A 288,358-nucleotide genomic window follows, 5' to 3' on the forward strand; every position below is an offset into this window, starting at 1 on the left:
CCACTGACAAAGACATGATCAGTCTATAATTTTAATGGTAGGTTTATTTGAACAGTGAGAGACAGAATAACAACAAAAAAATCCATAAAAACGCATGTCAAAAATGTTATAAATTGATTAGCATTTTAATGAGGGAAATAAATATTTGACCCCTCTGCAAAACATGACTTAGTACTTGGTGGCAAAACCCTTGTTGGCAATCACAGAGGTCAGACGTTTCTTGTAGTTGGCCACCAGGTTTGCACACATCTCAGGAGGGATTTTGTTCCACTCCTCTTTGCAGATCTTCTCCAAGTCATTAAGGTTTCGAGGCTGACGTTTGGCAACTCAAACCTTCAGCTCCCTCCACAGATTTTCTATGGGATTAAGGTCTGGAGACTGGCCTGTCCACTCCAGGACCTTAATGTGCTTCTTCTTGAGCCACTCCTTTGTTGCCTTGGCCGTGTGTTTTGGGTCATTGTCATGCTGGAATACCCATCCACGACCCATTTTCAATGCCCTGGCTGAGGGAAGGAGGTTCTCACCTAAGATTTGACGGTACATTGCCCCGTCCATCGTCCCTTTGATGCGGTGAAGTTGTCCTGTCCCCTTAGCAGAAAAACACCCCCAAAGCATAATGTTTCCACCTCCATGTTTGACGGTGGGGATGGTGTTCTTGGGGTCATAGGCGGCATTCCTCCTCCTCCAAACACAGAGAGTTGAGTTGATGCCAAAGAGCTCAATTTTGGTCTCATCTGACCACAACACTTTCACCCAGTTCTCCTCTGAATCATTCAGATGTTCATTGGCAAACTTCAGACGGCCCTGTATATGTGCTTTCTTGAGCAGGGGGACCTTGCGGGCGCTGCAGGATTTCAGTCCTTCACGGCGTAGTGTGTTACCAAATGTTTTCTTGGTGACTATGGTCCCAGCTGCCTTGAGATCCTCCTGTGTAGTTCTGGGCTGATTCCTCACCGTTCTCATGATCATTGCAACTCCACGAGGTGAGATCTTGTATGGAGCCCCAGGCCGAGGGAGATTGACAGTTCTTTTGTGTTTCTTCCATTTGCGAATAATCGCACCAACTGTTGTCACCTTCTCACCAAGCTGCTTGGCGATGGTCTTGTAGCCCATTCCAGCCTTGTGTAGGTCTACAATCTTGTCCCTGACATCCTTGGGGAGCTCTTTGGTCTTGGCCATGGTGGAGAGTTTGGAATCTGATTGATTGATTGCTTCTGTGGACAGGTGTCTTTTATACAGGTAACAAACTGAGATTAGGAGCACTCCCTTTAAGAGTGTGCTCCTAATCTCAGCTCGTTACCTGTATAAAAGACACCTGGGAAACAGAAATCTTTCTGATTGAGAGGGGGTCAAATACTTATTTCCCTCATTAAAATGCAAATCAATTTCTAACATTTTTGACATGCGTTTTTCTGGATTTTTTTGTTGTTATTCTGTCTCTCACTGTTCAAATAAACCTACCATTAAAATTATAGACTGATCATTTCTTTGTCAGTGGGCAAACGTACAAAATCAGCAGGGGATTAAATACTTGTTTCCCTCACTGTAGGTGTATGGTTTGTTAAGCTTTGCAATCAATGGTTTTTGCTTGGCATACATTTTCAGTGAAAAAGTGAGTTTCAGCTGTGGAATTGCCCTAAGGTCGAATATCCTATCACATATAGCCAGAGGTTGAATTTGTAGGGAGATGTTATGTAATGGGGTGATGCACTATATCCTCACTTATGAGGCCTCTAGATTCCTATAGAAAAGACACCATGTATTTTTTTTGGAAGAATTCTCATTTTACTCACTGTTTTTACATAATAGTAGTATATCTGATTCATAAGTTTCCATTTATATAAATGTCTCTGTCTCAACAGAAGGGTCATATATTAATTTATTTTAATATTGTAATATAAAATCTGTTAAAATAACTGATACCATTTTTGTCACTAAGATTGTGCATTTGTATTATAATATCAGTTAATTTATTTTAATAAAAGTGATTTCAAGTCTCATTCACTGTATAAACTTAACACACAGCTGCCATCCAGTTCTGATTAATTAATCAAGGGTCAGTGACAGCTTGGAGTTGGATCTGATCCTTCAGCGATAAGGCTGTCTGAACTTCAGCAACACTTTTTTTATGACTGCAATGGCAAGGGTAACATATTTCCAAACGGGCAGCAGACTGGCAGCTGGTCACATTAGTGTGACCTGGACAGTGTCCAGGCACTTTCAACAGAGACGGATGACCCTCAGGCCAGGAAAGAGAAGAAAGAAAAGCACAGGGAGAGATAGAGAAAAGACTACAATAAACTACCCACTGGGCAAAAACTGGTATGTCATTTCAACAAAAAAATTAAATAAATGTGATGACGTTTAATCAACGTGGGAAAATGATTGGATTTACAAAAAGTAGTCAACGTAAGGGAATTCCGTCTGTTTTTTTACCCAGCTTTTAACCTAAATCCAATGACATGGTGAATTTCTTTGTTGATTTCACATTTAATTCACGTTATTTGACAACTCAACCAAATTGAAATCAAAACTAAACGTTGAACTGATGTCTATGCCCAGTGGGTAGAATGAAAAGGGCAGGGGAAAGACAAGTGACAAGAAAGTGAAGGAAGGGTGGAGAGAATGAGAGAGTGAATACAAAAAAGAGACACAGAAAGGAAGACGGTAAAGTAGCAGGTGAGAGATATCAAACAAAATACGAATTATTTTGATGAGCGATTATTTAATGGTAATACTGATCTCCAAACATCTTCAAGTTCAGCCAACAATGCAGGACGTGGTGTGGGAGTGTGAGGGGTGTGTGACAATGACCTGCATGGAAAGATGGTCTGGCTCCCCTGGCAAAGTGACAGGATTGGCAGACTGGCAAGATGACAGTGTTTGGAGAGTTTCCTGCCCTGTGATAACACTTCAATAGTCTATTTCGATTCTTCATAATATGTTAAGGTGAAGAATCTAAATAGATTCTTGACACCAACAGGAGTATAGAGTGGTCTGTAGAGTACTTCAAGTAATTCAATCCGTAATCAAATCCACAATTCACAATTACTTTTTTGGGGGGATAGACATTGTGTGTAACATCAGGGCTACAGCCAGGTCGCTAGCCCCCAACTGCATTATTTGACATGTGTCCAGTGGGGTTATACCGGGTAAAGTCAATGTGAAATCAGATTAAAATATCCTTTTTTTAAATATCAATGCCTTTATCAAAATGTATATTTCTGGCACCATTGTTCTTGTCTCCTCAAGTCTCAAATATACAGTGAGCTCCAAAAGTATTGGGACAGTGACACGTTTTGTTGTTTTGGCTCTGTACTCCAGCACTTTGGATTTGAAATGTTACATTGACTAGTGCAGACTGTCAGCTTTGATTTGAGGGTATTTTCCTCCATATCGGGTGAACCGTTTAATAATTACAGCACTCTTTGTACATATAGTGCCTTGAGAAAGTATTCACACCCCTTGACTTTTTATACATTTTGTTGTGTTACAGCCTGAATTAAAAATGGTTACATTGAGATTTTTGGTCACTGGCCTACACAAAATACCACATAATATCAAAGTTGACATAATCAGTTGCATGGGCTCATTCTGTGTGCAATAATAGTGTTTAACACAATTTTTGAATGACTACTTAATCTCTGTACCCCACACATACAATTATCTGTAATGTCCCCTCAGTCGAGCAGTGAATTTCAAACACAGATTCAACCACAAAGACCAGGGAGGTTTTCCAATGCATTGCAAAGAAGTGCACCTATTGGTAGATGGGTAAACAAAAACAAAAAAAGCATGGTGAAGTTATTAATTAGACTTTGGATGGTGTATCAATACACCCAGTCACTACAAAGATACAGGCGTCCTTCCTAACTCAGTTGCCGGAGAGGAAGGAAACAGCTCAGGGATTTCACTATGAGGCCAATGGTGACTTTAAACCAGTTACAGAGTGTGATAGGAAAAAACTGAGGATGGATCAACAACATTGAAGTTACTCCCCAATACTAACCTAATTGACAGAAAGAAATGAAGGAAGCCCTGTACAGAATAAAAACAATCCAAAGCATGCATCCTGTTTGCAACAAGGCACTAAAGTAATACTGCAATAGTGTTATGTTTGAAGCAAATCCAATACAACACATTGCTGAGTACCACTCTCCATATTTTCAAGCATAGTGGTGGCTGCGTCATGTTGAGTATGCTTGTAATCGTTAAGGACTGGGTAGTTTTACAGGATAAAAAATAAACAGAATGGATCTAAGCACAGGCAAAATCCTAGAGGAAAACCTGGTTCAGTCTGCTTTCCACCAGACACTGGGAGATTAATTCACCTTTTAGCAGGACAATAACCTAAAACAGTTGCTTACCAAGAAGACAGTGAATGTTCCTAAGTGGTCGAGTTACAGTTTTGACTTAAATCTACTTGAAAATCTATGGCAAGACCTGAAAATGGTTGTCTTGCAATGATCAACAACCAATTTGACTGAGCTTGAAGAATTCTGAAAATAATAATGGGCAAATGTTGCACAATCCAGTTGTGGAAAGCTCTTAGAGACTTACTCAGAAAGACTCACAGCTGTAATCGCTGCCAAAGGTGCTTCTACAAAGTATTGACCCAGGGGTGTGAATACTTATGTAAATTAAATATTTCTGTATTTCATTTTCAATACATTTGCAAAACTTTCTAAAAACATGTTTTCACTTTGTCATTATAGGGTATTGTGTGAGAAAAATAAATACAGTTGAAGTCGGAGGTTTACATACAACTTAGCCAAATACCTTTAAACTCAGATTTTCACAATTCCTGACATTTAATCCTAGTAAAAATTAGGTCAGTTAGGATCACCACATTATTTCAAGAATGTGAAATGTCAGAATAATAGTAGAGATAATTATTTATTTCAGCTTTTATTTCTTTCATCACATTCCCAGTGGGTCAGAAGTTTACATACACTCAATTAGTATTTGGTAGCATTGCCTTTAAATTGTTTAACTTGGGTCAAACGTTTTGGGTAGCCTTCCACAAGCTTCCCACAATAAGTTGGGTGAATTTTGGCCCATTCCTCCTGACAGAGCTGGTGTAACTGAGACAGGTTTGTAGGCCTCTTCGCTCGCACACGCTTTTTCAGTTCTGCCCACAAATGTTCTATAGGATTGAGGTCAGGGCTTTGTGATGGCAACTCCAATACCTTGACTTTGTTGTCCTTAAGCCATTTTGCCACAACTTTGGAAGTATGCTTGGGGTCATTGTCCATTTGGAAGACCCATTTGCGACTAAGCTTTAATTTCCTGACTGATGTCTTGAGATGTTGCTTCAATATATCCACATAATTTTCCTTCCTCATGATGCCATCTATTTTGTGAAGTGCACCAGTCCCTCCTGCAGCAAAGCACCCCCACAGCATGACACTGCCACCCCCATGCTTCACGGTTGGGATGGTGTTCTTCGGCTTGCAAGCGTTCCCCTTTTTCCTCTAAACATAATGATGGTCATTATGGCCAAACAGTTCTATTTTTATTTCATCAGACCAGAGGACATTTCTCCAAAAAGTATGATATTTGTCCCCATGTGTAGTTGCAAACTGTAGTCTGGCTTTTTTATGGTGGTTTTGGAACAGAGGCTTCTTCCTTGCTGAGCGGCCTTTCAGGTTATGTCGATATAGGACTTGTTTTACTGTGGATATAGATACTTTTGTGCCTGTTTCCTCCAGCATCTTCACAAGGTCCTTTGCTGTTGTTCTGGAATTGATTTGCACTTTTCGCACCAAAGTACGTTCATCTCTAGGAGACAGAACGCGTCTCCTTCCTGAGCGGTATGACGGCTGCGTGGTCCCATGGTGTTTATACTTGCGTACTATTGTTTGTACAGATGAACGTGGTACCTTCAGGCGTTTGGAAATTGCTCCCGAGGATGAACCAGACTTGTGGAGGTCTAAAACACATTTTCTGAGGTCTTGGCTGATTTCTTTTGATTTTCCCATGATGTCAAGCAAAGAGGCACTGAATTTGAAGGTAGGCCTTGAAATACATCCACAGGTACACCTCCAATTGACTCAAATTATGTCAATTAGCCTATCAGAAGCTTCTAAAGCCATGACATCATTTTCTGGAATTTTCCAAGCTGTTTAAAGGCACAGTAAACTTCTGACCCGCTGGAATTGTGATACAGTGAATTATAAGTGAAATAATCTGTCTGTAAACAATTTTTGGAAAAATTACTTGATGTCAGATGTCCTACCAACTTGCCAAAACTATAGTTTGTTAACAAGAAATGTGTGGAGTGGTTGAAAAACGAGTTTTAATGACTCCACCCAAAGTGTATGTAAACTTCCGACATCAACTGTATTTAATCAATTTTAAATTCAGGCTGTAACACAAATGTGGAATAAGTGAAGGGGTACGAATACTTTCTGGGGACCAAAAGTATTTGGAAAAAATTAATTTATATGTGTATTAAAGTAGTACATTTATTTTTTGTATTTGGTCCCATATTCATAGCACGCAATGACTACATTAACCTTGTGACTCTACACATTTGTTGGATGCATTTGCTGTTGTTTTGGTTGTGTTTCAGATTATTTATTGCCAAGTAGAAATGAAAGGTAAATAATTTAGTGTGTCATTTTGGAGTCACTTTTATTGTAAATAAGAATATAATATGTTTCTAAACACTTCTACATTAATCCTGAATGAATCGTGAATAATGATGAGTGAGGAAGTTACAGACGCACAAATATAATTCCCCCAAGACTTTCTAACCTCTCACCTTTACAATAACAGGGGATATGATATTTGTGTGTCTGTAAGTTTCGTACTGATCATTATTCAGGATTCATTCAGGATTGCACTATCCACTTATTTTTAAGGCTAGAAGTACAGAGGGTAAGAAGACCTGTGTTCACGATACACCCCACATCTTTCTGCTTCAGCACCCCCTGAAAAATCTGAATGTAAAAAAATTAATAAAAATAAAATGTTTTTTGGGAAAAACATTATTTCACAAAAATAGTGCACTGGGCCTTTACTCGTATTAGCGGACTGATGTAGACATCTGTAGAGCAGACAAAACATTTTTTGTTCAGCATCTCAGCTTTGGCAAGAAAGTTAGTTGAATAATTAAGAACAGTATCTTGCAGGATTCAATAGTTGGAATTCTAAGAGTTGTTGCCCTGTCCTTTTCTCTGCGATTGTCATTCTAATGGAATCCAGAAAGAACAAAACCATGTCCTCAAACATTTACATCAAAAGGTGCAAAGTTATGGGCAAATTCAAATTAAATATTTTTCTTTATCAAATAACACGGAAAACAACCACTTTTTGTGCAGTATTAATTTAAATTTTTTAAAAATTTACATTTTCGTCATTTAGCAGACGCTCTTATCCAGAGCGACTTACAATTGGTGCATTCACCTTATGATAGCCAGTGGGACAACCACTTTACTATTTTATTTTTTATTTTTATTTTTTCTGGGGGTGTGGGGTAAGGGGGGGTAGAAGGATTACTTTATCCTATCCCAGGTATTCCTTACAAACTACTTAATGTAAATGTACATTACTGTATTGTACATAGGCTGGTCATCTAGGTTTGTACCTGTAGACATTCCATCACCATGAAGAAAAACAATGCACAATACAGTAATTGAGTAAATTAAGACATAAAGTGGTTTGCGATGATGTGATGATGTGGCTCAGTTGGTAGAGCATGGCGCTTGCAATGCTAGGGTTGTGGGTTCGATGGGGGACCAGTACAAAAAAGCATGAAAATGTATGCACTCGCTACTGTAAGTTGCTCTGGATAAGAGTGTCTACTAAAATGGAAAAGGAATGAATAGACCATTTCAGTTTTCAAATAGAAATAAGTTGTATTTGCAAAGTATTTCAAGAAACTTTAAAACATACAGTACCAGTCAAACTTTGGACACACCTACTTATTCAAGGGTTTTTCTTTATTTTTTAAAACTATTTTTTACATTGTAGAATAATAGTGAAGACATCAAAACTATGAAATAACACATATGGAATCATGAAGTAAACAAAGAAGTGTTAAACAAATCAAAATATATTTTATATTTGAGATTCTTCAAATAACCACCCTTTGCCTTGATGACAGCTTTGCACACTCTTGGCATTCTCTCAACCAGCTTCATGAGGTAGTCACCTGGAATGCATTTCCATTAACAGGTGTGCCTTGTTAAAATTTAATTTGTGGAATTTCTTTCCTTCTTAATGTGTTTGAGCCAATCAGTTGTGTTGTAACAAGGTAGGGGGTATACAGAAGATAGCCCTATTTGGTAAAAGACCAAGTCCATATTATGGCAAGAACAGCTCAAATAAGCAAAGAGAAACGACAGTCCATCATTACTTTAAGACATGAAGGTCAGTCAATACGGAACAATCCAGAACATTTCCAGAACTTTGAAAGTTTCTTCAAGTGCAGTCGCAAAAACAATCAAGCGCTATGATGAAACTGGCTCTCATGAGGACCGCCACAGGAATGGAAGACCCAGAGTTACCTCTGCTGCAGAGGATACGTTCATTAGAGTTACCAGCCTCAGAAATTGCAGCCCAAATAAATGCTTCACAGAGTTCAAGTCACAGACACATCTCAACATCAACTGTTCAGAGGAGACTGTGTAAATCAGGCTTCATGGTGGAATTGCTGCAAAGAAACCACTACTAAAGGACACCAATAAGAAGAAGAGACTTGCTTGGGCGAAGAAACACGAGCAATGGACATTAGACCGGTGGAAATTTGTCCTTTGGTCTGGAGTCCAAATTTGAGATTTTTGGTTCCAACTGTCCTGTCTTTGTGAGACGCGGTGTGGGTGAACGGATGATCTCCGCATGTGTATTTCCCACCGTAAAGCATGGAGGAGGTGTTATGATGTGGGGGTGCTTTGCTGGTGACACTGTCTGTGATTTATTTAGAAGTCAGGGCACACTTAAACAGCATGGCTACCACAGCATTCTGCAGTGATACACCATCCCATCTGGATGGGCTTAGTGGGAATATCATTTGGTTTTCAACAGGACAATGACCCAACACACATCCAGGCTGTGTAAGGGCTATTTTACCAAGAAGGAGAGTAATGGAGTGCTGCATTAGATGACCTGGCCTCCACAATACCCCAACCTCAACCCAATTGAGATGGTTTGGGATGAGTCGGACCGCAGAGTGAAGGAAAAGCAGCCAACAAGTGCTCAGCATATGTGGGAACTCCTTCAAGACTGTTGGAAAAGCATTCCAGGTGAAGCTGGTTGAGAGAATGCCAAGAGTGTGCAAAGCTGTCATCAAGGCAAAGGGTGGCTATTTGAAGAATCTCAAATATAAAATATATTTTGATTTGTTTAACACTTTTTTGGTTACTACATGATTCCATATGTGCTATTTCATAGTTTTGATGTCTTCACTGTTATTCTACAATATAGAAAATTGTAAAAATAAAGAAAAACCCTGGAATGAGTAGGTGTGTCCAAACTTTTGACTGGAACTGTATATCAACCAAGTATTTTCAGATTAACTGTTTTGTACAGATAATTATCAGACTCAAGTTACAAATGCTGGTAAACACTCAAATACATGCCTTTACTAGTTCTGTATTAGTGGACCAATATAGACGTCTTCAGCACTGGCAGAATATTTTTTCACAGCCCCTCCAAGCTACTTCCTGCAGCTATGACTGAAACCCTACCGGTGCATCATAACATATCTTTGTACTTATGTCAGATGTCATAAAGGCTTATAACACTTTAAAATAAACTGGAACGCCACCCAGATGGGTTGTAATAAGTTGATGCCAAAATAAAAATAATACTTTTTGTATAGAAGCTCAAGGGTCAATGACAGTACAGTAGATATCGGCCAAATGCACTTTTGATTCTGATCCCATTTGATTTATGCGTGTCTAGACTGTGGCTATTACCCCATCTCTGTTGGTATTGCCTGATCAGCTCTTTGGACCTTCATGAATCAGGGGCATGATAAAGTTACATTTACTTGCAATATCTGAGAAAAGCATTTTAGATTTAATGTACTGTAGGCCTACTGTAGAGAACATTTCTTAGATGGCTTAGTATGTGTCCACTGTTGGCAGTGTCAAATCTTATCTAGTGGTTCCTGTTCTATGTGTTCTTTCTATGTGTTCTGTGTGTTTGCCAGGCTGGGCAGCAGGGTAGTGGTTGAAAGACAGTGCTGCTGGAGTCTGGGCCAGAAACTGAAACGCCCAAGGGAGGGCACTGAACTGACCAGGGCCTTGCACAATGTACTGTCAACAGTTGCCCATATGCACACTGGCCAACCGAAAAGCCAGGGGGACATTCTCTATGCCATGGCTCAATGTGCTATTAAATCAAATTGAACAACAGCTTGATGGATTCCTTGATTTGTTTCTGAACATTTTGATATTACCTTTCAATACAATAAAGTCACACTCTTTGAGGAAAAATATTAAACCATAGTAGCCTACTTAGGAACAGTGAAAGGCTGTCTCTTTACCAACATGCATCTCATGTCCTATTTTCTGTTCCTTAAATATGGAATGTTCCTTAGGCCCACTGAAGGACCCACAATAACCCATGTGTGAATTCTTACTTGCCTAACAAAAATATGTTCACGTGATTGGAGACAGTTTCCCTTGTTTCCTCAGTTTGACTGCTCATGTCAGTTATTTACCAGGTAGGCTAAACGTGTCTGGCGTGGCCACCCTTCCAATCCTGTCTCCTAAAGTAGCCTAAACAACTAGGCCTGGGCTAACCATAGTGACCTGTTAGGCATGTTTGACCTGTTCAGCTTTAATGCCCTTACGAAAAAAGATTGCAGTCAGAGTGTAGTATAACTGCAGTACACTGCAGTATGCTGCAAATACTGCGTCCAAAATAAATAAAAAGGTATTTACTGCAGTAATTTTGCAGTGTAACTGCAGTTAGAGTGCTGTAGTTATTGTGCAATTACTGCGTCCAGAATACCACAGACGACTGCAGTTACTGCACTTTAATCTTTTTTTGTAAGGGTGGTGCTAAAAGTAAAACATCTATAAGAATTTCATAACGGGGCGGGCTGTCAGATAAGATGGAAATGGTCAAAACACGACTGTTGATCGCTGCCGACATCACGTGACTGTCCAGTAATACACACGCTTAGACAGTGACAGTGCCAGTCCAGTGTTAACAGTGCCTGCCTCCTTCAGGCCGAGGTCTTAGTTAGACAGTTCCAAATTCGCACTCACTTCGGTTCCATTCCAGGAGCGCATCGGTTTGGAAATAAAAACGCACCTCCCACCCCCTCCCGTACTGACTGTGACTGGCTCCTCCCATACCGGTTAAATGCCCGCTCGGTGTTTCAATTTAATGCAGTGGAAGGCAGTCATGATATAGGAGCTGTAGAGTTTACCAACTTTATAGCAGCAAGTATTTCCAAGTCTTGTAATCTGTTTATTCCCGGAGCCACAGTTATGAAGACCATACTTGCTGCCTACTCCGGTGCCCTAAAAGGTAAGATATGCACCCTAATTCTAAATGCACTGTTTGCATGCAAACAAATTGCACACAGACTTCAGTCATCCTATCAAGCAGCAGTCAATTGATAATTCGATCATCTTCACTATATTCCAAATCCTGTGCTGTCATATTATTAGCTTTCGTGAGATGGAGAAGCAGCTTGCAAAACATTCAAATATGACTGGGGACTATGGCAGCCCAAAACATAATCAGAAGTTTGTTGTGGATGAAATACATCATTGTCATGTAAGCCATTCGTTCTGAAAGACAACAGATAAGTCAACACATTAGTGTGTGATGAAGTGTATTTGGGCACAGTGGTTTTCATACATGTTGCTTGCATATTTTTGTGTGTTTAGGGGTCTGATCTGTGAAGGAAGAGAAGTGAAAAAGAGTACACCAGGGCCAGGTTCAGTAGGCAAATGTGAACGTTGACGATATAAATATCATGAATAGGTCTGACAAGCTCCCTTATTCTACATGCCAGAGGCTCAAGTTTGTTCAACATAATATATTTATATCGACAACCTTCCACAACGTTGTGCCCTGCTGAATGCTGCCCGGTAAGGGGAAAGATTTTAGGTCTTTGACTGATTCAGTGTGTAGTATTACTAGTCCACATCATGTCCTTGACCCTCTGAGGCTGATACTGCCCAGTAGCCCTGATTGAGAGCCTTTGCATCATTGACTTACTATGCAAGTGTGGGCCAGAGAGCAGAACGGCCAGTGTTTTGTTTGACAGCACGACACAGTGTTATTTAGTCCTTTAAGATGGGTTTACATAGCTGTGTTTTCCCGTGGCATGGGGTAGATCTGCTGACGAGGCACTATGAGCTTGAGTAGATTTAGCATAGTCCCCTCAGTGGCTCGCTCTTGTGCTGGTCTGTCACTTCTCCTATATACATCAGTGGAGGCTCCTCTGAGGAGGTAGGGGAGGACCATCCTCCTCAGTGAATTTAATGAAAACAGTGAAACATTCCAGTTATAATTTTTAGATAACTACACTAAATATATTTCCAAGTCACCAAATAATTTATTAAAACACACTGTTTTGCAATGAAGTACAGTAGCCTCAACAGCATTCTGTAGGGTAGCACCATGGTGTAGCCGGAGGACAGCTAGTTTCTGTCCTCATCTGGGTACATTTACTTCAATACAAAACCTAGGAGGCTCATGGTTCTCACCCCCTTCATAGACTTACACAGTAATTATGACAACTTCCGGAGGACGTCCTCCAACCTATCAGAGCTCTTGCAGCAGGAACTGACATGTTGTCCACCCAATCAAAGGATCAGAGAATGAATCTAGTACTGAAAGCATAAGCTACAGCTAGCTAGTACCGCAGTGCATGAAATGTGGTGAGTAGTTGACTCATAGAGAGAAAAAGACTATAGTTGAACAGTTTTAAACAAATTAATGTCTTAAAAAATTAAGGAGAAGCAAGAGAGAGGGCTAGCAATATTTTGTTGTATTTTTATCACTTAGCTAGCAAATGCAGGTAGCTAGTTTAGTCTACTCAAACAAAGAGGGATGCTATGTTACCTAGCTGGCTATGGCTAGCCAACACTGGAACTCTTCCAAGTCAAGGTAAGCTTTTGGTTTTATAAATGTATTGCCACTGGGGCCCACCGGTGTAATTGATAAACTGCTTGCTGACTGTACACTGTACTGCATGTTTGTAGCAGGTTTACTAACCCGTTAGTTCTAGTAGCTATGTTGACTATGACGTTAGATAATATGGTGACAATGATGTAGGCTGTGTGTAACAGTTATGATATATGAAGCTTTGGCTTGGAAAGGTTTTTTTCACCTGGTCACAGACAGCTGATGTGTTGTGCATTGAAGTCCACAAGCGAAGGGGAAAAGGAGGAGAGCAGGTAGATGTGAGGAGGAATACAATGAGCAAAGTGATCATGCTGTTTGTATGTGGCAGCTATGAAAGTGAACTGTGCTTGCGTGTGATCAGAGGTGTATTCATTCCGTCGATTCTGTGGAAAAAAAAATTCGCAAACGGAATGAAACGGGGATAAACAAATCTGAATTTGTCCAATAGAAACTCTTGTTTGCAACTGTTGGACTAATGATTACACCCTAGATCAGCTAGATGCAGGCAAGAGTGTGCAAGGCACTATTGAATGTGTCACTGTCACCTTGATTACAAAAAAAATGATCTCTCAACCTGTGCACTTTCATTCATAGGCTAGGTTGTAGCAGCCTCATGATGGGTATAGGGCAGGGTTCTTCAATTCCGGTCCTGGAGGGCCGAAACACCTCTGTTTTTCATCATCTCCTTCTAATCAGGGGCTAATTCAGACCTGGGACACCAGGTGAGTGCAATTAACTACCAGGTAGAAATAAAAAACAGAAGTGTTTCGGCCCTCCAGGACCGGAATTGAAGAACCCTGGTATAGGGTAAAATCGAATATCATGTGTGGTAGTCTAAACCTATCAACGTTACGTTGAGCTGGGTAAATGGAATATGAATGACAGTCATCCAATATGCTGTAATAGAAATAAGGCCATGCTCATTAAACGGCACAAACCGCCACTGATATACACAGTGGATAAAACATTAACCAGTTAAACTGTGAGCGGTTGTTTTGGGCTCTGTACAGGGCCCGGTGTGACATATTATTTGAAAGCTACAGGCCTTGTCTTTTTGGAAATCGAACCCCATAAAGGCCATAAATCATGCGCTATGGACATATTCATATAGTATGCAATGTAGGTAAAGTCACCAAAAGTGCAAACATTTAGTATGTATGGAAAGGGTACATGATTTTGTAAAGCAATGCATTTCCTGCTTCATCCTCATTGCCTTATATGCATCCTCTACATGCGCCTTTTAGCTAGCTCATTGTTTACAATAGGAAAAGTGAATGGGAAAAGTAGTTTGAAGTTTCTTCACCTGTCTGTTTCTTATTTAAAATTAAAATAAATTTTAAAAACTCCATAACTTGAAAGCCCTGATTGCTAAGGTCATTTTTAAGGCTTAAAAATCCATTCAACCATTTTGGCACAGTGACTCACTACCAAAACCAGACCCAAGTAGCCAAGAGACATCATGTGGTCTCCTACTGCTATCTAGTGGACGAACTAGAATCAGACAGAGGATATATTTACATCAATGGATGGATAGACTTCAGATTTCACCTCATATGTATATCATACCTATAAGACAAATATTTGTTATGTCTGCTGCATCTCGAGCTCTGTAGTAGTCACATTGTTTCTGACACGTTTATCTGAATCCCACAGTTCTTACCTTTCTAACAGTACTAAGCATGTGTTTGTAAGACTTTATAGTTTTGGAACCAAAATGTACATTATGAGGGTAGTATACAATATTATGCGTCGTTTAGAAAATGCCACCAGAGAGGGTCAGAGTTTAACAGGTTTTAAGGACACCTGCACTTTCCATGACATAGACGGACCAGGTGAATCCAGATCCCTTATTGATGTCACTTGTTAAATCCACTTCAATCAGTGTAGATTTGTATTTATTATGGATCCCCATTAGCTGCTGCCAAGGCATTTTTAAACATTAAAATACATTTTACAACAGATTTCACTACATTATGTGTGTGCCCACTACATTTTTATATTTTTTACATTTTTAGTCATTTAGCAGGCGCACTTATCCAGAGCGACTTACAGTTAGTGAGTGCATACATTATTTAATTTTTTTCATACTGGCCCCCCATGGGAATCGTACCCACAACCCTGGCGTTGCAAACGCCATGCTCTACCAACTGAGCTACATCCCTGCCGGCCATTCCCTCCCCTACCCTGGACGACGCTGGGCCAATTGTGCGCCGCCCCATGGGTCTCCTGGTCGCGGCCGGCTATGACAGAGCCTGGATTCGAACCAGGATCTCTAGTGGCACAGCTAGCACTGCAATGCAGTGCCGTAGGCCACTGCGCCACTACTCTACTACACCACACAATCCAGGTGTACGTGTATGTTTATACCTGTGTGTGTGTGTGTGTGACTTCACCGTCCTCACTGTTCCATAAGGTGTATTTTTATCTGCTTTTTAAATGTGATTTTACTGCTTGTGTGAGTTACTTGATGTGAAAAATAATAACGAATGCACTCACTAACTGTAAGTCGCTCTGGATAAGAGCATCTGCTAAATGACTAAAATATAAATGTAAAATGAATAGAGTTCCATGTAGCCATGGCTCTATGTAGTACTGTGCGCCTCCCATAGTCTGTTCTGGACTTGGGGATTGTGAAGAGACCTCTGCTGGCATGTCTTATGGTGTTTACATGGGTGTCCGAGCTGTGTGCTAGTAGTTTTTTAACAGACAGCTCGGCGCATTCAACATGTCAATACTTCTTACAAAAACAAGTAGTGATGACGTCAATTTCTCCTCTACTTTGAGCCATGAGCGATTGACATTCATATTATTAACGTTAGCTCTGTGTGTACATTTAAGGGCCAGCCGTGCTGCCCTGTTCTGGGCCAGTTGTAATTTTCCCAAGTCCCTCTTTGTGGCACCTGACCACACGACTGGGAAGTAGTCCAGGTGCGACAAAACTAAGGCCTGTAGAACCTGCCTTCTTGATATTGTTGTTAAGAAGGCAGAGCAGTGCTTTATTATGGGGAGAGGTCTCCCCATCTTAGCTACTGTTGCATGAATATGTTTTTACCATAAGTTTTACAAATCAAATTGTATTTGTCACATGCGCCGAATACAACAGGTGTAGACCTTACAGTGAAATGCTTACTTACAAGCCCTTAACCAACAATGCAGTTTTTAAGAAAAATAAGTGTTAAGTAAAAAATAGATAAATAAAAAATAATTAAAAAGCAGCAGTAAAATAACAGTAGTACGGGGGGTACCGGTACAGAGTGAATGTGCAGGGGCTCAGGTTAGTCGAGATAATTGAGGTAGGATGTACATGTAGGTAGAGTTAAAGTGACTATGCATAGATAATTAACAGAGTACCAGCAGCGTAAAAGATTGGGTGGGGGGGAACAATGCAAATAGTCCGGGTAGCCATTTGATTAGCTGTTCAGGAGTCTTATGGCTTGGGGATAGAAGCTGTTAAGAAGCCTTTTGGACCAAGACTTGGTGCTCCGGTACCGCTTGCCGTACGGTAGCAGAGAGAACAGTCTATGACTAGGGTGGCTGGAGTCTTTGAGAATTATTAGGGCCTTCCTCTGACACCGCCTGGTATAGAGGTCCTGGATGACAGGAAGCTTGGCCCCAGTGATGTACTGGGCCGTACGCACTACCCTCTGTAGTGCCTTGCGGTCGGAGGCAGAGCAGTTGCTATACCAAGCAGTGATGCAACCAGTTAGGATGGTGCAGCTGTATAACTTTTTGTGGATCTGAGGACCCATGCCAAATCTTTTCAGTCTCCTGAGGGGGAATAGGCTTTGTCGTGCCCTCTTCACGAATGTCTTGGTGTGTTTGGGTATGATAGTTTGTTGGTGATGTGGACACCAAGGAACTTGAAGCTCTCAATCCAGGGTTACTCCAAGCAGTTTAGTCTCCTCAACTTGCTTAGTTTCAACATTATGCATTAAAACATTTAGCTGAGGTTTAGTGAATGATTTATTCCAAATACAATGCTTTTTTTAATTTTATTTTTTATATTTAGGACTAACTTATTTCTTGCCCCCCATTCTGAAACTGACTGCAGCTCTTTGTTAAGTGTTGCAGTGATTTCACTCGCTGTAGTAGCTGACGTGTATAGTGTTGAGTCATCCGCATACATAGACACACAGGCTTTACTCAGAGCCAGTGGCAGGTCATTTAGTAAAGATTGAAAAAAGTAAGGGGCCTGGACAGCTTCCCTGGGGAATGTCTGATTCTACCTGGATTATGTTGGAGAGGCTACCATTAAAGAACACCCTCTGTGTTCTGTTAGACAAGTAACTCTCAATCCACAATATAGCAGGGGGTGTAAAGCTATAATGAAGGGGAAGAGACTGGTTAAAGAAGAATTGTTAAGCCTTGAGACAATTGAGACATGGATTGTGTATGTGTGCCATTCAGAGGGTGAATGGGCAAGACACAATATTTGCCAGGTGCACTGGTTTGAGTGTGTCAAGAACTGCAATGCTGCTGGATATTTCACGGTCAACAGCTTCCCCTGTGTATCAAGAATGGTCCACCACCCAAAGGACATCCAGCCAACTTGACACAACTGTGGGAAGTATTGGAGTCAACATGGGCCAGCATCCCTGTGGAACGCTTTCGACACCTTGTATAGTCCATGGCCGACTAATTGAGGCTGTTCTGAGGGCAAAAGGGACGGGTGCAACTCAATATTAGGTGTCCTTTTAATGTTTTGTACACTCAGTGTATATGTAGCTGTCAGGACTGTGGCTCTGCTCTTTATGAGTAGTGATCGGACCATGGTGGTAAGTGGCTCTGTCTCTATAGCAATTGCAGTGGCTTGGGGAATTTGACGTGATGTTTATTGCTTGTGGTCTGTTTCATCACGGAGCTTTGTAAGGGACGAACCTTTGTTCATGGTCTCTCTAGTCTCTAATCTAATTTCCCTTGTTTTTGTGTATTTGACAGACTTTGAGAACCTGGGAAAGGGATTGACAGTTTATTATTTTCATACTCCAGTCTTCTCACTGACTGCCTCCAGAGTGTAACTGTGACTTAATCCATTGATGTGGATGTACTGTACAGTATGACTCATTTATGACCCTGTCTATCTTCTCTAGGCACTGGCTCCAGCATCCTCTCGTCCCTGCAGGACCTGCCCTCCCTTCCATGGCCTGCCCTTCGATCCAAGATGGAGAAACACCTTCAGGTCATCGCAGTTCTGCAGTGGATCATCTCCTTCCTTGCCATGGGTGAGCGTGCGACTGGATCTCCGTGTGGCTCTAACTATACTGAACAAAAATATAAACGCAATATGTAAATTGTTGGTCTCATGTTTCATGAGCTGAAATAAAAGATCCCAGAAATTTTCCATACGCACAAAAGCTTATTTCTCTCAAATGTTGTGCACAAATGTGTTTATATCCCTGTTAGTGAGCATTTCTCCTTTGCCAAGATAATCCATCCACCTGACAGGTGTGGCATATCAAGAAGCTGATTAAACAGCATGATCAATACACAGGTGCACCTTGTGCTGGGGACAATAAAAGGCCACTATAAAATGTGCAGTTTTGTCACACAACACAATGCCACAGATGTCCCAAGTTTTGAGGGAGCATGCAATTGGCATGCTGACTGCAGGAATGTCCACCAGAGCTGTTGTCAGATAATTGAATGTTAATTTCTCTCCATAAGCCGCCTCCAATGTCGTTGTAGAGAATTTGGCAGTACGTCCAACCGGTCTCACAACCGCAGACCATGTGTAACCACGCCAGCCCAGGACCTCCACATCCGGCTTCTTCACCTGTGGGAATGTCTGAGACAAGCCACCAGGACAGCTGATGAAACTGTGGGTTTGCACAACCAAAGGATTTCTGCACAAACTGTCAGAAACCGTTTCAGGGAAGCTCATCTGCGAGGTCGTCGTCCTCACCAGGGTCTTGACCTGACTGCAGTTCAGCGTCGTAACCGACTTCAGTGGGAAAATGCTCACCTTCAATGGCTACTGGCATTCTGGAGAAGTGTGCTCTTCACGGCTAAATCCCAGTTTCAACTGTACCGGGCAGATGGCAGACAGCATGTATGGCGTCATGTGGGCGAGCGATTTGCTAATGTCAATGTTGTGAACAGAGTGCCCCTTGGTAGGGTTATGGTATGAGCAGGCATAAGCTATGGACAACGAACACAATAGCATTTTATTGATGGCAATTTGAAGGCACAGAGATACCGTGACGAGATCTTGAGACCCATTGTCGTGCAATTCATCCGCTTCCATCACCTCATGTTTCAGCATGATCATGTAAGGCCCCATGTCGCAAGGATCTGTACACAATTCCTGGAAGCTGAAAATGTCCCATTGAGCACGTTTGAGATGCTCTGAATCGACTTGTACGACAGCGTGTTCCAATACCCGCCAATATCCAGAAACCTTGCACAATCATTGAAGAAGAGTGGGACAGCATTCCACTGGCCACAATCAAGAGCCTGATCAACTCTATGCGAAGGAGATCTGTTGCGCTGCATGAGGCAAATGGCGTTCACATCAGATACTGACTGGTTTTCTGATCCACGCTTGTACTTAAAAAAAATAAAAAATAATCTGTAACCAACAGATGCATATCTGTATTCCCAGTCATGTGAAATCCATAGATTAGGGCCCCGTGTAGCTCAGTTGGTAGAGCATGGCGCTTGCAACGCCAGGGTTGTGGGTCTGATTCCCACGGGGGGCCAGTATGAAAATGTATGCACTCACTAACTGTAAGTCGCTCTGGATAAGAGCGTCTGCTAAATGACTAAAAGGTAAATGTAAAAAAATTAGGGCCTAATTTTATTTATTTCTATTGACTGATTTTCCTTATATGAACTCTTGAAATTGTTGCATTTTATATTTTTGTTCAGTATAGTAGCTACTGAAGGATATAGCGGCCCTGTGGCCTCATACTGTAAGTCTCCCACAAGGAGATCAAGCCTGTAAGCTCTCTCTCTTATTTACTAGAGATATTATCTGAGAATAGATGGTGGGCTGTAGGGATGTTTCTGTTAGTCTACAGTCGTGGTCAAAAGTTTTGAGGATGACACAAGTATTGGTCTTCACAAAGTTTACTGCTTCAGTGTTTTTAGATATTTTTGTCAGATGTTACTATGGTATACTGAAGTATAATTACAAGCATTCCATAAGTGTCAAAGGCTTTTATTGACAATTACATTAAGTTTATGCAAAGAGTCAATATTTGCAGTGTTGACCCTTCTTTTTCAAGACCTCTTCAATCCGCCCTGGCATGCTGTCAATTAACTTCTGGGCCACATCCTGACTGATGGCAGCCCATTCTTGCATAATCAATGCTTTGAGTTTGTCAGAATTTGTGGATTTCTGTTTGTCCACCCGCCTCTTGAGGATTGACCACAAGTTCTCAATGGGATTAAGGTCTGGGGAGTTTCCTGGCCATGGACCCAAAATGTCGATGTTTTGTTCCCCGAGCCACTTAGTTATCACGTTTGCCTTATGGCAAGGTGCTCCATCGTGCTGGAAAAGGCATTGTTCGTCACCTAACTGTTCTTGGATGGTTGGGAGAAGTTGCTCTCGGAGGATGTGTTGGTACCATTCTTTATTCATGGCTGTGTTCTGAGCAACTCCACACATGAATGGTCTCAGGATGCTTTACTGTTGGCATGACACAGGACTGATGGTAGCGCTCACCTTGTCTTCTCCGGACAAGCTTTTTTCCGGATGCCCCAAACAATCGGAAAGGGGATTCATCAGAGAAAATGACTTTACCCCAGTCCTCAGCAGTCCAATCCCTGTACCTTTTGCAGAATATCAGTCTGTCCCTGATGTTTTTCCTGGAGAGAAGTGGCTTCCTCGCTTCCCTTCTTGACACCAGGCCATCCTCCAAAAGTATTTGCCTCACTGTGCATGCAGATGCACTCACACCTGCCTGCTGCCATTCCTGAGCAAGCTCTGCACTGGTGGTGCCCCGATCCTGCAGCTGAATCAACTTTAGGAGACTTGGGCGCCCTGAAGCCTTCTTCACAACAATTGAACCTCTCTCCTTGAAGTTCTTGATAATCCGATAAATGGTTGATTTAGGTGCAATCTTACTAGCAGCAATATCCTTGCCTGTGAAGCCCTTCTTGTGCAAAGCAATGATGACTGCATGTGTTTCCTTGCAGGTAACCATGGTTAACAGAGGAAGAACAATGATTTCAAGCACCACCCTCCTTTTAAAGCTTCCTGTCTGTTATTCTAACTCAATCAGCATGACAGAGTGATCTCCAGCCTTGTCCTCGTCAACACTCTCACCTGTGTTAACGAGAGAATCACTGACATGATGGCAGCTGGTCCTTTTGTGGCAGGGCTGAAATGCAGTGGAAATGTTTTTGGGGGATTAAGTTCATTTTCATGGCAAAGAGGGACTTTGCAATGAATTGCAATTCATCTGATTACTCTTCATAACATTCTGGAGTATATGCAAATTGCCATCATAAAAACTGAGGCAGCAGACTTTGAAAATTAATATTTGTGTCATTCTCAAAACTTTTGACCATGACTGTATATGTTTCAGATTGCAGTATAAATGTCTGATGTTCATGTGGAGATAAGGAGTATTTTGCACTTGAAAAATAAATATTTAATGAAGTGTGGTACCTGCACTATGCCTGTTCCTCTGCTCTCTCCCCTATTCTATCCTACCCCATAGGCATCAGCTGCACTGTGCTGTTAATCTACATGTTCTGCACAGACCTCTGGGTGATCGCTGCCATGTACACTGCCTGGCTAATCTTTGACTGGAACACCCCCAAACAAGGCAAGTACCACGGTCACTCAAACCCACTCTTAATACTGGTCAGATTGAGAGGGTTTTTCCCTGTCAGCCCTGGGATTCGAATTTGCAACCTTTTGGTGACTGGCTTAATCTCATGGCTGCCGCTGCCCTATTGTGGTTAAATTGTGTCATTTCAGATGCAGTGGTTTGTGTCTGTGACCATAGGGAGCTGTGCTGGTTAATTGGCACTATGTTACTGTTGATTTATATGTTTCAGCATGTGGGTTACATGATTCATTATTCTGACTGGAGATCTATCTTTACCTCGGTTTTCTCAGGTGGCAGGAGGTCCTCTTGGGTGAGGAACTGGACTGTGTGGACTTACTTCGGAGATTACTTTCCCATCAGGGTGAGTGGAAAAGAATAGGCCTAACATTTAAAGGTATGCTGTAGTGTGTGTGTGAACTTACGTGTGTGTGCAATGTGTGTTGGGGTGTGATTTGGGGATGGGCCATTCAGTGCTATGAAGCATCCTGACCTTGACCTCCTATAGTGGAGGATGTATAAACAAATAAAAGTGGGATGGTGGTCACTTGTCAGTGTGTTTGCGGTGTCATGAGACCAGATAATTAAGATAGCTATCAACCTGGAAATTTGTGATGGAATACAACATGGATATGCCTGCCTGTACAGATGATAAAATGTGCTTTTTCTGGTCAGATACAAAGTTAAAGAGCAACAATATTTTTATTGATTATGGTGTCTGATGTATCCCAGTAGCACAGGCATGAAGATAACCTTATCTGTGACTGTATCAGCTGGTGGTTCCTGTTCCCTGATGATGATGCTATAAGGAGTTGACGTTGGTTGAAAGGATAGACTTTGCCCTGCCTGATAGGAGACAGGTCATCGCTGAGCTTTTTTTCCATTTTTATTATTTTGCTCCTCTGCACCTGGAGATTGTTGGGAGACACGTTCTCTTGGTGTCCTAACAGAGCAAGCCATTTTTTGCCTGCAGATTTTTTGGCATGTTCCTCTTGTGCTTTCTCTCACTGCCCTCCTGACCAATAATTGAATTAGCTGAGTTGTTTGTATGCCTTCACACTCCTCATGAATATCAATGAACCAACGACATTCAAATTACATCTGCTATGTTTAATCGTCCTGGAGTTCAATCAGTTCAGCTATTTGATTTAACAGTTTTTAAATGGAGCATTCTAGAAACATTAACCGTACAATAAATGTTTTACAATCTTTTTCACTCATACATAGAAAGTATAGCCAAAGGCTCTTAAAGCAAAGCCAGAGCTTTGATACGGTCACCTATTAAGAATCAAGGTGAAAGGTCATCTTAACTGTCAATAATTGAGTCATGATGATGATTAACAGCCAGGGGGAAATCAAATGTGTGTGTGTGTTGCCTCTGGAGCTTGAACTTTGGCCCTGCTTGTGATCCATACTTTGAGCACTGACTGTTTCTGTCTGAGTGGCTTGATGAGATCACTTATTTGCGTAAAGTAGCTCTGATGCAGACTGAATAAGATGGATGTGTTTGATGATAACATGTTTATCTGAAAACATGTCTCTGCATCAATTAGAGACTTACAGTACAGTAATCCTTTGGGTTGGTACCCAGGATGATGTTTAATGCTGGTTGTGATGTGGAGTTAAGGGGCTTTGATTGTAGGGTTTTCTGACTCAAGTACATACTGTGTGCCAGGTATTGGTAGGGCTCGAGATACATTAGATACTTCACCTGTCAACATCCTGTTTCAGATGAATGGTTGCTTACCTTGTTCTACATTTACATTTTAGTCATTTAGCAGACGCTCTTATCCAGAGCGACTTACATGAGCAATTAGGGTTAAGTGCCTTGCTTAAGGGCACATCGACAGATTTTTCACCTAGTCAGCTTGGGGATTAGAACCAGTGACCTTTCTAGCTTGTGCAACTAATGGAGTTGGATGCCAGCTGGTAGTAAGGCCTGGCTGGTGGCAGCCTGAGTGTGTCAGTGCATGCAGGGACGGTGACTTACATCTTGCAGTGCCAGCAAGGTCTCCTTTTCTCTTCCACCTTCTGTATGTATGTTATCAAACACAGCGGCAGCCGCTGATTGGCTGAATACCCAGGGTGCAAGGTGGTTGGAGTTGTCAACAAAGCAGCATGACAGAAATATGATGCCAAGTTTTCGAACTACCAATAGTTTATTTTATATATTTTCTCAAAGCGATTTGTGCATTTGAACAACAGCATAAATCCACCTATTTCACTTTTGCATGTCAAAAACCGAATAACCACTGCTGCACATGCTGCCACTGTTTTGAACAGACTAGATTATACTATTTAGAATGATCCGCCAGCTCACGAAAGAATGAGTGCACCAGGATAGGTAGCTAACATAATGTGACAAAGCATGATGCGCTAGCCAGTTAACTTCCATTCTGAAATAACTTAATATTTCCGAGTTAGTCAGATATTAGTTTAGAAAGACTTGAAATTGGCATTGGCGCTAAATAGCTAGCAAGCTACCTGCTAGCTAGCTGCTTATCAAAGGTACACTACATGACCAAAAGTATGTGGACACCTGCTCGTCGAGCATCTCATTCCAAAATCATGGGCATTAATATGGAGTTGGCCCCCCTTCTGCTGCTATAACAGCCTCCACTCTTCCGGGAAGCCTTTCCACTAGATGCATGAACATTGCTGCAGGGACTTGCTTCCACTCAGCCACGAGCATTAGTGAGGTCGGGCACTGATGTTGGGCGATTAGGCTTGGCTCGCAGTCTGCGTTTCAATTCATCCCAAAGGCATTTGATGAGGTTGATGTCAGGGCTCTGTGCAGGCCAGTCAAGTTCTTCCACACTGATCTTGACAAACCATTTCTGTATGGACCTCTCTTTGTGCACGGGGGCATTGCCCTTTCCTGTTTCATTCTGAAACAGGAAAGGGCCATCCCCAAACTGTTGCCACAAATTTGGAAGCACAGAATCATCTAGAATGTCATTGTATGCTGTAGCGTTAAGATTTCCCTTCACTGGAATTAAGGGGACTAGCCCGAACCATGAAAAACAGCCCCAGACCATTATTCCTCCTCCACCAAACTTTACAGTTGACACTATGCATTGGGGCAGGTAGCGTTCTCTGTGCAGGCCAGTCAAGTTCTTCCACACTGATCTTGACAAACCATTTCTGTATGGACCTCTCTTTGTGCACGGGGGCATTGCCCTTTCCTGTTTCATTCTGAAACAGGAAAGGGCCATCCCCAAACTGTTGCCACAAATTTGGAAGCACAGAATCATCTAGAATGTCATTGTATGCTGTAGCGTTAAGATTTCCCTTCACTGGAATTAAGGGGACTAGCCCGAACCATGAAAAACAGCCCCAGACCATTATTCCTCCTCCACCAAACTTTACAGTTGACACTATGCATTGGGGCAGGTAGCGTTCTCCTGGCATCCGCCAAACCCAGATTTGTCCGTCGGACTGCCAGATGGTGAAGCGTGATTCATCACTCCAGAGAATGCGTTTCCTCTGCTCCAGAGTCCAATGGCGGCGAGCTTTACACCACTCCAGCTGACGCTTGGCATTGTACATGGTGAGCTTAGGCTTGTGTGCGGCTGCTCGGCCATGGAAACCCATTTAATTTCATGAAGCTCCCGGCGAACAGTTATTGTGCTGACGTTGCTTCCAGAGGCAGTTTGGAACTCGGTAGTGAGTGTTGCAACCGAGGACAGACGATTTTTACACGCTTCAGCACTTGGCGGTCCCGTTCTGTGAGCTTGTGTGGCCTACCACTTCGTGGCTTAGCCGTTGTTTGTCTATAGAGATTGCATGGCTGTGTGCTTGATTTTTATACACCTATTAGCAACGGGTGTGTCTGAAATGGCCGAATCCACTAATTTTGAAGGGGTGTCCACATACTTTTGTGTGTATATATAGTGTAGATGGCTAACTGGTTAATTTGACCAAAAAATCGACCAAGCTATTTCTCAATGTTTCTGTAGCTGGCTAATTCATTTGATCATGCTTTGTGATACACCTGGTGTTATGCTGTTTTTTAGACCACAAAACATGGGCCCTTGTACCTGCAGTAGAACCTTATAAACAACATCAGGGGGAAACAATGAAATTGGCCATGCTTTTTGTCCTACCAGATCCGCAATGATAAGGTTCGAGCTAGTGTATCCCTCTGTCCTTCGACTCTTGTTGAATGGAGTTGTCCGGTTGATCAGGTCCCAGACTCCCATGATTGTTATGATTATTTATTTACAAGTTAATTACAATTTGCTTTTTGCTTTAGTGCGATCTGTACCTGATAGAGTAGTCTCACGTGCGGAAGTAAGCCGTCTGGCGCGAGAGACTCATTGGGAGGAGGAGACTAGAGCAGACCCAGAAGTTCTGACTGAACGGACGCACATTTGAGTGCCTCAGGAAGGTCCATTTACTTTGTGCTGTTATAATTTACGCTATGAAATCCTACGATTTCATTGGGGCAGTTCCCCCTCATAGCAAATGGCTGGCAAAACAATCAAAGCAATGTTTGCATGACCTATGCGCCCACTGAGGCAGAGCTGGCAGTCACTGAGGGGCAGTGTTAAGTAACTGAACAGCTTGTTTTAAAGAATATATTTTCTTAAACAGAAAAATGTACACATTTACCACTTTTTCTGAGCATTTAAAACATAATCCATTAATTATATAATGTTTTAAATGAAATAAAATCAATTGGGGGGGGGGGACCAATCACAAGTGGTGCGCTGCCCCTAACGCCCTTAAAGGCGAGCCGCTGCTGGTCAAACACCACCTGTTTTCTCTTTACATCTGCCATGCCATCACTGTAGAAACCTCACAGTAGATGGTCTTTTGATAATCTGTTAAAGTGCTTTGCAATTGTCCTTGTTTGACTAGTCGTGTGTACACAGCTCTTTGGATCTGTGCGATACCCTATGTGCGCTTTCAATTCCTTCCATAAGAGTGGCATGGGCCACACACTTAACTGAAGACACAATTAGTCTCCTTCTCATACTCCAACATACTTTTAAGAGTATTGCATCTCTGTAATGGAACTGCTGTTCACACTAGAGGAAACGTGCAGATAAACATCCCAGACACAAAGCACATTTTATTGCCTTATTTGCCTGAAATTATTTTATTACTTGGAGTGCAAAAGATGGGTCATATCAGGGCTAAAATGATAAGCCGTTCCAATTTCTGGAAAATATGCCAATATAGATGTCTTAACACATCCTCTAAACCTCCTCTCCTCTGAGACTGGTGTGATAGTACAGTCTAATCAGTAGTTTAATCAGGTCTCTTTTGTCATCTTTTTTTCCAGCTCATCAAGACACATAACCTGCTGCCCAGCCGAAACTACATCTTTGGGTACCACCCCCATGGGATCTTCTCTTTCGGAGCCTTCTGTAACTTCGGGACTGAGGCCACTGGATTCTCCAAGAAGTTCCCAGGCATCAAGCCTTCTCTTGCCACCCTGGCTGGAAACTTCCGGATGCCAGTCCTTAGAGACTATCTCATGTCTGGGGGTGAGATGGTTTCTGGGAGTTTTGTCCCTCTGAAGAGGCCACCTCCTCCTCCTCTCTGTAAACTGCTGATAACAGCACTGTATCTACAGACTGAAATTTGGTAGAACTCTGAGCTTTGTCCTATTGCGCAGCCAGGACGAAACAGCCAGCCTCTGTCTACCAACCTGTATTTGCTGATCTCGCTATTGTAGGGAGCTGCTTCTGTCAACCTGCATTGTTAGCTTATTTATCTTAATTTCAAAGGTTTCATTTGGTCATTTAGAGTAGTATTGAAGTGTAATGTAAAACTTCCAGCAAGAATATTTGTCTGTGCTCAACCAGTATGCATTTTCTCTTAAAATAATGTCCACTGAAAACAGACTTTATGGTTTGGTCTTTGGGCCCATGTGTGATTGCTGAGCCTAACCCCATTTTCTCCCATGTGTCAGGTATCTGCCCAGTGAACCGTAACTCCATCGACTACCTCCTCTCTCAGAATGGAACTGGCAACGCAGTGGTCATCGTTGTCGGGGGAGCAGCGGAATCTCTGGACTGTGCTCCAGGCATTAATTCTGTCACCCTGAATAACCGCAAGGGCTTTGTGAGGCTGGCCCTCCAGCAAGGGTGAGAGTAGAGCACAAACATTCCGCCATACACAAATCCTGGCCACACACAAATCCTGGCCACACACATACACTACATGAGCAATAGTATGTGGACACCTGCTCATCGAACATCTCATTCCAAAATCATGGGCATTAATATGGAGTTGGTCCCTCCTTTTGCTGCTATAACAGCCTCTACTCTTCTGGGAAGGCTTTCCACTAGATGTTGGAACATTGCTGCAGGGACTTGCTTCCATTCAGCCACGAGCATTAGTGAGGTCGGGCACTGATGTTGGTCGATTAGGCCTGGCTCGCAGTCAGCGTTCCAATTCATCCCAAATGTGTTTGATGGGTTGAGGTCAGGGCTCTGTGCAGGCCAGTCAAGTTCTTCCACACTGATCTCGACAAACCATTTCTGTATGGACCTCGCTTTGTGCACGGGGGCATTGTCATGCTGAAATAGGAAAGGGCCTTCCCCAAACTGTTGCCACAACATTGGAAGCACAGAATCGTCTAGAATGTCATTGTATGCTGTAGCGTTAAGATTTCCCCTCACTGGAACTAACGGGCCTAGCCCGACCCATACAAAAACAGCCCCAGACCATTATTCCTCCTCCACCAAACTTTCCAGTTGGCACTATGCATTGGGGCAGGTAGCGTTCTCCTGAGATCCGCCAAACCCAGATTCGTCCGTTGGACTGCTAGATGGTGAAGCGTGATTCATCACTCCAGAGAACGCGTTTCCACTGCTCCAGAGTCCAATGGCGGCGAGCTTTACACCACACCAGCTGATGATTGGCATTGTGCATGGTGATCTTATGCTTGTGTGCGGCTTCTTGGCCATGGAAACCCATTTCATGAAGCTCCCGACTAACAGTTATTGTGCTGACGTTGCTTCCAAAGGCAGTTTGGAACTCGGTAGTGAGTGTTGCAACTGAGGACCGACGATTTTTACACGCTACGCGCTTCAGCACTCGGCGGTCCCGTTCTGTGAGCTTGTGTGGCCGACCACTTCGCGGCTGAGCCGTTGTTGCACCTAGACGTTTCCACTTCACAATAACAGCACTTACAGTTGAGTGGGGCAGCTCTAACAGGGCAGAAATTTGACGAACTGACTTGTTGGAAAGGTGGCATCCTATGACGGTGCCACGTTGAAAGTCACTGAGCTCTTCAGTAAGGCCATTCTACTGCCAATGGCTGTGTGCCCAATATTTTACACCTGTCAGCAACTGGTTTGTCTGAACGCGCCGAATCCACTCATTTGAAGGGGTGTCCACATACTTTTTTGTATATAGTGTACCTCTAGGTTACACACATCTACTGATCAGACTACATGGAGTTTGTTTTGATGTAAGACACCTCATCGGGCCATCACAGACACGGGTGTCATTATGACCAATTGGATTGAATCGAGAGAATTGGCTCAACAATAGGTTTGATTGGCACCAGGGTTGGGGTTAATTCTAAAAATTATATTCAAATTCATTTTCCCCTCCCTGGAAATGTAATTTAAATTCCAGGTCAGTCTTTGAATTCAGAGATAATTAATTTCTTCTCAATTCCAATGTTAGGTCAATTCCAAGGATTCAATTCAAATGTTAGGTCAATTCCACAAATTCCAATTCCCTCAGGCTTTCAGGCTGGTCATGTCAATGTTCAGACAGCCTAGCTATACTGGAAATGTAGAAATACAAATGATTTAAATTGCAGTCAATTTGTGATACTAACTGCATTAATTCCATTAACTGGGAAATGTACAAATATTGAATTCTAATTCAATTCCAATTCAAAGTCCAGACGGTCTAATTCCATAACTTGAAGATTGTTGAAATTTTGAGTGAATTGAATTGGAATTTCAAATTCAATTGGAATTGACCACAAGCCTGATTGGCACAAAAAACACTTTCACGTGTGGTAATTGGTCCTCAATTGCTCAGAGCTCCTCCTGGCATACAGTATACACACACCCGGGTCAAGGCCAAAGGAAAGGCTCCATCAGATTGTGACAGAACAACCTGAGAACACTGTTTGGGCACACTGGGTGAGCAGGCGTAGGTGAGCTGGCATAGACCAGATCTGACTAACTGGGAATCGCACTCTACTCCAGACCTATTAGGCTGCCATTTTGACTTGCTCAACTTACCCAAACAAGCCTACTTCAGTAATAAATACTGTCTGATGGTGGATTATAGATACACTGGTTCAAAGCGCCTTAGAGGTTGTATAAAATGTAATGTTATGTAGAGGAGAACCTCATTCATAACAACCTTGGATAACATGCGTGATTGGAAATTTCCCCAGGCATATACAGTACGTATTTGGGTCACTGGCTCTTATTTTTAGGACCTCTAAGACGAGTGGCATGTAGGCCTATGTTACACTGGCTAAATACTTCCCAAAGGTTCCTTTCTAAATTCCTCATAATGAGTTTTCATGACAAATGTTGCAATAATAAGAGCAAGGAAGCACCAAAACAAGTCAAGAACATGGTTTAGTAGCTCATCATTCAGAGATCGGATGATATCCGTCATGCCCTATGAGTAACTTCAAGAGACTAATGTAAACCGTTGCTCTCTGTCAGGTCTGACCTGGTGCCGGTCTACTCCTTTGGGGAGAACAATGTGTACAAGCAGGTGATCTTTGAGGAGGGAACCTGGTGTCGGCTGGCTCAGAAGCGGCTGCAGAAGATTCTGGGCTTTGCTCCCTGTCTGTTCCATGGCTGTGGCCTCTTCTCCGATTCCTGGGGAATGGTGCCTTACAATAAACCCATCACCACCATCGGTGAGAAACCCTCTCCAAGACCCAAATGATAAAGTCTCTCACAGGCATTTAGTGCTGGTTGACTTAGTTTCTGGTAGGGATCCTTGACTTTTTCCACATTTTGTTACGTTACAGCCTTATTCTAAAATTGATTCAATACATTTTTTCCTCATCAATCTACACACAAACCCCATAATGACAAAGTGAAAACAGGATTTTATAAATGTTTGCAATGTATTCAAAATGTAAATACCTTACTTACATAAGTATTCAGACCCTTTGCTATAAGACTCGAAATTGAGCTCAGGTGCATCCTGTTTCCATTGATCATCCTTGAGATATTTCTACAACTTCCACCTGTGGTAAATTCAATTGATTGGACATGATTTGGGGCGGCAGGTAGCTTAGTGGTTAAGAGCGTTGTGCCAGTAACTGAAAGGTCGCTGGTTCTAATCCCCGAGCCGACTAGGTGAAAAATCTGTCAATGTGCCCTTGAGCAAGGCACTTAACCCTAAGTCGCTCTGGATAAGAGCGTCTGCTAAATGTAAATGTAATGATTTGGAAAGGCACATTCCTGTCTCTATAACGTCCCACAGGAGACAGTGCATGTCAGAGCAAAATCCAAGCCATGTGGTTGAAGGAATTGTCCGTAGCGCTCCCAAACAGGATTGTGTCGAGACACAGATCTGGGGAAGAGTACCAAAACATTTCTGCAGCATTGAAGTATGGAACCACCAAGACTCTTCCTAGAGCTGGCCGTCCGGCCAAACTGAGCAATCGGGGGAGAAGGGCCTTGGTCAGGGAGGTGACCAAGAACCCAATGGTCGCTCTGACAGAGCTCCAGAGTTCCTCTGTGGAGATGGGAGAACATTCCAGAAGGACAACCATCTCTGCAGCACTCCACCAATCAGGCCTTTATGGTAGAGTGGCCAGACGGAAGCCACTCCTCAGTAAAAGGCACATGACAGCCTGCTTGGAGTTTGCCAAAAGGCACCTAAAGGACTCTGACCATGAGAAACAAGATTCTCTGGCCTGAATGCCAAGCGTCACATCTGGAGGAAACCTGGCACCATCCCTACGGTGAAGCATGGTGGTGGCAGCATCATGCTGTGGGGATGTTTTTCAGCGGCAGGGACTGGGAGACTAGTCAGGATCGAGTGAAAGATGAATGGAGCAAAGTACAGAGAGATCATTGATGAATACCTGCCCAGGACCTCAGACTGGGGCGAAGGTTCACCTTCCAACAGGACAATGACCCTAAGCACACAGCCAAGACAACGCAGGAGTGGCTTCGGGACAAGTCTCTGAATGTCCTTGAGTGGCCCAGCCAGAGTCTAGACTTGAACCCGATCAAACATCTCTGGAGAGACCCGAAAATAGCTGTGCAGCGACGCTCCCCATCCAACCTGACGGAGCTTGAGAGGATCTGCAGACAATAATGGGAGTGGGAGTGCGCGCTCAGCCCCCTCCTGTACTCCCTGTTCACCCATGACTGCGTGGCCAAGCATGCCTCCAACTCAATCATCAAGTTTGCAGACAACACAACAGTAGTAGGCTTGATTACCAACAATGACGAGACAGCCTACAGGGAGGTGAGGGCTCTGGGAGTGTGGTGCCAGGAAAATAACCTCTCACTCAACGTCAACAAAACAAAGGAGATGATCGTCGACTTCAGGAAACCACAGAGGGTGCACCCCCCTATCCACATCGACGGGACCGCAGTGGAGAAGGTGGAAAGCTTCAAGTTCCTTGGCGTACACATCACTGACAAACTGAAATGTTCCACCCATGCAGACAGTGTGGTGAAGAAGGCACAACAGAGCCTTTTCAACCTTAGGAGGTTCAAGAAATTTGGCTTGGCACCTAAAACCCTCACAAACTTTTACAGATGTACAATTGAGAGCATCCTGTCGGGCTGTATCACCGCCTGGTACGGCAACTGCACCATCCGCAACCGCAGGGCTCTCCAGAGGGTGGTGCGGTCTGCCGAACGCATTACCGGGGGCAAACTACCCACACTACAGGACACCTACAGCACCCGATGTCACAGGAAGGCCAAAAAGATCATCAAGGACATCAACCACCCGAGCCACTGCCTGTTCACCCTGCTATCATCCAGAAGGCGAGGTCAGTACAGGTGCATCAAAGCTGGGACCGATAGAAGCTGTTTTTCATTCTATCTCAAGGCCATCAGACTGTTAAATAGCCATCACTCGGACATTAGAGGCTGCTGCTGCCTATAGAAATGACTGGCCATTTTAAGAAATGGAACACTAGTCACTTTAATAATGTTTACATATCTTGCATTACTCATCTCATATGTATATACTGTATTCTATAATATTCTACTGTATCTTAGTCCATGCCGCTCTGTCATTGCTTGTCCATATACAGTTGAAGTCGGAAGTTTACATACACTTAGGTTGGAGTCATTAACTTGTTTTTCAACCACTCCACAAATTTCTCGTTAACAAACTATAGTTTTGGCAAGTCGGTTAGGACATCTACTTTGTGCATGACACAAGTAATTTTTCCAACAATTGTTCACAGACAGATTATTTCACTTATAATTCACTGTATCACAATTCCAGTGGGTCAGAAGTTTACATACACTAAGTTGACGGTGCCTTTAAACAGCTTGGAAAACTCCAGGAAATGATGTCATGGCGTTAGAAGCTTCTGATAGGCTAATTGACATCATTTGAGTCAATTGGAGGTGTACCTGTGGATGTATTTCAAGGCCTACCTTCAAACTCAGTGCCTCTTTGCTTGACATCATGGGAAAATCAAAAGAAATCAGCCAAGACTTCAGATAAAAAATTGTAGACCTCCATAAGTCTGGTTCATCCTTGGGAGCAATTTCCAAACACCTTAAGGTACCACGTTCATCTGTACAAACAATAGTACGCAAGTATAAACACCATGGGACCACGCAGCCGTCATACCGCTCAGGAAGGAGACGCGTTCTGTCTCCTCGAGATGAACGCACTTTGGTGCGAAAAGTGCAAATCAATCCCAGAACAACAGCAAAGGACCTTGTGAAGATGCTGGAGGAAACGGGTACCAAAGTATCTATATCCACAGTAAAACGAGTCCTATATCGACATAACCTGAAAGGCCGCTCAGCAAGGAAGAAGCCACTGCTCCAGAACCGCCATAAAAAAGCCAGACTACGGTTTGCAACTGCACATGGGGACAAAGATCGTACTTTTTGGAGAAATGTCCTCTGGTCTGATGAAACAAAAATTAGAACTGTTTGGCCATAATGACCATCGTTATGTTTGGAGGAAAAAGGGGTATGCTTGCAAGCCGAAGAACACCATCCCAACTGTGAAGAACGGTGGTGGCAGCATCATGCTGTGGGGGTGCTTTGCTGCAGGAGGGACTGGTGCACTTCACAAAATAGATGGCATCATGAGGAAGGAAAATTATGTGGATATATTGAAGCAACTTCTCAAGACATCAGTCAGGAAGTTAAAGCTTGGTCGCAAATGGGTCTTCCAAATGGACAATGACCCCAAGCATACTTCCAAAGTTGTGGCAAAATGGCTTAAGGACAACAAAGTCAAGGTATTGGAGTGGCCATCACAAAGCCCTGACCTCAATCCTATAGAAAATGTGTGGGCAGAGCTGAAAAAGTGTGTGCGAGCAAGGAGGCCTACAAACCTGTCTCAGTTACACCAGCTCTGTCAGGAGGAATGGGCCAAAATTCACCCAACTTATTGTGGGAAGCTTGTGGAAGGCTACCCAAAACGTTTGACCCAAGTTAAACAATTTAAAGGCAATGCTACCAAATACTAATTGAGTGTATGTAAACTTCTGACCCACTGGGAATGTGATGAAAGAAATAAAAGCTGAAATAAATCATTCTCTCTACTATTATTCTGAAATTTCACATTCTTAAAATAATGTGATGATCCTAACTGACCTAAAACAGGGAATTTTTATTAGGATGAAATGTCAGGAATTGTGAAAAACTGAGTTTAAATGTATTTGGCTAAGGTGTATGTAAACTTCCGACTTCAACGGTATGTATATATTCTTAATTACATTCCTTACTTAGATTTGTGTGTATTGGGTATACGTTGTGAAATTGTTAGATATTACTGCACTGTCGGAGCTAGAAGCACAAGCATTTCGCTACACCCGCAATAAGATCTGCTAAACATGTGTATGTGACAAATAAAATTTGATTTGATTTAAGAAACTCCCCAAATACAGGTGTGCCATGATTGTGCCGTCATGCTCGAGGCTGTAATCGCTGCCAAAGATGCTTCAGCTAAGTACTGAGTAAAGGGTCTGAATACTTATGTAAATGTCATATTTCAGTTTTAAATGTTTTATACATTTGCAAAAATTTCTAAAATCCTATTTTTGCTCTGTCATTGTGGGGTATTGTGTATAGATTTGAGGAAAAAAAACACGATTTAATCAATTTTAGAGTAAGGCTGTAACGTAACAAAGTGGAAAAAGTCAAGGGGTCTGAATACACTGTATATATCACAGGAGGTTGGTGGCACCTTAATTGGGGGGGACGGGCTCATGGTAATGGCTGGAGCGGAATAAGTAGAATGGTATTAACTTCATCAAACACAGGGTTTCCATGTGTTTGATGCCATTCCATTTGCTCTGTTCCGGCCATTATTATGAGCCGTCCTCCCCTCAGCAGCCTCCTGTGATATTTCTCTCTCTCTCGCTGTCTCGCTCTCCCCCTCTCTCTCTCGTCCTGTCCTGTCCTCAAAGTATATGTTCAACTCAAAAATTGTTCTGTCAGCCAGGATCTGTAGATTATTGTCCATCTGTTAAAATCTAGTAATTGCAATGCTAGGTCGGGTTATTGTTACTACTAAGCAGTTCAAGGGCAGCTCTAGCTACTCTGTATTAACAGAACCATCCACACAGTTAACGTTTTCTCTCCCCTGCATCAAGGCCATGTTCATGTTTAACGTTGCAGCTCATCAAACCAAAAAGTTAAATGTCTGTTGAAGTTGATTTTGCGGATATTGATTTTTACCCCCTTCTCTTAGTGGGTGAACCGATCACGGTGCCAAAGGTTGAGGAGCCTACTAAGGATATGGTGGAACTGTACCATGCCATGTACATCAAGTCCCTCAGGAGCCTCTTTGACAAGTATAAGACCCGCTTCGGATTGAAGGAGAGTGACATCCTGCACATCCAATGAGAAAAGAGTGCGCGGGACCTCTCGGAACCTTAGAACAGTGGCAGCTGTTTGGCAGCCCTGCCCCCTCCATTCACGTGCATGGCTCTGATTGATTGTCTCTGAAATTCAATCGATATACATAAAATTGTGGGTGTGTGTATATAAACCCACAGCGCTCTCATCCTCTTCCTGTGCACAAGGCTCACGTCCCTACTCCACTCAGGGAGGAAAATGGCAGGTTGCCAGGTTGGCCCTGACCTAGTCAATGCCAATGGCAAAGTTGACTAACTTAAATGTATTAAATGTCTCCAAATGGAGTCTCTTCAGCTTATGCCACATCTATAGAAATGTTCCATGACAGAAGAGATGAGGGATTATAGTTTGAAAAGGTACGATCACTTGCTTTCATGTGCAGTGGAACGCCCACGAGGTGGCACTAGAAGGTTATACACACAACAAGCACCATGTTTGTTTCTCCCAATCATCTATGTAGTTGTCCCTTATATTAGGCCCTAAAAAAATGATGATGTTTTGAGGCCTTTATTTAATTTTGCTAAATGCACAAACAATGCAATTGTAATGGTATGGCCTCACTCAGAAGTCAGTGGTTCATTGAGCCAAACTTGTAGTTAATTGAGCCAAAGAGGTGATGTGTCCCCTCCCAACACACGCATACTTCATTGAAACTTGAAGGTGAAGTAATTCTATTGAATGGATTTAGATTGTGTACATGTGATTCTATGATGCCACTAAGTATTATATTATGTAAATAAGAAAAAGCCTTTCCTCCCTTGTGGAAAGGAATCAATGTTTTGTTTTTTCTCAATTAAAATTAATATATTGATGCACTTTTTGTATTTGTGACAACCCTCTGAGGTGTTTCTCTAAAATGTGCCTTAGGAATCTTTCAATGTAAAATTCATTTTTTTCAACAACATTGCCAATTTTGTTTCCACGTACATTTTTTCCATATATTGAGTGTATTGACTCGTTTGTAGAGAGTGTTGTCTAGTGCCTTGAGGTCCCAGGTACTGTAGTTGTTGATGATGTAAGAACAATTTCAGGGTGAAGAACAATTCTTCCTTCACACAGAGAGCAGATCAGTGATAAATGAAAAAGGGATTGTAAAGCCTGTGCCTTGTAAAAAATAAAATACACTTTTTGTGGGGTACCATTCAATTGAGTAAAATGGCAAATGTATAAGGGTTTTTCTATCACACATTTGAGTATAAAAGTCAAACTCCCCTTGTAATTACCAAGAAGTGTTTGAGAAATGATTTGTCATATTGGGCATATCAAGCAAAGAATCAAGTCTATCATCCTGCCAATTATCCTAGGTGCATAACTGTTTGTATATTATGCAAGATGAAAATTATTATTTTGCCATGTGGTAGAATTTTGAGGTTGGCAATGAGTGCTAAATAGAAGTGTAATTTGAAATGTAATTTCTTCTAGCTTCAACATTGACTTCTTGCAAAGAGCAGTAAACATCTCACTCTCTTTAATTCATGTGCAATAAATATAGCAATAAACAGCAGCAAAGGCCTTTGTTGTGAATGAATTGGCTTCAGCACAATCTGTCTATTTAAATGAAACTTTTTGTATGTTCTTAGAATAAAACGCATTCTTTAACATGTATTTTTCCTGTCATCACACCATAGAGTACAACGTTGCATCTTTTTAGTATTTTATTAGGATCCCCATTAGCTGTTGCTGAAGCAGCAGCTACTCTTCCTGGGGTCCACACAAAACATCAATAGACAAGAACAGCTCAAGGACTGAACTACACACATTTTAAATAAGAACAATAGAACCAAAAACGGTCCTAATGACAGTTTAATGCATGCATACATTAGTACAAATACACTGAACAAAAATATAAACGCAATATGCAACAATTTCAAAGATTTTACAGAGTTACAGTTCATAATAGCAAATCAGTCAATATAAATAAATTCATTAGGCACTAATCTATGGATTTCACATGACTGGAAATACAGATAATGTATCTGCTGGTCACAGGTACCTTAAAGGAAAGGTAGGGGCATGGATCAGTAAACCAGTCAGTATCTGGTGTGATCACCATTTGCCTCATGCAGCACAACACATCTCCTTCACATAGAGTTGATCAGGCTGTTGATTGTGGCTTGTGGAATGTTGTCCCACTCCACAGGAGGTTGGTGGCACCTTAATTGGGGAGAACGGGCTCGTTCTAATGACTGGAGTGGAATAGTAACAAATACATCAAACATGGTTTCCAGGTGTTTGATGCCATTCCATTTGCTCCATTCCGGACATTATTATGAGCCGTTCTCCCCTCAGCCGCATCCTGTGTCCCACTCCTCTTCAATGGTTTTGCAACATTTCTGGATATTGGTGGGAACTGGCACAAGCTGAAATACATGTCGATCGAGAGCATCCCAAACATGCTCAATGGGTGACATGTCTGGTGAGTATGCAGGCCTTGGAAGAACTGGGACATTTTCAGCTTCCAGGAATTGTGTACAGATCCTTGCGACATGGGGCCATGCATTATCATGCTTAAACATGAGGTAATGGCGGCAGATGAATGGCACGACAATGGGCCTCAGGATCTTGTCATGGTACCTCTGTGCATTCAAATTGCCATTGATACGATGCAATTGTGTTCGTTGTCCGTAGCTTATGCCTGCCCATACCATAGCTCCACCGCCACCATGGGGCACTCTGTTCACAACATCAAATCAAATCAAATAAAGTTTTATTTATACAGCCCATATCAGACATGGAATGCAACGCAATGTGCTTTACAGGAAAAAAAACAATTAAAATAAAAGCTGAAATATTTACTACACAACAAACATAAGATAAAAAACAAAATAATTACACAAACTGTCTCCTGTAGCTCAGTTGGTAGAGCATGGCGCTTGCAACGCCAGGGTTGTGGGTTCGATTCCCACGGGGGGCCAGTATGAAACATGTATGCACTCACTAACTGTAAGTCACTCTGGATAAGAGCGTCTGCTAAATGACTTAAATGTAAAAAGCACCGCAAAGCTAAAACATGTGTTTTAAGATCTCTTTTAAATATGTCCACAGTTTCAGCCCCCCTCAGATTCCCTGGCAGGCTATTCCAGAGACGGGGGTCAGAATAACTAAAGGCTGCCTCTCCATGCCTTTTGGTCCTAGGCTTTGGGATAATTAAAAGGCCAGTGACAGAGAACCTGAGGGACCTACTGGGTACATAACTTAAAAGCAAGTCTGACATGTATTGGGCTTCACAATCGTGGATTGATTTAAAAACCAATAGAAGAATCTTAAAAGGTATTTTAAAACTCACAGGCAGCCAGTGCAGAGACCTTAAAACGGGTGTAATGTGTGCTCTTCGTCTGGTCTTGGTCAGTACCCGTGCTGCAGCATTCTGTATGTTTTGCAGTTGACCAATGGCTTTCTTGGGTAGACAAGACAGCATTACAGTAGTCAAGCCTGCTTGTAATAAAAGCATGGATGAGTCTCTCTGTACCAGCCTGAGAGAGAAACGGCCGCACCTTGGCAATGTTCCTTAGGTGGTAAAGAGCTATTTTGGTCACATTCCAAAATGTGTGATAAAGAAAAATTGTTCAGTATCTAAAATAACACCTAGGTTTTTTACCTGGTGCTTTACCTTTATTGTCCGTGAATTAAAATGTGTGGCTAGATTCTCTCTCTATGCTTTGGCGCCAACAATAAGTACCTCGGTCTTGTCTTGATTTAGCTGGAGGAAGTTGTGAGCCATCCAAGTATTTAAATCACTAATACAGTCTAATAATTTATCTGTGGAGCTAAAATCATTTGGTGACACAGAAATGTAAAGTTGTGTATCGTCTGCGTAGCAGTGAAAATCAATGCTGTGCTTTCTGATAACGCTGCCAAGGCACAACATATATAAACTGAACAGTACCGGGCCCAAAATCGAACATTGTGGAACGCCACGTGATATGTATTTTCACCAAGGGTGACAAAAAAACTCTCACCCGATTAAAAAGGTCCTAAACCAATGTAGAACTGGACCGGAGAGGCCAACCCACCTCTCCAGTCTGTCCAGAAGGATATCATGGTCAACAGTGTCGAATGCAGCACTTAAATCTAAGAGTACAAGGACAGAGAGCTGTTTGGCATCTGTGTTGGCTCTAAGATAATTTACCACTTTAACTAAGGCTGTCTCTGTGCTGTGGGTGGCACAAAAACCAGATTGGAATTTTTCAAAAATACAGTTGGCACTTAAAAAATAATTTTGCTGTTTGAACACCAATTTCTCCAGAATTTTGCTTAAGAATGGAAGGTTGCAGAATGACCGAAGATTGCTAAGAGCTGAATAATCTACATTACTTTTCTTCAGAAGGGGTTTCACCATAGCAGTTTTTAGTGCAGTGGGGAAAGTGCCTGTGAACAGGGAATGATTAACAATAGCTTGCACTTCTTCAGATATGCAATTAAAAACTGTTTTGAAGAAGGTGGTGGGGATAGGATCGAGAAGGCAGGTAGAAGGCTTAAGTTGTGATATCACTTTCCTGAGCATGTCTGTGTCAACCAGGGAATATAATTCCATAGTGCCTTTGCACGGTAGGCTAGGGCACATATCATCAACCTTCTCATCAGGTCTTACTTGACTGATATGTTGGTTATCTTATCTCTGAAATATGCAGCAAACTCATCACATTTAGATGTGGAGGAAAATTCACATAGGTTTGCGGGGGTAGGATTTATCAGGCCATCAATGGTCGAGAAGAGCACTCTCGAATTATTCTGATTAATAGTGATCAAGTTAAAAAAATTAGCCTGTCTGGCTAAATGCCTTGTTATACAGTGCCTTCAGAGAATATTCAGACCCCTTCACTTTTTCAAAATTTTTTTAGGTTACAGCTTTATTCTATTTTATTTTATTTTTATGTCCTCATCAATCTACACACAATACCCCATAATGACAAAGCAAAAAACTGAAATATCACATTAACATAAGTATTCAGACCCTTTATTCAGTACTTTGTTGAAGCACCTTTGGCAGCGATTACAGCCTCAAATCTTCTTGGGTATGACGCTACAAGCTTGGCACACCTGTATTTGGGGAGTTTCTCCCATTCTTCTCTGCAGATCCTCTCAAGCTCTGTCAGGTTGGATGGGGAGCGTTGCTGCACAGCTATTTTCAGGTCTCTCCAGAGATGTTCGATCGGGTTCAAGTCCGGGCTCTGGCTGGGTCACTCAAGGACATTCAGAGACTTGTCCCGAAGCCACTCTTGCATTGTCTTGGCTGTGTGCTTAGGGTCGTTGTCCTGTTGGAAGGTGAACCTTCGTCCCCAGTCTGAGGTCCTGAGTGCTCTGGAATAGGTTTTCATCAAGGCTCTCTCTGTACTTTGCTCCATTCATCTTTGGCTCGATCCTGACTAGTCTCCCAGTCCCTGCCGCTGAAAAACATCCCCACAGCATGATGCTGCCACCACCATGCTTGACCGTAGGGATGGTGCCAGGTTTCCTCCAGACGTGACACTTGGCATTCAGGCCAAAGAGTTCAATCTTGGTTTTAATAAATGTGCAAACACTTCTAAAAACCTGTTTTCACTTTTTAATTATGGGGCATTGTGTGTAGATTGCTTAGGATTGTTTATTTATTTATTCATTTTAGAATAAGGCTGTGGAAAAAGTCAAGGGGTCTGAATACTTTCCGAAAGCACTGTGTATCACTGTGTAGTCCCGTGTAGCTCAGTTGGTAGAGCATGGCGCTTGCAACGCCAGAGTTGTGGGTTCGTTTCCCACGGGGGGTATGAAAATGTATGCACTCACTAACTGTAAGTCGCTCTGGATAAGAGCGTCTGCTAAATGACTAAAATGGAAAATGTAATATACCAAGTTGCTCTCTCATAATGGACCTGCAACTTTAGCTTTCTCCACTTCCGCTCTGCCTTTCTGCAGTTTCTCTTTAATTGATTAGTTTCCTCACTCATCCAAGGGGCTCTCCGTTTGGATGTGGCCTTTTTCAACTTTACTGGTGCTATGGCATCACTGGTTGCCCTTAATTTGCTATTAAAGTTATCAACTAAATCATCACAAGAGGAAGGCAGAATAGATGGTGGAGTTTTGTTCATATACTCAAAATATGTAGCAACTTCAGAGGTAAGATAGAGTTTCTTAATAATGCATTCAGTATTACCCTTTGCTATGGGCAACAACGTAGTAAAGAATACACAGTGGTGATCAGATAAAGAAACATCAACAATAAAGGATATGTCAATAGAAAGCCCCTTGGTATTAACCAGGTCCAGAGTATGGCCGTGGTTATGGGTGGGCCCAGTAACATGTTGGGTAAAGTCCATAGAGCTCAAAATATGAATACATTCAATGGCCTTGGAGTCAACCTCTTTGTCAACATGAATATTAAAATCGGCCAGCACAATTATTTTATCATAGTTCTCAAGGACAATAGACAATAGTTCAGATATATCATTTCAATAAGAGTGGCACTATAGTCTGATGACAGCCATGTTTCAGTGAAAAACATGCAATCAACTTTGTGCTCAGTAATGAGGTCATTCACGAGAAAGGTTTTACTTGTGATTGCTCTAACATTTAAAGCGCCATGTTCAATGAGTGTGGGCCACTCTGCCCCTGGGACATCTGCCTCGAGGTAACCATTGGAATAACAACCAAATGATTAACGTTACAACCACGTTTTCTGACAGTCTCCAGTCTATCAGAATGGTAGGCGATAACAGTTTGTATAAACTCTCTAGAAGGCGGAATTAAAGGAACATAAATTAGGTTGCTCACAATAACCATAGAGCCATTTCTACAGGAGTTGATATGCTTTCTAAGTCCTCTGTTGCTTATTATGACAGGGAGAACAGGAGCACTAACAGACCCTGTCCATCAGACTCTAAAACAGTTTGCGATGTTGCTGGAAATAATCATGGAACCCCTGCGGTTAGGGTAAATCCAGTCTCTTTTAAAAAGTGCTGGTTGCTCCCACAGCAAATCAAAGTTGTCACAAAAAGAGACATTCCTGTCGTTGCAAAGTTTTTTCAGGTACTCGTTCAGGACAAAGAGTCGGCTGAAACATTCCGAACCCCAGTGTTGTGTTCGAGACCACCTAAAGCGAGACCGATTCAAGACCAAGACCGGAGTGAATTGAATCCGAGTCAAGACCGAGACCGGGAGGGGGACGTGGGGTTAGAGACCGAGTCAAGACTGAGACCAGAATACGAGTCCAATTCAAGTCATGATTGTAAATTTGTCAAATCGTCACCATAATAAGAGTTCAAAATGTCCAGTATTTCTGTGTTCATATTTCAGAATGGACATATGGACATATGGACATTCAGAATGGTGAAAAGATGCATGCTGAAGGCAAATAGAGCCACTCTACAAGTTATTACTAACCCAAACACAGTAGGGAACAATGAGGGCCTTCTACGCTTTCAGAGAAAGTCTAAGGATTTATAAAATAATACAAATAATAATAATAATAATATTATTTTCAATGAGGTTCTGATTTAATCTCTTCCGTGTTTCTTAGAAAGGAAAGGGTTAACGCTGAAAATAAAAAAATATCCAATCAGGATTTTTCTTTGGTGGTCTCTGGGGAGATAAATCTAGCTAGCAAAGTCAGCCATTGGCTAGGCCTTCAGACACATCTGCCATTCAACTGTATTAGGGCAAAATGTTGGAGTGACAGAGGAATCAACCAATCATATTGACTTGTAATGGGTGGGACCGTTTTTACAAAAACGTATGGAAACTTCTGCCTTCTCAAAGGCCAACAGGCCACTGTGCAATAGCGAGCAGTAGTTTTCCCACAGTCTAGCTAGCTAGCTTTTGTTGTAGGCTAGTTTGCAGCAGGTGCAGCAGGTGTTATCGAAGAGGATGTTGTTGCTAATTTGTTAGCTTGTACCTTTTTAAAAATAGGTTAAGTTTCAAATGATCATCATCTGGTGAGTGGAACTGTGTTTTTTATTGCAGCGTGCATGCTGTTGTTAGCCATCTCTTTTAAAATAACTTTTGTGTGCGTGTGAAACATTGTTGCATTTAAACTTTAGATCACAGATTACTTTGTGTGTGTAACAGTTGTTAAGGTACTTTGTGAATTTCACCAGGTTCATATATTAATATAACATGTTGATTTGTTATTATGCATGCCTGCATCTTGGGAATAGGGGAGTGTATACTTACGTTTTGCCCTGCGTGCTCGTGCTCAAATAATTTTGATGCACTTCAGAAAAGTTAGATTCCTTTAAGCACAAAGTCATACACACAGTGTTTTGTTCATTAATAATGTTGTATATTTAGAGTTTACTCATAAGTGGATGGTATTGTTAAGATGCAATTGTAATTGTACTTTTTAGGATAATATTAACATTCAAATTTAAGTGCTGTTATTGTGAAGTGGAAACGTCTAGGAGCAACAACGGCTCAGCCATGAAGTGGTAGGTCACACAAGCTCACAGAACGGGACCACCAAACGGGACCACCGAGTGCTGTAGCGCGTACAAATTGTCTGTCCTCGGTTGCAACACTCACTAAACTGCCTCTGGAAGCAACGTCAGCACAATAAGTATTCGTCGAGAGCTTCATGAAATGGGTATCCATGGCCCAGCAGCCGCACACAAGCCTAAGATCACCATGCGCAATGCCAAGAGTCGGCTGGAGTGGTGTAAAGCTCGCCGCCATTGGACTCTGGAGAAATGCGTTCTCTGGAGTGATGAATCACACTTCACCATCTGGCAGTCCGACGGACAAATATGGGTTTGGCGATGCCAGGATTACGCTATCTGCCCCAATGCATAGTGCCAACTGTAAAGGTTGGTGGAGGAGGAATAATGTTCTGGGGCTGTTTTTCATGGTTCGGGCTAGGCCCCTTAGTTCTAGTGAAGGGAAATCTTAACGATAAAGCATACAATGACATTCTAGACGATTCTGTGCTTCCAACTTTGTGGCAACAGTGTGGGGAAGGCACTTTTCTGTTTCAGTATGACAATGCCCCCGTGCACAAAGCGAAGTCCATACAGAAATGGTTTGTCGAGATCGGTGTGGAAGAACTTGACTGGCCTGCACAGAGTCCTGACCTCAACCCCATCGAACATCTTTGGGATGAATTGGAACACTGACTGCGAGCCAGGCCTAATCGCCCAACATCAGTGCTCAACCTCACTAATGCTCTTATGGCTGAATGGAAGCAAGTCCCCGCAGCAATGTTCCAACATCTAGTGGAAAGCATTCCAAGAAAAGGTGAGGCTGTTAAAGCAGCAAAGGGGGGACCAACTCCATATTAATGCCCATGATTTTGGAATGAGATGTTCGACGAGCAGGTGTCCACATACTTTTGGTCATGTAGTGTATTTCAATGGATATACCAGTGGATATTTAAGCAATAAGGCCCGAGGGGGTGTGGTATATGGCCAATATACCACGGCTAAGGGCTGTTCTTATGCACAACGCAACGCGGAGTGCTAGGACACAGCCCTTAGCCGTGGTATATTGGCCATATCACAAACCCCCAAGGTGCCTTATTGCTATTATAAACTGGTTACCAATGTAATTAGAGCAGTAAAAATAAAAGTGTTGTCATACCCGTGGTATACGGTCTGATATACCACAGCTTTCAGCCAATCAGCATTCAGGGCTCGAACCACCCAGTTTATAAACCTGTGTATAGCCTCCACTATACCACTGGCCCTTCGTGTTTACAAAAAGTGCACTCTCCGACCTACCTGAGTGCGCTGGTATTAGGGTTGCTGTCCTTTCAGTATCACGAGCATGTCACACACTGAAGACCCAATAGGCTCGACACTGCACAAACATGTCTATAATAAATATAAAGACTGTTACAATTTCCCCCTGTCTCCCCTTACTAACAGCGAGCAAGCAACTTTCCAGCAAATTTCCCCTCTCTTCCCTACCAGCGAGTCAAGGAAATTCGGACAAAGTTTGAGGATATTATTTTATGAAAGTAAAGGATAGTTGTAATGTTACGAGTAAAGTAGGAATCCCAGGTTTCAATAGGCGATAATATAGGCTATTAATGTTTCAAGCAAGGAGTGTATATATTTGGCCTGGCGAAGCATTTATGCGCTGACTTAATGGAATCTGATAATTATGAGTTTTTTACTCTGCTGGTCTCAGCTGGTCTCTGGAAGAAATTACGAGTCCTCTCTGGCCAAGACCGAGTCAAGGCCGAGTAAAAATGTATCCGACACCGAGACAAGACCAAGACACTCAATATGTGGTCTCGAGACCGGTCTCGAGTACTACAACACTGCCAAACCCCTTCAATAGCACGGGAGGGGGCCAAAGATAATTATTATCTTCCCTGTGCTAGCGAGGGTGTTTAAAAAATGTTTGTAGTCCTCCCTCAGTTCCTCAGATCGCCTAAAACGAAGGTTGTTAAAACCTATGTGAGTGACGATGGTGTCAATATTTGAGTTGTTGGCCAGAACCGTGGGCAGGAGGGAGTTGATGTCATCGACACATGATCCTGGGTGACAGTGGACCAGGCCAAATTCCCTCACCATCGAGCTGCCAACAATGATGGTGGTCGTGATGGAATCCGATGGGGAAGCGACCTGCTGAACTTCAGTGGCCGTGGGGGAGGGTGCCACTACACTCCCTCAAAACTTGAGACATCTGTGGGATTGTGTTGTGGGACAAAACTGAACATGTTAGTGGCCTTTTATTGTCCCCAGCACAAGGTGCACCTGTGTAATGATCATGCTGTTTAATCAGATTCTTGATATGCCACACCTGTCAGGTGGATGGATTATCTTGGCAAAGGAAAAATGCTCACTAACAGGGATGTAAACAATATTGTGCGCAACATTTGAGAGAAATAAGCTTTTTGTATGGAATTTCTGGGATCTTTTATTTTGTCTCATGAAACATGAGAGCAACACACTTTACATGTTGTGTTTATATTTTTGTTCATTTGATGTATGGACCAGTGGCGGCTCCTGAAAAAATTCTCAGGAGGGGCAATTTTTCTGATGATTTAGGTGACCTACACACATTTTTAAAAAGATATGTCCAGCAACAACATGAAGACAGGGGCAGCATATAAGTCAATACCAGAATCATTTATTGACTGATCTCAGGGAGTGCTCCTAATCTCAGCTTGTTACCTGTATAAAAGACACCTGTCCACAGAAGCAATCAATCAATCAGATTCCAAACTCTCCACCATGGCCAAGACCAAAGAGCTCTCCAAGGATGTCAGGGACAAAATTGGAGACCTACACAAGGCTGGAATAATAATAATAATAATAATATGCCATTTAGCAGACGCTTTTATCCAAAGCGACTTACAGTCATGCGTGCATACATTTTTGTGTATGGGTGGTCCCGGGGATCGAACCCACTACCTTGGCGTTACAAGCGCCGTGCTCTACCAGCTGAGCTACAGAAAGTGGATACTCATGGATGCGCATCGCAATTGTAAAATGTCAACACAATTGGAGACACCACGTCATTTTTGGAGACATGTTATTGACAGTAAACTATTGTAGATGCGACTGCTAACTAAATAAAACATTTTAGCTGGCTAGCTAATCATCTTAGCTAAATGTGGGGCAAACAATTCAGTTATTTACCGTTAATTTGAGGGATTGGGGTGAAAGAAATCGAGTTACATAGTGATACTTTACGATATACTGTATTGACAATATCGCAATATAACCATATCCACCCTGTCCAAAGTCTCTACTTGGTCTCAGTTCTCCAGTAAACTTGTGATTATCAACACTAACCTCATCGTTGTGGCGGCGGACAGCTAGCCTGTATCCCTCATCCAGTTGAGTGGCAATGTTATTTTTTCGTTCGTACCATTTTTTGGAAAATCCTCGGGTGTAGGACTTCCCCCTTTAGTAGAAACCTGTTGAATTATTAAATTTGGTCTGGGAGGTCCTAATTGTTTCGTGCCAATTTATCTTCATTTGTTCGCCGACAAAAAGGGAAATTCTTTCAAAGACACAATCGAGTTGCACTGAAGCCTAGCCATGTTGATAGTAGTAGTGAATTGATTGACGCTGCTACCCTCTCTTTTCTTAGTTACGTTCATGTGACGAAAGCGCGTAAGTGCAAGCCCACAGACACCCATTGAGATTGTATTGAAGGCTCTGAAATTTGAAAAAAATAGATTTTACATGGGAGTCTATGACAGAAGTTCTGGGCGATTTTCAATCTGACTGAAATCGCCCCAAAAGGGGGTGGAGCCATTTGAAGCACGACTTTAGCCTGATTCGACATTTAGTGGCAGTGTGGCACTGTGGCAGATCAGACGTATAGATTACAACACTGATAACTACTGTTGCCGTGATATAATTGATTAGAAAAAAAATCCCTTCCTTTTCCCGTTTGGCAGTGCGTCGCCCATATCGCCCTATTGAACAGGCCGCCCCTGGTATGGACACATAGGCCAATAATGTATTGATTTGGCTTGATTGATGTGAAAATAACTTTGTGAAATTTTTTTGTTGTAAATATGTTTGGCCTTGACCCATGTAATATGATTGTGTTCTTAACTTCAGTTGACAAAGTTGATAAAACTTAGTATGGAAAAAAAAAAATTATGCACTCACTAACTGTAAGTCGCTCTGGATAAGAGCGTCTGCTAAATGACTAAAATGTAAATGTAAATGTCAATGTAATAAAATAAATGTTCTATCACCATTCAGTTAATTAGCTAATTAGGCAATCTGATGACTAGGACACACAAAAAACAGTCCTCACCAATGACTCCCTACTACTGTACTTGAGTGCACTGTCACCAGCAGGTCACGCGAAACATACATAAACATCCACTTCCTCATATTTGGAGTTCGAGAGGTCTCTTTCCACAAGATAGCACAGCCACAAAGTCAAAATTGGCTACATCGTAAAAATTAATGAAAACATAAAATAGCTTTTTGGTCTTAATTCAAGGTTAGGGTTAGTCACACGGTTAGCAGTGTGGTTAAGGTTAGAGTTAAGGTTTTAAATGATATTTTAAGAATAGGCGCAGTTTATGACTGTGTGGCTGTGGTAACTAGTAACTACCCGAGTGGTTCATGAACGTTCTCTTTCTACGTGATTGACATAATATCGGACAAATAGTCATGCATGAATCCAATGTAGAGTAACACCTTCATTTGACAGACACAGAGTGGACCAATTAGTGATCTACCGGGGCGCCCCGCTGACTAACTAATGTAACAGCTGAGCGGGGTTTCCACAGGCATGGCTAGAAGGGATCCAGCTTTTCTCACATTAACGTCAATTTAATTTTGGTGCATTTTAGCTAACCCTACCATTTTCCTAACCTTAACCTAATTATCCTAACATGCTACGTTAATACTCATAACCTGCTGCGAAGATAAATTGTAGGAATAGGCGGGGTTTATGACTTTGGGGCTGTGCTAACTAGTGACGACCACTGAGCGGAGTCCCCACATTAGTTGTTCAGGGCAAACGGAAGTTAGGTTGAAAATATTGTAGCCCTGAAAACCGGAAACATCCGCTTGCATCAACCCCGCGGAGAGTGCTCTCTGACAGACGGATGATAGCTTCCTGATCAAGTCCTACTTTGTTTATGTCGCGTACCTAGCTAGCAGGCTTGCTAACTGACAGCTACAAAAGTGCTTTGTTTTCTTATTAAGCGGATTACTGCACTGATGCATACATTTCTGGCGTAGAAGGTGAATCTAGATTTACATTATCCGGGGTTGTTCGGTACGAACGCCCCTGGTGCCGTTAGGAGAATGAACTCCATCACCGGTCGGGATCACCCTGTACCCGCCTCTTCTGTCAACTCTGGAGCTTCATCTTCTCGAGGCTTGCACGTTGAACTCACATCTCAGCAGGTAAGGACAATGACCCTCAGCTCGGTGGAATTTGGACTATGTGTAGTTATGATTCTGTAATGTTGCTGTGTGTCACATGTGAAAACTGTAAAATGAAAACAGCAGGCCTGCTAAATTGACCATTTACAGCTCTCTTGGGTAGCGTGCGGTTCATGGCAGAAATCAGCTAAAGAGGGGTTGGAAGTCGGTGTAAATCAGTCACGCCTCGCAACACGTCAAACCAATCAAATGCCTTGTTATGGCGGAGCGCCAAATGTGCAGATTAGTGTAGTAGGAGAAACAGTGCATGAGGACACTTAAAAAAATAATAAAAAAATCACCTGGTGACAAATTCTTTTAACGGTTTTCAGCACGCTGGTTTTCACAGCATTTCTCAGTTATTTCGAGATGAGTTAAAGCTGCAGTGAGAGGGAAGAAATGGTCTACAATGCTGGCCATATCAATAGTTTTTAATTTTTACGTTTCTGTAGTGATTGGCTGTAATGGCTAGCATGAGGGACAAGAAGTAGCTAGCCACAATGACGTTCCTTTTTATTTTGAAAAGTCAACTAGCCTTGTAAACTACCTAGGTATAACTAACTAACTAGTTACTAGCTAGTAAAACTTCTCACGATTATGAAGCAAACATTTTTTTAAATAAAAACGGCATATGATTGACCTAAAAGGTTAGCAGTGTTAGCCCAGTCGCTAACTTATTCAGAGTCAGTGATACATAAAGCAACCATGTACTGTCTATGGTAAGAACTGCAGTAATTTGCAAGCAACATTGCTGAAATGAATTAAATACAATTATCCTCATAATATGTTAACTAATACTCATCTGCTGTAGCCTAATTGTCATCTCCTTATTTTCATACTGTACCTAAATTACAAGGGTTGGATTTGCACTAAACAATTTTATGTCAGCACTTAAAAAGCATGTACAAAATATGGTATATGGTTTGCCTCCTCTACAGTGCATTCAGAAAGTATTCAGACCCCTTGACTTTTCCCACATTTTGTTACATTACAGCCTTATTCTAAAATTGATTAAATTGTTTTTTTCACCTCAATCTACACACAATACCCCATAATGACAAAGCAAAAGCAGGTTTTTAGAAACAAGTCTTCTTTGGTATGACGCTACAAGCTTGGCACACCTGTATTTGGGGAGTTTCTCCCATTCTTCTCTGCAGATCCTCTTACGCTTTGTCAGGTTGGATGGGGAGCGGTGCTGCACAGCTATTTTCAGGTCTCTGCAGAGATGTTCGATCGGCTTCAAGTCCGGGCTCTGGCTGGGCCACTCAAAGACATTCAGAGACTTGTCCCGAAGCCACTCCTGCATTGTCTTGGCTGTGTGCTTAGGGTCGTTATACTGTTGGAAGGTGAATCTGTACTTTGCTCCGTTCATCTTTCCCTCCATCCTGACTAGTCTCCCAGTCTATGCCGCTGAAAAATATGGTGCCAGGTTTCTTCCAGACGTGATGCTTGGCATTCAGGCCAAAGAGTTCAATCTTGGTTTCATCAGACCAGAGAATCTTGTTTCTCATGGTCTGAGAGTCCTTAAGGTGCCTTTTGGCAAACTCCAAGCGGGCTGTCATGTGCCTTTCACTGAGGAGTGGCTTCCGTCTGGCAACTCTACCATAAAGGCCTGAATGGTGGAGTGCTGCAGAGATGGTTGTCCTTCTGGAAGGTTCTCCCATCTCCACAGAGGAACTCTGGAGCTCTGTCAGAGTGACCATCGGGTTCTTGGTCACCTCCCTGACCAAGGCCCTTCACCTCAGATTGCTCAGTTTGGCCGGGTGGCCAGCTCTAGGAAGAGTCTTGGTGATTCCAAACTTCTTCCATTTTAAGAATGATGGAGGCCACTGTGTTCTTGGGGACCTTCAATGCTGCAGAAATGTTTTGGTACCCTTCCCCAGATATGTGCCTCGACACAATCTTGTCTCAGAACTCTACGGACAATTCCTTCAATTTCAATGTGTTTTAGGTTATCAGCTGGTTCTGGCACCGTGGCATCAGAGCTAGACCGAGGCTCCTGCGGTGCATGACTGGTTTCGGCGCGCGGAGGAGACGTGGAACGCTGCTCACGTCCTCCTCCAACGTGCCGTGCGTCGCCAGAAGGCCAACGCTGACGCCACCGCAGTGAGGCCTTGGTCTTTGTACCGGGTGATCGGGTCTGGCTCTCGACCCGGAATCTGCCCCTCCGCCTGCCCTGCCGTAAGCTGAGCCCGCGGTTTTTGGGGCCGTTCATAGTCCTGAGGAGAATAAACAAGGTTACTTATAGGTTATTACTCCCTGCAGATTACCGTATTAACCCCTCGTTCCATGCGTCTCTCCTTAGGCCGGTGGTGGCTGGTCCGCTCCAGGAGTCTGAGGTGCGGGAGGTCCCTCCGCCCCCTCTGGACATCGAGGGGGCCCCGGCGTACTCCGGCCGTTCCATCCTGGATTCGAGGCGTCGGGTGGGGGGCCTTTAGTACCTCGTGGATTAGGAGCGGTGCTGAGTGCCGGTGAGGCATATCCTCGATCCTTCGCTGTTGCGGGATTTCCACTGTCGCCTTCCGGCTCGCCTTGCTCCGCGTCCTCCTGGTCGTCCCCGAGGCCGGTGTCGGCGCGCTGCTGGTGCTGCGAGGCTGCCTCCTCTCCTTGTTCGGGCAGGCTTCGGCGTTCGTCGCCACCGGCCTTCTAGCCACTGCCGCTCCTCATCTCATCATTCCATTTGTTTTGTCTTGTTGATTACACACCTGGTTCATATCCCCTCATCAGTACCTGTATAAGTGTTCCCTCTGCCACCTTGTCTTTGTGTGATTGTTTATTGTGAGGATAGTGTAGCTCGGTGGAGCTCCTTGTATTTTGTATTCGCTGGGTTATTTTCCCCGTTTGCCTTGTTGGTTCCAGTGCGCCTGTTTTGCGCACTGGACTGTTTTGACGCTTTACTGCATACTCTGTATTCCGGAATAAATCTGTTATTCTGTGATTTACCCTCCTGCGCCTGACTCCTTCAAATCACCCATCACAACGGTGGGAACTACACATGCGGAGATCATCCGTTCACCCTCACCACGTCTCACAAAGACACGGCGGTTGGAACCAAAAATCTCAAATTTGGTCTAATGTCCATTGCTTGTGTTTCTTGGCCCAAGCAGGTCTCTTTTTCTTATTGGTGTCCATTAGTAGTGGTTTCTTTGCAGCAATTCGACCATGGAGTCCTGATTCACACAGTCCCCTCTGAACAGTTAATGTTAAGATGTATCTGTGTCTTGAACTCTGAAGCATTTATTTGGGCTGCAATTTCTGAGGCTGGTAACGCTAATGAACTTATCCTCGGCAACAGAGGTAACTCTGGGTCTTCCATTCCTGTGGCGGTCCTCATGAGAGCCTGTTTCATCATAGCGCTTGATGTTTTTTGCGACTGCACTTGAAGAAACTTTCAAAGTTCTGGAAATGTTCCTTATTGACTGACCTTCATGTCTTAAAGTAACGATGGACTGTTGTTTCTCTTTGCTTATTTGAGCTGTTCTTTCCATAATATGGACTTGGTCTTTTACCAAATAGGGCTATCTTCTGTATATCCCCCCTACCTTGTCACAACACAACTGATTTGGCTCAAACGCATTAAGAAGGAAAGAAATTTGACAAATTAACTTTTAAGACGGCACACCTGTTAATTGAAATGCATTCCAGGTGACTACCTCATGAAGCTGGTTGAGAGAATGCCAAGAGTGTGCAAAGCTGTCATCAAGGCAAAGGGTGGCTACTTTGAAAAATCTCAAATATATTTTGATTTGTTTAACACTTTTTTGGTTACTACATGATTCCATATGTGTTCTTTAATAGTTTTGATGTCTTCACTATTATTCTACAATGTAGAAAATAGTAAAAATAAAGAAAAACCCTTGAATGAGTAGGTGTGTCCAAACTTTTGACTGTTAGTGTATATCAGTCGTAGTATATCAGACAATATACTTCTTTAGGCCTCCTGTTCTAGTTACGTTGGTAACCAGTTTATAATAGCAATAAGGCACCTCAGGCGTTTGTGGTATATGGCCAATATACCACCGCTAATGGCTGTATCCAGGCACAGCGTCGTGCATAAGAACAGCCCTTAGCCAAGGTATATTGGCCATATATACCACCCCCTCTGGCCTTATTCCTTCATTATATCAACCAGCTGGACCCTAATAGGACAGAACTATATCAGACATGCGTAAGTACTCCTTCAGCTCTCTAAATGCACCTGCAATCCCTTGCTCTTGATATGAACACAGTGGTTATTTTGTGTACTGTCAGTAATCAAATCAAATGTATTCGTCACACACACAGTTTATAGCTGGTATAAAAGGTGCATCGAAATGCTTATGTGCTATCTCCCTCAACAATGCATTTCATTAATCAATAATAACAATGGAAAGTGTCAAGTCAAAAATAACAAGTAATAGAAGAGGTAGTATGCGTAGTAGTAATGGACTGTATTTACATAAAGTGGGTAGTGGAATCAATATATATTAGAATAGCAGCATTGTGTGTGTGTGTGTGTGTATATATGTGAGTGCTTGTTTATGGGTGTTTGTGTAAGGGTTGAATGTGTGGGTAGTCAGTGCAAATCATTTCTAATTTGCATATAGTCTCTCTGGTACAAATAGTCTTTAAGGTGCATGTTTTCAAATCTGGAATCTTTGAAGGTGCCTTTACTGGCTGCTAAGATATACAGTACTGCCTGCTAATTATCATATCTAAAACACCTTAAAACATCATCCTACATTGCTATTTTAGGCAGAAACTGTCTTTATGAATGACTTGACAGGTCACAGCAACGGTCTGCCTGAACGCTGAGCAGTGTTGTTGGGACGTAGCTAGCTGTGCTGGGAAACACCCAGTGTCAAGGACTGATTAACTCAGAATATGGCTTATGAATCTCTTCTCACTGCAGGCTTGTTAAAGTTTCACAAGATTCAGGAGTGATTGCGGAAAGTAGGCCTTGTTAGAGAATTACTGTTAACCAGCCCTCTCACCTAATGAGCACCGACCGACACCGGGCGTCCATAGACGTTGAAATTTGATGTCTGTCATAGACGTCTGTTTCATAAGTTTGGACACAGCACAGTATAGATCACAGCACAGTATAGATCAGTAGGGTAGAGTACAGTATAATTTACTGTATTGTTCTGTACTGAACTATACTCTGTTGTACTGTACTCCTACTGTACTGTACTATACTGTACTGTGATTTCCAAACTTGTGAAATATAGACGTCTATGATTGGTACAGATTTGGTCCGGATCAACCAAATTTGGTCGTTTGGGGGCTGAGCTCATTAGAATAATAGCCAGTGTGTAGAATAATACCCAAACATGCAAAGGAGGAGATCACATATTTCTATCTTTGTGTAGACCTACCTATTCAGGATAGGCCTACATCACCATGTAGAGAATGACATTCATAATTATGCATTTCTGTATATTACAGATCAGGGACCAATGATGTCATTCAGTTATCATTCTGTTACCGGGTGTAAATCCACTTCACTTACTGTAGTTCAAACGCAAGGTGTCATCATAGCTGACACCCCATTCTTTCTGCAGACATCTTTGAATCGCATTAACTGGAATAACTGGAGCAGATATTTAACAGATTTTTGGGAAAACGTGGTCACATAAAAATTGCATTACTATACTTTGCATCTGCACAGTTATTCCGGTTAATGCGTTTTTGTAAAATGTTCTGTGTAAATTCTTAAGTTAGTTCTTGTGCATAGGTTGTATGCTTTGTTAAACTTTAAAATCTATGGTTTATGTTTGGCATACATTTTAAAGTGAAAAATGTGAGTGCGTAATTCTGTGAATGTGGAATTGCCCCTATTCTAACATATTTTTTCATCAAAATGTTATTTTTTTGCAGAAATGCCTTCTGGAACATGTGACCTTTCATTTGCCTTAATAACAATATTGTATGCCATCTGTAAATACGAATAAAATTGTTAAGCCTAATTGGTTTAGCCATGGAAAAAGACAGCAACCTTCCCGCTAGCCAAGATTTGCTGAGTTAATGAGTGGACTGGACATGCCGAGAGATGAGTTTGGATTGGTCTGCCATGTAGCACGCTTCTGTCTATAATATGAGCTGGTCAGTATGTGTAGGTGATCCTTTCTAACGTGGCTTTTTTGAAAGATATCACGTAGGAGAACTGCATAAGTGTTGCTCTCCACTTTCTGGAGGACCGAGTTTTGAAATCAGTGGAATTAGAGTATGATAGCTAAGGAGATGGAGGAAATTCTGGCATTTGATTGCAAATATGCACACAGTCGAAAAGACAACACAGAAGGCTCCGGATTACATCTTCATACTAAGGGCAACCATGGCATCCATGACAGAGAGGGAGAAGCGCCCATCCATATACAGTGAGGGAAAAAAGTATTTGATCCCCTGCTGATTTTGTATGTTTGCCCACTGACAAATAAATTATCAGTCTATAATTTTAATGGTAGGTTTATTTGAACAGTGAGAGACAGAATAACAACAAAAAAATTCGGAGAAACGCATGTCAAAAATGTTATAAATTGATTTGCATTTTAATGAGGGAAATAAGTATTTGACCCCCTCTCAATCAGAAAGGTTTCTGGCTCCCAGGTGTCTTTTATACAGGTAAAGAGCTGAGATTAGGAGCACACCTTAAAGGGAGTGCTCCTAATCTCAGCTTGTTACCTGTATAAAAGACACCTGTCCACAGAAGCAATCAATCAATCAGATTCAAAACTCTCCACCATGGCCAAGACCAAAGAGCTCTCCAAGGATGTCAGGGACAAGATTGTAGACCTACACAAGGCTGGAATGGGCTACAAACCATCGCCAAGCAGCTTGGTGAGAAGGTGACAACAGTTGGTGCGATTATTCGCAAATGGAAGAAACACAAAATAACTGTCAATCTCCCTCGGCCTGGGGCTCCATGCAAGATCTCACCTCGTGGAGTTGCAATGATCATGAGGAATCAGCCCAGAACTACACGGGAGGATATTGTCAATCATCTCAAGACAGCTGGGACCATAGTCACCAAGAAAACAATTGGTAACACACTACGCCGTGAAGGACTGAAATCCTGCAGCGCCCACAAGGTCCCCCTGCTCAAGAAAGCACATATACAGGGCCGTCTGAAGTTTGCCAATGAACATCTGAATGATTCAGAGGAGAACTGGGTGAAAGTGTTGTGGTCAGATGAGACCAAAATCGAGCTCTTTGGCATCAACTCAACTCGCCGTGTTTGGAGGAGGAGGAATGCTGCCTATGACCCCAAGAACACTATCCCCACCGTCAAACATGGAGGTGGAAACATTATGCTTTGGGGGTGTTTTTCTGCTAAGGGGACAGGACAACTTCACCGCATCAAAGGGACGATGGACGGGGCCATGTACCGTCAAATCTTGGGTGAGAATCTCCTTCCCTCAGCCAGGGCATTGAAAATGGGTCGTGGATGGGTATTCCAGCATGACAATGACCCAAAACACACGGCCAAGGCAACAAAGGAGTGGCTCAAGAAAAAGCACATTAAGGTCCTGGAGTGGCCTAGTCAGTCTCCAGACCTTAATCCCATAGAAAATCTGTGGCGGGAGCTGAAGGTTTGAGTTGCCAAATGTCAGCCTCGAAACCTTAATGACTTGGAGAAGATCTGCAAAGAGGAGTGGGACAAAATCCCTCCTGAGATGTGTGCAAACCTGGTGGCCAACTACAAGAAACGTCTGACCTCTGTGATTGCCAACAAGGGTTTTGCCACCAAGTACTAAGTCATGTTTTGCAGAGGGGTCAAATACTTATTTCCCTCATTAAAATGCAAATCAATTTATAACATTTTTGACATGCGTGTTTCTGGATTTTTTTGTTGTTATTCTGTCTCTCACTGTTCAAATAAACCTACCATTAAAATTATAGACTGATCATGTCTTTGACAGTGGGCAAACGTACAAAATCAGCAGGGGATCAAATACTTTTTTCCCTCACTGTATATGGGTAAGAGAGTCTAGCTAGCTACATTCTCAGATATTACACATTTCTAATTTTGTCAGAAAGTCATTTTCAAGTTAAAGTGGATTGTTAGCTAGCTAGCTAGCTAACGTTAGCTGGCTAGCTAGCTAATGTTACATGTATGATCTGTGTAGTAATATTATTCGTATCGAATGGAAATGTCTGCTCTACCCAAAATTACAACCAAATAATTGCAGCATTACCGCAAAAATGGAAAAGGAAAGTGAGGAACTTGTCTGTCGGCCTTGCATTAAAGAATATAATTGGTTAAAGAAAATTGTGATAAATGAAAAAGCATACCAGTTTCATTTAAGGACCGAAGGATTGACAGCCGTCCCATATAGATTGTAGAAACAATGAGAATAGAAAGGTTCAGAACTTTTGTAAAACATCACAGTACAGTTGAGAAATATATGGCAAATATAAATCCAATATGGATGGTGTTAAGAGATAGATGGGAGGTTTTGAATGGAGCTGAAGGATGGGACTAATAACAACAACTAATAACAACAAGATAACTAATGTAAAGCATACTGTGTCCATAATAAGTATATCGGTTATAGGTTGAGAGCGTTTGTGAAAGAGCACAGTTAGAAAAATATGGTATATAGAAGCAAACCAGATGGACATCATGAAAATGATCGGAGGAAGTTCAGGAGTAAAAACAAACAAAATATAATTATTGTAGAATTTGTCCATAAAATGTATATAGTATGTATGGGCTGGAAGTAGAGGCCTAAGCGTTGTTGTTCACTAGTTTACTCCAATTGGGGAAGGGGTGGTGGGGTTGGAAAGTAATGAAGGGAAATATAATTTTAAAAAGGATGTATGTATGTATGTATGTACAGTGAGGGAAAAAAGTATTTGATCCCCTGCTGATTTTTGTACGTTTGCCCACTGACAAAGACATGATCAGTCTATAATTTTAATGGTAGGTTTATTTGAACAGTGAGAGACAGAATAACAACAAAAACATCCATAAAAACGCATGTCAAAAATGTTATAAATTGATTTGCATTTTAATGAGGGAAATAAGTATTTGACCCCTCTGCAAAACATGACTTAGTACTTGGTGGCAAAACCCTTGTTGGCAATCACAGAGGTCAGACGTTTCTTGCAGTTGGCCACCAGGTTTGCACACATCTCAGGAGGGATTTTGTCCAACTCCTCTTTGCAGATCTTCTCCAAGTCATTAAGGTTTCGAGGCTGACGTTTGGCAACTCGAACATTCAGCTCTCTCCACAGATTTTCTATGGGATTAAGGTCTGGAGACTGGCTAGGCCACTCCAGGACCTTAATGTGCTTCTTCTTGAGCCACTCCTTTGTTGCCTTGGCCGTGTGTTTTGGATCATTGTCATGCTGGAATACCCATCCACAACCCATTTTCAATACCCTGGCTGAGGGAAGGAGGTTCTCACCCAAGATTTGACGGTACATGGCCCCGTCCATCGTCCCTTTGATGCAGTGAAGTTGTCCTGTCCCCTTAGCAGAAAAACACCCCCAAAGCATAATGTTTCCACCTCCATGTTTGACGGTGGGGATGGTGTTCTTGAGGTCATAGGCAGCATTCCTCCTCCTCCAAACACGGTGAGTTGAGTTGATGGCAAAGAGCTCCATTTTGTTCTCATCTGACCACAACACTTTCACCCAGTTCTACTCTGAATCATTCAGATGTTAATTGGCAAACTTCAGACGGGCCTGTATATGTGCTTTCTTGAGCAGGGGGACCTTGCGGGCGCTGCAGGATTTCAGTCCTTCACGGCGTACTGTGTTACCAATTGTTTTCTTGGTGACTATGGTCCCAGATGCCTTTAGATCATTGACAAGATCCTCCCGTGTAGTTCTGGGCTGATTCCTCACCGTTCTCATGATCATTGCAACTCCACGAGGTGAGATCTTGCATGGATCCCCAGGCCGAGGGAGATTGACAGTGCTTTTGTGTTTCTTCCATTTGCGAATAATCGCACCAACTGTTGTCACCTTCTCACCAAGCTGCTTGGCGATGGTCTTGTAGCCCATTCCAGCCTTGTGTAGGTCTACAATCTTGTCCCTGACATCCTTGGAGAGCTCTTTGGTCTTGGCCATGGTGGAGAGTTTGGAATCTGATTGATTGATTGCTTCTGTGGACAGGTGTCTTTTATACAGGTAACAAGCTGAGTTTAGGAGCACTCCCTTTAAGAGTGTGCTCCTAATCTCAGCTCGTTACCTGTATAAAAGACACCTGGGAGCCAGAAATCTTTCTGATTGAGAGTGGGTCAAATACTTCTTTCCCTCATTTAAAATGCAAATCAATTTATAACATTTTTTATATGCGTTTTTCTGGATTTTTTTGTTGTTATTCTGTCTCTCACTGTTCAAATAAACCTACCATTAAAATTATAGACTGATCATTTCTTTGTCAGTGGGCAAACGTACAAAATCAGCAGGGGATCAAATATTTTTTTCCCTCACTGTATGTGTGCATGTGTCCATGTATGTGTGTATGTATGTGTGTATGTACAGTGGGGGAAAACAGTATTTAGTCAGCCACCAATTGTGCAAGTTCTCCCACTTAAAAAGATGAGAGAGGCCTGTAATTTTCATCATAGGTACACGTCAACTATGACAGACAAAATGAGAAAAAAAAATCCAGAAAATCACATTGTAGGATTTTTAATGGATTTATTTGCAGATTATGGTGGAAAATAAGTATTTGGTCAATAACAAAAGTTTCTCAATACTTTGTTATATACCCTTTGTTGGCAATGACACAGGTCAAACGTTTTCTGTAAGTCTTCACAAGGTTTTCACACACTGTTGCTGGTATTTTGGCCCATTCCTCCATGCAGATCTCCTCTAGAGCAGTGATGTTTTGGGGCTGTCGCTGGGCAACACAAACTTTCAACTCCCTCCAAAGATTTTCTATGGGGTTGAGATCTGGAGACTGGCTAGGCCACTCCAGGACCTTGAAATGCTTCTTACGAAGCCACTCCTTCGTTGCCCGAGCGGTGTCTTTGGGATCATTGTCATGCTGAAAGACCCAGCCACGTTTCATCTTCAATGCCCTTGCTGATGGAAGGAGGTTTTCACTCAATCTCACGATACATGGCCCCATTCATTCTTTCCTTTACACGGATCAGTCGTCCTGGTCCCTTTGCAGAAAAACAGCCCCAAAGCATGATGTTTCCACCCCCATGCTTCACAGTAGGTATGGTGTTCTTTGGATGCAACTCAGCATTCTTTGTCCTCCAAACACGACGAGTTGAGTTTTTACCAAAAAGTTCTATTTTGGTTTCATCTGACCATATGACATTCTCCCAATCCTCTTCTGGATCATCCAAATGCACTCTAGCAAACTTCAGACGGGCCTGGACATGTACTGGCTTAAGCAGGGGGACACGTCTGGCACTGCAGGATTTGAGTCTCTTGCGGCGTAGTGTGTTACTGATGGTAGGCTTTGTTACTTTGGTCCCAGCTCTCTGCAGGTCATTCACTAGGTCCCCCCGTGTGGTTCTGGGATTTTTGCTCACTTGTGATCATTTTGACCCCACGGGGTGAGATCTTGCGTGGAGCCCCAGATCGAGGGAGATTATCAGTGGTCTTGTATGTCTTCCATTTCCTAATAATTGCTCCCACAGTTGATTTCTTCAAACCAAGCTGCTTACCTATTGCAGATTCAGTCTTCCCAGCCTGGGGCAGGTCTACAATTTAGTTTCTGGTGTCCTTTGACAGCTCTTTGGTCTTGGCCATAGTGGAGTTTGGAGTGTGACTGTTTGAGGTTGTGGACAGGTGTCTTTTATACTGATAACAAGTTCAAACAGGTGCCATTAATACAGGTAACGAGTGGAGGACAGAGGAGCCTCTTAAAGAAGAATTTACAGGTCTGTGAGAGCCAGAAATCTTGCTTGTTTGTAGGTGACCAAATACTTATTTTCCACCATAATTTGCAAATAAATTCATAAAAAATCCTAGAATGTGATTTTCTGGATTTTTTTCCTCATTTTGTCTGTCATAGTTGACGTGTACCTATGATGAAAATTACAGGCCTCTCTCATCTTTTTAAGTGGGAGAACTTGCACAATTGGTGGCTGACTAAATACTTTTTTCCCCCACTGTGTGTGTGTGTGTGTGTGTGTGTATGTATATCTATATGTATATATATATATATATATATACTGCTCAAAAAAATAAAGGGAACACTTAAACAACACAATGTAACTCCAAGTCAATCACACTTCTGTGAAATCAAACTGTCCACTTAGGAAGCAACACTGATTGACAATACATTTCACATGCTGTTGTGCAAATGGATAGACAACAGGTGGAAATTATAGGCAATTAGCAAGACACCCCCAATAAAGAAGTGGTTCTGCAGGTGGTGACCACAGACCACTTCTCAGTTCCTATGCTTCCTGGCTGATGTTTTGGTCACTTTTGAATGATGGCGGTGCTTTCACTCTAGTGGTAGCATGAGACGGAGTCTACAACCCACACAAGTGGCTCAGGTAGTGCAGCTCATCCAGGATGGCACATCAATGCGAGCTGTGGCAAGAAGGTTTGCTGTGTCTGTCAGCATAGTGTCCAGAGCATGGAGGCGCTACCAGGAGACAGGCCAATACATCAGGAGATGTGCAGGAGGCCGTAGGAGGGCAACAACCCAGCAGCAGGACCGCTACCTCCGGCTTTGTGCAAGGAGGAGCAGGAGGAGCACTGCCAGAGCCCTGCAAAATGACCTCCAGCAGGCCACAAATGTGCATGTGTCTGCTCAAACGGTCAGAAACAGACTCCATGAGGGTGGTATGAGGGCCCGACGTCCACAGGTGGGGGTTGTGCTTACAGCCCAACACCGTGCAGGACGTTTGGCATTTGCCAGAGAACACCAAGATTGGCAAATTCGCCACTGGCGCCCTGTGCTCTTCACAGATGAAAGCAGGTTCACACTGAGCACATGTGACAGACGTGACAGAGTCTGGAGACGCCGTGGAGAACGTTCTGCTGCCTGCAACATCCTCCAGCATGACCGGTTTGGCGGTGGGTCAGTCATGGTGTGGGGTGGCATTTCTTTGGGGGCCGCACAGCCCTCCATGTGCTCGCCAGAGGTAGCCTGACTGCCATTAGGTACCGAGATGAGATCCTCAGACCCCTTGTGAGACCATATGCTGGTGCGGTTGGCCCTGGGTTCCTCCTAATGCAAGACAATGCTAGACCTCATGTGGCTGGAGTGTGTCAGCAGTTCCTGCAAGAGGAAGGCATTGATGCTATGGACTGGCCCTCCCGTTCCCCAGACCTGAATCCAATTGAGCACATCTGGGACATCATATCTCGCTCCATCCACCAACGCCACGTTGCACCACAGACTGTCCAGGAGTTGGCGGATGCTTTAGTCCAGGTCTGGGAGGAGATCCCTCAGGAGACCATCCGCCACCTCATCAGGAGCATGCCCAGGCGTTGTAGGGAGGTCATACAGGCATGTGGAGGCCACACACACTACTGAGCCTCATTTTGACTTGTTCTAAGGACATTACATCAAAGTTGGATCAGCCTGTAGTGTGGTTTTCCACTTTAATTTTGAGGGTGACTCCAAATCCAGACCTCCATGGGTTGATACATTTGATTTCCATTGATAATTTTTGTGTGATTTTGTTGTCAGCACATTCAACTATGTAAAGAAAAAAGTATTTAATAAGATTATTTCATTCATTCAGATCTAGGATGTGTTGTTTAAGTGTTCCCTTTATTTTTTTTAGCATTGTGTGTGTGTGTGTGTGTGTGTGTGTGTATATATATATATATATTATATAAATATTGGCGCTTTTGACTGATACCAAATAGGACCATTTGAAATCAAAGGCCACTGAGACTGTAAAACCAGAATGTGATTTTTACAAATTTTTTCTCTGTCCCTATTATAATGATAATGTTTATGTTTGGACCAATTCAACCTTTTCACTTCACAGTACGATGACCAGTATAGGCCTAGTCCTACCGTACCGTACAAAGCCTACAGTAGCCAGACCAATATGCTCTGCTGGAGACCCTCTTTGTTATAAATTAGCCTGTTCAGAGAAAAGTCCACTGACTTTTCTTGGGGGGCGGGGTTTTGCTGAACAAGCTGTGTTTTTTTGTTTCCCGAGGGCCTTAATCTTATAGGGAATCCCATGACTTAGATTTATCCCTAATGCCTGTGGTGGTGGAAGCTCAGTGTGGGCTGCTGTAGATTGAAGAATGCAGATCAGGTGAGGGCCTTGGCCGGCCGTTGACATAGAAAGTCTTACTAATGCTCTGACACGCTGCCCCTAATGGGGGACCTCATTCAATGGCCCCTCTTATCACAGGTCTCATGTCATGTCCCATGGTCATTTTCTGGACTTACCCCCCCTCCCCTCTCTCAATGATGAGGCTTTTTCTTTGGAGCCATTATTTTTATAGATGCAGTCCTCCGTAAAATAAAGTATTCTTCAGTTATTCAGTTAATCTACCCTTTTTTGACTGGCCGTAACTGAGCCTTTCTATTCAAGCAGGTTCCTTTTATTTTAGGCTACTTCTCAATTTTTTTGAAGGGTGGACTTCTGACTGATATCCATCCATGGTCATGTTCTGTCGGTGGAGTGGAACACATTTTATAGAGCTGAGGCATCATGGGTCAACTCTGATTTCAAATGGAACGCTTGTCTGCATCTGCGGTCAGTTTCCAGATGTGAATGCTTCAGTAATTATTATATTTATTTTTTTTTTTTTTTTTTTTACAAATGTTGATAGTAGATAACGTGTGACTAACCAGATACTAGGGTCCGGACGATACCAGTATCGCGATACTCGTTAGTGTCGTGGCAAGGAAACAAAACACGAAGCGGATTTAACTTCTTTAGGAAAACAGCCCTAATGTTATTTGTTGTCATCCAGAGTCACTTATTTTTTCTCAAGCTATACCACACAATATGCTACATACAGCAGGTTTTTAAAGGACCAAAGAGTTTTGTCTGCTTCGTGTTTTCATTTTTGCCATGGAAAAAATATTGCGAGACTGGTATCAACTTGGCCCTGCCAGATAGACCAAGTTATCTCCAACCGAGCTACTGTATTCTAAAAGGACGGTTTATTTTTTACATGAGGATGTACTTGAGCCTAATGACTTTGCTATCTGAAATTGTGACTTCTGCTTGACTGCATTATTTACTCCTGTGAGAACTAGCCTAGCTCATCGTGTAACAGTTTTGTAAGTCGATCTGCATCGATTTGGATTGTGTAACAGGATGAGACTCTTGAAGGCGATAATACAGTTGTAAAAGGCATTGAAGCTGACCCAGACAAGTAAAAGCTGCATCCCAGTCCTACGTAATTTAGACTTAGGCTACCTCTGGTTGTGGGCAGATCATTAGGCTAAATGCTTTCTCCTGCTCCCTGTCCCTGACCTCCATCTCTGCCTCCCTGCTTCTTCTATTTCTCGTCTCTTTTTCCTGACTATCTCACCATCTGCCTCTCTCTCCCTAACAGAGGCGGTTACGTCATCTCAGAAGTATCGCAGCCCGCAACATCGTCAACAAGAATGGCTCTCCACTGTTGGACACATATTTTACCCTTCATCTCTGCTTAGAGGACTGGATATCCAGAGGTCAGTACAGTACACCCTCTTTCAGCTGTCTCTGTAACACAGTGTACCAGGCCACTGCACTAATACCCCTTTCACACTACTGAGCCCAGTCAGTCCACACTACAAGAAACATGTCTTTAGGCCTGAATCCTAACTTGAGATCTGTGCACATAACTTGAGTTTTCGAGAAACTCTTCCATTGACAACAATGCAGGATTTACGCAAAAGTCATGGAAAGATGCAGACATCTTAAATTACGATTCAGCCCTTAGTGCGAGAGCCCACTTAGGCCTAAATGTTCAGCACTAATGTGCACTGCTTTAGGCTACTCTCACAAGTGGAAGAAAGGTCAGAGTTGCATTACAAAGTGTAGTTAAATGCACAAGGGCTTGGTTTGTTAGGGGACGCTGATGCTCCAGTAAATTAGGCCTTTCACTTTTGGTTTGAGGGCAAATCATTTCATTATAAGTCAATATCGAAAAATGGCCCAGATCGAGCCTAAACCTCAGGGCCTTGGCTTGCTGTTGTCAGGTAATCCTGACTGGTGTTGGATCTTCACAAGTGTCGTTTAAGCTTTTGTTTGTGTGTGTGTGTGTGTGTGTGTGTGTGTGTGTGTGTGTGTTTATTCAAGGTATGTTTGAGAAAGCTTTAAAATGAATTTAACCAGTTTTTTCGCCTTCCCTTGCAGACTTTTACAAGAGTGAAGTCATTAGAGATTCATTGGTGAGTGTCATTTTTTTTCAAAAGAACAAACACGTGTTGGCCAGAGCCTACATTCATTTGCCAAAGAAGGCTGCCTGGCCTCACAAAAAATGACTATAGAACCAGCTGTGGAATGTCATAGTAATCCATTTTGTGTGGATTTTGTTGTATGATTTGTCTGCTCACATCTGTGGAAGCGCGGTACCGGTTATATGCCTAGTTCCATTCAAAGGGCCCAAGAATAGAAACAATTGACGGCACTGCCAGCCTATAGGCTTATCACTACCCCTGTCCTGATTTACGCACTCTGCCACGCCCACAACGTGTTTGTGTGTGTGTGAGAGAGTGAACAGTTGGCACTTTCTCCAGTGCTGCTGTGTGGAAAGAGGGCATGCTTCCTCCATTTCCCCATTGCGGAGGAGTAGTTCCTGCCAGCCAATACATGGACTCAGGTCCGCTGCCTTGGTGTTTGTCTCTAACACAATCAAGTCAAGTAGGGGACCTTTCACTTCCTCTCATCTATCAAAACAGTTGCTGAAAGAACACTAATATTACCTAAAGTAACGTGACCAAAAAAAGAACTTGTTTGGTTGAATTCAGACTTGTATTCAGATGTATTGACGTTGCACAGGTTGGCCACACCAGGATAGTGTTGTGACCGTGACTCTGACTGCTTTAAATGTGGGTCATCACTGATACACACTGTGTCAGCAAGCTCCCATCTCCTTGTCTCTATAGCTTCACAGAGGGTACAGCACAGGGGTTTACTGTACTGTATGGTCTCTTATTGACAGCTGTGATAGGATGCATATGTGCAATAAGACCAAGAACAACAGAAAACAGTCAACGTCACTGTTCTTGGCATGCACTAATCTCTTTCTTCATGTTGTACCCCAGTCATATAAACAACAGACAGGAAGGTGGAAAGCAGCCTTGTAGCAACACACTGTATGAGACAAGGGGAAACAAACTGGCTTACATCAACAACATATGAATAAAATATGCACAAGCTTCCATTGTACTATTTTGTCTCTGTCGCTCTGTCTCTCTGTGTGTGTGTGTGTAAACCTGTTCATAGCAGGGCTGTCATTGTGTTCTGCAAGACACCATTCAGCAAAATCAGATATTGCTGAAGGCTTTCTCAGCTATGGCACTATTAACACAACTTCCTTGGATTCAGTCTGAAGTTTCCATATTTTTAATTTCCCCTTTAGCAGGGAAACGATTGTCCTCACTGACCGTTGTTAGATTTGGTCCTACACCCTACATGCAACAGCAGCTGCTACTCACTCCCTTCTCTGCATGGAGTCTATGATGAATGCAGCCAAGTATAGCAGCAGACCATTACTAACAGGCCAAATGCAGAATCATGAGCTGGCCTAAGCTCTTTTCCAAGCCTACCTTTCCTTTACTTTCCAGGGCCCTAGTCTGTAATGTACTGCAGATGAAGCTCAGGATTGTGTATGGCAGAGATCTGAAATCTGCCGTTGTATTGAAAACGTCAGCATTCCTCTGTGACCTTTGTTCTCTAGTGTTCTTATCTGTTTCCCCTTTGTCTTCTCTAGTATGTCAAAGGAGCCTTCTCCTTTCTGCCTGCTCTTCCTGTTATGTGGAGGAACATGGCACACGGTACACCCCCCCCTCCCCCACACACACTTTTTTTGGTTACTACATGATTCCATATGTGTTATTTCATAGTTTTGATGTCTTCACTATTATTCTACAATGTAGAAAATAGTAAAAATAAAGAAAAACCCTTAAATGAGTAGGTGTGTCCTAACTTTTCACTGGTACTGTGCCTTTGGGAAAGTATTCAGACCCCTTGACTTTTATTCTAAAAATGTCTGCAGCATTGAAGGTCCCCAAGAACACAGTGGCCTCCATCATTCTGAAATGGAAGATGTTTGGAACCACCAAGACTCTTCCTAGAGCTGGCTACCTGGCCAAAGTGAGCAATCGGGGGAGAAGGGCCTTGGTCAGGGAGGTGACCAAGAACCTGATGGTCACTCTGACAAAGCTCTAGAGTTCCTCTGTGGAGATGGGAGAACCTTCCAGAAGCACAACCATCTCTGCAGCACTCCACCAATCAGGCCTTTATGATAGAGTGGCCAGACGGAAGCCACTCCTCAGTAAAAGGCGCATGACAGCCCGCTTGGAGTTTGCCAAAAGGCACCTAAAGACTCTCAGACCATGAGAAACAAGATTCTCTGGTCTGATGAAACCAAGATTGAACTCTTTGGCCTGAATGCCAAGTGTCACGTCTGGAGGAAACCTGGCACCATCCCTACGGTGAAGCATGGTGGTTGCAGCATCATGCTGTGGGGATGTTTTTCAGCAGCAGGGACTGGGAGACTAGTCAGGATCGAGGGAAAGATGAACGGAGTAAGGTATAGAGAGGTCCTTGATAAAAACCTGCTCCAGAGGGCTCAGGACCTCGGACTGGGGCGAAGGTTCACCTTCCAACAGGACAATGACCCTAAGCACACAGCCAAGACAACGCAGGAGTGGCTTCGGGACAAGTCTCTGAATGTCCTTGAGTGGCCCAGCCAGAGCCCGGACTTGAACCCGATCGAACATCTCTGGAGAGACCTGAAAATAGCTGTGCAGCAACGCTCCCCATCCAACCTGACAGAGCTTGAGAGGATCTGCAGAGAAGAATGGGAGAAACTCCCCAAATACATGTGTGCCAATCTTGTAGCGTCATACCCAAGAAGACTTGATGCTGTAATCGCTGCCAAAGGTGCTTCAACAAAGTACTGAGTAAAGGGTCTGAATACTTATATAAATGCAATATTTCTGTTTTAAATTTTTTATAAATTAGCACAAATGTCTAAAACCAGTTTTTTTCTTTGTCATGGGGTATTGTGTGTAGATTGATGAGGAACAAAAAATTATGTAATCAATTTTATAATAAGGCTGTAACCTAACAAAGTGGAAAAAGTCAAGGGGTCTGAATACCCTCCGAATGCACTGTATATGTATGTGTGCTGCGGAGATGGTTGTCCTTCTGGAAGGTTCTCCCATCTCCACAGAGGAACTCTGGAGCTCTGTCAGAGTGACCATCGGGTTTTTGGTCACCTCCCTGACCAAGGCCCTTCTGCCCCGATTGCTCAGTTTAGCCGGGCGGCCAGCTCTAGGACGAGTCTTGTTGGTTCCAAACTTTTTCCATTTATGAATGATGGAGACCTCTGTGTTCTTGGGGACCTTCAATGCTGCAGAAATGTTTTCGTACCCTTTCTCAGATCTGTGCTTCGACACAATCCTGTCTCGAAGCTCTACGGACAATTCCTTCGACCTCACAGCTTGGTTTTTGCTCTGACATGCACTGTCAACTGTGGGACCTTATATAGACAGGTGTGTGCCTTTCCAAATCATATCCAATCAATTGAATTTACCACGGGTGGACTCCAATCACGTTGTAGAAACATCTCAAGGATGATCAATGGAAACAGGATGCACCTGAGTTAAATTTTGATTCATAGCAAAGGGTCTGAATATTTATGTAAATAAGGTATTTCTGTTTTTTTATACATTTGCAAACATTTCTAAAAACCTGTTTTTGCTTTGTAATTATGAGGTATTATGTGTAGATTGATGAGAAAAACAACAACAGGGGTCTGAATGCTTTCCGAATGCACTGTACATAGGAGTGCCAAAGCCCACAAATCCTACCATACAAGGCAAACCATTCCATTCTACTTGTAAATAGTATGTTATGTAACATTTCCCAAATTGGTATTTTTTTTATTACCATTGCAATTGTACACACATTGATGTCAAACATGCCTAGCCCAATGCTCTGTCGCTGATGACTTGGATGAATGCAGGAGCAGGACAAAACACCCTTAATAGCCTTACAGCAACAACCACATTTCCTTTGATAGTCTATAAATGTCCAGATTTTGGAATCAAAGTTTGTTCACAACATTATTATTGTTGTCCTCCATGGGTTTGCTTTAATATACAGTACATGTATGCTTAGCGCTACCAATAGGGGGAGACATTTGAACTTAGCTGCAGGCGCGCGCCTCATACATTGGAAGAAAATAAACAGGAAAAGAAGCCCAGTGAAAAAATGTCAATTGTCCGTGTCTCCTTTTTCTCCTGTTTTCAGGTTTGTAACATTTATAAGTATGTTTTCGTTTCAGAAATCTAAAGATAACATGTTTATCTACATTTTGATGTATAATTTGATTTTTTTTGACTGAGTGAAAAATGAATAAAATGTTCCCCTTCGTATGAGTGTAGCCAAGCTAAACTAGCTTAATTTTAATGTTATGTAGCTAGCTAAATCAGTGAGACAAGATGTCGTCTCGGATTAAATCTATTTTCATTATAAACATTTTGGCTCATAAATTGTTTTATTTTTGACAAACGATGGTTCGTATTAAGTGTATTTACATGAGTGTTAATGAACCATGCTAATTATATGTTATATAATTACACTGTCAAGAAGCATTATGACCATCCTGTGTCGCTTTACTTGGACTAAGAAAATGCACTTTATGACACTGTCAAGAAGCATTATGACCATCATAATCATATAAGCCAGGTAGTCCTATCACGTACATGCCCTTATGTTAATCATCAGTCAAAAAGAGGGTGTCTTGTCCTTCTCCTGAAATCTGCTCCTACATTCATCCCAGTCATCAGCACAGAGCACAGGGGTAGGTGCATGTCTGACATCAATGTGTGCGCAATTACAATTATAATTTAATATGGTCAATTTCAGAACATTTTATATAACATAAACATACTGTTGACAAGTAGGCCATAGTGTAATGGAATGTATTGCCTTGTGTGGTAGGTTTTGTGGGTTTTGACACTCTTATTTAGGTGTCATAATAACCAGCCATAGAATAACGCAATATACACTACCGTTTAAAAGTTTGGGGTCACTTAGAAATGTCCTTGTTTTTTAAAGAAAAGCAATTTTTTTGTCCATTAAAATAACATCAAATTGATCAGAAATACAGTGTAGACATTATTAATGTTGTAAATGGCAATTGTAGCTGGAAATGGCTGATTTTTAATGGAATATCTACATAGGCGTACAGATGCCCATTTATCAGCAACCATCAGTCCTGTGTTCCAATGGCACGTTGTGTTTGCTAATCCAAGTTTATCATTTTAAAAGGCTAATTGATCATTAGAAAACCCTTTTGCAATTATGTCAGCGCAGCTGAAAACTGTTGTGCTGATTTAAAGAAGCAATAAAACTGGCCTTCTTGAGACTAGTTGAGTATCTGGAGCATCAGCAATTGTGGGTTAGATTACAGGCTCAAAATAGCCAGAAACAACGAACTTTCTCCTGAAACTCGTCAGTCTATTCTTGTTCTGAGAAATGAAGGCTATTCCATGCAAGAAATTGCCAAAAAACCGAAGATCTCGTACAACGCTGTGTACTACTCCCTTCACAGAACAGCGTAAACTGGCTCTAACCAGAATAGAAAGAGGAGTGGGAGGCCCCGGTGCATAACTGAGCAAGAGGACAAATACATTAGAGTGTCTAGTTTGAGAAACAGACGCCTCACAAGTCCTCAACTGGCAGCTTCATTAAATAGTACCCGCAAAACACCAGTCTCAACGTCAACAGTGAAGAGGCGACTCCGGGATGCTGACCTAGGCAGAGTTGCAAAGAAAAAGCCATATCTCAGACTGGCCAATAAAAATAAAATATAAAGATGGGCAAAAGAACACTGGACAGAGGAAGATTGGAAAAAAGTGTTATGGACAGACGAATCGAAGTTTGAGGTGTTCGGATCACAAAGAACATTTGTGAGAAGCAGACCAAATTAAAAGATGCTGGAGGAGTGCTTGATGCCATCTGTCAAGCATGGTGGAGGCAATGTGATGGTCAGGGGGTGCTTTGGTGGTGGTAAAGTGGGAGATTTGTACAGGGTCAAAGGGATCTTGAAGAAGGAAGGATATCACTCCATTTTGCAACGCCATGCCATACCCTGTGGACGGCGCTTGATTGGACCCAATTTCCTCCTACAACAGGACAATGACCCAAAGCACAGCTCCAAACTATGCAAGAACTATTTAGGGAAGAAGCAGTCGGCTGGTATTCTGTCTATAATGGAGTGGCCAGCACAGTCACCGGATCTCAACCCTATTGAGCTGTTGGGGGAGCAGCTTGACCGTATGGTACGTAATAAGTGCCCATCAAGTCAATCCAACTTGTGGGAGGTGCTTCAGGAAGCATGGGGTGAAATCTCTTCAGATTACCCCAACAAATTGACAACTAGAATGCCAAAGGTCTGCAAGGCTGTAATTGCTGCAAATGGAGGACACAATTATTATTTATATTAAAAATCATTATTTCTAACCTTGTCAATGACTACATTTCCTATTCATTTTGCTATATTTCCTATTCAAACTAATTTCATGTATGTTTTCATGGAAAACAAGGACATTTCTAAGTGACCCCAAACTTTTGAACGGTAGTGTATGTCACAACAGGTCTAAAGCTATGTCATGACAGTGTTATGACCATATTATGACAGGTTATGACAAGTTTTCAGCTGTTATGACATATGGTTATGGTGTCAAGTAAAGTGTTACCTATGTGTTTTCTAAATAAGCTTTGTTGTACAATTTAAAGGTCAAATGCACTGCATTTCAAGCAGTCAACAATAATCTAATGGCTTGTGAAATTATACATAGGCTAAATATAAGCCTTCCACAACCATAAGACCCACAAATAATGTAATTGTTTTATCAAAATAGCTTTTTTGCAATAATCAGCCATCTGGATTTCAAGTCTGTCTATGAAAATGCCCTTTTAAGTTACACATTTAAATAGAACCATGCATAATGTACATTCACTAATAATGTGTACCTTCTTGTAGCAGGCATTATTTATGAGACCTGCTAACACCGGTCTCCTGAACAATCTCTCAAGCACAAGCCCACGTGCTAGTGAGTAGCCAGCTAATATTTATATTTCAAGTTTAGCCAACTTGGATCTATTTGCCAGCTAACAAGGTAGCTAGAACAGTTGAATTGTTATAAACACACCCTTCTGTCCATCTCCAACTGTTTGAACAGCATGCTAGCCTGTCTACTTTGTTCAGATGTTGAAATCAAGTGGCCTACCTTGTTTCTCAGAATGAGAACGAGTTTCCAATTCCTTATATAATTGTGTTTTATGCTTATTGCACATTTATAAAACAGACTAGACGGCTAGTGTAACAGTCTTTGGCTAAAATGCTGCCAGTGGTACATGGTACCGCAATGCCACGTGCAACAAACTGAGCATTCATTTTCCAGAACCAATGTTCATTGATACTAACATTTTAGTAGTTGGAAGTGATGCAGACAATTACATTGATAGAAGATACAATCTATCTGCAATATTAAGCTGATCCATTCCCCCCGAAAAAAAAAAAATACGAAAAAAAAACATTTTAGTAGTGTCTGTTCTGCACACAATTTGAGGAGTTAAAGGTTAACTTCTCCTATATTACAGTAAAATAATGTCTCAATATGTTTTGGTGTCCATATGACCGATTTCTGTTGGACCCAAACCTCAAATGCAAATAGTGAGTTGAAACCGCTTGCCAGAGAGGAAGAAGTGATCTCTCGTCTTTGTTGTTGTGAGTGGCAGGGGGAGGGGCTTGATGTGTGTGTAAATGAAAAGGTGCACACAGCACAGAAGGAGCGAAGGAGACGAGACCAAAAAGACAACATAAGAACAAGCGGACATAAACTCATGAAAATGAACAAAAATGAAAAACATTTGATTCTTGCAATACATGCATTTGGAATATCGCGCTAAAACATACTGTACATTCGAATTAATTTGATTTATCGCCCAGCCCTAGATTAGAGCAACCCAGAGCCCCGTCTGAAACCCTGGGAGACTTGGTGTTTTGTTGGACAAGATTGCCTTAATGATGACAAATCGCATCGGGATATTGATGTTGGATTTGTAAATATTTGTCCAGACTTTTGTAAGTGGGACAACAGATAAATGACAGTTAAATTAACATCCTGGTTCAGCACCATTTTGTGTGCTCAAGTCACTTTCACACACCCTACTGACACACATTATGTTTTGTCATTTGAACAAATTAAACACTTGGAACAAATGAAACACTTGGTTGTTTTCAGACGCAATATTAGTTGAACTAATCAAAATGTTCCATCTCAGTGGGATCATTCATTCAGCTGTGTAATCCCTTGTCTTGGCCTGTCTTTGTCAGAATCCAACATGGCGGAGCCTGGACTTCGGCATGCTGCCGGACCTCCTTGACACGTCTGTGTCCTGCTTCGTGGTGAGGATCTGGGGTGGCTGGGAGGAACAGTTCACACTCCTCATAGAGTGGAAGGTCAACCTGGATGGGCTCAGATACACAGGGCAGCAGGTCAGTGTGTAAACACACATACACACACACACTCATAAAATGTAGGCTACTTTGGGATGTATGCTGACTAGCATCCATACAGTCCGCAGTCATCCAGACAATAACAGCCTTTCTTTTGTTTTAATACAGACACACTAAATGCCACTGCTTTGTTCCTCCACAGATCCGCTCAAGGAATCCAAATGAGATCATATTTGGATTGAATGATGGCTACTATGCAGCTGACTTTGATCATAAGGTACTGCTGCCTTTGATCCAGGAATTATGTCCCTAATATAGACTATAGACATTCTATAATTAGTTTTTCTATGTTTGGTTTTGTTATTGTAAGGTTGAAATGTGCCTGTTTCAGGACCACTCTGAGAGGAAGACGAATAGTTTACTCCAGGTGGACCAGAGTTCAGTGAGGAACTCCTACAGTGTCTTCTCTCTGCTGAGGTGAAACAGACTGCACCCACCAAACACTCTCACACACAAGACGCTGGACAGTTAGCAGCATCTCCCATAGGACAATGTGTCCCGCTAATAGGGAGTGATTTCAGTGCCAACATACATTTTATTTGAATTCCATAATTTTGAATTGGTATTAGGATATTGAATTTGACTTTCATATCTTTGAATTTGTAATGCACAAATTGAATCATTTAATTCATAAATTGAACTTGTATTTCATCATTTGAAACTAAATTGAATGAATATTGCATTAATGTATTTATATATAAATTAGCATAGCACAGTGGAGATGTCATAATACCCATAAAACCTAGCGGTCAAGCAGGGAAATCGTTCCAATCGTTTTTCCATAATTCATTTTTCTCATAGGGGATTTTAGAAACACTTAAAATAAGGGCTGTGTTTTGTGTAGGCTTACCCTGGCTTGAGGTTTTGATAACCATATAAATCTCTCAATATATTCGGCTCTATTTATTCTGAGATTTGAAAATGCTAATTAGCATAAAAGTAGACATCATGCAAAACTACAAATCCCTGCGAGCTCTTGCACATCATCTCTAGCTGACACCTTTGCTAACAGGTGTTGTCAATTTAAAACTTGCACAAGACAATTCACAGAATTGTCAATTTTAAACAAATTTAGGCAATTTGTTCATTACTATATTTAACTAACATTAGATAGTTAATCCAGAGATTCTTACCTTTACCTCGATTCGGCGTTCTTTATGATAGCCACATTAGCAGCTAATTAGCGTTTCATTTTTTTTAAGGGGGGTAAATACAGGCGAATATATTTATAAAAATCCCCTTGTCCTAGAGCGATTTACATGATTATCAAAATGTCACTTTAGAGTAAGCCTACACGAAACCCCAGTTTCTAAAATCCCCCATGGGAAAAATGAATGGTGGAAAAACGATTGGAATCATTTCCCTGTTTGACCGCTAGGTACTGTGGGTATTATGACTCATACTGTGGTACTCTATATGGTAGATATTGCATTCATTGTCTGTGTATCAAGTTTTCAAACTATAATTTCAAGTTTATCAAAGTTTCATATATTCAACTTGTCAGATGCATCCAGAGACAACATCCTGGTACTTTGTCAGACAGGAAAGGTAGTTTCTGGCAGTTTCTGAAGCCAATGTGGCATGTTTAATTTATTTTCTTCCAATGAATTTGGCTCTAGCATTTGAACTGTTTTGGCTATGAGCTATTATGAATATATAAAACTTTGATTAACTTGAAATAATGGTTTGTTAACTTGATACACAGACAATGAATGCAATATTTACCATATTGAAACTGAATACACTACCAGTCAAAAGTTTGGACACACCTACTCATTCCAGGGTTTTTCTTTATTTGTACTATTTTTTATATTGTAGAATAATAGTGAAGACCTCAAAACTATTAAATAACATGTATGGAATCATTTAGTAAACAAAAAAAGTGTTAAACAAATCAAAATATATTTTATATTTGAGATTCTTCAAATAGCCACCCTTTGCCTTGATGACAGCTTTGCACACTCTTGGCATTCTCTCAACCAGCTTCACCTGGAATGCTTTTCCAACAGTCTTGAAGGAGTTCCCACATATGCTGAGCACTTGTTGGCTGCTTTTCCTTCACTCTGTCGTCCGACTCTTCCCAAACCATCTCAATTGGGTTGAGGTCAGGGGATTGTAGAGGCCAGGTCATCTGATGCAGCACTCCATCACTCTCCTTCTTGGTCAAATAGCCCTTACACAGCCTGGAGGTGTGTTGGGTCATTGTCCTGTTGAAAAACAAATGATAGTCCCACTAAGACCAAACCAGATGGGATGGCGTATCGCTGTAGAATGCTGTGGTAGCCATGCTGATTAATTCTAAATAAATCACAGACAGTGTCACCAGCAAAGCACCATAACACCTCCTCCTCTGTGCTTTACGGTGGGAAATACACATGCGGATATCATCCGTTCACCCACATCGCGTCTCACAAAGACACGGCGGTTGGAACCAAAAATCTCCAATTTGGACTCCAGACCAAAGGACAAGTTTCCACCGGTCTAATATCCATTGCTTGTGTTTCTTGGCCCAAGCAAGTCTCTTCTTCTTATTGGTGTCCTTTAGTAGTGGTTTCTTTGCAGCAATTTGATCATGAAAGCCTGATTCACACAGTCTCCTCTGAACAGTTGATGTTGAGATGTCTGTGACTTGAACTCTGTGAAGCATTTATTTTGGGCTGCAATTTGAGGTGCAGTTAACTCTAAAGAACTTATCCTCTGCAGCAGAGGTAACTCTGGGTCTTCCTTTCCTGTGACGGTCCTCATGAGAGCCAGTTTCATCATAGCACTTGATGGTTTTTGCGACTGCACTTGAAGAATCTTTCAAAGTTCTTGAAATTTTTCGTATTGACTGACCTGACCTTCATGTCTTAAAGTAATGATGGACTGTTGTTTCTCTTTGCTAATTTGAGCTGTTCTTGCCATAATATGGACTTGGTATTTTACCAAATAGGGCTATCTTCTGTATACCACCCCTACCTTGTCACAACACAACTGATTGGCTCAAACACATTAAGATCAAAAGAAATTCCACAAATTAACTTTTAAGAAGGCACACCTGTTAATTGAAATGCATTCTAGGTGACTACCTCATGAAGCTGGTTGAGAGAATGCCAAGAGTGTGCAAAGCTGTCATCAAGGTAAAGGGTGGCTACTTTGAAGAATCTCAAATATTAAATATAATTTGATTTGTTTAACACTTTTTTGGTTACTACATGATTCCATATGTGTTATTTCATAGTTTTGATGTCTTCACTATTATTCTACAATGTAGAAAATAGTAAAAATAAAGAAAAACCCTTGAATGAGTAGGTGTGTCCAAACCTTTGACTGGTACTGTATATAAATATTCAATTTAAATTTTTAATTTTAAAACTGAATGCAATATTCATTCAATTCAGTTTCAAAACATGAAATACAAGTTAAATGTATGAATTAAATGATTCAATTAGTGCATTAAACATTCCAAAATATTAAATTCAAATAAATTCAATCCTAATAGAAATTCAAAATTATAAAATTCAAATACAATTTCTGTTCGCGCTGAAATCGCTCCATACGCTATCCTCTTGGCTAGTACGCTCTTTGACTGCCCTTCTCATTACCAAGAGCATACTCTGCCTGTCTACAGGCCAGGGGCACAACTTCCTTTAGCTAACTGAAAGGATTGTAAATGCAAAGTATACTTATGGAAGCAACAGGATACAAAACAGAAAATATCCTTACACTGTCTGACCCCACTCATTACCTGCTCATAGACATTCTACTCTCAGTAACTAGCACAACACTCCCTTTCAACTGGAGATGACTTGGTAGCAGCTCTGCTGTTTTATCTAATCCTCATTCTAAACATTCTCTATTACTGTTTATCCTCACAGACTTTCTGTCATTATATATATTCTCCACGTTGTCCATAGAATGGCGCCAGGAAACTGCCTCAAACGCCTTTATTATCATGGTGTCTGTTTTTGTTCCCAAGTCACTGAGAGCTGCCAAAATTCCTGTCTGTAGTGTTTCTTGGACATAAAAGGACATACATATTGAAAGCTATAATCAAGTTAGTTAAATAAAGGCACCTTGTCATCATAATAATGTAACAGATGGATAATTCCATTAGAATTATCGGGTTTTAATATAGGAGATTAATGGCCATTCATACTTCTTCATTCCACAAGGGGGCGACAAACAATCACTTTTTGAGTTTGGAAAACTCTTGGCAGTTTAGTAAGGACTAGGGAGGCATGGTCCCAATTGCTGTTTTCTCTATGTTGACAAAACACATATCTGTTCTATATTTGAATGTGGCGTAATGTTAACACTACTTACAGGGTTTGAGCAGGACTTGCCTTGGGGAACACCACAGTCAATTAGGAGTTGGATCAAGCTAAATTTAATAACACTTTTGCACTGCACTGTAAAGGGTACAATGTTTTGGACTGTTTATGACAAGTTCCTATAGTTAGGCTACATTCATTAGTGGAGGATCTGTCCTCCTCCTCTTTTTACTCTTAGTCTTGAGTCGGAGGGTTCAAGAATAAAATATATACATTCCTTTATGTTATGCATCACTCCTGGCCCCAGCTTGAGGTGAACTGTACAGTGTCAGGATGAAGATTCCTTGAGCCCTAAGGGCTTCCTCTGCCCAATGACTGTTCTGCGTCTTCGCATTACTTGGGAAGAGAAAATGGTCTCCAGGGTACGTGAGTGATCTACACATACCAAAGTTTCACACCAGTGCTGAGCCAACAACACACACCATGAATAAAACAATTAATCACTCGCAGTATTTATGCACAGGCTTCTTTAGTTATTTAAGAGAAAATGGTGTCCCTACATATCAGAGAGGGTTGAATCCTATCGCTTTTTGGGCTCTGCTCAGTGCTGTTGAGTCCTACATTACTAAACTCCTTCTCCTGCTCTCTTTATCCCGGTGGGGCTCTGAGAAATTTAAAGCAGCTCCGTTGACACCCTCTCTCTTCTCTCCTCTCCTCCATGAGCCTGAGGCTCCTCTGCAGGCCTGGAGCCAGGCTGATAGAGGCTGATAGATGCTGATGTGATGGGGCTCATTGACTCTAACATGGCCTAGGTGTCTCTGCCTGCTCCCCTCTCTCTCTAGCGTAGACCTGGACAGGCTCTGGGTTGTGTCTTGGCTTCAGGCCGTGATGTGCTCACTGTTTAGGGCCTAGAGAGCCTTTAACAGTGATTCATCAGATACACCCCTATAGGAGTAGTATGTAGGCCAGACCACCACCCCCATGGCATGGGATTGCATAGACACTTCGGTTAGTTCTGAGTATGTTCATTTCTCTAAACTCTCATGTTCCGAGTTCTCACTCTGAGGTCTGGACTGGAGAGATGCCACAGGATTTTGTTAGTTCAGGAGCATAGATAGATGTGTGTACATAGCTGTATATATGTATGTATCTAGCAACTGAACTTTTATGTAGTGGCATGGAAAATACTGTAAATAACCTCTATGAACCGCTACTGCTGTAGTGATCATCATAGATTTAGTGAGGTACAAATGCTGTTTGTCAGTAGATATATAATAGGAGCATTGAAGCAGTGTGCAAGTGCTTTACACAACATGTATCCCTGCTGTTTCCAGTTAGCTATAGATCTAATCCAGAGTATATATACCAGACCGGTATACATCGTCCTCTGAAATAGTGATACACATACAGTCACAAAGGATCAACAACAGTCGCAACAAATACTGTAGCCTGCCTCACGCGCTTTGTCTGAGCGTGAGAGCTGCTCAGTGCCTGGCTATGACCGGAATGGCTCTGATTCCCCTTTCCAAGAACACTTGATTGATGATGCAAATTTGTCAGTGAGCGATTCACTGTCGACTTGGCCCCGGTTTGTCGAGACCCCTAAGCCTACGGAGTGTGAAAAACAACATGGAATAGGGAACACGCGTTTGGATGGGCAGGCAGACAGAGGAGGCCTTACGTATCGTCAATCAGAGGAGGATTTACTTACTGGGAGAGGAGGGATGATATAGTGTACTGAGCCATTTCCAGTGTTTAGTAAGTACATGGAGTAGGCAGCCAAATAAAAAAAGTAGCCAGCCAGGGAGTTCTGGGCAGGGGAGGGGGAGAAACGCACACAACAATGTAGAACAAGCTCTATTTTGGTGGCCTCTGGTACATTCTAATGCCTTAATTCCATCTGAAATACACAGTTAAATGATTTAATACTTTAATGACTTTACCTCCCAGATTGGTCAAATTAGTTTTGGTATTGAGAAGAAAGACATGACTTTACAATTAAAATAACTGAAAATGTATGAATTCAGTGTGCTAGTTGTTTTGGATATCGCCTAGGGCTGTTACGGTGACCGTATTACCGCCACACCAGCGGTTACGGGCCATGTAGGCAGTCAAATTCCACGTGACCGTTTAGTCTCGGTAATTAGGCTTCTCCAAGCTCTAATGCTGCTGATGGTCATTAGTAACCTACCAAACTTGCTAACTGCCTGGTACTCAGCACACTATTGTCCCTCTAATCACTCTGACATCAATGCAAATGTAATGAAAAATCTAAGCAAACACTTAATGAGCTCATTTCTAGTTTTGATGGCCTCTTAAAAAGAGGAGGATCCCATCCGCTTTCTATAGGCTCGGCCTACTATATTTATATCTCAACTTTCCTAATGTTAAGCACATTGTATGTTTTTTTTTCTTTTTTCTTTTTTGAATATATTTTTGATTTGTATTATTTATATTAATTAATACATGTAATTTTTTGTTGTACTTTTACCCCTTTTTCTCCCCAATTTCGTGATATCCAATTGGTAGTTACAGTCTCGTACCATCGCTGCAACTCACCTACGGACTCGGGAGAGGCGAAGGTCGAGAGCCATGCGTCCTCCGAAACACAACCCTGCCAAGCCACACTGCTTCTTGACACACTTCTGGCTTAACCCGGAAGCCAGCCGCACTTAACCCTGAAGCCAGCCTCACCGTCCAGCTGGCGACCGTGTCAGCGTGCATGTGCCCAGCCCGCCACAGGAGTCACTAGAGCGCGATGGGACAAGGACATCCCATCCGGCCAAACCCTCCCCTCACCCGGACGACGCTTGGCCAATTGTGCGCTGCTTCATGGGTCTCCCGGTCTCAGCTGGCTGCGACACAGCCCGGGATCAAATCCTTAGACAGCTGCGCAACTCGGGAGGCCTCTTCAGCTTTTTTAAAAATAGGTAGCCAATTTGTTTTTAGCACTTTTATTTCCACGACTGATCAAAACTTGTTTTAACATGGTGCCCTCTTGTCCCCCTGCAGTAGACATATGGTGAGCAATATTTATTTATTTATTCTATTTCACCTTTATTTAACCAGGTAAGCCAGTTGAGAACAAGTTCTCATTTACAACTGTGACCTGGCCAAGATAAAGCAAAGCAGTGCGATTAAAAACAACAACACAGAGTTACATATGGGGTAAAACAAAACATAAAGTCAAAAATACAACAGAAAATATATATACAGTGTGTGCAAATGTAGCAAGTTATGGAGGTAAGGCAATAAATAGGCCATAGTGCAAAATAATTACAATTAGGATTAACACTGGAATGATAGATGTGCAAGAGATTATGTGCAAATAGAGATACTGGGGTGCAAATGAGCAAAATAAATAACAATATGGGGATGAGGTAGTTGGGTAGGCTAATTTCAGATGGGCTGTGTACAGGTGCAGTGATCGTTAAGGTGCTCTGACAATTGATGCTTAAAGTAAGTCTCCAGCTTCAGAGATTTTTGCAGTTCGTTCCAGTCAATGGCAGCAGAGAACTGGAAGGAATGGCGGCCAAAGGAGGTGTTGGCTTTGGGGATGACCAGTGAGATATACCTGCTCGAGCGCATGCTACGGGTGGGTGTTGCTATGGTGACCAATGAGCTAAGATAAGGAGGGGATTTTCCTAGCAGTGATTTATAGATGGCCTGGAGCCAGTGGGTTTGGTGACGAATATGTAGTGAGGACCAGCCAACAAGAGCGTACAGGCCACAGTGGTGGGTAGTGTATGGGGCTTTGGTGACAAAACGGATGGCACTGTGAAAGACTACATCCAATTTGCTCAGTAGAGTGGTTGAGGCTATTTTGTAAATGACATCGCCGAAGTCAAGGATCGGTAGGATAGTCAGTTTTACGAGGGCATGTTTGGCAGCATGAGTGAAGGAGGCTTTGTTGCGAAATAGGAAGCCGATTCTAGATATAACTTTGGATTGGAGATGCTTAATGTGAGTCTGGAAGGATAGTTTACAGTCTAACCAGACACCTAGGTATTTGTAGTTGTCCACATACTCTAGGTCAGACCCGTCGAGAGTAGTGATTCTAGTCAGGTGGGCGGGTGGGTGTCAGCAGCGTTCGATTTGAAGAGCATGCATTTAGTTTTACTTGTGTTTAAGAGCAGTTGGAGGCTACGGAAGTAGTGTTGTATGACATTGAAGCTCGTTTGGAGGTTTGTTAACACAGTGTCCAATGAAGGGCCAGATGTATACAAAATGGTGTCGTCTGCATAGAGGTGGATCTGAGAATCACCGGCAGTAAGAGCGACATCATTGATATACACAGAGAAAAGAGTCGGCCCAAGAATTGAACCCTGTGGCACCCCCATAGAGACTGCCATAGGTCCAGACAACAGGCCCTCCGATTTGACACATTGAACTCTATCTGAGAAGTAGTTGGTGAAGCAGGCGAGGCAGTCATTTGAGAAACCAAGGCTATTTAGTCTGCCAATAGGAATGCGGTGGTTGACAGAGTCGAAAGCCTTGGCCAGGTCGATGAAGACGGCTGCACAGTACTGTCTATTATCGATCGCGGTTATAATATCGTTTTAGGACCTTGAGCGTGGCTGAGGTGCATCCATGACCAGCTCGGAAACCGGATTGCATAGCGGAGAAGGTACGGTGTGATTCGAAATGGTCAGTGATCTGTTTGTTAACTTGGCTTTCAAAAACTTTCGAAAGGCAGGGCAGGATGGATATAGGTCTGTAACAGTTTGGATGTAGAGTGTCACCCCCTTTGAAGAGGGGGATGACCGCGGCAGCTTTCCAATCTTTGGGGATCTCAGACGTTACGAAAGAGTGGTTGAACAGGCTAGTAATAGGGGTTGCGACAATTTCGGCGGCTAATTTTAGAAGGAAAGGGTCCAGATTGTCTAGCCCAGATGATTTGTAGGGGTCCAGATTTTTCAGCTCTTTCAGAACATCAGCTGAGGTGTATTTAGAGGGTAAGTTAGTCAGGATGATATCTAAAGGGTGCCCATGTTTACAGATTTAGGGTTGTAGCTGGTAGGTTCCTTGATCATTTGTGTGAGATTGAGGGCATCTAGTTTGGATTGTAGGATGGCCGGTGTGTTAAGCATATCCCAATTTAGGTCACCAAGCAGTACGAACTCTGAGGATAAATGGGGGGCAATCAATTCACATATGGTGTCCAGGGCACAGCTGGGGGCTGAGGGGCGTCTGTAGCAAGCGGCAACAGTGAGAGACTTATTTCTGGAAAGGTGATTTTTAGAAGTAGGAGCTCAAACTGTTTGGGCACAGACCTGGATAGTATGATAGAGCTCTGCAGGCTATCTCTACAGTAGATTGCAATATGTTTGGAACATCGAATGACAATCGAATCGCAATACATATAGAATCGTGAGAATCGCAATACGTATCGTATTGGCACCTAGGTATTGTGATAATATCAAATAGTGAGGTCCCTAGCAATTCCCAGCCCTACCTACCAGTATGCAAATTAGGGAGCCAAATGAGGTTTGCGAACAACCCATCACTAGCCTATACTGACAAGTCACTTTAGCGATCTCTGGCATGTCTCGACATGGGCTTTGAATCCTAGGAAAATACAACCAAGATCTTTGGTCTACTTGTCCCGATTTCGATTTCCAGGACATATAACTACGTTGTATGATTAATGAATATCAAAGGGATAAAGGAGACTGACTTGTTTCAGTCAGTTCGACAACTTTTATAAACTAGTCAACAGTTGCTGTTCGGTCGTCAATCTAAGCACAGTAAATAGCCTATGTGCCCCAACTCTGTGACTGTATAGGCCTATGAAACACGCAAAATAAAATAAATTAATGTTCCACAAAACAATAATTAAGTGGATTTCAACTCATCATTACCACTTACATGGGACATGTAAATTCACTCACAGGAGACGATAAAGAAGCATCATGCTCTACCTTCATGAAAACAAATTTGACTGCAGCCAACCACATCGTACAAAAATAACACTGGTACCGAGAGGCGGGACAGACAGCAGACAGACAAACTAACAGTTTCCCCGTCATCGTTCGCATTGTGAATGTATCAATAGATCACTACAAGATGCATATCGTTCATTCTAGCTGGAGAAGGCTATACAGACTTTTCTGACTAGCGAATTGAAACTTTTAAATGAAAAGAAGCCTAGTTAATTTATTAAGTGGAAAAAGTAGCCGGCTTACAATAAGTCTGTTATCGGCTATTTAACCGACGGCTGGCCCTTATGGAAAACACTGCACTTCCTCTGTAGAGCTGGGCCTGGGGGAGCAGATGGAGGGGAAAGCCAGGGAGAACAGTCAAGATGCACCAGGACCTGTGGGGCAGAGGGAGGGAAGAACCAGGTAGAACGACCAAGATGCTCCTGGAACCACCGATACAGGGTCATGTTTACAATTGGGAGTAGAGTAATGATAATTAACTTTTTGTTTCACCTAGATCTGTGGTTATATTAGAGGTAACTTCTACTTACTATCTCTGTCTTGGTGTATTGTACACAGGCCAAAGCAAATGTAGTAACAGGCAATACCTGCTCTGTTCTGTTCAAAATTAACTAGAAGTAGCAGGCAAGGTGATCCCATCTCACCTCTGCTATTTTTATTGTATATATAATAATATAATAATATAATATGCCATTTAGCAGATGCTTTTATCCAAAGCGACTTACAGTCATGTACGCATACATATTTACGTATGGGTGGTCCCGGGGAATCGAACCCACTACCCTGGCGTTACAAGCGCCATGCTCTACCAATTGAGCTACAGAGATGTAGTCCCTGGCCCAGGCAATTTGACAATCAAATGAAATTACACCAATATCTCTCAATTCTGCGGATCACGTCATCTCATTATATGCCAATAATATCTGACTTTATCTAGACAATGTATCTCAATCCCTCCCAAAAGCTTTGAAGATGATAGACAAATTCAGCTCAAGTTCAAAAATAAATCTAACCAAATCTGCCCTACTGCCTCTCAAGACCCCGATGGAGGACTCCATCTCTACTTATGGAATCCCAATCCTTTCCCATTTTAAATATTTGTGAATAGATATACAGTATTTACTTCCATAGATAAAACAATTTCCAGAAACTTGAACAGAATGCTCAAATCAATTAAATTCGACCTCAGTAGATGGACTAATATCCCAGTTGCTTTAACCGGCCGAATATCTATTGTAAAAATGAATAGATTGCAACGGCTGAATTTCTGTAGTTCAATGCTTCCCTTGTCTCCCCCTTCTGGCTATTGGGATAAAATCCATAGTGCGGTTTCAAAATGTATATGGCAAGGTAAAATTAACAAACTTGCAAAGAGGGAAGACGTAGGAGGACTATCCGTACCAAACTTTAAATTGTATTTCCAGGCATTAGCATTTTGTCCTAAATTGGTTTCACATGATTATTCCGCCCCCTGGCTGAGTATAGAGAGAAATATGGTGTATCCTATTGCCTTGGAAGAGGTGGTCTTTACTGATATATCCCTTAAACAATGTAAACTACGCTTTGGTCCTATTATTGCGCATACGATTTCTATATGGCGCAAAATTGAAAAACAATGTAACTGGGAATCAAAATGACACCAAGGACACCAAGGAAATGTTTTACTGTTCACTGTGTCCCCTAAATCAGGTAGGCACATTCCTCCATATGATGTGGGAGTGCCCTGCAGTCAAATGAAAAGTAAAACAATTCATTTAGAAGTGCATGAATTTAAATATGAAATGCTTTGCATCTATTATGTTACTTAACAATGATAGCTCCTTTAATCTCTCAATCAGAGACGATTGCTGCTGGCAGGCAGCACGGCCCCAAAAAACGTTGGCTCTTACATGGCAATCACCTCACTCTCTCCCAATTCACCAGTGGATACAGTTACTATTAGTGGTGGGTGACTGACGAGCAACCTTCATTGCTAGGGGGAGTGGGAAGGGGGGTGAGGGGTTTGGATGGAAACATTTTGGCTGGGTGGGGTTGGGGGAATGGGATGGGAGGTTGGTGGTGGAAGCCCACTTATTTTGTTTTTGTTTTATTTTCCTGAATATATTATTTATTATTAAATTCTGTATATACTTCTTACTGTTTTTTCTTTTTCTTTTGAGTGGCAGCCTACGGGTACAAGTTTTATTCTACTTATAATTTGAAATGGATAATGTACCTGTTAAAGATAAATGAATCTAAATAGTGAAACGAGGAATAAATACACAGTTAATAACGAATAACAATAACGAGTTCAAATAACATGGCTGTATACAGGGAGAACCAGTACCGAGTCGATCTGCAGGGCTACGAGGTAATTGAGGTAGCTATGTACGTATAGGTAGGGGTAAACTAGGCAACAGGAGAGATGATAGACAGTAGCAGCAGCCTATGTGGTGAGTGTGAAAGTGTGTGTGGCGTCAGTATGCATGTGTGCGCATGTGTGTGTTGGGGTGTGAGTGTGTGGGTAGAGTCCAGTGTGTGCATATAGGCTATGGGGAATTAAATGATCTGATTGGATCAGAAGTAGGTTTGGATGGCGTTCAGATGACTAAGTGGCGTTGGGATGTTGACAGACTGTGGAAGCGAAACGAGGAGATGAGAGGGGCTGTATGTGTCCAGCAGTCTGTTTGGAGCGCTGTCTGTCTGTCCACAGACTATCAGTTTATCTTGGGTGGACGCCTATTTTGGCTTTTTGTCCTGATAATGTGTTTTTGAACATTAGACTCAAGTGCCTTGGGTGCAAATGTAGTCCTAGTACTCGAGTGGCTCCAGGAATCTTATTCACAGTTGTAAAACGAAAGCGAATTACATCTACACTACCGGTCAAAAGTTTTAGAACGCCTACTCATTCAAGGATTTCTCTTTATTTTTACTATTTTCTATATTGTAGAATAATAGTGAAGACATCAAAACGATGAAATAACACATATGGAATAATGTAGCAACCAAAAAAGTGTTAAACAAATCAAAATATATTTAATATTTGAGATTCTTCAAAAAGTGTGGGTGAACGGATGATCTCCGCATGTGTATTTCCCACCGTAAAGCATGGAGGAGGTGTTATGGTGTGGGGGTACTTTGCTGGTGACACTGTCTGTGATTTATTTAGAAATCAAGGCACACTTAACGAGCATGGCTACCACAGAATTCTGCTGCGATACGTCATCCCATCTGGTTTGGGCTTAGTGGGACTATCATTTGTTTTTCAACAGGACAATGACCCAACACACCTCCAGGCTGTGTAAGGGCTATTTTACTAAGAAGGAGAGTGATGGAGTGCTGCATCAGATGACCTGGCCTCCACAATCTCCCGACCTCAACCAAATTGAGATGGTTTGGGAAGAGTCGGACGACAGAGTGAAGGAAAAGCAGCCAACAAGTGCTCAGCATATGTGGGAACTCCTTCAAGCCTGTTGGAAAAGCATTCCAGGTGAAGCTGGTTGAGAGAATGCCAAGAGGGTGCAAAGCTGTCAAGGCAAATGGTGGCTATTTGAAGAATCTCAAATATAAAATGTATTTTGATTTGTTTAACACTTTTTTGGTTACTACATGATTCCGTACGTGTTATTTCATAGTTTTGATGTCTTCACTATTATTCTACAATGTAGAAAGTAGTAAAAATAAAGAAAAACCCTGGAATGAGTAGGTGTTCTAAAACTTTTGACTGGTAGTGTATGTGTATGCACTTTAATTCGTGCATGTATAATTTTAGCACAGGGTATATACAGTTTATTAGGTACACCACCCCGTTCACGAAAATGGTTCGCTCCTACAGACAGTGAGCCACGTGGCTGTGGCTGGATATATAAAGCAGGCAGACAGGCATCGAGGCATTCAGTTACTGTTTGATTGAACGTGAGAATGAAAAAAAGCGACTGAGCGTGGTATGATCGTCGGTGCCAGGTGTGCCCGTTCCAGTATCTCAGAAACAGCCAGCCTCCTGAGCTTTTCACGTATGACAGTATCTAGGTTTTACCGAGAATGGAACAACAAACAAAAAACATCCAGTCAGAGGCAGTCCTGTGGCCGAAAACAGCTAGTTGATGTGCGGTCGATGGATAATGGCAAGAATTGTGCAAGCTAACAGGTGGGCCACAAACAGGCAAATAATGGCGCATTACAACAGTGGTGTGCAGAACGGTATCTTAGAACGCACAACTCGTCTGTCCTTGTCACCGATGGGCTATTGCAGCAGACGACCACACTGGGTTCCACTCCTATCAGCTAAAAACAAAAAGAAGCGGCTCCAGTGGGCACGCGATCACCAATACTGGACAATTGAGGAGTGGAAAAACATAGGCTGATCCGCTGAATTCCGGTTCCTGGATGTCCTTTGGGTGGTGGACCATTCTTGATACACACGGGAAACTGTTGTATGTGAAAAACTCAGCCGTGTTGCAGTTCTTGACACACTCAAACCAGTGCGCCTGGCATCTACTACCATACCCTTCTGGGTCAGAAGTTTACATACACTAAGTTGACTGTGCCTTTAAACAGCTTGGAAAATTTTAGAAGCTTCTGATAGGCTAATTGACATCATTTTAGTCAATTGGAGGTGTACCTGTAGATGTATTTCAAGGCCTACTTTCAAACGCAGTGCCTCTTTGCTTGACATCATGAGAAAATCAAAACAAATCACCCAAGACCTCAGGAAATAAAATTGTAGACCTCCACAAGTCTGGTTCATCCTTGGGAGCAATTTCCAATCGCCTGAAGGTACCGCGTTCATCTGTACAAACAATAGTACGCAAGTATTTACACAATGGGACCATGCAGCCGTCATACCGCTCAGGAAGGAGACGTGTTCTGTCTCGTAGAGATGAACGTACTTTGGTGCGAAAAGTGCAAATCAATCCCAGAACAACAGCAAAGGACCTTGTGAAGATGCTGGAGGAAACAGGTACAGAAGTATCTATATCCACAGTAAAACGAGTCCTATATCGACATAACATGAAATACCACTCAGCAAGGAAGAAGCCACTGCTCCAAAACCACCATAAAAAAGCCAGACTACGGTTTGCAACTGCACATGGGGACAAAGATCGTACTTTTTGGAGAAATGTCCTCTGGTCTGATGAAACAAAAATAGAACTGTTTGGCCATAATGACCATCGTTATGTTTGGAGGAGAAAGGGGGTGCTTGCAAGCCGAAGAACACCATCCCAACCGTGAAGCACGGGGGTGGCAGCATCATGCTGTGGGGGTGCTTTGCTGCAGGAGGGACTGGTGCACTTCACAAAATAGATGGCATCATGAGGAAGGAAAATTATGTGGATATATTGAAGCGACATCTCAAGACATCAGTCAGGAAGTTAAAGCTTGGTCGCAAATGGGTCTTCCAAATGGACAATGACCCCAAGCATACTTCCAAAGTTGTGGCAAAATGGCTTAAGGACAACAAAGTCAAGGTATTGGAGTGGCCATCACAAAGCCCTGACCTCAATCCTATACAACATTTTTGGGCAGAACTGAAAAAACGTGTGCGAGCAAGAAGGCCTACAAACCTGACTCAGTTACACCAGCTCTGTCAGGAGGAATGGGCCAAAATTCACCCAACTTATTGTGGGAAGCTTGTGGAAGGCTACCTGAAATGTTTGACCCAAGTTAAACAATTTAAAGGCAATGCTACCAAATACTACTTGAGTGTATGTAAACTTCTGACCCACTGGGAATGTGATGAAATAAATAAAAGCTGAAATAAATCACTCTCTACTATTATTCTGACATTTCACATTCTTAAAATAAAGTGGTGATCCTAACTGACCTAAGACAGGGAATTTGTATTAGGATTAAATGTCAGGAATTGTGAAAAACTGAGTTTAAATGTATTTGGCTAAGGTGTATGTAAACTTCCGACTTCAACTGTACACTGATTTTGAAGTGGATTTAACAAGTGACATCCATAGGGATCATAGCTCTTCTGGTCAGTCTGTCATGGAAAGAGCAGGTGTTCCAAATGTTTTGTACATTGGCTGATAAAATGTTGAATCTATAGCAATACGATTGTTTCACTCAACCCATAGGCCCTACACATAATTCGTTGAACAGATGAGCCACAGAATTCCACATTCTTAACACATAGATTAATGTCAGATGAATCCTTTTCCCTTCTATCAATGCCATGTTGTTCTTTCCCTGTATTCTCAGATCATTTATTTTACTGGCCTCCCTCCTATGTTCAGTGAGTTCAGTGTGTGAAAACGGAAGCAGTGTTCTACTGTGAAGTCTAGAGGGGGTCTGCCCTGACCCAGTGTCTAGCAGAGGCGATAAGCCTTTCCTGTAGTTAGTGCCTGGTCTCATAGCAGTCCTGTGGGTCGCCTGCTGGCTGGGCGCCCCTCTTCAACCTTCAGCTCTTAGCCACAGGATATTGTTCTGGGCCGGATTAAGGGGACCCGTTTAAACAGCTGGCCCACTCCAGGCCCAGAGAGCTAACCCCCAGGGTCCCAACACCACCAGTCAGACTACAGAAAACAAACTGGTTACTAAACCCCAAATCACTGTGCATAATATGGACGTGGCTATGCTGTTTTGCTATCACACCTCAGGAGTGTACTTGGGCAGTATCAAAACAAGCCCTGTAGGTGCTGAGGGACTCCTGTTGTAAGAGGTGGTCCTCTGGGCCATTTTTGCAGCTATTCGCCCTAACACTCCTCTGAGCTCCAAACCTAGTTTGGAAATCTATTTTTCTTCGCTATCCCTAAACCCATGCGTTAGGCTACTGTTTCATGTGTTGTATTAGTATATTAGAGTTATGTCAAGACATGTTTTTGTCTGTTTTTTATTTTCAAGGTGTTCAAATGGGAGAAACTAAGAGTCTCTCACGCCACGTCAGTAGCCTGCATTCTCTGTTTGTTTCCAGCCACTAGGCCCATGTAGACTCCTGGGTCTTGTTAATTAGTGCACACCGTAGCAAATTAACAACAATCATGCTTTTCTTATTGGACAATTTCATGTAGTTCCTCTCCGTTTCGTTCAGTTTGCTTCTGTTTGGTGCCCATGTAGACTCCTGAGTGTTCCTGCTTCTGGTTGAATAGGCTCTATCGCTTTCTTTCTGCCGGGCCCAACATTGCTCGCTGGCGGACAGCGAACACTGCTGTCAGCCCTAACCTTAAACTGGTGATCTAGGGCTGCATTCTTCCCTCGATCTTAAGTCAGATTACTCCATCTCATGGCATCTCATGCATTAGAGTAGCATTGCCAGATTGGCCACTCATTGTGTTGTGTTTTCCCAATTACAGAGACAGTAGGGGAGTAGACCCGCTAGGCCCTAACTTTGATCCTAATTGATGTAACAGTGGTGGTAAAAGGCGGGTCTTCGTGCGATAAGGATATTAGTTGTTTATTGTTGGGTTCATTACCCCCGGCAGCTTTAGTGACCTAGAGGGACACTTTGGGTTTAGGCTGAGGTGAGGGGGGTTTCTCTGGTGGCAGGGGAGGAGGTGGGAACCTCTAGTCTATAATCAACTGCAAGGGGTCTGGCCTCTCTGTGACCTTAGAAGACTAAAGTATCCTTTCTCAGGGTCACTCACGGGGTTTCCCAGCATGCATTTTTCTCTTAAGTTGCCATGTATTGTAAACCAAGCTTGTTGACTTACATCTTGGAGGAAGTCGATAATGAGACATCCATCCATCCATCCATCCACAGAGAGAAGGTGCAAATGCAGGCGCACCAAAATATTTTCTGTGGGGGGACAATCTTATCTCCCCCTCCATGTACATAGGGGGGGACAATGGTGAAATGTGAGGTGAATAGCGACAGGGTAAAAAGTGTTGACATTCTCCGCCAAGCTGTTGAGGTCCAGGTATGCTGCAGAATGGAAGGTGTTTATTTGGTTTTCCAAGGAAGGTGTTTATTTGGTTTTCCAACTATGTCTCCCCTCTGCCTCTTTTCACCCTTCCTTTATGTTGTTGTTTGTTGGGTACCTATTACATATTTACATTATCTGTAAAACATACAATCTATATCTATTTTTTTTTTGCTAAAATATAAATGGCTAAGGGCGTGAATGTATTCTATTGGTTTCATTTGTGACATCAAACAGTCACAATTAATTGATGATTGATTTAATCAGTATGCTCAGATGAGTAGTTTTAAGCTGTTACTTTGAACTATTAGTCCATTTAGTAAAAGTATATGTCTGATCAAGTTGTCTCTCTTCCAGCCTATGTTCCAGGCCTGTCTGTAAAGTGTTTGTGTCTGTCTGTGTCTCTGACTTATATCTGTAGACTGAGGAAGCGGAGGTGGAAAGGGGCCCAAAACATAAAGAGCATTTCAGAAATTAAACCCATCGTATCACACAGAAAAAGAAAAGTGTTTTATCAACCTCCTCCCCTACCCCCCTCTTATTATGTTTTCTTAGATACCAACTGCACCAGACTGCACCTCGCTTCCTCACTTTCTCTCTCCAACACAAAAGATCCACAAAAAATGTCCATGCCTGCGACATCAAGCGGTCCCTCAAAACAAAAAGCACAGCGTTGGAACGATATGTGGGAGGGGTGGGGGGATGTAAAATGCATGCAAACGAACAAAAACCAAGAACCGCTGCAAGCCATTGTGGAAAAATGGAATGGACCCAGGCTTTAAGCTATCTCATCAACTGCTTTGTGATTGAGGAGAGCAAGATCTCAACCCCCAACGCTATGTAAGGCAATGAAATGTGTTTTGTTTCGATGTGCCCATACTCTATTCTTCAGAGGGACAGAGGATGGGATATCTTTTCCCCTTTCTCTCTCTTTCTCTTTCAATTCAATTCTAAGAGCTTTATTGGCATGGGGAACATGTTTACATTGCCAAAGCAAGTGAAATGGATAAAAACAAAAGTGAAATAAACAGTCAGAAATGAACAGTAAACATTACACTAAAATGGTATATTATGGCTATGTGTACAGTGTTGTAAAAATGTGCAAATAGTTGAAGTACAAAAGGGAAAATAAATCATCCATAAATAAGGGTTGTATTTCCAGTGGTGTTTGTTCTTCACTGATTGCCCTTCTCTTTCTCTCTCTTTTCCCCCAGTTGTTCTCCTACCTTTATCTCTGTAAGCCAGATGATACATCTGCCTTTGCTGTTGCTCTGCACTGATTGCGAGATTGCGTTTGCTGGCCTGTTGCACTACGTATAAACCATGGTAAATATTTATTTGGAGATCATCAGTTGGGTAAATGAATCCATGAATGGTACAGGCCATCAGAGCCAGTGCTTTGGGGAGGCCACTCTGGAAAGAGTTACTACGTACTGGATGTGTTTTAAGGTCAGAAAGTCAATGCCATTTTGTATTTATTACAATGTTAATTGATTTTGCCACTCGTAAATCCATCAACCCTTACTTCTTTACTCCCTTAATTCTGCGAGACGCAGCATCGCAAACAATAATTATTTAAAGATGGCTTCCAAGCAGCTGTCTGTTTAGGGCAAATGTTCCATTTGAAAGTTCAACAACAGTCTTGTTGGAATTAACATGCTTTTATCAGGCATTCACCCACCTACTGATTTAGAGTTTTAAGCCAACATATGTTATTATTTTCAGATGCCTATCAATCTTAAATCAAGGACTGAATGTCCTTTTGAAGCACATCTGAAATGCGTACTTATTTGAATCGTAACTCCAAGTAATCCCTAGTTGTCATTTTCACTAGTCCTCCTCATGTTGTAGAAAAGGAAAGTTGTTATGGTTCAGTGTGTTTTCTGGAGGGGTGGGTGCCAGCCTGGTGGTTGTACTGCCCCAGTGAGGGCATAAAGGCCGGGGACTTGTTCACCTCCCTCCACCCTGTGATCCAGGGGTCCTGGCCCCAGCCCTCCTAGCCTCAGACTGGTAGAGCTGATAAGGGTTTCAGACATGCGTGAAGGACTGGGGAGATAACAGCACTCACCTAGGGGAGGTGGCCATATCAGATTCCTCCATCGCAATCACCTCTGACTGATAAAGCTGTCAAAATGGCTTTGCTCTGACGTTTCCTAGGGCTATCTCCAACGGCTATCGTTGTCTTCCCAGGCAGGTTGAAAAGGAAAGAAAAGTGAATGATTGTAGTAGAGATTTTTCCCTCTCTCCTTTCTTAAAGTGTGAAATCATTAGGAGTTAGTGTCTGACCCCACTTACTGAAGATACAGGAGTGATGAGTGTTGGGCTGGGCTCCGTCCTCCTACCACACACAGTAATATCCTGAGGTGTCTGAGGAACAGCGTTTTAATGAAAAAACATGGAGGGGGCTGGAGGCACTCTAGATCTGTGGAAATATCTCAGAGAGCTGGATTAGTGTAAACCAATTTTATGGAGGGTCAGGCATAAAACCCACTAAAAGAGACTGCATACCTAAGCAATACCCCTTTTCTCAACTTCCACTTCTACCATGACCACAGGCCACATTCTCACTCTGCCATGACCACATTCCCCACTGCAACCACTATGAACTCAACCACAAGTGGTTGTTGTATCATGAGAGGAGAGTATATAGTTCATGGACTAATACCCAGAGCTGCTGCTCACACATGGCCACATTCAAGAGCAAGCAGTGGGAATGAGCTGCACCCCCCCTTCACCACCACGACTCCAAAAGGCCCATGCTGTATGGAGCCTAGATTACTTATTGGCAGACAACTAGCTGCCTTGTACAGCATGGATAGAGGAATGGAGTTTTTAGCCTCACTGATTTAGCTAATTACCTAATTTGAGAAAATTGAGGAAAGAAAGCAACGGATATGGGATACGTGAGTGAAAAGAGGGACGTGTATCTGAAAGAGCTGTGGCTCCACGCCACCCTGCTTAATGTAACCTTTACTGAGAGAGGTGTGTGTGGACCCAGGTGGTTGCAGTCACGTAGTGAAGAAAATGTCCGTAGTCACAGAGACCATTTTTGTTAATTATTTTGATCAATTTTGAGATTGTGGTAAGTTGGGGAAGACCAAAAGGATTCTTTTCAGATTCGTGCTCCGAAGTGAGGTGTTGGGAATGATTGAGGATTTTTAAGAAAGAAACATAGTAGGAATTTTAGAAGAAAGATGTGGTTGAATATTCCCCTTATGTTATAAGTGCCAGAGGAAGGGGAAACCACCAACCCTCAGTTTACCTGGCCCCTGATGACAGTTTAAAAGGCCCCAGAGGTGGAGTATGAAAAAAGTGTTTTTGCACCCATACAGGATTATCCACAATCCTGGGCCCTTAAAAGAGTCTTTGTGGCTTCCACCAAGTCCACTGATTCAGCCAAAAGCTGAATTACTCTGCACTGGTTTTGGCGCATTGATTGACAAGACTATGCATAGTGGTTTGGGGCGGGAATCTGCCTTAGCATTATCTGGGTTAAGAAGTGCTGTGATATTACTATTAAATACAGGTCAGGCGGCACTTAGGTTAGTCCTGGAGAGTGTAAGAATATGATAATCCTCAGGGTTCACTAGTAGCGAACAACAGACAGAAGGAGGGATTTTAGGATGGAGATGTGAGGAACAGCCTGCTCCTGAAAGAGGTGGAATGGTGGGTTGGGGCAGGGGGGCTGAAAGATAACCACATCGCTCCATCGGGAGACCAGCCCCCGGACCAGACCAGATGGTAGAACCATTCATACTTTAGATGAGAGAGAATGGGTCAGGAACTGCCAGCCACACCGCCACATCTAACGCTTACCTCCCGTTGAGCGTGTCTGTAAATTAGACAAAACAAGGATGATCTCGAGTCTCTCTGACAATATTATTGCTAATGGCTGCCCTCCTCCTGCGTGTGAGGAGGACCCTCATATCTCAGCCTGGTGTGATGGTTGTCTGTTCCTATTAGTCCATGTCCCTGGGGCAGCTCTGTTGTGGGGAGCAGCTCAGTCTCCCTCCCTCTCTCCCTCCCTCCCCATGAGGCCTGGAGCTGTTGAAAGCATACTTGGAGAGTTAATCAAGTCTGTGATTGATAGCTGCAATAATGTTCTGGCTTGTCTTTTGGTATTGTTGTTATTGTTCCCTCTCCAGAGAGGACAATGAATGAATGACTTCAGTACCCAAAGGTTTTGGGAATGTCTTCCATGTTTGTGGTGCGGGTTTATTAAATGGCCGTTGAGGTTTCTCTCAGTGGTCTGGATTTAATAGGTTTAGGTCCATAGGGCAACATTCAAGCCTTAAATTGTGGTTAGATATATTAGAAAATAAAAGTGATTAAAATACTGGTGGGTTATTTGTGGTTCTTGGGTATTTGAAAACTTGATACGTCTCCTGAGTCTATAGGAATACATCTTAAGAGTAATTATAATGAACTTTGTTCTTTCGATGTTCTCAATAACCACTTTAAACAATGAGGGAAACAAACTCCCTCTTTCCTCCAAACAAACCTATATAACATTAACAAATAGCGCAGCTAACAAGATGGCTGACGTTACACTGTCCGGAGAGGAGAGTCTGTCCTCTGTTCTTCTGTGTAGTTATTTATTTACTCTCCTGCAGTTTTACTGTAAATCTGTCAGCATCACATAAATTACAAGCATCCTCTATTATACAGCACATGTCTGTTTAGTTCCTGAGGTAAAGAGCCTTTTGAGCTGTTGGTTAATATCCTTATGTTCTTCCTCCCTGTACTTTCTAGGCTCCACACAGCCCAGAGAGCCATCAAGCAGACCCAGGTGACGGTGCAGAAGATCGGGAAGGAGATCGAGGAGAAGCTGAGGACGACAGCGGCCTGCACCGAGCGGGTGAGTCAGCCAGCCACATACAGATCCTCCACTGATCTCTGCTCATCCACAACTCATCCTCCTGCAAACCCATTATCTATGTTGTGCCAATATCATGTGCTTATGTGCTTACTATGAAGATCAGTTCGTCAGATTAGACCTGGCTATGAGAAATGTTTTTATTTTATTTTTGACCAAAGATGATTGTGCTCCTCCAGATGAGCAGCACCAGCAGCTACTCCTGTAGTCAGCCAAAACAACCACCTGGGATCATCCACCAATAATAATCTGTGGACGGCACCAAGCTAGCACTAGGCTAAATACTCAGCAGATTGTGTAAAGTGTATTACACAGATCCTTATAAATATGTAATTAGACCCTCAGGCAGTTATCATATCATGTATTTGGACAGATTAAGCTATCGCCCTCTATCGCCCTCAAACTCAACTCTGGACAGGGTTGGGGAGTAACGGATTACATCTAATCTGTTACATGTAACTGATTTTTTTTAAATAGTTGTAATCCGTTACATTAAAAGGAAAGATATTGTAAACAGATTACAGATATTTTGAAAAACTAGATGATTACTTCTAGGATGACTTTTAAATTCATAATGGATGTTTTAGTGAAAAAAACTATTTAACACCTTTCTGTTTTCTCAATGACATTGAAATCAGCTTTGAAAAAAGGCGCGTGTTTAAATTTGTTCCACCTGAGCGAGTCTGATTACAAGTCAGAGACCACTATGATGATGCGTTTGATGGATCGCGGGAAAAAAGCAGGAATAGGCTTTTGTAGTCCAAGCTATGTCTTCCAATGGAGGTAAGGACGACAGCAGTGGTGTAGCCTACGGGCGATACGGATATCACTTATTATTGGTATCTAGGCTACATTGTGCATTGATGTGATTCAGACTGCTGCTCCCTCATTTAGCCATTTGCGCCTTACGGATTGTGGATTTTGTGAATGTGGATGGCTGTTCACAACTATATATGTGTATTTTACCCCAATAATGGTTTAATTGAAGAAGTTTAAGCTGCGTGTCAATCATTGTTTTTGCGACCAGGGGTATATTCATTAAGGAAACCGTTTACTGTTTAAGAAGAAAACAGAGTAAAACGAGAGTTTCTCTTGGACAAATTCAGCTAGGTCTCTCTCCGTTTCGTTCCGTTTGCTTCCGTTTAAGAAAGGTTTTGCAACAGAATCGGGGTAATGAATATGCCCCAGTGGTCAGCCAGTATAAAATGCGCTCTTTCAACAGCTGCATAGTGCGGATCCCAGCCTATGGAATTAAAGTTTCAGCGAGTTCCTCCCTTCTAAACTCACCCGTGGTATTGTGCTCCATACTGTCAAAAACAAGTTTAATTTAAGAAGACCATGAGTGGGGCTTTTATTGCTCAAAAATAATTTCCATAGGTCTAACGGACACACACTTTTTATAGACTTAAACAGCTGCAAATTATCAAGATATCAAAGTGTCACCAATAAAAACGTAAACAATAGGCCTCTTTAGCAAATGCAGCGTATGGCGTACATTTTTTAAATGCAAAGAGCGCTTTTCGGTAGTGCTCAAAGAAATGAGCCCAATCAGTCCTCCATGACAACAAAATCATAAACAACAGAGTAGGCTAATTAGTCCTTATGCTCAGGTAAAACAATTTGGCTAATCTATATTTCCATATTTTCCAAGTCCTATTCTTGAAGATCAAGATGTATTAAATTAATTGGAATGAGTGGAAAGATCATATTATTATCTGTAGTAGAAAGCAATGGGTTATAGAAAGCCTACATAACCAACCCATAAAGTAAAATGCAACATCCATTTATGGCCAGCTATGTAAACTCTTAACATTGGTTCAATTGGTAATATTCATTTTTCTCTTCTTCTAATGCCTCTTAAGCAGGGCAAAATAATCTGAAAGTAATCCAATTAAATTACTGAGTTTGGGTAATCCAAAAGTTACGTTACTGATTACAATTTTGGATAGGTAACTGTAACGGATTACAAAGTAACCTACCCAACCCTGACTCTGGACTTCAAAGACAGTTCCACTGCATTTTTTTATAGTCAGGGACTGATTTAGACGGGTGCAATTAATTATCAGGTAGAACAGAAAACCAGCAGGTTCCGGACCTCATAGGGTAAGAGTCAAATCAAAACCAATAGAAAGAAAGCATATTTACAAATGTTGGAATTGGCTTCCAAACAGCTGTGCAAACGGAGCGGTAATCCTAGGTTTTAAATGTTGTGTTTATTGTAAACATATGCTTCAAAAGCTCCTGTTAAAAAAGCCCTGGAGCTCTGACACCTTCATGTTTTGGGGCTCAAAGTATAGGCTACACTGTTACGTTAAAAGCACATAGGATTTAGCCCCCCCCCCCCCTTTCCTCCACAGCATTCTTTACAGTGTGTGTGCATGTGTGTTCCTACAGTGCCTTCAGAAAGTATTCACACCCCTTGACCTTTTCCACATTTTGTTTTGTTACAGCCTGAATTTGAAATGGATTACATTGAGATTTTTGTTGCTGGCCTACACATAATACCCAATAATGTCAATGTGGAATTATGTTTTTGGAAAATGTAACAAATTCCTTAAAAATGAAAGCTGAAATGTCTTGAGTCAATATGTATTCAACCCCTTTTGTTATGGCAAGACTAAATAAGTTCAGGAGTAAAAATGTGCTTAACAAGTCACATACAGTGAGGGAAAAAAGCATTTGATCCCCTGCTGATTTTGTACGTTTGCCCACTGACAAAGACATGATCAGTCTATAATTTTAATGGTAGGTTTATTTGAACAGTGAGAGACAGAATAACAACAACAAAAAATCCAGAAAAACGCATGTCAGAAATGTTATAAATTGATTTGCATTTTAATGAGGGAAATAAGTATTTGACCCCCTCTCAATCAGAAAGATTTCTGGCTCCCAGGTGTCTTTTATACAGGTAACGAGCTGAGATTAGGAGCACACTCTTAAAGGGAGTGCTCCTAATCTCAGTTTGTTACCTGTATAAAAGACACATGTCCACAGAAGCAATCAATCAATCATATTCCAAACTCTCCACCATGGCCAAGACCAAAGAGCTCTCCAAGGATGTCAGGGACAAGATTGTAGACCTACACAAGGCTGGAATGGGCTACAAGACCATCGCCAAGCTGCTTGGTGAGAAGGTGACAACAGTTGGTGCGATTATTCGCAAATGGAAGAAACACAAAAGAACTGTCAATCTCCCTCGGCCTGGGGCTCCATGCAAGATCTCACCTCGTGGAGTTGCAATGATCATGAGAACGGTGAGGAATCAGCCCAGAACTACACGGGAGGATCTTGTCAATGATCTCAAGGCAGCTGGGACCATAGTCACCAAGAAAACAATTGGTAACACACTACGCCGTGAAGGACTGAAATCCTGCAGCGCCCGCAAGGTCCCCCTGATCAAGAAAGCACATATACAGGGCCGTCTGAAGTTTGCCAATGAACATCTGAATGATTCAGAGGAGAACTGGGTGAAAGTGTTGTGGTCAGATGAGACCAAAATCGAGCTCTTTGGCATCAACTCAACTCGCCGTGTTTGGAGGAGGAGGAATGCTGCCTATGACCCCAAGAACACCATCCCCACTGTCAAACATGTAGGTGGAAACATTATGCTTTGGGGGTGTTTTTCTGCTAAGGGGACAGGACAACTTCACCGCATCAAAGGGACGATGGTGTACCGTCAAATCTTGGGTGAGAACCTCCTTCCCTCAGCCAGGGCATTGAAAATGGGTCGTGGATGGGTATTCCAGCATGACAATGACCCAAAACACACGGCCAAGGCAACAAAGGAGTGGCTCAAGAAGAAGCACATTAAGGTCCTGGAGTGGCCTAGCCAGTCTCCAGACCTTAATCCCGTAGAAAATATGTGGAGGGAGCTGAAGGTTCGAGTTGCCAAACATCAGCCTCGAAACCTTAATGACTTGGAGAAGATCTGCAAAGAGGAGTGGAACAAAATCCCTCCTGAGATGTGTGCAAACCTGGTGGCCAACTACAAGAAACGTCTGACCTCTGTGATTGCCAACAAGGGTTCTTGTCATGTTTTGCAGAGGGGTCAAATACTTATTTCCCTCATTAAAATGCAAATCATTTTATAACATTTTTGACATGCGTTTTTATGGATGTTTTTGTTGTTATTCTGTCTCTCACTGTTCAAATAAACCTACCATTAAAATTATAGACTGATCATGTCTTTGTCAGTGGGCAAACGTACAAAATCAGCAGGGGATCAAATACTTTTTTCCCTCACTGTAATAAGTTGCATGGACTCTGTGTGCTAAAATAAGCGTGTTTAACATGATTTTTGAGTGACTACCTCATCTCTGTACCCCACACATACAATTATCTGTAAGGTCCCTCAGTCGAGCAGTGAATTTCAAACACCGGTTCAACCACAAAGAACAGGGAGGTTTTCCAATGCATCGCAAAGAAGGGCACATATTGGTAGATGGGTAAAAATAAATAAAAAAGCAGACATTGAATATCCCTTTGAGCATGGTGGAATTATTCATTACACTTTGGATAGTGTATCAATACACCCAGTCACTACAAAGATACAGGCGTCCTTCCTAACTCCGTTGCCTTAAAGGAAGGAAACCGCTCAGGGATTTCACCATGAGGCCAATGGTGACTTTAACAGTTACAGAATTGAATGGCTGTGATAGGAGAAAACTGAAGATAGCTCAACAGCATTGTAGTTACTCCACAATACTAAGCCAATTGATAGAGTGAAAAGGAAGCCTGTACAGAATAAACAAAACATGCATCCTGTTTGCAACAAGGCACTAATGTAGTACTGCAAGGAAATGAACTTGATGTCCTGAATACAAAGTGTTATCTTTGGGGCAAATCCAATACAACACATTACTGAGTACCACTTTTCATATTTTCAAGCATAGTGGTGGCTGCATGATGTTATGGGTATGCATGTAATCGTTAAGGACTAGGGAGTTTTTCAGGATAAAAAAGAACAACCAATTTGACAGAGCTTGAATAATTTTGAAGACAATAATGGGCAAATATTGTACAATCGCTGCCAAATGTGATTCTAACATGTATTGACTCAGGGGTGTGAATACTTATGTGAATGAGATATTTCTGTAAATGTGCAAACATTTCTAAAAATATGTTTTCACTTTGTCATTATGGGGTATTGTGTGTAAATGAGCAAGGAAAAACATATCTATTTAATCCATTTTGAATTCAGGCTGTAACACAACAAAATGTGGAATAAGTTGAGGGTTATGAATATTGTCTGAAGGCACTGTATGTGTGCGTGTATGAGTGTGTTTGACTATGAATGTGTGTGCTCATGTATTCACGTGTATGTGTGTGTGCGTGCGTGCGTGGCTGTCAGCATGGACACCCTGTCTGTAGGATATTAGTGTAGAGGCAGTCAGAGGAGACTGCTCCAACAGTTTCTTGTTGTTGTTCACCTACACACCTTACCTTACTTACCAGCACCTCAGTCAATCAGATGATTAAGATCTACACACACACACACACACACACACACACACACACACACACACACACACACACACACCACTACAGCACAATGTTCCCATTGAAAAGGCCTTTTGGCTGATACTTCCCTTCAATGAAACATTCCAAGGCCTTTTAGAGTTCACCTCAGCTAATAAATCATGTTCTATCTCCTTCAGATCAGCTCAGCCACCGCTGCTTTCTCTGTGTACTGTAGCTTAGACCGATCCTTTCACAATGATCCCAGTGAGTTATTGGTTTCGAAAGAGGGGAGCATTGTGTGTGTCTTAACCTGGGTCTCCCCTCTCTGTGCATGAGTGCTGTCTCTGTTAGTATCTCTCTCTCCCTCAGTCTGCTCACCCCACCTCTCATCTGTGTGGGATCAAAGGGTGTGGAGTAGAGCCCACCACCACGGCCCACCACGGCCCTTTCACCCTCTCACCCACACTCTGCCATTGATCTCCAGGGTTACGGCCAGGTTATGCCTCTGTCGCTGTTGACTCAGCTGACCAACTGGCTGTTTGATGTCCGGGGCCCTTCAGACAAGCAATACACAGCGCTGTGGCTGTAAGGCACACACACACACACACACACGCATATGCACACACGCACACACACACACACTACATACATCAAACACACCGGCCACAGCCTACCTGTCAACTCTGGCATTTGGCAAAAGGCTAGAGGAGGGCTGTAGTTGGTGCTGGTTAACACACGAGCTGCAGCATTCCTGCACTACATATGGGCTCTGACACTCCGGGAGATGGAGGCTTTATCTGGCCTGTCTGAGTGACTGACACCCTCTGTTTTCCTAAAAAAGCCTCAGAAGACCTTGATAAGAGGTGTATCAGCATTTACTCTGATCCTGGCTGTGATCGCTTTCTGGGTGTGTCCGTCTGTGTGCGTGCCTGCATTTGTGTGTGTTGATACCACACACTGCTGCAGGCAACTGTCAAAATAAATGGCTCTTTAAATAACAAGGTTAAAATTCCTGGTGGGTCAGAGGATGGAAGAATGCAGGACTGAATGGGAGATGAGAGATGCTCAGTCAGCTTACTCTCTCTCTGGTCTTCATTAGCCTTCTTCTTGGCGGTGGATTATGATACTGATCAGAGGAATCAAAAGGGGTTTGAGTTGGAGGACAGAGGACGAGCTCTATCTCTCAATCCATCCATCCTTCCATCCCTCTGTCTCCTCTTATCTTTCCAACTCTGTGCCATGCGAAAGAGCAAGCGCTGTTCTTCATTTGGGGTAGTACGTCCAGGGCTGGAGGGGGCCTCCCAACAGGCCTTAAGTGAACCACAGATAGAGTGAGATGTTAGGGGATGGTGTTGGGGCCTGATAGGGAGACACCCTGTGGTGGCTGGATATGTTGACTAATGACCTGCATATACTGATTGCTCTATCCAGGTCTACCCAGGCGATGGAGCATGTGGTGAGCTAGATGTCATCTGGTGTTGATGCTAGCCCTGTGTGTGTGTGTGTGTGTGTGTGACCCTGCACCACCTTCTCCCCACCCCTAAAGGCTGCTATGCTGATGCTATACTATTTCTGACATGGTAGCACATTTATCTTGTCACCCCCACAAGAGTTTGAGAACTTCCAGTCTTCACGTCTCTCATGATCATATCTCATATGCCCCTTCCTCCCACTCTCCAATTGAGACCATTTGGAAGCCATCTGGACACACAAACACACCTAAACACACAGCTCAGCTTCACTCCTACTGCTCTGACAGTCTGAAGTGTTTGATATGGTGATAAACTGTGACTTCAGGCTGTGTGGTGAATACCACAGCAGGATTCAGTCTGTCTGTCCTCTCAGATGTAATCAGAATCTAATGTTTCACTGCCGCAGCCCCCTCCGTCACCCCTGTGCCCTGCAGTCCCATGATCAATCTACAGCCAGCTGTCTGCCAGCCAGGGAAGACAAGGGTTTAGTTCAGTTCAGCACTCATCATGGACTTATCGTCATCTACCTGGCCTGGCATGGCCTTGGATAGTTAGGACTGTAATATAATACCTAATTCTACGCCCCCCTCCCCTACCAACTCCATTGGCTAGTCTGCAGCTGACAAATGAGTGAATAGGTGATGTTGGTGCTCTCTCATCCTCCTCTCCTCGTACAGTACATTTTTGGCAACACATGGATAACCTTTGTTTAACCAGCTAAACAGCTGCTATTAGCAAAAATGTGTTTGGAGTTACATATTTCAGATAATAAGCTATGCTAGTGTTTACACTTCCTCTTCCAATTATAATGTTGGGAGGTTAAAAATAATAAAAAAAACTGTCTGCCAAATCGAATCATTTAAAATGTTGATTACTTCTCCCTGCCATTATCATTCACCTAATGACAAGACAAGACGTGAACATATGATGGGGGTCCATTGGTCTTCGGTTTGCCTGGGCGGAGATCCCTGGGCAAGAAAAGGTTGAAGACCCCTGGTCTGAGAGAAAAGGGCAGAAGCGAGGAAGGTCCAGTCAGGACGAGGCAGCTAAGGGCCCGGCCTCTCCTCTCCTGGCTGTAGTGAGCACTGCTCCAGGCCTTAGAGGGTTCAGCCACAATGCCAGTCCCAGAATGAACCCGTCACAAAGCCCACCCACTTCTATCAGATAACACTTTGCTGCATAACACACTGGTCCTTCACACCAGTTAGTGCGGTGTTGTCTCTCTCGCTTGGTAGTGACCTTAAACCCATTCACGTCCTTGTAGTATATTTAGTACAATATCAAAATGCACCACAGGACACATTCTGTATGGTGTAAATCCATGACATTTGGTGTCGACATAGTTAGTACAAGTGTCTAGACAGGCCACATTGAAGATTTTAAGATTGTCATTATCTATCATACTTCAGCATATGTATTTTGAAATACATTTCAGAATTAAATTGTTTAAAAGCATATAGTATTGTTATTTGACCTGTTCTATTCAACTCATTGTCATTTGTGAACTACAGCCATTTCTGTATCGTACTATATTTAGTCTTTGGACACATTTCATGAATCAGGTCATGTGAATACATGTTCAAATTATATATATATATATATATATATATATATATATATAAAGAAATCAACACACATTCTCTTTCACACACCCAACCCTAGAGTCCATGAAGTATAAGCAAATCCATTGCAAGTCAATGGAGACTGGAGAGTGAGTCATTTTACAGCGTTTTCCCTCTCTCTCAGATCTTAAACGTGTGGATTTCTTTAGATATTGTTTTAATACAGTGCCTTCAGAAAGTATTCACACCCCTTGACTTTGTCCACATTTTGTTGTTATACAGACTGAATTTGAGATTTTGTGTCACTGGCCTACACACAATACCCCATAATTTCAAAGTGGAATTATGTTTTTCGAAAATGTAACAAATTAATAAAAAATGAAAAGCAGACATTTAATATCCCTTTGAGCATGATGAAGTTATTAATTACACTTTGGATGGTGTATCAATACACCTAGTCACTACAAAGATACAGGTGTCCTTCCTAACTCAGTTGCCGGAGAGGAAGGAAACCTCTCTGGGATTTCGCCAATGTTGACTTAAAAAAAGTTAGAGTTTAATGGCTGTGATAGGAGAAAACAGAGGATGGATCAACAACATTGTATGTAGTTACTCCACAATACTAACCTAAATGTCAGAGTGAAAAGCAGGAAACCTGTACAGAATTAAAATATTCCAAAACATGCATCCTGTTTGCAACCAGGCACTAAAGTAAAACTGCAAAGAAAATTGCAAAGAAATGAACTTTATGTCCTGAATATAAAGTGTTATGTTTGGGGCAAATCCAACACATCCCTGAGTACCACTCTTCATATTTTCAAGCATGGTGGTGGCTGCATCATGTTATGGGTATGCTTGTCATCGGCAAGGACTATGGAGTTTTTTTAGGATAAAAAGAAACGGAATAGAGCTAAGCATAGGCAAAATCCTAGAGGAAAACCTGGTTGTCTGCTTTTCAACAGACACTGGGAGACAAATATACACTGGAGTTGCTTATCAAGACGTTATTGAATGTTCCTGAGTGGCTTAGTTACAGTTTTGACTGAAATCGGCTTGAAAATCTATGGCAAGACTTGAAAGTGGCTGTCTAGCAATGATCAACAACCAACTTGAGAGAACTTTATTTTTAATTTTTATAAGGTGCAAATATTGTACGATCCAGGTGTACAGGGCTCTTAGACTTACCCAGAAAGAATCACAGCTGTAATCGCTGCCAAAGGTGATTCTGACATGTATTGACTCAGGGGTGTAAATACTTATGTAAGTTAGATATTTCTGTATTTCATTTTCAATACATTTGCAAAGAAAATCAAAAAATATGTTTTCACTTTGTCATTATGGGGTACTGTGTGTAGATGGGTGAGAGAAAAAAATAAATGTAATCCATTTTGAATTCAGGCTGTAACACAACAACATGTGGAATAAGTGAAGGGGTATGAATACTTTCTGAAGGCACTGTATTGGTCCAGACAATTATTAAGATTTGAACATGTTCAAGATATGAGAAAGAGAGAGAACACTGTAAAATGACTCACTCTCCAGTCTCCATTGAATTTGCATATGCTGCATATAATCTAGGGGTGTGTGAGAGCGAGAGAGAGTGTGTGTATTTCTTTAGATATTGTTTATATACAGTGCATTCGGAAATTATTCAGACCCCTTGACTTTTGCTCAACATATGTGGGAACTCCTTCAAGATTGTTGCAAAAGCATTCCTCATGAGCTGGTTGAGAGAATGCCAAGAGTGTGCAAAGCTGTCATCAAGGCAAAGGGTGGCATTCTCTCAACCAGCTTCACCTGAAATGCTTTTCCAACAGTCTTGAAGGAGTTCCCACATATGCTGAGCACTTGTTGGCTGCTTTTCCTTCACTCTGCGGTCCAACTCATCCCAAACCATCTCCATGCTTCACGGTGGGAACCACACATGCGGAGATCATCCGTTCACCTACTATGTGTCTCACAAAGCCACGGCGGTTGGAACCAAAAATCTCACATTTGGACTCATCAGACCAAAGGACAGATTTCCACCGGTCTAATGTCCATTTCTCGTGTTTCTTGGTGCAAGCAAGTCTCTTCTTCTTATTGGTGTCCTTTAGTAGTGGTTTCTTTGCAGCAATTTGACCATGAAGGCCTGATTCACGCTGTCTCCTCTGAATAGTTGATGTTGAGATGTGTCTGTTATTTGAACTCTGTGAAGCATATCTGGCCTGCAGTTTCTGAGGCTGGTAACTCTAATAAACTTATCCTCTGCAGCAGAGGTAACTCTGGGTCTTCCTTTCCTGTGGCGGTCCTCATGAGAGCCAGTTTCATCATAGCGCTTGATGGTTTTCAAAGTCCTTGAAATGTTCCGTATTGACTGACCTTCATGTCTTAAAGTAATGATGGACTGTCATTTCCCTTTGCTTATTTGAGCTGTTCTTGTCATAATATGGACTTGGTCTTTTACCAAATAGGGCTATCTTCTGTATACCACCCCTACCTTGTCACATCACAACTGATTGGCTCAAAAGCATTAAGAAGGAAAGAAATTCCACATATTAACTTTTAAGAAGGCACACCTGTTAATTGAAATGCATTCCAGGTTACTACCTCATGAAGCTGGTTGAGCGAATGCCAAGAGTGTGCAAAGCTGTCATCAAGGCAAAGGGTGGCTACTTTGAAGAATCTCAAATATAAAATATATTTTGATTTGTTTAACATTTTTTTGGTTACTACATGATTCCATATGTGTTATTTCATAGTTTTGATGTCTTCACTATTATTCTATGTAGACAATAGTAAAATTAAAGAAAAACCCTTGAATGAGTAGGTGTGTCCAAACTTTTGACTGGTACTGTATACATACTTTTGGTCATGTAGTGTGTATATATATATGTAGTGTGTGTATGCAGTACCTGTGTGTGTGTGTGTGTGTGTGTGTGTGTGTGTGTGTGTGTGTGTGTGTGTGTGTGTGTGTGTGTGTGTGTCTTCTGGGAAGGCTTTCCACTAGATGTTGGAACATTGCTGCAGGGTCTTCCATTCAGCCACAAGAGCATTAGTGAGGTCGGGTACTGATGTTGGGCAATTAGGCCTGGTTCGCAGTCGGCGTTCCAATTAATCTCAAAGGTGTTTGATGGGGTTGAGGTCAGGGCTCTGTGCTGGCCAGTCAAGTTCTTACACACCGATCTCAACAAACTATTTCTGTATGGACCTCACTTTGTGCACGGGGGCATTGTCATGCTGAAACAGGAAAGGGCCTTCCCCAAACTGTTGCCACAAAGTTGGAAGCACAGAATCGCTAGAATGTCATTGTATGCTGTAGCGTTAAGATTTCCCTACACTGGAACTAGGTGGCGTAGCACGAACCATGAAAAACAGCCCCAGGCCATTATTCCTCCTCTGCCAAACTTTACAGTTGACACTATGCATTGGGACAGGTAGCATTCTCCTGGCATCCGCCAAACCCAGATTCGTCCGTCGGACTGCCAGATGGTGAAGTGTGATTCAGCACTCCAGAGAACGCTTTGCCACTGCTACAGAGTCCAATGGCGGCAAGCTTTACACCGCTCCAGCCGACACTTGGCATTGCGCGTGGTGATCTTAGGCTTGTGTGCGGCTGCTTGGCCATGGAAACCCATTTCATCAAGCTCCAGACGAACAGTTCTTGTGCTGACATTGCTTCTAGTGGCAGTTTGGAACTCGGTAGTGAGTGTTGCAATCGAGGACAGACGGTTTTTACGCGCTTCAGCACTCTGCGGTCCCGTTCTGTGAGCTTGTGTGGCCTAAAACTTTGCGCCTGAGCCGTTGTTTCTCTTAGACGTTTCCACTTCACAATAACAGCACTTACAGTTGACCGGGGCAGCTCTAGCAGGGCAGAAATTTGACAAACTGACTTGTTGGAAAGGTGGCATCCTATGACGGTGCCAAGTTGAAAGTCACTAAGCTCTACAGTAAGGCCATTCTACTGCCAATGTTTGTCAATGGAGATTGCATGTCTGTGTGCTCGATTTTATACACCTGTCAGCAACGGATGTGGCTGAAATAGCCGAATCCACTAATTTGAAGGGGTGTCCACATACTTTTGTGTATATACCAAATATTATTAAGATCTGATAATTTGAACATGTATTCACATGACTTGATTCCTGAAATGTGTCCAAAGACTAAATATAGTACAATATCAAAAACTCTCATTGTAGAGAAACACTTTGGCCAATTAAAAAAGTATTTATTCTGATTTGTCAATCAGTAAGCTCAGAGAACAAGTTTCCGTTATGGACATGAAGGGGTTAACTCACTTTTGCCCTCTGCATGAGGATCTCCAATTCCTCTCGTGAGGGCTTTTGGAGGGGTTCTTTCGAAAGAGCTTGTTTGAGGCCCCAATTGTCTTCATCCATCCAGTATTGACAGTCAGTGTCTTTTGGGTTAGGAGAGGCGTATTGAATTAGTTTGTAATGGGATTGGCCCTAGATTGTGTGTCTTGTTCTGAGGGACCTAATGGGGATATGGTGGTGAGCTGGAATAATGAAAAGCACTTACTGTGGTGAAAAGTATTCTCTTTCTTTTTCTTTCTTTCTCACACTCTCTGTTTATTCTTCATTTTCTCCTCTCCACCTTTCTCTCTCTCTCTCTCTCTCTCTCCTTTCTTTGCTCTCTCTCTCTCTGCAGAAGAAGGCGCGGGAGTGTATGCAGCTGCGTCTAGGGATACTACGAGGTGAGCTGGAGAGACAGAGGAAAGTGCTGGGCCGGGAGACAGACCTGCGGCAGAAGGAGAGAGCACAGCTTCAGAAGAAAGGTAAAGGGTATTTGGAGTTACAGACACAATAGACTGGGATTTCCAAGCCACGAGATATTACAATTTCAAATAGCATACATTGTGGGGACTGGGGTCCATATGAGATTGTACTCCTAATATGTACCTTACACTGGGGTTGTCCTAAACGGCACCCTAGTATTCCCTATATAGTGCACTACCTTTGACACAGCCTACGAGACTGGTATACTGACGGTCAGCCAACTGCCGTTCTTGGACTACTGTATTTTACTGCATGTTCCACTCCAGACCATTACAGTACACTAGAGTACAGTACAACATCTCACACACAGGAAACCTCTTTCACTGTTGACTGGCTGGAGTCTCTGAGTCACTCCACTAGTGACAGTTTTTCCCCTGGCTGTGCGACACTCTCAGACAGAGACTTTTCTGTGTCGGCCAGCCAGATTGTCCTTCCAGGGCCGGTAAAGTCGTTGAGTCAATTATATGGGTTCAATAACAGAATAACTGCTGGCTCTATCATGTCTGGGATGGGTGGGTTTGTTTTACTGGCAAGTTTACTGCTGCATATCCGTTATGTCCGCAGGGAAATAAAAAACCTAGCAGAGTTCATATTCAACACCCACCGTGATGGGCACTTACAGACAGGTTCACACATGTGCATGCACATGCACACGTAATAGATCATGCAGTACAGTACATACATACTTGTATGGCATTGATATTAATGTCTTGGCCCAGATACAGGTGGCTTAGATCATTAAAACTAGTGAATCACATTTTTTAAGTACTTACACAGCTGTCCTGTACGTAGTATAGGCATTCATTCATTCTGTGACTGTGAGGTGTGTTATCAACCTTTCATAAAAAATGGCACCCGCTAGTCATAGGAGGAATATGAGCAAACAGGGAAGGCACATCAAATGAGCTTCCAGTCGTTTTGAGAGGTCATGTCTCGGATGGACCTGGGACCAGATCAGGTTGACCCTCCACTCCTTGTGTCCGAGTGATTTTCAAAGCTTTCGCTTCTGACAGACCCATCCGTCTCCCTCTCTCTGTCTTCCGCTCTCCGTCTCCCTCCCTCCTTCTACCTCTCCTGTTTTCTCTGACCAGTCTGTTAGTGTATTTGTTTAACAGCAGGGTGGGGTGGGCAGTGTTGGTTAACAGCAGGGTATGGTAGGGTGTGTTCAAAGAGGACTGGGGGGGACTAAGGCTGTGATGGATCCAGGTTTTGTGTTTGGCCAAGGCGCAGGACGCCATGCTGGCTTGGTTCTCCCTAAGATGACTTCTGTTAATGATTTGACTGGTTGTCTGCACTGCAGACCATCATCCGCACTGCAGCCCATCATCCCTGCACACACTGTGTTCATACCCTCCAGGCTCACACACAGTAGGCCACACACAGTAGGCCACACACACACACACACACACACACACACACACACACACACACACACACACTACTAGGAGGGGTCAGGGTAAGGTTGTCTTTGTGTCCCCGTCCTGACAAATGGCCCTTAATCCTCTGTCACCACTCAGACCACTGCTGGATGGAATTCTTGCAGGCTCAGATTAAGAATGTCCTTTGTGAAGAGAGGACGTGTGTTTATTTAAAGAGAGAAGGAAAAGTACCTGGTAGTGGACAAGATCAGGTTAGGTATGTATGGTTTCTATAGCAAGAGACCTGGTCACCTGACTCACCTCAGTGAACAACGAGGACCAGAGTCTCTGATCTCTTCCCACGTCCCCCCCATTCTGCCCACGTGGCTAGATCACATTGAGCTTTACTGAAACACAGTCTGGGAATGCAGCCTTTAGGATCATATCACATTTGCTCTGTCTGTTTCCGGTCCTCATTCCTTTCTGTGAAATGACTGTTTTTCAGACGATCCCCTTTACTGTAAAAACAAATGGGGGTCAAACCCAAATATACAGCACCTACAGGGGTGTTTGTGTGAGGGTGCAGGCATGTGAGGAATGCTATGAAGCTGGCAGACGCCCGCAGGCTCTCTGTGTTTGTGTGTGTGTGTGTGTGTGTGTGTGTGTGCTACACTTAGCCACCCCTGACAGTGTGTGAACTTCCAGCTGATAGGACAGCACCAGGGCCAGTGATCATCTTGATGACAGGTTAACGACTGGCTGTACAATGGCCGCTGATTTGCTATGATGGTGGACTGCATCCCTGTGTGTGTTTGTGTGCATGCGTATGCGTGTGAATGCCTGTGTTTGTGTATGCATGTGTAAGAGGACTGAGGAGAGCTGTGATTCTTCACCGAGACAAAGCCCAGAGAAGACGGAGCATTATTTTAACCTTAACCCCCACAGCCTTCTGCTTAATGTACAGTCATGGCGTCAACACTACTCTTCCTCTGGTTCGCTTTTTTCTTGTCACAATTTCCTCTCGCCTAATATTCCCCTCTACCACCTTAAGCAGACGTTATAAATTAGGACAGTAAAAAGTCTTTATCGTGGTTATTAACAGTTATTTTCACTCTCTGCCACGGCACCGAGGCGAATGAAGGCCAATAAACGTCAGTGGCGGAGTTAGTTACCTAGAGTTAAGAGTCAGGGTTTATAAAGTGGCGAGAGATGTGGGGGTATCTATCACATCAACACACTGGACAGCTCAGCACTCTTGTCCCCACATTAAACCTATCACCATTACACCCACAGTCACCAGTTCCCTCAGCTGCATAGTGGCCATGAGTGAGTGAGGGCGAGAGAGGGAGACTGTCTTACTAATGAGTGGTATTACTGGTCTGGACATGGGCCTAGAGGAGTTATAATAGGAACAACTAGAGAGACCTTTCTCACTGTCATTCATTTTCTTTCTCCCTCTACCCTCTTTGTTCTCCCACACGGAGAGTGTTGGAGAACAAGATGTTCTTCTCAGGCCTTTCATCAGGACAGAAGAGAGGAGAGCAGGATGGAGAGAACATCGCAGGGCCCTAGAAAAGGGAAAGAAAAGGAAAGGAGGTCTTATTAAAGGGCAGACATCCTATGATGTTTCATGGCTTTCTGTCTCTAACCAACACGGGTCACAGGACAGTCACTTCCTCCATCGTTACACAGTAACACACCCTGTCCTTGTTTCATGTTTTTATCCCCTTCTACCTCCAGCTTTCCTTTGCTCTCCCTCCCTTCCACTTTCTCTCTTTTCTCTCTCTCCCTCTCCTCTCTCACTCTCTATTTCGCTTTCCTTTCTACTGAGATGGAAAGAGGTAGCTCTTTATACGAGGGCGTGTGGCCGTTTTTCCACTCATGACATGGAGGTAGTGAAGGTGGATATGATTATTTTGTCTCTGAGGAGAGAACACAACAACATTGGAGGGCGATGAAAGAATAACATCTCTAAAGCTGTGTGACGTAGCCAAACATGGCACTGCAGCGTAGCCTTCTACACACACACACACACACACACACACACACACACACTCACACATGTTTTTACACACACACACACACACACACACACACACGTGTCTCCATTTGTTTTAGTTTGGCGGCAGAGGCTTTGATGCGACGGGGATGGAGGGATGGAGGGAGGGGGGGTTAGTAGTGGCGGTTACATAAAAGCCAGGGTGAGCTCAGGGCCTATGCAGGTGAAGGGGGACCCAACCTTTTGAACGCTGTTTTCGAGACATGGTTTAAACCAGAAGGGCTGACTAATCTGCCCAGTCCCAAACAGTATCTTTCTCGTCATCCCTAATCTGATGAAGATTTGGCCCTGGCACCCGAACCTACCCTTCTCTCTTCCTCCTTGCACCCCCCCTCTATCCTCCCCTCCACTCCTACTTTGGTCTTCCTGTCTGGGCAGACCAGCTTTGACAGGTAACATGCAGTGGAAGAGAAGTTCAGTTAAACCAGCTGGGTTTTAAATTGTGTGTAAAGACGAGTGTGTATTGGAGCCACTCTATCTGTTCTCTATTCAGCTTGTCAACAGCGAGGTACATGAGATGGGATGGTTGGGAGGAAGTTGGGGTTGGTATTGATGCCTGATAGCCAGATCTTGGGCCATATTTGTTCAGGTAAAGATGTTTATGCCTTTTGAATGTGTTACTGAACATACTGTACCAAAGTCAAGTGTTTTCTATTAACACACAAAACAATGTTTGTTCATTTAGTCAAAAACTCTTTGTCCCATCGTACATTGTTCCAGGTGCAGAGTTGGAACTGTGGTTTTAATATGCCTAGCTACATCCGTATCAGTGTTTAAATTTGTAATCACACTTCCTTATCTAAATGCTTCTATTTATTTGACTTCATTTGACTTCAAAAGTCAAACAAATCCTGCCATCATTATTCATGTGTAGTGGTTTTATGTGGTGTGTGTCGGAAGGAAAAGTTTTTTTCCCCTGATCAATGTAACCGTGTGATGTTACCAGTGTTTAATGTGGTTGGCATTAGACCAAGAAACACGCCCAGACACCTGTGTAAATTTACCAGAACAGAACACACCTGGTAATTTACCACCTCATTCTCTCTCTCTCTCTCTCTCTCTCTCTCTCTCTCTCTCTCTCTCTCTCTCTCTCTCTCTCTCTCTCTCTCTCTCTCTCTCTCTCTCTCTCTCTCTCTCTCTCTCTCTCTCTCTCTCTCTCTCTCTCTCTCTCTCTCTCTCTCTCTCTCATCCCCCCTTATCTCTCCCTAGAGGAAGCATTCTCCACCAAACACCAGAGTCTGGGGATGGAGAGGGAGTCGTTAACAGAGCAGCAGAAAGAATGCACTGCCAAAAGGTACGTGTCAACCTGTAATTGAAGCATTTATTTATTCATGCGCACACACACACACACGCTCCATCCCGTTGGTTCTCCACACCATCTGCTAGAAATTACCCAGACCCCACAGAATGGTGTGTTCAAATATGCTGTCAATTGTTCTAAATCCTGTGGAGAGATTACATTCTGCTTACAAAGAGGGGTGTTGGCTCGGTGCTGCCTATTTGTAGTTTTAGCCTGAGAGAGAGTAAGCAGATTGTGTCAAAGACCAGTCTGATGTGTTTGTCTTGGCCTGCAGGGGTGCACCCTGGATACAGAGTTAGTTTGGCTGGGTACCTGGCAGTGATGGGGTCAAGGCAGAGCAGAAGCAACAGCACAGCACAGCACTGCTACAGTATACACACTAGCTATAGCTGGCCGGGCAGAGAAACCCACCAACGCATCATGTAACCAGGGAAATTTACTTTGACATTCATGCATCTGCCTAACATCCACTCCTGGAAAAAAAGTGTATTTAAAGTTCATTGGGTGAAAAAAAAGTATTTGTTAGGGAGAGTTGCTGAGTTCATGTAATAACCAGGTTCCTGTAAATGTGTCTGCCTTTGATGGTGTGGGTTTGATGTGGGGATTGTCTTGCATCTGGGCTTAACCAGAACAGATAAGAGAAAGCCTGCTGTACTGAGATGTGAGGTTTCTATGGCGGTTTCTATGTATGAAGGGTCAGATCAAATGATTGACATGGTAATCATCTGGATCTTCTGAGCCTACAAAGCCACCACAGTAAGACCAGAGATTTTCAACTGTATAATGGTAAGGGCCAAGGCAGGCAGCCGACCAAAGGCAGAGCAGAATGGAGGGGGCGAGGAGCATGGAGGAAAGGCTGTTCATATCCAATGATCATTTTCTCCCCAACACCTTTTCATCTGTCTGAATTGATGGGCCATTATCCACAAAACTGTACTCCCCAAGTGCTGGTTTAAATTGTTGAATGGGACACGCACACATAGTCAAACATGTGCACACACAATGTACACATAGGCCATACTGTGTATATATAACACACAACCACACACACACACACACACACACACACACACACACACACACACACACACACACACACACACACACACACACACACACACATACACTTTTGAGTTCTCTGACTTGTCTGAAGTCAGACTCCAGTAGCCGTCAAGAGGTGGACATAAGAAAGCAAACATTATTCCAGACGTTTCCCCTTCTCACCTAGGCAGGTCAGGCTCATTGGTTGTCCCCCCCGCCAAGTCTGCTAATGGAACAGCTCAGAGCTGGTCTAAGGGGCCTGTGGTGATTTTTGGACCTGTCCCGGGGGGGACAACCCATGATTTAATTAGGCAGTTATGATAATTGAGTTGCTCTTACAATTACTGTGGAGATGATTCAGAGCTGAGCCATTAGGTCTCTCTCATCCAGGCCTGGGCCAAGACATACACACCCTTGCTGTTCTCTTCAACCTCAGTCTCCCATTAACGCACCGTCACCCCTCATTACTAACGTACACCCTACCTACACCCTTATTCTCTCTCTCTCTCTCTCTCTCTCTCTCTCTCTCTCTCTCTCTCTCTCTCTCTCTCTCTCTGTCTCTGTCTCTGTCTCTGTCTCTGTCTCTGTCTCTGTCTCTGTCTCTCTCTCTCTCTCTCTCACCAGCTGAGATGTCAGGTCTCGCCTCACGTCTTTCCCCATCCCCTCTATTGTTATTTTTCTCTCACCTGTTATTCATATACACTGAGTATACCAAATATTAAGAACACCTTCCATGGACTCTACAAGGTGTCGAAAGCGTTCCACAGGGATGCTGGCCCATGTTGACTCCAATTCTTCCCACAGTTGTGTCAAGTTGGCTGGATGTCCTTTTTTGATACACACAGGAAACTGTTGAGCGTGAAAAACCCAGCAGCGTTGCGGTTCTTGACACTCTCAAACCGGTGCGCCTGGCACCTACTACCATACCCCGTTCAAAGGCACTTCAATCTTTTGTCTTGCCTAGGAACCCTCTGAATGGCACACATACTGTACACAATCCATGTCTCAATTGTCTCAAGGCTTAAAAATCCATAATGAACCCGTCTCCTCCCCTTCATGTACACTGATTGAAGTGGATTTAACAAGTGACATTAATAAGGGATCATAGCTTTCACCTGGATTCACCTGGTCAGTCTATGTCATGGAAAGAGCAGGTGTTCCTAATGTTTTGTACACTCAGTGTATATTACGGTACTGTAGAGTGCCTTCCCCCGGTCTCTCTCGCCATCCCCCGTTTCTCCTCTTCGTCACCTCCTCATCTCTCCCTTACACCCGTTTTCCGTCATTTCCCCCTTTCTATCCTCCTGCCTCTCTATATCCCTGTCTCCAGTCCTCCCTCTGTTCTCTTCCTCCTCCTCTGTTACTGTCCTCTTTGTGTTGCTCAGTGAGTCTGACTGAGTCATCAAGTGACCGTGTGACGGTCTCTGTGTCTGTCTCCCCAGAGAACTGTTTCTCAAGTCCAATGCTCAGCTCACCTTCCGCTGTCGTCAGCTCCTCTCTGAGCTCTCCTACATCTACCCCATCGACGTGGTCACCACACCCGTGAGTAACCTCCTCCTGAGTAGCGCGCACACACACACACACACACACACACACACACACACACACACACACACACACACACACACACAGACACAGACACACACACTCCTCCTACAGTCATGTCTGGTGTCACACTAGAAATTTGCCTAGTCCCATATACTACACAGTATGGGCTGTAGTCAGCATGACAACTATGGAGAACAAGAGAGAAAGCCTTGAGTGAGAGAAGAGAAAAGCTTGAGAAGAAATGCTTTCTCAGCCCTTTGGACTCTTTGGAGTGGCCAACCACTTACATTCCCTGTGTTTTGAAATCAGTTAAAGTTTCAATCTGAAATGTTCTGCGACGGAGCTGAACAGCTTAAATACTCAGTGGTCATTAAAATACAATTTCTAAGGAGAGAGTCCTCTTTGCTCCCGAAGCTTTTCCCTTTCCTCTCTATGTTTTCTCTCTTGTTTTCTGAATATGGTATTGTTGCTTCTTGGATTCTCATCCTCATAAAACTCGTTTAATTTCCCTGCAGGCTAATCAGTCCGATTATGTCATCTGTGGAGTGAAGCTGCCCAACTCTGAGGATTTCCAAGGTAACATATCTATTTCAACGGGAAACGGAAGGGTTTGGAGTGACACAGAGACACGCATAAAACAGGGCGCATCTGCTTCCTTTTATTGAAGGTTCAAACTGACCTCTCTTTTGGTTCTACATCACCATCTACATATAATAAGTGTGAGCCAGTACTCCATCTCAGAGGTTCCATGGATCCGTCTAAGCAGATGCTCTAATCCTCTCCTGTAATAGAGACACTATGGTTGCTGTAATAGAGACACTATGGTTGAGTCCCAAATGGCACCCTATTCCCTATATATAGTGCAGTACCATTTTTATGGGCACTATATAGGGAATGGGAAAAGAGTGCAAGTTGGGACGCAGAATAATATCTGCTCTGAGGTACAATGAGTGTTTTATAAGTAGTGGCTGGTGGAGGAAACTCTGTGTAAGACAGTGTATGGGCTAGATTAAATACCTTGATACAGAGTCAGTAGTTACACCAGAAAGGTTTCACCATACTCCCTGGTAGCAACCTTTTGTTAATGGAAGCTGGTCCAGGACCTACAGAGTGCTCCCCATCATCCAAGAATGTGGAAATTGCTTCCTGTGTATTTGACCTCTGGAGTCTGTGGTTTCTGCTGCCCAGCTACTTTATAAGGACCAGACCCATGGGTGAGAGGGACTGGGAGGTAGTGAATGGATGAGACTGAAAAAGGGACATTCTGAGTTTCAGTCACACCACTCTGCTGGTCTGTTAGTTCAGCCCACCATTTCTGCATATGTATGCATGCTGAATAGTATCATCTGCAAAGTACTGTATGTCAGAAGTCTGTCTCATTTACTGTGGGTGTGTTCAAAGGCAGCAGATGAGGATTTCGCGTTGTGTGTGTGTGTGCGTTTACACGGCAGAGGTCTGAATAAGATGATATAATTCAAGAGGGGCTTACATTTGGAAGTGTTATTAATCTAATTCCCTCCATGTCGCACCCGTATGTGTTGTGGAAAATCTGATTTGGCTTTCTCAGCCAGGGAAGCACGACTTCAAAGACAGGGGGAAGTGGAGTTGAGGTATGGGGACTAATGGGAGCCAGGTTTCGCCTGTGTGGCTTCTTTAATACCCCTCCATTGCTATCCCCCGACCCACCCCAAACGCTGCCTCGATCTCCAGACCCCTTTCCTTGGATGCAGCAGCCTTCCCCTCATCCCCGTGCTGACGTGACGGCTCGTTGTTTGTGTTTGCAGCGGTGAGTGGCTTCCCATCTCCTGTAGAGGTGTGCGGCTGCCTCGCCCTCCGAGCCCCGCGGGGGTGGTGGATATCTAGTGAGTAAACCACGCAGCATGTGGTGTGGCATTGCTGTAGGAGATGGTGAGGCCTACAGGGGGCATCCTAACCCACTCACAACCCCCCTCCGGCCTGTCCTGTCCTCCCTTCCCTCTCAGCCTTGAGGGAGTGTGGTGTGGTGCATGTGGTATGGCTGTGTAGGAGAACAGAGAGTGAGAGGGACAGAGGCCTACAGGAGGTGAGAAGGATGGTCTACCTGGTCAGACGTTCCTGTCTAACACCACTTTAACCACTACATTTTTTACTTTTACATTTTAGTCATTTAGCAGACACTCTTATCCAGAGCGACTTAGTTAGTGAGTGCATACGTTATTAGCCCCATGGGTCTCCCGGTCGCGCCCGGATTCGACAGAGCCTGGATTCGAACCAGAATCTCTAGTGGCACAGCTAGCACTGCGATGCAGTGCCTTAGACCACTGCACCACTCGGGAGGCTGCCTACACCTATACAGTACCCCAGGCTGAAACTACCCCATCATGGAGGCCTGACCTTTGACACTTCACCCCTGCTCTGATTTCTGTGGGCCCTCCCTGAGAGCAGAGCCAGCCCAGTATTAAGCCGATCATGTCTGGAACTGTGTTGTTGCTGGGTGACAGACAGGAGAGGGCTGCCTGCAGGGTAGGATGTTGTAGATTAGTGAGCCACCGGGGTCAGGGCTGCACAGCCTAATCCAACCAGCCCTGCCTGGGGAGACTGAGGGGAGAAGGTAGAGGGGTGACGTTGGAGGAGACTGGGGACAGAAAACGAGAGATGGGAGAGGCTGGATAAGGTGAGGGGAGAGAAGAGAGGGGATAGGTTGGATGAGATACTGGAGGAGACGGTAGAGGAGAAGGGAGGGGAGGCTGGAGAAGGTGAGGGTAGAGGGGACATTCTGCTAAGAAGAAGGGGGTCATGGGGTGGAAACAAGGCCCCCAGTGCTTTCTCTCTCTCGGAGGTAACTAAGCCCTCATCTGAGGCTACCTGACTTTGGATTTAAAAGGTTCTCCAGTTGCCCCAGTACATTTCAGTTAGACTTATGATTCCTTTATCTGACATTCCTGTTGGATAGAACTAGTTTTATGGAACGTATTGGCATTCTAAAAGGTAGTCAGCTTCATGGCCTCTGCTGGTGTCAGAGGTGCAGACACAAGAATTATATAATTCAGGGTCTTCTAGTTATACACCAAAGCGCTCCTAGTCTACGATTCACGGAGGCCGCGGTCTGTTATTCCAAAGTATTAAGACAAAAGCACTATGATTTGGGGATTTGGAAAGCATAAGCGCTTCGCCTGGAGCAATGTCCTGTTGCTCGGCAGTTGAGAACTTGAAACAACTTAATGTGCTGTCAAAGAAAGCAGTTCCTTTACTTCAGCGAGGTGGTGGGCCTGTTTTCTAGTCAGAAATGTTAATGAAACCGTAACCATCTAATTTTCCCCTAAAATGTAATTAAGCCCCGCAGGGATAGTTTTACGTGACGCTTTTGCTTTTCACGCACATTTCTGAAATAAATTAGGTATTTTTAAGTAAATTAGGTATTCTACAGCAGTTGAAGTTTTCCTGCGTGTTGCGTCGCCAAAAACACACTCTGTATCATTTTCAAAACACTTTGCCCACATAAATGTGACTGCTTTTCATCCATGTGATTACTTGGTTACCAAAGTGTTTTCCAGTTTGTGATGTCTATTATATTACCACATACCAATTATATTACCACGTTACGATTTGATCTTTCATTTCAATGTAATGAATTTATATGAAACACGTATGAAATACATTAGTATTGCAGTCAGAGCGTTGCTGACCACTTCCTTTCAAGTGGAGCTTCATGAAGCATTGAAAAAATTATGAAACACTGAGACTGCTTAGCTTGTTATTGCCATTTTGACCAACTTTAGTTTCTAGTCGTAGCATTAAAATGTATTGGAGTAATAGCCCATTAAAACAAAGCCATTGAAGTGATTAACAGGCATGGCATTTCATATCAGATCCATTCAACAATGTTTCATACTGTATAAAACCTCTGAGACTATTTCACAGTAAACCTGTCCAACAGAGACTGACTGACCTATGTGTTGTGTTTTGTCCTGCAGCGAAGGATGATGGGAGCGTTGCGGTTGCCCTGGGTTACACGGCCCACTTGGTGCTGATGATCAGCTGCTTCCTGCAGATCCCTCTCAGGTATCCTGTCATCCACAAAGGCTCCCGCTCCTCCATCAAGGACACCATCACAGACAAGCTCAGTGAGAAGGAGAGAGAGTAAGGACCCTGTACTCTGTTTATTTTATTTGTCTTCTTTTTTTGGTAGATACAAATGTTTTAATTGTTACTGTATATGATTATAAAACAGGTTGAATTTCCTTTGTGATGATTATCCACCACGTCAGTACTGCTGCACTATCATGACTATGTCATGCCCTACCATTTTGTGGTCCAATAGAGTTAAACTCCGTTATATAATGATGATAATAATAATAGACCTGGGGAGATGATATACCGTGATCCTGGTCATAAGAAAGGGCTTACAGGGGCCAAATAATGACATTAGCTAAGTGTACTGTAACCAGGTGATGGATGCGAAGGATTCCTAGTACCCAACGATTTTGCGGTAGAGTAGAGAAACTCTAAAGTTCAACGACTGGAGAGCTCATGGTGATCCTGGTCATAAGAAGAGCCAAATAAGGACAACGTGTGTGTGTTCTCTAGTTTACTGTACTGTAGTTAGTTTGTGCCGATGATTCCTAGTCACCCATGAAAGTAAGGATCAGAGGGGATGCATGTGACCTGTCACACAACAACCCATCCCTTCCTCCAATCAAGATCTGTTTGGACAGGTTAAGCCCACTGTTATGCAGCATATCAGATCTTGTGAGGTTCACTCACAGGTCTTTTTTTACAGTCCACCTCTTTACCATGCCATAACCACTGCTTTTTAAAGTTATTTTGTCAATTCATATAAAACCCCAGACAGTAGACAGTATTATTTTTCATAATGACGAAGCACATTGTTGGAAATTCCTGTAAAGCAGCCAGTGTGTTTTACCTACCCTGGCCTGTGTAGTAGACAGTATTATTTTGTACCCTGGGGGCTAACCTAGGCACTGTTCTATCCACACTGTATTTAGACAGATTTACCTGAATGGAGAGAGGTATTTAAGATGTACGGATATGTCGGATAATATTGTTGCCATGGACACAAGGAGAGGATAACACTCTTGGGGCCTCGCCTCTGGGCTGTACCAGCCTGCTTGTTTAAATCCATTTTAAAGTGTACCGGGCACCACAATTACAGTGTAAGGACACTTTATAAAAATTATTATTTGTATCTGTTTGGATCCGGTAACTATGCATCAAGCTTCCAGAAAAACTCTGTTGCCTTTTCATAATTGCATGTTTGGGAATGCACACATATGCTCCCAGGTATGCAATCGTACATTCCTGTATATTCCTGTACATTCCGTGCACAGCCAGGCAAGACACCCCCTCGACCAGGAAAAATAAAGAATGGTTATCAAAATTAATAATTGATAGGATTTTCAAAAACCCAAAGACGCTTTGAAAATAAGTATAATCAGACACTAGTGATGGGTATGATATGGATGTGGGCGTATTTGATCCCTTTGGTGCTAGATTGATTAAAAATAAATGTAAGTGCCAACTGCTAAGAAATGAAAAGGTCTGTCTGGATTGCGTCTTGCCACGCTACATACAGTACAGTTGTAACCTGTGATCTCTGGTTCTGCACAGCTTGCTCACATTAAACTGCCTCTAGTCTCTCCACCGTGGCAGGAAGGCTCTCACCTGTTCATGTCAACAAAATACTTTGTTTCTCCCCATCATATTCCATTGAGTGTTATTCTTTGCTTGTAGCAGATGGAGATCGCCAGCGTTCCATAGAAACACAATATTATACGATGTGTGGTGTTCCCCTTACGAGGCCTACTGTATAAGGAGCAGCTGTGAGTCCTGTGTTAGTGGTCGTTAATGGCCAGAGTGAGACGGGTAGAGAGTGGCAGTGTGTTTTGACGGGGTAGCAGGCAGACTGGCCTTTGAAAAGCTAATGCATGCAGCCTCGTTATACTCAATGAATGAATAAGAAAGAGAGAAGGGCCAGACCCCAGACCCCTTTATTAACTCATAGTAACTAACAGGTCCCTAGACAGGCAGCCAGACCCCAGACCCCTTTATTAACTCATAGTAACTAACAGGTCCCTAGACAGGCAGCCAGCCCCTTGGACCCCAATTAGTCCCTCAGGAACCCAGTAAGCCCTGACCAATGCCTCATTTAACTCTGTTGGCTGTTCTGGGCTTAAACTGTATAACCCTGGAAGGGTGAGATGTTCCTAGTGTATTTAACTCTCTCGCTTTCTCTCAAACTTTCTCACACACACATATGGATGCTGCCCATCATTGTGTTAGTCAGACACAGGGGAAGTCATGTAAACAAATACATACATTCCTCCACACACGCATCCATATGTCATACATTCAAACCATTAAACATAAACAGGCAGATGGTGAGAGTGCGAGGCAGTATCAGAGACCACTACAGCTGGCAGCCGCCCAGCGGCCCATCTCTTCTTCTTCTCCTCTGAGTGATGTCATCATGGCAGCTGGAGGGGCTCACCGGGGGTCTCTCCTCCCCCGCTCTCCATCCAGCTCTACTCTCCCACCACCTCTACCTCTGTGGAGGGACTGACTGCACTGTACACATTCCCATTCCCAGGGCTTTAAAGAAGGATATTTACACCAAGCCCATCAGAGAAAATAAACCAGAGGAGGGGTGGAGGACCCAGCCCGGCCTCACAGCCCCACCACACCACCCTCGGGTGTCCCTGAGCAGGGCCAAACGCTCCTTTCACTTTGACCTTTCACCCCCCTACCTCCACCTCCCCTCCCCACGTTTACGAGCCTCCCAGTCCCAGAGGGCCCTACACACGGGGCCAAACGACGTGTGGGAAGATGGAAAGCAACCCGTCTGAGGCTCTGAGTGTACAAAAATAGTGATTAAAGTCTCGGAAAAGGGCAGTGAATGGAGATAAGTGAGGTGGTACCTGAGCGGTACCTTTAAAGCGTGGCAGAATTAGCAGGTGGGGTTGCGATCGATCATTGCAGAAGGCACGCGTATAGAAACCCTCTCTTGTGATAATGATGGAGGAGCAGGCAGGCAGACAGCACACCGGCCATGCTGCTGGAGGGGCCTGGGAAATGTTACTGGTCCACCACTCACTGTGCATCTCTGGTCCCCAGTTGGCCCTTGTGGTATGGTGTGTGACGTTCTTCTCTCTCTGTGTATTTGAGTGGTGTATTCCAGGTTCCAGATGCTAGTGACGTCTCAGCACAGCTTGTTCCCTGCTAGATGGAGCGGAGTGTCCCCACTGTGGAGCTGGGGTGTGACTGATTCCTCTGTGGAGGCCAAACATGTGGTGTGTGGTGGATCTCACATCGCACCCTGCCAGTCTAGTTAAAAATGTAGTGTGAAAATTCCTCACGTTTCTTTAGCACCACCTACAGTTCATCATATATATATATATATATATATATATATATATATATATATATATATATATATATATATATATATTTTTTTTCCCTATCCCTGGAGTAATAGGTTTAGCCTTTTTTTGTGTGCTTGTTAATTGGAGTCTAACAACCATTTAGGTTCTCCTGACTGTGCCAGCCGTTTATAAATGTGTCTGACCTGTAGAGCGAGGGCATTACTGTTATATTCCACTCCACGTCGCGGTGGACCTGTGGTCTCAGATAATGACCACCTTGGCTTTTATGTAGGCGGCCATTTTGCCACAGCAAGAGCAGGCAGACCTATGAGCTGAACTGGAGTGCCCTCTAGAGACCTCTCAGTCAGTGTGGAATGAATGAATGAATGGGGCCGCTTGGGGACTGGAAGGAGTTTGTAGGGAAAGGTGGTGAACGGCGATGACTCCACTCTGCCTGTTTGTTGGCACTAGGCCTACCTTGAACGCACCATTATTTGGAATCTCGGAAGCTTTCACCCCCCTAAAAACAACATTCTCAGAATGCAATGTGCTATAACGACATGTTGCACCCACATTGTGGAGAGCAGCAGCAGGGAGAGCCCAGCATCAGCTCCATAGCTCTAGTGTGTCTGATTGCATGGAGGAGAACGGGGAGATGCGATCCAGATGTCCACTGACTGTGGACTGTATGATTGAGACCAGAGCCCGGCCGTTAAAAATCTAAGCGCTGCCTCATACAGCCTTTTTACTAGGAGTATTAAGAGGGAATCCATTTTTTTGTCTTGAGTTGCGTTATGAAAGTGAAGGCTGAAGAAAAAAAACGCCTAAGAAGGGATTGACACATCAATGCGTGGCTCAAGTATAGTGTAGTGCGGCTGGGGGTGGAAGTATGACTGCCAGTGAATGGAGGGAGGGAGGCTAAGAGAGGGCCTCGGCTCGGCAGGACCTGCAGCTCAAAGGAAGAAGGTTATTGTTACGGGGTTTCAATGCTTTCACATCCCTTAACATGGACCATGTGGGACCAGGGGAAGGGGTGGCTTCACCCCCCTCAGTTTCACATAGCAGGCACAGGAGAGGGGAGAGAGAGGAGGGAGGGGGTAGAATAGTTGCTCAATGACAGGACACAGACTAGAGACAGGCAGCCTTTCACACAACACACACCCAATCACGCAAATACTTTCTCACACTTTTTTACTCCCTCAAAGATATAGTACATTAAAATGGGAAATACTGTAAAGGGTTAGTGATTTTTGGATGGCCCAGGGGAAAGGGAAGGATTCTCTGGTGTGCCAGACGGGTCAGTTGTATAAGTGGTTGACTGTATAAGTGGTTGACTGGCCCTGCTACCCTGTAAAACCTTCCTGTAATCCAGAGAAGATGGGCTGATTGGGCCAGTGAGACCAGGCTGCTACCCATCCTCAGTGGTCCAATGCCCTGATGCCTCAGGCACCCACCCAGCCAGCCTATACTCTACTCCACCATCACTCTGTCAATGCCTCAGCCCTTAGGATGCATTCCCTTCTATTTTTAGCCCATTTCACAACCATTTAACAAATTTGTATTTTTCATTTAAAAACGTTAATAAAAAAAAACATCTGCCTTAGTTGAAAGCCTTTCAAAGTTATAGCTATGATCGTTCACTCAAAGTAATGGCTTAGTTGGCTCGGTTCATCTGCATATTATATTTTACACTGCTTTTTCATTGATGGGTAACCGTTGGCCTGACTATTGTGTTAATGCCAATAGCGGCCGGGTCTCGCTCTACATTTACATTTTACGTTTTAGTCATTTAGCAGACGCTCTTATCCAGAGCGACTTACAGTTAGTGCATTCATCTTAACAACCACATATCACAGTCATAGTAAGTACATTTTTCCTCAATAAAGAAGTTATCAGCAAAGTCAGTGCCCCCCCTCTCTCTCTCTCTCTCTCTCTCTCTCTCTCTCTCTCCTCTCTCTCACATTAAGACTCATGGGAGTAGTCAGCTGTAAATGGCCTGTGACGCCCTGCCACAAGATTGGGAACACATTCGAAATACCCGTTCTATGTGTCCGTTTCACTTCAGGTCAGCATCTGGGAGGAAGTTTAGATTCCCCGTGATAAATAAAGAGGCACTTCTGCGGAAGGAGAGAGAGCACCTAGCTATCCCCATAGAGAAACCTGCTTAGATCTTGTCCTCTGGGTCTAGCTCTCTGGTTCTAATTAAAAGAATAGGAGGGAGGGAGCGAGCGAGGGGGGAGAGAGAGAGAGTGAGAGAGGGAGGGAGAGAGGGGGGGAGGAAGGGAGAGAATCAAATCTAATTTTATTTGTCACATGCTTCGTGAACAACAGGTGTAGACTAATGGTGAAATACTTACTTACGGGACCTTCCCAACAATGCAGAGAGAGAGAAAATAGAGAAATAATAGAAAAGTAATAATAAATACAGAATGAGTAAGATAACTTGGCTACATACACGGGGTACCAGTACCGAGTCGAGGAAGGGAGAAAGAGGGAGGGAGGGAGACATTTTTACAGCAGTGCGTTCGCTCCAAGATGGTCCGTTACCTGAGCTGTAAGTGGAGTAGTGAAGCAGTCATTAAAATAGCATTCACTGACATATGCTCAATGTAATAATTTCTCTGATACTGGAAATTACAGCTTGCTGTGATTTATATAGTAACCGGTGCCATTAGCCGTGACAGTTGCGAGGCAGCAGGTGTTTTAAAAAAAGCAGGCCTCACATCATTTATGTTCCTGGTGCGTTTGAAATTGCACATTAAAGACATTCTAGGGAACTTCTGGGGAAATTTCTTTCCGTTTTTTTTCTTCGAGCCGGCCGCGTTAGCCACTCGTAACCATTACTTACACTTAGCTAACTCCCAACTTCACTATGTGAACCAGAACTGTTGTTTTGCACATTTGGTGTATTCCGATAGCATACATTTAAATCAATTTATTAGACTGTTAGAATGTTGAGTCAAGATGACTCCTCATTGGCCTGAAGGGAGGTACAAAGAGGCCAGGCTTTTCTAGTGTTAAGGGGAAAGTAGTTCAAAGGTTACTGAAAGTAATCACATTATGCTAGTGAGTTTGGGTAATCCAAAAGTTACGTTACTGATTACAATTTTGACAGGTAACTAGTAAATCTAACGAATTAAATTTAGGAAGTAACCTACCCAACTCTGTTAATTATTTTTGTATACATTTTTTTAGGGGGTAGATCAGCTTTAATATTGCAGATAGATTGTGGCTTCCATCAATGTAATTGTCTGCATCATTTCCAATCCCCATATATATATATATATATATATATATATATATATATATATATATATATATATATATATATATATATATATATATATATATACACACTACCAGTAAAAGTTTGGACACACCTGCTCATTCAAGGGTTTTTCTTTAGTTTTACAATTTTCTACATTGTAGAATAATAGTGAAGACATCAAAACTATGAAATAACACATGGAATCATGTAGTAACCAAAAAAGTGTTAAACAAATCAAAATATATTTTATATTTGAGATTCTTCAAATAGCCACCCTTTGCCTTGATGACAGCTTTGCACACTCTTGGCATTCTCTCAACCAGCTTTCTCTCAACCAGTCACCTGGAATGCATTTCAATTAACAGGTTTGCCTTCTTAAAAGTTAATTTGTGGAATTTCTTTCCTTCTTAATGTGTTTGAGCCAATCAGTTATGTTGTGACAAGGTAGGGGGGGATATACAGAAGATAGCCCTCTTTGGTAAAAGACCAAGTCCATATTATGGCAGCTCAAATAAGCAAAGAGAAACAACAGTCCATCATTACTTTAAGACATGAAGGTCAGTCAATCCGGAAAATTTCAAGAACTTCACTTTCTTCAAGTGCAGCCGCAAAAACCATCAAGCGCTATGATGAAACTGGCTCTCATGAGGACAGCCACAGGAATGGAAGGCCCAGAGTTACCTCTGCTGCAGAGGATAAGTTCATTAGAGTTACCAGCCTCAGAAATTGCAGCCCAAAATAAATGCTTCACAGAGTTCAAGTAACAGACACATCTCAACATCAACTGTTCAGAGGGGACTGTGTGAATCAGGCCTTCATGGTCGAATTGCTGCAAAGAAACCACTACTAAAGGACACCAATAAGAAGAAGAGACCTTCTTGGGCCAAGAAACATGAGCAATGGACACTAGACCGGTGGAAATTTGTCCTTTGGTCTGGAGTCCAAATTTGAGATTTTTGGTTCCAACCGCCGTGTCTTTGTGAACGGATGATCTCTGCATGTGTTGTTCCCACCGTAAAGCATGGAGGAGGAGGTGTTGTGGTGTGGGTGTGCTTTGCTGGTGACACTGTCTGTGATTTATTTAGAAGTCAAGGCACACTTAACCAGCATGGCTACCACAGCGTTCTGCAGCAATACGCCATCCCATCTGGTTTGGGCTTAGTGGGACAATCATTTGTTTTTCAACAGGACAATGACCCAACACACCTCTAGGCTGTGTAAGGGCTATTTTACAAAGAAGGAGAGTGATGGAGTGCTGCATCAGATGACCTGGTCTCCACAATCTCCCGACCTCAACCAAATTGAGATGGTTTGGGATGAGTCGGACCGCAGAGTGAAGGAAAAGCAGCAACAAGTGCTCAGCATATGTGGGAACTCCTTCAAGACTGTTGGAAAAGCATTGCAGGTGTAGCTGGTTGAGAGAATGCCAAGAGTGTGCAAAGCTGTCATCAAGTCAAAGGGTGGCTATTTGAAGAATCTCAAATATAAAATATATTTTGATTTATTTGTCACTTTTGGTTACTACATGATTCCATATGTGTTATTTCATAGTTTTGATGTCTTCACTATTATTCTACAATGTAGACAATAGTAAAAATAAAGAAAAACCCTGGAATGAGTAGGTGTGTCCAAACTTTTTACTGGTATTGTGTATATATATGCATACATATAGTACATAAAAGAGAGGAAGTGGCACGGGCTTCCCCTGCACTTCAGAGTATTTTTTCATGTATTTATTTTTTAAAAAATTACGAGGGTCCCGTCCTGCTATCGTATTTTAGGGTTGTCTGTGAAGTAAAGGCCTGGTGGGCTAATGAAACCGAGGGCTGTGTAATTACTCTAACCCCATCCAGTGAAGGGGCTTTCTGTTAGAAGCTGCTTTTAGGACGTACAGAGAGTTCCCCACACCTCTCTCCTTACTAATTACAGATCTCCTTTACCCGGCCGTCCGCACGGCACGCAGACAGCTCAGCTTAGACACTACAGGTCCTCCACACAGATTGGCGTGTGAGATAGGGAGGGATTTTTCTGTGGGGACAACATAAAAATTGACAGATTTTACTTTTCTATTTCTCCGCTGGTTGTTGTTTCTATTTTATTCTCCTTGACAGTCCAGGTTGTTCACATTAAGTAGATGTCAGTTTGGATGACAGTGTTGATCATGGTGCCTGTCAGTGTCATATTTAGTTTGCCATGTGAGTGTAAAGAGATGGCCGTTCAACAGAGCTGCCAGAGAAGGGATGTGGGAGAGGGTCGGGACATGGTAGTAATAGAAGTACATCTATTTTAATGAAGGTGAGGAAAGGAATCTGTGGTGTGTGTGTGTGTGTGTGTGTGCATACATTTGTATATGGGTGTGTGTGCATGTCTATCTGTGTGTGTTTGTCTGACGAGAAAGGGATAATAATTTAACCCAGAAAGGAGAGCAACAAGTGTATGTATGTATTCTGGGTTCTGGCTCTGGTCTGTGGATGGATGGATGGCTCCTGTGGGCCTGAGCGCTGCTCCAAGGCAGATTGTAATCCACTTCATCCCGCTTGTGTAACAGATCATTTCAGTACAGACGCCAAGAGAAGACCGGCCGGCCGGCCCAGTGGTAAAAATGACTGCTTTCCATTCCAACTCCCCCTCTTTTCTCTCTTTCCGTCTCTCTCCTTCCTTCCCTCTCTCTGTCAGTCCCTCTCACCTGTCTCTCTTTTATTTTCTCTCTCTGTCTCTTCTCTAACTGCTCTCCCTCTATTCTCCTCTCTCACTCCCTATCCTCCCTCTCTCTCTCTCCCCCTCCTGTCCCCTCTCTTCCCCCCATCTCTTTGGGACCCCTGACTTCCTCTTCCCCTCCCTCCTGCTGGTGTGTAATAATATATTTAACTTTACTGGACGTTCCCGGGAGGAATTCCTGGTGTTTGGTGAACCGGAGTCCCTTCAGTGTGATTTCAGACGCACTGGACAGCACTCATTAATCACCTCACCGTGACGGCAAACCGCGTGCGCGCACGTGTGTGTGCACGTGTATGTATCTTCATGTGTTCCTTTGCTTTTCTATATGTGTGCTTATGTGCGTGTCAGCCTCTCTCACTCTCTCTCTCGCTCTCTCAGATTTCCCCCTCACCAGCAAAATAATCATATGTTGTCGGCAGAAAGTGATTGTTGGAATGCCTGCTATGAGAGTGTGTGTTTGATGTGTTATTTCTCCCTCTGTTAGTTATTTCCTGGTCATGAGATATGACCTCTGGCATGCTGCTTCCTCTGGGGTTTGACTAGGCAGGGTATGTAGGAGTGAAACAAGTGTCTCAGGCTGTGTGGCCTATAGTGTTTCTCTCTGTCTGTGAAACCAACCGTGTTATTTGTCTACTTTATTTGGTAAAGAGTTTCTATGTAATGCACCTCACAAGAAACTGAATGAATTGTGTGTATGGATTGGGCCGAGGAGGAGGACTGCACTACAGTCTGCACTAAAGCATTAAAGCATTATACCTCATGTCCACCAGATGCATCAAACTCTTTGCGTTCCGGCGGAAGTAATTCATTGTTAATGGTGCAGTCCGCAACGCTACGTTGGGGGTGCCACACTAGGCTGCGGTGGGTTCTGTGTACAGCATGCGTTCAATATTTTCAACTCGTGCGTTTCTTTACCATGCGGTGGTACAAACGGAAGAACATACGCAGACTGCAGCTAGCTTTTAGCTAGTTGAACAGCGAAGGACATGTGCATCAAGTACGGAAAATGTGGACTAGACATCCGGCAAAACAAAACATGGTGGACATCGGGCATTAGAGAGAACAGAGCTGCAGTAGCTAGGCTATATCAGTTGGGGCTACAGTCAGTGCCTCATGCACCTTGCCCTGTATCAGTGATGTACACTACCAGTGGTGTGATAAGGGGGCCTTCCCGACTCTTGCCCTGGGCTCCTCAGCCCTGGGCCCCTGGCACCTGGGGGTCAGTTAGCGGGAATAGGTAATGTCTCTTCTAACACAGGATTACCAGTAGAACATGTCCTGGCTTCAGGGGGCTCAGCCATGTCCCCTGACAGGAATGAGATATGGAGGAGGAGGAGGAGGAGGGTAGGGAAGGGGGAGAAGGGCCGGATGTTCACTCGCACCTCCTGACCTGACTGACCGCTGAACCTGACAGCGGAGGAGAAGTCAGTAGTAGTACACGGTTAACTCAAGCAGGGCTGTGTGTGTGGGGAGGGGGTGTTTGTGAAGCTTGCCCTAGTACTGATGTGTAAATGGGACGTGTGTGTGTGAGCGAGCAGAGTAAGACGGTGCCCTGGATGTATCTCTCAGTACATCCTCGCGGGGGGGCAGGCATAGACTCAGACCAGGCAGCTCTAGCTTCACTCACTCAGCTTCTGCTAAGGTATTTTATCCATCAAACCCACACAGCTACAGACTACACTACAGTAATACCTGGACTGTGTCAACAGGGAAGGAATTTACAGTGGGGAAAAAAAGTATTTAGTCAGCCACCAATTGTGCAAGTTCTCCCACTTAAAAAGATGAGAGAGGCCTGTAATTTTCATCATAGGTACACGTCAACTATGACAGACAAATTGAGGGGAAAAAATCCAGAAAATCACATTGTAGGATTTTTTATGAATTTATTTGCAAATTATGGTGGAAAATAAGTATTTGGTCACCTACAAACAAGCAAGATTTCTGGCTCTCACAGACCTGTAACTTCTTCTTTAAGAGGCTCCTCTGTCCTCCACTCGTTACCTGTATTAATGGCACCTGTTTGAACTTGTTATCAGTATAAAAGACACCTGTCCACAACCTCAAACAGTCACACTCCAAACTCCACTATGGCCAAGACCAAAGAGCTGTCAAAGGACACCAGAAACAAAATTGTAGACCTGCACCAGGCTGGGGAAGACTGAATCTGCAATAGGTAAGCAGCTTGGTTTGAAGAAATCAACTGTGGGAGCAATTATTAGGAAATGGAAGACATACAAGACCACTGATAATCTCCCTCGATCTGGGGCTCCACGCAAGATCTCACCCTGTGGGGTCAAAATGATCACAAGAACGGTGAGCAAAAATCCCAGAACCACACGGGGGGACCTAGTGAATGACCTGCAGAGAGCTGGGACCAAAGTAACAAAGCCTACCATCAGTAACACACTACGCCGCCAGGGACTCAAATCCTGCAGTGCCAGACGTGTCCCCCTGCTTAAGCCAGTACATGTCCAGGCCCGTCTGAAGTTTGCTAGAGTGCATTTGGATGATCCAGAAGAGGATTGGGAGAATGTCATATGGTCAGATGAAACCAAAATAGAACTTTTTGGTAAAAACTCAACTCGTCGTGTTTGGAGGACAAAGAATGCTGAGTTGCATCCAAAGAACACCATACCTACTGTGAAGCATGGGGGTGGAAACATCATGCTTTGGGGCTGTTTTTCTGCAAAGGGACCAGGACGACTGATCCGTGTAAAGCAAATGCCATGTATCGTGAGATTTTGAGTGAAAACCTCCTTCCATCAGCAAGGGCATTGAAGATGAAACGTGGCTGGGTCTTTCAGCATGACAATGATCCCAAACACACCGCCCGGGCAACAAAGGAGTGGCTTCGTAAGAAGCATTTCAAGGTCCTGGAGTGGCCTAGCCAGTCTCCAGATCTCAACCCCATAGAAAATCTTTGGAGGGAGTTGAAAGTCTGTGTTGCCCAGCGACAGCCCCAAAACATCACTGCTCTAGAGGAGATCTGCATGGAGGAATGGGCCAAAATACCAGCAACAGTGTGTGAAAACCTTGTGAAGACTTACAGAAAACGTTTGACCTGTGTCATTGCCAACAAAGGGTATATAACAAAGTATTGAGAAACTTTTGTTATTGACCAAATACTTATTTTCCACCATAATTTGCAAATAAATTCATAAAAAATCCTACAATGTGATTTTCTGGAGAAAAAAATTCTCATTTTGTCTGTCATAGTTGACGTGTACCTATGATGAAAAATACAGGCCTCTCATCTTTTTAAGTGGGAGATCTTGCACAATTGGTGGCTGACTAAATACTTTTTTTCCACACTGTACGTCACAACACTCAGAAGTCTAGTTGGTGAATCTCTCAACGTTAAATCAACAAGGAATGAAAAACTCATTTCAAGCACAACATGGTTTATTCTAGCTATTTTTAATCAGCGATGTAAATATTTTATACAACTGAGATATGTGTTAAATTGCACTCCTATTTTGCTAATACCCTCATATAGAAGTCTGGTTATTACTGTATTTACTGTAGTTAGGGTTGCAAAACTACCGGTAATTTACCAAAGTTACCGGAATACATGTAATCTATGGTAACTTTGGTATTTATACTTTTAAAAAATGTATTCATATATATAGTATATATTTTTTATACATGTGTCTATATTGTCCATGAGTTTCTGTTGGATAGACCATATGGTTCAAGAGAAAATTGCATAATTAATGAAAAAACAATGGCATTATTTTCAATTAACTCTGCAACTCTTCCAACTATTAACTTTTTTCATAACCGCCACCAGTTTGGCGCCAATATATTTACAACAAAGACATATTGACATAGTAAAAAAGAAAAGAAAAACAATGTTTTATTGTCACATACACCGGATAGGTGCAGTGAAATGTGTTTGACACGGTCAATTATTGAATATTTAATAAATTGTACATGTGATAAGGCCATACAGAGGGCCAGAGATACTTACAGACACCTGTAATAATCTGAAGTACCCAAAAGGGCCACTAGATTTCTTGCAATCAATTAAATTAAATCCTTGAAAGTTACGAAAATTCTGGTAGTTTACTGGTAAACTTTCAGAGTTTCCAGTAATATACCCTTCCTTTGCAACCCTAACTGTGGTACTGTTATTACTGTAGTAGAGTCCCATGTCTCTCTGAAGAGCCCAGGAATTGTTTTGATGTTAGAGAGGAGGGCCTCTGCGCTCTCAACTCCTCAATCTATCAGGATGAGGTTTCTCTCCGCTGTTATCCACAGACTAACCCATGTGGACCACCTACTCCAGTACTGTACACTCATCATCACCTCTCTTCCCCTCTGTTCCTCTTCTTCTCTCACAGATTCCCCCTTTACCCTCGAGGAGAGCGTTTTCAGTTTGAATACGGAGTCTACCTGATCAACAAGAACATCGCCCAGGTAAGACCATGGACCACTCACACACATCTGTCAGACTCATCTACAATATATTTAATATATGCCATTTAGCAGACACTTTTATCCAAAGCGACTCACAGTAATGCGTGTATACATTTTACATATGGGTGGTCGCGGGAATCGAACCCACTACCCTGGCGTTGCAAGCGCCATGCTCTACCAACTGAGCAACAAAGTACCACCATGTGCTAGGCTGAATGAGAAGGTCAGATGGTCTGAGGGTGTTGGGTCACTGAAAGGTTCCTGTGTGGGGAGCAGTGGTCTGTAGGTTTTTACACGTTTTGGATCGATCAAATCCATGTCCATCTGGACTGGAGCCTTGTGACTTTGTTCCTGTCGTTTTGAAAGACCTGCAAACTCACAATAAATATGGAGAACCTTGGATGCATGCCAACAGACTGGACTAGAGTGAGGCCCCAGTGTACATACTGACCCTCAGTGTGTAATGGCTCAGGATACTGTGAGGGAGAAGGACACACACTCAGGGGCCACACTCGATTAAAATGGGTCTAGTATTGACCTGTATGAGTGTCCCCCCTCTTCGCCCCCCTCCCTCCCTTAATCATTTAGCACCAACAATTTGCATTCCATGGTGAGAATGTGGAATGGGATCTCTCCAGTATATTAAGCAGGGCAATTAACTGCAACAGGTGGCTGGGTTCAAATGACTGCACTTTGGGAGGTTTGGACTTTGATGCACTGCCGCAACCTGTTAGCTAGCTGCTATCCAAACTGCTGCCATCCTCCATCCGCCTTGGTCCAACAACAAGTGAGAGAGATGGGGGAAAAACTATACATAGCAAATGAAAATAAGCTTGGACTGAAAACCTAAGGAGAGAGGTCAAGGGTGCATGTTATGAGTTGCATGAAAGAGCAGGAGCGTTATTTGTTCTGTACAGTATGTATGGAGACCCAGAAAATAGTGTTGAATGTTTCAAAATGATCGTATTCTATGTGCTTTATGCAACCGAACTGAAATTGAGACAGCGTTTTCTCACAGTTTGTTTTATGTATTGTTATGATTTTAATGATCTATGAGGGGTTCAGATAAATAACATTTCCAGGGGGTTCTTATAATTATAGCCTAGTGACCTTTTACTGTGCTGAGTTGCTCTAACATCAAATCTGATTTTCATTCCATCACTTCTGCCTGTCTGCTCTGCCAAGTTTAGAGGTGAAATACTATCCTGGAAAGAAGTGTTGAGGATGGTGTCATTTGATTGACTTTACTTTACTGCAGTAGCTGTCAGGTAGAAAGGGATATGAGTGTGTGTGGGTCAAGAGCCAGATAATGCTCATCTCAGACATGTTCTATTTATGATGTGGATCAACCTCTTAAATCCCCCATGCAGTCTTTAAAATATCACTCTATGTCTAATAAATCACTGTGTGTGTTTACTTCATGAAAATAACTTATTTCCCTCGGCGGCTGGTATCCTCAAGGTTAGAGTGTTGGGCCAGTAACCAAAAGGTCGCTGGTTCGAATACTGGAGCCGACAAGGTGAAAAATGTGTCTCTTCCCTTGAGCAAGTCACTTAACCGTAATTGCTCCAGGGGCAGACAATGGTGACCCAGGCCATGACCCCACTCCCTGCGGGTATCTCAGCAGCATATGCAATAAATACATTTCCATTACACATATAAGCACCCCCCAAATTATTATGAGCCTCCTTTTGCCCTTGAAATTTTGTCTGATCACGTGGGCATGTTGATACAAATTTAAATATATTTACACTACCGTTCAAAAGTTTGGGGTCACTTAGAAATGTCCTTGTTTTCCATGAAAACATACATAAAATTAGTTTGAATAGGAAATATAGCAAAATGAATAGGAAATGCAGTCATTGACAAGGTTAGAAATAATGATTTTTAATTGAAATAATAATTGTGTCCTTCAAACTTTGCTTTCGTCAAAGAATCCTCCATTTACAGCAATTACAGCCCTGCAGACCTTTGGCATTCTAGTTGTCAATTTGTTGAGGTAATCTGAAGAGATTTCACCCCATGCTTCCTGAAGCACCTCCCACAAGTTGGATTGGCTTGATGGGCACTTCTTACGTACCATACGGTCAAGCTGCTCCCACAACAGCTCAATAGGGTTGAGATCCGGTGACTGTGCTGGGCACTCCATTATAGACAGAATACCAGCTGACTGCTTCTTCCCTAAATAGTTCTTGCATAGTTTGGAGCTGTGCTTTGGGTCATTGTCCTGCTGTAGGAGGAAATTGGCTCCAATCAAGTGCTGTCCACAGGGTATTGCATGGCGCTGCAAAATGGAGTGATATCCTTCCTTCTTCAAGATCCCTTTTACCCTGTACAAATCTCCCACTTTACCACCACCAAAGCACCCCCTGACCATCACATTGCCTCCACCATGCTTGACAGATGGCATCAAGCACTCCTCCAGCATCTTTTAATTTGGTCTGCGTCTCACAAATGTTCTTCTTTGTGATCCGAACACCTCAAACTTAGATTAGTCTGTCCATAACACTTTTTTCCAATCTTCCTCTGTCCAGTGTCTGTGTTCTTTTGCCCATCTTAATCTTTTATTTTTATTGGCCAGTCTGAGATATGGCTTTTTCTTTGCAACTCTGCCTAGAAGGACAGCATCCCGGAGTCGCCTCTTCACTGTTGACGTTGAGACTGGTGTTTTGCGGGTACTATTTAATGAAGCTGCCAGTTGAGGACCTGTGAGGCATCTGTTTCTCAAACTAGACACTCTAATGTATTTGTCATCTTGCTCAGTTGTGCACCGGGGCCTCCCACTCCTCTTTCTATTCTGGTTAGAGCCAGTTTGCGCTGTTCTGTGAAGGGAGTAGTACACAGCGTTGTACGAGATCTTCAGTTTCTTGGCAATTCCTCGCATGGAATAGCCTTCATTTCTCAGAACAAGAATAGACTGATGAGTTTCTGGCCATTTTGAGCCTGTAATCGAACCCACAATACTCAACTAGTCTCAAGAAGGCCAGTTTTATTGCTTCTTTAATCAGCACAACAGTTTTCAGCTGTGCTAACATAATTGCAAAAGGGATTTCTAATGATCAACTAGCCTTTTTTAAATGATAAATTTGGATTAGCAAACACAACGTGCCATTGGAACACAGGACTGATGGTTGCTGAAAATGGGCCTCTGTACTCCAATGTAGATATTCCATAAAAAAACAGCCGCTTCCAGCTACAATAGCCATTTACAACATTAATAATGTCTACACTGTATTTCTGATCAATTTGATGTTATTTTAATGGACAAAAAAATAGCTTTACTTTCAAAAACAAGGATATTTCTAAGTGACCCCAAACTTCTGAACAGTATTGTACATACACTACATTACTAAAATTATGTGGACACCTGCTCCTCGAACATTTAATTCCAGAATCATGGGCATTAATATGGTGTTGGTCCCCCCCCTTTGCTGCTATAACAGCCTCCACTCTTCTGGGAAGGCTTTCCACTAGATGTTGGAACATTGCTGCGGGGACTCCATTTAGCCACAAGCATTAGTGAGGTCGGGCACTGATGTTGGGCGATTAGGCCTGGCTCGTAGTCGGTGTTCCAATTCATCCCAAAGGTGTTCGATGGGGTTGAGGTCAGGGCTCTGTGCAGGCCAGTCAAGTTCTTCCACACCGATCTCGACAAACCATTTCTGTATGGAACTCGCTTTGTGCATGGGGGCATTGTCATGCGGAAACAGGAAAGGGCCTTCCCCAAACTGTTGCCACAAAGTTGGAAGCACAGAATCATCTATAATGTCATTGTATGCAGTAGTGAAGATTTCCCTTCACTGGAACTAAGGGGCCTAGCCCGAACCTTGAAAAACAGCCCCAGACCATTATTCCTCCTCCACCAAACTATAGTTGGCACTATGCATTCGGGCAGGTAGCGTTCTCCTGGCATCCGCCAAACCCAGATTCGTCTGTCGGACTGCCAGATGGTGAATCGTGATTCATCACTCCAGAGAATGCGTTTCCAGTGCTTTAGAGTCCAATGGCGGCGAGCTTTACGCCTCTCCAGCCGACGCATGATCTTAGGCTTGTGTACGGCTGCTCGGTCATGGAAACCCATTTCATGAAGCTCCCGACGAACAGTTCTTGTGCTGACATTGCTTCCAGAGGCAGTTTGGAACTCGGTAGTGAGTGTTGCAACCGAGGACAGACTATTTTTATGCACTTCAGAACTCGCCGGTCCCGTTCTGTGAGCTTGTGTGGCCTAACACTTCGCGGCTGAGCCATTGTTGCTCCTAGACGTTTCCACTTCACAATAACCGCACTTACAGTTGACCTGGGCAGCTAGCAAGGCAGAAATTTGATGAACTGACTTGTTGGAAAGGTGGCATCCTATGACGGTGCCACATTGAAAGTCACTGAGCTCTTCAGTAAGGGCATTCTACTGCCAATGTTTGTCTATGGAGATTGCTCGATTTTATACACCTGTCCGCAACGGGTGTGGCTGAAATAGACGAATCCACTAATTTGAAGGGGTGTCCACATACTTTTGTATATATAGTGTATATTTACATTTTGGCGGATAAGATTGTCTAGACTCTAGAGCCTACCCCGCTTACCCCTTCAAAGTAGTAGGATACATATGCAAATAAAACATGATTGGTCATTGGTCAGAATAATCAAATCAGATTTTGATGTCATGCTGTGGGCCAAAGACTCCATCCCACATGATCAGGCAGAAATTCAAGGTGTTTTTTTTCTTTGCAAGAAGCTCTTACACTAAAAATCATTATCATAATTTTCACAATCTCAGTGTTATTTCGACCTCATAGTGTGGAAATATCATTTTTAAAAACAGGAAAATCATGTTTTTTGACTGAACTGCCCCTTTAAAAACCTGACAAGTGCACAGCATATAGGCTCAAACAGCAATATATATTGAGTCCCAGTCTTTCCATAACGTTACACTTGTGGGACCCTACCCCCTGGAATAGCATATGGCATGTCAAAGTGTGTGTCAGGTAAAAAGTCAAGTCCTCACGTTGACTTGTGGTGAATCCATCCGGAAATCTCAAGGTGAGCTCATGAATTTTTATCAGTCTAGCATCTTATGCATTCCATATGTGACTGGAGGGATATGTCCATGTTGAGGATGAGTTACTGGGCCGACTCAAAATCAACCTAAGTGCACCGCATGGATCAGCTCCCTACAGCTGACAATGGTAGTGAAACGTTGTTGCAGAACAGCGAAAGTGGTAAACATGTCATAGTAGATATAGCGTAACCCACCACCAAGACAGCTTCCCATCCATCTATGGGGAATTGCTGTACCTCGCATGAAACTGTGCACTCCTGTGTCTGATCACGCGGTTCCGCTGCCATCACATGTGTTCCAGTAGTCTGGGGGAATGCATGAAGCGACCGATGCAACAATGTCACGCTTCATGTAATTCCCTCCTTTTTACAGTCGATACGGGTTTTCCACAACCCTGGCCGTTTCAGACCACTTTATCTGGGAGACCTGGAATGCGTCCCAGTGATGTTAGTGTAGAGACTACGGTATGGTTCTTGTTAATACTCTAAAGGCTTTATTAGGAAATGGCTGCTTCCATGACCCCCCCCCAACCATATTAGAAACACTGAGCCTGGCTTTTCCGCTCACTAATATAATTTACCAATAGAGCCAGTGCTTTGCTTCACGGCCAGGTTGCTATTATTGTTTTTGTATTTAGTTTTTTCTTTAGCGATTTTAATGTGCTCCTTAGGTTGTGCCTGGCCAGGGCTGGGCTACCACGGTGTGTAGTGTCTTGCTGCTGACATGAAGCAGAGCTCTGGTTACACAGTGACACACACACTCATACTGGGCCAGTGGTGGATGGGAGACATTATACAGGAAACATCAACATAAAGTGTCTTAAAAACATGGACAGAACCCCATTTCCACTCCTTTTTCCTTCCTTGTGCGCTCTGCAAATAGCATGTTTCAACACAAACAACACCCAAATGGATCGTAGGATTGGAGTGGAGACATTTCCAAGTTCGTTAACATGTATCTTTGCCCCCTGCTCCCTAGTTGCACCCCCATAACATGATTTAAGTGTTGCCACCGTCTGCGGGAACGAGATCAACCGGATGCATCCGGTTTTCAGAGGAAAAGGAAAGAGCCTGTGACACGACTTCAGCTTTTGGACGTTAACAAGGCAACACTCCATCTTAATAATAATAATAATAATATGCCATTTAGCAGACGCTTTTATCCAAAGCGACTTACAGTCATGCGTGCATACATTTTTGTGTATGGGTGGTCCCGGGGATCGAACCCACTACCTTGGCGTTACAAGCGCCGTGCTCTACCAGCTGAGCTACAGAGGACCACTGTAACTCCTCCTCCACATTTACTATATTGGTTCAACAGTGCAAAAGAGAACCTCCCCGATAGTATTTCCTTTCTAGTCAGGACCAGAAAGAAAGAAACACTGCTCAGGTGTTTCTTTTACTCCTGCTACGTTAGGTTAAAGCTTTGCTAACGCCTTGTGCTTCTCACGGAGGGGCCTGTCCTATTCTAGCCCCTTGGAAGGAGGGCACTACGTAGTGAAGTGCGTCTGGCTGCTCCTTCCCCCCAGAGCAAGAGGCCACAGGTGAGGGTTTGTAACAGGGGCTGAAAGTCTCTGCAGGGGGCAGAAGCACTGAAGCCGCCAATCCTGCGTTTCACAGACAAATTAGCCAAGTTAGTGAGACTGGCTCTCAGGGAAAGTGAACGTAGGCTCTGGAGCTGAAGCTCTTCCATGCGCTCGCTCTCTCTCGCTCTCTAGATCTGTGTTATCCGTATGCTCGTTGTGAAACAGGCATGCGGGCCTGATTAGACTCCAATAGACACTAGATTGAGCTTGAAGGGTGGGGGCACGAGGGTGGAGGGTCGGTGGGAGAGGGGGTTGGGGGGCACAACAATTAGCAGTGGTGGAAAAAGTACCCAATTGTCATACTTGAGTGAAGGTAAAGATACCTTAATAGAAAATGACTCAAGTAAAAGTGAAAGTCACCCAGTGAAATACTACTTGATTAAAAGTATTTGGTTTTAAATGTACTTAAGTATCAAAAGTAAATGTAATTGATAAAATATACTTAAGTATCAAAAGTAAAAGTATAAATAATTACAAATTCCTTATATTAAGCAAACCAGACAGCACCATTTTTTTGGTATTTTTATTTACGGATAGCCAGGGGCACGCTCCAACATAATTTACAAACGAAGCATTTGTATTTAGTTAGTCCACCAGATCAGAGGCAGTAGGGATGACCATGATAAGTGCGTGAATTGGACCATTTTCCTGTCCTGCTAAGCATTCAAAATGTAACGAGTACTTTTGGGTGTCTGGGAAAATGTATGGGGTAAAAAGTACATTATTTTCTTTAGAAATGTAGTGGAGTAAAATTTGTAAAAAATATAAATAGTAAAGTACAGAGACCCCAAAAAACTACTTAAGTTTAAAGTCTTTTTACTTAAGTATTTTACACCATTGACAGTTAGCTCTGAGTCGCTAAGCTGGGGGGATCGTATTTGCCTAGTATGGAAGCAGGAAGCTCAGTGTTGCGCAGTTACTAAAACAGGACCGACCCAGAGCTATCTGACAGAGTGAGGGGGAAGCAGAAGGCATGGGCACACCACCGTGCCTAGTTCCAAGGCCCGCGGGGAAAACCAGCCACTCGCTCGGTTCTGTCAACCAACTGTCAACGGTTCTGGGCCCCGTGTAGCTCAGTTGGTAGAGCATGGCGCTTGCAACGCCAGGGTTGTGGGTTCGATTCCCACAGGGGGGCCAGTATGGAAAAAAACAACAACGAAAAAAACATGCATGCACTCACTAACTGTAAGTCGCTTTGGATAAGAGCGTCTGCTAAATGACAAAAATAAAATTAAAATAAAACTCCAAACTCCAGGGCCCTGGCTGAGTGCAACCACATGACCCACAATGCACCCCTGGCGTTGACTCTGGCCATGCTGGTGGTCTGGAGCATACGTCAGAGTAATGCACCAGCCATTTAGAGAGAGTGGCAACTGTGGCTCCATAAAACCAAGCTATGACTCATGGGGGAGCCACTATGTTTAGTGGTTAGTGGAGGTGCCTGGCTGGGCTGCCAGCATACTGCGTGGGGAACAGGAGCAGGAGCTGGGACGTAGCTAGCTATTATTGGTGGAGTTGGGCCTTAGGCGTGCTCTTATTGTTGGAGTCCAGTGGTTTGAGAGGCAGAAGGTGTTCTTGCTTGGCCTGATTGGCAAGAACACTGAATTGATGATAATAATGGAGGTAGTTGTTATTGGTGGAGCCCAGTGGTTAGAAAAGAAGGCAGAAGGTGTTCTAGCTTGGCTGGCAGGATTTCCGATTGGAGAGTGATCTTAACCAATGAATGATGGTTATGGTAATAATGATGTGCAGATGCAGTCAGCTATTTTTGGTTGTTTATTTGTTTACGTATCCTAGCCATCCATGTGTATAGTATGCACCAGTGTTACAACGGTCTCTTTCCCTTCCTCTCACCCTCTCTCTCTCTCCACCCTCCTCCTTCCGCCATCCTCTACTCCCTCTTTTCCACATTTTCTATCCTCCATGTTCAGAATTTGAGTCTCTCTCTTCTTCACCTACCTTCCACTCCTCACCGCTCTGACAAAGCTCCTTGTGAACCCCAACAGGAGTGGTGTAAGAACTTATTGGCAGGAGAGCCTTCTGTGTCCATTATCTTACGTGGTTATGTTCACTGTGAATAGAAACCAATTATGTATATAAACCTTGGATTGCAGATGCTATGTATTGGCCATTGAGAGTCTTTGAAGCCACTGGTCGGCCATATTGGCACTCCCCAGTAGGAGCAGTCCTCCATAGGAATGAATGGAATTGTACAGTATTTCAAATAAACATTTCAATGACAAAATTACATGTATTTAAGTATTTTTGAGTAGTGGGGACAGTAACATTAGTAATCTCCAAAAATGTTACTTTAAGGAAAATGTTTTTATATTTGATTTGTATGTTTAGCTCACATAATATAATTTAAGTATGCATTAAGGTGTCTGTAATAGAATAAATGTGGCAAAAACGAATGTACACATTAATAAATTAATTTATATTGCTTCCAAAATATTCTTTACAATGGTGGGGGAGTGCCAAGATGGAGGCACGGTAGCTTCAAAACAGCGTATAGCAATGATTTATATATACACTCATTTACTGATAGGGGGTATCAGTCATTTAGTGTATATATAAATCATTGATAGAAACCAGATGAGCCTGACTCAGGGCAGCGTGCTAAAGAGTTAGAACACTACCCAGCCGCTGTCCTCTCTTTGGAACCCAGGCAGACCTGAATAGCATGTGCACTGCCTGGGCACAGTGCAAGTCAAGAATGTTCACAACGCCCCCATGAAAATGATCACCAGATATTACCTTATTTCATTGGTCCGTTATTTTATTTAATATGGACGGATCTCAGTCAGACCTACAATGGGGCTTTGTGTCCAGAATAAGCTGCCAATGATTTATCATAGAAATTAAGAGTACAGAACAGGATGGGTTACATTTTTCACACGTTATGTCAGGGTTTCCATGGACGCATGTTGGCATTTACCTAAACAGTTTTATGTTTACCCTTGGTCAGTCATCGTTCAACCCACAAGGCTTCAGAATAACATGACACTGTGTCATGTACTGTATCATAGGCCTATATAATGTCCTGGCTCAGACTGTAATATGTAATGTCCGCTAATGGTGAATTGGACATGCTCCACCAATTTACTGAATGACACGGTGCTCCCTCACATCCTTTCAATTTAATCAATCACTATATAGAACTGGAACTGTAATCCTCCACTTCCACACTCTCTGGTCCCAGAGCTGTTCCCATGCCTTCACCACTTTCATCTTATTTTAGTTCCTTCTGTAGGGGAAAGATCAACACAATATTGAATGAATGAATGAGCTGCCTGTGATAACCATCATGGTGTTAGGTCATTTCCAGACAAAAATCCCAGGTTTGAGGATCCTGTTTACTCGTGTTTTAAATAGAAATCCTTGATCAGACGATGGGCCCAGCCCAGCCAAATCCCAACCTCTCCCAGGGCTGACAAAGACCTCCCATTCATTATTGAAACTAACAGTGTCCTTGAACTGAAGGCAGAGCATTGAGCAGAAAAGGGCTGACTGGCCATAGATGGTACTGCTATGTTTACCCTCCTTCAATTTAATTAAGATGAGGCAGGTAAATATGAGAGAGAGGAGCGTTGGTTCCCCAGAGCCATTCTCAGCTCAACCTTTCAGTGGAGAGGAGCAGATTTAGAAGGAACTATTCCAGGTTTCTCCTAGAAAACCTCTCTCTCTCTCTCCCTGACAGTCCGTCCGGTTTGTTGTCAGTGACTCAACCCCACACCGTGGTCCGGTCAGAGAGCGTTCCTGAAAAAGCCATGTGATCACATCACTCTGCACTCCACATCATCCCCTCTAAAACAACCAGTCTCCTTATTTTTGTCCCGCCTGGCCACCCCTGCAAAACCTCATCTCAATAAACAAGCTTCTGTGTCCTCCCAAACCCTCAAATTGATAATGTGGATATTCAAGTGCAGACAGACAGACAAACACAGACACAAACACACACAACAACATTTGTTTTCCATTTCACAGGGATTGATATGGTAAACCTGTGGCATAATGGATGGAACAGACAAGCCCAGAGATATAGCCTCTCAATGTACTGTACTTAACTTTACTTTACATTCCACCCTCTACCTCCTTACGAGGAGGGAGGGAGGTATGATTGGAGGGAGGGAACAAGTAGAGTTCTCTTTGAAACTGCAGGACGGGTCATAAACATGTGTCTGTTTTTGTTTTAGCCCGGTGGTGAAGAATAGCTGCGAGCCTCAAAGCAAAGTGCCTGCATGCGGAAGAATAACTGTCTGGGTAATTGTCCCTTTACATCTAATAAGAGGCCCATTCCACACCCCTGCCTCTGACAATGTGGTTTATATTGTAATGCCATTAAGGTGCTACTTTAAAGTGGATCTCTAACTTCTCAGACAGTAAAAGGCACTTCATCAGCCGACTTGATTTGTCACATTTCAAGCAAGAAATTGTTTTTGGCAGAGTGTAAGTGGGTTAAGTAAACGGTTAGGGGAGAGGGGAGTGATACCGGTGGATTGAGAGATTGTTAACAGTCTAGGAATAACAGGACCAGAGAGGGAGACAGCTCTGACAGCTGTCTAACCTTCTCTCACATGATTTATGAACCAGAGAGGGAGGGGGAACTCACCAGACCTGGGTTCAAATAGGATTTGGTTTCCTTCGCCTGGAATCCCTAGACGGGCGGGATTTGCACTTTTGGGACTGTTCCATTGGTTTCATTGTGCTAGGCAAGCTCAATAAATTACAGGTAAAGTATTTTAAAGAAAACGGATACTATTTTAACCCAGAGTCACTCTGTTCTCACAGAGCCCAGTCAGAGATTACATCTGTCAGTGTGTCACAGACTCCAATACCTCGGAGTACTCTGGCCATGCCAAGCCTTGTATGTCCTGCTCTTTTAAGTGTGTAAGTGCATGACTGTCCATGTTTTAGGAAATGTGCTCATACTGTACTGTATATGCTGTATTCTTGCTTGCAGTCATACCTCATGTACTGTATCTCCTTTAGAATCCCTGTAGAACACTGTAAGGATGCTATCTTTCCTGCTGTATGTTATACAGCAGCAGCAACACACTGTATATCACATAGTTCTGTTTTCTCTATATGAACCAGCCACCCATGGAGCTGGAAGAAATCAGGCACTTGCAGCAGGTCTTCTGTATCACACAGCTTCAGTATTTCAAAGTTTAAATAAATTAATAATGTTTTCTTTCCTCGTGAGTGTAGTGATGAATGTGTCCGGGAACAACAAGGGTCTCCCCCAGCCTTCCTCCTTCTCAGAGTTTAGTTTACTGTTCTCTGGCCAAGTCTGAGGAGCAGGAGATGTTTAGGGAGGACTGGAGGAGAGGGGAGGCCTGAGCGGCTGGCTGCCCATTGCTACTGGAGGGAGGGAGTGTGGCTGCTTCTGCTGGGAAATCATGATGCTCTGGTCTGGATGGGCCTGGAGGTAGAACAATATCCGTAAAGAAGCAGCATGCAGCTCTGGGCTCTCAGGGCTGTGGGATGGTTCCCACTGGGCCTCTGCAGCATTCTTGGACATGGGTACAAAAAGTATTGGATATTTTTCAAATATTTTAGCTGTGCCTTATTGAGCTTGTCTGGTGCAATGGAACAAATGGAGTAGCCCCAAAAGTGCAAACCCCACCCATTAGTCACTACAGACAGGCTCAAGTAAATGCTCAGAATATTTGAAAGATTTAAAATACTTTCTTAACCCAGTCTGTGTTGGATCTAAATGAATCGCAAAAACACACACCTCTCTCCCAGGTCTTTTCATAGCCTCTCATTGTGTGGTCTAGTCCCATTTTCCATCACAAACATTTGTTGTTGCTAGCTACGGTCGGTACAAATCCAGAGCCACTTATTGGGTAGACTGGGTCTGTCTGTGGTAGAACCTTTTACGACCGGGACCAGGAGCACCTGTTTCCCTTAACTCCCTAAAAACAGACATTTAAATATTGGATTATAAATGTCACCCAGTGCAGAAATTAATGTGTTAAATGTCTTAAATGTTATCTCTCTTCCCTGCTATGGTGTTAAACCCATTCACGTCATCATTTGAGGGAGTAGTGGCCCTCAAAGCTGACACAGGTTGCCGATACCACCTTTTACTTTTTGTTATTTTTAGTGTCTGTTCGTCCGTCTGTCCAGCTGAGGCGAGGTAGCACTAGTCAGTCGTCTCGGTTAGGATGACAGCCAGGTCCAGACCCGGCCATATTATTTATTATTTAACTGGGACTGCAGTTATAGTGCCTTCAGAAAGTATTCACACCCCTTGACTTTTTCCACATTTTGTTGTGTTACAGTCTGAATTTAAAATGGATTAAATTGAGATTTTGTGTCACTGGCCTACACACAATACCCGATAAAGTCAAAGTGGAATTATGTTTTTTTGAAATGTTTACAAATGTATTACAAATGAAAAGCTGAAATGTCTTGAGTCAATAAGTATTCAACCCCTTTGTTATGGCAAGCCTAAATAAGTTCAGGAGTAAAAATGTGCTTAACAAGTCACATAATAAGTTGCATGGACTCACTCTGTGTGCAATAAAAGTGTTTAACATGATTTTTGAATGACTACCTCATCTCTGTACCCCACACATACAATTATCTGTAAGGTCCCTCAGTCGAGCAGTGAGTTTCAAACACAGATTCAACCACAAAGGAGGTTTTCCAATGCCTCGCAAAGAAGGGCACCAAAACATGCATCCTGTTTGCAATAAGGCACTAAAGTAAAACTGCAAAAAATGTGGCAAAGAAATTAACTCTGTGTCATGAATACAAATCGTTATGTTTGGGGCAAATCCAACACAACACATCACTGAGTACCACTCTTCATATTTTAAAGCATGGTGGTGTCTGCATCATGTTATGGGTATGCTTGTCATTGGCAAAACCTAGGGAGATTTTTATGATAAAAAGAAACATAATAATAGAGCTAAGCACAGGCAAAATCCTAGAGGAAAACCTGGTTCAGTCTGCTTCCCAACAGATACTGGAAGACAAATTCACCTTTCAGCAGGACAGTAACCTAAGGCCAAATATACAATTGTTTACCAAGACGACATTGAATGTTCCTGAGTGGCCTAGTTACAGTTTTGACTTAAATTGGCTTGAAAATCTATGGCATGACTTGAACTTTTCTGTCTAGCAATGATCAACTTGACAGAGCTTGAAGAATAAATAAAAAATGTAATGTGCAAATATTGTACAATCCAGGTGTGCAAAGCTCTTAGAGAGTTACCCAGAAAGACTTACAGCTGTATTGACTCGGGTGTGAATAGTTGTGTAAAGGAGATATTTCTGTATTTCATTTTCAATAAATGTGTTAAAATTATAAAACATGTTTTCACTTTGGGGTATTGTGAATAGATGGGTGAGAGAAAAACATATTTAATCAATTTTGAATTCAGGCTGTAATACAACAAAATGTGGAATAAGTCAAGGGGTATGAATACTTTCTGAAGGCACTGTATACATGTATGTCACCGTCCTGTGGTTTCCAATTTAGGGCCTGTGAGTGGAGTGGGGAGCGGGGGCCGCCAGCGCGCTGCGATTATGCCTGGGCTACATGGGCTGCCAGGTTTTTACAGGCATTCCTCTGGACAGCCTCCTACGGCTTTATGAAACACTTAAATTCCTCTAATTGAATTTCCACGGTTTGAGGTCAGTAGCTCAGGATTAGCCTATCACCGCAAAGAGGTGCCAGAGCAGCCCACTACACTTAATATATGGGTAGAAGAAGGCCTAATCCTGCTTACTGTTTCCCCATAGACACTTTCTCTCTCTCTCTCTGTTAATTTCTCTCTCTCTGTGTGTGTGTGTGTGTGTGTGCTATTTGTTGTCTTTGCAACAAATGCAAATGTTGCAAACTGGAAGTTAAAGACATTGATGAGGACAAAGGGATCAGTGGGGAGAGTTGTTTCCTAGTGAAGCTCTACTTTTCTTGCCAATTGGAATTCCTACAACAAGGGGAATTTATGGACCACAGTCTCTTCACAATATTGGCCTGAAAATGTGTCATAATCTGATGACACTGTTGCAGTATGATGAGTAATGACAGGTGTCATGTTGCATCCTCAGTGCAAAGCTGTAGTGAAATCATATCATTATCGAAGTGTTTATCTGTGTGCTTTTGAGGATCCCTCCTTTTCTGTCAGATTCTGGGCTGTGGGCTCTGCTCTGTCATTTAACTTAATAGTGTGGCTGAAGTTTCCAGCTGCTTGAGATTTGTAGCTGAGGGTGTTTGTTTGACAGTCCTGGGTTAAAATCGTTTTTTGATTTTTTTTTTTTAATGTTTTGAGCATTTGATTTAGCCTGCCCCGGAGTGCCAGATGCACTCAGTTTGCACTTTTGGGACTACACTATTGGTTCCCTTTCACTAGATAAGCTCAGTCAAGCACAGCTAAAATATTAGAGATATTTTAAGAACTATTTGAACCCCAGCCGCCAGGCTACATTTTGGGCCCCTCTATAAGCACACAGCCATTCCAAAACCGATAACTTCAACAACAAAAAAACTCTCCCAGCCAGTCCCACATCAAAATACATTTCCATAATATCTGAGGAATGACAAAGTGTGGTGGGTGGGAGGGGCAGAGGGAACATAATAATACAACTGTATGATAAGTAGTAGAAGATGAAGACGTCACAGTCAGTGGCAGTATTTTTTCTCTGCGTCTGCTGGGATTAGATTGGTCATTTTATCAAAGCCATGTCATAACATGTAAAACTGACCGGTCGTTTTTCATCCCAACATTATTTTTCCTCACAGAAGAAAAAGTTGGAGTGAGGCCTTAAAAACAAAAGATAAATTCTGTACTTGTGGGTGTTTGGGCCGGCCAAGCGCAAAGCTCGCGTTTCTCCCCCTCGTCGTGTGAATCGGTGAGGGGCAGAGACCAAGTCATTTTATGTCAGCAAGTTTAGAAAGCGTGTTTTTCTAGTTAATTCATCAGACCTCTCTCTGCGCCTTTCTCATGTGCGTTCTGGCTAATGGCGTTCCTTCATCTGCAAGGCCTATTCCACCTTAAAGAAATTAAACAGCTTTTGGAACAAAACAATGCTGATATCTGGTCGATATCTGAAAGATTGTCAACCATCCTGGCTGGGCCGTGTCGAGCCTGTCTCTCTCTCTCTCCATCAGTATTCACTCCTCCTCTCTTCTTCTCTCCTCTCCATGTGGATCTCATTAAGGCCTTTCTTACCTCTTCTCTCCTCAGAATGGCAGTCTTTCATCCAACTTAACATATCTGCTCCTCAAACTCTACTCATTGTCACCTTGGGCCGACGAAGATGGCGGCCTCGCCACTAGCTCTTAGGAAACTTTGCAGTATTTTGTTTTTTTATGTATTATTTTTTACATTATTAGCTCAGAAAGTGTTTTGCATCATTACATATAGCCGGGAAAAACTATTGGATATCAGAGCGGCGGTAACTCACCAGCATTACGACCAGGAATACGACTTTCCCGAAGCAGATCCTTTGTTTGCTCTCCCCAAGGCAACTGAACTGATTCCAGCGGCTGACCCAAAAATCGCCGGCGGAGGAGAGGCACTCGGAGCGGCCTGCTGGTCCGACTTAGGAGGCGCGCACACCACCCACCGCTTCTAAGTATTCTACTCGTTAATGTTCAATCTTTGGTTAACAAAGTCGACGAACTACGGGCAAGGATTTCTTTCCAGAGAGACATCAAGGCCTGTAACATACTCTGTTTCACGGAAACATGGCTCTCTTGGGATATTCTGTCGGAATCGGTCCAGCCAGATGGGTTCTCAGTTCATCGCGCAGACAGGAATAAATATCTCTCTGGGAAGCAGAAGGGCGGAGGTATGTGTTTCATTATTAACGACTTGTGGTGTAATTGTAGTAACATAGAGGAACTCGAGTCCTTCTGTTCACCCGACCTAGAATATCTCACAATCAAATGCCGACTGTATTATCTCCCAAGATAATTTTCTTCGGTCATAGTCACGGCCGTGTATATCCCCCCTCAAGCTGATACCACGACGGCCTTCAAAGAACTTCACTGGACCTTATGCAAACTGGAAACCACTTATCCTGAGGCTGCATTTATTGTAGCCGGTGATTTTAACAAAGCAAATATGAGGACTAGGCTGCCGAAGTTCTATCAACATATCGACTGTTGTACTCGTGCTGCTAAAATCCTTGACCATTGCTATTCAAACTGCCCTCCTTTCGGCAAATCTGACCACGACTCCATTTTGCTGCTCCCTTCCTATAGGCAGAAACTCAAACAGGAAGTACCCGTGCTAAGGACTATTCAACGCTGGTCTGACCAATCGGAATCCACGCTTCAAGATTGTTTTGATCACGCGGACTGGGATATGTTCTGGGTAGCTTCCGAAAATAATTTAGACATATACACTGAAACAGTGACTTAGTTTATCAGGAAGTGTATAGGTGATGTTGTGCCCACTGTGACTATTAAAACCTACCCTAATCAGAAACCGTGGATAGATGGCAGCATTCGCGCAAATCTGAAAGCGCGAACCACCGCATTCAACCATGGCAAGGTGACTGGGAATATGGCAGAATACAAACAGTGTAGCTACTCACTCCGCAAGGCAATTAAACTGGCAAAACATCAGTATAGAGACAAAGTGGAGTCGCAATTCAACGGCTCAGACACGAGATGTTTGTGGCAGGGTCTACAGACAATCACGGACTACAAAAAGAAAACCAGCCACGTCGCCGACACCGACGTCTCGCTTCCAGACAAGCTAAACACCTTCTTTGCCCGCTTTGAGGATAACACAGTGCCACTGACGAGGCCACTACCAAGGACTGTGGCCACTCCTTCTCCATGGCCGACGTGATTAAGATATTTAAGCATATTAACCCCCGCAAGGCTGCCGGCCCAGACGGCATCCCTAGCCGCATCCTCAGAGCATGCGCAGACCAGCTGGCTGGTGTGTTCATGGACATATTCAATCTCTCCCTTTCCCAGTCTGCTGTTCCCACATGCTTCAAGAGGGCCACCATTGTTCCTGTACCCAAGAAAGCAAAGGTAACTGAACTAAATGACTATCGCCCTGTAGCACTCACCTCTGTCATCATGAAGTGCTTTGAGAGACTAGTCAAGGATCATATCAGCTCTACCTTACCTGTCACCCTAGACCCACTTAAATTTGCTTACCGCCCCAATAGATCCACAGATGATGCAATTGCCATCACACTGCACACTGCCCTATCCCATCTGGACAAGAGGAATACCTATGTAAGAATGCTGTTCATTGACTATAGCTCAGCATTCAACACCATAGTACCCTCCAAGCTAATCATTAAGCTTGAGTTGACTTCCTGACGGGCTGCCCCCAGGTGGTGAAGATAGGAAACAACATCTCCACTTCGCTGATCCTCAACACTGGGGCCCCACAAGGGTGCGTGCTCAGCCCCCTCCTGTACTCCCTGTTTACACATGACTGCGTGGCCAAGCACGCCTCGCAACAGAGCCTCTTCAACCTCAGGAGGCTGAAGAAATTTGGCTTATCACCTAAAACCCTCACAAACTTTTACAGATGCACAATTGAGAGCATCCTGTCGAGCTGTATCACCGCCTGGTATGGCAACTGCACCGCCCACAACCGCAGGGCTCTCCAGAGGGTGGTGCGGTCTGCCGAACGCATTACCGGGGGCAAATTAACCGCCCTCCAAGACACATACAGCACCCGATGTCACAGGAAGGCCAAAAAGATCATCAAGGACATCAACCACCCGAGCCACTGCCTGTTCACCCCGCTATCATCCAGAAGGCGAAGTCAGTACAGGTGCATCAAAGCTGGGACCGACAGAATGAAAAACAGCTTCTATCTCAAGGCCATCAGACTGTTAAATAGCCATCACTATCACATTTGAGGCTGCTGCTGCCTATTGAAATCACTGGCCACTTTAAGAAATGGAACACTAGTCACTTTAATAATGTTTACATAGCTTGCACTACTCATCTCATATGTATATACTGCATTATATTCTATAATATTCTTCTGTATCTTAGTCCGTGCCGCTCTGTCATTGCTTGTCCATATACAGTGTGGAAAAAAAGTATTTAGTCAGCCACCAATTGTGCAAGTTCTCCCGCTTAAAAAGATGAGAGAGGCCTGTAATTTTCATCATAGGTACACGTCAACTATGACAGACAAATTGAGAGAAAAAAATCCAGAAAATCACATTGTAGGATTTTTAATGAATTTATTTGCAAATTATGGTGAAAAATAAGTATTTGGTCACCTACAAACAAGCAAGATTTCTGGCTCTCACAGACCTGTAACTTCTTCTTTAAGAGGCTCCTCTGTCCTCCACTCGTTACCTGTATTAATGGCACCTGTTTGAACTTGATATCAGTATAAAAGACACCTGTCCACAACCTCAAACAGTCACACTCCAAACTCCACTATGGCCAAGACCAAAGAGCTGTCAAAGGACACCAGAAACAAAATTGTAGACCTGCACCAGGCTGAGAAGACTGAATCTGCAATAGGTAAGCAGCTTGGTTTGAAGAAATCAACTGTGGGAGCAATTATTAGGAAATGGAAGACATACAAGACCACTGATAATCTCCCCTCGATCTGGGGCTCCACGCAAGATCTCACCCCGTGGGGTCAAAATGATCACAAGAACGGTGAGCAAAAATCCCAGAACCACACAGGGGGACCTAGTGAATGACCTGCAGAGAGCTGGGACCAAAGTAACAAAGCCTACCATCAGTAACACACTACGCCGCCAGAGACTCAAATCCTGCAGTGCCAGACGTGTCCCCCTGCTTAAGCCAGTACATGTCCAGGCCCGTCTGAAGTTTGCTAGAGTGCATTTGGATGATCCAGAAGAGGATTGGGAGAATGTCATATGGTCAGATGAAACCAAAATAGAACTTTTTGGTAAAAACTCAACTCGTCGTGTTTGGAGGACAAAGAATGCTGAGTTGCATCCAAAGAACACCATACCTACTGTGAAGCATGGGGGTGGAAACATTATGCTTTGGGGCTGTTTTTCTGCAAAGGGACCAGGTCGACTGATCCGTGTAAAGGAAAGAATGAATGGGGCCATGTATCGTGAGATTTTGAGTGAAAACCTCCTTCCATCAGCAAGGGCATTGAAGATGAAACGTGGCTGGGTCTTTCAGCATGACAATGATCCCAAACACACCGCCCGGGCAACGAAGGAGTGGCTTCGTAAGAAGCATTTCAAGGTCCTGGAGTGGCCTAGCCAGTCTCCAGATCTCAACCCCATAGAAAGTCTTTGGAGGGAGTTGAAAGTCCGTGTTGCCCAGCGACAGCCCCAAAACGTCACTGCTCTAGAGGAGATCTGCATGGAGGAATGGGCCAAAATACCAGCAACAGTGTGTGAAAACCTTGTGAAGACTTACAGAAAACGTTTGACCTGTGTCATTGCCAACAAAGGGTATATAACAAAGTATTGAGAAACTTTTGTTATTGACCAAATACTTATTTTCCACCATAATTTGCAAATAAATTCATTAAAAATCCTACAATGTGATTTTCTGGATTTTTTTTTCTCATTTTGTCTGTCATAGTTGACGTGCACCTATGATGAAAATTACAGGCCTCTCTCATCTTTTTAAGTGGGAGAACTTGCACAATTGGTGGCTGACTAAATACTTTTTCCCCCCACTGTATGTATATATTCTTAAATCCCATTCCTTACTTTTTTGTGTGTATTGGGTATATGTTGTGAAATTGTTAGATATTACTGCACTGTTGGAGCTAGAAGCACAAGCATTTCGCTACACCCTCTATAACATCTGCTAAACACGTGTATGTGACAAATAAAATTTGATATGATTTGTGAAGGAATGAACAAACCCCAGCAGAATCAGTGTGATTCTCTCTTCCCCCTCTCCCTTAAACATGTATCCCACAAACACCAGCGTTGTGGGAATGTCAGACTCTCTCCACACTCCCCTCCCTCACCCTCCGTCAAATAAAATCCCACCCCATTAGAGAGGCTCCCTTCTCAGGCTGCATTTCTCTGGCTGGGAGAGTTAGGGTTATGGATGGTGTCAGTCGGCCAGGCCTTACTGTCATGTCATCCCTCCCCATCAAGCCAAACCCATTCCCCATTCTTATTAATGAAGCGTCTGTGATGAGCTGAGCTGTAGCTGTGCCAGAGGGCCCCTGACTGTCCCAGGGCCCATATAATCGTTTCACAGTTGTTTGAGAAAGAGGAGTTAAATGGCTAATGAAAGAGCCTGTTAAATAAACACTGCCTAGCTTTAAAGGGGGTATAGAGGTCGAGGGATTCTTTCATTTGATTGTGGTTTGAGGGAAATTGCCTCCTTGTCTTCGCCACCCTCCCTCCCACACAACTACACTAATTGGTGTAGGCTGCCACTCAGGGCGCGAGCTGCAGGTTGCCATGGAAACGCCTCTCTTTGGGTTAAACACATCTAAGCCTCGGTTGGTCGGTTGTTGGGCTCGGGTGTTGGGCTCGCTATAGCTTGTCTGGGTGGAGAATAATTGTCCCCCTTGTCCCACGAGCTACCCGCACGGTGCCCGAAGGTGCCACCCAGTGCCAATACTTAACCAGACATGTGGCTAAGTGCAGTGCATTCGGAAAGTATTCAGACCCCTTTGCTTTTTCCACATTTTGTTACGTTACAGCCTTATTCCTAAAATGAATAAAAAAATACCTCATCAATCTACACACTATACTCCATAATGACAAAGCAAAAACAGGTTTTCAGAAATGTTAGCAAATTTATATTTAAAAAATAAAATGAAATATCACATTTACATAAGTATTCAGACCCTTTACTCAGTACTTTGTTGAAGCGCCTTTGGCAGCGATTACAGCCTCTAGTCTTCATGGGTATGATGCTACAAGCTTGGCACACCTGTATTTGGGGGGTTTCTCCCATTCTTCTCTGCAGATCCTCTCAAGCTCTGTCAGGTTGGATGGGGAGCGTCACTGCACAGCTATTTTCAGGTCTCTCCAGAGATGTTAGATCGGGTTTAAGTCCGGGCTCTGGCTGGGCCACTCAAGGACATTCAGAGACTTGTCCCGAAGCCACTCCTGCATTGTCTTGGCTGTGTGCTTAGGGTCGTTGTCCTCTTGGAAGGTGAACCTTCACCTCAGTCTGAGGTCCTGAGCGCTCTGGAGCAGGTTTTCATCAAGGATCTCTCTGTACTTTGCTCCGTTCATCATTTCCTCGATCCTGACTTGTCTCTCAGTCCCTGCCACTGAAAAACATCCCCACAGCGTGATGCTGCCACCAAAATTTTTCACCGTAGGGATGGTGCCAGGTTTCCTCCAGACATGACGCTTGGCATTCAGACCAAAGAGTTCAATCTTGGTTTCATCAGACCAGAGAATCTTATTTCTCATGGTCTGAGAGTACTTTAGGTGACTTTTTGCCGAACTCCAAGCAGGCTGTCATGTGCCTTTTACTGAGGAGTGGCTTCCGTCTGGCCACTCTACCATAAAGGCCTGATTGGTGGAGTGCTGCAGAGAAGGTTGTCCTTCTGGAAGGTTCTCCCATCTCCACAGAGGACCTTTGGAGCTCTGTCAATGTGACCATTGGGTTCTTGGTCACCTCCCTGACCAAGGCCCTTCTCCCCCGATTGCTCAGTTTGACCGGGCGGCCAGCTCTAGGAAGAGTCTTGGTGGTTCCAAACTTCTTCCATTTATGAATGATGGAGGCCACTGTGCTCTTTTGGAACTTCAATGCTGCAGACATTTTTTGGTACCTTTCCCCAGATATGTGCCTTGACACAATCCTGTCTCGGAGCTCTACGGACAATTCCTTCGACCTCATGGCTTGTTTTTTTGCTCTGACATGCACTGTCAACTGTGGGACCTTATATAGACAGGTGTGTGCCGTTCCAAATCATGTCCAATCAATTGAATTTACCACAGGTGGACTCCAATCAAGTTGTAGAAACTCAAGGATGATTTAATGGAAACCGGATGCACCTGAGCTCAATTTCGAGTCTCATAGCAAAGGGTCTGAATACTTATGTAAGTTGTACGTTTTTATTTGTAATACATTTGCAAACATTTCTAAAAACCTGTTTTCGCTTTGTCATTGTGGGGTATTGTGTGTAGATTGATGAGGGATTAAAAAATAATCATAATTTAGAATAAGGCTGTAACATAACAAAATGAGGGGAAGGGGTCTGAATACTTTCCGAATGCATCGTATGTACCTATTTACTTACTTTGTATGGAATAATCACCTGCATACTTACACACTTAAAATGAAAAGTCACATACAGTGGGGAAAAAAAGTATTTAGTCAGCCACCAATTGTGCAAGTTCTCCCACTTAAAAAGATGAGAGAGGCCTGTAATTTTCATCATAGGTACACGTCAACTATGACAGACAAATTGAGGAAAAAAAATTCAGAAAATCCCATTGTAGGATTTTTAATGAATTTATTTGCAAATTATGGTGGAAAATAAGTATTTGGTCACCTACAAACAAGCAAGATTTCTGGCTCTCACAGACATGTAACTTCTTCTTTAAGAGGCTCCTCTGTCCTCCACTCGTTACCTGTATTAATGGCACCTGTTTGAACTTGTTATCAGTATAAAAGACACCTGTCCACAACCTCAAACAGTCACACTCCAAACTCCACAATGGCCAAGACCAAAGAGCTGTCAAAGGACACCAAAAACAAAATTGTAGACCTGCACCAGGCTGGGAAGACTGAATCTGCAATAGGTAAGCAGCTTGGTTTGAAGAAATCAACTGTGGGAGCAATTATTAGGAAATGGAAGACATACAAGACCACTGATAATCTCCCTCGATCTGGGGCTCCACGCAAGATCTCACCCCGTGGGGTCAAAATGATCACAAGAACGGTGAGCAAAAATCCCAGAACCACACGGGGGGACCTAGTGAATGACCTGCAGAGAGCTGGGACCAAAGTAACAAAGCCTACCATCAGTAACACACTACGCCGCCAGGGACTCAAATCCTGCAGTGCGAGACGTGTCCCCCTGCTTAAGCCAGTACATGTCCAGGCCCGTCTGAAGTGCATTTGGATGATCCAGAAGAGGATTGGGAGAATGTCATACGGTCAGATGAAACCAAAATATAACTTTTTGGTAAAAACTCAACTCGTCATGTTTGGAGGACAAAGAATGCTGAGTTGCATCCAAAGAACACCATACCTACTGTGAAGCATGGGGTTGGAAACATCATGCTTTGGGGCTGTTTTTCTGCAAAGGGACCAGGACGACTAATCCATGTAAAGGAAAGAATGAATGGGGCCATGTATCGTGAGATTTTGAGTGAAATCCTCCTTCCATCAGCAAGGGCATTGAAGATTAAGCGTGGCTGGGTCTTTCAGCATGACAATGATCCCAAACACACCGCCCGGGCAACGAAGGAGTGGCTTCGTAAGAAGCATTTCAAGGTCCTGGAGTGGCCTAGCCAGTCTCCAGATCTCAACCCCATAGAAAATCTTTGGAGGGAGTTGAAAGTCTGTGTTGCCCAGCGACAGCCCCAAAACATCACTGCTCTAGAGGAGATCTGCATGGAGGAATGGGCCAAAATACCAGCAACAGTGTGTGAAAACCTTGTGAAGACTTACAGAAAACGTTTGACCTGTGTCATTGCCAACAAAGGGTATATAACAAAGTATTGAGAAACTTTTGTTATTGACCAAATACTTATTTTCCACCATCATATGCCAATAAATTCATAAATAATCCTACAATGTGATTTTCTGGATTTTTTTCCCTCATTTTGTCTGTCATAGTTGACGTGTACCTATGATGAAAATTACAGGCCTCTCTCATCTTTTTAAGTGGGAGAACTTGCACAATTGGTGGCTGACTAAATACTTTTTTTCCCCACTGTACTTTACTACAGTACTTAAAGGAAAATTCAACCCCAAAACTATCTTTTGGTATTTGTTTCATTAGTCCAAAATGCATAATACGGGCCAGATTTCTGTATTTTGAAAGTTACATATCTTGAAAACTTGATTGCTGACATCCAAAACATTTTGGGACTATATCAACAATGGACTAAGATAGTTTTGGGGTGGAGTTTTCCTTTAAAGGAGCATTAGAGACTCAGTCTGATGAACACTCCACCTCCTTCTCTATTCCCTCATTAGACACACTCCACCTCTTTCTCTGTTCCCTTTATCAAAACAAATGGAACACACTGGAGAGGTTGGCCTCCAAAAAACATGCTGGATAAAAGGTGTGAGGTTATCCAATAAGGCATGAGAACCTGGGGATTATCGTGAGAATAACACCCGTCTAAGGGCTGTTCTTAGGTCCGACACGAAGTGGAGGGCCAGGGAAACAGTCCTTAGGAGGGTGTTATTCACAATAATTTCTGGGTTCGAGTGCCTTGTTGCTTTTATGAAACGGTTGCCAAAATAATAAAAAAATATTAACCACGTTTTCATTCAACTTTATTTTAATGAGTAATTTTTTATTTCATTTCATCCTTCCACCAGATGATATACTCCAAGCAAAAACCAGTCGTTAGTTCTGAGATTCTGAAGTTGCTAGCCAAGCGAGGTGGTCGTCGATTCTATTGGCTTGGTCGCTAGCCAAGCGGATGTGTTGTCCGTTCTAAGCAAATAGTCTGGGTAGCCATTTGATTAGCTGTTCAGGAGTCTTATGGCTTGGGGGTAGAAGCTATTAAGAAGCCTTTTGGACCTAGACTTGGCGCTCCGGTACCGCCTGCCATGCGGTATCAGAGAGAACAGTCTATGACTAGGGTGGCTGGAGTCTTTGACAATTTTTAGGGCCTTCCTCTGACACCGCCTGGTATAGAGGTCCTGGATGGCAGGAAGCTTGGCCCCAGTGATGTACTGTACCGTACGTACTACCCTCTGTAGTGCCTTGCGGTCAGAGGCCGAGCAGTTACCATACCAAGCAGTGATGCAACCAGTCAGGATGTTCTCGATGGTGCCGCTGTATAACATTTTGAGGATTTGAGGACTCATGCCAAATCTTTTCAGTCTCCTGAGGGGTAATAGGCTTTGTCGTTCCCTCTTCACGACTGTCTTGGTGTGTTTGGACCATGATAGTTTGTTGGTGATGTGGACACCAAGGAACTTGAAGCTCTCAACCTGCTCCACTACAGGCCCATCGATGAGAATGGGGGCGTGCCCGGTCCTCTTTTTCCTGTAGTCCACAATCATCTCCTTTGTCTTGATCAAGTTGAGGGAGAGGTTGTTATCCTGGCACCACACGGCCAGGTCTCTGACCTCCTTATAGGCTGTCTCATCGTTGTCGGTGATCAGGCCTACCACTGTTGTGTCGTCGGCAAACTTAATGATGGTGTTGGTGTCGTGCCTGGCCATGCAGTCATGGGTGAACAGGGAGTACAGGAGGAGACTGAGCACGCACCCCTGAGGGGCCCCCGTGTTGAGGATCAGTGTGGCAGATGTGTTGTTACCTACCCTTACCACCTGGGGGTGGCCCATCAGGAAGTCCAGGATCCAGTTGCAGAGGGAGGTGTTTAGTCCCAGGGTCCTTAGCTTAGTGATGAGCTTTGAGGGCACTATGGTGTTGAACACTGAGCTGTAGTCAATGAATAGCATTCTCACGTAGGTGTTCCTTTTGTCCAGGTGGGAAAGGGCAGTGTGGAGTGCAATAGAGATTGCATCATCTGTGGATCTATTGGGGCGGTATGCAAATTGGAGTGGGTCTAAGGTTTCTGGGATAATGGTGTTGACAGCAAACTATGTGCATTTTTGTTTGTTTTACCTTTGTTTCTAATGCCATTTCTTTGGATATATCCATTATAATGATCCTGATAAATGATTCCGCCTGGCTCAGAGAAGCTGTCAGTCTCGTCCGGATACGTTAATTCTCTATGGCACAGTGGAGATCACAAAAAAAATAATTCAACATTGTTGCACAGGTCAGAGAGGCAGGCAACAAGGTTTAGACAAACCACAACTGTTGCAAACAAAATGCTAGGCTAGAAGCATTGGGAAATAATGTCAAGACTTTTTTTCCAGGGAGATTAAGTTCATGAATTGCCTGGCTGGGTTGTGGAACAGTTGATGCGCATTGATAATTTAAATGGAGCTGTTAACATTACCCAGGGATTGTCGTGAATAACTCCCTGCTATCAACCAATCAGCATCCAGGATCCAAACAACCTGTTTCATAATTTATTTTTGGGACCGAACAATACCTTTAAAAACTAATAATACATTATTTATTTTTGTATGTATCCCTCTTGAAGTTGTGGCCTGTAGCTCGGATAATGGTTGGCACCATTTGAGAGGCAGCCAGTTACCTTACATGAAGGGCCCAGACTCCAGACTTTCAACATTTGTGCTTTTCACTCGTTTTCCAAAAGAGGAGAGAGAGATGGAGTTTTGTATCGGAATCTTTTCCCCCTGTCTTTTCTCATAGCATAAAGTGCCCCCCTGCCAGTTGGCAGAAAGTTGAATTGCATACAGAGATAATGTGGAGGTTCAAGTGCGCACGCACACACACACACACACACACACACACACACACACACACACACACACACACACACACACACACACACACACACACACACACAGGGCAGCAGTGTTGAAGAAAGCAATATCAAGGTTGTCTTTCATCTCGCTGTGAAGGCATTTAATACCCAGGATCAATGGTGTGATCTTGGGGGGAGACATTATACCAGTACACGTCTGATATTAAAAGTGTTTTTTTGTGCCTGATTTTGGCCGATGCGAATGAGGGTTGGCAGTTAGTGACTGGAGAGGAATTAGAGAGAATGAATGTAATCGTTGTAGGATAGCTAGGCAAACAACTTAAAGTTATGAGTTATTACAAGTGGAGTCTAAAGGTTCAGAACACGTTGTACTTTGGACAGGCTTTGATATAGAGGGAATATAATCAGCTTATTTGGATTTGCTCGTCTAGTCGAAGATTACTTCTCCCTTATCTGATATAAAACAAATAAGCAAACACCATTTTTGAGTTTAGCAACAAGAAATGGCTGCAGGGCCCTTGGAGTACAATGTAATATTGTGCGAGTTTGCCGCGGAGGAACATCTGTTTGGAATTGTTTGATGGAATGCTATGGTGATTAGGCATAGCCATCGATTGTTACAGTAACGGTGCGTGGGTAAAATCCCTGGGGAAGCCAGAAAAAAAGCCATATTACAACCTACAGTTGAAGTCGGAAGTTTATATACACCTTAGCCAAATACATTTAAACTCAGTTTTTCACAATTCCTGACATTTAATCCTAGTAAAAATTCCCTGTCTTAGGTCAGTTAGGATCACCACTTTATTTTAAGAACGTGAAATGTCAGAATAATAGTAGAGAGTGATTTATTTCAGCTTTTATTTCTTTCATCACATTCCCAGTGGGTCAGAAGTTTACATACACTCAATTAGTATTTGATAGCATTGCCTTTAAATTGTTTAACTTGGTTCAAACGTTTCGGGTAGCCTTCCACAAGCTTCCCACAATAAGTTGGGTGAATTTTGGCCCATTCCTCCTGACAGAGCTGGTGTAACTGAGTCAGGTTTGTAGGCCTCCTTGCTCGCACAAACTTTTTCAGTTCTGCTCACAAATGTTCTATAGGATTGAGGTCAGGGCTTTGTGATGGCCACTCCAATACCTTGACTTTGTTGTCCTTAAGCCATTTTGGCACAACTTTGGAAGTATGCTTGCGACCAAGCTTTAACTTCCTGACTGATGTCTTGAGATGTTGCTTCAATATATCCACATCATTTTCCTTCCTCATGATGCCATCTATTTTGTGAAGTGCACCAGTCCCTCCTGCATCAAAGAACCCCCACAGCATGATGCTGCCACCCTGTCACGACTTCCGCCGAGGTTGCCTCCCCTCCTTGTTCGGGCAGGCTTCGGCGTTCGTCGTCACCGGCTTACTAACCACTGCCGCCCCAATTATCATCATCACATTTGTCTTGTCAATCACACACACCTGGTTCTAATCCCCTCATTAGTCAGTGTATAAGTGTTCCCTCTGCCCCCTTGTCCTTGTGGGTGATTGTTTGAATGTGAGAGTAGTGTAGCTCGGTGGAGCTACTCGTACCATTTTGTTGCCAGGGTAGATATTTCCCCTGTGCCTATGTATTGTATGGAGATACCGTTACAGTGTATTGCCAGGGTAGATAGTTTCCCCTGTGCCTGTTTCGTTTGTCGCTATTCCAGCGCATTTTGTGTAACGAAGGAATAAACTCTGTATTTGGTGATTACCCTCCTGCGTCTGACTCCTTCCATCACACTCATCACACACCCCTGTGCTTCACGGTTGGGATGGTGTTCTTCGGCTTGCAAAGCACCCCCTTTTTCCTCCAAACATAACGATGGTCGTTATGGGCAAACAGTTCAAATTTTTTTTCATCAGACCAGAGGACATTTCTCCAAAATGTACAATCTTTGTCCCCATGTGCAGTTGCAAACCGTTGTCTGGCTTTTTTGTGGCGGTTTTAGAGCAGCGGCCTTTCAGGTTATGTCGACTCGTTTTAGTATGGATATACAGTGGGGGAAAAAAGTATTTAGTCAGCCACCAATTGTGCAAGTTCTCCCACTTAAAAAGATGAGAGAGGCCTGTCATTTTCATCATAGGTACACGTCATCTATGACAGACAAATTGAGAAAAAAATCCAGAAAATCACATTGTAGGATTTTTAATGAATTTATTTGCAAATTATGGTGGAAAATAAGTATTTGGTCACCTACAAACAAGCAAGATTTCTGGCTCTCACACACCTGTAACTTCTTCTTTAAGAGGCTCCTCTGTCCTCCACTCGTTACCTGTATTAATGGCACCTGTTTGAACTTATCAGTATAAAAGACACCTGTCCACAACCTCAAACAGTCACACTCCAAACTCCACTATGGTCAAGACCAAAGAGCTGTCAAAGGACACCAGAAACAAAATTGTAGACCTGCACCAGGCTGGGAAGACTGAATCTGCAATAGGTAAGCAGCTTGGTTTGAAGAAATCAACTGTGGGAGCAATTATTAGGAAATGGAAGACATACAAGACCACTGATAATCTCCCTCGATCTGGGGCTCCACGCAAGATCTCACCCCGTGGGGTCAAAATGATCACAAGAACGGTGAGCAAAAATCCCAGAACCACACGGGGGACCTAGTGAATGACCTGCAGAGAGCTGGGACCAAAGTAACAAAGCCTACCATCAGTAACACACTACTCCGCCAGGGACTCAAATCCTGCATTGCCAGACGTGTCCCCCTGCTTAAGCCAGTACATGTCCAGGCCCGTCTGAAGTTTGCTAGAGTGCATTTGGATGATCCAGAAGAGGATTGGGAGAATGTCATATGGTCAGATGAAACCAAAATATAACTTTTTGATAAAAACTCAACTCATCGTGTTTGGAGGACAAAGAATGCTGAGTTGCATCCAAAGAACACCATACCTACTGTGAAGCATGGGGGTGGAAACTTCATGCTTTGGGGCTGTTTATCTGCAAAGGGACCAGGACGACTGATCCGTGTAAAGGAAAGAATGAATGGGGCCATGTATCGTGAGATTTTGAGTGAAAACCTCCTTCCATCAGCAAGGGCATTGAAGATGAAACGTGGCTGGGTCTTTTAGCATGACAATGATCCCAAACACACCGCCCGGGCAACGAAGGAGTGGCTTCGTAAGAAGCATTTCAAGGTCCTGGAGTGGCCTAGCCAGTCTCCAGATCTCAACCCCATAGAAAATCTTTGGAGGGAGTTGAAAGTCCGTGTTGCCCAGCGACAGCCCCAAAACATCACTGCTCTAGAGGAGATCTGCATGGAGGAATGGGCCAAAATACCAGCAACAGTGTGTGAAAACCTTGTGAAGACTTACAGAAAACATTGCCAACAAGGGGTATATAACAAAGTATTGAGAAACTTTTGTTATTGACCAAATACTTATTTTCCACCATAATTTGCAAATAAATTCATTAAAAATCCTACAATGTGATTTTCTGGAAAAAAAATTCTCATTTTGTCTGTCATAGTTGACATGTACCTATGATGAAAATTACAGGCCTCTCTCATCTTTTTAAGTGGGAGAACTTGCACAATTTGTGGCTACCTAAATACTTTTTTTCCCCACTGTAGATACTTTTGTACCCGTTTCCTCCAGCATCTTCACAAGGTCCTTTGCTGTTGTTCTGGGATTGATTTGCACTTTTCGCACCAAAGTACGTTCATCTCTAGGAGACAGAACGCGTCTCCTTCCTGAGCGGTATGACGGCTGCGTGGTCCCATGGTGTTTATACTTGCGTACTATTGTTTGTACAGATGAACGTGGTACCTTCAGGCATTTGGAAATTGCTCCCAAGGATGAACCAGACTTGTGGAGGTCTACAATTTATTTTTCTTAGGTCTTGGCTGATTTCTTTTGATTTTCCCACAATGTCAAGCAATGAAGCACTGAGTTTGAAGGTAGGCCTTGAAATACATCCACAGGTACTCCTCCAATTGACTCAAATTATTTCAATTAGCCTATCAGAAGCTTCTAAAGCCATGACATCATTTTCTGGAATTTTCCAAGCTGTTTAAAGGCACAGTCAACTTAGTGTATGTAAACTTCTGACCCACTGGAATTGTGATATAGTGAATTATAAGTGAAATAATCTGTCTGTAAACAATTGTTGGAAAAATTACTTGTGTCATGCACAAAGTAGATGTCCTTACCGACTTGCCAAAACTATAGTTTGTTAACAAGAAATTTGTGGAGTGGTTGAAAAACAAGTTTTAATGACGCCAACCTAAGTGTATGTAAACCTCCGACTTCAACTGTATGTATTGTGATAATTGCCTTGTTTGCTCTATAACCTGTTAGTTCATATGCCTTGCGACCGCGATATATAGGCCTAAAGGCCGAGACAATAAGAAGACAGTGGCAGAATAAATTCAACCACACCTTTGTTTCATAAAAAAAACGGAGAGCAACGTCTGTCCGGTGAAGTAAACAAAGCATATTGCATTTAACAAACAGTTACATGACCTACAGCATGGTCAACAAGTTAATGTTTACACCATTTTCGGACTACTAAACAACTTTTGATTTAGAACCACCGCAAGTCGCAAAGAAAACAGGTGCTGCCCCCACTAGTCCAACACCATTTCAACTTCAACATTTCATCATCAAATCACCTATGCTTAGTCTAATACTGTGACAACTAAAAGATACCAAAAACAATTTAGTCCAATCAACGTAAGCTAGAAATGATGTGGCTGTCCATGGTTCTGATTTCTGTGTGTGTGCGTGCGTGCGTTCGTGCAAGTAGAAAAAACATGTTGTAGAGAAACGCCAATGCTCTTTCATGTTGACGAAACGGTCTATCACTCTGTCATACAGTACACGCTTTTATTTTTTGTTGTCCTAGGCTACTTGGCTAAAATGCTTGCTTGCTAGCCTAACTTCCTTTCATGGGCAACGTTAGCTAGTTAACATTAGCCTTCTACATCTAGCTACATATTTAACTTCCATCCTCTCAGGCCAGGGGCACAATGTATGAATTAATGGTTGTATCAGAATCGCCATTATTATCATTGGCCAGTACGGAGAATTAAGTAAAACCACAAGTCCAAATTCCTATCGCCACCCATGACCAATTTAGGAAAGGGCCAATTTTAGCTACCGGACGACAACAACACAACAAGATGCAACAATTCAAATTGTTTCTGTCAGTGACGTATACTCTTGATGCGATTTGAGAGGAGTGACTCCAAATCCAAACTGGCTTCCCTTGACATTTTTTTTTGATGCGCCATGACCATTCACAGTTTAGCTCAATGCTGATTTGCGATTATTTTATACTTTTTTTAATCAATGGAGGCCAAATGCTCGCCGGCTTCCCTTGCATTCAATGCTATGGGCGGCAACAATGTCATACTCTTTTGTACCAGACTGCATCAGATAGATGGCCTACAGAGACAGAGGGGAGCTGTTTCGCTAGCTCGGATGCTTTCTCCGGGGAGATACATTCAGCCTCTTGTGAATTGAATGAAAATTATGAAACACAGAGAGACAAAAGAAATATAATGTTTTTTTCTTGGTAATTTTTTTAGGGAAGCCTGGCTTCCCTTGGCATCCATGAATACTGGATTCTTATAGGATTATTCTTATAGGGTTATATAGTCCATTGTGAGAAATCACTCTTTGTTCAGACATATGTCTGCCTGGGCTTTGGTTTCCCTGTCTCTCTCTCCTAGACATGGCACAGTGTTGAGAGAGCTAATCCCTAATGTGGATTACATCTTTAACACTAGGCAGGGTCACTGTTGAAACAACACAGGTGACGGAGGAATGTTCAGGACACTCCAAAGTAAACCTAACACCGCACGGTCTAATTTTGATACTCAACAAAAGCCAATGGAAAAGAAAGCTGAAGGATTTTTTTCTTAATTATAGTTGGGGTTTGGATTTGTTTCCTTTCGAACTGTTATTTCTCTTATGGCTATTGGAGATGAGGTTTATTCGTTACTCTCCATTACCCTCAATTCAGTATTCATCCACTTCTTTCTGTCTCTTTCGCCCCACTGTCTCTCTCCCTCCGTTTTTCCTATTGTCTCTATGTATCGAGCTGCATTTGATCATTTGTAAGTTAAGGTGTGGGTAAATCGAATTTTAACTTGTAGTCCAGGATCTTATGCACTTACAAGTTCGTAATGTATTGTACAAATTAGAATTTGTGATATATCATCCGAATTGCAATTTGTGACATATCATACGAAATGGATGACGTAGTACACAATTGTGCAACATTTCTTGGACCCATTTTGGCTCGTTAGCACTACTTTCAAAACAACGGATGTAGGATCTTTGAGCCAGTTTGCTACAGCAGGAAAATAATCTTGCAGAAACTGGACGGGAAAAAAAGGTTGTACTTTCTACCCCTTTTTGTCCCCAATTTCATGATATCCAATTGGTAGTTGCAGTGTTGTGAATTGTATGGATATCTTTGACATTTCTAAGTGGAAGTTTCAAACTTCCGAAGCCTTTTTAAACCTCAAATACACTACAAGTTTTACATTTCCTGCATTGCAGGAAAGTTCTCCTTCAACAGGGTGATCAAATTAAGATCCTACGTTTGTACTGGCTGAAATTATACAAAACCTTTGGAGATTCACTTTAAGTCATTGCTTATCCCTAGTACTGAACATTGTGTCTGTGATGGTCACTTAAGTCTGCTTCTCCAGGGCCTGCCACTGGGAACAGTGAGCTGGCATGCTTGCCTACTTGTTTATCTATCTACCACTGCATTAGTGTATCCCAGTGTATAGCATCAATGGAGGTATTTACTGTGATTGACCACCATAATAATTATCTGACTTTTACTATTGCATTAGGCATAATTGCTGAGTTTGTCCATTTTGCCCAGGAAAACATTGGAATTATAGTCCTTTTCCCCTATGTATACCTTCCTCTTCTTTTTTTTTATTTCTGATATAAAAACCTCTGGTGGTGTTATTCTTTCCGAGGCGTAGTGTGGACTTTGTCTGTTTCACTGCCTGCCTGGCCCTTCAGAAGCTGACCACAATCTGAGGCTTTATGATACTGGAGCACAGGAGTGGTTTATCTTAGAGACGGCTTATGGCTAGAAGGCCTGCTAATGCTTAATATGTTCACAACACTATCCTTTCGGTTCTCTCCCTGTCTCTTTCACATACACACACTTTCTCACTCCCTTATATAGCAGTTAGACTTAAACACAGTGTTTCCCCCACGATTTCTTTCAGTTGGCATGGGCAATGACGCGGTCTCAGGACTAACATTTTAGAGGCCATCCTCTTGACCACAGAGACAATATTTTTATGTTTTAAAGCTAATTTCCTGCAATTCTACACATTTTGCCATCGCTTATGCTGTGTTCTTATGCTATCTGAGTGACACAGACATTATAACAAAATCAATGGGGGGCCCATGCCATGACATTTTTGGAATTTTTGATTCTCCCTGACTGCCTAGTTTCTATTTTGGCAATTGTTAGTTCTCAAAGATGATAGTTTATATCTGGTTTTAGTCGTTTAAGTTTACACTGAAAACATTTTACCATCCAGAAAATGCAGCCGCTAAATGAATATAGGGGAAACACTGTAAACACAACACACACTCACCCTTAATACTACTTAGTGTCGACTTGTAAACAGATACACTACCAGTCAAAGGTTTTAGAAAACCTGCTCATTCAAGGGTTTTTATTTATTTTGTACTATTTTCTACATTGTAGAATAATAGTGAAGACATCAAAACTAGGAAATAACACATATGGAATCATGTAGTAACCAAAAAAGTGTTAAACAAATCAAAATATATTTTATATTTGAGATTCTTCAAATAGCCACCCTTTGCCTTGATGACAGCTTTGCACACTCTTGGCATTATTGGGAGACTGTGATGGAATGTGGTCGGTGTAACGAGCCAGGCTTTCACTGTGACCCCTGACCTGTAGTAAGGACCAATACAAAAAACCCTGGTCATAAAGCCCTCCATTAAAAAAAGAGAAAATAAAACAATTGACCCTTTGAGAGAGAGCGAGTCGGTGGAAGAGTATTAGAGGAGCTGTAGTTAGCCAGCAGGAACAGGATGGGCACCTGACCACAGACCCACCAGCTGCATGGCGCGCTGTTTTTACAGAGGCCCTGTGGAAATGCGCTACGGCCTAAAAAAGAAAGAAGAGGGAAAAAAAGTTAATAGTAAAATACCACAACACTTTTTCTCCCAAATACATTTTTTTATGTGACCCAACCAGACAAATTGTATTAATGTTTTAATGGTTATATTTGGCAGTGGCATATGAAAGGTGTACGCCACAACTGGGGGAAACGTTTGTTTTGTTTCTTGAGGAACAATTTCCTCCATTAATACATCTTTCCATTCTAAGCAGGAGACTTTAGACCCGTGGCGGTTCAAGCCAAAACTACCCGCCCTTCCTCTCCATTCACCAGCCATAGTTAGTGTGTTCCAAACCCTACCCCTGTTAGGTTCCATCTACCATTTAGCCTACAAAGGTTTGAGGCTGCCCTCAAGGATGGATCCAGAATCTTTTAAAAGTGGAATGTACTGTGACTGTGAGGTCAGCCTTGTCAAACTGTTTAAGAAGTTCCGTACGGAGTCACAATGAGAACTAACCGCCATATACTAAACAAGGAGGATAAATGACGGTCCTGCTAGTTTGCCTGCATTACTAACAGGAAGTTTTGACCCCTGTGTGTGTTCACTAAAAGGGGCAGTGTGGGTGTTGGGTTTCCCTGCTCTACTGTAACCTGGATCTAGCGTTTCACCACTCCTCATCAGGGCCAGACCAGACAGACCCCCACCACCATGGACAGACAGTGGCTCATCCAATAGATGTCACTATAGCACAACATGTTGTTACTGTATAATAACATCGGTTATTTCCACTAGTCTGCTTATTCATCCTCTCAAACACACACAAACAACCCTTTTAGTTAGAGAGGCTCTCACGATGGCTGTATGTATGGATAGAGGTCTAGCCCCCCTCATACCCTCCAGTGATTGGGGTCAATGGGGAATAACCTAGGCCTCTTGTCACCGGTGGTCTCCTAACTGAATTTCCCATTCGTCTCACACAGCCTTTCCCGTAATTATGTAAATCTGTTGACTGAATTTGGCGGCAAACTCAATAAAGTGTAACAACAAGTAATGCAATGGGAGAGCCGGGCTGGTTTGAATTAGAGCTCCATCGAAGAGCGAGAGAGAGAGGGGGGGGGGGGGTGGCTCAGGCACTGCAGTGAACGCAGCACACCTGGGATGAATTACCACAGGGAAGAGAGGAGAGAGGGGAGAGTGTAGGAGACGGAGTGCAGGAGGAGGACAGATAATGTACATTTAGGACGGTAAAGGAAGTAGAGAGGTGTACCCTATGGAATATTAAGTGCACTGTGTTCCTGGGGTTGTTTAAAAGGGCAATAGGTACAGGAAATGCAAAAGAAATCTATAAATATCAGATTTTGCTTGGTCCAGGAGTTGTTTAAAGTTATGCATAAAGGCTGCCTGCTTGCCTATGGCCAAGTTTTATTTAGGTTTGACTAGTTTCATGAACTTCTAACTATGGTCACTGCCAACATCAGTAATTTCATTTGAATGCTCATAATCTTTCATCCTGGCTCCCAGAACCAAATCTTGCACTATGTAACAGTGTGCCACGAGGGTCTACATAATCTTTACCATATATATTTACCAAGCTAATAAAACAGAGGTGTAGAAGTGTCCATACAACTGATGGGCCATGTGGAGTTAGTATTTTGTTTTTTATTAACTTTTATTTTATCATCATGGGAGCCCAATTTAGACCAGGGTCTCATTTTAAGTGGTCCCCCGAGACCACAAAGCAAAAGGTAAAAATATAACAAGATACAATAAGGACACTACACCATAACATCACCAACATTACAGCCATCATAAACAAGTTACTAAATCAATCACTCAAAACCATTGCACACCTCGGTGAACTCATTTATCATGAGGGTTTTAAAATGCCCTAGTGGCACCAGGGAATCCAAATGTAAGTGATTCCAAAATGTGGAGCGTGAAAACTAAAAGCGGATTTACCTAATTCCGTGGAGACCCGAGGAATCTGAAGAGTTAACCAACCCTGTGAACGGGTTTGGTATCTCATTCTTTTATACGTTAGCAACGAAGTTAGGTAAGTTGGAAGCTTGTGTAGTAAGGCTTTGTAAACAAAAAGGGAGTAATGAAGTGATCTACGGGACTTTAATGAGGACCAGCCAACCTTTTGATATAGGATGCAGTGGTGTGTATTTAAACTGTCACCTGTGATAAAGCGAAGGGCGCTATGGTAGACGGCATCCAAAGGTTTAAGAGTAGTGGCTGCTGCAATCTGGTAAATGGTGTCACCATAATCAATAACTATTTAGATCTTTTTTTTTTTTTAATAACACCTGGGAAACAACTTGTGTTGTGGTGTTTATGTAGTGTAAAACTTCACTCCTCATTTTGGTGCAAGAACATACCATCATAATGGTAATGGCATTTTCAACAGGGCCTCTTGTCTGATTTAACAGAGCTTTTTATATATATATATATAACAGACAGACCTGGGTTCAAATAGTATTTGCTGTCTTTCATATACTTTGAGCATTTGATTTAGCCTTTCTGGAGTGCCAGATTGGTGGCTTTGCACTTTTGGTACTATTCCATTGGTTCCATTTCCCCACGCAAGCTCAATCGAGCGCAGCTAAAGAATTTGAAAGAAAACAAATACTTTTTGAACCCAGGTTTGATAATGTTCAGGGATGCATGTTTTCAGTCAGGAGAGAGCATTGCAGTCAGTCATGCTCTGTAGTCTGTAGTAGTGAAGCACATATTACAAGGCTCCACTGATGAATCAACCTGGACTTCATATCCCATGGTGCCTCACAGTGATTGATGAGGCTGCTGATGCTTGAGCGCCTCATAAAAACATTTCTGGGTGAAGACCTGTCAGTCCTCCTGGCTTCATACATGTGTGTGGTTTGGTTCGCCTACAGTGCTATTTACAAGACCTCAGAAAATGGCCGACTAGATGGAGGAGAGGGTTAGCCTAGCTTGGGTAAACCAAACTGAATGCTGTACTCTTCAGTCTGGTTTAACCATGCTAGGAGAAAGCTGCTGCTGCTGTGTGAGAGAACATGTATAAAGAACACCAAACAGTATAATGACCTGAGTAGGTTATGTTGTCCCCTGCTGCTCCCATGGTGGTGGGCCGGTCCAGATGAGAGCTGGCACCGTGCCCTGGCCGTGGAGAATGACTGGCGGGCATCGCCTTGGCTAGAGCTCTGTTGGCTTTTCAGACGTAATTAACTTGCCATCTCCGCCAGAGTGCCATTGAGCGATGGCATGTGTTCACTAGAAGTGGCTGTAGTTTGGTTAGCGTGAGCTGACAGACCGGGCTGTCACTGACCCAAAGGAGTCCAGTGGCTGTCTACAGTACAAACAAGCTCCTTACAAGTTGAGAAATATATTAACAATCAAGTAAATATTTTGTAGTCGATTGAGTGTGTTATTGCATAATCATGCTTAGAAGTGAAAAATCTCTTGTTCTTTGAAAAATGTTGCCTCGGAGCACCTTTGGGTTTTGGTGGTGAAATATATCTAAAACAGAAAGCCACACCAAATTGGCATCTGTGTGCTGTGATGGTGGGGACTCAGTAGCAGGACTTTGGTAGAAGCAGGCTCTGTTTCCAATGCATCATAACTTCTGCTTGGCCTATATACTGGAAGGCGCTATGTATGGGATGGATGCCTAATGTATGCATAGTTTATTCTATAATAACCAATGGTTGTTTCTGGTTATTCACTTTTACATAAGCAGGTCCATTCTCGTGTGCCAAGCAGTCTGGCCTGCGTCCGCGGATCTTTGAGATAGGCTTTGGCAGCATCAGCTGGAATCTAGAGGAAACGGGCTAATGATAGCAGTGGACACAGGCCCACTTATCAACACAACATGTGGACCTGATGTGGAGGAGGATTTATAAGGCTTAAAGATGAAGGCCAATAGGATAAACCGCTTACTCATCGAAGCCTTGTTTCTTAGCATAATTTGTTTGGCAGATGGAAGTGATGCTCTTATTTTCATGACTATGGTCTCAGATCACAGAACGTTGTTTTTGCATTTTCAGTACATTAGCTACTTTTATATGAAACCGATTTTTCCATGAGTGACCCAACCAAACCCATTAATGGGAAAGATGTCTCTTCATTTGCGTCGTATTTCCTTCCGATCTATATATGCTGTAGGGCCCACAAAGTAAGCTCTCTTTCCCTACTTGTTCTCCACAAGTGACAAAAGAGCGACCCTGGCCTCCTTGTCCATTATGGTAAGATCCTCGCCAAAGCAGAGCTTGGAGTCTCTCAGTAAGCTGATGTCCTTTTAATTTCTTCCATATGAGGTCCCTGGCTGATCTGAATTCAAACAGAATGATGACAGCGCAGGTGCGCTCATTGTTGTTTCGCCTGCCCATCCTGTGTGTGATGTCAACGTCCTCGTTGACTCTCACACCAAGCTTGGGAGCTAGCTTCTGTTATTTATTCATTAGAGAAGCTTTTTATGTTAGTGTAGGTGGAACTTTCAATGTGTTGTAAATTGCCCAAAGGTAAGGACTTTATCATACAAATATGTGCTCACAAAGTCAGAGAAACACTCTTTAAAATAACTCATAGATGTTACCCATCCAACTAAAGTTTTTGTAAATATTTTAGAAATGTTGATGAGAAATATACATTTTGTCAATCTGGGACAGAATCACTTGGGCATTTGTTTTTCCAATGTCTTTCCAGTATGTATTTGTATTTATTAGGGATCCCAATTAGCTGCTGCCACATAAAACAAAAGATAAAACAGTACATCATATGACATTATTACACCACTACATACAGTGCATTTGGAAAGTATTCAGACCCCTTGACTTTTCCCACATTTTGTTAAGTTACAGCCTTATTAAAAATATATATATTCTGCAATCTACACAGTAGATTGATTAAGATTTTTTTTGGGGGAATAATAATGACAAAGCGAAAACAGGTTTTTAGAAATTCCTTATTTACATAAGTATTCAGACCCTTTGCAATGAGACTTGAAATTGAGCTCATGTGCATCCTGTTTCCATTGATCATCCTTGAGATGTTTCTACAACTTGATTGGAGTCCACCTGTGGTAAATTCAATTGATTGGACATGATTTGGAAAGGCACACACCTGTCTATATAGGGTCCCACAGTTGACAGTGCATGTCAGAGCAAAAACCAAGCTATGAGGTCAAAGGATGTGTCCGTAGAGCTCCAAAACAGGATTGTGTCGAGGGACAGATCTGGGGAAGGGTACCAAAACATTTCTGCAGCATTGAAGGTCCCCAAGAACACAGTGGCCTCCAACATTCTTAAATGGAAGAAGTTTGGAACCACCAAGACTCTTCCTAGAGCTGTCCGCCCGCCCAAACTGAGCAATCGGGGGAGAAGAGCCTTGGTCAGGGAGGTGACCAAGAACCCGATGGTTACTCTGACAGAGCTCCAGAGTTCCTCTGCAGCACTCCATCAATCAGGCCTTTATGGTAGAGTGGCCAGATGGAAGCAGCTCCTCAGTAAAAGGCATATGACAGCCTGCTTGGAGTTTGCCAAAAGGCACCTAAAGACTCTCAGACCATGAGAAACAAGATTCTCAGGTCTGATTAAACCAAAATTGAACTCTTTGGCCTGAATGCCAAGCGTCATGTCTGGAGGAAACCTGGCACCATCCCTACGGTGAAGCATGGTGGTGGCAGCATCATGCTGTTGTGATGTTTTTCAGCAGCAGGGACTGGGAGACTAGTCAGGATCGAGGGAAAGATGAACGGAGCAAAGTACAGAGAGATCCTTGATGAAAACCTGCTCCAGAGTGCTCAGGACTTGGGGCAAAGGACTGGGGCAAAGGTTCACCTTCCAACAGGACAACGACCCTGAGCACACAGCCAAGACAATGCAGTAGTGGCTTTGGGACAAGTCTCAATGTCCTTGAGTGGCCCAGACAGAGCCCGGACTTGAACCCGATCGAACATCTCTGGAGAGACCTGAAAATAGCTGTGCAGCGACGCTCCCCATCCAACCTGACAGAGCTTGAGAGGATCTGCAGAGAAGAATGGGAGAACCCCCCAAATAAAGGTGTGCCAAGCTTGTAGCGTCATACCCAAGAAGACTAGAGGCTGTAATCGCTGCCAAAGGTGCTTCAACAAAGTACTGAGTAAAGGGTCTGAATACTTCTGTAAATGTGATATTTCCATGTATTTATTTTTTATAAATTAGCAAACATTTCTAGACCTGTTTTTGTTTTGTCATTATGGGGTACTGTGTGTAGATTGATGAGGAAAAATAACAATTTAATCAATTTTAGAATAAGGCTGTAACGTAACAAAATGTGGAAAAAGTCAAGGGGTCTGAATACTTTCTGATTGCACTTTATCTACAATACAAAATGTATAATACCACCATACAACGTTATTTCAATATATGTGTGTGTAGAATGCTAGCGTTTGTGTGCGTATGCGTGTGTCTGTACCTGTGTGTATGTCTCTTCACAGTCCCTGCTGTTCCATAAGGTGCATTTTTTTATTTATTTTTTGTTATCTACTTTTTGCATCAGTTACCTGATGTGGAATAGAGTTCCGTGTAGTCATGGCTCTATGTAGTACTGTGCGCCTCCCATAGTCTGTTCTGGACTTGGGGATTGTGAAGAGACCTCTGGTGGCATGTCTTGTGGGGTATACATGGGTGTCCGAGCTGTGTGCTAGTAGTTTAAACAGACAGCTCGGTGCATTCAGCTTGTCAACACTTCTTACAAAAACAAGTAGTTATGAAGTCAATCTCTCCTCCACTTTGAGCCATGAGAGATTGACATGCATATCATTAACGTTAGCTCCCTATGTACATTTAAGGGCCAGCCGTGCTACCCTGTTATGAGCCAATTGTAATTTTCCTAAGACCCTCTGTGGCACCTGACCACACAACTGAACAGTAGTCCAGGTGCGACAAAACTAGGGCCTGTAGGACCTGCCTTGTTGATAGTGTTGTTAAGAAGGCAGAGCAGCGCTTAATTATGAACAGACTTCTCCCCATCTTAGCTGTTGTTGTATCAACATGTTTTGACCATGACAGTTTACAATCCAGGGTTACTCCAAGCAGTTTAGTCACCTCAACTTGCTCAATTTCCACATTATTCATTACAATATTTAGTTGAGGTTTAGGGTTTAGTGAATGATTTGTCCCAAATACAATGCTTTTAGTGTTTGAAATATTTAGGACTAACTTATTCCTTGCCACCCATTCTGAAACTAACTGCAGCTCTTTGTTAAGTGTTGCAGTCATTTCAGTCGCTGTAGTATCTGACGTGTATAGTGTTGGGTCATCCGCAAACATACACAGAATGGCTTTTCTCAAAGCTATTGGCATGTTGTTAGTAAAGATTGAAAAAAGTAAGGGGCCTAGACAGCTGCCCTGGGGAATTCCTGATTCTACCTAAATTATGTTGGCGAGGCTTCCATTAAAGAACACCCTCTGTGTTCTGTTAGACAAGTAACTCTTTATCCACAATATAGCAGGGGGTGTAAAGCAATCACAAATGTTTTTCCAGCAGCAGACTATGATCGATAATGTCAAAAGCCGCACTGAAGTCTAACAAAACAGCTTCCACAATCTTTTATCATCAATTTCTCTCAGCCAGTAATCAGTGATTTGTGTAAGTGGCATGCTTTTTGAATGTCCTTCCCTATAAGCGTGCTGAAAGTCTGTTGTCAATTTGTTTACTGTAAAATAGCATTGTATCTGGTCAAACACAAAAAAAAAAAAAAAAAAATTTACGGAGGGTTGGTAACAGGCTGATTGGTCAGCTATTTGAGCCAGTTAAGGGGGCTTTACTATTCTTAGGTAGCGGAATGACTTTTGCTTCTCTCCAGGCCTGAGGGCACACACTTTCTAGTAGGCTTATATTGAAGATATGGCAAATAGGAGTGGCAATATCATCCGCTATTATCCCTCAGTAATTTTCCATTTAAGTTGTCAGACCCCGGTTGATAGACAACAATATTTTTTTCACCTCTTCCACACTCACTTTACGGAATTCAAAATTACGATGCTTGTCTTTCATAATTTGGACAGATATACTTGGATGTGTATTGTCAGCGTTTGTTGCTGGCATGTCATGCCTAAGTTTGCTAATCTTGCCAATAAAAAAAAATCATTAAAGTAGTTGGCAATATCAGTGGGTTTTGTGATGAATGAGCCATCTGATTCAATGAATGATGGAGCTGAGTTTGCCTTTTTGCCCAAAATCTTATTTAAGATGCTCCTATCATTCTTTATATAATTTATCTTTGTTTCATAGTATGGTTTCTTCTTTTTATTCAGTTTAGTCACATGATTTCTCAATTTGCAGTACGTTTGCCAATCTGTTGTGCTGCCAGACTTATTTGCTATACCTTTTGCCTCATCCCTTTCAACCATACCATTTTTCAATTCCTCATCAATCCAAGGGGATTTAACCGTTTTTACAGTCATTTTCTTAATGGCTGCATGCTTATTTCAACTGGAATGAGCAATTTCATAAATATTATTTACATCATCAACATAAGAATCACTACAAAACATATTGTATGACTTCTTATACACTATATTAGGCCCAGCCTTTGGAACTTTGGTTTTCCTAGATATGGCTACTATATTGTGGTCACTACAGGCGATGGATTTGGATACTGCTTTAAAGCAAATTTCAGCAGCATTAGTAAAGATGTGATCAATACATGTTGATGATTTCTTTCCTGTGCTATTTGTAACTACCCTGATAACCTGAATAAGGTTGCAGGCACTGGTTACAGTTTGAAGCTTTTTCTTAATGGGCAGCTTGGTGAAAGCCAGTCAATATTTAAATCACCCAGAAAATATACCTCTCTGTTGATATCACATACACTATCAAGCATTTCACACGTTATCCAGATACTGACTGTTAGCACTTGGTGGTCTATAGCAGCTTCCCACAAGAATAGGCTTTAGGTGAGGCAGATGAACCTGTAGACATATTACTTCAACAGTATTTAACATGAGATCCTCTCTAAGCTTTACAGGAATGTGGTTCTGAATATAGACGGCAACACTGCCCCCATTGGCAGATGTTATAACCATGTATTGCTACCACTGTATCATCAAAGGTATTATCTAAATGAGTTTTAGAGATAGTCAGAATATGAATGTCATCTGTTACTAGCAAGTTATTGACTTCATGAACCTTGTTTCTTAGGCTACATATGTTAATGTAGGCTATTTTTAGCGCTTTTCTGGGATGCTTGATTGTTTTCATTGCTTTACTGGGACGCTTAGCAGAAGTAGACATGCTCATATTATTTAGTGCAGGGTGAGCTGCACACAGTGGACTTCCTACTAGAGCACACCGCCTCAGTGCTAACAGTACAGTGCATTCGGAAAGTATTCAGACCCCTTGACTTTTTCCACATTTTGTTACGTTACAACCTTATTCAAAAATTTATTAAATCGTTTTTTTCCCTTTATCAATCTACAGACAATACCCCAAATGACAAAGCGAAAACAGGTTTTTAGAAATGTTTGCAAATGTACTCAAAATAAAAAACTGATATACATTTACATAAGTATTCAGACCTTTTACTCAGTACTTTGTTGAAGCACCTTTGGCAGCGATTACAGCCTTGAGTCTTCTTGGGTATGACGCTACAAGCTTGGCACACCTGTATTTGGGGAGTTTCTCCCATTCTTCTCTGCAGATCCTCTCAAGCTCTGTCAGGTTGGATGGGGAGCGTTGCTGCACAGCTATTTTTAGTTCTCTCCAGAGATGTTCGATTGGGTTCAAGTCCGGGCTCTGGCTGGGCCACTCAAGGTTATTCAGAGACTTGTCCCAAAGCAGCTCCTGCGTTGTCTTGGCTGTGTGCTTAGGGTCATTGTCATGCTGGAAGGTGAACCTTCGCCCCCAGGATGAGGTCCTGAGCGCTCTGGAGCAGGTTTTCATCAAGGATCTCTCTGTACTTTGCTCCGTTCATCTTTCCCTCGATCCTGACTAGTCTCCCAGTCCCTACCGCTGAAAAACATCCCCACAGCATGATGCTGCCACCACCATGCTTCACCGTAGGGATGGTACCAGGTTTCCTCCAGACATGACGCTTGGCATTCAGGCCAAAGAGTTCAATCTTGGTTTCATCAGACCAGAGAATCTTGTTTCTCATGGTCTGAGAGTCCTTTAGGTGCCTTTTGGCAAACTCCAAGCGGTCTGTCATGTGCCTTTTACTGAGGAGTGGCTTCCGTCTGGCCACTCTACCATAAAGGCCTGATTGGTGGAGTGCTGCAGAGATGCTTGTCCTTCTGGAAGGTTCTCCCATCTCCACAGAGGAACTCTGGAGCTCTGTCAGAGTAACCATCAGGTTCTTGGTCACCTCCCTGACCAAGGTCCTTCTCCCCCGATTGCTCAGTTTGGCCGGGTGGCCAGCTCTAGGAAGAGTCTTGGTGGTTCCAAACTTCTTCCATTTAAGAATGATGGAGGCCACTGTGTTCTTGGGGACCTTTAATGCTGCAGAATTGTTTTGGTACCCTTCCCCAGATCTGTGCCTCAACACAATCCTGTCTCTGAGCTCTACGGACAATTCCTTCGACCTCATAGCTTGGTTTTTGCTCTGACATGCACTGTCAACTGTGGAACCTTTATATAGACAGGTGTGCCTTTCCAAATCATGTCCAATCAATTGAATTTATCACAGGTGGACTCCAATCAAGTTGTAGAAACATCTCAAGGATGATCAATGGAAACAGGATGCACCTGAGCTCAATTTCGAGTCTCATAGCAAAGGGTCTGAATACATGTAAATAAGGTATGTTTTTTATTTTAAATAAATGTGCAAACATTTCTAAAGACCTGTTTTCACTTTGTCATTATGGGGTATTGTGTGTAGATTGAGGAATTGTTTTTATTTTATCAATTTTAGAATAAGGCTTTAACAAAATGTGGATAAAGGGAAGGAGTATGAATTCTTTCCGAATACACTGTATAATAGGCACATGATTACTGCATACAATAGCTGTAGGATCAGCAGAGGCATTCAGGGCAGATAGAGGGACATAAATTAGGTTTCTTACATTGTGTCTACCAACACCCCTGGTATAATGTACACTGGCTGAAGCATTACGTCAACTCAGCGACACAATGGTAGGGATTAACTGAGCTGGGCTTGGGTCATTGATAAGTCATTGTCTCAACACAGCCTTATAATGCTGTGAAAGGATCCAGGAACCCAAATTATTAGAGTGGATCCCATCCTCCTTATAAAACGTGTTTTGTTTCCAAAAGCTGCAATAATCACGTAGCCGTTGTGAAGAGAAAGAATCCTGCTAAAGTGTTCAATGCCAGGATTCAGAGAGGGCACAGGGCCAGATATGATGGGTATTTTATTAGAGAATCAATCAGCTCTTTAAAATCCAGTTTCAACTGTTCAGAGCTGCCCTTCATAATGTCATTAAAACCCACATGGACTATGTTCTGGGTGGATCTTCTGCTGGACTGGGGTAAAAGATTTGGTAGGGGCATCCATTTGCAAGCTTGTCATGTTCTTTTTGTTTTTGATAGTCCAAGATTCTCCACTAACGGAAAGTATGTGATGAATTTATTTATAATTCATGCAAAATATTACATCCATAAAATGAAATGTTTGAAGAAAAAACCTTCCTATTCAATATTTTTAAAGGTAGATTTAAATAATTACTTTGCCACTTTGAATACTATGCTCTGTAAGAATAAGAAGGTAATGAAATCAATTAATACTCTAATTTCTTTGAATGTAAAAACCATGTATGTGTTTCTGTTTATTCTATTTGTTATTGATGTTTTGTGTCACAGAAATCTATACATCCTTCTTAAAAATTGTAACACATTTGAATTTGTGTCCTTCAAAATGTATGTTATTTTATTATAATTTTGTATTTATTTTTTACTAATAGTTAACACACATTCCACAGTTTTATAAAGAAAAGTATAGATGATAGCCATGGCCATAGTATTCTTCCCGTAACAACCAGGGACCCTCATTAGAGACTGTATTATGGACGTATGGAGAAATATGGACCACCACTACAGATTGTCCTGACCTCTACTGGAGGCCCTGTTATTGACCTGGAACTGGCCTGGAAGGCCACACCTGCTTAGGCCCCTCTAAAGTGGGCTGAAGTAGAGCCAACAGAGGCCCCTTGATTGCCCTCCTTAGGGAGTCAGAAAGAACTAGGCCTACTCTCCCTCATGTATTATGAGAAACACTAATACTATTTATATTTTTACCATAGTGGACAGACCTGCAGCATTTACCATCAGGATTAGTATTTAGAACTATTCTGATTGGAAATCATGAGTAATTGTCGATGGTGGAGTCAACTGACATCCAGAGGGTACTGATTTTAGTCTATATAATCCTGTGACGTGAAAAATAATCCTCCTGATGAAAACCTAACCACATTACAGGTTTCCTCTAGCGAGTCTGCTCCCCATCCCTGGTGGAAGTCTAGACACACCGCTTGTCAGGTGATGCTAATATTCCCCGCTGCTTGAACGGTTGTGACTTCTGTGCTGACAAACGGCTCGTCAAATGATCTCACGGCGAATACGGAGCGCTTCATTACGAAGGCTGGCCCTGCGGTTCTTGTACAGAACGTCGCCAGCAATTAACCTCAGAACAGGCGAGAGGCCCTCACCTTGGCGTTTTCAGCTCTTAGGACGATTGGTTGTGACAAAAAGAAAGGAAACAATAATACATTGCATAAGCCGGGATGTTTACGTAGCTGCGTGGCAGAGCCTGAGTCGAAAACAAACAGCCCTTCATGGAGTTATGGGTGGCGTGTAAACCAGCGGGTTGGGACGCTTTAGTCCGCTAATGTGTGTTTACGTGTTAGGCCCCGGTTGGATTGAAGGAGCTGAGCTGTACACAGACGCTGCATTCCTGTGGCTCTCAGGCCCTGCTATGGTGGATGGACCTGGGAGGTATCCTTGACTCCTCTAGTGGTGGTGAGAGCTCAGCGCTCCGTTCACACATCCTGCAACACACACACACCCGGCCCTGAGGCGGTATCAAAAACACTAGCTCAGCGTCCTGTGTTCTACCAGTGCTCTGTACAGGGCCTGTGAAGTGGCTGAGTGCAAGTGTCTGAATAGGCAACATAGCAGGAAGGGGACAGACACAAAGGTGTGTGAAGAGGCCTGAGGAGAGGAGTTGTGCTGGATCTGTTTCAGTCAGGCCCAAAGCTAGCATCACGTCATGTGAAAGAACCCTCCCTCCTGTGGGTGCGGCCCCATCCAGGGCCTCTCGCCTTACAGCTGGCCTCAATGGGCCCCGGTGATTTCTCACCACGATCTGGTTAGCCTGATCACAAAGCACTTGCACAGCCCGGGCTGGCCAGCCGGCGGCCAGGTGAAAGGGGACTTCCACACTGTGAGAGCTCCTCATAGACCCCACCTGTACTCTCTGTGTTGAGAAATGACACACTGACTTATGTTAGACTCAAATAAGCAATTTGTATTAATATTTGTATGACCTAGAAACTTGAAGGCTAGAAATGTTCATGTTTAGTATTATATTTATTTACTTTTTTTCCAAACAACTCTCTCATAAACTCCAGGCCATGTGATTTGAATATCATAGGAGAACGAAATCAGAGTTTATTTCATGCCTTGTCAGTTGTGACACGTTACTAAACAACTGGTCTGTTTGAGAAGCCGGACTCTCCCTCCCTCTGAGCTGTTTGTTTCTCTCTGTTCAAGGCCGTGTTGTTGCTTTTAATTGAAAGCGACATCCAGCTTTATGTCAGGCAAAGCTGCCTCACACATTTCTCTCTTTCACACTCACAGCTTCACTGTTGTTATCTCAACGATCTTTATGTGGCCGGCACATTGAATGTTTCACTATTTGTCCCTCAGAAGAGGGTGAAGTGAAGGAGGACGGAGAAAAGGAAAGGGCATTTTGCTTACACAACAGTGAAGGGCCAGGATGTAATCCTTCCCCCTCCAAGTCCAGAGCCAAGAGCCTGAGTCTCTACAGAGCTCTGAGACTTGTCTTACAACTAGCCTGGCTATGTTTACCAGCCTCCCTGCTGAAGAAAACAGTATAGACCAGCATAGGCTGGTCCATTATAGGTGCTGGTTTTGCTGATGACCAGACTTTGCTGTGTATTTGATGGTGCCTTCGCTGTGTTTTCATGGTGACCAACCTTTGCTGCATGTGTGTTTGCTGGTGACCAGCCTTTGCTGCATGTGTGTTTGCTGGTGACCAGCCTTCTCTGTGTGTTTGCTGGTGACCAGCCTTTGCTGTGTGTTTGCTGTTGACCAGCCTTCGCTGTGTTTTTGCTGGTGACCAGCCTTTGCTGTGTTTTTGTTGGTGACCAGGTGACCATCCATCACTGTGTTTTTGCTGGTGACAAGCCTTCGCTGTGTTTTGCATAAGCTGGTCACCAGCAAAACCAGCATCAAATCACATCATGCTGGCTTGCAACGTGATGTTTAATTCCAATTGGAATCCAGACAGTGGGGATATCCAACAATTTGAACTTTTCTTCACCCACAATATGCATTCAGAATGACTGCCAGTGTTAGAAATATGAATAAATGAGACTATCTAAACTGAAACAACCATTTCAGTAATGGGTGCAATAAGTCCAACTAACAGATTGGATTAGTTATTTATTATGTTATTTATCTTTGTGTAGCATAAGATTAATTAATCAATCAATGTACATGCAAAAACACAACAAAGATATTGAAACAAACAATTATAAAAATTAGCATGCTGGGAAATATGATAATGATGGGCGTGGTCAGACCATCATGGACCAGCTTGGTCACGAGTATACCAGTATCACCAGCATAAGCTGGTATGTGTCCAAAACACAGCAAAGTCATTCTCACTCAGATATCATATAAAAAAAATACAAAATTGTCTCCACCGTATGGAAAATGTGTAGAATTGCACATTTCTCCCCTCCCCGTTGCAAAATGAGTAGAATTGCATGGAATTTGTTATAAAATTGCAAAATCTTCTCTCTGCCCCATTGCAAAAAGTGTAGAATTGCAGCAAACTTGCTTAAAAACTGCCACATTTTCTTTACGCCACATGGCAAAATGTGTAGAATTGCAGGAAATTAACAAAATTTAACATAGGGCCCCCAAAAGGCATGGACCAGCTTGGTCACCAGCATAAGTTGGTATATGTCTAAAACACAACAAAGGTTGGTCGTGAGTGTCCAAAACACAGTGAAGGCTGGTCACTAGCAAAATCAGCTAGACCATGCTGGTCGTGAGGAGGTGGCACAGCTAACATGTCAATGGTTTAGGTACTGTAGACACCATGACATGGAGGCTAGCCTTGACAGCAACTAATGGGGGGAGGGATCCATAATAAATACAAAATATTAGGTCTGGCGCCAAGCAGACACTTGTTGGTCCAACAAAGCACTTGTTGGTCAAGTGTTGTGTAGTGCCCATTGGTAGAGAGTTGGCACAGACCTGTGTGAGCATGACGGAACTCTTGTCAGGGTGTAGAGAGAAGTGCTGCTGGAATGGACTCTCCCTATCTTGTATCTTTTTGGAGGCTGCAGCAGTAAGACACATGCCTTTGTCCAGGTTCCAGGAGAGTCCTCTCAGCATTCACATGCGTGCTACTCAGGAACATCCTCTCCTCTTCATCCCCCTAACAATTCCCCCAACAGTAGTGTACTCAGAACAATCCAGTGATGTCACGCCTCACTCTGTCTTCACCCCTATCCCATTTCTGTGCTCCACGCTTGGCAAGGTTTCAACACATAGCTTGGGGGGAAATAGCCGTCACATACACATACATTTACAGTAAGCTCCAAAAATATTGGGACAGTGCCATTTGTTGTTGTTGTTTTGGCTCTGTACTCGAGCACTTTGAATTTGAAATGATACAATGACTGAGGTTAAAGTGCAGACTGTCAGCTTCAATTTTAGGGTATTTTCTTCCATATTGGGTGAACCGTTTAGAAATTACTGCACTTTTTGCTGTTTGTTTTGGTTGTGTATTTTGTGCCCAATAGAAATGAATGGTAAATAATGTAGAGTCATTTTTTTCGTAAATAACAATAGAATGTTTCTACATGAATGTGGATGCTATCATGATTACGGATAGTCCTGAATGAATCGTGAATAATGAGTGAGAAGGTTAGACCCGCAAAGATCATACCCCCAAGACATGCTAACCTCTCACTATTACAATAACAGGGGAGGTTAGCATTTTTGGGGGGTATGATATTTATGCCTCTAACTTTCTCACTTATCATTATTCACCAATCATTCAGGATTATCCAGAATACGTACAGTGCATTTGGAAAGTATTCAGACCCCTTGACTTTTTCCACATTTTGTTACGTTACAGCCTTATTCTAAAATTGATTAAATCGTTTTTTTTCCTCATCAATCTACACACAATACCCCATAATGACAAAGCGAAAACAGGTTTTTAGAAATTTAAGGAAATGTATTAAAAATTAAAAACTGAAATACCTTATTTACATAAGTATTCAGACCCTTTACTCAGTACTTTGACATTTTTTTATTTAATCCATTTTAGAATAAAGCTGTAACGTAACAAAGTGTGGAAAAAGTCAAGGGGTCTGAATACTTTCCGAAGGCCCTGTATGTATTAGGGCTTTTCATCACCAATATGGGTTTGGATCTAGGTACTGTCCCTCTCCCAGCTTGGCTCAATCTGAGGTGCTTTTGATAAAACACCAAATCTACCACAGAGATCAGGAGGTCTGTGCAGATACCATAGAGAACTCTGGTTCCATGGGTCCCCCGGAGGTTAGAGAGCAAAAGATGCACATGTGCATGAGCATACGTGCATATGTATACGTGCTGACACACACACACACACATGCATTTGTTCACAAAATGTGCATGCACACACACACACACACACACACACACACACACACACACACACGTACTGTTAATACTGAATAAGATCAATTGGGAGGTTTTCCTGTGCTGAAGAAGGATCTAACACACACACACTGTGATGAAACTAACTCTGTGCTTCCTCACTGGTCCGATGGCTCAGTACATTTTGATATAATTGCTTGGTCACCTCACCAAACATCCATTTTGGTTGAGTGTGTTACCTGTGATTAATGAATTCTAAATATTTTCTAAACATTGAAAATAAATTAGAGAAGACATCAGATGAAGTTGATTCATTATTTTGCTAGTCGAAAGCAGTAGGCCTACTATTTGCTAGTCTAAAGCAGTACTTACAAATGTTTGTGTGTGTGAGATCTGTCTTGCAAACATGTGGAGGGGGCGTGGTCGCTAAACACGCAGGTGACCATGGTCTGCTCATTAAGAAGGAAGACTCCAGTACTAATTAATGGGGGTTGAAAGAGTTTCTGCTCTGTCCTAGATCTTCAACATATTCTATATATTAATCTGTATCGTACAGGTTATAATATTCTCTGACGTATCTAAAGTGTTATTGGGTGTTAGTCTTTGCGAAGTGTTTATTGGCTTAGTTTGACAAAGTGCTTTCTAATAACACAAGTGTTTCCTGTCACCTGGTCGCTGCTAGTGGCTGGAGGGTATAAATATAAATGCTCAGGTGTAGAGCTTTATTTTGAATTCAAAATGGCCACCAGTCTCTGCAGGGGTTAGTTGGGGCTTCTGTGAGTCCTAGGGACTAGTCAAGATTGATCGTCAGTCTTTATCTTCTTTTGACTCGTTTTTTTCTTAATTTATTATTTAATTTGAGTCTGGTCCAGCAATCTTGTTGGCTTTTGTATATTTTTGTAAATACCTGCACCTGCTCCAAATGCCTTAAATAAAAACCATGCACTGGATCTTCTGCTTCCTGCCTCTCCTTGATCACCAACACCAGCCAGACAGCTCGAACCATCCAGTGCCAGAAGGGGGCCTACCATCCACCCTTACACACACACACACACACACACACACACCCTGCTGTACTGTGTGCTCTGGCAGTGGCAGCAAGGACCCATGTGTTAATGCTTATGCCACTCCTCATGACATTAGTCAAACCTTACTAGAACCACCGCACAGCCTTACAGTCCTGACAGAATATTTCAGCATAGGCCACAAAAAAATTTACTTGGATGAATGGTGTTGAGATGACTGCTGATCCAAGAAAACCATTATTATCCTCTAACTATAAACACAAACTGAGAAACGTGGCCTTTGGCCCCTGGGGCGCCAACATTTACTTCTCTGTAATTCCTCTGTTATCGTGGTACTTCTCCCCAACGTCTTCATATATATAGTCTATGGGGTATGGTCGGTAGGCAGTGGTATGTAATGGGTGAGTGTAGCGCTGGTGGGAGCAAAACACTGGTACTGTGTCTGGCCTAATTAGAATCATATGTGGTTCATCACTCACTGTAGCGGATGTACAGCACTGAGCGAGTGATGCCCAGGGAGGGAGAGCGGGATGGAACCAGGGATGGCGGTTTGAGTGTAGAGAAGAATGGGTGTCACAGTATAACAGAGTGGAGGAGAGAAAATAGATGTGGGTGTCAGTGACACAGGCCCTAGTGAGGTATAAGGCGGATGTGGTGATGCTGCGGCACGTGATGCTGCTCAACTGTGTTGGTGGGATGCCGTCTTTTGTCATATTTATATGTGTATATATATATATATATACAGTACCAGTCAAAAGTTTGGAAACACCTACTCATTCAAGGGTTTTTCTTAATTTTTTACTATTTTCTACATTGAGAATAATAGTGAAGACATCAAAACTATGAAATAACACATATGGAATCATGTAGTAACCAAAAAAGTGTTGAACAAATGAAAATATATTTTATATTTAAGATTCTTCAAATAGCCACCCTTTGCCTTGATGACAGCGTTGCACACTCTTAGACCGGTGGAAAGCTTTGATACAATTGAGACATGGATTGTGTATGTGTGCCATTCAGAGGGTGAATGGGCAAGACAAAATATTTAAGTGCCTTTGAATGGGGTATGGTAGTAGGTGCCAGTCGCATCGGTTTGTGTCAAGAACTGCAACACTGCTGGGTTTTTCACACTCAACAGTTTCCTGTGTGTATCAAGAATGGTCCACCACCTAAATGACATCCAGCCAACTTGACACAACTGTGGGAAGCATTGGAGTCAACATCGGCCAGCATCCCTGCGGAACGCTTTCAACACCTTGTGGGGTGGGGGCTCACTTTGGCTCACTTTAGCTCACTTCCATGTCGGTCATAAGTTGAGGTTGATTTTATGACTGATGGATGGAGGACTGGTGAGAGGGATTGTCATCAATCCAATGGGGATCTAGGTCACTTGGAGAGAGAGGGAGACGGAGAGAGAGCGATAGAGGGAAATGGAGAGAGGGAGTGATTGCTCTGTGCGGTTTTACCCCATCTGTATTCCAGATTTCTGGTATTCTGCCTTTTCTAATCGCCGCCCACGTCTCATCTCCCTCTCCACACACCTTTCCACATTAGCACAGACATCTGTTAGCATGGCAGGAGGGCCGGGTGCCCATTGTATGTTGGGGTGAATAATAGCTCAAAGGGAGAAGTTATAATGCTTCAGATATAAAGAATGACAGGTTGCTTCGGTCTCCCTGTATATCTGCCTTGTCCAGAGACGTCAAGAACTAGAGAATCATGAGAATGTGTGAATAAAACTGATATAATAGGTTATGGTACAGAAAGCTCTGGTCGTTGCTAATGTATGCTTTGTTTTTCTTTCCCAGCTGAGATACCAGCATGGCCTGTCCACTCCAGACCTCCGCCAGACCCTGCCCAACCTCAAGAACTTCCTGGAGCACGGCCTTCTGGTCCGATGGTGAGTACCTGTACTAGTCCACTCTCACTCTCCCAGTGTCTTAGTACTATTAAGCTACCCCACCTAGCACTGTTGCGCCCACTATCTCTACTCTACATTTTTCACTTCAGGGTCCGGTTGCACCAGTTGGTCGTTAGTGGGTCGTAACTCTACGCCCGACGTAAAATGCGCTCTATGCCGGACCAAAAAATTATACCTATTGCACCACCTGGGTGTAAACCCTTCAATGAGCTACGACTGGGCGTAGGGTATTAAATTGGGACAATCTTCAGCATGATACCCATAGAAAATAATAGCAGTCTATATTTTCAAAAGGATGTGAGTCTCGTACTCTCACACACACACACACACACACACACACACACACACACACACACACACACACACAGGGCTGAAATACTCGTCAGGGGGCGGCGGCTGGCAGACTTACAGAGGGGAGAATTATGTGTGTGAGAAGGTGCAGTAAGCCTGAACAGGCAATAAGTTAGGTCCTCGTCACAGGACCCACATAGTTCTCCCCTCTAACTGATTCAGACAGCAGGTACTGGGGGACAGGAAGGTGGTCTGACTCTGGGGCTCCACACTGCAGTAGTGAAACACTGAAACAGGGAGGACATGCATTCATTCCTGCTCTCCTTTTGTATGGGACTTATTTTATTGCCCTTCCTCCCCACCGTATCACTTCCAGTTCCCCCCTGCCTGAAAAAGCCTCAATTCAGATTCTATTTCCAGCGGAGAGGCCAAGCGTATGAAATATGGATGCATAAAAATGCTGTGCGGCAGCTGAAGGGAGTTAACCGGTAGACTGTGAGAGGGAAAGGGGTTTGATATCTGTTCCCCTCCCCTCTCCTCTACTCCTATACAGGGGTGGTGGTGGGGCGAGGGCATGTCCAAGAGAACCATTTCCATCCATGAACTGTGTAGACGTTTCCGCCTCCATATAGAGCTTTCTGCATGCACAATAAGCTGACTAGAAGGGCTCTTCTCCTGCATGGGAACATGGGCTTTATCCAGGGGACCTCATTGGGAAGTACTGTACACTGAGTGCACAAAAAATTAGGAACACCTGCTCTTTCCATGACATAGACTGACCAGGTAAATCCAGGTGAAAGCTATGATCCCTTATTGATTTATCTTGTTAAATCCACTTCAATCAGTGTAGATAAATGGAGGAGGCAGGTTAAAGATGGATTTTTAAGCCTTGAGACAACTGAGACATGGATTGTGTATGTGTGTCATTCAGAGGGTGAATGGGCAAGACAAAAGATTTAAGTGCCTTTGAACGCGGTATGGTAGTAGGTGCCAGGAGCACCGGTTTGAGTGTGTCAAGAACTGCAACACTGCTGGGTTTTTCACGCTCAATAGTTTCCCGTGTGTATCAAGAATGGTCCACCAACCAAAGGACATCCAGCCAACCTGACACAACTGTGGGAAGCATTGGAATCAACATGGGCCAGCATCCCTGCGGAACGCTTTCGACACCTTGTAGAGTCCATCCCCTGACGAATTGAGGCTGTTCTGAGGGAAAATGTTTTGTACACTCAGTGTATATGATTGTTAAGGGTTTGTACTGTATAGAAAGAGACTGTGTTTTCTTTAATGTTCCTACACGGATCCCTTCCTACTAAAACAGTTGCAAACAGAGTAAAGACGTATGTACATCTCAGTGGCACAGTGGAAGGACTTGTAAACCTAGCCCCCGAACCATGCAAGTGGATAAGGCTTAGGGAGCCAGTTACTTTAGGGTGAATGCTAGACAAAAAAAAACATTAGACAAGGAGGAACTTACCAAAGGCAGTTCTTCTTGCTTTGTAAACGGAATAGCTTGCCGAGTTCAAAACAAACACGTTAAGCTCCTATTCGTGGTTCGACATCTGCAGAGGCCCTGGCAGAGGTTCACAGGTCCTAAGCCCGGTGCACCGAGTCTGGGGTGAGGGGGCTGGATGATTGAACACAGCCCCGGCCCCGGCTGCTCCCCCAGCCGCCCGGAGGTTCCGAAGATTCCCCCCAAAACCCCTGGTGAGAGAACAGCGATAACGGCATTAAATCTGAACCCCTCCCTGCTGCCTTCAAACACACACACAGTCCAAGAACACACAGGAGGAAATGTTTAGCCTGGCTCGTGTGTGTGTGTGTGTGTGTGTGTGTGCCTGCGTACTGTGTGTCTGTATCTTCACTTCCCCAAATTTCCACCTGTGACAACCAAGCAAGTTCAGCCTAAATGGCCAATAACACAGTCAGGAATACTGGTCCTGGTCTGAATCAGTAACTGAACATGCATTGCAGTAAAGCTGATGGCACACATCCAGCACAGTAGGTGTTTCATTATGTGGAGATGATTGTTCCAGTAAAGCCATAGGGATGGTAGTTGTTGAGATGGTAAGGGGAGATGCCTGATGTTGTGGGGGAACTCATACAGTATAATGAATCAAATAAAGCTAATTTGTTTGGATGAGTTCGAGCATTCCTACACAGACACACACACAAACACACACACACACACATACACACACAAGTGGCGCAGTGGTCTAAGGCACTGCATCGCAGTGCTAGCTGTGCCACTAGAGATCCTGGTTCGAATCCAGGCTCTGTCGTAGCCGGCCGCGACCGGGAGACCCATGGGGGGCGGCGCACAATTGGCCCAGCGTCGTCCAGGGTAGGGGAGGGAATGGCCGGCAGGGATGTAGCTCAGTTGGTAGAACATGGCGTTTGCAACGCCAGGGTTGTGGGTTCGATTCCCACGGGGGGCCAGTATGAAAAAATAAATAAATAATGTATGCACTCACTAACTGTAAGTCACTCTGGATAAGAGCGTCTGCTAAATGACTAAAATGTAAATGTAATGTGTGTGCCTGCGTTTGTCTGTATGTCTGTCTGTGTGTGTTAGCTGTACAGTGATCTCTATGGATGAGGGATGAGCTGACATCTGGAGGAACACTCCCTACCACCAGGTCTCTCTATGAGACAGCCCAGCACAGCCCAGCACACAGCAGACCTGCTCTCCTCTATGTGTCACTGAGACACAGAGTAGGGGACTAACAGGGCCAGCTGATCTAATTAGTAATTGCCATTCGTTGAGGTACTGCATTGATCCCCACAGTTATGTCATTCTAACACGACATGTCGCAAATGAACTGAATCTGTCTTACTGTGAGACAGTGTGGGGTACTGTAGTTCTCACCTATATTTGCAATGGGTTGGTATAGCTAGGCTATTTATCTGTGTGCCATACAAAACTGCTGAGAATCAAGTCAAATACAACAGTGTGCAGTCACAATTGGCAACAGTGTTAGTGTTCATACTATCGACTTGTTCAATATGTTTTACATGCTGTGCTGTGGTGATTTTCATACGATGGTTACATTCTCCATCTTCAAAAGGCCAGACTTGGACAGAGGAGACTTGCACTATTACAATATTTTCATTTAAACTCCCCTCCACCCCCCGTAGTGTGTATTACAATATTTCAGTTATAGCATTTGGTTTAGTAGTTCCTGTGGGATTTTCGGTTGCCATGACATCAAAGCCTGAATCTTATCTGTCATTGTGTGTTTTGGCCCTGATCACGGCTCCTTAGCAGGAATTGGATATGAAGAGAGCTATGCCTTGAACCTGAAACAAGGCCTGTCTGAGGATAAGACAGCGGAAAATATTTGGTTTAGTAAATTCCTGGCCTGCCTGGAATATCCAGGGCTGAGTCTGACACAGGCAGAGGAAGAGAGACTCCATTTAAAACAAACAAGTTGGGAGAAGAGGTGGGCCTATGCGCCGCTGGCCCTGCCCAGTCTGGGCCTAATGGTTTAGGCAGAGGGCTCAGGTAGCTTTTATGTGGTGAAATCATTGACAAGGAAGTCCGCCGGGCTTAGAGGACTAGTAAAACTTAATGATGAGTTAGAACGTCCAGAGTGAAGTACTGTGTCCCTTTGGCTGTAAATCACAGGTCGTCTAATGTCCACCCTGAAAGAGATGCCTACAGTACAGTATGCCTGGCTATACTACCCACACCAACACTGCAACCTACCATACTATACAACACTACTAGCCTGGATTGGTTGCCATTTATACTTGGTCCAAGTATATATCGTTTACAGGCACAATGGGCTATTGTGTGAAAACTAGACCATACATTGCTTCCCTCCAATGGAGAGTTCTTCTCTTGTAAGTCCGCCAATATTCCCTCCATCCCTCACCATCCTCCCGCTCTATGGGTTCCAGGTTTTTCAACAGTATTCAGGAAATGTACTACTGCTCTCCCTTCCTCTGAGCAGAGCAATAATTACTGTATGGGGAGTGGTGCAAGGAGGGGGACAGCCTAATTGGTCTGAATAAAAAGCAATGTGTCAAGAGTCATACTGAGAAAATGTGCTGCATGAAAAAATATTATGACAGCCCATTCAAGGAGATTTGTGGGGGCTAGCCTCCTCCCCCTCTCCTCCTGCCGCTTCTCCTCAGACTCTTTACTACACTCTTGATTAAGGGACTTAACTTGACAGCTGTTTAAAAGAACCAATTTGGAGGGGTGCTTAATGTAACAAATAAACGATCTCCAAACAAGAAATGCCTTATTATCCAGACCTTATTATTGTGACATCTAAACACTCCCAGAGAAGAAGAAGTGGTTATATGTTTTACACCGTCTGATTGTATATCATATCACTGTGTTTCTGGGCCAAAACACATGCAGGCGTCAATGTTGGCCAGCTCTCTCCTGAATCCTAACCTGGGTTCTCCTGAAGCTGAGATGGATTACTGTGTGGTAGGGGTACTGGGAGAGAGTCAGGGAGAAACTAGAAGGCTTGATATTAATTCAAATCAGAGATTGGATCAGTCTCCGAGCTCTTGCCACGAGGACGTCATTCAGCAAACAACAGACTGAAGGCAGTCATTAGCGTGTTATAAATGATGCATGGAACGTTTGAAACTCCTGCTTAACAAACAGTCAGCTCTGTTTTTTCCAACCTGTCCTCTGTTTGATAGGGGCCCAGCCTGGACCACGGTTTGGGTTTGCTCGCTGGAATGATAATTCTGTTCTCATGGAAGGTCTCTTTTTATTCCCGTCTTCCAAATCAGGTTTAGTTTTTTAGTTTTGGAGCGTGCTCAAAACACCATAATGATTTTGTTTAAGTTCACAGATACAAATCATTAATGGAAAACCATTAAACTTTTGGCTTTTTCGAGAAAACTGATCAACCGTTTTGAACAGCATGTTGTTTCTATTTATCCTTGGTTTATGGGATATACTGTATAGTCGCTAAGGGCCAATGTGAAGGCAATTGCGTTAGATGATGTTTTCAGATAGACACGCACTGTGAATAAGTGCAGCACAGTGTATCCCCAGTTATTGCTCAGAAAGAAGAGCACTCATGCCAGATTATCTCAACTCATTATCTTTATTTGCTTTACCTTGCATGAACGTTTGACCTCATCTTGTGTGTTCCTGTAAGCTTCTTATTAAATGTTTGCCGTGAGCTATAATTATGAACAGGTATGACATGGGCCATCCACTGTGTGTGGGTTTCCTCTATGGGTCCTCTTTTATAGGACAGGTTGACAGAGTTGGAAAAAGTACCCAATTGTCATACTTGAGTAAAAGTAAAGATACCTTAATAGAAAATGACTCAAGTGAAAGTCACCCAGTAAAATCCTACTTGAGTAAAAGTAAAAAAGTATTTGGTTTTAAATATACTTAAGTATCAAAAGTAAATGTAATTGCTAAAATATACTTAACTAGTAGAAGTAAAAGTATAAATAATTTCAAGTTCCTTATATTAAGCAAACCAGACGGCATGATTTTCTTGTTTTTTAAATTTATGGATAGCCAGGGCCACACTCCAATACTCAGACATAATTTACAAACAAAGCATTTGTGTTTAGTGAGTCCGCCAGATCAGATGCAGTAGGTATGACCAGGGATTTTTTCTTTAAGGGCGGGAATTAGACCAATTTCCTGTCCTGCTAAGCATTCAAATGTAACGAGTACTTTTGGGTGTCAGGGAAAATGTATGGAGTAGAAAGTACATCATTTTCTTTAGGAATTTTATTTTTTATTTTTTTATTTTACCTTTATTTAACTAGGCAAGTCAGTTAAGAACACATTCTTATTTACAATGACGGCCTACACCGGCCAAACCCGGACAACGCTGGGCCAATTGTGCGCCGCCCTATGGGACTCCCAATCACGGCCGGTTGTGATACAGCCTGGAATCGAACCAGGAGGTCTGTAGTGACGCCTCAAGCGCTGAGATGCAGTGCCTTAGACCACTGCGCCACTCGGGAGCCCTATGTAGTGGAGTAAAAGTAAAAGTACTTGTAAAAGTTGTCAAAAATATAAATTGTAAAGTACAGATACCCCAAAAAACTACTTAAGTAGTACTTTAAAGTATTTTTACTTAAGTACTTTACACCACTGCAGGTTGAGGACACTCTGCTGTCCTGTCTTGTCTGTGACTCACTCATCAGCAGTGAGCTGTGTGTCTGTGTGTGTGTGTGTGTGTGTGTGTGTGTGTGTGTGTGTGTGTGTGTGTGTGCATGCGCTAGTGCTGAGCAATTTACCAAAATGTGTTATTTTCTGTTTTTTAAACAACTATTTGACCGATGTTGGTTCAATTATTTGAATTCCATTTCGTTCAGTTTTTTTCTTCCTGTGAGCTCAGTGCGCAGTTTCTCTAGAGATAAATCAGATCCAGCCTGAACATTGCGATGTAGTAGGGAGTTGTAGTTTCCAACAGGCCAATATTGTATATAGTTTAGCGCATAAAACGTGGTAATTAACTACCATAATCCATTGCGCGTCTACTTGTCCGTTCTGTGTGGGGCAGACACTGAACGGGAGAGAATAGACAGAAGAACGTGCGATCGAGAGGGATAGAGAGAAGTTGCTTCGCGAGGTATCTACCTGAAAATACATTATCTACAGTTGAAGTCGGAAGCACGTGGGTGGCAGCATCATGGTGCACTTCACAAAATTGATGGCATCATGAGGAAGGAAAATTATGTGGATATATTGAAGCAACATCTAAAGACATCAGTCAGGAAGTTAAAGCTTGGTCGCAAATGGGTCTTCCAAATGGACAATGACCCCAAGCATACCTCCAAAGTTGTGGCAAAATGGCTTAAGGACAACAAAGTCAAGGCATTGGAGTGGCCATCCCAAAGCCCTGACCTCAATCCTATAGAATATGTGTGGGCAGAACTGAAAAAGCATGTGCGAGCAAGGAGGCCTACAAACCATTCTCAGTTACACCAGCTCTGTCAGGAGGAATGGGCCAAAATTCACCCAACTTATTGTGGGAAGCTTGTGGAAGGCTACCCCTAACGTTTGACCCAAGTTAAACAATTTAAAGGCAATGCTACCAAATACTAATCGAGTGTATGTAAACTTCTGACCCACTGGGAATGTGATGAAATAAATAAAAGCTTAAATAAATCATTCTCTCTACTATTATTCTGACATTTCACATTCTTAAAATAATGTGGTGATCCTAACTGACCTAAGACAGGGAACTTTTACTAGGATTAAATGTCAGGAATTGTGAAAAACTGAGTTTAAATGTATTTGACTAAGGTGTATGTAAACTTCCGACTTCAACTGTAAGTGATTGATAGTTGGTATTCAGCATTCTTGAAAGTCTCCCTTTACTTTGAAGAACTACTAAAATAGGTATTTTGTCAGACAGCATAGGCAGCAGCTCTGTAGAGATGAGATGATTACTTGGAATGAAATAATAAAGTCATCAAATAAAACTGAAATATTTTATTAAAGTAAAGTAAGCAGTAATTAGTAATGGGCAGCCACTACCATCATGGGACTTGTATTAATAGTTGTATTCTGTGTTGTTACAGCATTCAACCCACATAATGCATAGTGCATTTAATGTTTAAAAAAATAATCAAAGCTGAAATCGGAAACCGTGATATATTTTTTTATCATCGAACTGAAACCGAACTAGCCTCAAAAAGCACTAATCGCTCAGCACTAGTATGCGCACACGTGTGTGTTTTTAAACCCTGTGTGTGAACTCTTATGTCAGTGCCCTGTGCTCTGCTGTCTCCACGGGGGGCAGGGGCCGCGGTCAGGACCCTCTTAACAAGCTACCATGTGTTGAGTCCTGAAGTACTCCCATCAAACAGTTAGGCAAAGACCAGTCAGTCGCTGTGTGTTTGAAACATCCCCTGGCATAGGCCTCTAGGTCCTCTCTGTGTGTGCGTCCTGCTGCCACACGCTAGACTAGACTATCTGGCGTCTGATACAGGGACATCACCACCCAGTGACCTCACCACCCCTTTAACCCATTTTAACTAGCCAGGATCACTTACCCAGGCTCCTCTGCTCTCTAACCAGCCACAGGTGGACCTCTGACAGCACAGGGGCTCAATTTCACCTTTGACCCCATGAGATATCCCTCCAATGTCTCCTCTCATACCTGAATGACCAGGTTAAGTATGGCTAAACAGCTATGGACCCCTTGTTTAAGTTAATTTACGGTTAGGATTTGCATGGGACAAATGAGGGTTGCTCTGTCCTGTCTGTTATCTGTTATTTCCGCAAAAATGTCTTGCATACTTTCTAGGAGGCATGCTGTGAGCTTCCACTCTGCATGGCCCTGTCGTTGCGTGAGCTGAGAAAATGTTTTTGAATGTAATAATGGGGAGTGATTTGCAGTGGGCCAGCTGTCTGGGATCTGGTTCAGGAAGGGGGAGAGATGAGATACAGAACCATGTTCGATCAGAGAGGCCTGGGGGCTGGGCAGGGGGGAGCCTTCCTCCCTCTATCCCTCCCTCTCTCCATAACCCTTGAACGTAAAAGACTTATGAGCATATCCATCATATCCTGTTTCATTCATTCGTTCTTTCTTTCTCTCCCTGCCTCCCTCTCTCTTGCTCTCTCTCTCTCTCTCCTTCTCTCCCACAGTGACCGGCATCATGTCTCCAGCTCCATCCCGGTCCCGACAGGAGCCAAGTCTCAGTTCAGAGTCTCGGCTGCGTCAGAGGTGGGATTCCCCACCGACACCAGCTCTCCAGACCGGGGCTCGCTGAGGAAGAGGGCCAGCTCCGAGGCCGACAAGCAGAAGTACAAAGCCTCTCTTCCTCCCAGCTACAACACGGCCATGGCCATAGACCAGCCCCAGGGGGGCCTGGCGCCGCCCTCCCCCTCCCACAAACACATGTCCTCCTCCCTGGACGCTAGCATCGACCTGGCCAAGACTCTGGAGGACCAGGCACAGCAGACACCAGCCCCAGGGGAGGGGGATGGAGACGGAGACGGAGAGGTAGAATTGGTGGAGGAGGAGCAACTGCCTTCCACTACCACAGGAGGCTCAGATTGCCCCACTCCGGCTCAGGACACCACCGTTGAGGAAGTGGAGGAGGTGGTGCTCACCAGCCAGCAGCATGCAGACCATACCATGAATGGCTCAGTGGTGCCAGGCGATGGGCTGGCGGGGTCCGCAACAGGGCTAACAGTGACCATGGCATTGAACCCAGAGTTGTGCTGCTCGGTGGAGCAGGCAGAGGAGGTCATGGGGACTGAGGCCACAGGCCTGGGGATGGGACTGGGGGATGGGGCCAGGCTGGAGGACTACCCCTGCATCCCCGTGGAGCACGCCGTAGCTGTGGAGTGTGATGAGCAGGTGCTGGGCGAGCTGGACGCCGCCGGCTTCGAGGAGTTCTCCCGCCGCATCTATGCACTAAATGAGAACATGTCCAGCTTCCGCCGGCCACGCAAGAACTCCTCTGAGAAGTGAAAACAGGAGGACAGGACCTGAGGGGAGGGCTGGGCTGAGGGGTGAGGGCGGGACTGGAGTCACGGGACACGTGAGTCAGAGTGGAGAGGAGGGGGGTCCTGTTTGTTTTGGTGTGTGTGTCCCTCTCCCTCTCTTCATGCGTCAATAGAAAACAAACATAGGAGCTATGGTATTTGGAATATGACCAATTTGCACTTCTTGAAAAACATTTATATCAGAGGAGGCTGGTGATAGGAGCTATAGGAGGACGGGTTCATTGTAATGGCTGGAATGGAATTAATGGAACAGAGTCAAAAACATCCAACATATGGAAACCACGTTTCAATCCGTTCCATTTGTACCATTCCAGTCATTACAATGAGCCCGTCCTCCTATAGCTCCTCTCACCAGCCTCCTCTGATTTATATAATCCTTTGAAATTAAATAAAGCGAATGTTTGTGGTTGAAACGCTTCCGCAGCTTTCTTCTTTCAGGATGCATGGCACTGCTGTGAGATGGAGGGAGAAAGAGGGTGTTTGTGTGGTAACCACCTTTACACACACAAATTTATCCTTCCTCCCTTCCTTGAAGTAACCAGTAATCAAACATAAATGGGTTGATGAAAGCTATAGAGTCTTCACTTGTACCTGTCCAGTCCTGGTACCTGTCAGTAATGACTTCAAGGGAAGGAGGAAGGAGAGATTAATTTGTACAGAGCTAGGGTCTTCAGCATGGCTGACAGAGGAAAGGAGGTACAGCGAAGACCTATCCCACCTATGACCTTTCACCTCTGTCATCTATTATTAGGAAACCGACCGGTCACTAGGCCAGGCTTGAGCACAAGGCAGGGATACAGTGCAATTTCTCTGTCTTTCTTCTCCATACCCGCTTTTTCTTTTTTTACTATTTTAATAAGCCCCATTAATATAAGTATTAATATTAAGTCCAATAATTCAATAGACCAAAAACATTTATGATGTGTACTGTATGCTGTTGGAATGTCTCACTCAGGCCTTACATGTTAATGACACATATACTATCCACCTTTTAAATGTTAGTCCTCTTGTTTGTTTTTTTCCCCTTCTTCTTCTTACATTTCCCTGTTTAACTACTTTATTTTCTTGCACTGGTGTCCATTGGCAATGTGCGTTATTTATAATGTCTCACTGAGTCTGTGTGTTTATTTTGAAGGAAATCATGCTTTATTCTTTTCCCTCATAGGCAGTCAGTCAGTCATTTATAATATTGTTAAGTATTAGAACTGTCATCAGACCTGGGTTCAAATCTTTCAAATACTTACAGTTGAAGTCGGAAGTTTACATACACTTAGGTTGGAGTCATTAAAACTCGTTTTTCAACCACTCCACAAATTTCTTGTTAACAAACTATAGTTTTGGCAAGTCGGTTAGGACATCTACTTTGTGCATGACACAAGTAATTTTTCCAACAATTGTTTACAGACAGATTATTTCACTTATAATTCACTGTATCACAATTCTAGTGGGTCAGAAGTTTACATACACTAAGTTGACTGTGCCTTTAAACAGCTTGGAAAATTCCAGAAAATGATGTCATGGCTTTAGAAGCTTCTGATAGGCTAATTGACATAATTTGAGTCAATTGGAGGTGTACCTATGGTTGTATTTCGAGGCCTACCTTCAAACTCAGTGCCTCTTTGCTTGACATCGTGGGAAAATCAAAAGAAATCAGCCAAGACCTCAAAAAAAAATGGTAGACCTCCACAAGTCTGGTTCATCCTTGGGAGCAATTTCCAAATGCCTGAAGGTACCACGTTCATCTGTACAAACAATAGTACACAAGTATAAACACCATGGGACCACGCAGCCATCATACCGCTCAGGAAGGAGACGTGTTCTTTCTCCTAGAGATGAACGTACTTTGGTGCGAAAAATGCAAATCAATCCCAGAACAACAGCAAAGGACCTTGTTAAGATGCTGGAGGAAACAGGTACAAAAGTATCTATATCCACAGTATAACGAGTCCTATATCGACATAACCTGAAAGGCGCTCAGCAAGGAAGAAGCCACTGCTCCAAAACCGCCATAAAAAAGCCAGACTACGGTTTACAACTGCACATAGGGACAAAGATCGTACTTTTTGGAGAAATGTCCTCGTACTTTTTGGAGAAATGTCCTCTGGTCTGATGAAACAAAAATAGAACTGTTTGGCCATAATGACCATCGTTATGTTTGGAGGAAAAAGGGGGTAGCTTGCAAGCCGAAGAACACAATCCCAACGTGAAGCACAGGGGTGGCAGCATCATGCTGTGGGGGTGCTTTGCTGCAGGAGGGACTGGTGCACTTCACAAAATTGATGGCATCATGAGGAAGGAAAATTATGTGAATGCAACATCTCAAGACATCAGTCAGGAAGTTAAAGCTTGGTCGCAAATGGGTCTTCCAAATGGACAATGACCCCAAGAATACTTCCAAAGTTGTGGCAAAATGGCTTAAGGACAACAAAGTCAAGGTATTGGAGTGGCTATCACAAAGCCCTGACCTCAATCCTATAAAAAATGTGTGGGCAGAACTGAAAAAGCGTGTGCGAGCAAGGAGGCCTACAAACCTGACTCAGTTACACCAGCTCTGTCAGGAGGAATGGGCCAAAATTCACCCAACTTATTGTGGGAAGCTTGTGGAAGGCTACCCGAAATGTTTGACCCAAGTTATACAATTTTAAGGCAATGCTACCAAATACTAATTGAGTGTATGTAAACTTCTGACCCACTGGGAATGTGATGAAAGAAATAAAAGCTTAAATAAATAATTCTCTCTACTATTATTCTGACATTTAACATTCTTAAAATAAAGTGGTGATCCTAACTGACCTAAAACAGGGGATTTTTACTAGGATTAAATGTCAGGAATTGTGAAAAACTGAGTTTAAATGTATTTGGCTAAGGTGTATGTAAACTTTCGACTTCAACTCTACATACAATTTGGGTCTAACTGTGTCCCCTGTATATTGCTCTGGGAAAGGACCACAGAGTTCCCTGAAGACAGAAGCTGATATGGTCAACAGATTTTGGTATTATGATCAAGTACTGTGGTGGATGACTGTTGAAATGTATTGTATTTATGATGAGATTGAGCCATAGTAGATCATTTCCATAATATGGTATACGGTATGTGACCTTGTACATATACTTTTGTATGGAGAGTGTTTTATTATTAAAGACTTACAGTCCAATAGCATGGATGTATGTAGCCCCCTGTACACTGTGGTCTACCTGTGTTTGTTTCGGAAGTGTGAATGGGCGTGTGTGTATGCCTTTTATTTAAACTGTATTTATCCAGGTTAAAGCCTAGTACCAGACCTGTTTGGCATGACAAGTAGTGGCATGGAGTGGGATGATGGCACAAACTGATCTCAGACCATGCTATCCAGGTAAGTCTCTCTGAGATTTTTTAAATTGATTTAACCTTTATTTTTATCAGGGAGTCATACTGAGCTCAAGGTCTCTTTTACAAATGAGCCTTGAATTACAGAAAATACACATATCAATATAAATACAAAATGCAAGCAGAAAGAAAGAAAGAAAAGCACGGTCATAAAAACAAACACATTCATCAGTAATAAGGTCCTCAATCAGCTTTCTGAATTGACCTAGAGGCACCAAAACATCAAATTTAACACATTTTGAAGATTGTTCCACAAATAAGGTGCAAGAAAACTAAAAGCTGATTTACTTAACTCAGTAGAGACCAAAGGAATATCCAGAGTTAGCCATCTCTGAGACCAGCTGTGGTCAAATCTCTTTTGCACGAAAGACCAATGGGTCTGTTTCCACATATTGTTGTGTGGGTGTGTGCATTATGTAAATAGCCATATTGAGTCAGGGATGGTGTGTTTGTGAGTGTATGTTTGAGTGTAAATGAATATGAGTCCGGTGTAGTTCTGTCAGCAGGCTAATGCTGCAGTCAGGCCAGGCGGTCTCGTCCAGCCCCTGTCCTCTGGCTCCCCTTCAGACCCCACTTCTGGATGACTCACACATACCTCATTAGCTAGAATTCAAGCTGCAAACACTAATTATAAACGAAAGACTACTCAATCTTCTTCATAGATTACATTTTTCTTAATTTCAGTTTATTTTATTTAATCGCCAGATGTCCAAACCTCTTCACCTTTTGCTTTAACTGAAATAGAGAACACGCTTTATTAACTTTGTGTTTCAATGGCCAGGTGTCTTCAGAATGGTCTATAAAGAAGTCAATGAAGCTGCATTGTGTAAAGCTTGTAAGCCATGTAGATCAGTGGAGGCTGCTGAGGGGAGGACAGCTTATAGTAATTGCTTGAATGGAGTCAATGGAATGGTATCAACCACATGGGAACCACATGTTTGATACCATTCCATTGACTCCATTTCAGCCATATCTATGAGCCGTCATCCCCTCAGCAGCCTCCATCGATGTAGATTAGATTTGTCTTTATTAGGTAACGGTATCATCATAGCTACCAGATAGCAGTTGATTGGTTGCAGCTGTGAGGTGAAGAGACGACCAGTGAGCACCTTCATTTCCAACCATTCTAGCCATCCTCACCATGGCATAAAGGACATGTGTTTGTCTTCTCCATAGCTGACATACCTTCATAATGGTGCCATAAAAGTATTTTTAAGAAGGAACGGAAAACAAATGAAAGGACTGTAGTCACTAAATTGACATTCCTTCAGCCTATTGGATGGTTGCAGTGTGGAGGGCGGGGCTTCCAGGTCCTGCCTGCTTGTCCTTAGAAAGCCTTTCATCTCTAATTGAGTTAAATGACCAGAGAAGAAGAGTAGAGGGCTTGTTCTACAGACATGGCACTGTGGAGGTGCATTAAGACATCAGGCAGTTTTACATTCCCCTCCCATCTATCTCCTATATCTATGATTTTGTTAACATTTCGAGACCTGACTTCATACTGAAACAGTATACCTCTACCCCCCTTCCTTCTCTTTATTCTATATTTAGCGTTTAGGGCATTACGGAACTAGACGACAATGAGTTCCCTCCATTTTGTACTACCCAAGTCATGTCCCTGTCCTATACTGAGGTTATCCTCAGCCAGTTGTGCCATGCACTTCCGGTCCACTCCACCCTGACAGATAGCATAGCCCGGCCAACAAATAATGTCATCTTGTATGTGATATTATAACAGCATGTTCTTTTAAAGAGTTGCATGCCTGACAAGAAAATGCAGCAGCAATTCCTGGGGCATTTGTTATGCAATGAGTCTATCCTGCCTGTTTGAGGCCCTTGGTTACCACTGTAGGAAATAACCCAATAACCTGAGTAACCTAATAACCCAACTCAAAAGAGCTGCATTGGTTCACTCAAATTGGGTTACAAACCACTGGATTCACTTGTGCTATAAATCCTGGAAACCACATAGAACTGTGAGGTATGTAGCTACTACAAAAACACTATCCTGTCCTGATGTCCTCACTGTGATGTGTCCTGATGCACACATGTATGCACAATCCCATCATTATGTAATGTTATCCATGTTAAATCCATGTTTGCTGACAGTATTTTGTCACAATCCTCACTTTTTTCATAAGTTTAGATTGTCTCTGTTCTCAGTGGTCACCAGAAATGACCCCATCCATAATTAACTTCATTGGGACAATCTGATGTGTGATTGAGTCCAGGATCTGGCATCTATAAACTCCCACACTCTTACTTGTTGATGACTATGTTAATGTGCTTCCTGGAATGAGTTTTCATCTGTTTGAGTTTTCAGTCCCTGCCCACTAGGCGCAAACTGGTTGAATCAACGTTGTTTCAATGTAATTTGTCAACGTATTGTGATGTGTAATCTACATGGGAAATTTCAACCACAGGATTATGTCATCGTTGTAACAAATGTTCAACATAGACAAACCTTCTATAATATACTGTATGTTGAATTTGTACCTTTGAAACAATGTCAGATCTTAAATGTTATATCCACTATCAGAAAAAAACTATAGGCTGGGCAGCACTTCCTACTGGAGAGTTGATCTATCTACAGCTATTCATTTGGTGTCCCATCCATTGTTTTAACCAAGCCTAGCTTTAATATTTGTCACTGACTACTACCAATGTGTTATTGTGAGAATGATTATTGAGAGATCTCTTAAAAACGAAATACAGTGGGGGAAAAAAGTATTTAGTCAGCCACCCATTGTGCAAGTTCTCCCACTTAAAAAGATGAGAGAGGCCTGTAATTTTCATCATAGGTACACGTCAACTATGACAGACAAATTGAGAAAAAAAAAACAGAAAATCACATTGTAGGATTTTTAATGAATTTATTTGCAAATTATGGTGGAAAATAAGTATTTGGTCACCTACAAACAAGCAAGATTTCTGGCTCTCACAGACCTGTAACTTCTTCTTTAAGAGGCTCCTCTGTCCTCCACTCGTTACCTGTATTAATGGCACCTGTTTGAACTTGTTATCAGTATAAAAGACACCTGTCCACAACCTCAAACAGTCACACTCCAAACTCCACTATGGCCAAGACCAAAGAGCTGTCAAAGGACACCAGAAACAAAATTGTAGACCTGCACCAGGCTGGGAAGACTGAATCTGCAATAGGTAAGCAGCTTGGTTTGAAGAAATCAACTGTAGGAGCAATTATTAGGAAATGGAAGACATACAAGACCACTGATAATCTCCCTCGATCTGGGGCTCCACGCAAGATCTCACCCCGTGAGGTCAAAATGATCACAAGAACGGTGAGCAAAAATCCCAGAACCACACGGGGGGACCTAGTGAATGACCTGCAGAGAGCTGGGACCAAAGTAACAAAGCCTACCATCAGTAACACACTACGCTGCCAGGGACTCCAATCCTGCAGTGCAAGACGTGTCCCCCTGCTTAAGCCAGTACATGTCCAGGCCCGTCTGAAGTTTGCTAGAGTGCATTTGGATGATCCAGAAGAGGATTGGGAGAATTTCATATGGTCAGATGAAACCAAAATAGAACTTTTTGGTAAAAACTCAACTCGTTGTGTTTGGAGGACAAAGAATGCTGAGTTGCATCCAAAGAACACCATACCTACTGTGAAGCATGGGGGTGGAAACATCATGCTTTGGGGCTGTTTTTCTGCAAAGGGACCAGGACGACTGATCCGTGTAAATGAAAGAATGAATGGGGCCATGTATCGTGAGATTTTGAGTGAAAACCTCCTTCCATCAGCAAGGGCATTGAAGATGAAACGTGGCTGAGTCTTTCAGCATGACAATGATCCCAAACACACCGCCCGGGCAACGAAGGAGTGGCTTCGTAGAAGCATTTCAAGGTCCTGGAGTGGCCTAGCCAGTCTCCAGATCTCAACCCCATAGAAAATCTTTGGAGGGGAGTTGAAAGTCCATGTTGCCCAGCGACAGCCCCAAAACATCACTGCTCTAGAGGAGATCTGCATGGAGGAATGTGCCAAAATACCAGCAACAGTGTGTGAAAACCTTGTGAAGACTTACAGAAAACGTTTGACCTGTGTCATTGCCAACAAAGGGTATATAACAAAGTATTGAGAAACTTTTGTTATTGACCAAATACTTATTTTCCACCATAATTTGCAAATAAATTCATAAAAAATCCTACAATGTGATTTTCTGGAGAAAAAATAATCTAAATTTGTCTGTCATAATTGACGTGTACCTATGATGAAAATTACAGGCCTCTCTCATCTTTTTAAGTGGGAGAACTTGCACAATTGGTGGCTGACTAAATACTTTTTTTCCCCACTGTATATTCACTGTTTGCTAGCGAAGTCATTCCAAAGGGTACGTCTAAAAATGAAATGTAACCATACTTTATAGCTCATATCATCAATGATACTATTTAGGCCTATATAGCATTTGCAAAGTCTACAACAGCAGTTGTTTCACTTCAACCCAGAGTTCCACTAAAAATAGACAATACATATAGGCCTAGGGTTTCAATATGTCTGCAAATGATTAATTGATATGTTGGATTCAAGTCTCCGTCTCAACCAAAAATCCAAGTTTATTTAAAGTGTATTTAAAATTTCATTAGATTAGATTTAGTTCTTAGTTTTCTGGTTGAGATGGAGATGTGAATCCAACATATCAATTATTAATTTGTAGACAAACTGGATATTGAATTGTTTGTGTCACGACTTCCGCCGAGGCTGCCTTCCTTGTTCGGGCAGGCTTCGGCGCTCGTCGTCACCGGCTTACTAACCACTGCCGCTCCAACTAGAGCTTTACCTCTCCAGCATCAGGCCGGCACCATCGGAGCGGAAGAAAGTGTCCGTCCTCGTTTCCTGCCTTTGTGGGAAAGCCCTGGAGTGGGCCAACGCGGTGTGGAACGAAGGAAGAGCTGCGTTGGAGGACTACGGGGAGTTCGCTCGCCTCTTCCGAGCGGTCTTCGATCACCCACCTGAGGGTCGAGAGGCGGGCGAGCTGCTGGTCCACCTGAGGCAGGGGACGAGGACCGCGCAGGACTTCGCGTTGAAGTTTCGGACTCTGGCAGCGGGATCCGGATGGAACGAGCGGGCCCTGATCGACCATTTCCAGTGCCATCTGCGGGAGGACGTCCGACGGGAGCTAGCCTGCCAGGACACCATGTTGTCCTTCACGAAACTGGTGGACATGGCCATTTGTTTGGACAACCTGCTGGCAGCCAGAGGATGTCCTGGTAGGCGTCTGCCCGTTTCCACCCCGGACGACTCGGATCCCGAGCTGATGGAGCTGGGTGGAGCCGCCGTCCGAGAGAGCGGAGGAAGACAGCGACAGTACCACTCTGGTGGCACGAAGGGACAGTACACCACACGTCGTAGTCAACGTTCTTTTGGGCCTAGAGGCGGCAGGCAGGGCACTCTCGCATCACCCCAGGTATTGAACACCCACACTTGTTCAGAGCCCTCTGCTGCGCACTGTACCCTACCTATCCACTTTCCCGATCACATGGTAGTTCCCCAGTTTAAGGCGCTAGTCGATTCAGGCGCAGCTGGGAACTTTATGGACAGGGCATTTGCACGCCGTCAAGACATTAAATTGGTTCCCCTATCCATTCCACTCCCCATCAGAGCACTTGATAGTCAACCATTAGGGTCCGGGTTTGTTACGGAAGTCACTATTCCAGTCACCATGATCACCCAGGAGACTCATTTTTTCGATTATTGAGTCTCCTGCTTTCCCTGTGGTATTAGGTATCCTTTGGCTAACACTCCACCACCCCACCTTCTCATGGCCGCAGAGGGCTCTCACGGGTTGGTCGCGAGAGTGTCAGGGAAGGTGTCTAGGTGTTTCCGTTGGTACCTCCACCGTGCGCATTCCCCCCAAATACCTTAATTTGGCACACACGTTTACCAAGACGCGTGCGACTAAATTACCACCTCATCGGGTGGGGGATTGCGCGATAAACCTTCTGGTAGACACTGTACCTCCCAGGAGTCATGTGTACCCCCTGTCGCAGGCTGAAACGGAGGCTATGGAAACATACGTCACCGAGTCCCTGGGACAGGGGTATATACGTCCCTCCACATCACCCGCCTCCTCGAGTTTCTTCTTTGTGAAGAAGAAAGACGGTGGTCTGCGCCCGGCCAAGGCTTTCGACTCTGTCAACCACCGCATTCTTATTGGCAGACTAAATAGCCTTGGTTTCTCAAATGACTGCCTCGCCTGGTTCACCAACTACTTCTCAGAAAGAGTTCAATGTGTCAAATCGGAGGGCCTGTTGTCTGGACCTATGGCAGTCTCTATGGGGGTGCCACAGGGTTCAATTCTTGGGCCGACTCTTTTTTCCGTGTATATCAATGATGTCGCTCTTGCTGCTGGTGACTCTCAGATCCACCTCTACGCAGACGATACCATTTTGTATACATCTGGCCCTTCATTGGACACTGTGTTAACAAACCTCCAAACGAGCTTCAATGCCATACAACACTCCTTCAGTAGCCTCCAACTGCTCTTAAACACTAGTAAAACTAAATGCATGCTCTTCAATCGAACGCTGCTGGCACCCGCCCACCCGACTAGAATCACTACTCTCGACGGGTCTGACCTAGAGTATGTGGACAACTACAAATACCTAGGTGTCTGGTTAGACTGTAAACTCTCCTTCCAAACTCACATTAAGAATCTCCAATCCAAAGTTAAATCTAGAATCTGCTTCCTATTTTGCAACAAAGCCTCCTTCACTCATGCTGCCAAACATGCCCTCGTAAAACTGACTATCCTACCGATCCTTGACTTCGGCGATGTCATTTACAAAATAGCCTCCAACACTCTACTCAGCAAATTGGATGTAGTCTATCACAGTGCCATCCGTTTTGTCTCCAAAGCCCCATACACTACCCACCACTGTGACCTGTACGCTCTTGTTGGCTGGTCCTCACTACATGTTCGTCGTCAAACCCACTGGCTCCAGGCCATCTATAAATCACTGCTAGGCAAATCCCCGCCTTATCTTAGCTCATTGGTTACCATAGCAGCACCCACCCGTAGTCTGCGCTCCAGCAGGTATATCTCACTGGTCATCCCCAAAGCCAACACCTCCTTTGGCTGCCATTCCTTCCAGTTCTCTGCTGCCAATGACTGGAACGAATTGCAAAAATCTCTGAAGCTGGAGACTCTTATCTCCCTCACTAACTTTAAGCATCAGTTGTCAGAGCACCTTACCGATCACTGCACCTGTACACAGCCCATCTGAAATTAGCCCACCCAACTACCTCATCCCTATATTGTTATTTATTTTGCTCTTTTGCACCCCAGTATCTCTATTTGCACATAATCTCTTGCACATCTATCATTCCAGTGTTAATACTAATTGTAATTATTTTGCAATATAGCCTATTTATTGCCTTAACTCCATAACTTGCTACATTTGCACACACTGTATATATATTTTCTGTTGTATTTCTTTATTATTATAATTTTTTTTAAATTTGACTTTATGTTTTTTTTTACCCCATATGTAACTCTGTGTTGTTGTTTTTATCGCACTGCTTTGCTTTATCTTGGCCAGGTCGCAGTTGTAAATGAGAACTTGTTCTCAACTGGCTTACCTGGTTAAATAAAGATGAAATAAAATACAATAAAAATTGATTATCGATCACTGAACAAGGAGACGATTAGATTTAGTTATCCTCTCCCCCTCATTCCTTCAGTGATTGAGTCAATGCATGGGGCGGGCTTCTTCACTAAACTAGATCTCAGGAGTGCATACAACCTGGTGCGTGTTCGGGAGGGGGATGAGTGGAAGACAGCATTCAGCCCAACCACGGGGCATTATGAATACCTGGTGATGCCCTACGGTTTGATGAATGCTCCATCCGTCTTCCAGTCCTTTGTGAACGAGGTGTTTCGGGACATGCTTGGTCGCGGTGTGGTGGTCTACATCGATGACATCCTGGTGTATTCCACTACGCGTGCCGAGCATGTGTCCATGGTTCGCAAAGTGCTGGCCCGACTGTTGAAAAATGACCTTTATGCCAATGCAGAGAAGTGTATGTTTTTCCAGCAGTCCGTCTCCTTCCTCGGATACCGCATTACCACCTCAGGTGTGGAGATGGAGGCAGATTTCATTTCAGCTGTACGTAATTGGCCGACTCCAACCACGGATAAGGAGGTGCAGCGCTTCCTTGGATTTGCCAACTACTATCGGAGGTTTATCCAGGGCTTTGGCAAGGTCGCAGCTCCAATTACCTCCCTGTTGAAGGGTGCGCCGTCCCGGCTCCGCAGGTCTACTGAGGCTGACCTGGTCTTCAGGACTGCGGGGTCTGTTCACCTCAGCCCCGGTACTGGCCCACCCCGATCCATCACTACCGTTCGTAGTGGTGGTGGATGTGTCCGAGGTACGGATAGGCACTGTCCTATCCCAACGCTCGGGCACGCTACCCAAGCTCCGCCCCTGTGCCTTCTTCTCTAGCAGAACTACGACGTTGGTGATTGGGAGCTGTTGGCTGTTGTCCGAGCTTTGACCGTGTGGAGGCATTGGCTCGAAGGGGCGAAACACCCTTTCCTCGTCTGGAAGGACCACTGCAACATGGAGTACATCCGGGCAGCGAGGAGGCTGACTCCTCGCCAGGCCAGGTGGGCCCTATTCTTCACCCGGTTTGATTTTACACTGTCATACATTCCGGGCACGAAGAACGTGAAGGCAGACGCACTGTCCCGGCTGTATGACACAGAGGAGAGGCCCAGAGACAACACCCCCATACTCCCGGCCTCCTGCATTGTGGCGCCGGTAGTATGGGCGATGGACGCGGATATATAGCAGGCATTACGCACAGATCCATCTCCACCTTAGTGTCCAGCTGGGCTGCGGTACGTGCCTGCTCTTATCCGTGATCGGCTGATCTTCTGGGCACACACGTCACCCTCCTATGGTCACCCAGGTGTCGGTCGTACAGTGCGCTGCCTGATCGGAAAGTACTGGTGGCCTACCTTGGCTAAGGACGTGAGGGTGTACGTCTCCTCCTGCTCGGTGTGCACCCAGAGTAAGGCACCTAGGCACCTCCCAGCGGGTAAGTTACAACCTTTACCAGTTCCACAACGACCATGGTCTCACCTTAGTGTTGATTTCTTGACTGATCTCCCCTCTCCCAAGGTAACACTACCATCCTGGTCGTTGTGAACCGCTTCTCCAAGTCCTGCCGCCTCCTTCCTCTGCCCGGTCTCCCCACGGCCCTGCAGACTGCGGAGGCCCTGTTTACTCATGTCTTCCGGCACTACAGGGTGCCAGAGGATATAGTGTCCGACCGAGGTCCCCACTTCACGTCCAAGGTTTGGAAGGCGTTCATGGAATGTATGGGGGTCTCGGTCAGCCTGACCTCTGGGTTCCACCCCGAGTCAAATGGGTAGGTGGTACGGGTATATCAGGATGTGGGTAGGTTCCTGCCGTACTACTGCCAGGACCGGCCGGGAGGGTGGTTGGTATTCTTTCCATGGGCAGAATATGCCCAGAACTCTCTCCGCCAGTCCTCTACTAACCTAATGCCATTCCAATGTGTTTTAGGTTACCAACCGGTTCTGGCACCTTGCCACCAGAGCCAGACCGAGGCTCCTGCGGTGGATGACTGGTTTCGGCGTGCGGAGGAGACGTGGGACGCTGCCCACGTTCACCTCCAGCGCGCCGTGCGTCGTCAGAAGGCCAACGCTGACCGTCACCGCAGTGAGGCCCCGGTCTTCGTACCGGGGAATCAGGTCTGGCTCTCGACCCGGAATCTGCCCCTCCGCCTGCCCTGCCGGAAGCTGAGCCCGCGGTTTGTGGGGCCGTTCAAAGTCCTGAGGAGAATCAACGAGGTCACGTATAGGTTATTACTTCCCCCTGATTACCGTATTAACCCCTCGTTTCATGTGTCTCTCCTCAGGCCGGTGGTGGTTGGTCCGCTCCAGGAGTCTGATGTGCGGGAGGTTCCTCCACCTCCTCTGGACATTGAGGCTGCCCCGGCGTACTCTGTCCATCCTGGATTCGAGGCGTCGGGTGGGGGGCCTTCAGTACCTCGTGGAGTGGGAAGGGTACGGTCCGGAGGAACGGTGCTGGGTCCCGGTGAGGGATATCCTCGATCCCTCCCTGTTGTGGGATTTCCACCGTCGCCATCCGGCTCGCCCTGCTCTGCGTCCTCCTGGCCGTCCCCGAGGCCGGGGTCGGCACGCTGCTGGAGCTGCGCGTCAAGGGGGGGCATACTGTCACGACTTCGGCCGAGGCTGCCTCCCCTCCTTGTACGGGCAGGCTTCGGTGCTCGTCTTCACCGGCTTACTAGCCACTGCCGCTCCTATATTCATCATTCCATTTGTCTTGTCTTGTCATTACACACACCTGGTTCTTATCCCCTCGTTAGTCCGTGTATAAGTGTTCCCTCTGCCCCTTGTCCTTGTGGGTGATTGTTTATTGTGAGAGTAGTGTAGCTCGGTGGAGCTACTCGTACCATTTTGTTGCCAGGGTAGATATTTCCCCTGTGACTATGTATTGTTGGATCTACCGTTACAGTGTATTGCCAGGGATGATAGTTTCCCCTGTGCCTGTTTCGTTTGTTGCTATTCCAGCGCATTTGTGTGTAAAGACGGAATAAACTCTGTATTTGGTGATTACCCTCCTGCGCCTGACTCCTTCCATCACACTCATCACAGTTTGGTTGTCAAAGCAACCAAATATCAACATTTGAAAGATGTATCTTCTGCTTGGATAGTTCCTTCTGTGCCACTGACTTAATCTGGCTTTAATTCCAGTTTGTCTACAAATGAATAATTGATAGGTTGGATTCACGTCTCCATCTCCATCCTATTCTTTAACTTTGATTCTTGGTTGAGATGGAGACGTGAATCCAACATATCAATTATTCATTTGTAGACAAACTGGAATTAAAGACAAACTAAATCAGTGGCACAGAAGATGCATATCCTTCAAATGTTGATATTCGGTTGTATTGTCAACCAAACACAATTAAATAATACTTTTGTAATACAGTAAATAGCCTAAAGTTTCCAAACTAATGTAACAGTATTTATTCAACCTTAAAATTAGTAACACATCCCCGGCCACATTTTGAGGTTAGCCTACTGTAACTATAAATGTCGTCTTATGTAATCATAGATAGTCACGTGTAGGTCAGTTGGTAGAGCATGGCGCTTGCAACGCCAGGGTTGTGGGTTCGATTCCCACGGGGGGCCAGTATGAAAATGTATGCACTCACTAACTGTAAGTCGCTCTGGATAAGAGCGTCTGCTAAATGACTAAAATGTAAATGTAAAAAGCATATTCAAGATAGCATGCAAAGGTTGCAGGTCTGTGGAGATCTTCACAATTGCTATAATAATCTGCGCAGAATCTTGAACCGCATTGATCACTTGCAACATGTACTTTTCATGTAATCTCAACTGCAATCCAGGTCATTTGGTTGTGCTATTAGATTAAGCACAGTGATAACACATTAAGTTGTTATAAAATATCTGACATTTTATTCCCATTTAAACTTTGTTGTGCTTTTAAATGGTTGAAGGCGCAGTGATAACACATTGGGAATTCAACAAACTTCTGGTTGTCTTTTTGAGTGGGTGAATAAAGGTTGAAATCTCATTGATCAACGTCTCAACCAAATAAATGATGACCCACATTTTCATGTTGAAATGACATGGAGTGCCCAATGGGTGTAGTCCTTAACAAGAATCAGATCAAGTGAGACTTAAATGATGAATCCTTCAGTGTCCCAGAGGTTCACTGTCCTTCAATGCAGACACTCAGGACCAGATTTACGTAGGCTTTGCATTCGTTTATATTTTATATTTGTTTAATTCCAAATACTGCCTTAATGCGGAACTATCTTTTTTTACATTGTACACTCAACTCATCTGTTTTATCTGTAACCTTTTGTTGTACCTTTCATGGTGTATGGTTTATAGCAAGGCTTTTTCCTGCTTCCACAATCCTATAAGCTCTCTCTCTCACTGTACACTGTGTCTGTCCACTCAGCCCTAATCCTGTACAGGTCCCTTAGACTCCGAGCCCTGGGATGGAACACAGACACAGCCCCACTGCCTGCTGGGAATGCCACCTCAGCCAATCACAGCGACAGCAGAGAGAGAGATGATGTCACCTGTCACCTTAGGAACCCAGGTAAGGAGTTGTGATATGGTGGATATATGTACAGGTCTATGCTCTGTTTCAGGGGGAAGTTGGTATGCATACAGCAAAGGCCTCTACTCAGTAATGTAATGTAGAAATCTTCATAGGGAGAGTGAGCAGGCCTTATTCATTCTATGCTCCCATGCGTAAACCCATCTCGGTATGTGTGAGACGCGGCGCACAGCTTGAGAGTTCATAATGGCCATTGTGTCAGGCCTGCTGGTCTGTTCACCATCAGCGCCACCTCGCAAAATACACACCGGCCAAATCAATGCACAGCTCCCAGTGTGATTGAGCCCCCGGCTTTATAGCTGCGAGTGAGTGAGAGTTTGTGTGTCTGTGTGTCTATATATGAATTAATATGAGAATACTCCTTTCCACCAGGGTGTTTCCTACACGTACGTTACCAACACACACACAGCACCTTGCCTTATTAAAAACAACGGCAGGTTGTGGGACCATCTGTAGAAAACTCCATTCCGAATGCTCCATTCCAGCAACATTACTTCACTGTCATAGAGTTCAATGCAAGGCAGGCAGAGTGTAGCCTACTGTATGAGTGTGTGTAGTGATTGTATGAGTAATGATACTCTCCTCGCCCCATCAACAGTCCATTTAAGGCTCATGAGAGGTGATGAGAATGAGACGAGAGCTCGAGTAAAAAATCTGATCTGGCAGTGTTCAACAGTATGGGTTTAAGTCAACAGAGAGAGAGAGGGAAGTGGAGTAGAGTGGAGTTTTTAATTCATTAGTGAGCAGAGACCTCATACTGTGACCATAATTCTTTATAGATGGATTATAGTCATAATACAAGGACAAGGGGAATAAGTTACGAGCATGGAGGGAAACCGCTCTGCTCTGGTCCCCATGTCTGTATGAGAAATGGCCGAGCCATGGCGTATCATATCCCAGCCTGGTCTCATCTACTCTCCTCTCCTGGGCTCTGGCCCTGTGACTGTGGACTGTGTGAGCATGTCCAGGCCATGCCACGCTGCATTGCAGCCCAGCCGTTTCAACCATCTCAGCCGCCAGATCCAGTCTGGTCCGTCTGCCTGGAATCTTCCGGCCTGGCCTGGCGTCCCCAATCTCCAGCAGTATCGCCTCATTCCTAAGAATCACTCCTCCAGTGTTTTCTTTTAAAAGCCCAAATCTTTTCCTCCCTCTCCACAAACCTGACTTTTATGGGGCTGACTCGCTTCTCTCCACAGCCACATGTTGAGCCTCATGAAATGCATTTGTGTGGAACTGATTTCATTGGAGATATCAATATTGGGATTGGAGAGATGTCAGTGGAATATACTGGGCAAAGAATAACATCGCAGTGACCATGACGGTTCCTTTTTGGACATTTGTGAAATGAAAACCATAGGACACAATCGCTTAGGGCTGACGTCAGCCCACTGCGAAGCGAGCTAACAAGCTCATATGAACAATGTGTGTTAAATTAGCACTTGAACACTTTGTGGTGTTCTATAATTACCTTTACAAGCTATGAATGATGTAATTGACACCCAACATATGGCGGGGGAGAGAGGAATACTCCTCAAGCACACAATACGTTTTTACAACAGTTTAACAACAGTCCCCTTCGGCTAACAATAGATAACAATATCGCTTAAAGCCCTCTCACTACACCAAAGGAAAGATCCAATTTTTTACCAGATGATCAGTTGGTTGTACAGCCATAATATGGCAACATGTGTTTCTGTAAAATGTGCAGTTTTGGACAATGCACTGCTCTCTTTTTTTCTTCTTCTCTTCTCTGGCTCATTCATTCTTTATTTTCCTTTTGAGGGACAGCCATGCATTAATAGATGATGTGTATATTGTGACTGGTAGGATGGGTGACCATCCTCTCACCATACTACTCTTCACAACAATGGCAGCCTGTAGACCTTTTTTAGGGAATTAGGATTGCATCAATTCTGATAGAATATACATGTGGAGAGGAGAGGGCAGCTATACGTTGACAGGTACTCTTTCAGCCATGTATACCCAGATATATTTAGCAGGCAGCAGACCTGACTGGGAGGATTAGTAGACCTACTGCATCAGTTCTGTTAAAAGATCCATGGAGAGAGGAGGGGCAGCTATGTTGACACTTTCAGCCATCTATACCCACCCACATGTCATTTGTAAGTGTCTATCAACATTCTAAAGCCCCTCTTTTCTGCTTTACTGCAGAGTTCCTCAGCTGCCTAGACAGAGCAGTTAGAACTGTTCTCTGGTCAGCCTCTCCCCTAGGCCAAACTGTCCATCTAAAGGTCTGCAGACATTTGGCCGATTCTAACCTGACTTGACTCTGATTAGAATCTGAATGGTGACTCATAACGTGGCAATCCCTTTCCATTGTGGTTCTGTGCCTTAACACCAACACCTGGTTGTTGATAATCAGAGCTCATCTTTTAATGAGACACACATGAACACTGTCAGCAAGGATGTATTGAGAAGCCAATCATATCTTTTACCAGAGAAGACCATTGTATCTTTATATAAGAAGACCCAGAAGGAGGTCTCACTGTTAATTGTCTCGTCATGTTGCCCAGGTGTATTGAAGCCTTTAGATCAGAAGCCATTCCTGACCACAGGACTCGCACACATGCTAGGAGATTTACTCTGTTCTGTGGGCTGTTTGTCAGAGTATAAAGGCTGTTCACTGTGAAGGCAAGAATGGCTTCCAGCCTGCAGTGATGCTTTGATACATTGAGGGGAAAAAAGTTTTTGATCCCCTGCTGATTTTGTACGTTTGCCCACTGACAAATAAATTATCAGTCTATAATTTTAATGGTAGGTTTATTTGAACAGTGAGAGACAGAATAACAACAAAACAATCCAGAAAAACGCATGTCAAAAATTTTATAAATTGATTTTCATTTTAATGAGGGAAATAAGTATTTGACCCCTCTGCAAAACATGACTTAGTACTTGGTGGCAAAACCCTTGTTGGCAATCACAGAGGTCAGACGTTTCTTGTAGTTGGCCACCAGGTTTGCACACATCTCAGGAGGGATTTTGTCCCACTCCTCTTTGCAGATCTTCTCCAAGTCATTAAAGTTTTGAGGCTGACGTTTGTCAACTCGAACCTTCAGCTCCCTCCACAGATTTTCTATGGGATTAAGGTCTGGAGACTGGCTAGGCCACTCCAGGACCTTAATGTGCTTCTTCTTGAGCCACTCCTTTGTTGCCTTGGCCGTGTGTTTTGGGTCATTGTCATGCTGGAATACCCATCCACAACCCATTTTCAATGCCCTGGCTGAGGGAAGGAGGTTCTCACACAAGATTTGACGGTACATGGCCCTGTCCATCGTCCCTTTGATGCGGTGAAGTTGTCCTGTCCCCTTAGCAGAAAAACACCCCCAAAGCATAATGTTTCCACCTCCATGTTTGACGGTGGGGATGGTGTTCTTGGGGTCATAGGCAGCATTCCTCCTCCTCCAAACACGTCGAGTTGAGTTGATGCCAAAGAGCTCCATTTTGGTCTAATCTGACCACAACACTTTCACCCAGTTCTCCTCTGCCAATGAACATCTGAATGATTCAAACTTCAGACGAGCATGTATATGTGCTTTCTTGAGCAGGGGGACCTTGCGGGCGCTGCAGGATTTCAGTCCTTCACGGTGTAGTGTGTTACCAATTGTTTTCTTGGTGACTATGATCCCAGCTGCCTTGAGATCATTGACAAGATCCTCCCGTGTAGTTCTGGGCTGATTCCTCACCGTTCTCATGATTATTGCAACTCCACGAGGTGAGATCTTGCATGGAGCCCCAGGCCGAGGGAGATTGACAGTTCTTTTGTGTTTCTTCCATTTGCGAATAATCGCACCAACTGTTGTCACCTTCTCACCAAGCTGCTTGGCGATGGTCTTGTAGCCCATTCCAGCCTTGTGTAGGTCTATTGTTTTGTTGTTATTCTGTCTCTCACTGTTCAAATAAACCTATCATTAAAATTATAGACTGATAATTTCTTTGTCAGTGGGCAAACATACAAAATCAGCAGGGGATCAAATACTTTTTTCCTTCACTGTATCAGAGGCAATAGCTCAATGGAAACACTGACTGAATCAAACAGGGCCCTCTGAAGTACAGTATTGTATGTGCAGACGTATCGGCCTGGATAACTTTTCACCCTGTTTTTTTCTGTTCTTCTTCTGTTAAACCTGTGGTGACATTTTTCGCCTCCGAGCTCCCGATTGCTATGCATATCTATGGGCAGCGGTGGACCGCCCTAGATGGCCGAACCCGACAGTTGGTTTTAGATATGTATCTAGGGTTATTATTTTCAGCAAACCATTCATCAATGTGTCAGCTTAATTTCTTACAAACCTCTCTGGTGTTCTTTCAGACTTGTCAAACGTCTCTGTGAAAACAATCCAGTGGCCAAGTCATCCTGGGACATGCTCTCTGCATTCAACCTCCAACTCTGAAAGCTTGCTGTATTATTAAAGATGCCACTGCTTCATTAAAAGAAGAGATTGAGACTTAAGTAGATAACTGAGGAAACATTGTCATTGCTAAAATCTTCATCAGCTTTCTCAGTGCACACACAAATTAAGCTGATACACGCAGCCCAGAGTATCCAACTTCCACATGGTGTTCAGCCAGTATCCACTATGCCGCAGAGTGCAGTTAGATCTGAAAGGGCTCCATTAATAGTTGTCAGGCACCAATCAGATCAGGCTTGCGGACCTATGAAGGAAAACATGCTATGTAGGAGCCAAGGTCCACAATAGAGATGTAAAATAAAGAAAAATATTTAAATTGCACTAAAATACTATTCTATTTAATTATGTGAGGTTCATCAGGCTCACATCACAGCTCATTTATTGGTCATCCTCTTCCAACATAGTCATTTCAGTGTCAGCCAGGCTTCTCTTCCTGCTGTTTGTCCTTTAGCCTAGTCCCCTTTTCCCTCCATTCCTCCTTAGTTGTCATGTTTTCTGTGGATTGTTTCCATTCACTTGCTTCCTGTGAAATTTGGGCACTCTGCAGAATACATAAACATCTTGGATCAAATCTAGGACATTAGACATAGACCTAGAGACAGAAGGAAACATATAATTTTGTATTGTATTGATTCAGCTTTGAGTAATGGTGCATAACAGTACATTTCAGGCTCACTAAGCATCCAGCGAAGAGAAACCTGTGATGTTCAATGTACAGAGTATTTTACAAGGCATTTGAGCAAGCAAAGGAAAGTTGTGTAATCCACATTGTTACCCTTCAGTTGCAACTTTCATGGCAGTCTGTATGGAAGCCTTATTGTTTTTTCCTTCATTCATATCAATCACATATTTATTATTTGCCAAACCCCCCCCACACACACACACACGCTACACACCCTCTGTTGGGTGCTAGGGAGGTGGAGAAGTTGCTGTGGTCCATGCATTCCATGTCAATCTCTAGGTCCATATGGCCTAGTTTCCATCAGGGGGAGGAACATGCCATGGCTCTGTAACTCAGGGCCCTTCCAACGATCTGCTCCTTGGCTCCAGCTCTGCTCTGCGGACGTTCTGGCAGACACCACTCATTCCTTACGTTATGTTCACCCTCACTTCTCTGACCAATTTTCAGAGAGACGAAGCCCGACAAATTGTTGTTATTCAAGAACTTATGAAATCCAGTATCATTGCATAATGGGAACGAGCCAGCAGTCAGGGCCTCCATGGTACAAAGATGGAAAGAGAGAGAGATGGAAAGATACCCCAGATGTAATGAAACAAAATAAGGGAAGAAAGGAGTTTTGGCCCTTTTGAAGAGTAATAAGAAATACTTGCTCCTGTCTGTCATTGTGTGGCTCCTCTTTAAAGGACAGGCCTGTCTCTCACTGTTGAAAGATGTGCCAATCACAGCTAGTCGCAGACAATATTCCCACATCCTCCTTTCCAATGTATAGACAGGGAGTTTGACCTGCTCTTATTGTATGGCTGGGTTTCCCCCTTCTCCCTTTGTCAGGTTTTTATATTTACTCCACCATAAAGAATGCAACACTTTTGTTTAAGAGACATGTAAAATCTCAAGGTTGTAAATGAAACCTAGAACATTCTATAACATTCCTGGGTTTAATGCTTTCCTTGTCACACCAGTGGTCCGTTAGAAGTCCTTGACATAGATATTGTTTGTCCTTCCTTTAATCATAAAATAGCACTATTACGCCATTAACTTCACTCTTATTACCGGTTTTACACTGAAATCGAACACAGTATGAAAGTCTGCAGAGATGTGAGGATTGACATCATACTGTATCGTTTATCGGATTATCGGAGCAAAGGAGTACTAGTTCTCAGTAGGATGCTATTATATCATTGTTGTTTTCAATAAAGATGTCTGATAGTAGGCTATTACTGTATTCCACAGAATGTCCAAACAGCTGCCTTTGATAGGGATAATGGACTATGGAATGGGTGTTTGTAATCTAGATCTTCTGGAAACATTTTGCTCTCTCTTTTGGTGTCAGTTATAGCACTGCTCTTTTTACATCTTGGGGAAGCAGTCTCATAGAGAGACAAGGCTTTAAACTGGTGAATTACTTCTGACACAAATAGGATAATGAGAGATGTAGCCTTCTTCGTACCAGCAAAACAGGATGGGTTAACTTATTGTTCTAATAGAAATGAAGGGCTGAGAGACATACATTGTGGTCCTGACATAACAGGATGGGTTAACGTTTAGCAATAGGCATGCCAATGCCATCCTAACATCCACTCTGACTCAATGGATTCATGCTATCCATAACTGACAGCCCGGGCAACTAGCTCTTGTCTACATTCATCATGTTTTCCAACAACATATTCTGTCCACAGAGGGCAAACAAACAGACCGACTGACAAACCACCACGGCATGCGTAACGACGGCAACCAAGAGTCTACCAGGAAACAGATTATGGTATATAGACAGAGCCTCCAAAACAGGAACATGTAGAGGAGTGTGTGGGAACCTAATGGACCACTGCACCTTTAATGATCCCCTGGAGGGAGCGTGTGGGAAACGTTGTGGACTACACCTTTAAAGATTTGACTCTGGGAGTTGTTTTTGTAATCAGAGGTGACTTCAGAGCTCAGCTTAACTCTGGGAGGCAGGCAGGCACTCCATAATGTGTATTATATTCAGTGATTTACTGTACCAGATATCAGCCCCAGCCCCAGCTATGGGCATCAGTCCCAGCTCCAGCTCACCTCTGCTGTTATGCTGCAAAGCCCTACTGAAAGGGAGACGTGTGCCTGGGATTAAGAGGCCACACTTTCACAGATGCTGAGTTACAAAGCAGAGGGCTCCACACCTGTAGTCTGTACCCACCCCTGGCTCTGCTCACCTTTCAACCTGCCCCCACTACACCCTGTCCCTGCCCAGCTTCTTCACCAGTGCAGTGCAGGTGGGAAATAGGTTTACCAACCACGGCCTCAATGAAGTGTCTTAACAATGTGAGGGGATTTCTTTGTGAACTTGTTCCTGGACACATCTTCCATTCTCGTTAATGTACATCCACAGACAGACAGCATGTAATGTATCTTGAGAGACAGCATGAAAATATCAAACCAGACCACATTGGTGGTCTCACACGGAGGGGTCAGCATCAAAGCCTGACGACTGACGTCCAAGGTGAGGTGTGAGTGTAAAAGTCAAAGCCTTTCCCACCTGTGATTGACAGCTAGTCTCCCTAGGAGACCCTACAGCAGTCTCATGGGCCTTTCCTTTCCTTCTTTTCCCTACTACCTCTGGTCCTGGCTGCCCTCAGCTCTCCCACCTCTCCATCATATCCTCCAGAAGGCCTAAAGATAAGCCAAAACGGGTAGGGGTGTTGAAAACAAGGCCTCTGTTGCGCCCTGGTCTGGCCCACGTTAAGAGAAGAGCATCAGATCATCCATCTGCTCAGCAGGCAGCAGCAACTCCTGAAGCTCCGCTAACCACATGTGATTCCAGTCTTCCCCTACCGATACGGAACAGGGAGCTAAATTGAAACGGCTTGGCTTGCTACAGACATAGCCAGACATTATTGGACAAAATGTACTTCTTTGTGCACTGTCAGGAGTGTCTCGTTCCACCATAAATTGGATAAGTGTTGTCTTAAATCGTACCAGGGGTGCGTTCCCATTTCATTGGCTGTATGTATCAATGTGCAGATGGCCTCTAATAGTGATTGATGCATCCAATGAAATGTTTCCCTGGCCTCTGTCTGCCTTAGAATGGTGCTGCCCTCCAAAGCAGCGCAAAGACACTGCCTGTCTGAAAATTCATTTTGCAATGGTTATTATAACAATAAAGTCAATGTTTTAACCAGGGAAAGGGAAGAGAGGGGGAAGAGGGATTCCAAACTATCAGAGAACATTTTAAGTGCAGCGACTAGCAACTACACACCCTTTAAAACAAGAGTCACAATACTTAATGCTGGTGGTTTTGGGACAGAAATTAGAAATTGTTCACTTGTTTTGTCGGTTTTTGTATTACTGTAGCTTGTGCCGTCTTAACCCAACCACACACACTCTGCGGTGACCTCTGCCCTCTGTTCTCTGCCCTCTGTAGGGGCTTTAGTGACAATGAGACAGTGGACCAGAGCTGCCCTTCTGACTGACTTTTGAGCAGAGAAGAACAGACGGGTGAAGTGGTGGGGGACATTAAAAGGCACCCATCCCTCAACCGAGTCCAAGCAGGACAGGAGGCGTGATGGTTTGCACCTCAGCAAGAATGTGGCTGATCAAGACAGGTGCAATTCCCATCCAGAGCTCTGAGCCAGCCAGGTCCCAGGCAGACCAGGGGTAGATTTATGAAGAATCGGTCATTAGCTGCCTGAGCTGTTCTTGTGACAAACACAAAGTATAAAGCTTCTTTAATCCCAGCTCTGCTCCCACTGGGACCTTTATCACTGAGGGGTATAGGAGAGGCCTCTTGGGGTTACTAACCAACGTGATCATATGTGAGAAGCTGTCGGGAAGGTCTGACTGCCCAGGCCCCAGACTATGGGACGATTAGGGAGACGTCTGAAAGGAATCAATTACCAGTGGTGTGTTTTAATATTGGGCTGTGTTAACTGCAGCAGGTCACTTAGTGATCGTAAATTGCGCCTGGCTTTCTTTCTTTGGATGGCCGACAGCGGTCTTCGTCTTCTTGCTGCTGGTTTATTTATGTAGCACTGTTATGTGGCACATGATGCTTCTTTGAGGCCTGCCAAGACCGAGCTACTATTTATGTACAAGTGTAACAACTACAGTAAATCCTAAGCATTGTCTTATTACAAAGAAATAGAATAAAAATGACAGTAAATATCAATATGTTTAATCTCGTTTGACATTCACAGAAAGTTTCGTCAAAATGATTTATCCTAGTCAAACAGTATCACGTTTGTCGCATATCAAAATGAAAGTGAATCTCCTTCACACCACATCGAGGAAGATGAGACATAGCTCCTCATGTTTCACTCTGAGTCACACTGAGTCACCTGTCAGCTGAGGTGAGTTATTTGTTGTGTTGGTGGGATGGATGGAGAGAGGGAGGGAGGGAAAGAAGGAGGGAGAAAGGAGAACAGGGATCATCAACTATATTCAGCTGCAGGCCTATTTTATCACTTCAAACCTTGCTTACATTTGTATACGATCACATATATCTCTCTATTATGCGTGGGAATACTTTGGAACAAATTTTCAAAATTAAAATCACTGCTGATTTGCTGGTGTTTTTACAGTATTTTATGTCCAACAATAAAAACGTTTATATAATATATATATATATATATATATATATATATATATATATATATATATATATATATATACAGTGGGGAGAACAAGTATTTGATACGCTGCCGATTTCCTACTTACAAAGCATGTAGAGGTCTGTAATTTCTATCATATGTACACTTCAACTGTGAGAGACGGAATCTAAAACAAAAATCCAGAAAATCACATTGTATGATTTTTAAGTAATTAATTTGATACATCAGAAAAGCAGAACTTAATATTTGGTACAGAAACCTTTGTTTGCAATAACAGAGATCATACGTTTCCTGTAGGTCTTGACCAGGTTTGCACACACTGCAGCAGGGATTTTGGCCCACTCCTCCATACAGACCTCCTCCAGATCCTTCAGGTTTCAGGGCTGTCGCTGGGCAATACGGACTTTCAGCTCCCTCCAAAGATTTTCTATTGGGTTCAGGTCTGGAGACTGGCTAGGCCACTCCAGGACCTTGAGATGCTTCTTACGGAGCCACTCCTTAGTTGCCCTGGCTGTGTGTTTCGGGTTGTTGTCATGCTGGAAGACACAGCCACGACCCATCTTCAATGCTCTTACTGAGGGAAGGAGGTTGTTGGCCAAGATCTCGCGATACATGGCCCCATCCATCCTCCCCTCAATACGGTGCAGTCGTCCTGTCCCCTTTGCAGATAAGCATCCCCAAAGAATGATGTTTCCACCTCCATGCTTCACGGTTGGGATGGTGTTCTTGGGGTTGTTCTCATCCTTCTTCTTCCTCCAAACACGGCGAGTGGAGTTTAGACCAAAAAGCTCTATTTTTGTCTCATCAGACCACATTACCTTCTCCCATTCCTCCTCTGGATCATCCAGATGGTCATTGGCAAACTTCAGACGGGCCTGGACATGCGCTGGCTTGAGCAGGGGGACCTTGCGTGCGCTGCAGGATTTTAATCCATGACGGCGTAGTGTGTTACTAATGGTTTTCTTTGAGACTGTGGTCCCAGCTCTCTTCAGGGAGCAATAAGAAGAAGAGACTTGCTTGGGTCAAGAAACACAAGCAATGGACATTAGACCGGTGGAAATTTGTCCTTTGGTCTGGAGTCCAAATTTGAGATTTTTGGTTCCAACCGCCGTGTCTTTGTGAGACAGGGTGTGGGTGAATGGATGATCTCTGCATGTGTATTTCCCACCGTAAAGCATGGAGGAGGAGGTGTTATGGTGAGGAAGTGCTTTGCTTGTGACACTGTCTGAGATTTATTTAGAATTCAAGGCACACTTAACCAGCATGGCTACCACAGCATTCTACAGCGATACGCCATCCCATCTGGTTTGGGCTTAGTGGGACTATATTTGTTTTCCAACAGGACAATGACCCAACACACCTCCAGGCTGTGTAAGAAGGAGAGGGATGGAGTGCTGCATCAGATGACATGGCCTCCAGAATCCCCCGACCTCAACCCAATTGAGATGGTTTGGGATGAGTCGGGCCGCAGAGTGAAGGAAAAGCAGCCAACAAGTGCTCAGCACATGTGGGAACTCCTTCAAGACTGTTGGAAGATCATTCCAGGTGAAGCTGGTTGAGAGAATGCCAAGAGTGTGCAAAGCTGTCATCAAGGCAAAGGGTGACTATTTGAAGAATCTCAAATATATAATATATTTTGATTTGTTTAACACTTTTTGGGTTACTACATGATTCCATGTTTTGATGTCTTCACTATTATTCTACAATGTAGAAAATAGTAAAAAATAAAGAAAAACCCTGGAATTAGTAGGTGTGTCCAAACTTTTGACTGGTACTGTATATCAAATTTGGGGGGCCAAATAAAATCAACCGAGGGCCGCCAATTGGGGAACCCTGTTGTAGAATCTGCTGGGTGTGGATCAGGATTGGTCTAAATGAGATAGATAGATGAGATAAAGGAGTGATCCAGTCCTGGGGGTGAGAGGGGATCCAGAGCTGAGCTCAATCCCAAAGGGGTTACTGTGCTGGTCTGTGGAGAGATGCTGTCACATTCCCCTCTTTGAAAGGTCTCATTTATCCTTATCTGACTAATATTGCCTTTGCCAGATTGATATCGCCAACCTCAGATGTTTTGTTCGTCTTAGCAACCTCAACGTTGACCCCTCATCCTCTGGGTTTGATTGGATGCATATGTGTGTCTTGCTCTATCGAAATTGTTCCCTCCTTCCTTATAGGAAACGCAACAGCTGTTTCAGTTGTGTTCCTACCCGGTCTAACTTAGCCTAACCTGATTAGCGTGAAAACACACGTGACATAACTTCTGTTCAGACTGACTTCAAATACATTGATTATTTACCTGTTCCACTGTAGCCACAACAACCACATGCCACATCTCATGCTGTCTCCTCTCAACCTCTTTATCCTCCCATCAGTGACACTGGAGTCCACTGGAATAGTGGATCAAGATGTTTTTCATTAGTGGATGTACTGTATATCAACACTTTCTCTATTATTTAGCTAGCCTTCCTCTTCTCAGGAAGTCTCGTAGGGTTCACAATTTGGTAATATACACTGAGTGTACAAAACATTAGGAACACCTGCTCTTTCCATGACAGACTGACCAGGTGAATCCAGGTGAAAGCTATTATCCCTTATTGATGTCACTTGTTAAATCCACTTCATTCAGTGTAGATGAGGGGGAGGAGACAGGTTAAAGAAAGATTTTTAAACCTTGAGACAATTGAGACATGGATTGTGTATGTGTGCCATTCAGAGGGTGAATGGGCAAGACAAAATATTTAAGTGCCTTTGAACAGGGTATGGTAGTAGGTGCCAGGCACACCGGTTTGAGTGTGTCAAGAACTGCAACGCTGCTGGTTTTTTACGCTCAACAGTTTCCTGTGTGGATCAAGAATGGTCCACCGCCCAAAGGACATCCAGCCAACTTGACACAACTGTGGGAAGTATTGGAGTCAACATGGGCCAGCATATCTCTGGAACGCTTTCGATACCTTGTAGAGTCCATGCCCTGACGAATTGAGGCTGTTCTGAGGGCAAAATGGGGTCCAACTCAATAGTAGGAAGGTGTTCCTAATATTTTGTACATTCAGTGTATGCGGTGATACATTCAAGGACAAATAAATGAACATATTGACAAACACAAGAAAAAAGATTGTTGATCATCAACAACTGCTGGAATAAATGACAGGTGTTATGTTTTTCTAAAGAGTCTGACAACTTCAGGATTACGCTTGATTGTCACAGCAAAACACCATGTAATCCTTTGAACGTGCCAGTAAGTAGGGTACACATCCAGCATAAAGCTAAGTAGGAGATATATAGTGTTGCAGTGTTAGATAGTAGTAGGTAGATTGCGTTGCACTGGATGACCTCCAGTTGCCTGGCGGCGACGGGCACTGAAGGTGCTGTGGCAGCGATAAAAGAAAATATGTCACCATAATCCCACTAACAATAGAACTAAGAATAGACACAAAGTGGATACTGGATACCCCGTGTAGCTCAGTTGGTAGAGCATGGCGTTTGCAATGCTAGGGTTGTGGGTTCGATTCCCACAGGGGGCCAGTATGAAAAAGGTATGAAAAATGTATGCACTCACTAATTGTAAGTCGCTCTGGATAAGAGCGTCTGCTAAATGACAAAAATGTAAAAAAATGGATACGGGGATGAGCAATAGAAAAGCAGGACAGAAATGCATTTCAATTGGAACAATCGCTATTTTGGAGTCGTGAGTCCTTTCTAGGGATCTTGATACATCCTTCAAATTTGTCCTTCTAACTTCAAGTTCTGAAGAATTATAGTGAGATTTTACAAAGTCAGGTGCTGAGTTTTGACATATGCTGTCAGACAGTTATTGACTATATTCATTGTTTGTCTAGTGCTCTTGGCATTAGTGTGACATGTCAGCATAATGGCTAAGATGGCGCTGACAGAGGGCGCCTCGCCTCGAGCTCCGATAAAACATGTCAGGTTTCTAGTGTTTTCTCTAATTTTCTTAATCAGTTTGTTTCATGCATTACTACACACACCCGGGTAGAACTATTGGAATACGAATCGCTAGGTACTCACCATCCACCCAACCTCCCCGAATACCCTGAGACGCCAGAACAATGGACTAGCTTCTTCGGCAAGGCGCGAGCTGCTTAGGAGTCCTACCAGAGAGTAGGAAGCGAAGATGCCGAATATACAACCAGCGGGTTTTACAGTTTTTCGAGCGGATAGGAAGCTGGCTCTCTCTGGCAAGAACAAGGGTGGTGGGCTCTGCTTTATGACCAACAACACATGGTGCAATGAGGGAAACGTACAGGAACCTGCGAGCTTCTGCTTCCCTGACTTGGAATACTTGGTCATCAAATGTCGCCCTTTTTACCCTCCGAGAGAGTTCTCAGGGATTATTGCCATGGCAGTATACATACCGCCCCAAGCCGACACCAAAAAGGCTCTCAAAGATCTTCATTGGACCCTGAACAAAATGGAGACCGCATTCCCGGAGGCAGCGTTCATTGTTGAGGGGGACATTAACAAAAGTAATTTGAGAACCGTGCTCCCAAATTATTACCAACACATCGACTGTCTGACTCGCGAAAATTCTACTCTTGACCACTGCTACATGCCTTTTCGACATGGGTATGGCCTTCTCCCATCCTCCTTTCGAAAAATCCGACCATGACTCCGTCTTGCTTCTCGCAGCCTACAAACAAAGACTCAAGAGGGAGTTTCGGTGGTCACTTCTGTACAGCGTTGATCCGACCAATCAGAATTACTATTTTGATCACGTGGACTGGAATATGCTCCAGGTTGCCTCTGGAGATAACGTCAATGAATACACCGACTCAGTAACTGGATTCATAAAAAAATGCATAGATGACGTGATTCCTTTAGTATCTTTCAAAAGGTGCCCGAATCAAAAACCGGGGATTTATTGCAGACTTGTAGGAAAACTGAAAGAGAGAGATGCTGCTTATAAACAAAGTGGAGGAGCAATTCAGCGGGTCGGACACAAGGAGTATGTGGCAGGGGCTCCTAAGAATCACTGGTTACAAAAAGAAAGCCAGCCACATCACGGTCACCACTGAGGACATATGTAAGTCATTCAAATGTGTTAACCCACGCAAGGCTGCCGGCCCTGACGGCATCCCTAGCCATGCCCTCAGAGCATGTGCAGACCAGCTGGCTGTTGTGTTCTCTGACATTTTCAATCTCTCCCTAGCTCAGGCGCTATACCCACCTGTTTCAAGATGTCCATTATCATCCCCGTGCCCAAGAAAGGGAAAGTAACTTAACTGAATGACTGCCGACCAGTTGCACTCACTACCATCATCATGAAGTGCTTCGAGAGGCTAGTCAAAGACCATATCACCTCCTCCCTCCCCGACACACTCGACCCTCTCCAATTCGCCTACCGCCCTGACAGATCCACGGACAACGCAATCCCATTGCACTGCACACTACCCTTACATACCTGGACAAAAGGAATGCATATGTGAGGATGCTGTTCATTGACTACAGCTCGGCCTTCAATACCATAGTGCCCTATAAGCTCATTACAAAGCTCACAGCCCTGGGTCTGAACTCCTCCCTATGCACCTGTGTCCTGGACTTCCTGTCGGGCGGTGAAGCTAGGCAACATTACCTCCTCGACACTGATTCTCAACACGGGGGCCCCACAAGGGTGCATCCTCAGTCCCCTTCTGTATTCCCTGTATATCCACGACTGCATGTCCTAACACAGTTCCAACTCCATCATCAAGTTTGCTGACGACACGACAGTAGTAGGCCTGATTACCAACAACGACTCCGTGGCCTCACACAGTTCCAACTCCATCATCAAGTTTGCTGACGACATGACAGTAGTAGGCCTTATTACCAACAACGACGAGACAGCCTACAGGGAGGAGAGGCACTCTGACGGTGTGATGCCAGGTAAACAACCTCTCCCTCAACGTTAGCAAAACAAAGGTGCTGATTGTATACTTCAGGAGGAACCAGGCTGGACACACTCCCATCCTCATCAACAGGGCCACCACTCCAAATTCCTTGGCGTACACATCTCAGAGAAGCTGAAATGGTCTAACCACACGGACACCTTAGTGAAGAAGGCACGACAGTGACTCTTTAACCTCAGGATGCTGAAGAAATTCGGCCTGTCCCCAAGTGTTCTACAGGAGCACCATCGAGAGCATACTGTCAGGCTGCATCACAGCCTGGCACGGCAACTTCACCGCCTCGGACCGTATGGCTCTTCAGAGGGTGATACGTGCAGCTGAACGCACCATTGGGTGCACACTGCCTGCCCTACAGGATACCTACAACACCAGGTGTCGCAGGAAGGCCAAGAAGATCATCAGGGACCCCAGCCACCCAAGCCATGTCCTGTTCTCCCCGCTTCAATCACTCAGACCGGGCAGTACAGGAGCATCATGGCAAAATCTGAAACTCTCCACGTCCGTAGTTTCTACCCTTAGACCATCAGGCTGCTGAATAGCTACTACTAGTACAAGGGTTGGCAGACCACTGGATGGGCCCCCCAATTCCCCTTCATTCCCTAACAAATGACTCCTATGGCATAGGGGCAGCAGTCATATCCGATATGCTGTTATGTCCATGCGAAACACATGTGCTACAACTTAAGTCTACGGAATAAATCTCACTGTATGAGCGAAATGAGGAGGATTTCCCATTAACCACAGAATGCCTTGTGCTCACTGGGGATCTCCCTCAGGCTAGCAGGCATAAATAACCATGGCCTGGAGCAGGAGCTGGAGCTATACTAGCCTGACAACTCACACTAAATTCTTTCACTGCTCTGTCGTTTGCTACATACTTTAGTATGAAGTCGTTTGTGGTGATGAAGGGCACAAGGGGCTTTGTACAGAGATTGAATCGTCTCTAACCAATCAGAGTATCCACTTGACCCACGTGTGTTCTTGCTCTGGCCCAACCCATCGGATTCTGGACAAATCAGACGGCCCCTAATGTGTTCACATTCAGTGAAGGGTCAGGGGAGGTACTGAGATCCAGACTCATTGTGGAGAAGAAACTAACGTCGAGCAAGGAGTCTAGGTAGCCAGGCAAAACTTATACAGCCTTGCCCTTTACACACAGGACCAGATTGTTTTTTCTCTTCAGTCTGATTTCTGTATCAGGCTGGTGATGCAATCATCCATTTTGAAGGGCAAAGTATGTGGGAATGGGTATGGATGTCAACAGTGACGTCAGGGCTACGAGGTGAAAATGTGGACCACAAGGTGCCCTGGAGTGGTGTAGTGCAGGGTAGGGGCTTTGTGGTTTACACAGTGCTAAGGTGACAATCTCCCCACTTGCCCCGTATGGGAAACATGGGCCTCTGTCAGCCTGTGGCGATGACAGCTCGGAGGTGTTGAATGACGGAGAGGGGAGGGAGGTGGAGCTTAGAGAGAGAGAGAGAGAGATGTTGAGGGCTAAAATATTGTGGGCTTAGTTTTTTTAAATATGTAACTGTACAATATATAAATATGTAACTGTACAGTGCTGAATCAAAAACAGTGCTACATTAGGGGCATGTGAACTTAAGAGTGCTGCTTTGCTTTTGTAACGTTTTTCCATCTGTTGCTGCTGTAACTTTAACTGTGTCCCCATCAACCAGTGCTCAACAACCCTTCAGTGGAGGAGAGGCAGCATTTAAAACCTGTCACAGGGTAGACAGACGTAACTAAAACTCCTCTGCCTGCTTGCCTGTTTATCGAAGGTATCAGGGCAGATGTAAATGGTGTTAGCCTGGGCTCATGACTCTTAGTTAGACAGGCCAGGCCAGTCATGGGAATGAGAAAAGGCAGCTCTCCTCTCCTCCTCTTCTCTTCTCTCCTCTCCTCCTCCAACTGAATGCCTCTTTATGTCGGAGTAGGGACTCATTGTTGCGTTGCTAGGGCCCGTCTCCAAGGGATGTGTTTATCTTCCCTGATTTAATCACCTCCTCAGTCTTAAATGAAAACATTCAGATGTTCTGCTGCTCTGTTCTCCCTTTCTTTCATGCCCTGTAGTTTGGGTGCAAGCTGCTCCTTCCATAAAATAACCGTCATTTTCTCTCCACGTTCCCTTCTCATTGAAGCCTGCCGAAGGGCGAGCGCCGACGTTAACTCTAACAGATTTTGGCATCTCGAGACAGGATTTCATTTTTGCATCCTGTGATGGCGGCGAGCTGAGGTTTCAACATGGTGGTGGCTACGAAGGCCCATATTATTATTATTATTATTATTATTATTTTTATTCTTAGAGAAGCATAGTTTTGCACTCCCCACTTTATCCTGTCCCGCTTTACTTGTCCTGAATGAGATTTAATGTTTGGCTTACTGATCCCAGTCTGAAACCATTTATCTAACATAAATGCATAAACAGTATCAGAGACAAGAGGCAGATCAGGTGTCTGTAATCCACAGCCCTCCCACATGTTACAGTACACTACAGTACATCACACTAAGAGCTCTGAACATACTGGGACTTTTCCGCATTCAGCACATGGGTGTTTGTGTTCATGTGTGCGTTTACGTGTGTTGGTATATGCATGCGTGTGTGTATGTGTTGGCGTGTTATAGTGTGTCAGAGGCCCCACACATGTGTGTGTGTATATAGATGTGAAGATAGACTAATGAGGCATGGAAGATAAGGTCACAGTCGGGGGGCCCAAGATGAGCCATGTCTATATGAGGAGTGTATGTCCTGCCTGACTTCGCTTCACACCCCAGCCCACTGTCATTGTCATGCAGCTCTACTGGCCCTTAGAAGGTGACCATGGGCTTATTAAAGAATTCACCCCTGACTTACTTTCCTCCACGACATCCACGTCCAAGGTGGGTCACAGCTGTTGAGTGAGACACTCTAACTGAGTTTGCTCTAAAAATAACAGTGTTGACACCGAGAGAAAAACTAAAACTAATGAATGAACCCGTGACGCTTTTGTTTTAGTACCTCCTGTCTCTGCTATGCTGCTGGAGGTACTTTAGTCCCAAGAGGTTATACTTATTCTCAGAATATATCACTTTTCTTTTCACTTCTGAGTGGACGTGGAGACTACCATTTCTCGCAGCCGGCCGACTCGAGGCTACTTCTACCTTCAGTGAGCTGAGCGATGTGGCACCCGACCCTCTGGCTGCCCCCACCTCATAGCTCATAGGAATTCCATCCATCCGCTATCCAGGTGGCATCTTCTCACCACCCTGGGTGTTTTCAGTGTTTTCATGTATGTCTGGGATGGGTGGTTATTGATGGCGGTGGGCCGGGGGGGAATTAACGGTTTCCGGTCTGTTCCTAAGAGAAAACATTAGACTTATTCCACTGTGGGAGCAACATATGGAGATGACATAAAGGGTGTGACCATTGAGCAAGTTGAGGAAGCTAAACTCCTAGATATAACATTGGATGGTCAATTATCATGGGCAAGTCATATTGACAAAGTTGTTGTGAAGATGGGGAGGGGTATGTCTGTTATAAAAATGTGTTCTGCGTTTTTGACACAAAAAATCAACTGTACTAGTTGTTCAGGCTCTGGTCTTGTCCCATCTTGATTACTGTCCAGTAATATGGTCAAGTGAAGCAAAGAAAAATACCTAGCAAAACTGCAGCTGGCTCAAAACAGAGCAGCACGCCTTGCCCTTAACTGCACATACAGAACTAACATCAACAACATGCATGACAGTCTTTCCCGGTTAAGGGTTGACGAGAGATTAACTGCTTCTCTTCTAGTTTTTCGGAGAAATATTACTGTGATGAAAATTCCAGATTGTCTGCATAATCAAATAACATTCAGCTCAGACACCCATACATACCCCACAAGACATGCCATCGGGGGGTCTCTTCACAGTCCCCAAGTCCAAAACGAATGATCGCATGGAACTCTCTTCCATCTCGAATTACTCATGAAAACAGCAAAATTACCTAAAAAAGGATTAAACAACAACTCATGAAACAGCGGGGACTGTGAGGGGGGACACACAAACACACGCACACACAGACACACTAGAACACATCTTTTTTTGTTGTATTGTTTGTATTCTTTTTTAGTTATATTGTTTGTATATCATTTTATTTAAAGTTTGTGTGACTGTATCAGTGTTTTGTTACTTGTCGTGTTTTTTGTGGACCTCAGGAAGAGTAGCTGCTGTGTCTGCAAAAGCTAATGGGGATCCAAATAAACAAATATGGTGGGCTTTAGAAGCTAGTACAGTGTAATGAGATCTGAGTGGTCTGCTCAGTGAGATCGGGATGTCCCCTACACAGCACATGACCTGGGAAGGGCACACCTTTCTCCCCCCAGCCAGCCCTGTAGTAAATACAAATAAACCAGCCTCTCTGACCCAGAGGTTTTATGTGCTGAGGGTTTGTGTTTCGCATACACACACACAATCACAGCCAAGAGCCAGGGTGTGCTCTGCATATAAACCCTACTCCATGCTCATGGGTATTTACTAGGTTAGGTAGAAAGTCAACCCTGGACACACACACACACAGATCATGTTTACATGAGGAGATTAAAGCCTGGAGCTCAACTGCATGACTCGACAGTCCTGTGAGCTTATCATAGCTGGCACAGTTCATAGTATGGCTGTGGCAAGGGAACGATGGTCAGTGATAAAGCAATTATTTGTCATTGAAATGATGGGAGGTTCTGTACGTGCTGAGAAGTTGTTTCTCAGTCATGACTTTATTTCTTAGCCAACTGCTTTATTAAGGAGGAATTCAGTGTGCAGCAGCTAGAATATCAACCATGCAATGTGAATACCTTCACATTGTCCTGTAGTTTGCTTTTCAATTTTGTGTTCTCTGTGGAAAATCATCCCTAGCCATTATAAAGTTTAAATCTCAGGAATGTAATGTTTCAGATGAAATATTCCTCATTGTTTTCATCTATAGAATTAACTGTCAACCAGTCTTCATTTGGGGATAAAAGTATTGTTGAAATTGATGGTCAGTTTGGAAAAGCCTCTTTTACCATTCCATTCTACAACCATCAAGTCATGTTGGAAAGATCATGTTGTGCAGCTGAACATGGTGTTTTGAATTGGAATTTGGAATTTAAAATTTTGCTCAGTATGGGTGACGGAGAGTATTGGTAAAAATCATCACACACAGCTAACAGATCATCATGTCTGCTGAGATTGAGCCTGACTATCACATCTCCTCAGCCAGAAACACACCCAAGCAGAAGCACACAAAGTTTCCATCTCCGTCAGCAGTAGAACTGAGTAAAATAACATTTTCTCGGGATTGCTCTCGTCTGAGGCAGAGCATTTTCTTCTGACATTCGAGGGAAGAGACCAAACTTTTCATATAACTAATTTCTTAATCATCAAAAGTGTACACAATGGTATTTCATGCATAATGCCATTCACAGAATCCTCTCAAATAAGGAACCATTCCTCTTATACTCTGCCAGACAGAGCAGAGTAGGTCAGATGAAATGAAAGGTATGCTGGTCTGTTCACAGGGCTGCTGGGCTCTCCGGCAGAGGAAGTGCTGTCTCTGTGATGTGTCTCCCAGGTGGCCTATAGGGAGTGGCTGTGAGGAGAGCTCTATGTCCCCCCTGGGTCCTGTTCCCCAACTCAGCTCAGAAAAGCCCTGGGCCTGGGCCCCAACACAGAAAACATGTCAGACAGAGTAGACCGCCCAGATCCAACACACCCATCACCCCCTTCCCACACCCCTCCTCTGCTGTCTCACCCCCCTCCCTCCACCTCCAGAGAGTTATATATAAACTGTGGCATTATTAGTCGCATTACGCGAGCCACATGAGTCACTCGAGTAGCACACTTTGGAGAGAAACAAGGAGCAATGCTTTTTGCAGTCTGTAAAAGGTTCACCTTTAGCCTCACTGAGAACCTGACGTTTTTCAGCCTAATGCATCCCTGCTTTTAATATGGGACCATTCAAGTGTTTTTCTTATTTTTTACCATCTCCTTTTCCTCTTCAGCAGAAAGAGGTATCCGCTAACACCTGACATGGCGTTCATTTGCAGGCAGGCCCATGCAGCAACAGGAAATAGAAAGGGTCACATGTACGTCTGGAGCTGACCTTCTGGAGGAGTTGAGATAGAGCAGCCTGCCAGTGGAGGGAGGGAGAGAGATGGAGAGAGAGAGATGATGGAGAGAGAACAGAAGAAAGAGAGAGAACAGAAGAGAGAGAAAGCGAGAGAGAGAGAGGGCTTTCTTCCCGAAGCACCTAGACAGTCCGTCAGGGAAACCCTGGGAAATGTCTGTCTTTCTGTCTGTCCGTGAAATGCCATCAACCATTGTTATCCTCCAGATTACCGTTAGCCCACGCTTATGACCATTGCTCATGTTCTATTGAAGAGATCAGGCTTTCCTCCTCAAGCCTCGTGACAGACCCAGGAAAAGATGGGAAGAGATGAGCTCTGTCTTATAGACACCGTATGTCTCCTTTGTTTACATGTGATAAGGACATTGCATCTCTTTTTCAAACATATGGAATATTAATTCATTTTTTATTTGTTTTATTACAGTTCTATTTTACTTTATTTAACAAGGAAAAAGCCCATTGAGACACAGCGTCTCTTTTGCAAAGGAGACCTGGCCAAGAAGGCAGCATTAGGCAATACATTATAACATTTAAAATATACAATAGAATTAGCACAACACAATTAGGCCTACAGGAAACATTTACACTCCTTTATATGAAGTATAGATACAATGTGTCAGAATTAAAGCAAGGAGATTTTCCTGACCATGAACAAATCTGGGCCCTGGTCAGAATCGTAAAGGATTGTTGTCGTATTACTGCTTCAGTGAATGGCTCTATTCCATAGAAGGCCTCAGCTGTGTGTGTGTGTGTCCAGGGGGAATAAGCAGGTTTAGGTTTAAATCATGTGGGATTTTCTGGGTTGAGTCGAGCTGTCCTCTCCTCCAGTGAAGTCTGTGTACACTTGGCCTGGGATGAATTAAACCATTATTAATTACCCTACATGCAGTTCAGCAGTCCCATAAATAACCGGTAAAAAAGGGACAGATAGACCTGCTAGACCCCTACCAGGAATACACTGTGACTGTGAGTGTAGAGGCTTGATAGGGGAAAATGGCTGTGTGCTTCAGACGCTGAATGTAAATGTCATTAAATAAACGTTTTTACAGTTGTAATGACCATTAACCTGGATATAGCTTATATAAATAAGCAACAAAAATGTCTAGACCTCCACAACTGTCAAGCTTGTTTATCTTAATACGATACATGGAGATATAAAGAATTTAACGGTTCAGCTACCTCTGCAAATCTATGTGACCGCCATGAAGATATTTTCAACTTGTTTACCCAAACAGCAGTAATAAGACGTTCAAAATATTTAATTTTGTTCATCAAGGGCTGACCAAGAAAGGGTTAGGCCTATAATTTAATATTTCTGAGTCCAGTGCTGGGAATAAATTGGAACAAACATATTCAACCACATATTTAATGTAAATCGTGACGGATCCTCTCGTGTAAGAGGGCTGTTGTACTGATTTATTTCCCTCCCCCCAACTTTGGTTTCTGTTCTTGTTTCTCCCACCAACCCACCCAGGCACACAAAGAAGATGTGTGGGGCATTGAAGGGCCAAGAGACCTTCAGGCACCAAGGAGCCAAAGACCATCACTCTGAACAGGTTTACATTGTTTTAATGTTATATTCTGTAACTGTAACTGTTATATTTGTCCAAATGATCGGCTGATTTTCATTCAACTTTCTCAACTTTCTCATCCTCATTATCATCCTCATAATCAACATCACTATTATTATCGTCACTATTTTCAATCAGTCTGTAGAACAGTGAGCTATGGAATTCTGCATGCTCATATACACACCCTCATATCGGGATCTTCTCTGAAAGCTTTGAATACATAAAATGCATTCGGAAAGTATTCAGAGCCCTTGACTTTTTCCACATTATAGCCTTATTCTAAAATGGATTAAATTGGGTTTTTTTCACTCATCAATCTACACACAATACCCCACACTGACAAAGCGAAAACAGGATTTTAGACATTTTTGCAAATGTATAAAAAATTACAAACAGAAATACCTTATTTACATAATTATTCAGACCCTTTGCTATGAGACTCGAAATTGAGACCAGGTTCATCCCGTTTCCATTGATCATCCTTGAGCTGTTTCTACAACTTGATTGGAGTCCACCTGTGGTAAATTCAATTAATTTGACATAATTTGGAAAGGCACACACCTGTCTATATAAGGTCCCACAGTTGACAGTGTATGTCAGAGCAAAAACCATGCCATGAGGTCGAAGGAATTGTCCGTAGACCTCCGAGACAGGATTGTGTCTAGGCACAGATCTGGGGAAGGGTACCAAAACATTTCTGCAGCATTGAAGGTCCCCAAGAACACAGTGGCCTCCATCATTCTTAAATGGAAGAAGTTTGGAACCACCAAGACTCTTCCTAGAGCTGGCCGCCCGGCCAAACTGAGCAATTGGGGGAGAAGGGCCTTGGTCAGGGAGGTGACCAAGAACCCGATTGGTAACTCTAACAGAGCTCCAGAGTTCCTCTGTGGAGATGGGAGAACCTTCCAGAAGGACAACCATCTCTGCAGCACTCCACCAATCAGGCCTTTATGGTAGTGTGGCAAGACTGAAGCCACTCCCCAGTAAAAGGCACATGACAGCCCGCTTGGATTTTGCCAAAAGGCACCTAAAGGACTCTCAGACCATGTGAAATAAGATTCTCTGGTCTGATGAAACCAAGATTGACCTCTTTGGCCTGAATACCAAGAGTCACGTCTGGAGGAAACCTGGCACCATCCCTACGATGAAGCATGGTGGTGGCAGCATCAGCATCATGCTGTCATTCAGCGGCAGGGACTGGAAGACTAGTCAGGGCCGAGGCAAAGATGAACGGAGCAAAGTACAGAGAGATCCTTGATGAAAACCTGCTCCAGAGTGCTCAGGACCTCAGACTGGGGCAAAGGTTCACCTTCCAACAGGACAATTACCCTAAGCACACAGCCAAGACAATGCAGGAGTGGCTTCGGGACAAGTCTCTGAATGTCCTTGAGTGGCCCAGCCAGAGCCCGGACTTGAACCTGATCAAACATCTCTGGAGAGACCTGAAAATAGCTGTGCAGCGACAATCCCCATCCAACCTGATAGAGCTTGAGAGGATCTGCAGAGAAGAATGGGAGAAACTCCCCAAATACAGGTGTAGCGTCATACCAAAGAAGACTAGAGGCTGTAATCGCTGCCAAAGGTGCTTTAAAAAAGTACTGAGTAAAGGGTCTGAATACTTATGTAAATGTATTATTTAAGTTTTTTATTTTTAATACATTTCTAAAAACCTGTTTTTGCTTTGTCATTATGGGGTATTGTGTGTAGATTGATGAGGGGGAAAAAACAATTTAATCTATTTTAGAATAAGGCTGTAACGTAACAAAATGTGGAAAAAGTTTGAAAACACTGTACAGTAGGTGCATATAAACCAGGATATATATTTGTTGATTCTATTCAGGCCATAATTTCAAGCCCCGTACTTGGCCAGTTCAAGTAAAATATGAGGTCAGTTTATTTTAAAACAGCCTCCGTTTCAATCTTGTTTCAGCCGTCACAAGGCTCGAGCTCACCCCACCACATTCTGCAACAGCAACCAGATAAACAAATAGTATTCCCCATCCTCTCTGTTCCGCCCTGAGCAAGTCCTCATTCAAATATAAACCCAACCTATTTATTGAAGGCGATTAGAGTTTTAATAACCATGAGAGGAGAAAGATTGTGGATTGCCTAGTCAAAACATTTATACTGCGCTCAGAAAAATTGGGTTGGTTTTTGCTAGAGGTCAGTGGAGACAGCAAAGCTTTATTTTTGTCGACAGCCAGCCACCCCTGTTGCTCCAACTCCTCCCCATCCTAGCCCAGAGCAGAGGCTGTACAGAACGAGCATTTAGTTGAAGTCCATTTGGACTGACCCTGTGGTTGAGTGACTGACTCATACACACAACCAAATGGACCAGAGTGTATGTGGCTGGGTGATGCTGATGCGTAAAGGTGGGAGGCAGAGGGGTTACCTGGACAATGCCATCCTTGTGTACCACCTTGCTGGCCCGAACGGGCCTGGTACAAAATCCCACCTGAGTCCTCAAGCTTATCATCTTATCATTGTAAACCATTCAGTACAGGAGCAAGCATCACTTTCCCTGTTGTTGTTTTTTACAGACAAGGAAAGTCACTACCAAGCTATAGTAACCATGTGTGGAACAGATTACATAAAGACTGTGTTTCATAAGTAGATGCCAGCTAGCTATGGGTGACCATGATGGGATATTTTGTGGTGTTAAATGTGTGTGAATGTTTACACTTACTTTTGATGTTTTGTGTCATATAATGATGTAATAATTTAAATAACCATTCATCATCATTAAAATGGCAATATGGTCATTACTTATGAGACTCTTAGATAAGTTGATGGAAGGCTAATTGTCAATGAACAAATACAGAATGGCTTCACTGTAATGTTCTTCACGGTTCAAATACATTGCACAATATCAAAAAAATGTTTCCCTCTGAAAATGTCTTTGTCAATAATGGTAATGCACTCTACACATGGCAAATACTTGGTTTTTCGATTAAAAAACAAGGAATATACACTTAGTGTACAAAACATTATGAACACCTGCTCTTTCCATGACTCCCAGGTGAATCCAGGTGAAAGCTATGATCCCTTATTGATGTCACTTAAATCCACTTCAATCAGTGTAGATGAACGGGAGGAGACAGGTTAAAGAATGATTTTTAAGCCTTGAGACAACTGAGACATGGATTGTGTATGTGTGCCATTCAGAAGGTGAATGGGCAAGACAAAAGATTTAAGTGCCTTTGAACAGGGTATGGAAGTAGGTGCCAGGCACACTGGTTTGTGTCAAGAACTGCAACGCTGCTGGGTTTTTCACGCTCAACAGTTTCCTGTGTGGATCAAGAATGGTCCACCACCCAAAGGACATACAGCCAACTTGACACAACTGTGGGAAACATTGTAGTCAACATGGGCCAACATCCCTGTGGAACGCTTTCCACACCTTGTAGAGTGTCCATGCCCCAACGAACTGAGGCTGTTCTGAGGGGGTGCAACTCAATATTAAGAAGGTGTTCCTAATGTTTTATACACAGTGTAATATAATGTATTTTGTTATTCACCACAGTTCCTATGGACAGTGTCTGTAACTGTTCATATGTTTTCCATTGTTTAAGCTTTGATTGTTTAAATGTGCCATAGAGCCATGCTTCTACTGGCTATATTGTGTTCGGTATCAGTGGTGAAGCTGGTCAGACAAATGGCTCTTAGGAGAGGATGACGTGTTGTGTAGACAGGAAATACAGTAGCTGGTTCTTCTGGCCATTAGCTGAGCGCCTGCTGCTATGCTGCTATTGGTCACTGTGATAGGGAATAGAACTTGCTGAGGTCTTTAGATGGAGAGCCATTCTGTTGACTGAATGATAAGGATCTTGCTATTAGCCACATTGCTGTTCAGAGCTGTTGCACTATGTGAAGGAGACCAGAAAAGGAAAGATTGTACAGATTTTTATGAACGATTTTACACAGAACTGATCGTTTGACTTTCTAAAAATGATTTATTTCCAAATATATATACAGTACCAGTCAAAAGTTTGGACACACCTACTCATTCAAGGGTTTTTCTTTATTTTTTACTATTTTCTACATTGTAGAATAATAGTGAAGACATCAAAACTATGAAATAATCCTGGAGTCGCCTCTTCACAGTTTCTTGGCAATTTCTTGCATGGAATAGCCTTCATTTCTCAGAACAAGAATAGACTGACGAGTTTCAGAAGAAAGTTATTTGTTTCTGGCCATTTTGAGCCTGTAATCGAACCCACAATTGCTGATGCTCCAGATACACAACTAGTCTCAAGAAGGCCAGTTTTATTGCTTCTTTAATCAGCACAACAGTTTTCAGCTGTGCTATCATTGCAAAAGGGATTTCTAATGATCAATTAGCCTTTTAAAATGATAAACTTGGATTAGCAAACACAACGTGCCATTGGAACACAGGACTGATGGTTGCTGATAATGGGCCTCTGTACGCCTATATAGATATTCCATAAAAAATCAGCCGTTTCCAGCTACAATAGCCATTTAAAACATTAACAATGTCTACATTGTACACTGCTCAAAAAAATAAAGGGAACACTTAAACAACACAATGTAACTCCAAGTCAATCACACTTCTGTGAAATCAAACTGTCCACTTAGGAAGCAACACTGATTGACAATAAATTTCACATGCTGTTGTGCAAATGGAATAGACAACAGGTGGAAATTATAGGCAATTAGCAAGACACCCCCAATACAGGACTGGTTTTGCAGGTGGTGACCACAGACCACTTCTCAGTTCCTATGCTTCCTGGCTGATGTTTTGGTCACTTTTGAATGCTGGCGGTGCTTTCACTCTAGTGGTAGCATACAACCCACACAAGTGGCTCAGGTAGTGCAGCTCATCCAGGATGGCACATCAATGCGAGCTGTGGCAAGAAGGTTTGCTGTGTCTGTCAGCGTAGTGTCCAGAGCATGGAGGCACTACCAGGAGACAGGCCAGTACATCAGGAGACGTGGAGGAGGCCGTAGGAGGGCAACAACCCAGCAGCAGGACCGCTACCTCTGCCTTTGTGCAAGGAGGAGCAGGAGGAGCACTGCTAGAGCCCTGCAAAATGACCTCCAGCAGGCCACAAATGTGCATGTGTCTGCTCAAACGGTCAGAAAGACTCCATGAGGGTGGTATGAGGGCCCGACGTCCACAGGTGGGGGTTGTGCTTACAGCCCAACACCGTGCAGGACGTTTGGCATTTGCCAGAGAACACCAAGATTGGCAAATTCGCCACTGGCGCCCTGTGCTCTTCACAGATGAAAGCAGGTTCACACTGAGCACATGTGACAGACATGACAGAGTCTGGAGACGCTGTGGAGAACGTTCTGCTGCCTGCAACATCCTCCAGCATGACCGGTTTGGCGGTGGGTCAGTCATGGTGTGGGGTGGCATTTCTTTGGGGGGCCGCACAGCGCTCCATGTGCTCGCCAGAGGTAGCCTGACTGCCATTAGGTACCGAGATGAGATCCTCAGACCCCTTGTGAGACCATATGCTGGTGCGGTTGGCCCTGGGTTCCTCCTAATGCAAGACAATGCTAGACCTCATGTGGCTGGAGTGTGTCAGCAGTTCCTGCAAGAGGAAGGCATTGATGCTATGGACTGGCCCGCCCGTTCCCCAGGCCTGAATCCAATTGAGCACATCTGGGACATCATGTCTCGCTCCATCCACCAACGCCACGTTGCACCACAGACTGTCCAGGAGTTGGTGGATGCTTTAGTCCAGGTCTGGGAGGAGATCCCTCAGGAGACCATCCGCCACCTCATCAAGAGCATGCCCAGGCGTTGTAGGGAGGTCATACAGGCACGTGGAGGCCACACACACTACTGAGCCTCATTTTGACTTGTTTTAAGGACATTACATCAAAGTTGGATCAGCCTGTAGTGTGGTTTTCCACTTTAATTTTGAGGGTGACTCCAAATCCAGACCTCCATGGGTTGATACATTTGATTTCCATTGATAATTTTTGTGTGATTTTGTTGTCAGCACATTCAACTATGTAAAGAAAAAAGTATTTAATAAGATTATTTCATTCATTCAGATCTAGGATGTGTTATTTTAGTGTTCCCTTTATTTTTTTGAGCAGTGTATTTCTGATCAATTTGATGTCATTTTAATGGACAAATAAATTGCTTTTCTTTTGAAAACAAGGACATTTTGAACAGTAGTGTGTATATATATAGACAAAAGTATGTGGATACCCCTTCAAATTAGTGGATTTGGCTATTTCAGCCACACCCGTTGCTGACAGGTGTATAAAATCGAGCACACAGCCATGCAATCTCCATAGACAAACCTTGGCATTAGAATGGCCTTACTGAAGAGCTCAGTGACGTTCAACGTGGCACCGTCATAGGATGCCACCTTTCCAGCAAGTCAGTTCGTCAAGTTTCTGCCCTGCTAGAGCTGCCCTGGTGAACTGTAAGTGCTGTTATTGTGAAGTGGAAATGTCTAGGAGCAACAACGGCCACACAAGCTCCCTGAACAGGACCGCCGAGTGTTAAAGCGCGTAGCGTGCAACACTCACTACCGAGTTCCAAACTGCCTCTGGAAAAAATGACAGCACAAGAACTGTTCGTCGGGAGCTTCATCAAATGGGTTTCCATGGCCGAGCAGCCACACTCAAGCCTAAGATCACCATGTGCAATGCCAAGCGTTGGCTGGAGTGATGAATCACGCTTCACCATCTGGCAGTCCGACGGACCAATCTGGGTTTGGCGGATGCCAGGAGAATGCTACATGCCCCAACGCATCGTGCCAATTGTAAAGTTTGGTGGAGAAAGTTTAATGGTCTAGGGCTTTTTTCATGGTTCGCGATTGGCCCCTTAGTTCCAGTGAAGGGAAATCTTAACACATTCTAGACGATTCTGTGCTTCCAACTTTGTGGCAACAGTTTGGGGAAGGCCATTTCCTGTTTCAGCATGACAATGCCCCTGTGCACAAAGGGAGGTCCACACAGAAATGGTTTGTCAAGATCGGAAGAACATGACTGGCCTGCACAGAGCCCTGACCTCAACCCCATCGAACACCTTTGGGATGAATTGGAGCGCCGACTTCGAGCCAAGCTTAATCGCCCAACATCAGTGTCCGACCTCACTAATGTTCTTGTGACTGAATGGAAGCAAGTCCCCACAGCAATGTTCCAACATCTAGTGGAAAGCCTTCCCAGAAGAGTGGAGGCTGTTATAGCAGCAAAAGGGGGACAAACTCCATATTAATGCCCATGATTTTCAAATGAGATGTTCGACGAGCATGTGTCCGCATACTTTTGGTCATGTAGTGTATATACAGTAATATATATATATATATACAGTGAGGGGAATAAGTATTTGATCCCCTGCTGATTTTGTACGTTTGCCCACTGACAAAGACATGATCAGTCTATAATTTTAATGGTAGGTTTATTTGAACAGTGAGAGACAGAATAACAACAAAGAAATCCAGAAAAACGCATGTCAAAAATGTTATAAATTGATTTGCATTTTAATGAGGAAAATAAGACCTGAATCCAATTGAGCACATCTGGGACATCTCCACCAACGCTACGTTGCACCACAGACTGCCCAGGAGTTGGCGGATGCTTTAGTCCAGGTCTGGGAGGAGATCCCTCAGGAGACCATCCGCCACCTCATCAGGAGCATGCCCAGGCGTTGTAGGGAGGTCATACAGGCACGTGGAGGCCACACACACTACTGAGCCTCATTTTGACTTGTTTTAAGGACATTACATCAAAGTTGGATCAGCCTGTAGTGTGGTTTTCCACTTTAATTTTGAGGGTGACTCCAAATCCAGACCTCCATGGGTTGATACATTTGATTTCCATTGATAATTTTTGTGTGATTTTGTTGTCAGCACATTCAACTATGTAAAGAAAAAAGTATTTAATAATATTACTTCATTCATTCAGATCTAGGATGTGTTATTTTAGTGTTCCCTTTATTTTTTTGAGCAGTGGGGGAAAAAAGTATTTAGTCAGCCACCAATTGTGCAAGTTCTCCCACTTAAAAAGATGAGAGAGGCCTGTAATTTTCATCATAGGTACACGTCAACTATGACAGACAAAATGAGAAAAAAAAATCCAGAAAATCACATTTTAGGATTTTTAATGAATTTGCAAATTATGGTGGAAAATAAGTATTTGGTCAATAACTAAAGTTTCTCAATACTTAGTTATATACCCTTTGTTGGCAATGACACAGGTCAAACGTTTTCTGTAAGTCTTCACAAGGTTTTCACACACTGTTGCTGGTATTTTGGCCCATTCCTCCATGCAGATCTCCTCTAGAGCAGTGATGTTTTGGGGCTGTCGCTGGGCAACACGGACTTTCAACTCCCTCTAAAGATTTTCTATGGGGTTGAGATCTGGAGACTGTTTAGGCCACTCCAGGACCTTGAAATGCTTCTTACGAAGCCACTCCTTCGTTGCCCGGGCGGTGTGTTTGGGATCATTGTCATGCTGAAAGACCCAGCCACGTTTCATCTTCAATGCCCTTGCTGATGGAAGGAGGTTTTCACTCAAAATCTCACGATACATGGCCCCATTCATTCTTTCCTTTACACGGATCAGTCGTCCTGGTCCCTTTGCAGAAAAACAGCCCCAAGCATGATGTTTCCACCCCCCATGCTTCACAGTAGGTATGGTGTTCTTTGGATGCAACTCAGCATTCTTTGTCCTCCAAACACGACGAGTTGAGTTTTTACCAAAAAGTTCTATTTTGGTTTCATCTGACCATATGACATTCTCCCAATCCTCTTCTGGATCATCCAAATGCACTCTAGCAAACTTCAGACGGGCCTGGACATGTACTGGCTTAAGCAGGGGGACACGTCTGGCACTGCAGGATTTGAGTCCCTGGCGGCGTAGTGTGTTACTGATGGTAGGCTTTGTTACTTTGGTCCCAGCTCTCTGCAGGTCATTCACTAGGTCCCCCCGTGTGGTTCTGGGATTTTTGCTCACCGTTCTTGTGATCATTTTGACCCCACGGGGTGAGATCTTGCGTGGAGCCCCAGATCGAGGGAGATTATCAGTGGTCTTGTATGTCTTCCATTTCCTAATAATTGCTCCCACAGTTGATTTCTTCAAACCAAGCTGCTTACCTATTGCAGATTCAGTCTTCCCAGCCTGGTGCAGGTCTACAATTTTGTTTCTGGTGTCCTTTGACAGCTCTTTGGTCTTGGCCATAGTGGAGTTTGGAGTGTGACTGTTTGAGGTTGTGGACAGGTGTCTTTTATATTGATAACAAGTTCAAACAGGTGCCATTAATACAGGTAACGAGTGGAGGACAGAGGAGCCTCTTAAAGAAGAATTTACAGGTCTGTGAGAGCCAGAAATCTTGCTTGTTTGTAGGTGACCAAATACTTATTTTCCACCATAATTTGCAAATAAATTGATAAAAAATCCTACAATGTGATTTTCTGGAGAAAAAAATTCTTAATTTGTCTGTCATAGTTGACGTGTGCCTATGATGAAAATTACAGGCCTCTCTCATCTTTTTAAGTGGGAGAACTTGCACAATTGGTGGCTGACTAAAAACTTTTTTTCCCCACTGTATTCCATAGTAGCCTCTTCTTCCCCACTTGGCTCAATGGGCTGCAGTATGTCCGACAGGTAATGTAAGAAGAGGCCAGTATTGTGCTCTGGTTATTGTGTGCAGTGGTGTGAAAATACTTAAAAGTACTACTTAAGTAGTTTTTTGGGGTGTATGTACTTTACTTTACTATTTATATTTTTGACAACTTTTACTTTTACTCCACTACATTCCTAAAGAAAAAAATGTACTTTCTACTCCATACATTTTCCCTGACACCTAAAAGTACTCGTTACATTTCGAATGCTTAGCAGGACAGGAAAATTGTCTAATTCCCGCCCTTAAAGAAAAAATCCCTGGTCATACCTACTGCATCTGATGTAGCGGACTCACTAAACACAAATGCTTTGTTTGTAAAATATGTGTGTGTGTTGGAGTGTGCCCCTGGATATCTGTAAATTAAAAAAACAAGACAATTGTGCTGTTTGGTTTGCTTAAAATAAGGATTTTGAAATGATTTATACTTTTACTTTAACTTTTAATATTGAAGTATATTTTAGCAATTACATTTACTTTTGATAATTAAGTATATTTAAAACCAAATACTTTTAGACTTTTACTCAAGTAGGATTTTACTGGGTGACTTTCACTTTTACTTTAGTCATGTTCTATTAAGGTTTCTTTACTTACTCAAGTATGACAATTGGGTACTTTTTACACCACTGATTGTGTGTGCTTGAAACGGTTGTCCACACAAGCGAACTGCAGCCTATCAATGTTTGTCTTTAACCGTTTTATCGATCAGAGCTCTCTCCTTTGTTGTATGAGATTGCGTGATCCACACTTCCACATCAAATACATGTTTTTTGGAATTATTCAATTTAATATGCCCTATAAAGCTCAGTGGTGGAATGTTTGTGAAATCGAATGCCCCTATCTGCTCCATCAAAGAACTGGAGCGCCATGGTTTCATGGCTCTGCATTCTTGCTTTGGTGATTTATTTTTGTACGTCCTGTAAATTATTAACAGATCCTGTAACATGGTGGTGGGGGGGGTGACTGTAATGAGAACAAAGCAGTTTCTCCTTGAGGTCAAGTGGTTGGATGAATGCCTGCTTGCTAGGGGACTGTAATGACAAGTCACAAATGTGACATGTTCGGACTTTAAGAGCAGCAGCATGTCCATTACAGATGTAGGATCTTCATTTGATCACTCTTTTGTTTCTTCTCTCAGGAAATGCAAACTTGTAGTGTATTGAAGTTTTAAAAAGGCTTCTAAAGTTTGTAATTTCAGACTTGATTTGGCCTAATGAAAAATGTATCAACCCCTACAAAAATGTCCATTAATTATAATCCACATAATAATTCACATTTCCTCTTGCTGCAGGTTTAATTTCCTGCTGTAGCAAAGTGTCTCAAATTAAGATCCTACATCTGTATGTCCACAGAACATTTTATCGCGTTTTTACTCGACTATCTTCTCTCCGTTATTGTTGATTGATTTTGATGTATGACCAACTGTTTAAAAGTGACATGAGTGGGTTTCGTAAAACAGGCTTTACTTTGACAATCAGAGAGAAAGCGGTTAGACAGCTTGGAGCGATGTTAACAAACAGTTCTGAAAAGACCAATCTAAAAGACGTTTCTCAAGGACTTCCATTCAAAGAAGAGTCATTACCAGGCTTAGTGTGAAACGGAACATTTCAAAGTGTTTCAAAACAGGTTTTCTTCAAAGCGTTTTTTAAAAAACAGTTCAGGCCAGTTCTCACTTATGCATGACAACTGTGAGGCTCAATTGCTTCAGTTGATCAGTTTCACATTGTGTTGTTGTGGAACACAGGGGATAAAGTTGAGGATATTTGATGAGGAGTTTCAGACAAACTTTTAATGTGACCAGGCAATTCACTTTTACTGTTGTGGTCTTGTTTCAGTAGAAACCATTGTGGCACTGTTCCATGGTTATCTCATTATTTCATTTTCAGAATATTGAAATGAATGGGAATTCCTTTTCTAGTATTTACATTTCTAAGCTCTCCTCTCAGCCAGCAGGGAACGGAGAGAAGGCAAGGCATTAGGGTGAAGACGAGAGGCAGTCAGGACAGGAATGGCTGGCGGGAGATGTCATGGTCCACAGTAATTGAGGCCAAATTAAGGCAAGGTAGATAAGGCTGTAGATCATTGCTTGTGTGTTTTCATGTGCTGAAAGTATGTCAGAAACGTACAGTATGTGGATAAATAGTTACAAAAATACATATATATATATTTTACATATATTTCTTGATGGTTTGATGGAATTTTAATGTAGATTTCAGTTCCAAATAGTTCAATGTTCCGAACTGCCTCCATTCCCTGCATGTTAGTATCTGTATGCCAGAGATATGGGCTAGTAAGGTGAGGCGCTTCATGGGTCAAGGAGGGGAGGTCACATGACAGCATTGATGTGGTTGACCTCTGACCCCTGGGCTCTTGAGGCGGGCGGGGAGCCTCTCAGCCCCCTGCAGTATATGTCCATACAGGGCTGTGACCTGAAACCAAAGACCCATAATGGCCGACAGTCTTCATCAAGCTCCTCCATAAATGTCCATCCACACACACAGGGCCTCTTGTTCAAACAACAGAGCTTAACAGAGCCCAGCTCCTCTCAAGACATAACATACTGCCATGAATTGAAACCATTCTCCTTCTGACAAAAACAAACTTAACAGCTTTTTGAAGTAAAGGGTAAAGCAAGACAAGGCAGCCTACGTGGCAGGCACACAAAAGTAGTGGGCTTTGCATTTTGAGACACAGCTAGGTCCTGAATACCGTCTGAAGTGTAGGGCACATCTTTCTTGAGAAATGGTACACTCATTATGATGATTACCATGGCAACTGTTAAATATCATCCTCATCATCCTGTCTGAGCAGTGTATAAATAAACCAGCCTTATTTTACTGTGCCTTAGGTCAACACACAACCCTGACTTGGATCCTACGTACTTGAGTGTCTGTACTTAAAAGAATATGACAAGGCCCATACTTTACAGGATGCAGGATTTACACTGCTATTTTACCTGTTTAAAGTGCACAACCAGATGCTAGAAATACTTTTTTTTTTAACGTTTAAAACTCCTTATTAATTTGATCCGAATTCTCAGACAGATTAGAAAACCATTGTTATTCCTAAAGTTCCTGTTTCTTTCACACACGATTTATGTATAGATTAAACAGTTTATCCCACAAAGAGATCATTATTTTGATTTGGTCTATAGAATATTCAGTAGATTTCACATTTACATAAATGTGCGTAGACAGAGTATGTTATTAATAATGTATTTAACACACCCCTTTTATCCACCAATAGACTTCCCTCAAACAGACACGTATGTACACTGACTCTAGCCAGTTGACTATAACTACACAGCCACACAATCACACTGACTATAGCCACAGGGGTGTAAGCTCTTTCCATAACAGCTTTCAGAAAATAAACGCTTATCCCCAAAAAGTGCTTCTTGTGAATCACACATGCACAGTCAACTCAAACAAACGTCAAACCAATTTTACATTGGAATTATGTCATTCAGGTTGCAGTTTCCAAAGTTCCACTCGAAAACCTTGTGAATATTCTGAACGGCTACCATGTCATGCAGGAAGTTATTCTTCTCCTCTTCACCCTGCCTGATTTACGACACATCATTTCTACCAATCCATTAGGACCTACACATTTGGTTTGATGACATCAAATAGCTGTGTCTTTAGCAACACAACAGGCCCCAGGCAACAGAGCAGCAGAGCACAACTCCGTGACCGCAGGCCACTTTTCAGTTCCCCCAGTGACCAAGGCTCTGTTTAGTTCCCCCAATGACCAAGGCTCTGTTCAGTTCCCCCAGTGACCAAGGCTCTGTTTAGTTCCCCCAGTGACCAAGGCTCTGTTTAGTTCCCCCAGTGACCAAGGCTCTGTTTAGTTCCCCCAGTGACCAAGGCTCTATGTAGTTCCCCCAGTGACCAAGGCTCTGTTCAGTTCCCCCAGTGACCAAGGCTCTGTTTAGTTCCCCCAGTGACCAAGGCTCTGTTCAGTTCCCCCAGTGACCAAGGCTCTGTTCAGTTCCCCCAGTGACCAAGGCTCTGTTCAGTTCCCCCAGTGACCATGGCTCTATTCAGTTCCCCCAGTGACCAAGGCTCTATTCAGTTCCCCCAGTGACCAAGACTCTGTTCCAGAAAAACAGCTAACTTTAATGAACAGTCTGATATAGCTTGAGATTTTCTGGATCCTTAGAAAGCTAAACTTGAAGATGGGCTGTTGGTTGTCGGTTCAGTAACAACACAACACACCTCTCCAGGCCATCACTCTCCCATCAGGGGGTTCATGCCAAATCCCCCCCAGGGAGGGAAGGGTCAACCTAGGGGAGTGTACAGGGAATTTACCCCTGGTGTGCAGTTTTAGCCAACCTCGCTAGCACAGCCAAGGGGACATTTTTGTATAACAACTGATCTGACAGTGTTTTGGCTTTTCATGTTGATTAAAGGTTTGCCAGTATCTATATGTGTGCTACCACAGGAGGCTAGTAGAACTATTGCTGTAGGACTTTTCAGTCCCACTGGCTTTCCATCTGACCAACAGGTCAACCTAGCCTCTGTGCCCAGACACCCATGGTCTGCTGAGCTCTCCCAGGCCCCCTGGATGGACACACAGCCCCCAGCCCCTGGCCTGGTGAGAGGGAGGTAATGCAAAGTGTGATAGAAAACAGAGCTCTGGTATGGTTTGGGTATCCTCCACACAGAAAAGAGCAGCAGAGGGGAAGGGCCTTCAGCAGCCATCCTGATTGGCTTTCTCTAGCCTTGGGCCGGGGTTCTGTTAAAAGACCCACAAAAATGAGAATAACAAAATTAACAAAGGACCTTGAGATGTTTGTGTTCTTGTAACCACCTTCACAAGCTCATGCTCGCTGCTCAGTCTAGAAGAGATATATACTGAACAAAAAGAAAAACGCAACATGCAATGACTTCAAGGATTTTACTGAGTTACAGTTCATATAAGGAAATCAGTCAATTGAAATAAATAAATTAGGCCCTAATCTATGGATTTCATGACTTGGAATACAGATATGCAACTGTTGGTCACAGATACCTTAAAAAAAAGGTAGGGGTGTGGATCAGAAAACCAGTCAGTATCTGGTGTGACCACCATTTGCCGCATGCAGCGCGACACATCTCCTTAGCATAGAGTTGATCAGGCTGTTGATTGTGGCTTGTGGAATTTTGTCCCACTCCTCTACAATGGCTGTGCGAAGTTGCTGGATGTTGGCGGGAACTGGAACACACTGTCGTACACGCCAATCCAGAACATCCCAAACTTGCTCAATGGGTGGCATGTCTGGTGAGTATGCAAGCCATGAAAGAACTGGGACATTTTTAGCTTCCAGGAATTGTGTACAGATCCTTGAGACTGGGGGCCATGCATTATCATGCTGAAACATGAAGTGATGGCAGTGGATGAATGGCTCGACAATGGGCCTCAGGATCTCGTCATGATATCTCTGTGCATCGATAAAATGCAATTGTGTTCGTCATCTGTAGCTTATGCCTGCCCATATCATAACCCCACCACCACCATGGGGCACTCTGTTCACAACATTGACATCAGCAATCCGCTCGCCCACACAACGCCATACACATGGTCTGCGGTTGTGAGGCCAGTTGGACGTATTGCCAAATTCTCTAAAGCGATGTTGGAGGCGGCTCATGGTAGAGAAATGAACATTCAATTCTCTGGCAACAGCTCCGGTGGACATTCCTGCAGTCAGCATGCCAATTGCATGCTACCTCAAAACTTGAGACATCTTTGGCATTGTGTTGTGTGACAAAACTGCACATTTTAGAGTTGCCTTTTATTGTCCCCAGCACAAAGTGCACCTGTGTAATGATCATGCTGTTTAATCAGCTTCTTGATATGCCACACCTGTCAGGTGGATGGATTATCTTGGCAAAAGATACATGCTCACTAACAGGAATGTAAACACATTTTTAATAAATAAGCTTTTTTGTGTGTATGAAACATTTCTGGGATCTTTATTTCAGCTCATGAAACATGGGACCAACAATTTACATGTTGCGTTTATATTTTTGTTCAGTGTAGTTAAAACACCTTTTGTTACTGCTGAATACCACATGTGGGTAAAGTGATTACAATGTTTCATTGTATTGAGTGTGTGGCATGGCCTTGATGTGACCTGTGATCAGAGTAACCAGAGGCTACAGCTAAATGTCAGGACTGATTCTGGCTGTCTGTCTGACTCTGAGACTGGGTCACCTCCCTGCAACTAATAATAAGTCACGGAAGGACTGTGTGTGATGTAACACTGCAGTCAAGGGCTGCCAGAGAGACTAAAATGAAATGAAGGCTTTTCTTAATGCCCTTGACCAAAATATCAAGAAGTCTCTGATCTGTTGCCTGTTTCACTGTCTGGTAGTCACTCATCCACCCACCCACCCACCCCCACACACACACACCCTGACATGCATACATACACACACACATACACACACAACCTCTGACGCACACACAAACCCTGACTCACACAAACTCTGACACACACAAACTCTGACACACACACACACATGCACCCACATGGGAATACAACCTCTCCCTCAACGTGATCAAGACAAAGGAGATGATTGTGGACTACAGGAAAAAAATTAGGACTGAGCACGCCCCCATTCTCATCAACAGGGCGGTAGTGGAACAGGTTGAGAGCTTCAAGTTCCTTGGTGTCCACATCACCAACAAACTATCATGGTCCAAACACACCAAGACAGTTGTGAAGAGGGCACGACAAAGCCTATTCCCACTCAGGAGACTGAAAAGATTTGGCATGGGTCCTCAGATCCTCAAAAAGTTCTACAGCTGCACCATCGAGAGCATCCTGACTGGTTGCATCACCGCCTGGTATGGCAACTGCTCGGTCTCCGACCGCAAGGCACTACAGAGGGTAGTGCGTATGGCCCAGTACATCACTGGGGCAAAGCTTCCTGCCATCCAGGACCTCTATACCAGGCGGTGTCAGAGGAAGGCCCTAAAAATTGTCAAAGACTCCAGCCACCCTAGTCATAGACTGTTCTCTCTGCTACCGCACGGCAAGCGGTACCGGAGCGCCAAGTCTAGGTCCAAAAGGCTTCTTAACAGCTTCTACCCCCAAGCCATAAGACTCCTGAACAGCTAATCAAATGGCTACCCGGACTATTTGCATTGGCCCCGCCACCCCACCCCACCCCACCCCACCCCACCAGACCCCCTCTTTTACGCTGCTGCTACTCTGTTTATTATCTATGCACAGTCACTTTAACTCTACCCACATGTACATATTACCTCAATTACCTCGCACATTCACTCTGTACCGGTACCCCCTGTATATAGCCTCCCTACTGTTATTTTATTTTACTGCTGCTCTTTCATTATTTGCTTTTTTTATTTTTTACTTATCCACTTTTTACTATTACTATTTTGATTAAGGTCTTGTAAGTAAGCATTTCACTGTAACCTGTTGTATTCGGCGCATGTAGCAATTAACATTTGATTTGATTTTGATTTGATTTGACATGATGTGTTTCTTTCAAAGAAATCTGTAATTAGCTGACAAATTCAGGGATACCCTGGGCTTTTCTGAGTGTCTCAGTGTGACCCTGCTGCCTCTCTCCTGCTGTGTGCCATGGACAGGCCTGGCTGGGGACCAGACCTGGCTTTGATCAGTAACCAGAGATGGGCCACAGCCACAACCCCAGCCCATAGAACCCAACCAGGAGGAATGTGTTGGCCTGCCACTGTGCCACCCTGCTGGGTAGGGCTGACCCCTCAGAGCTTGTTGGGTTAGGGTAAGGTTAGCAGAGCAGTCCTCACCTTGTAACCCCGCCAGGACAAGAGGAGAGTGGTCAGGCCAGCTCAGCTCGGTTCAGTTCTCCCACTATAAAATGAGAAACTCCCTACAGGGAGGTGACTCCAATAAAACCTCTTTGTTGTAGGGGACCACACGGCTAAGGCTACATCTCAGGCCCACATCAAATGCTATGACTCTGGGTCACAGGGAAACGAACCCCCCTGTTGCTGGCTGATATCCCATCGCTGTTAGGAAGGAAAATAGAAAATGGGACAGATAAAATTCAGTTTTATTGGGGTCTTTGCGGAGGAGAGTATATTATTGGGAAATTTCACTTTGATTAAAATTATTTTGTGAATTGACTCAGAATTGAGGCCTTATCCTTTAAACTCCAGTGAAGTCCAGAAACACTTGAAAGGAAACTCTTTAGAAGAAGAAGTGATATGGAGTTGAAGTGTTATGTTTTGCTCAGAAGTAGATGAGATCTTTGTTTGTTTTGTTCAGCATGGTCCCACCAGTATAATTCTTCTTGGCATTTAATGATCCCATTGTGCTCTTTACAATCTTTGATGTAATTTCAATGAAAAAATATAAACTATGCTACATTCTTCTAGATATTTATTGAATTGAGTCCAGTAGCACAGTCAAATTGAGATGAATGGAGAGGCATTTTAGAATAGGGTTAATGTAAATGGTTCTTCAACAATTGTCACACTTAAAAATGCCAGAATAGTCTGTTTATTTCCTGTGTTCGCTGCAATATTTGGTGGCAGTAATGTCGTCTGATGTCATTTTATTTAGTGCCCAGCTTTCAAAGCAGCCTCTCCAGGACAGGGCCTTTGATGAGAGGTGGTCATGTCAGGTCGTATGTTTACGGACAAACGTGAATTCTTCTCACCGAGTGGCCATCTTGAAGTGTTTCAGTTGCCATGGAGATGAAAGATGAGTTTTGTATGTGGCCCTACCAACAGTCTGGGGTTTTCTATCAAAACATTGTCTCTTTTGGGAAAACAAGTCACAACTCTTCCAATTAGCATTTCTGCAAAACTTGGAAACATATGTAATACTTGGAGAAGAATTAGATTTGCTGAGATGAATTACGCAATAACATTTCTCCTCTCAGTTAAGCTGCTTTATTCTATTATGCCAACTATCTCAAACAGTTGTGAGATATAATGTATGTATGCATGTGTGAAGATTCTGAACTAGATAAACACAGCAATACACAGTTTTAGCATAAACACCATTGAACTGGAAGTACAGTAATAAGAGGTGACATGACAGAAAGGGACTAAAAACACAAGGAAAGTAGTTAAGCAAGCACTCTTGCTAAATAGTACTTTTGAATTATTCCTGAAATGAACCTATTGGCTCCTGCTGAGAGAGAATCAGAGGAGAGGAGGAGGTCACCATGAGGAACAATAAGGAGAGTAAATATTTAGTTTGTATTTGTGCTATGCTGAGTCTAGCTGTCACAGCAGATGGATGAAGAGACGGGGGGAATTGCATGGCTTGGTGTGTGACTCCAGCATTACCCAGCATAAACAACTTGTGTATGAAATGAAATATGGTTTTAATTGACGGTATAAATGTTTACGGAATAGGCTATATCAACGCCTCCGTCGAATCTCTCTGTGTACATTAATGTGGATACTATTAGAAGAAAGGACAACAAGGTTTACATTTACATTTTAGTCATTTAGCAGACGCTCTTATCCAGAGCGACTTACAGTTAGTGAATACCTATTTTTTGTATATATATATATTTTTTAAATATATACTGGCCCCCCGTGGGAAACGAACCCACAACCCTGGCGTTGCAAACGCCATGCTCTATCAACTGAGCTACATCCCTGCCGGCCATTCCCTCCCCTCCCCTACCCTGGACGACACTGGGCCAATTGTGCGCCGCCCATGAGTCTCCCGGTCGCGGCCGGCTGCGACAGAGCCTGGATTCGAACCAGGATCTCTAGTGGCACAGTTAGCACTGCGATGCAGTGCCTTAGACCACTGCGCCACTCAGTGTTTCACACGCAAACAAACATCTCTTTGACCTTACATCTCTTTTGAGGCTCAACATCCTCTTTTCATTGATCAACTCCCCAAAGCAAACGAACCAGCTGAACCAGAATGGCCGTGTGTCGGCTCTAGGCACCTGACACCAGCCCAATGCATTACAGTAGAGGGAATCTGCCACTGCTGACCAGTGGGTGAAAACAGAACATTGTCAGTTTTCTTTCATATTGAGGATGATGAGAGAGTGAGGAGAGGGACAGGAAGGGGGGTTAGGGTGCGTCCCAGGCCCCCCTTGAGTCTCTCTCAGAGCTCTGCTCCACATTAGGGTGGCAGTAAATCAGGAATTGTACCGCACCCCGCCGCCTCACACTTGGGAAGCATTCTCTCACTGAGAGGGGAGGGAGCCGCTGTGGCGTTAACATGTCACTATGGATTAGCTTTTACAGAGTTCATCTGTCTATCAGACCTCTCTACCGGGTTATATGGTTTGTATTTACTAGTCAACTGTGTATCAGATCACTATGGGTTAGACAGTGAGTTATCTCGGCATCGCAGTCTCGTGTGACAATATTTTGTGCCTTGTGGTAAGGTCTTGTTCCAGGGTCTGCTTACTGGGCAAAAACTGGTCGAATCAATGTTGTTTCCACATCATTTCAACCCCAAAAATCAATGTGATGACAATGAATCGATGTAGAAAAAGTATTTTTTTTCACCCAACTTTTAACCTAAATCAAATCTTTATTCTATCCCTTTCACACACATTTACATACACAGATGCCAGTACCACATCCTTTTGCACACATTTTTCCTGCTCTCCCAGGGTTGGGTTGATGTGGGCTGGGGCCGGGTGTAGGCAGTGGTTATTCCCAGCTGGAGAGTAATGTGGATACCTGGCATAGGGGACTGGGGCAGCAGCGGCTGGGGCTTAGTGATAGGGCCGGCACTGGAGCTGCAGTGAGCAGCAATATGCAGCCAGGGAGATTAGAGGCACTGTTAGACAGAGAAAGGACAGAGGGGGCCACAGGAAATGATATATGTGCAGAAAGGCAGGAGCCAGTGCAGCGAGCCCAGCTGCAATTCCAACCCAGCACTGGAAAAAAAGCGGAAAGTGCAAGGTCAGTAGAGCATTGAGAGCAGGAGCACAAAGAAATGAGAGAGAAAGAGATAGCAGAGGCCCTCACATGGGGAGGAAAGGAAACAACTGTTCTAGGTAGAAAACAAAATAAAAGACCATCTATGAAAATAAATACATGGATTACTTCTTTTTTTCCTACACTACCTTTTGAATGTCCCGGCTCAGTTCTCTTCCCTCTAGGGTATTTTCATTGAGAGAGACGAGGAAAGCCTGTGGATTTGATGTCTGTCAGACATGTGTTTGGCAGGCAGGGGGTGGACGGCAGTGGGGTCGGTTGGTGAGTGGAGGGGAGCTGCGCCTGGATGATCATTAGCCATATGTGCTGCCGGAGGAAAGACATTGCTCAGACATGTGTTGGATGAAGTGCAGAAGGCCCATCCTGTCCCGTGAAGTCAGAGTTTGAAAAAGAAAGTGTTTTCGAATCATTGCGCTTTTATTAGCAACACCAATCATTAGTCTGGTAATTGGTTCTGGCACGAGATATTTGCCTCACAATTAGACAAAGTTTTAAACCAAAACAAATGGAGTCTGCCAGTGCCTGCGGACTATCAGTAATACATACCTGATACTGGTTATGTAAATGATCAATGCCACTCCAATAATAGAGAACTTAAGAGACTTACTCCAGATGTATGCCTGTATCTTATTCTTCTTCATACAGTCCAATCTAAACATTCCATTCAAACACGTCATGCATGTCAAGTGAGGAGAGAGATGAGAAATAATACAAACAGCCACAATCCAACCCAGCTATCAGTATCAAAACATGAGCCAAGAAACAAACAAATAAACAAGGGCGGACATCAAAAGGGGCATTCTGAGAGAGCGGACGATGATAGAAGCGATAATCAGATCCTTTCATGTAGGACCAGGACCATCATGCCCTCTGCAGCTTCAAGGCTAAACTAGTCTCTCTCTCTCTCTCTCTCTCTCTCTCTCTCTCTCTCTCTCTCTCTCTCTCTCTCTCTCTCTCTCTCTCTCTCTCACCCTCTCTTTCTCTCTCTCACCCTCTTTCTCTCTCTCACCCTCTCTTTCTCTCTCTCACTCTCTCTCTCTCTCACCCTCTCTTTCTCTCTCTCACCCTCTCTTTCTCTCTCTCACCCTCTCTTTCTCTCTCTCACCCTCTCTTTCTCTCTCTCTCTCTCTCTTTCTCTCCCTCTCTCTCTCTCTCTCTCTCACCCTCTCTCTCTCTCTCTCTCTCTCTCTCTCTCTCTCTCTCTCTCTCTCTCTCTCTCTCTCTCTCTCTCTCTCTCTCTCTCTCTCTCTCTCACCCTCTCTTTCTCTCTCTCACCCTCTTTCTCTCTCTCACTCTCTCTCTCTCTCACCCTCTCTTTCTCTCTCTCACCCTCTCTTTCTCTCTCTCACCCTCTCTTTCTCTCTCTCACCCTCTCTTTCTCTCTCTCTCTCTTTCTCTCCCTCTCTCTCTCTCTCTCTCTCACCCTCTCTCTCTCTCTCTCACCCTCTCTCTCTCTCTCTTTCACACACTCTCTCTCTCTCACCCTCTCTCTCTCTCTCACACACACACACTCTCTCTCACCCTCTCTCTCTCTCTTTCTCACCCTCTCACTCTCTCACACTCTCTCACTCGCTCTCTATTTATCTCTCTCTCACTCTGATGGCAGAGGATCAAATGCACAATGCTCTATCCTTTCTCCACACACCCATCAATACCCTGTCTCAAAGTAGTCCATCCAGAGCTCTGAGAATCATTACAGAAAATGACTCTCTCCTTGGTGCAGGTGGAGCCCCCTGCAAAGCTCATCATTGTAGCCATGTCCCCTCAGTCTCTCTCAGTGCACTCAATAACCTGCCTGCACTCCTCTGGGGGGTTGGAGAGAGACAAAATTCTGTGAGCAATTTAACCCTTGGCGCTTGACTATCGACGTGGAGGAACATTGTCTACCTATCAGAGTTTGTCTAGCTTTTATTTTCCTCCAGGCTGAAGTTCTTGATTTCTTTGGCATTGCTAAACAAAATGAAGCGTAGTCATACATTTCCCTAATCCCTAGACAGACAGAATAATCTCTGATTCTTGAAATGTAGAACAAAATGCACATTGACCCAGCACCAGCTGAGAAGTGAGTGTGGCTATATTCCTAGAACAACACAACACCTACAAATCCATTAGCTTTCCTATATGGAAGACGGTACCATTGAAAATAGATCTTTGTGGACTGTGCTGGACTGAATGTGTAGGCTTGGAAATGTATTCATGAATGCAGCCCAGGATTTCTCCCCCTTGTTCTATCAACAGGGTCCAAATAATCTCCAGACCCCTTTTTTGTCCGGTGCTAATCAGGCTTTCTTAAGGCCATTTAACTGGCATCTGTGCTCTGACCCCCACCCAATGCAAACCAGGTGACAGAATAGAGAGAGAGAGAGAGGATAGAGAGAAGTGTGTGCGTTTGGGAGTATGCGAATGTGTGTGTGAGAGAGAGACTCATATACACACACAACCAGAGCAAGAGAGAAAAAACTGGTGACAAGAGTGAGTGAGAGATAGATATCCCTGCTATCTGTGCAAAATCAGCATACGCCACCAAGCATAGCACATTCCATTCTGTGTAACACCCTCCAACACCCTCCTCCTCCAAAATGCCACAGAGGTCAATAACACAAACAACCATTTGAAATGTCTGGCAGAGAACTCATATCTGATCAAACATTATTTTGCAAAGAAAACATTTAAGTCTTTCTTAAGTATCTGTCCTCACTCAGTCTGCAAACTTTTATATTTTTACCAGTCCCTTATGTTGCCCCAGATAGAATCCTACCCTAGATATTATCGCGGTCAGTCTCTGTTGACCTCCCTTTAACAGGTCCCTTCTGGAAGCAGCAGTACATCTCCCTCATAGATCAGCCTGACCTGAGCTGCAGCTGGTCAATACCAGTGCTGTCTCCCTGTCCTCTCAGATAGGCTTTAACCCAGTCTGATTCCTAGCCAAGATAAAGGCCGGACACACAGCTGCACTTCATTGTAGAGTTGATGTAGACTGTTCTAAACATGATCTAATTTCCTAATGAGGCCCTTGTGTGGTCAACGACGTGCAGCTAAACTTCAAACGATCACACTTATCTCAAAGCTTTGGCCCCTACGGACAGTATCTAACAGGGCTGAGCACGACATCTACGAGTGTTGCTTTATGTAATTGCTTGATAGCTGTGATCTCAACATTTTTTATTTAGACTAGAGTGAACTGGCTGTGGAGCCAGGGACAGCGGGAGTCCTCCTGATGCTCAGCATCCTGTAGTCTAGTCAGTGAAGTCTGCTCTTGTCTCTCAGATTGTTAAAACTTTATCTGCTATCACTCACTCCTTTATAGTGCCAAAAATGTATCCATCATCATTTGGTTAAACAAAGGATGTCCCAAAAAAATTCAAAGCCTATATGCAGAAACAGGTGGCACTCCACGCTGGCATGAAAGCCTTCAGGAAATCCATCCAACAAAACGACCGCTAGGCTGGAATGTTGGCACCAGCCACCGGGCCCCCGAATACTTCTGCCTAGAACAGCACCGTGGGGGGGGCGAGGCTGTAGTGATAATCTCCAGTTAGCAGGCTGAAGAGAAGTGTGAGTGCCTACGTGCTGAGGCCGTCCATCACAGACTGAAGTGGTCTGAGTCTGCTCTGTCAAACTCATGTCAAAGGGCCATGGAACCTTGGGTCCAGTCTCAAGGATCTTTCACAAGAGCTTCATGGTCAAGCTAGTTCAGTGTTTCTCAAGCCTAATTCCTTTGATGTTTCTGACCAGTCCCTCAGATACCTGACAGCAAACTATTACATTTCTAAATGTTAGTTTTAATCGAAGCTGTCCTCCCTCCAAAGGGATTATCATAGTTTGGCACCAGTCACTGGTACAAAAATAGGTAGAGAAACACTGAGCAAGGTGCTTTAATGTCATTTTAAAGGTTGGCAGTCATGAGGGAAAAACTCTGAAACTGTGTTATATCCTCATCAGTGCCAACGCCAAAAATAATATTCTAGTAAGTCTCAATCATGTTATAAAGCTGTCGTTTGAAATCTTTGTACACAAGTCAAGACGCTTCTATGGCCTGCTGGGCCATGAATCTTATTGCAAACATGACACTGTTTCTGTGAGTATTGATGTAAATTCCGAAGGGAAAAGGAGTTAATGTCGGAATGCACTGTGCGCCGGGATAAAAACTCCCTGGCGATGGGACACAACAGTTTGCAACAATCTGGTTCCAACACAGAAGAGGAAAGAGGAGAAGAGAGTGGGAAAGAAAAGATGGCGAGATGCGAAAAGAAATAGAGGGAAATAAAAAAGTAAAAGCCTTCCTTGGCCTTAAGTAATTGAAGAGTTTCATTCCAAAACGCTATATATCCATTTTCAGAAATGTTGGTAAATTCACTTTTTTGTTTAAAGAACCTATGTAAGAGATCGGTGTGTTTTTCCCCCATCTAATCATGGCATGGGGTTGTTAAATGACAGACATGTATTTGTTTGAAACCTATCACATTTTGTTCCAAAACTAGATATATCCGCCTAACTCTAAGACAAAAAAGTAGCACTGCAAGGTTTTACACTGTCAAATGTGACAAATAATAAAAAAATGTTTAAAGAACTGTACAAACATTTGTGTCATCTATATTTAAAAATATCTATATTTGAAAAATAATCAATACAGTAATATGAGATCTGGGCCGTGGTCAAAAGTACTGAACTATATAGGGAATAGGGTGCCGTTTGGGATGAGGCCTAACTCTAACCAAACACTATAGCATGAGGCTAGATTCATGATGTGTTGAATTTATATGTTAAATATACAGGATCCGAACATTCCTTTCCAGCTAAACAATGGATATACACTGAGTATACAAAACAAAATATAGGGTTGCACCCCACCCTTTTGCCCTCAGAACAGCTTCAATTCGTCAGGGCATGGACACTAAAAGGTGTTGAAAGCGTTCCACAGCAAATGTTGACTTCACTGCTTCCCACAGTTGTGTCAAGTTGGCTGGATGTCCTTTGGGTGGTGGACCATTCTTGATACACACGTGAAACTGTTGAACGTCAAAAATCCAGCAGTGTTGCAGTTCTTGACATAAACCAGTGCGCCTGGCACCTACTACCATGCCCTGTTCAAAGGCACTTAAATATTTTGTCTTGTACATTCACCCTCTGAATGGCACACATACACAATCCTTGTCTCAATTGTCTCAAGGCTTAAAAATCCATCTTTAACCTGTCTCCTCCCCTTCATCTACACTGATTGAAGTGGATTTAACAAGTGACATCAATAAGGGATCATAGCTTTCACATGGATTCACCTGGTCAGTCTATGTCATGGAAAGAGCAGGTGTCAATGTTTTGTATACTCAGTGTATAGCATTTTGCAACAACACCAATTGTAATACATTTCTAAAATCTATTTATTTGAAAATCTGAAGACAGTAATATTTTATACACATAAAGGTACCCATAAGCAATCATTTCTGATGAAAAAACACAAATGTGAAAAATTTGTGCATATAGCGTTTTGGAAATAAACTCTTTCATTAATAATGTGTCTAAGTCTTCATCTGTCTAACTTAACTGCAGTAAAGGGGGGGAGGGCAGCGTCTCAGAGCCTGCTTATACACCCACAACACAAGACCGCCTCAGCCTGTCGAATCAGGCCCATGCCTGGTTCCTCCATGCTTGTCATGATCGTCTAAGGAGGAGGACCAATGCGCAGCGTTGAAGGTGAACATATTTATTTAGCGAATGATCACACGATCAAAACAACAGACGATAACGTGATGTCTACGGTTGAACACAAACCAAATAAGAACAAGAAACCACAAATAATGAATGCCTAACGGCTACCTAAGTATGACTCCCAATCAGAGACAACGAGCTACAGCCGTCTCTGATTGGGAGCCACCCTGGCCAACATAGATCTACAACAACTAGAACATAAACACATGAAAACTCACACCCTGGCTCAACATACTAGAGTCCCCGGAGCCAGGGCGTGACAGTACCCCCCCCTAAAGGCGCGGACTCCGACCGCGCCAACCAAATACAACAGGGGAGGGACCGGGTGGGCACTCCGCCTCGGCGGCGGATCCGGCTCCGGACATGACCCCCACTCCTTCTCTAACCCCCCAAAGTACCCCTGGTCCGGTCTGGCCCTGCTGACCAGAGCTGAACTGAACACTGGTGGAGCGGATTGCTCTAGCTCCGGCGTGACGCAGCACCTGACCGGTGCCGGACCCGCCACCGGTGGAACAGGCACGGGCCGTGCCGGACTGACGACGCACACCACTGGCTTGGTGTGGGGAGCAGGAGCGGGCCGAGCCGGGCTGACGAAACGCACCACTGACTTGGTGCGGGGAGCAGGAGCGGGCCGGAGCGGGCCGGACCGGGCTGACGAAGCGCACCACTGACTTGGTGCGGGGAGCAGGAACGGGCCGTGCCGGGCTGACGACGCGCACCACTGACTTGGTGCGGGGAGCAGGAACGGGCCGGACAGGGCTGACGAAACGCACCACTGCCTTGGTGCGGGGAGCAGGAATGGGCCGGACTGGGCTGGCGACGCGCACCACTGACTTGGTGCGGGGAGCAGGAGCGGGCCGGACCGGGCTGACGAAGCGCACCACTGACTTGGTGCGGGGAGCAGGAACGGGCCGCGCCGGGCTGACGAAACGCACCACTAACTTGTTGCGGGGAGCAGGAGCGAGCCGGACCGGGCTGACGAAGCGCACCACTGACTTGGTGCGGGGAGCAGGAACGGGCCGTGCCGGGCTGACGAAGCGCACCACTGACTTGGTGCGAGTGGCAGGAACAGGCCGGACCGTACTGGGAACACACACCACTGGCCCCACGTGGGGATCAGGAACAGGCCGGACCGGACTGGCAACACACGCCAGTACCTCTCGCCGTGCCTCTACATCCTCCATCCCCTCTTCGACCAGTGGCCCCCGTAACCTGGTGGCCTCCTCTGGCAACCCGCTGGGCCGCTCTATCGCGGCCTCCTGCTGGTCCGACGTCGTGAGCCCCCCCCTAAAAATTTTCTGGGAGTCTCTCTTCCCCGTGGGCCAGGCCTCTATAATTCTCGCCCAACTCTCGCTCTTCTGCTTCCAATCTCCGCCATTCAGCTCCTCATTCGGCTTGACCCAGTCGAAGCTCTTCCTCCACTGTTCCCAAGTCCACCCACTCTGCTCCTCACTAGGCTGCTTGGTCCAGTTCTGGTGGTTTCTTCTGTCACGATCGTCTAAGGAGGAGGACCAATGCGCAGCGTTGAAGGTGAATATATTTATTTAGCGAATGATCACACGATCAAAACAACAGACGATAACGTGATGTCTACGGTTGAACACAAACCAAATAAGAACAAGAAACCACAAATAATGAATGCCTAACGGCTACCTAAGTATGACTCCCAATCAGAGACAACGAGCTACAGCCGTCTCTGATTGGGAGCCACCCTGGCCAACATAGATCTACAACAACTAGAACATAAACACATGAAAACTCACACCCTGGCTCAACATACTAGAGTCCCCGGAGCCAGGGCGTGACAGTACCCCCCCCTAAAGGCGCGGACTCCGACCGCGCCAACCAAATACAACAGGGGAGGGACCGGGTGGGCACTCCGCCTCGGCGGCGGATCCGGCTCCGGACATGACCCCCACTCCTTCTCTAACCCCCCAAAGTACCCCTGGTCCGGTCTGGCCCTGCTGACCAGAGCTGAACTGAACACTGGTGGAGCGGATTGCTCTAGCTCCGGCGTGACGCAGCACCTGACCGGTGCCGGACCCGCCACCGGTGGAACAGGCACGGGCCGTGCCGGACTGACGACGCACACCACTGGCTTGGTGTGGGGAGCAGGAGCGGGCCGAGCCGGGCTGACGAAACGCACCACTGACTTGGTGCGGGGAGCAGGAGCGGGCCGGAGCGGGCCGGACCGGGCTGACGGAGCGCACCACTGACTTGGTGCGGGGGAGCAGGAACGGGCGTGCCGGGCTGACGACGTGCACCACTGACTTGGTGCGGGGAGCAGGAACGGGCCGGACAGGGCTGACGCAAACGCACCACTGCCTTGGTGCGGGGAGCAGGAATGGGCCGGACTGGGCTGGCGACGCCGCACCACTGACTTGGTGCGGGGAGCAGGAGCGGGCCGGACCGGGCTGACGAGCGCACCACTGACTTGGTGCGGGGAGCAGGAACGGGCCGCGCGGGCTGACGAAACGCACCACTAACTTGCGTGCGGGAGCAGGAGCGAGCCGGACCGGGCTGACGAGCGCACCACTGACTTGGTGCGGGGAGCAGGAACGGGCCGAGCTGGGCTGACGAGCGCCCCACTGACTTGGTGCGGGGAGCAGGAAACGGGCCGTGCCGGGCTGACGAGCGCACCACTGACTTGGTGCGAGTGGCAGGAACAGGCCGGACCGTACTGGGAACACACACCACTGGCCCCACGTGGGGATCAGGAACAGGCCGGACCGGACTGGCAACACACGCCAGTACCTCTCGCCGTGCCTCTACATCCTCCATCCCCTCTTCGACCAGTGGCCCCCGTAACCTGGCGGCCTCCTCTGGCAACCCGCTGGGCCGCTCTATCGCGGCCTCCTGCTGGTCCGACGTCGTGAGCCCCCCCCTAAAAAATTTGTGGGAGTCTCTCTTCCCCGTGGGCCAGGCCTCTATAATTCTCGCCCAACTCTCGCTCTTCTGCTTCCAATCTCCGCCATTCAGCTCCTCATTCGGCTTGACCCAGTCGAAGCTCTTCCTCCACTGTTCCCAAGTCCACCCACTCTGCTCCTCACTAGGCTGCTTGGTCCAGTTCTGGTGGTTTCTTCTGTCACGATCGTCTAAGGAGGAGGACCAATGCGCAGCGTTGAAGGTGAATATATTTATTTAGCGAATGATCACACGATCAAAACAACAGACGATAACGTGATGTCTACGGTTGAACACAAACCAAATAAGAACAAGAAACCACAAATAATGAATGCCTAACGGCTACCTAAGTATGACTCCCAATCAGAGACAACGAGCTACAGCCGTCTCTGATTGGGAGCCACCCTGGCCAACATAGATCTACAACAACTAGAACATAAACACATGAAAACTCACACCCTGGCTCAACATACTAGAGTCCCCGGAGCCAGGGCGTGACAATGCTGCTCTACCACCGACGACCACTTTGGAAATGTGTTTTATGTGCTATCCTCTGGGTTCAAATACAAGTCTTGTTGATGTATGTATTATTTTTACCGATATAAAATCCAATCCAATTCAACAGCCTCTGTAGAGTTGCCTTCTGCTGTACTACCATCGATCAGTCTTCTCTGACCTATTGAACACAGCAGATGTATTTTGTATTGCCTGTGTTTATTTAATGTCTATTGGATACAGTCACACAGCCTTGGCTGCAGCTGACAGCTGACTGAAACCAGCCTTTTGAAGACTAGAGTTTTCTTTAATCATTGACTGTCTTTAAACAAAGCTAGTGTGTTACCCAATGCCACACACACAAACTGGGTCAGTGGCTGGAGTTGGTGTGAGAATCATATTCAATTGATTTAGATGACTACCACACAGACATATCAGTATATATTACTAGTATATAAACATACACACATATGCACAGTATTAAGGTTAGTCCCACCGTTGGCATTTTGTGCAACAGTCCCTGGCGCTCTCTCTCTTCATAAGAACAGAGAGCTGAGCTGAGGGTGCTCAATCACACAAACAAGAACCTGGCCAATGAGCCTGCCGCTGTCAATCCACAGCTCCCCCCAATCTCCCTCCTCCTCCCCTACCTCCCTCCCTCCCCCTCAGCAAAGTCACACAGGCCCTGAAAGGACAAATGTTTGTTTCCAGCAACAGAATTAATGAGAGCATCAATTTCTCCCCTCAACAGACTGACTGCACCAGGCCAGCTCCTACTCTGCCTGGGCTTGAAAAGAGAAGTAAATATTAGGACGTGCTATTTAGAACAGGCAGGAAACGTGCAGGCCATGATGGGGGCATGAGAGGGACAGATAGAGAAGGGGGAGGGGTGCTAGAATGGCTGGGGGGTGGGGGGGTTCAGGTCAGGCAGCATCCAGACTTGTTACACAGAGATGGGGGGTTAAAAGGCATGACCACTTGTGGGAAAATATTTGCTTGTTGTAATGAGATGTTGATCCAAAATGGGAGAAATATTTGCTTGTTGTAATGAGAGGTCGAGCCAAAATGGCTTCCATGCCTCCCTGGGAGCGCTGAGTAGCTGGGTATTATTAGGAGCTCAGAGCGGAGAGGGTTGGGCAGGTCTAATCAGCCAAGGACTGGGTATGGAAACAAAAAGCCTTGCTCAGAATGAAGCCCTTCAGAATGAGGCCCCTGATTTAATTTCACAGTCTCCCCTTAAGCCCCCTGGCCTGTTCCATCCGCTCCCCAGTCTCTCCTTATTCCCCCCACTCCCCCCCCCCCCCTCAGCAAAGACAGACCCTCTCTAAAATAACATATAGGGCCAAATTAAGATGGAGCACCGCATTTGTCATCGAGGCCCTAGTGTTCAAATGGCTTTCATTTGTATCTGTGCGATGTTGTTACATTGGGCGATTCATTGCGGTGTTCAGACTCAGAAAGAAAGCGAGAGAGGGGGTTGCTGTGCGATCATAGGCACCTCTCTGTTAGGGCAGCTTAAAAGATCTGCCTTGAGTAGACAGAGCCAGTGTTTGGTTGGACCCAAACAAGATTTTAATCTTGGGCCATTGTGAGGGCACTGAATGGAGTAATGAGAGTGTGTGTGCTAGCTGCTTGGTGTGCATCCAGCGTAACCAGTTTACTTAGGTTTAATTTCCAAACACTTGAAGGCATTTTAATGGACCTTAAGTGTCTATTGACGCACCCGTGCGTCAATCTAAGTAACATAATTTGTTTAAATCCCCATCAAAATCTGTCAGTTTAAGCTAGAGATATCTTTGCATTTTTTTGTATGGGCTGTGTCTCAATCCACCGCATCCGCCTATGTTGGCCTTCCGCATCTGTGGTGGAAGGTGGCAGAGCTACAGTGGTGTTTGTCAGACCATGAGACATCCCGAAAATCGGTGTTCTCACAAAAACATTTGTAGCGTCCAAACCGTTTGGGCTACAAACTAATATGACCCCACTGTGAACACGATGGTCCAAAGGTAACCCATACAAATGAGTGGAAGTATGGAGGTAGTTTTGTGCTCTACGACAGGACTCGTCTGAAGGTAACGCATACAATTGAATGGAAGTATGTGTGCCAAAGAACTAAAATATTTCCTGAGCTTTCTTATATCTCCTAGATATAGGACAGACACTTCAAAACCTTATCCTTATAATACATTTTTTGACTATCTTTTTGCCATTTATATGAATGTGTTATTCAATGCGTTTCTATAGGCTATAGTAGTAAAGGCCAAATTCAATATTTTATCAAATAATGTTTTTATAAAAAATAAAGATACCCACATTTAAAATCAAATAGCTAAATGATCCATGGTATGACCATCTTAAAACAATTCCATATGTTAGCTTAGTAACCCCCCCCCCCCGTAGAGGTTAATGGAGAACGACCAAGCCATGTTTACAGCTATTACAACTCTGACATTACAATACACTGTTCATAAGAGTTATGATATCAGGGAGACCGAAGTTAGCCTAAAGGAGATGGAACAGGTCTGCAAAGAGCGGGAGAGAGTTACGTGTGTGTGTGCCAAGAGTTTGGGAGAGACAGAGCCAAAGAGAGAGAAGCCTTTTAGAGAGGCAGGTAGGCAGGATTGCAGCAATTCCCCTCGGCCTAGCCAAAGCGTAGATTTAACAACACGGTCAGGGGTTGAGCCCATTCCAGCACTCTAATACGGCCCAGTAAATCACAGTCACGTCAGACACAGGTATGATATAGCAGACCTGTGGCCTGTGAATGGGGTCAGTGGCAGTAGGAGTGATGGGCTGCTCCTTGCAGAAATCCCCTCAGTCACAACTGTAGTCACTCTCAAATCAGCTGGAGAGGTAGCCTACACAGCTGTTCCATTGGGAGTTGCTCCTAGACACTGATTTAGGGTCAGTTTAACAAATTCTGCTTCCCAATGGTTAAGGTTAGAATCTACAGTGCCTTGCAAAAGTATTCATCCCCCTTGGCGTTTTTCCTATTTTGTTGCATTACAACCTGTAATTTAAATGGATTTTTATTTGGATTTCATGTAATGGACATACACAAAATAGTCCAAATTGGTGAAGTGAAATGAAAAAAATAAATAACGGAAAAGTGGTGCATGCATATGAATTCACCTCATTTTCTATGAAGCCCCTAAATAAGATCTGGTGCAACCAATTACCTTCAGAAGTCACATAATTAGTTAAATAAAGTCCACCTGTGTGCAATCTAAGTGTCACATGATCTCAGTATATATACACCTGTTCTGAAAGGCCCCAGAGTCTGCAACACCACTAAGCAAGGGGCACCACCAAGTAAGCGGCACCATAAAGACCAAGGAGCTCTCCAAACAGGTCAGGGACAGAGTTGTGGAGAAGTACAGATCAGGGTTGGGTTATTAAAAAATATCCGAAACTTTGAACATCCCACGGAGCACAATTAAATCCATTATTAAAAAATTGAAAGAATATGGCACCACAACAAACTTGCCAAGAGAGGGCCGCCCACCAAAACTCACGGACCAGGCAAGGAGGGCATTAATCAGAGAGGCAACAAAGAAACCAAAGATAACCCTGAAGGAGCTGCAATGCTCCACAGCAGAGATTGGAGTATCTGTCCATAGGACCACTTTAAACCGTACACTCCACAGAGCTGGCTTTACGGAAGAGTGGCCAGAAAAAAGCCATTGCTTAAAGAAAACAATAAGCAAACACATTTGGTGTTTGCCAAAAGGCATGTGGGAGACTCCCCAAACATATGGAAGAAGGGACTCTGGTCAGATGAGACTAAAATTGAGCTTTTTGGCCATCAAGGAAAACGCTATGTCTAGCGCAAACCCAACACCTCTCATCACCCCGAGAACACCATCCCCACAGTGAAGCATGGTGGTGGCAGCATCATGCTGTGGGGATGTTTTTCATCGGCAGGGACTGTGAAACTGGTCAGAATTGAAGGAATGATGGATGGCGCTAAATACAGGGAAATTCTTGAGGGAAACCTGTTTCAGTCTTGCAGAGATTTGAGACTGGGACGGAGGTTCACCTTCCAGCAGGACAATGACTGTAAGCATACTGCTAAAGCAACACTCGAGTGGTTTAAGGGGAAACATTTAAATGTCTTGGAATGGCCTAGTCAAAGCCCAGACCTCAATCCAATTGAGAATCTGTGGTATGACTTAAAGATTGCTGTACACCAGCGGAACCCATCCAACTTCAAGGAACTGGAGCAGTTTTGCCTTGAAGAATGTGCAAAAATCCCAGTAGCTAGATGTGCCAAGCTTATAGAGACATACCCCAAGAGACATGCAGCTGTAGTTGCTGCAAAAGGTGGCTCTACAAAGTATTGACTTTGGGGGGGTGAATAGTTATGCACGCTCAAGTTTTCAGTTTTTTTGTCTTATTTCTTGTTTGTTTCACCCAAAAAAAGTATTTTGCATCTTCAAAGTGGTAGGCATGTTGTGTAAATCAAATGATACAACCCCCCCAAAAAATCTATTTTAATTCCAGGTTGTAAGGCAACAAAATAGGAAAAATGCCAAGGGGGGTGAATACTTTCGCATACCACTGTAGGCTCAGTAAGCTGATCCTAGATCTGTGCCAAAAGGCAACTTCGTTCTACTGCAAGCTTGGGAGTCAGAGAAAATGGGTGATTTCAGCACCTTCACTAGACATACTGTACTTCTATAGTTGATTATCAGATGATTGATATTAATATTAAGTTACCAAATAAAAAAATCTATACTGAGAGAGGTGTATTTTTTTCCTGGAAAAAAAGAAGAATCACCTCCCATTACCAGTGGGCGTGTCTCTAATCAGACAATTCACAAGATCCTCAGTAGAAATCACTACTGCAAACACTCATAATCACACATAATGGCTTCACGGACTGCCATTCCTACTCAATCTTTACTAACTAGATGGCGTTACCTCATCCACTTAAAAAAATATGGAAGCAATTAAAGTAGGAGGGAAATCTGTCTACCACTCAAACTTACCCATACGTTGGAATGGAAGATAGATTGAAATAAATATGCATGTATATATATTTAATTTCTCCCCCTAATCACGTAAAATCCTCAATTGTTCTTACTCTACAAAATGTTATGAAAACGGAGCACAAGTTGAAAAATTTGGAGGGCCGGTTGATTGATTTACTGTGATGCGCTTGAGTTGCAGTAAGGAGGGGGGACGTCTGAATTCTACACCTCAGCCATTCATTTGGGAACTGGAGAAAGTGGCCACATATAACCTGATCAGAGAGGACTCTGACTGACTGGGGCATGTAGTGAACTCATGAGGGTAACCCACTCTTAGTCTGGGCAGTACGTCACCTGGCACTATGTACTGTACACTGCTAGAAGAAATGGTGCTATATTAAACCAAAAGGGGATTAATCGCTCGCTTCATATATGGCCTTCAAAATGGTTCTTAGAACCGCAAACCACCCTTATTGTTTAACAGTGTACAGGATTCCTACCAAGCCAGTGGCAGTTACAGTATGTTTCCTACTATTCAATTAGCTACTCCAGACAGTAAAATCCCTATCATGCAATATGAAGTTGTTAGCACGATGAAGTCTTATATGAACATGGCAACGTGTAAGGGAAAAAACTGCAGTCAGTTGAACATCTGTGATTAAGCCCAACTCCTGTTGGTTGTCAGATTTCTGAGAGTAGTAGGCTTGTGCCAGTCTTAACATTAAAGGGCCAGTCCAGCTGTATATTACATTATAATACCATCAGGATATACACTACCGGTCAAAAGTTTTAGAACACCTACTCATTCAAGGGTTTTTCTTTATTTTTACTATTTTCTACATTGTAGAATAACAGTGAAGACATCAAAACTATGAAATAACACATATGGAATCATGTAGTAACCAAAAAAGTGTTAAACAAATCAAAATATATTTTATATTTGACATTCTTCAAATAGCCACCCTTTGCCTTGATGACAGCTTTGCACACTCTTGGCATTCTCTCAACCAGCTTCACCTGGAATGCTTTTCCAAAGGTCTTGAAGGAGTTCCCACATGCTGAGCACTTGTTGGCTGCTTTTCCTTCACTCTGCGGTCCGACTCATCCCAAACCATCTCAATTTGGTTGAGGTCGGGGGATTGTGGAGGCCAGGTCATCTGATGCAGCATTCCCATCACTCTCCTTGGTAAAATAGCCCTTACATAGCCTGGTGTGTTGGGTCATTATCCTGTTGAAAATGATAGTCCCATTAAGCCCAAACCAGATGGGATGACGTATCACTGCAGAATGCTGTGGTAGCCATGCTGGTTAAGTGTGCCTTGAATTCTAAATAAATCACAGACGGTCACCAGCAAAGCACCCCCACGCCATAACACCTCCTCCTCCATGCTTTACGGTGGGAAATACACATGCGGAGATCATCCGTTCACCCACACCACGTCTCACAAAGACACAGCGGTTGGAACCAAAAATCTCAAATTTGGACTCCAGACCAAAGCACAAATATCCGCCTGTCTAATGTCCATTGCTCATGTTTCTTGGCCCATGTAAGTCTCTTATTGTTATTGGTGTCCTTTAGTAGTGGTTTCTTTGCAGCAATTTCACCATGAAGGTCTGATTTACACAGTCTCCTCTGAACAGTTGAAGTTGAGATTTGTCTGTTACTTGAACTCTGTGAAGCATTTATTTGGGCTGCAATTTCTGAGGCTGGTAACTCTAATGAACGTATCCTCTGCAGCAGAGGTAACTTCCATTCCTGTTGCGGTCCTCATGAGAGCCAGTTTCATCATAACGGTTGATGGTTTTTGCGACTGCACTTGAAGAAACTTTCAAAGTTCTTGAAATGTTCCGGATTGACTGACCTTCATGTCTTAAAGTAATGATGGACTGTCGTTTTCTTTGCTTATTTGAGCTGTTCTTGACATAATATGGACTTTGTCTTTTATCAAATAGAGCTATCTTCTGTATACCCCCACCCACCTTGTCACAACACAACTGATTGGCTCTCAAACGCATTAAGAAGGGAAGAAATTCCAGAAATTAACTTTTAACAAGGACACCTGTTAATTGAAATGCATTCCAGGTGAATACCTCATGAAGCTGGTTGAGAGAATGCCATGAGTGTGCAAAGCTGTCATCAAGGCAAAGGGTGGCTATTTGAAGAAACTCAAATATAAAATATATTCTGATTTGTTTAACACTTTTTTGGTTACTACATGATTCCATATGTGTTATTTCATAGTTTTGATGTAGTTACAATGTAGAAAATAGTACAAATAAAGAAAAACCCTTGAATGAGTAGGTGTTCTAAAACTTTTGACCGGTAGTGTATACATCACACATGGTGCTGAAACGCAAGGGCGTCCTGCCCACACACCACTGCTTTGTGGTCAGTTTCAGAGGCAACACTGTTCCACTTAGCTGATCGTCAGTACTGATCCCAGGCCTATTGGCAGAGCCCTGAGCAAACGTCCATCATCGTGGGTCTACTCTGGGCAAGCTTACTTTGGCCTCTGACAGCGGGAGAGTTTGTGACTGCATGTCAGGAAGGGGATGAAATAGTCCATTATTCAGATTATATAAAGTGGATCAAAGTAAGCAGCTGGTTAAAACATATACGTGCCAGAAATCTGGGACAATTAACTGAGCGGAACTAAATGGAATGTAACTTAAGAGGAGAAGCAGCACAGATTGAAAATGTGGTGAACATAAGCTAGACTGACACCCAGTCTAGCTTGTGTGTGTGTGTGTGTGTGTGTGTGTGTGTGTGTTTGGGTGTGTGTGTGTCCTCAACCCTGCTCAGTAATGTCAATTAGTTAGCCATTTTCCCCCTGGGTTTGTTGACTTGTCTCCTCAGGGTGCAGACTTCTCTGTAGGCCCTCTGTTCAGATCCACTGTGATTACATGGCCCGCTGTGTACTTTTCCCAGAGTACTTAGCTTTCTATACCTCTTTCATCCTTTACTCCCTCGCTCCCTCTCTTTTCGTCTTGCTCTTTCTCTCCTCTTCGCTCTGTTTTGGTAATACAAAATTGACTCCCAAGCCTTCCCATACAATTTATTTTTTTCAATATATTTAACTTTCAAATACATGTACAGACATTTGCATCTTTGCTAAAATGGATGTGATGCCTTAAAATGTATTCAAGAGGTGCATGAACATACAGTACTGGTCAAAAGTTTGGACACACCTACTCATTCCAGAGTTTTTCTTTATTTTTACTATTTTCTACATTGTAGAATAATAGTGAAGACATCAAAACTATGAAATAACACATACAGAATCATGTAGTAACCAAAAAGTGTTAAACAAATCAAAATATATTTTAGATTTGAGATTCTTCAAAGTAGCCACCCTTTGCCTTGATGACAGCTTTGCACACTCTTGGCATTCTCTCAACCAGCTTCACCTGGAATGCTTTTCCAACATTCTTGAAGGAGTTCCCAAATATGCTGAGCACTTGTTGGCTGCTTTTCCTTCACTCTGAGGTCCGACTCATCCCAAACCATCTCAATTGGGTTGAGGTCGGAGGATTGTGGAGGCCAGGTCATCTGATGCAGCACTCCATCATGCTCCTTCTTGGTCAAATAGCCCTTACACAGCCTGGAGGTGTGTTGGGTCATTGTCCTGTTGAAAAACAAATGATAGTCCCACTAAGCCCAAACCAGATGGGATGACGTATCGCTGCAGAATGCTGTGGTAGCCATGCTGGTTAAGTGTGCCTTGAATTCTAAATAAATCACAGGGAGTGTCACCAGCAAAGCACCCCCACACCATAACACCTCCTCCTCCATGCTTTACGGTGGGAAATACACATGCGGAGATCATCCGTTCACCCACACCGCGTCTCACAAAGAGACGGCGGTTGGAACCAAAAATCTCAAATTTGGACTCCAGACCAAAGGACACATTTCCACCAGTCTAATGCCCATTGCTCATGTTTCTTGGCCCAAACAAGTCTCTTCTTATTATTGTTGTCCTTTAGTAGTAGTTTCTTTGCAGCAATTCCACCATGAAGCCTGATTTACACAGTCTCCTCTGAACAGTTGATGTTGAAATGTGTCTGTTACTTGAACTCTGTGAAGCATTTATTTGGGCTGCAATTTATGAGGCTGGTAACTCTAATGAACTCTGTGACTGCACTTGAAGAAACTTTCAAAGTTCTTAAAATTTTCCAGATCGACTGACCTTCATGTCTTAAAGTAATGATGAGCTGTTTTTGAGCTGTTCTTGACATAATATGGACTTGGTCTTTTATCAAATAGAGCTATCTTCTGTATATTTCATCATTTTGATGTCTTCACTATTATTCTATAATGTAGAAAATAGTACAAATAAAGAAAAACCATTGAATGAGTAGGTGTGTCCAAATTTTTGACTGGTAATGTACATTTGCAGCTTTGCTCAAATGCATGTAATGCCTGACAATTACGGATATGGGTGGCCAAAGTGGTTCCTAATTCAACATATAACGTAGTTTGGCCCGTCAGAGGATTCTTAAATTACTCTTTACGAATTGATCAATGCAGATACATTTTTGGGCCACCAAGCCATAACTTTGGCAGTGATATAATTTAAATTGTTATTATGTTTTGATTTCACCTAATTTTAACATTCTGTCATAAAGAGCACATGTTTAACTTAATAAAAAACAAGTTTTCCAATCTCAAAAGGTTATATATTTTTTCATGACTATAGTAAGTGCCTCTCTTCAGCTTAATTAATTAAGTCATTTTTGTAGTCATTTAAATGCATTTAAATACATTTTAGTGCTTTTTGTATGCTTTTGATATGTTTCAAGTACAATAAAAATACATTTTTACAAAATATATTGTAGCTGCAGCAGCCTATTAGAGGATCTGGAGGTGTGGCTTGTTGGAAGCATGGCCTTAGGCAGCTCTCTTTGGGCCACCCATGGGAGAAAGTGTCATGCCAGTTCATGTGTGATGTTTTACTCTGTTAAAAGAAGAATGACCTTGAACACTGCCAGTTCTGCAGTCTTAATAAGGCTGACACAAGCAATGTTACATACTGAAGAGCTTCATTGTTAAGAAAATTGCCATTTCATTAAGATATGATTTGGTAAGTATCTTATATTTGCCAAAGGTTTTAATGTAAACATGTTGTTTACAAATACAAGTGTAAAATGTACATACAAAAAATATATATACCATACATATTGATAAATACAGGTGAGAATATAGTTTTCAAAATATGTTGTTTCATGTATTTCAGAATGTATTTTGAAATAGATTAATTAAATGTTTTGATACATTTCAAATAAAATGTTATTCGTCACATGCTACGTAAACAACAGGTGTGGACTAACAGTGAAATGCTTGGTTTGGGGCCCTTCCCAAAAATGCAGACAGAAAGAAATGGACAAATAATAGAAAAGTAAAACACGGGGGTATACAGAAGATACACAATGAGTAACGATAACTTGGCTATATACAAGGGGTACCGAGTCGATGCGCAGGGGTACGAGGTCATTGAGGTACACCTATAACTAAAGTGACCCATAGTAAACAGTAGCATCAGCGTATGTGATGAGTAAAAAAAAGTTTGTGCAAAAGGGGTCAATGCAGATAGTCCGGGTAGCTATTTGGTTAACTATTTAAAGAGCCGCTGAACATGCCAATTGGCACGTTTTTTTCTGTTAGAAAAATACGATTTCTGTCTTGGAGGTGTGTTTCCTGACCAATTCCGTATTTGGTTAATGACATTTGTCTCCCATGAGACATGGAAACCTATTTCACTTCCTCAAAATTCCCAGTATGACTCAAGAAATCTGTAATTAATTTTGCTGAGGGTGTTTTTTGTATTTTACACCCTTTTTCAATTATGATCTTGTCTCATCGCAGCAACTCCCCAACGGGCTCAGGAGAGGCGAAGGTCGAGTCATGTGTCCTCTGAAACATGAGCAGCCAAACCGCACTCCTTAACACCCGCACGCTTAACCCAGCATCCAGCTGCACCAATGTGTCAGAGGAAACACTGCTCAACTGAAGACCAAACCCTCCCTTAACCCGGACAATTGTGTGCCACCCTATGGGACTCCAGGTCACGGCTGGTTGTGACACAGCGCTGCAGTGCCTTAGACCGCTGTGCCACTTAGGAGGCCTAGTTGTGCAATTTTACATCTAAGTAAGATGTTTGGTACAGTATTTCTCAAGTAATAAAATGTGCGACGTGTTGTCTTATGTAAACAGTCAGAGCTGCTGAGCAGCTAGAATAACTGTTTCTCACTCATATCAATGAAACAGGCAGTTTTCAAAGGGATTTGTTGCTTTTTAAAGGCAGCCACTCTTTAACTAACTATTTAGCAGTCTTATCACTTGGGGGTAGAAGCTGTTCAGGAACTTGTTGGTTCCAGACTTGGTGCATCGGTATGGCTTGCCGTGCGGTAGCAGAGAGAACAGTCTATGATTTGGCTGGCTGGAGTCTTTAACAATTTTTAGGGCCTTCCTCTGACATCATTCCCTGGATGGCAGGTAGTTCTGCCCCAGGAGTGTACTGGGCCGTCCGCACTACCCTCTGTAGCGCCTTGTGGTCGGATGCCAAGCAGTTGCCATACCAAGTGGTGATGCAGCCAGTCAAGATGATTTCAATGGTGCAGCTGTATAACTTTTTGAGAATCTGAGGGCCCATGCCAGTCCCGTTCTGTTCCCCCTCTTCCTTCCCCATCGGATTCCATCATGACCACCATCATCGTGGGCAGCTCGATGGTGAGAGACTTTGGCCTGCCTACGGCCTGTGGGCCAACCAAGGTCCACTATCACCCAGGTGCCCGTGTCTGAGACATCAACTCCCTCCTGCCCACAGTTCTAGCCAAGTACTCTAACATTGGCACCGTCGTCACTCACATTGGCTTTAACGGCATTCACTTTAGGTAATCCGAGGAACTGAAGAAGGATTACAACATACTCTTTAACACACTTGTTGGCACAGGGAAGATAATAATCATCTCTGGCCCCCTGCTGTGCTATAGAAGGGGCTCGAAACGTTACAGACGCCTCGCTACCCTAAACGAGTTCCTGAAGAAACTTTGCAAATGTCTCCTTTTGTGACAATTTTGACTTGCTGTGGGAGCAACCAAGACTCTTTAAAAGAGACAGGATTCACCCTAACCACAGGGGTTCCCGGATTATCTACATCAACATAGAAAACTGCTTAAGAGACTGATGGTCTGGGTTTGGTAGTGCTCCAGTCCTCCATGTCATAATAATCAACAGAGGACATGGAAATTATATTACACAGTGCCTTGCAAAAGTATTCATCCCCCTTGGCGTTTTTCCTATTTTGTTGCATTACAACCTGTAATTTAAATCGATTTTTATTTGGATTTCATGTAATGGACATACACAAAATAGTCCAAATTGGTGAAGTGGAATGAAAAAAATAACTTGTTTCAAAAAATTCTAAATAATAAATAATGGAAAAGTGATGAGTGCATATGTATTCATCCCATTTGCTATGAAGCCCCTAAATGAGATCTGGTGCAACCAATTACTGTCAAGGCGCTGATGTGGATGCGGTGGTGAAGTCAAGCGCAGGACACAGAGGAATAAGTCAAGACGACTTTACTAATCACCTCTATAGGTACACACAAATAAACGACCTCAAAAACACAAGAGGCGAAACAAATACGCGAGTGCGTAAAATCACACGAAATGCCAAGGTACCGAACCTATACATACATGACAGGCGGACAATAACACACAAAATACAAACATAACATAGGGGAACTTATAGGTGACATAATCAATACAGAATACGAAACAGGTGCACTAACTAGACATGACAAAACAAACATCGAAAACATCAAACGGTAGTAGCTAGTACTCCGGGGACGACGAACGCCGAAGCCTGCCCGAGCAAGGAGGAGGAGCAGCCTCGGCGGCATCCGTGACAGTATCCCCCCCTTGACGCGCGGCTCCAGCCGTGCGCCGACCCCGGCCTCGGGGACGGCCAGGAGGACGCGGAGCAGGGCGCGTGGGATGACTCCGGTGGAACTCCGTCAGGAGGGAGGGATCTAAAATGTCCCTCCTAGGCACCCAGCACCGTTCCTCCGGACCGTACCCCTCCCACTCCACGAGATACTGCAGACCCCCATCCGACGTCTCGAATCCACGATGGACCGGACTGAGTACGCCGGAGCCCCTCGATGTCCAGTGGGGGCGGAGGGAGTCTCCCGTATCTCATTGTCCTGGAGTGGACCAGCTACCACCGGCCTGAGGAGAGACACATGGAACGAGGGGTTAATGTGATAATCATTAGGCAGTTGTAACCTGTAACATACCTCGTTCAATCTCCTCAGGACTTTAAATGGCCCCACAAACCGCCGACCCAGCTTCCGGCAGGGCAGGCGAAGGGGCAGGTTTCGAGTCGAGAGCCAGACTCGATCTCCAGGTGCGTACACTGGACCCTCACTGCGGTGGAGATCGGCGCTCGCCTTCTGCCTACGGATAGCCCGCTGCAGATGTACATGCGCAGCGTTCCATGTCTCCTCCGAGCACCGAAACCACTCATCCACCGCAGGAGCCTCGATCTGGCTCTGATGCCATGGTGCCAGAACCGGCTGATACCCCAACACACACTGGAAAGGGGTCAGATTAGTAGAGGAATGGCGAAGAGAATTCTGGGCAATCTCCGCCCAGGGGATATACCCCGACCACTCCTCCTGCCGGTCCTGGCAATATAATCTCAGAAACCTACCCACATCCTGGTTCACTCTCTCCACCTGCCCAATACTCTCAGGGTGGAAACCCGAGGTAAGGCTAACCGAGACCCCCAAGCGTTCCATGAACGCCCTCCAGACTCTAGAGGTGAATTGGGGACCCCGATCAGACACTATATCCTCGGGTACCCCGTAGTGCCGGAAGACGTGGGTAAACAAAGCCTCAGCAGTCTGTAGGGCAGTAGGGAGACCCGGCATTGGGATGAGACGACAGACTTTAGAGAACCGATCCACAACGACCAGAATGGTGGTATTCCCCTGGGAGGGGGGAAGGTCCGTGACAAAGTCTACCGAGAGGTGAGACCACGGCCGTTGTGGAACGGGAAGGGGTTGTAACTTCCCCCTGGGCAGGTGTCTAGGCGCCTTACACTGAGCGCACACCGAGCAGGAGGAGACATAAACCCTCACGTCCTTAGCCAATGTTGGCCACCAGTACTTTCGCTAAGACAGTGCACTGTCCGGCCAATACCAGGATGTCCAGAGGAGGGTGACGTATGAGCCCAATATATGAGACAATCCCGAATCTCGAGCGGAACGTACGTCCGCCCCACTGGACACTCTGGAGGAGTAGGGTCGGTGCGTAACGCCCGCTCGATTTCCGCATCGACCTCCCACACCACCGGTGCCACCAGACAAGACTCCGGCAGTATGGGAGTGGGCTCAATGGACCTCTCCTCTGTGTCATATCGCCGGGACAGGGCGTCTGCCTTACCGTTCTGGGACCCTGGGATGTAAGTGAGCTTAAACACAAACCGGTCCAGAAACATGGTCCACCTAGCCTGACGAGGGTTCAGTCTCCTAGCTGCCCGGATGTACTCCAGGTTACGATGGTCAGTCAGAATGAGAAAAGGGTGTTGAGCCCCCTCAAGCCAATGCCTCCACACCTTTAGGGCTTGAACCACGGCTAGCAGCTCCCTGTCCCCCACGTCATAATTACGTTCCGCCGGGCTGAGCTTCTTAGAGTAAAAAGCGCAGGGCCGGAGTTTAGGGGGCGTGCCTGAGCGTTGAGACAGTACAGCCCCAATACCGGCCTCTGACGCGTCCACCTCCACCTGGAACGCTAAAGCGGGATCCGGATGCGCCAGCACCGGAGCAGAGGTGAACAGGTCCTTCAGTTTACCAAACGCCCTGTCCGCCTCAGCTGACCACGGCAAACGCACCGGGCCCCCCTTCAGCAGGGAGGTGATGGGAGCTGCTACCTGTCCAAAACCCCGGATAAACCTCCGGTAGTAATTGGCAAAACCCAAAAACCGCTGCACTTCCTTAACCGTGGTTGGAGTCTGCCAATTACGCACGGCTGAAACGCGGTCAATCTCCATCTCCACCCCTGACGCGGACAATCGATGGCCCAGGAAGGAGATGGACTCCTGGAAAAACAGAAATTTCTCTGCCTTGACATACAAGTGATGCTCCAACAGCCTACCCAACACTCGACGCACCAGGGCTACATGCTCGGCTCGTGTAGAAGAGTAAACTAGTATGTCATCAATATACACTACTACACCCTGCCCATGCAAATCCCGGAAGATCTCGTCCACAAAGGATTGGAAGACTGAAGGAGCATTCATTAACCCGTATGGTATGACGAGATACTCATAGTGACCCGAGGTGGTACTAAATGCTGTCTTCCATTCATCTCCCTCCCTAATGCGCACCAAGTTATAGGCGCTCCTGAGATCCAGTTTTGTGAAGAAACGCGCTCCGTGTAATGATTCCGTCATACTCGCAATCAGAGGGAGTGGATAACTGTATTTCACAGTGATCTGATTGAGACTACGGTAATCAATACACGGGCGCAACCCTCCATCCTTCTTCACAAAAAAGAAACTCGAGGATGCAGGGGAAGTTGGAGGGCCGTATGTATCCCTGTCTCAGAGACTCGGCTATGTATGTCTCCATAGCCACCTTCTCCTCTTGAGACAGAGGATACACATGACTACGTGGAAGTGCAGCGCCTGCCTGGAGGTCTATCGCACAATCCCCCTGTCTATGAGGTGGCAATCGCGTCGCCCTAGTCTTGCTGAACACGAGTGCCAAATCCTCATACTCAGGAGGAATGTGCAGTGCGGGCAATTGGTTCGGACTTTCCACCGTGGTCGCCCTCTACGGAAACACCTAGACATCGCCCAACACACTGGTCAGACCACTCCTTGAGAGCCCTCTGTTGCCACGAAATGGTGGGGTCATGGGTGATTAACCAAGGAAGCCCCAGCACCACGGGATACGCAGGAGAGTCGATCAGATATAACTGAATGATCTCTTCATGACCCCCCTGCGCCTTCATCTTTAGTGGTGCTGTGACCTCTCTAATCAAACCAGATCCCAACGGACGGCTATCTAGGGCATGAATAGGGAAAGGCACATCTACTGGTAGGAGGGGAATCCCTAACTTAACACAAAAATTACGATCTATAAAATTCCCAGCTGCGCCTGAATCGACTAGCGCCTTATGCTGGGAATGAGATGCAACCTGGGGAAATACTACAGGTATACACAGATGAACAACAGAGAGCTCTGGGTGAGTTGGGTGCCTACTCACCTGGAATGACTCCCCAGTGCATAACCTGTTGCCTCGATTCCCTGGAGGCTCTCCCCAGCACCGAACCGCAGTGTGTCCTCTTCGGCCACAGTTGGTGCAGGGGACGACCTCCCTCCGGATCTCTCTCCTCCTCTCTCTAGCGCCAGCACCCCCGAGCTCCATAGGGCTCGGCTCGGAGGTGCTGGGGGATGGAATGGACGGCCCCAACTCCGGATGTCCGCGGGTAGCCAGCAGGGTATCCAGACGGATTGACATGTCCACCAACTGGTCGAAGGTTAGATTGGTGTCCCTGTAGGCCAACTCTCGTCGAACGTCCTCTCGCAGCCTGCACCGATGGTGGTCGATGAGGGCCCTCTCATTCCACCCCACATTCGCCGCTAGAGTCCGGAAGTCCAGGGCGAACTCCTGTGCGCTCCTCTTCCCTGTCGGAGGTGGAACAGACGCTCCCCCGCCGCTTTACCCTCTGGGGGATGATCGAAAACAGCCCTGAAGCGGCGGGAGAACTCCGCGTAGCTGATGGTGGCGGCGTCTATTCCCCTCCATTCGGCATTGGCCCACTCCAAAGCCTTGCCGGAGAGACAGGAGATGAGGGCGTAAACGCTCTCGTATCCCGAGGGCGCCGGGTGTATGGTTGCCAGGTAGAGTTCCACCTGAAGGAGGAACCCCTGACACCCGGCTGCGGTGCCATCATATGCCCTCGTGAGCGAGAGCCGAATCCCACTGGACTCCGGAGCTGGTATGATGGGGCTGGCCGATGGTGGTGGTAAGGTAGGAGGAGGTGTGGGCAGGCCTTCTCTTTCCCATCGGCGCAGAGTGTCCATGACGCCTTGCATGGCGGAGCCGAGTCGCTGGATCATGGCGTCCTGGCTGCTGACCCGATCCTCCAGTGACTCGGTCACCGCCGCTGCTCCTGCTGACTCCATAGGTGGTGTGTTATTCTGTCAAGGCGCTGATGTGGATCCGGTGGTGAAGTCAAACGCAGGACACAGAGGAATAAGTCAAGACGACTTTACTAATCACCTCTATAGGTACACACAAATAAACGACCTCAAAAACACAAGAGGCGAAACAAATACGCGAGTGCGTAAAATCACACGAAATGCCAAGGTACCGAACCTATACATACATGACAGGCGGACAATAACACACAAAATACAAACATAGGGGAACTTATAGGTGACATAATCAATACAGAATACGAAACAGGTGCACTAACTAGACATGACAAAACAAACATCGAAAACATCAAGCGGTAGTAGCTAGTACTCCGGGGACGACGAACGCCGAAGCCTGCCCGAGCAAGGAGGAGGAGCAGCCTCGGCGGCATCCGTGACAATTACCTTCAGAAGTCACATAATTAGTTAGATTGCACACAGGTGGACTTTATTTAAGTGTCACATGATCTGTCACATGATCTCAGTATATATACACCTGTTCTGAAAGGCCCCAGAGTCTGCAACACCACTAAGCAAGGGGCATCACCAAGCAAGTGACACCATGAAGACCAAGGAGCTCTCCAAACAGGTCAGGGACAAAGTTGTGGAGAAGTACAGATCAGGGTTGGGTTATTAAAAAATATCCGAAACTTTAAACCAGGCAAGGAAGGCATTAATCAGAGAGGCAACAAAGAGACCAAAGATAACCCTGAAGGAGCTGCAAAGCTCCACAGCAGAGATTGGAGTATCTGTCCATAGGACCACTTTAAACCGTACACTCCACAGAGCTGGGCTTTACAGAAGAGTGGCCAGAAAAAAGACATTGCTTAAAGAAAACAATAAGCAAACAATTTTGGTGTTCGCCAAAAGGCATGTGGGAGACTCCACAAACATATGGAAGAAGGTACTCTGGTCAGATGAGACTAAAATTGAGCTTCTTGGCCATCAAGGAAAACAATATTTCTGGCGCAAACCCAACATCTCTCATCACCCCGAGAACACCATTCCCACAGTGAAGCATGGTGGTGGCAGCATCATGCTGTGGGGATGTTTTTCATCGGCAGGGACTGGGAAACTGGTCAGAATTGAAGAAATTATGGATGGTGCTAAATACAGGGAAATTCTTGAGGGAAACCTGTTTCAGTCTTCCAGAGATTTGAGACTGCCAAGCTTATAGAGACATACCCCAAGAGACTTGCAGCTGTAATTGCTGCAAAAGGTGGGGCCCCGTGTAGCGCAGTTGGTAGAGCATGGCGCTTGCAACACCAGGGTTGTAGGTTCGATTCCCACGGGGGGCCAGTATGAAAAATATATATGTATGCACTCACTAACTGTAAGTCGCTCTGGATAAGAGCGTCTGCTAAATGACTAAAATGTAAAATGTGGCTCTGCAAAGTATTGACTTTGGGGGGGGTGAATAGTTATGCACGCTCAAGATTTCTGTTTTTTTGTCGTATTTCTTGTTTGTTTCACAAAATACATTATTTTGCATCTTCAAAGTGGTAGGCATGTTGTGTAAATCAAATGATACAAACCCCCAAAAAATCAATTTTAATTCCAGGTTGTAAGGCAACAAAATAGGAAAAATGCCAAGGGGGGTGAATAATTTCATAAGCCACTGTATACTGGAGAAATAGAAGTGCAGTCAATGTAAGCAAGCTAATCTATGCTCCTTTAACTGTTAGCTCCAAGGGTATTGTCAGCAATAAACATATGCCCATAGAATTGAATTCCACTGTTTGCACTGAAACTGTCTGCCTTAGAAAGAAGCCAACTGTGGGCAGCCCAGTCAGTACCATTGGCTCAAATGTAAATGTCACTTACATGTCTACCTTCGATCAGCCTCTCAGAATAGTACTAAAAACATACAAGCAACCCAGAAAATGACAAAACATTTCTAGGGCTGTCCCCGACCAAAAAAAATCTTGGTCGACCAAGAGTCGTCTGTTCTTTCAACCAATCGATTGGTAGAAATCTGAAAACGTGTATTTTTCCATATATAGACACATCCTTTAAGCGAACTGTTTGATGAAATAATTAAGACACACACAAATGACTAGAGGGAGTCCGACGACAATTGATTTTATTGTGCCGGGCCTGGCTCAGACTTGTTGCACTGTGTTGGGAAAAAAAAGACAGCAAGTGACTGTGTGACTAGCACCCGTTGTCTCTCTCTCATCTGTGTTGCAGAGACCACCACAGAATATCAACAGTGTGTATCGCGCTGTCCGTGTTGCTGAAGCTGCAACATATAGTTGATGTCGGAAGTTTACATACACCTTAGCCAATTACATTTAAACTCAGTTTTTCACAATTCCTGACATTTAATCCTTGTAAAAATTCCCTGTCTTAGGTCAGTTAAA

The 288,358-nt window shown here is 43.8% G+C and overlaps 2 protein-coding genes across 2 annotated transcripts; both read left to right on the forward strand.

Moving 5' to 3' along the window:
* Positions 1-11,193: 11,193 nt before the first annotated feature.
* On the forward strand, positions 11,194-37,510 carry LOC121573579 (diacylglycerol O-acyltransferase 2). Its single transcript, XM_041885669.2, has 8 exons — positions 11,194-11,490; positions 18,192-18,323; positions 21,768-21,875; positions 22,172-22,242; positions 27,169-27,373; positions 27,802-27,976; positions 30,539-30,738; positions 35,745-37,510. Exons 1-8 carry the CDS (start codon positions 11,451-11,453, stop codon positions 35,897-35,899), a joined length of 1,086 nt encoding a protein of 361 aa, XP_041741603.1. The 5' UTR covers positions 11,194-11,450; the 3' UTR covers positions 35,900-37,510.
* Positions 37,511-49,337: 11,827 nt separating this feature from the next.
* On the forward strand, positions 49,338-201,624 carry LOC121573580 (UV radiation resistance-associated gene protein-like). The gene is made up of 15 exons (XM_041885670.2): positions 49,338-49,713; positions 65,179-65,296; positions 65,964-65,998; positions 74,188-74,349; positions 74,513-74,587; positions 74,702-74,787; positions 97,162-97,267; positions 110,427-110,553; positions 115,181-115,265; positions 117,755-117,854; positions 118,376-118,436; positions 121,814-121,979; positions 135,548-135,623; positions 190,477-190,568; positions 199,480-201,624. The coding sequence occupies exons 1-15, from the start codon at positions 49,612-49,614 to the stop codon at positions 200,309-200,311; spliced, it is 2,223 nt and encodes a 740-aa protein (XP_041741604.1). The 5' UTR covers positions 49,338-49,611; the 3' UTR covers positions 200,312-201,624.
* The last annotated feature ends 86,734 nt before the right edge of the window (positions 201,625-288,358 follow it).

Source organism: Coregonus clupeaformis, chromosome 9 (genome assembly GCF_020615455.1).
Source record: "Coregonus clupeaformis isolate EN_2021a chromosome 9, ASM2061545v1, whole genome shotgun sequence".
In the NCBI taxonomy this organism is placed as follows: domain Eukaryota; kingdom Metazoa; phylum Chordata; class Actinopteri; order Salmoniformes; family Salmonidae; genus Coregonus; species Coregonus clupeaformis.

Excerpts from the sequence above, each read along its gene's own strand:
- LOC121573579 (XM_041885669.2), top strand. The coding sequence starts at position 11,451 with ATGAAGACCATACTTGCTGCCTACTCCGGTGCCCTAAAAG. Across the intron at positions 27,977-30,538 it reads AGGCTGGCCCTCCAGCAAGG|GTCTGACCTGGTGCCGGTCT; the intron begins GTGAGAGTAGAG and ends GCTCTCTGTCAG. Across the intron at positions 30,739-35,744 it reads TAAACCCATCACCACCATCG|TGGGTGAACCGATCACGGTG; the intron begins GTGAGAAACCCT and ends CCCTTCTCTTAG.
- LOC121573580 (XM_041885670.2), top strand. The coding sequence starts at position 49,612 with ATGAACTCCATCACCGGTCGGGATCACCCTGTACCCGCCTCTTCTGTC. Across the intron at positions 74,788-97,161 it reads AGTGTCTTCTCTCTGCTGAG|GCTCCACACAGCCCAGAGAG; the intron begins GTGAAACAGACT and ends TGTACTTTCTAG. Across the intron at positions 121,980-135,547 it reads CTCAGTGAGAAGGAGAGAGA|ATTCCCCCTTTACCCTCGAG; the intron begins GTAAGGACCCTG and ends CTTCTCTCACAG.